This window comes from Ursus arctos, unplaced genomic scaffold, assembly GCF_023065955.2.
Source record: "Ursus arctos isolate Adak ecotype North America unplaced genomic scaffold, UrsArc2.0 scaffold_37, whole genome shotgun sequence".
Classification (NCBI taxonomy): Eukaryota; Metazoa; Chordata; class Mammalia; order Carnivora; family Ursidae; genus Ursus; species Ursus arctos.
Genome location: NW_026623053.1, coordinates 14814342 through 15102699, shown reverse-complemented (window position 1 = coordinate 15102699; position 288358 = coordinate 14814342). Strand labels below are relative to the sequence as shown.

Sequence of the window (288358 nt, the reverse complement as noted above, 5' to 3'; positions counted from 1 at the left end):
CTCATGACCCCAAGGTCACCACCCTGAGATTGCAACCTGAGCCAAAATCAAGAGTCCGTAGCTAAACTGACTAAGCCATCCAGGTGCCCTAGGAAGTTGATATTGTAAGACAGCTCTAACCACTTTATGCTTTTTAATAATCTTTTCTTCTTAACCTGGAGGGCTCTTTTAAGAAATAATACCATTCATGGCAAAGAAACATTTATCTGAAGTTTATTTTCCTTTATTCTCTTCAGCTTTATTATCTGTTAAGTAAAGCTAAGTTTTTGAAACTTTCCAAAAATTAAAACTAGTTTTTATAGTATAATCTCATTTTAACTAGCTTATTTTCCCATCCTTCCATCTATCCATCCATCCATCCTACCATCCATCCTACCATCTATCCATCCATCTATCCATCCATCCATCCTACCATCCATCCTTCCATCTATCCATCCTTCTATCCATCCATCCACCCATCCATCTTTCTATCCATCCTTGGTTACTCTCTTTCACTCTCATGGTTTTAAGTATCACTTGTTTGCTTATGATGTTCAGATATTTACCTTCAGACCTGATGACTCTTCTGACTTTATGTCCGAGAGCCCACTTGGATAGTGCTGCTTGGATGTCTAATGAGCACTGCAAACTCTGCATGTTCAAAACCACACTTATTTTTTTTAAAGATTTTATTTATTTATTTGACAGAGAGAGACAGCCAGCGAGAGAGGGAACAAAGCAGGGGGAATGGGAGAGGAAGAAGCAGGCTCCCAGTGGAGGAGCCTGATGTGGGGCTCCATCCCAGAATGCTGGGATCACGCCCTGAGTCGAAGGCAGATGCCTAACGACTGCGCCACCCAAGCGCCCCCAAAACCATACTTATTTTCATCTTCCTAATCTAAATTTGCTGTTCCTCCTATATTCCTGTATTTCCTGTCTCAGTTCATGATATCACCATCAACTTGGTCACCCAAGCCAGAAGCTTGGAGTCATCCTAGATCTCACCTCTCCTTCGTCCTTCCTATCCAACCAGTCAGTAACATCACTTCCTAAATATTTTGTGTTCCTCTCCTCTTTATCCCAGTTACCACTGACCTAGGAAGTATCCTTGCCAGGGTCTTTGACAATAGCTCCTTAACCGGTTTCTGGGCCTCCTTGGCTTCTCTCCATTTACATTCATTGTTTATATTCCTGCCAGAATGATCTTTCTAAATGCAAGCTGACCTTGTTACTCTCCAGCTACTATCCTTCAGTGGTTTTTTATTTCCCTTGGGATAAATCTCAGGCTACTGAACATACGCCATCCTCAGTCTCTGGACCACCACTTCTATCCCTGACTTACTGTGACGTGGACAACTTCTGGCTGGAATGCCTTTGTTTCCTTTATGGCCTAGATGATGCCTGTTTATTTACCGAAACGCAGCTCGGAGGTCACTTCAGGAAGTTTTCCCAGTCCTTGGACTAAGTTTACGTCCTCTGTGCTCTATGGCGCGTTTCACATGCGTCTGCTGTAGCGTTTAGCATTGAGAATATTGTCTCACCCACTGTCATTGCAGGTTCCTCTGTGTTAGGAACTGTGTGTGTGTGTGTGTGTGTGTGTGTGTGTGTGTGTGTTTAATCACAGTGCCTCTTACACACCATGGCACATAGTAGGCACACACAGGCTATTGAAATGAACTAAACAATCCTGGTACATCTTTCTATCGATTACCAGATACACTCCTTCTGTCCCCTGGGCACAATTGGATAAACACCGCCAAATTCAATAGTGCTCCGTTTTTTCTGAACTCTGGGCAGACCACCTTCCTTCTGTGGACACATTCTTTCTTCAGATATGTTAATACTATTGATTAAGTTATAGCTTTCTTTTAGAGCGATCACATTCCAGTCATGTCTCTCTAGACTACATCCTAGATTCCTTAACTGGGCTTCTTCATTCCTTCATTCATTAGTTCACTTATTCTCTTCGTGCAAGGCTGTATGTTTAAGAGGCATCTACTAGGTTTTCAATAAGGTGGTGCCCTTTGTATTACTGGCCTTCACTGTGTGAGCCCTTCAAGGTGTGAGCCTGGTGGATGCGTCTGTGGGTGGGGTGTGTGCATGAGGTGGGAGTCCATGTCGGGAGGGCAGGAGTCCTGCATGCTGAGTCCAACTGCAGGAGAGTCCCTCAGGTTCTTGAGAACAGTCTAGGAGAGAGGTTAAGAGCTCTGGTTTTGGAGGGAGGCAGCCCTGGTTTCAAATCTCAAGTTAACAGCTTAGTGGACAAGTTCCTAACCTTGAATCTCTTCGGCTGTTTAGTGGGGGGAGTAGTAGGACTAACTCTATAGGGTTGTTTTGGTCACTAAGAGACGATGTTGAAGAATGCATTGGCAGACGATAAGCATGCAACCAATGGTATCCAGCCTCCTCGGGGCTGTCCTCGGCCCTATCATCCTCACCATCGTCTCTCAGTGAGTGCTCTAGTGTGGCCTCGGCCGACTATCCTTCAGGCCCTCCTCACACCTCCTCCCCTTGGGATGTGATTTGGTTGATAGAGACGGGAGCTTGAGGAAGACCTGGTGGACATCCCATCTGCCAATTGCTTTGCTCTGCTTCCTCTGTTAGGAGATGCTTTGGGTTTTTAGGGACTCTATTTGTACAGGGATTATTTAGCATTTTTATTCTCTGAAGGTGCTGGCATAGATTCAGTCTGTAATTCTAAGGAAAAGGCGTTTAGCTATGCCTTTCTTTGTTTGTCGGGAACATTTCTGTAGATAAGCACCCTGCACAGTAAATAAACTGCATTGTTATTACATTGCCTAGCAATTTACCTGTAACAGACGGCTGTGCCTCCTATAATGACATGATAGCTAATCCATACTCCTGCATGATTTTATCTTTTACTGGAGGAGGCTGGCAGGTTTAAAGGGGACGCCCTCAAGGATCAGCTAGGGGAAACCGGTTCTGGTTTTTGTGAGTGAGGTTGTTGTTGTTTTTTTTTTTTTAACAGGAGGTGCGCCAAAAGTCCTGTGTCTGGATTTTGAACGAGTGCTTAATTTCAGGATCAATTACCTTAAGCTTCCCACAAGTAGGTTCTACCTACAGCTTCCGTTTGATTTAATTAAGGAAGTCTCTCAGTCCTCAAGGCTGTGGTTAATACAGAAGATAATTTTTTTTCTTACTGCATTAGAAATTTTGGATATGTAAATAGCCTCTCATCCAACTTGTCTTAAAAGGAACTAACAATTGCCTTTGGCAATTGGTAAATAAGGCTGCTTTCTTTCATTTAACTTCCTGTATGCTTTTTGATAGAGCCCTTAAAGTGACATTACTAGATCCAAAGGCAAGAACAATTTTATAGCTCTACTAGTTTGACCCCGCTTACCAAAACACCCAAACAATTTATAGTGTCACCATAATTTTCAATGTAAACTCCAGAACTGGACTTTTAATTGCATCTTGTTTCTAAGGGTTTACTGTTTGTTTCTCTGACTAGACTGAAAGCTTCTGGAAGAAAGGACTGGGTTTGGACTTCCCAGGAGGCTGTGTCCCCTCCTGGAAAGGGCGCAGACTTAGAGTTCAACCCTGGTTCAACTCCTGGCTTTTAGCCATTAACAGCTCTATGACTTTGAGTACTTTTCTATATTCTTTCTGTTGCTGTTGTCCCAAAGACTGTTTAAGATATACTTGCATCCTTTTCAGTACTTATATTTACTAAAAATACTTTATATGCATATATACATATGCATATGCATACAATACAAATATATGCATATACCCAAATACTTTATATACAAAATCTATACATATTTTTGTAGTACTTTAATTACTTTTCTGAATGGTCTCAGACACTGTTCATGCTTTAAATATTACTGGCAGTGGTTGAAATAAGGAACAAGAATTATTTCAAATTGGGGAAACTTCTCAGAGTGGTACCTACCACTTGCTTTTCCATTCATTCCTACCCAACCTTTTCTTAGGAAAGCAAATGTGTCCCTCCTCCTCGTGATGAGTTAGGCAGGGTGGCTGCTTGCTGGGGGACTATTTATATCTGTCTAATCTATTTCTCTCCATCTCCAGCACCACCAATAGCTAACATTTATTGAAGGCTTACAGTGGGCCGTGCGCTCCACAGGTGTGATCTCATTTAATCCCCACTAACACCATTATTATTGCCATTTTACAGGTGGGGAATTTGAGGCTTAAAGGGCTGAAGCAAATTATCTAAGGTCATACAGCTAATTAGTGTTAGATTCGGGTCCAGTCTCTTGCCTAGACTAGCGTGGAGGACGCTGGTAGGGGCTGATAGCGGTCTTCCCAGCATCTCGCTTCCCTCAGGTCATCCTCTTCTCCACATGGAAACAACATGAGCTTTTGCAAAAGAAAACCCAACCCTACCCCCGCCCCATACCCTTCCCCCACCCTCAGCCCATTTGGCTTCTGACCCCCTTCCCTGTCTTGTCGGGTACTACCTTGCCCTTGCTCTTGCTCTCTGCTTTCTATGACCTTCTTTCAGTTCTGGGATGTGCCTCCTGTCCTCTGTCCTCAGAGTCTTCGTAGATGTGGTTCCTTCTGGCTGGAAGACCCCCTCCTGTCTTGGCCGGCAGGCCCCATCATGTTTCCTCATCCCGTCCTTCTCAGCCTTCTCCAGTGATTTCACTCCTGCTGAGGTAGGATGCTGCTTGCGGGGGACCGCCGGTACCTCCCCAGCCCCTGCTGGCTCTGCAGCACGAAGATCTGTCTGTTCCTGACCTCACGTTAGGTTGGGCTCCCCCGTGACGTGCTTCAGGACAGCCTGTGCCTTTTCTTAATGGCACTTACCAAGATGTATAGTTTCAGAAATTGTACCTGTGTGGCCATGTGGCTACTGTCTACCTATCCTGCTCTGACTAGAAGTTTTAGGAGGACACACATTGGCCCCTTGAGCTCCTTTTGTATCCTCAGTGTCCAGCACAAGACTTGGCACATGGTATTGTCATTTGTGATGCCGAGTCAAAGCTGAGCCTTGGAAACCGGGGGATGCTAGCGATCCGTCCTGGGGTGTGCCTGTCCTCTCCCGTTCTCGGAGAAGCAAGCAGCACAGACGGCATGGCCTCTGGGTCTCTTCACGTGTGTGTAGGTGTGCATCTCTGAATGTGTGTGTGGCATGCACGCATCCGCCCAGACCCACACAGGCGCACACACGCACGCACACGCACCCTCTCTCCATTACAGGCAGCTGAACCAGGAAGGTGAAGAATATTTTTCATGGCGTTATTTTTATGATAATCTATTTCGATGGTTAATTTGGTTTAGGACACTGATTTATCACCAGTTTATAGATCTCTCTCTCTCTCTCTTTTTATTGTCCTATTTGAATTATAAGGATGGCATGTGTGAAATGGAACTTCTTGGCCTATTGTTCTGCTTCTCACGCAACCAGTGTAGTTCAGACAATAAAAAGATCTATAAAATTAATATATACACAGAGTGAGAGATGAAAGAGGGGGACAGAGACAGAGAAAATGGGTAATGCTTTGGAATTGGATACCCCATTTATCTCTCTCTGGTGAAGTTCGAAATCCAAATTTACATGTGGAGAAGGCATAAATGAGGTATGAAGGTGTTGTCCTCTCGTGTGGAAAGAGGTCTAGTAATTCTAGCTTACCTGTGTTACTCAGAAAACATCTTTTCCTCTTGTTCTTAACCATTTTAAGGGCTTTTTGACTACCGAGATAATTCTAGAAATATGTGCTCCAAAAAATAGGACGTTAAAGAAAATAAATGCCAAGTCCCTTGGATTATGTAGTTACGTAGTCTGCCAGGTACGTCCCAATCACATCACCAATAGGCATCTAAAATGAGTATTTGCTCGTGAATTTTCTCCAGCGCTTGGTACACATCTGGCACAGAGTGGGTATTCAATAAATATTTGTCAGATAAGAGTATCACTGAAGGGGCACCTGGGTGGCTCAGTCATTAAGCGTCTGCCTTCGGCTCAGGGTGGGATCCCGGAGTCCTGGGATCGAGCCCCGCAACCGGCTCCCTGCTCCACTGGGAAGCCTGCTTCTTCCTCTCCCACTCCCCCTGCTTGTGTTCCCTCTCTCGCTGCTATCTCTCTCTCTCTGTCAAATAAATAAATAAAATCTTAAAAAAAAAAAATATCACTGAGGAGGTATGGCTGGGTAGCTGGTACCCCGAGGTACGATCCTGAGTTCACTGATTCCTCACCAGAGGAAAGGTTGTGTCCCTTTCCCATCATCCCCTCTGGCAATGGTACCACCTGACATCGTTTTCTGGCCAACTTTTCTACCTCTTTTGGCTCCTGGCCTCCCTCTTGTTTTTTTTTTTTTTTTTTTTTTAAACTCTTCCCACACTAGCTATTCACCTATTCCTTTCAAAGAGTGAGGTGGGAAAAATTCTAGTGGAGTAGTTGATCCTGATAAAATGCCTTCTGCCTGGAAAATAAGCAGCGATCTTCCTACCTTCCGAGAAAGTATTTTGAATGACCAGGTGGCAGTTCCCAGATGCGATTTCACTTGAGGTTCTTGGATTGACTATTTATTGCTATGCTTGAAATGATGGTTATTATTGTTACAAATATTATTATGCTGAGGAAGCCAGCTTGCAAGCGAAGACAGCTGCATTGTTTACAAACATAATTAATGAGGTGATTTTTAATATCAACAGCTCAGCACCAGCCTTTCTAAAGACTGTTTATGGCCTGGGCCACAGAGCCATTTGTAACTTCCACAGCACTTCCCTGACGGGGCCGCCTCCAAGAGTCATTTCCTTTGGCTCGGCCCTGGTTTATTTTATGAATGACAAAAATAAACCTCTACTTGTTGCTGGTGAGAAACGGTTTATGTCTAGCAAGCCCGCGTTCACCAGAAGATAAACACAGGAATACTTTTCTAAGAAGTGAAGGTACATTTCTTAGTAGCTAACTTCTGTATTTATACAATAGCGTCCAACTAAGGTGGCTGTCCCGGGGAACTGGGAAGGAATGGCAGATTCCATTTCTAAACATGGAAATGTTTTGTGTGGGATGATGGTCTAGAAACACCTGCAGTGTATCAATACTCAGAAAAATGGCTGCTACTTCAGATAGGCTCTCGACGGCCTGACAACTGAAGCCTTTTACATGACCTCAGACTCTTTTTTTTTTTTTCCATTTAGTTACATTTGAGGGAAGGATTTGAACAAAAGATGTTCTCTCCTCTAATTCCAGCCTGGCCTGGCATAGTCTTTCAAAATGGACTTGAGAGCAAGTATTAGGTAAAACTCATCTTTTGGTCTTTATTTTTTCCATTGCACTCCTGATTTTGAGCTTTGAGTTTCTGTCAGTGATGGGTAGCTGGTGTACCCTAAATCTGGAGGATAGGTTTATTCTTAGGAGATGCCTGCCGTTGAGCTCCTTCCCAAGCAAACAGGGGATGACTCTTCCACCTGCATAATAAAATAGAAACTAATCGCCCTTCTAAGCTCTGCTGTATTTAAAAGCAAGAAATGAGTATCAGTGTGTTTCCTGGCTTGTTTTTTACATTTCAGAGGTTAGATGATTTAATAGTGTATTTAAACATTTTGCCTTTTGTTTTCTCCTCCACAAACTCTAAAGGAATTGCTGTCATTCTAGTCCCTCTTGACTACAGAATGACCTGGGCATATCTGTTCAGTAAGAGGCGATAAGATAGGACGAGATTAAAAAAAGACTAAAAATAGTAAAAATGACCCAAGATGATTGAAGTTAACCATCTTGTATTTTTCTTGTAATTTTCAGGCAAATGCTTCTGAAACATAGTTTTATGATCTCAACTCCAAATATCCACACTGGTTCTGGAATGGATGATGAGAACTTTGTGAATGCCCTGGTTTCACAATTTTAGGTGTTGAATAGGAGTGTTCATTTATTTTTTTTAAGATTTATTTTTATTTATTTTAAAGCCAACACAAGAGAGCAGGGGTGGTGGTGAGGAGAAGGGCAGAGAGAGAGAGGGAGAGAGAGTCCTAAGCAGACTCCACCCTGAACACAGAGCCCGGTGGGGGGCTGGATCTCACAGCCCTGAGACGGTGACCTGCCCCGAAACCAAGATTTGGAAGCTTAGCCAACTGTACCACCCAGGCACCCCGAGAGTCTTCATTTAATACAACTCCACATTTATTGAACATCTGGGGATATATACCCCCTACCCTCAGGGAGCTTAACCATCTCCCAGAGGAGATAGAAACAAATAATGAAGATTTGTCTCTAAAAGTGCACTCTTCTAAGAGAATTGTTTGTTTGATCGGTTTGACTGCCGGGATTTTCATTCTACTGATTACAATAATGAGTAGAGATGAAAAATGGAAGAAGCCAGAGGGAACTAAGTTGATTTATATAGGAAAGGACATGAAGCTACCAGTGGGACAGAAAAGAATGAATCTAGAAGGTCGGAGAAGGGAGTGAGGGGTGGGGGTGAAGTTTGAAGGGGTGAAGTAAGAGAAAAAGTTTGGGGGACCAACTGCCATGATGTCTGGGATTTTAGGGGGCAGAAAAGTTTAATGAGAATTTTTATTTGTTTCTCAAAATTGCGATATAACTTACGTGAAGTGCACAAATGTTAAGGGAACAGCTCAGTGCATTCGTATGTCTGAATATACTTTGTAACCACCACCCACATAAAGATACAGGAATTTCCGTCGTTCCAGAGGCTCTCCCTCCCGCCCCTCCCAGTTAGCAGCCTGAGGGTGATTGTTATTCTGCCTTCTCTCCCCATAGAGGAGTTTCACATGTTTCTAAACTTGGTATCCGTAGAATCACGTAGTATGTATTCTTAGTTTCTAACTTCTTACACTCAACGTTATATCTGTGAGGTAGAATTATCCATACATACGTGTATATGTTTTTGTGTCTATCAGTAGTTTACTCTTTTTCATTCTCACGTAGTATTCCAGTATACGCCTCGGCCACAGCGAATTGTCTCCTTCTGTTGTTAGTGGGCATACAAGGTGCTTCCAATGTGGGGACTATTTCGAATGACGCTGCTGTGAGCATTGTTGTACATATAATTTCTGTCGGGCATATGCCCAGGAGTGCGACTGCTTGGCCGCAGGGCACATGTGTAGGCTTCCCTCTAGTGGGTCCTGCCAAATAGCTTTCCAAAGGGCTCGCACCAGGTGGTGTCCCCACGGTACTCTAACGTGCTCCGGTTGCTCCGCATCTTTGGCGACACGTACTGAGAATTTCGAGGAAGTCTTTCTGGGCATGGTGTGGTACAGTTTCCCCCTTTGCTACCCTTTGTGAGGCTTCAGGAAAGACCAGAATTTTGGAGCCAGATTTATGTCAGATTTCTTGCCTTCCCTGCCAAGGGCCGCAATCTCAGGTTCTCTTGGGTAAGAATCATGGCTTCCCCACTTACTAACTGTGTATTCTGAGGCACAGTGTGTGTGTGTGTGTGTGTGTGTGTGTGTTGCCTTCTGAGCCTTTTATTCTTCATCTGCAGAATGAGAATCATAGACTCGCTGCACAGGGTTTTTATAAGGATCGAAGGAGATAACGCACATCAAGCCCTTTGCACGGGGCCAGACATGTAATTAGTACTCAAAAAATGGTCGCTTATGTTACTATTAACAGCAGTGAGAAAATTCCAAGGGGAAGGCTTAAACACAGAGAGGATAGAGTTGGGAGACCTGGGCCAGATCTCTATATCCATCCGGAGTTTTTCCTTTCATAGCTAACCTTTGAAAATTTGGGGGGGTTTGATCATTAGAGACAATAATTCCCTATCGCCAAAAGCCCCGTGCCCTTGTTCTGCACCCAGGTAGGCCGTTGTAACTCTCCAGGCATTGCATTTTCGGGCTGAGCGTGTGCGAGACATGGGCATGCTAAAGCCATCCTGTTGCCTGACCTCGTCCGCCACCATCCCTGAGGAATTTTAGAAACAAGATTTACAATAATCCGCAGTCTCTCCTCAAAGGAGATTGGTAATATGCAAGGGAAGAGAAAGCCGAGGAGAGAAACTTCAAAGAGAAAAAAGAAAAAAATAGGAAGCCTATTTAATTTTATGGTTGACGCAACTTGTTACATGTGTGTCCTGCCAGAATAAATCGGATCATCTGATTTTCAAATTGCCGGGTCTATTGTTTCAGAAATAGAGGATGTAAATAATTTCAGTGCAATCTCCCGGATCTGGACCTCTCTCATCCAGAACTGTTATCAGCATTAGCATAATTTATGGTGCTATCTAATAATGAAATCACTGAACACTGATTGTCAGCTTCTTAAAGCTATAATTATTGCTCATTAGGAATGGATTTCATATTGTTTGCTCCTGGCACATAACAAGTTATTGAAAGGGAAAAGTTGTCAGGAGAAGTGAGAAACCAGGGAAGGCACTCTGGGTTCCTGAGTATTCTCCCTGGTGTATCTGTGTGAGATTTTGTTTTTCATGGGAGAGAACACCTGGCCACCCGCCATGCCATTTATTCTCTTGTTTCTTTGTGGAGGGAATTCATTTTAGCTTCATGTCGTGTTTCTTTTTCAGTCCAGGAGGTAGTGAGGGTTCACTAAATGTAGACTGAATGAGTGTGTGAACAAAGGAACGAATGAGGACAAAAGTCACAGTGGCAGCACGTCACACTTGACCTACGTCCAGCTCCCACCAAACGTTAACACAAGAACTGCCCATTAAGCTCACCCAAGAGGTTAGAGTTGGCAGTTTCTCAAGGGTAGTTCATCTGAAATAAGTCTTACCATATTCATCTCCAAACATTTTAATGTGCATTTTTTAAAAAAGATTTTATTTATTTATGTGACAGAGAGACAGCCAGCGAGAGAGGGAACACAGCAGGGGGAGTGGGAGAGGAAGAAGCAGGCTCCCAGCAGAGGAGCCTGATGTGGGGCTCGATCCCAGAACGCCGGGATCACGCCCTGAGCCGAAGGCAGATGCTTAATGACTGCGCTACCCAGGTGCCCCATAATGTGCATTTTTTTTTAACTGACAGAAGCAGTGCTTGACTTTTTCACTGTAGAAGATTTGAACAATACATATAGGTACCGAGTAAAATGCAGCACCCCTGTCTTTCACTCTGGTCGATCCTCTTCCTGAGGTAATGGCCCTTAACCATAATGGCTCTGGTATTCCTGGTGATTCTGAGAACTCATTGCCTAGGATAAGAGGAAAAAAAAAAAGGCTGCTCTTGCTGGCTAGCAAATCGCTTCCAAATGGACCACGGGCCTTGGGAAGGCTTGGTCTTAACTCTAAAGATGGAGGTTTGGTTAGCAATTTCTATTGAATACAATGGTTGGGAGAATTACACATTTCGGCATGGGAAGGAGCAGTAATAATTACGCTGTTTGCAAAACGGAGGCCATGGTCAATAGGTTCATGCTTCTGGGAATGGGGAAAGACACTTATTAATGAAGACTTGAGTTCATAATGGACAGTGTCTTTAGCTTGTGATGTCATCAACTTCAATGGAATGTAGGTTGGCCTTGAGATTGGTATATTTTATTTGACCTTCATGGGTTGAACGTAATTTCTGTGTTCATCAATTAATCCAGCCTGGTGATTTATCCAGGCCCAGGTCAGATTTTGCTGCCTGGCTTTTTTGTACCCGATTCTAGCTTTCTTAGGTCTTTTGGCATGAAGCGTGAAAGCACTAAAGAAATCAAATGACTATTTCTTTAATAGATTCTTTTCCTTACTTGTTGATAACTGTGCTCTCTTTTCCTTAAATATCCTCTTATCTAGGGCCTTCTAGTCCCTGAGAGTACAGGGAAAATGTCAGATATGCAGAAATAAAAAAACCCCGTATTCTTTGACTGGAAAATTTCAAACTTTAGTAAAACTGTAGAAATGTTTAAATTGCCTTCCAATTTCTGAAAGAAATTGGTTTCCTTTAACGCTTAACGAGATAAACTGCAATTCGATTCAAGTCATTTTTCTGCCTCTTCTTGTTGACAATCTGAGCTCTGTTTTTTTGGTTTCCTCTTGCTTTCTGATTGACTTCAAGATTGCATCTAATCTTTTTATTCTATCTTGCACGAATGCAGCCTGCAATGTGTTGTGACAAGGAGCCAGACCTCCTATTAGCATATATTTATACCTTGCCGCACGCAAAGTGGGGCTCGGGGATTATTAAACCAGGCTGGAGCTCTGAAGGCACATGAAAGGCGTCAGATTCACCCCTCCCCCTGGCACATCCTCTACCCTAACTGTCTGCCCACATGCAGATCTAATTGTTCGGAGAAAGGGATAAATGAGAGGGATAGTAGAGAGCAGTTGTGGATGAAGTTAATGTGATGGAGGAATTATCAGATAATTACAGACATGGGGAGATGTGAGAGATGGTCATTGTCCTCAAAGGATCTGGAGACACCTTGGAGGAAATTTAAGGGCCATTCTGGGAATCAGTTGATAACATGGTCAAGTTAGCTTGCTGAGGAAGGAACTAGAATATGGAGAGAACTGGGCAGAGGCCCGGGAATAGCTAAGATAGAGATATTTATGATTTGTAGGATTCAGAATAGGAATTCAGAGGGCCAGATGCCAGGAGATGAAGACGGGGTCTAGGATTTCAAGACAGGGTTCTTCTAAGGCGACTTGAGGAGAGGTGATAGGCAATATCTCTTCAGGTTTTATTTGTTTTTCCATAAAAGGAAACCAACAGAGCAAACTCGGAACAGTATTGTGACACATGCCTACGTATTCTTTGGCGTTCTAGTTTTCTTTCAGCAGGATCGTTGCACCCTCCAGGGTCTCAGAATTTACGAATTAGTAACCTCTGTCTGCTATCAAAACTGGCAGTGATCTGACATTAGTCATTCACACATGGGTTTGACCTAATTTCCACTTATGCTAACCATCCCACAGCACTTCTATTTTAAGCCTGTTTTCTCTAATTGCAGAAAGACAGCCTTTGTCTTCTCTGAAAAAATTTTTGAGTGTTAGTAAAAAGTGAAAGAGACAATTTGGGGGAAGGGAAGCTATTCTAATGATTTGTATGCTAAGGGATTGGTCCGGAAGAGAAAGTATTTTTCTCTCTCAACTTCCTAATAGTTCCCGTAGTCCTAGGATGGTAAGTCCCAGTGATTGCTCTTGAGAATTTCTGAGTTGTTGTTGTTTTTTTTTTTAAAGGTTGGTTTACTTATTTTAGAGGGAGTGAGAGCACGAATAGGGGCGGAAGGAGAGGGAGAGAGAATCCCAAGCAGACTACCAGCAGAGCACGGAGCCCAATGTGGGGCTCAGTCTCAGGACCCTGAGATCATGACGTGAACCAAAACCAAGAGTCAGATGCTTAACTGACTATGCCACTCAGGTGCCCTGGAATTTCTGAGTTTCAAGAAATTTTTCATTATGATGCACGTCTCACAGTCTTGTGTACATCTGTTTTCTCTAATTGTCTGTGAGCACTCTGGGGATGGAGATGGTGTCTCATTCACCCGTGTTTTCTATTGACAGTTGGTGTCCAATACACAGTGTTTGAGCTATATGTCAGAGGCATCACAGCTTATCCCAACTTTGCACCTTCAAATATTTTAGCCTTTGAAATAGGAAGTTAGATCCAGGGTGCCATTTGGGTTGTATGCCCAAGTATATTGCGGTGGGCTTGGCTTTACTTTGTTTTTGCAGGTGCTTGGCGTAGTGAGCTGATCTTCTCTGTTCTGGGGCTCAGGGCCATCAGGCTGCTGTCCCCCGGCCCATGCCTGCTTGGTGTTAGGCAGACTCCTATTGCTGTCTGCCTTTCTCTGGCATCTATGACTTGGACTGGCATGTGTTCCTTAATGAGCTCCTTCCTTTCTCCTCTGTTTTAAGATTCAGGACATAGTCTGGGCATAGGGAGTAGTCAGAGAAGGGCAAAGAAATGACTTTGGGGGGTGCCTGGTGGCACAGCAGTTAAGCGTCTGCCTTCGGCTCAGGGCGTGATCCCGGCGTTATGGGATCGAGCCCCACATCAGGCTCCTCCGCTGTGAGCCTGCTTCTTCCTCTCCCACTCCCCCTGCTTGTGTTCTCTCTCTCACTGGCTGTCTCTATCTCTGTCAAATAAATAAATAAAATCTTAAAAAAAAAAAAAAAAAGAAATGACTTTGGGCCCAGTGTAATTAGGTCTGAATAACTTATGAGAAGGGAACTCACACAGTGTTCAGAACTCACACAAGTTCATTACTTTGCTTTCCTTTGTATACATCTCCCTTGAGGACCTTAAGGGCTGGAGGGGTGGCTGGGTTACAGCGGGGTTTAAGGAAACTAAACACTTGATTTGACTATATATGAGTACACATTTATCAGGGACGTTTTTCCAGGCAGGAGAGGAGTGACCAGGTAGATGACTAGATATACTTGATTTTCTTTGTTTAAGGCTGTATTTTCTGGAATCAAAACTCACAATGTGTATGAATAGTGACTTTTAAGTAACAAAGCCAATTTTCGGAGCCATGTGTGAACATTAAACTCCTTTGGCATTTGGGGAATGTTATATGGAGAAAGCATAAGATGACAACATACTTACGTTCTTGTTCAGGGGGAGGATGTAGATATTTATAAATGTTAGACATTGTTAGGAAAAATGAGCATAGGTATGGATCTTAATGAGTTAGGTTAACTACCAAACAGTAACTATGGGATTATGATATTTAAATCATCAGAATAAAATATAAATTATTTAAAGGAAACTAAGGAAGAAGAAAAATAGGAAATAAAAGGCAAGCATGGCAAATAACACCAAATAAAGCAGCAAAGTGAATGTCAGTGTAACAATAATTATAATAAATATAAGTTAATGTGACCAATCAAAAGATAGAAAGTCAGATTTTTAAAAACTACAGATTTAGATATATGATATGTATATAATACTTACAAGTCTTAAGTACAAGAGGATACAGAAAGATTTAACATAAAGGAGTGGAAAAAGATATACCAGGCATATATGAAGCAAAGAAATCAGAAGTAGCACTTTTAATGTCAGGGCAAATGCGATTTAAGGTGAAAAACCTAATAAAGGGCAAAAAGGGACATTGTGTATTGGTAGAGGAGATATAACACAATAATCATGAACATATACGCTGCTAACAATAAGATCACAAAATAAAAAAAAAAAAAAAAGATCACAAAATATGAAAAGCAACAACTGACTTACCTAAGACAAGACATAGAAAGATCAACAGTTATGGTTGCAACTTAAAAAAAAAGAAAAAAGGAACCTCTTGGAAACTGATAGAGCAAACATATAGATAAATAAGAAAAGACATAGAACAAACATATATAATACATTCTTTTCAGACCTGTTTGACATATAAATAAAAAAAACTTTAGTAAATTCCAAAGGCTCAATTTCATACAGATTATATTTCTTGACTGTGACATGATAGAACTAGAAATTAATAATAAAAGGAAAGCGAACCAACTAAACCTAAATGGTAGAAATTAAAAATTATATCTAAAATTTGTCCACAGATTTTACATATAAAAACAAATTCAAGAACTTTTTTCCTATATGAAACCTGTGTCAATGTAATGTTTTGCCCAGTCTCTGGTGAATTTGTTTTCTGGTGTAGGGGTCAGAGAATTTATAATGAATTAAATAATAATAGTTGGGGAAAAGAAAGGAAACCCTCTCTCCTATTTAGACATAACTCATATAGTTAGAAAGAAAAATTTTGGGAAATATGAAAAAATAGAGCACATAAGGCAGCTCCTTAACAGAAGGTGGTTTCTCTTACCTTTGGCATGATGATGGAAAATACCAGCATGTGGGGCTGCATCCTTACCTGGGAGTGTGCTTTTAAGAAAGCTTCCTGAGCACCACAATGTTCACATCAGAAACCATGAAGAACATCAAGGAGTCAAGAGGAAGATCATAATTCCTAGGTATATGTGGCTTATTCTAAAGAGGCTTTAAGACAACCAAGAAATAGGGTAGGGCTGGAATCCAGGTATTTTGCTTTGTGAAGGACTATTGGCGTCACTTGTATTTGCCTCTGGGCTGGTGTGGTCAGGGTAAAACATGGGTTCCTTATTGAATTGAAACTTTTTTTACTTAGAAGATCTGGGGTAATTATAACTGTTGGCATAATCAGTATAGTGGGTTGGGTTTCCTGGAAAGCCAACTCTGAATGGAGATTAGCATGTAAGAGGTTTATCAGAGAGTGCTCTTGGGGTCAAAAGTTGGAGAAGGGAAGGGAGGGGAGGGGAAGGAAGAGAAGGAAGTAGGATTGTGCAGAGGCAGAAGCTGGGTTGCAATGAAGCTTCCTCAGAGCAGATGTAATAGGGGAAGTTTTGAAGCTGGGATAACCCTTTAAAAAAATTTAAATTCAAGTAATTAACATATAGTGTAGTTTTAGTTTCAGAGGTAGAGTTTAGTGATTCATCAGTTGCATATAACACCCAGTGCTCACATCAAGTGCCGTCCTTAATGCCCATCACCCAGTTATCCCATCCCCCCCTCCCCTCCAGCAACCTTCAGTTTGTTTCCTATAGTTAATAGTCTCTTATTCAACTCTGTGGTCAACTAATGTTCTACAAAACAGAAAAGCAGGAAAGAGTATCCAATGGAAAAAAGACAGTCTCTTCAACGCATGGTGTTGGGAAAATTGGGTAGCTACATGTAGAAGAGTGAAACTGGACCATATTCTTACACCATACACAAAAATAGACTCAAAATGGTTGAAAGACCTAAATGTGAGCAGGAATCCATCAAAATCCTAGAGGAGAACACAGGCAGCAACGTTTTGGACCTTGGCCTCAGCAATTTCTTCAAAGGCAAGGGAAACAAAAGCAAAAATGAACTATCGGGACTTCGTCAAGATAAAAAGCTTTTGGGGCGCCTGGGTAGCGCAGTCGTTAGGCGGCTGCCTTCGGCTCAGGGCGTGATCCTGGCGTTCCAGGATCGAGTCCCACATCGGGCTCCTCCGCTGGGAGCCTGCTTCTTCCTTTCCCATTCCCCCTGCTTGTGTTCCCTCTCTCGCTGGCTGTCTCTCTCTGTCAAATAAAATCTTTAAAAAAAAAAAAAAGATAAAAAGCTTTTGCACAGCAAAAGAAACAGTTGACAAAACCCAAAGACAACCTACAGAATGGGAGATGATATTTGCAAATGTCTTATCAGATAAAGGGCTGTTATCTAAAATCTATAAAGAACTTATCAAACTTAACACCCAAAAACCAAATAATCCAGTCAAGAAATGGGCAGAAGACATGAACTGACATTTCTCCAAAGAAGACATACAAATGGCCAACAGACACATGAAAAAATGCTCAATATCACTTGGCATCAAGGAAATACACATCAAAATCACAATGAGATACCACTTCACACCAGCCAGAATGGCTAAAATTAACAAGTCAGTAAACAACAGATGTTGGCCAGGATGCGGAGAAAGGGGAACCCTCTTACATTTCTGGTGGGAAATGCAAGCTGGTGCAGCCACTCTGGAAAACAGTATGGAGGTTCCTCAAGAAGCTAAAAATAGAGCTACCCTATGACCCAGCAGTTGCACTACTAGGTATTTATTCAAAGGATATGAACGTAATGACCCAAAGGGGCACCTGTACCCCAATGTTTATGGCAGCAATGTCCACAATAGCCCAGCTATGGAAGGAGCCCAGATGTCCATCAACAGATGAAAGGATGTGGTATATATATACACACACACACATACACACACACACACACACACACACACAATGGAATATTACTAAGCCATCAAAAAATGAAATCTTGCCATTTGCAATGATGTGGATGGAACTAGAGGGTATTATGCTAAGCGAAATAAGTCTATCAGAGAAAGACAATGATTTCACTCATGTGGAATTTAAAAAACAAAACAGAAGATCATAGGGGAAGGAAAATAAAGTTAGATGAAATCAGAGAGGGATAACCCTTTTGATTTGTCTTGAGTTGGGACTTTCAACTTTCAACTCATCTTCAAAAGAGTCTGTGACTGAAAGAGCACATCAGCTTCAGCAAGGTGACTGTTTTCAGCAAAGCAGTTCCCATAGAGATAATAAGGAGTAATAAATCCTTCATTCCTAGAGGAGAACATGAATGCCATATCACAGTGTCTACCACCATAGTGGTGTAATTTTTGTTTGAAAATAATTTTTTTTGTTTAAAAAAGTGAAGGGTTGGAAAAAAAAATTCTGGGTTCAGTATGCAGTTAAGAGTAAAATCCTTCCCAACTTGCTCTTACTATGGGCACACTATAAGGGAAATGGCTCTATGAACACGAATTGAAAGAACTATGCTTTATAGGGGAGCCTGGGTAGCTCGGTCAGTTGTCCAACTCTTGTTTTTGGCTCAGGTCATGATCTTGGGGTCATGGGATTGAGCCCTGTATTGGGCTCTGCAATTGGTGCAGAGTCTGCTTGAGATTTTCTCTCTCTCTCTCCCTCTGCTCCCCTCCACTTTCTCTCTATCTCTCCCTAAAATAAAAATAAATAAAATCTTAAAGAAAAAAATATGAAAGAACCCTCCTTTATAAAGCTGTAACACAGGGAGTTCTGGTATTATTTCCAACGACTCTCCCACCTGAATATGACACTAGGGGTGGGAGTATCCTTCCTGTTTTTTTTTCCCCCTCCTGTATGAAAGGGTGAAAACATGAAATATTTCATAAATGTTTCAGGCACTGTGTGTCTCTTTGTTGTAGCTTATGTATTAGTTTTGGAAAGAATTTTAAAATTCCGAAGAATACTCTTGGGGTTGTTTTTTACCTGAGGGATGATTCAAAGGTAAGAAGAGATAGCTTGCACCTCTACCCTATCTCCCTACTTCTTCGTCCGACCTTAAACCAAGAGAACCTAAAGGGATGGAAAGGGAAAGGAAGGCTACAAGTAAGACCAAAATTGTGGTGTTAGCAGGAGAAGGACAGGACAGTAAGGGCACTCTTCCAAATAAATGATGGAGGTGTTTGCCTTTGATCCTTTGAGCCTTCTTGATGATACTTTTATCTACTCCTTATGTATAGCTAAGATGTGCACTAGCCTGTGGACACAGACCCCAGCATTTATTTATTTATTTATTTATTTTTTTGAAGATTTTATTTATTTATTCGACAGAGATAGAGACAGCCAGCGAGAGAGGGAACACAGCAGGGGGAGTGGGAGAGGAAGAAGCAGGCTCATAGTGGAGGAGCCTGACATGGGGCTCGATCCCATAACGCCGGGATCACGCCCTGAGCCGAAGGCAGACGCTTAACCGCTGTGCCACCCAGGCGCCCCCAGACCCCAGCATTTAAAGCCTACACCCCACAGGGCAGCCCATCTTCACTGAAAGCAGGGACTCAGCATGTGCGTTCTGGGGCAGGACTGTCTAGGTTCAAAGACCAGCTTCACCTCCTGCTGACCATGTGGTCTTGGCTTAAGCTTCTCTGGTCCTTAGTTTTCTTGTCTATAAAATGGGGCTGATAATAATACCTCATGGATTTGTTGTTGAGAATTGATTGAATTAACCCTGTAAAATCACTTTGAACATAATAAATACTTGAAAAATATCAGCTGTTATTTGCACTGTGAGACCATCTTCCCTGTTGCCTGGGTTTCCTACCTCGACAGATAACTGTAGCATCATACACAAAGCTCCTGCATACCCAAACCTTCCACTCAGCTTTAGGGTCAGAATGTTTTTGGCCACTGCCTTCTCTGCCCATCATTGAAGCAAGTGTGTAGAGGTGACCATATGTTCTTACTTCCAATATATTCATATTCTAACACAAATAATTTCCCAGTTAATAATCTTCGCCCACAATTGTCTATCCTTATAAGGATAGTATCCTTTATAAGGATTATAAACTACAGATGAGGTCATTTCAAAGTCTTATGGATAAAAAGGTAGAATCTTTTTTCAAGTATAGATTTTCCCTTACATCTTCCCCTCCCTCATTTTGGTTATCTTGGAAGATGAATTCTTAATAAAAAAGTTGAAGGCAGAGATTAGAGGTAAGGACCCCCATACTAGGCCAAATTTTTCCTGATCATTCACTCTTGATAATCCCTCAAGCCCCTCCCCCCTCTCCCCATCTCTGTTCTCTTTCTTCTTGTTCTCCTTCAAAGAGGAAAAAGAGCCAAGACGGAGAGCTGCGTGGAAGAGCATGAAGGACGGGATTCATTTTCATCACCTCAGAAGCAGAGTGGAATGAAAGACCTTAAAAAACAAACACAGGAGCTGGCGATCTTGACCTACTTTGGCCTCAAACCTTGAAGCTGAGGAGATGTACAAAAACATATTTTAGTTTTCAGTGATGATTTTATACTTGTATTAACAGTTCGTATTATTTAGCGACAGAATTGTTCCTTTAATTAGGCTGTAGGTTTTTCCTCTGTAAAATATGTACTAATTAATTAATTAATTAATTAAATGTTTATTGAGCAAATATATTTGTGCCAGGCACCACCCTAAGTATCGGAGATACAGTTGTGAATGAACAAAAATAGACATCAAAGGGGTAAAAACTCTTATGGAGCTTATGTTCTTGGGGGAGGAGACGGTGAGTACATCAACAAATGTTGGATGGTGATAAGAAGGAAAAATAAAGCAGTGTAAGATAAGTAAATAAGAAAAAGAAAACAAACAAGAGAAGGAAAATAAAGTAGGATGAGGGGACAGATGATGACAGGTGAACGGAGGCGTGTGCTATTTTGGATGAGGTGTTCGCTCCAGACCTTTCTGAAAGGGTTTGACTTGAGCGGAGAGCTGAACAGCACAAGGGAGTGAGGACGTGCGTCTGGGCGGAGGGCATGGCAAATGCTTGCCACTAATTCTTTAAATTCAGTGATACTGAACCTTTAGTTTGATTTAAAATAACATTACTAAACGGAAGGAGATAAAAGAAATACCACCACAAGTTTCCTATCATTGTCACCAGATGAGATTTGAGAAAGAAGACCCAGGATTTCCCTGGAAACAAGATTTTCCCTGCACATACCTTAGTCACACCCATACTGAGGTGGTTAACACTCCCAAGCCACTTCTTAGAACATGGTGGATGATCATTACAATCTTAGAAAGTTCCTCTTCTCTGTATTCATTCTTCATTCTACCTTGTGAGAGAATAAAATGTAGAGCTCAATATGACTCATTATTCTGAATGTTCCTTAGTTTGGGGTATAGAGGTTCAGTGCTTAAAACATTTGTATTTGGTTGAAAAAATACAGGTCCTTATTTCTTCATTCCCCGCCCCCCCCCCCTTTAAGCCTAGCATTCAAAATTACAGAGAACAAGAAGGAACCAAATTGGTGGCGTTGGAACTAGTTGTTCCAGTGACTTTTATACAAGTTCTTGTTTTATCTGTTTAGAGTCTGTTCCAAGGGGGGTTACCTAGATCTAGGATTTGTTCATCCTTCAAGCTTACCTCCCCCTGGTGGCCACTGTAACACCCGAAAATCTCCATGCCTTCCCATCAAAGTTTCCAATGGGAGACAGAGGGCTTGATGAGTTAGACTTTTATGGTAAATCGCCTTTGTATGTTTATATCTCGTTATGCCTTGAGTTTTTACTGTGTTGTTCTCAGTCATCACAAACACATGTAACAGAAGGCTAAATATTTTTTTTTTCTGCTGTAATATTCATGAAAGAAAGAGTGCAACCATTTGGGAATGGACAGACCTTTTGGATTTCAGTCCAGACTCGTTTTATCTCTGGAGAGGCAGCATGCCCAGTTTATGTTGTACTTTGTTTCTAGGCTGTTTTGCCTTGGCTAAAGTCATTGTCAGTGGGTAAAATGGCTTGTGTTGTACTTCTTTTGCATAAAATTTTGGTTTCAAGGCCTACAAGAGAGGGAAGAATCATCCTACATTTCTACTCTGTGGCCACCAGATGGGACCCTTTCTAGTGATGGTTTGAGAACAACAGAAGAAATAGGTTTGAGAATCATAGAACAGAGGTGCTCACTGCTGGAGGACAGGAAGACACACTTTTATGATTTTCCGCTTTCACTGAACTCTTCCCCAAGCTTCCTCAACTTCCAGCGAAGCTTTGCAAACCAATTTCATTTTTAAACGTGTATCGAAGGCAGGATCTCTGGTAGCTTTATAATAGGTCTAAAGGTGTCTGTGGGGTACAGGGGTGTGAAAAGAAGACAGAAGTGGTGGGAGCAGGAAAGAAAGCAAGAGGTAGTGAAGAAGCAGAAAGGATTATGAAATCAATCTCCTTTATATTCCCCAAATATATTCCCCAAATATATTTGAGGAAGATGATCCTTGAGGAGAAACACTAGTGATGATGGAGGAGGTAAGGATGCAGGGGGAGGTAATGGTGGGGGGAGTGGAGGCTGTGGTGACAAAGAAGGAGATAGAGGTGAAGGGTGTAGTGGAGGAAGAAGATGAAGTAGTCCAAGAGGTTATGCAAGTGGGACAAGTGGTAGAGTTGGAGATGGAGGGGGTGGAAGAGATGGTTGTAAAAATGGTGGAGTCGAAGGGGGTAGAGCTGGTGGTGGAGGTAGTGGTGGTAATAAAGGTGGTGAAGGTTATGGTTGAGGTGTTGGAGGAGGTGGAGGTGATAATGAAGATGATGAAGGCGGGGTGGTGGAAGAAGAGTTGGTGGAGAAGGTGATGGAGGTACTAGGGGTGGTGGAGGTAATAACCAAGAAGGTTATGAAGGAGGTGGTCAAGGTATTAGAAGAGGCAGAGGAGGTGGCAGAGGGAGTGGAGATAGTGGAGGAGGTGAGGACATTGGTGGAGATGGTGGTGGGAGTGGGTATTGCACTGGAAGTGGTGGAGGAGGCTGAAGGAGTGGTGCAGGAAGTTGTGGAGGTGGTAGAGGTGGTGGTGGAGATGCGTCTGGTGGTTGCTGAGGTGATGGAGCCTACTGGGTTACATAAATATCCAATCTTAGCAGAAGGCAGAGTGAAATACATGCATGAATGCATGGGAGAACAAGCAGCCATTTGTAATGCTTTTTTTTTTTTTTTTAAGTTTCTACAGAGGGCTCTCAGATATTTTTCTTACTAATTACATACATTTTTGCCTCCGAGTCTAAAATTCTTATTTTCTTAAATGACTCAGACAGCAGTTGAACAACATTAATGACCATCAGTTCTCACTCTGAATGGATTCCTTTTATGTGCTAGACTGGATCAAGCATAGACAATCAAAAATGAAAAATATTTAGTTCCTGTTTTCATTGAGGAAAGAGACCTGTGAACAGATAATACAGTGAAATTAAATGCAATGATAGAGATGTCAAACATCCAGAGAGGAGTGAGAGAGAACCAAAGGTGGGTAGTGCTGGGACCAAGGGAAGCTTCCTGGGACAGGTAACACCTTAAGGATGAGAGAATTGGAAATGAGTTGGGTGAAGGGGAAGGTGAGCATTACTGGCCAAACTGAATAACTTTCCTTCCTGTCTACTTGGGAATGTAAAGTTCCTTGCATTATGTTGGTATTTAGAATCAGGTTTGAAAGCATCCATGGAGGCAAAAAGTAAATCATACGTGGATTTCGGGTCTTCTGGTGCTTAGTCATGACATGTTCAAAAGTAGAGATACAGCAATGAATCTCAGAACTGGTGCCATCAAATTCTCCTACCCCACCCATTCTCGAAGCTTAAGAAGTGAGTGGGAAGACAGAATTTGAATAGTTGTTCCTATCAGAGGAAGCAGGACAAATAGCACTTAAACTGGGGTGGGTGGGTGGGCAGGCGTGCAGTATCTGTGTAGAAGATAGGTTGCTTACTCAGAGAAGACCTGATATTCAAGAAAAAGTCAGCCAAAAATATGAGTCACTCATTAGACTCTTTAAAAGATGGAACATGCCAAGGCAGGGAAGGCAAACAGGCGCTTTTATTAACTTGGACTAGGATGTACCCTCAGATACAACATGTCTCTAGAAATGAAAAAAAAATTCTCTAAAAAAAAACAATACACACATATCCTTGACCCAATTAAAACGTATCATATTTTAGAGAGAAAGAAGATAACACAGGGTTTGTCAAAGGACTCAATAAGAATGTGTGAAGTATATTTGAATAGAGAGTTTGAAAGTTTTTTTTTTTTTAAGTTTTATCTATTTAAGTAATCTCTACGCCCAACATGGGGCTCAAACTCATGACCCTGAGATTAAGAATCCCATGCTTTTCCGACTGAGTCAGCCAGGCACCCCTCGCAGGTTGTTTTTTAAATAGAGAACTTATTAAAGTCTATGAAATAGACTTCAGAAAATTGATTTCTTGGAATGAATACTGCAAATGACTATTCAGAGACCACGAAGAGCAAACTTTCAGAGATACCCCTTGGCCCACAAGTTGCCCTGTGAAGGATGAGGAGCGAGGGAGAGGTCAGTGCATCTTTGGGTCATGGTGCCTCCGCGGGAGGTTGGAGTGGCTTCCTGCTGTTTATGCAGAATTTCCAAATCGGAGAAGGCAGTTCCCTTATCAAAAAGACTTGGTGTCTTTGCCCACCTACCCTGGGAAGCAGGCTATGGATTGCACCAGATAAAATACTGGAAGCTGACCTCTGAACCACATATTTAAATTCATTTCTGGTTGATTCTTTCCAAATAGCAATTGAGCTTGACTATTGTGTTCAGCCATCTGCAGCCCATGTTTATGATTGTTCGTGCTATCATTGTCTCTGAGATTTTCCCGGTTAATATTATTAAGGGGTGGATATATGATTTCCTGGGTGGTTCAGCTCACTCTTCTGGTCCGTTTTGATAAGAAAGTGCCTACCTGCTGCACCAAGGGGCTTTCATTGGCATTTTGAATGTTTGCTTGTGAGGAAATAATATAGGAGACAGAACCACTCTACTGGTTGCCTTTCAGATAGAGAATTCTGTTTAATTTGCAAAAACTATTTATAAATTCGAACTATTAACTCAGCCTTTCTTGCTGGCCTTACAAAAGCAGCTCTTAGGAAATAAAGCATTTGGGACCCAGTGGGAAAGAGTCCAAACTCATCCTGCCAAATCTCCTGAGTTATCCTGACTCCCACCTGAGATTTTGGGATTTTCTATTCAGAAGGGGAGGGAGAGATTGGCCCCATTTGGAACAGAGATGATAGAGAGTAAATAGATTTGTCTGTTTTTCAAAGATAATTGCGGGTTATGAAACAAAGCTAAGTAGGTAGCAAAATCCTACGCAGATTACAAAAGACGTTCTACATCTCTGACTTAGCACACGTAATTCTAGGCCCCGAAGCAATGTCTGGTGGACCAGTTGAACGTGCTAGGGCAATTGTTGAATGACTCCAAGAGAAGCCATGGTTGGAATTAGATCATGGATTATAGATTCCTAGAACTGGAAAGGCCTTTAGAGATTTTCTAGGCACACGCTTTTGCTTTACTGCTGAGGAAACTGGAGCTCAGAGAAGTGTGGCTATTTCAAGTGATTATAAGCGTGGCTAAAGCCTAGGTTTCTGATCCTCTGTGCTGTGCTTTGATGTGGGGTCAACTGGACTTCAAATAATGGTCTACTGCCTTCACTGTGGATGTTCTCCAGACCATGTCATGGGTGGTATGTGAGTCCGCACAGCTATTCCTGCTACTCAACGATCATAAGACATCTTGCTCGCCTTTGTTTTGGCCACACCTCTGCTAGGAGGGCAATGTGCTCGTATTGATGGATCCACAAAGGGCAGCTGTGCCTTTAGGGAGGCTCAAGGGGAGCTTGGAGAGTCAGTTCCCAGGCTGGCGTTTCCACCCCAGACTTTCTCTTTTCCTGAGATTCTTTCTCAAGCTAAGGGGAAGAGTAGCCAGCCCTGGATTTCTGCTTTGCTGAAACATTGATAACATTTGCAGAAGTCTTGATCAGGTTAGTCAAACTGTCTGAGCTTTTGTTTCTTATATGTAAAATAAAAATAATAATTCACAGGGTTTGTGGCATACACAGTCCTGAGTGCAAGGGAGGCATTTAATAATCTTCATTCTCTCTCTTGCTTGTATAATAAAATTTCTGAATATGCTGGCTTATGATTTAGTTAAGGAAAATTATTTTAAGTGCTTTTTTGTTTATGAAGATAACACATATTCTTTGTAGAAAAATCAAACAAAGTTGAAACTTATGAAGTCCCCTGAATGCCTACCATCCAGCTATAACTATTCTACATACTTTTACAACTTTGGTCCAGTCATCTCTTGAGGCATCTGTGTCTGTATTTGTATTTATAATTTTATATAAAATGAAATCATAATGCAAACACTCTTTTGCAATCTGCTGGGCAAGAGATCAGTTCAAAGAAAATGCTAATAGATATTTTCTGCCAGATCTGGGAGGATTTTTAGTCCCAAATGTAGGATGCAGTGGATAACACAATCTCATCTCACAGATTAAAACTTTGTTATGACCTGGTTGGTACTCTTCTCCCCAATTGTCCCTTTCCTCTATTCTCCCCAGTAGAGAGAGAATATACAATGTCGTTTTTGGAGTTTTGCAAAAAATTTGCGAACCAGGCAAGTCTATTTATCTTTTTTAAAAACTTTTATTTATCTTCATAAAAGGCAGGGTGAATAAATGGTATCTCTGGCTAATCCCCATGCAGCCTCTTGAATCTCGTGAGTTTGACTCTTCCCCTGTTTTCCATAGGACTCATCCGCAGGAGGACACAGACCGCTGTGTGCTTTAGTGCATTGGGTCTTGCCGACCTGTAGCTATGGGCAATTATTTTTGTTTAGATTTATCTCCCTGATGGCCCAGTGGCTCCCCCCGTTAGATAGACAGAGTAACATTACATATGTTCTATCCTTCACCTGCCTCCCAGCTTTATCTGTATTCTCTGTTTCTTTGGGCCTATGCTAGTGGTGATCTGAGTGATAATTTAGCACCAGACATTAAGAAGGCATGCGGACCAATTCTGCCAAGAGTTTATCACCTAATGCTGCTACTGCCCATTCACATCAGTACTCATTAGGAGAAACTACAACTCATTGAAAGTCTTTGGATGTTGGGAAACTTGGATCCTACAGCAGATGAAAACCTTCAGTATTATAATCTTATGTAGGAGTATCACACCAGCACGGAAAGGTTCTCACTCCTGAAGGGAAGATGTTAATATTCATGTGGTCCCAGCCCACCAATATAATGTAAACAGGGCCTTTCTTACACTTTGAGATCCCATGATTAGAGCTGGCAATTTCAAAGTAGCATTTCCAGGCTGTTTTGTGTTTTGCCATAATTGGACCAAACTCTGTCTCCCAGAGTCTCTATGAGTTCAGAGCTTCTTCCCAGTCTCCCTTTCCTCCCCACAGGAATCTGCACTGATTAATTAGTGCCAGATGTGTTGGGGTGGTTTTGTTAGACAGCTTTCATCTAGGAAGAGGTGGGCTGAGTACACCCACTCATTTCCCACCATCTCCAGAAGGAGCAGCTTTTAACTATGACTCTGATGCAGGGCTTCGAACTGTGACCTAAAGATGAAAGGCTCATCACCAATCTTATCTGCTCATCAAAGACCAGACAGCAGGGGTGAAATGCAATTGAGGCTCACTGGCACCTCTAATGCCTGCCCTGACAGAGTTCTGCCAGGGCCTGTTGTGGAGATGAAGACATTATGGAGCCACATGGGTGGTTCTAGAACTTCTGACCTTCTTGTGCCAAGTTTCTGTCATAACTTAAGATTATTTAGACATGTTCTCATTCATTAGGAGTAATGGTAAATTTGAAGGAAATATAATATCCTTAAGTTAGAATTTTACTTTTTCAAACTTCTCCGAGAGAAAGTTTCTAATTTATGTGGCCTCTGACATCCAAGGAGGATATGTGTGTGTGTGTGTGTGTGTGTGCTCATTCTCATTCACTGATTATTTTATGCTTTATCCCTATAGATTGAGAATTACTGCATAAGATGATAAGATGTTCTGGGGAGCCAGGAGGGAAATAGAAGGCATGTATCTTTGTCTTGGAAATTCTGCAGGAAAACGAAATGGGCTTTCCATATATTTGTATTCATGCGTGCTCATAAATGGACAACCTGGAATTTCTATTTCTAAATTCTGAAGGAAATCCATGACTAACATGTTTTATCTATGACTGAAGGATTGGTGCTACTTTTTTTTTTTTTAAAGATTTTCTTTATTTGTTTGTCAGAGAGAGAGCACAAGAAGGGAGAGCGGCAGGCAGAGGGAGAAGCAGGCTCCCTGCTGAGCAAGGAGCCCGATGCAGGACTCCATCCCAGGACCCTGGGATCATGACTTGAGCTGAAGGCAGACTCTTAACTGACTGAGCCACCCAGGCATCCCTTGGTGCTACTTTGTAATTAAATGAGAATGAGTAGATGAGTAATCTATCAGGAAGCTGAATTTGACGGGGACACGTTTGAATTTCTGTTGTGCTCCTCCATTCTTGGTTAGCAGAGAGGCTAAAAAGAAGTTACCCAGGGTTCAAGAGAGGAGAGTTAGGTTTTCCCAGAAAATGTGGACAGAAGTTTCTTTGAGTGCTAGGTACTTTCCATTTTTCTCTTCAGGTCTACTCACCATCTTTCTCCATCCACTGACTACACTGGAGGCTCCTTTGCCCTCTGTCTTTTAATGGGTTTGACAGTAGGAGGCATCTATGGTATGTGCAGGGCAGGAAGGGAGTAAGGCCAGGATCTTTATTCTCTTGGTTCCCTTCCTGCTAGGGTGCTGTGGCATGTCTGTGTCCATCTACCCACGACCGTAGCTCCTGCTGGAAAGTCCCTCCTCTCTCCAGTCTAAGACAAATGTTTCCTTCTCTTGCCCTTTCAGCTACACGGTAGTAACAGCTCCCTGTTGTTGCTAGATGTGAGGCTGGTTTCCTTACACTCTGCCCCTCTTTGTAAATAATCCATTTATTAGACTTTCCTCTGTTACCCTGTTTGGTGTGCCATCTTTTTCTTCATGGGTCCGGACTATTATACTTGATGAATATTTTATCCTTTGATGACAAAGAACAGAAGCTCATACACACTACCTCAAGTACAAGGTGAATTTACTGAAAGGACACAGGGGAGGTAAGGGACATACACCAAATCATCTGGAAAGTCAGTTTTCCAAAACCATTTCTTCAGTCGCTGGTGGCACTATGCCTTTTCTTATCTCTGCTTTTTCTGTAAATCTGCTTGCTTCTACTACTTTCTACATATTGGCATTCTCTCTCTATCTCATGGATTATTATTTTTTAAAAAATTTGTTTGGCCATTGTATAAACTCTGGCTTTGACCCTATTTAACCTTTTAGTCAGGGAGTCCCTACCATTTCACTGTTTCTCAGTGTCCTATTTCCCATATCCCAAGAGAGAGAATCAGAGAGGCCCAGTTTGAGTTAGGTCCATTTATGGTCCATTCAGGTGTGGTGGAGGACAGAGGTACACAGGACTGTTCTTTCCAGGGATGTGAACTTACTTTCTTCCAAGAAAGGGTGTGTGGTTGGGGACAATTGCTGGCATCGCTGTGTAGTACAGTGAGTTTAGTCTTGTGGTGAGTATCTGATTTTTGAATCAGATGAGAATCTCACCTGAATCCAGGTGAGAGTGTTGGCTAATTTAGTCCTTAAGTCATTTGGAAAGGCAGTTTTTCTGCTTCATTCTTTAAAAATTTCAGTGGAAAGACATTCGATAATTCCAGAAACCTTGGAAGAGAGCTCTTCTGATGATTTTTTAAAAAAGATTTTACTTATTTATGTGACAGAGAGACAGCCAGCGAGAGAGGGAACACAGCAGGGGAGAGGGAGAGGAAGAAGCAGGCTCCCAGCCGAGCAGTCCGATGTGGGGCTCGATCCCGGAATGCCGGGATCACGCCCTGAGCCGAAGGCAGACGCTTAACGACTGCACTACCCAGGCGCCCCATCTTCTGATGATTTTTTACCCCCTATATCTAGCCTGCCATGGACTTTACTCATTTAATTCTAATTTCCTGCCCTTAATGGTAACCGATGCACTGTTCAATGTGACACTGATGGAATCCTTCTTGGTGACTATCATTGAACATGATTAATGAGATACAGAAACAATCCTGATCTTTCTTTAAGATAAACATTATATCCTTGTCACCACAGCTGCCGCCGTGATCAAAATGGCTGGGAGACCCACTGCCTACCTCACGGTTACCTGGGCCAAGGAGCTGGGGCTGGTCGCATCCTTCACCATTGGGGGGCTCACTATAATTCTGCCCTCCTCAGCTCCTTCACCAGGCCACAGCCTACAACTATCCAGTGCCCCTCCAAGATGATGGGAACGTGCCCCATGTGCCCAGCCACGCCCAGGACCTCTAGGGCCCAAGATTGGAGTGGCTAAAGAAATTGTGAGCCCCTCTAGTGACGTGGAGGAGGCCCCCTCCCCCGTGGCCAATAACATGTGAAAAGTGACTCCAGGGGAAAAGAAAAGGATAAACATTATATCAGACCTGGGAGTGAGCCTGATTAAAATCGGGTTTTCAGTCCACACTTAAATATAAGCAGAAAACCAAAGATTGCAAAACATCTGAGGAAAGCCTCCAATATTGAGAGAGAAAGAGCTAGAGAGAGAGAGGGAAGGAAACAGAAACAAAGCAACTTGGAAGAAACAGAGATTAAACAGGAGAAGAAAAATTTTAAAATTAAGGCATATAATTAATATGGGGAGATGAGAGAAGACATGACATGCATGAAATAAGAAAAGAATACTATTTAAAAAGGAATATTCAGTGGATAAAAAATAGACTCTTAAAATTTAAAAATATGGCAAAAATGAAAAACTCGGTACAAAGATGGAAGATAAGTTTGAGTAAATCTCCCTGAAATAAAGCAAAAATAGAAGGAGATGTAAAAGAGAGGATGAGATATTAATAAAAACAATTTTTAAGGACAGTTCGAGAGCTCCAACATTTGAATAATGAAAATCCCCGCAGAAGGAAATAGAGAAGATGGAGAGGAGAAATTCATCAACCAAACAATTCAAGAAAAATTTCTCTGGAAGGGCATAAGCTTCCAGACTGAAAGGGTTCATTAAGAACCCTCAAAATGGATGAAAATAGACCGACATCAAGGGCTCTTCATTATGAGATTTCAGAGTATTGAAGACAAAGAAGATCCTACAAGCTTTTAGAAAGACAACAAGTAAGTCACATAAAGGACTGGGATCAGAGTGGCTTTTTAATGTAGAGAACAATAGAGCCATATGCTTTCAAATTATTGTCAGCCCGGAATTTGATACCCATTCCAAGGACCAGTTGGATATGTGGGGGAATCTTCAGATGTACTAATCCTCAAAACTATTTCCTTCCCACATACCTTTTTTTTAGGAGGTGACTGGTAGATGTGTTCTGTGAAAATAAAGGTATAAACTGAGGAAGAGCTAGATATGAGACACAGGAAGCTGGGAGCAAAAGGAATCCACAGAAGGATGGTGCAGGGAGACACCAGGGAGACAGTGTATCAGGCATAGAGGTATGGAACAGATTAGAAAGTTCCTGAACATACTTCTTCAGGAAGATGAAATTAATAGACTATCCCCTGTGTTGGGAGTCTTCAGAAGAGATTTAGACAACTGTTAAAGATAGGTATTAAATTAATGATAAGTACATAGAAAATTAAGTAAATGAAGACTATAAGGCAATTATTAATTCCAGGGAAAATAAAAAGTTGCACAGAAAAGGAAAAATAATTATAGTTATTATATGTGAATAGTATTTATATAGTAATGATACTATAAACTCCAAATATTGGTCTATCTAAAATTACAAAATTATAGTTATTTTGGGAAGATGAAAAGATGGGAAAGGTATGTGAGTACAGTGAGATGGAGAAAAGAAAAAGAATAAAATCTTTAAATTTTATAGTAGGAGGTCAATAAATAATGCCAAGACTGGAAGAAAAAAAAGAACTGAATGGTAGATTTACAAAACTATTGTTTAAAGACTTAGAGACCAATTTCTTCTAATTGGTGGAAAGTCATGAAAGTAATTACCTCATGAAAGGGGGATATGGGGCTGAGGGAGATAAGAAATGACCATCTTTTTGTAATAAACCTTGTAGAATTATTTGACTATTAATTTTAAACATGCATGTTTATCTGATTTAAAAAATTATTTAAAAAAATAAAAAGAAAATTAATTAAATAATTAAAAATACACACACATCCCAGACAGCCATTGCTAAGCAATTGGAATTGGCAAACAAAGCGAAGTCATCCTTATTTGGGCAACATGAAAACCATGAGGGCAGGAAAATCATTTTTATGAATATTGTTAGAGCATTGCTTATTTTGAAGAAACGGATTGTGGAGTTGGACTCATTAGCATTGACGACGCCCATCACCGCAAGGTGTGTGGGGCACAAGCTTCAGCATAGTTTGATCCTTTCATTGTGGGCAGCAAGGTGACAGACCAGGTCAAAAGGCAAGGGACTGTGATTCCAGCTAGGAAGGAGTAGACTTCAGGTGTAGACAGATGAGAGGTCAATTTCGGGGTAATCAACCAAGACAAGTATGAGAGGTCTAAGCAGGTAGAATCCAAAGGCTGGGAGGTCAGAGATAAGAAGGGGGTAACAGGGCGGGTCTCAACTTGGCTTAGTCCTAAGGGGAGGGGACTTGGGCCTTGTAGACTATTTCATGTTCCTTGCTAGGCATAAGCCTATAGATACCCTCATCTGTTTGTTCTCTGCTCTTCCTCTCTTTGACCGTTAGGGCTGAATTCCTTTGCCTTTCTCTGTATGCGCCATTTTTAGCTGCATGCTTAGCCCTGCTCTGAAACCTGGAGGGCCCAGTCCTCCATCAGCCGCTCATCTTTGCCTAATCATCTGCTCACCCTCTGATGTTGGCAGCACAACTGGATTCTGTCTTTTACCTCGATTTTCCAACAACTGATACCTTGCCCCAAGCTCCGGTGTCCCCTGACTATTCTGAGGACTGAGCTCCTAAATGCAGCCACGTGGCAAATGTGCACACCACTTGGAGATACCTTGTTCCCAGCCAGGCAGAAAACCTGTGCCACACACCTTACTTTCACCTCTGGCCAAGGTGTTATTTGTATCTCATCTTTTTCTTAGTGTAGACGAAGCTTTTGTACCCAGGTCTTTGCTGGTCTTTTAGTCCAATAAGTCGCAATTGTTGGCCTTATTCCCATGCTAGGGATTTATTGGGCATTTACAGTCAACCTATTTGGAATCTTCCAAACACACTTTGCATGGTTTTCATGGATTACCTCAACTCCCTGAAGTTCTAGCTAGGATTACCAACACCATTTTCTAGGGGAAGAAACTGTATTTTGATAATATGAGGGGACTTGTCCATGGTCAAAGAAGAGTGCAGGGCGAGAATTCAAACACAGTTCATATGGCTCCAGCTCCGGGCTGGGATTACAAGGCTCATTGCCTCTTGCAGTCTTTGTTTGAGCTCTAGGATCTCCTTATATTCCCAGGCCTGGCCTTATCTGACTCAACTTACCCTGCTTCCAAACCCTGGATCTGGCAGCAGATGAATCCTGCTTCTGCCCGATGTGGAGGCTGCTGTGCCAGGTTGTGTTCACAGAATTTGCTTCCATGAAGTTCCTAGGTGATTCTATTAGTCCCCATCATGGTCTCATGCCCCAGAGAAGTTCCCTAGGTTCTCAAAATGTGGTTCCTAGACCTGGGGTCATGGTCAGAGGGAGTCTGATGGGGCCAAGTCGTTGCTTGAGCAGGAAGATGTGTTCTTTTTTTTTTCTTTTTCTTTTTCTAAAAGATTTTATTTATTTATTTGAAAGAGAGAGAGTGAGTGAGAGAGGAGACAGTACAAGCTGGGGGAAGGCAGAGGGTGAGGGAGGAGCAGACTCCCTGCTGAGCAGGGAACCCAGTGCGGCTGGGGTCACGACCTGAGCTGAAGGCAGACGCCCAACCGACTGAGCCACCCAGGCACCCCCGGAAGATGTGTTTTCTGTCTTGGGTTACCATGCCACCGAGCTAGTGGGTTCCTTACCATCCATGTCAGGAAAAAGGAAAGAAGGAATAGGAAATAGAAGGGGAAATGTGAGAAATCACTTTGTTCAACACCTGACCTTATATCATGGAGTATTGAAAAAACTGTTTTAGAGGCCTGTAATGAAGAAGTCAGAGTGAAAAAAAGAATCATGAGAGAGGCTGCAGGTTAAGACCGCTAGGAAAGAATCTGATGTCAATGTTCTTGAAATCTAAAGAAGGCTAGATTCACACACTGATAGTTTGGTGTTAAATGCACCAGGTCTCTCTTTGTTACAACTTACTTTATCTGCCCTGGGGCTGCCTGACATGCCCTTATGATAAAATAGTGGCAATCACAGCGCTTTCCAGAAGGTGTATACCTGGACCTAGATTGAGGCTGAAAGCCGCGACTTGCCTTATTCTTAAAACAATAGGAGGCAGTTATTAAATTTAATACTTTTTTTCTTTTTACATAGTTCAGTGATTAAAAAAGAAAACCACCTGCCCACTCACCGATCTCCTTGGCATTTGGTTTCAGTCAGTCCCTCCCGTTTGCTAGTTTGTCTACATGTTTGGGGGTGTTTGGCACGTGCTCCACATCTGGGAGAACACCCCTGCCAAAGTCCTGGTCCCGAGTTAAGTCAGGGCTTTTCTGAGCCTTTGAACAGCGAGCTTGCTGATACTGCCTAAGTACCTTGCTGAGCAGGGATTCCGTGATTGATGATGGGAGAGAGTAAATAAATTTCAGTAAGTACACACAAGAGTGGATCAGGACAGTAAGTGCTTACTATATACAATCAATGGGCATTATTTTAAAGGAGATTAAAATTTCCTGGACTTAATCCTCCTGCTAGGACTGCGTTGGTGGCAGAGGGTGAATTACTGTTTTCTCCAGGGAGGGAGTGAGAAGAGCATCTGTGCCTTTTGAGTAAAATCATGTAGTAAAATAAGCAGTTTAGAAATCTGTTCAGTTTGGAACTCAATTCTCCCGTAAAACACGTGTTTGGAGCATACCAAGTGGAAGAAGATGATTCTGGGCAGCAAATGTCTGTGATTGGAAGTGATGCAGAGCTTTCTGTCTTCCTGGAACATTCTTGGGCATCGCCATGGCTTCTCTATTTTACAACATATGTGGTAGAATCAGAGGTTTGGTGGAGGGTGGCATGGGACTTTGAGCCTGCCCATTACTCTAGCGTGTACTTGGCTTTCCAACAGTGAGCTGCACTGATGTAATATGGTGTCTTGGCTGAAACTTGAAACTGAACTTTTTTCTAATCTTGACGATTTATTTTCAGAAGCTGGGAAGACTGTCACTTAAAATGTAAAATAGTATCTATCTCCTAAGAGGGGAAAGCTTAAACCTGGCTTTGGGACTTCTGTTCTATAAAAAAATCTTGGGTATCCACCCATTTTTTTTGGGGGGAGGGGAACCGTGAACTCAAGATTTTCCTGACAGTAAATATTTAAATATTAATGAAAATTATGTGTATATTTTAGCAAAGTAAAGATTTCTAGCCATCTTAATTTTTTTTGTGGGAAAATTTTTCTCTGTTTGGATTTAGACTGCCCTATGCCTTGTATCAGGGTTTGGTCAACTGTGGCCTGTGGTACAAATCTGGCCTGCTGTCTGTTTTGTCAATAAAGTTTTATTGGAACACAGCCATGCACATTAATTTGCATATCATCTATGGCTACTTTCCTACTGCAAGGACAGGTAGTTGTGACAGAGACTGTATGGCCTCAAAGCTAAAATATTTACCATTTAGCCCTGTACAGAAAAAAATTTGCCACCCCCACCTTATGTGGGTGCCCGTACTAAAATAGTTGCTTACAGCCATTGGAGCTAGAGATCACAAAATGACAGAAAGATATGCAGGCCTGAAATTCATGTTGTGCTTGGAGTAGATGTTGACGGCGACCTGAGTTTGGCTTGGCATGAGTCGTACAGGCCGCACTGTTGATGTCCTGCACATGATGTTACTCCAGGCTGAGTAAGCCTGATTTTACTACTATTGAGCTATTATTTCCTGATGTGATTGTCTCATGAGGGCCACAGGACTAGACTTCACTCTGTGCCATGTAGGTGGGCACAGGTGAGATTTCCCTTGAAGGGAGTGGATTTTCTCACTGTCAGTCATCCAGGGAAGAGGGCAATTCTGGGATAGGAAAAGAAGATTCAAGAAACATGCCTTAGACTAAGGTGAACAGGAAACTTCCTCTGCTATTTCACTTCACTGTGGAGGTTGGGTGTGAGTCCCGGGGAGAGCAGGAAGGCCTGGGAGCACTTCTTTTGTGGGGAGGTGACCTTGTCATGGCTTCTTCCTGAGCATTCATGAGATAGCATCCAGGGATTTCCCAGAAATATCAGAGTGACACTAGGGGTTGGGAAGAGGAGGCTGATGTCTGGCAGTATACTGATGAGGACTGAAACCACGGACTCCGCACTATTGATGGCCTGTCTAGTAGCTAGCACCCTCCATGATTAGTTCAAGTATCGAGTGACCATCTTCCGGGGAGGCTGGGTCCCCCTCAGTTCCAGGACAATGGGTGAATTTTGATTAGTCTGAGGCCATCGAACTAATTCCACCCCTCTTGCTGAGAAAACAAAATGACCATGTGATATACTCCTGGCCAATAAGAAACAAAGGAAAGTTTCTGGATCGCTTGTGGGACAGGTTTCTTGTTCTTAAATATGAGAAGCACAAGACACAGAGATTCTTTCCCTGCTTTGGATGTAGCTGTGAGGATGTGAGACGGACACAGACTGTTTTGCAACTGTGTGAGGGAGTTGTCAACCTGCCAAGGGTGACAGAGTAGAATAAGGAAGGAACTTGAGCCCTTGATGGCACCAGAGAGCTACTGACTCACACAGATGTAGAACAGATGTAGAATTTCATGAGCTGTGGTAGAATGAAATCACCTTATTGTCTGAGCCACTTTTCTTTGGATCCGCTAGTGGTTGTAGCCAACTTAATACCCTTGAGTATTTAATAAGACCTTTATATACTTATAAGTTGGTGAGACTTAGAAATAGTCACTATATTCTTAAAGTACATTCATGCAAAGGTAACTAGCTGTGGTCACTAAGTAGTTAAATTCAATTAAAATGGAGAAATCTGAGTCTGAAAAATGGCATATGTACCCCAAATCTTTTTTAGTTGGTAAGAAATCTGGAAAATTATAGTCTTAAATTTCATAATAACAATAAATAAACATTGGAAAGACCAGAAAAATTATTTGGGTAACTTGATTTATCGGTATCTTATTTTAAAAATATTTAGGGTTGCCTGGGTGGCTCAGTTGGTTAAGTGTCTACCTTCGGCTCAGGTCATGATCCCAGGGTCCTGGGATCAAGCCCCACATGGGGGTCCCTGCTCAGTGGGGAGCCTGCTTCTCCCTCTCCCTCTGCCTCTGCCCCTCCCCCTGCTTGTGCTCTCTCTCTTTCTCTCTCTCAAATAAATAAATACAATCTTTAAAAAAAATTTAAATTATATATATACTTACTGTAAAAGTTTCAAACAATATACAAGTATTAAAAGTCCCAAGTGAGCACTGTTGAATTGGCAGTTTGGGGTCTACCAAGCAGAAGAACTAGGATGCCAGCCAAGGACCCCGCAGTGGAGACTGGTGGGATGCTAGGAACCGGGCAGGAATGCTGTTGTGAGGCTGTGGGAGTTGGAGTCCAAGAAGGCCCCCAGGGATGCTGGCCTCCTGGAATGCAGGCCCTTGTGGCTTTCCCTCCCACACTGAAGAGGGCTGACCTGTGTGACCCAACACAGTACTGCAGACATGATGTGTGTAACTTCTGAGGCTTGGTCATAAAGGATGTCACGACTTCTGCTGTGCCCTTTCTTGATCCTTTACTCAGCTGCCGTGTTGTGAGGACACTCAAACAGACTCATGTAGAAGTCTACGTGGAAAAGAACCGAGGCCTCCAGCCAACAGCTCTTGAGTGAGCCATCTTGGAAGCAGATTTTTCAGCCCTAGTCAAGCCTCAGCCAGCATCTTGACTGCATAACCTCGTGACAGACCCTGAGCCAGAAACACCCAGTTGTCCCTGGATTCCTGACCCTCAAAAATTACATGTAATAATAAGTGCTTGTTGTTTTAGGCAGGTAAGTCTTGGGGTCCCTTGTTGCACGGCAGTGGATAGCTAATACAAAGGCCGGGCATCCCGGGTCTCACCCCACACGCCACAGGGGCCTTGATAGCTACATTAGCAGGTGGGGATAGGATTCCTGCTTCAGTGCTCACTTCCGGTCAACTTAGGGTATGGTCACCCTTCAGCCTAGAGGTCCTCAGAGTGTACAGCCGGGGAGGGCTGGGGCAGTTGGAGGCTGGTGTGATAGTGTGTCTATGTGCGGGCTCACACGTGTGTCGTGTGTATATATGGGTACGTGAATCAGTGCTGTTCCCTTGTGCTCTCCCTGGGAACAGAAAGGCCTCTTTGCTGTGCCCTCGGCCCCCAGGGTGATGATGAACCCTACTTTAGTTGTGATACCTCTTCAGTTTTCGATTCCTTCTTCTGGTTGATTCCCAGAGATACACCTCCCCTTGTAGATTCTACAAAAACTTATTCTGACTCTTAAATACTGTTTGGAAAACTTGAAAACCGTGTTCGTGCTGAGCCTTCTGGGCTGTGTGGATTGAAGTCACGTTCCTTGGCAGGTAGCGAGTGGGAACTGTGTTGGAGATGGGCTCCAAGTCTGTGGAGCAAAGCATGTGAGGAGGAACTAAATGATACTTGTTTAGAATTTTCGGTTGTAAACTCTCCTCCTTCCCCTGGACTTGGCTATTGGCGTAGAGACCACTGGTGGAGAAAGTCGTATAAAATTTAGGGTCGCTGGGCTCTGGGCCTTGGCATTTACCTTGGGTATTAGGGTGTTTGCTTCCACTAACTCAGGAGCTAAGTCATTTCTATTGTTGTTGGAAAAAAAAAGAAAAACCTCAGCAACAGCCCTCAATCACATGACTCTTATTGCCTGAAAATAGACTTAAGAAAAAAAAGGAATTCTTTTTTTTTTTAAAGACTTTATTTATTTATTTGAGATAGAGTGAGTGAGAGAGAGAGCACGAGAGGGGGGAGAGTCAGAGGGAGAAACAGACTCCCCATTGAGCAGGGAGCCCAACGTGGGACTTGATCCTGGGACCTCCGGGATCATGACTTGAGCTGAAGGAAGATGCTTAACCAATGGAGCCACCCAGGCACCCTGATAAAAAGGAATTCTTAAAAAAAATTGTGAAGGGTCTTAGCTTCCGGGCAGCATGCACATTTAATGGGGAGGGAAGACTCTCTGAGCAGGAGAGGCACATCTCACGCTGCACCTGGATTCTTGCCCCTCCTGCTTTTTCCTCGGAGTGAGAACCCAACGGCTGAGTTTCTGTTTGCAACCTGGCTCGCTCTCTGTTCTCTTCAGCAGCTGATCATCTGTGCCTTACTTTTCCATGGCCCTCCGTCTTTCCGCTTGCGCTGTGCTTTCTTGTTTTGCAATAAAACAATATTACTTGCCTTCCTAATCTTGAAGGTATATCTTGTATCGGGATATAGACTTTGTCAGGGAGCCGTTCCCTGCTCCCTTCACCTATAATTCAACGAGCTGTTCTCAGTTCTGACTTTCAGAGATAACTCCACATTCTCACAGTTGGCCCTAGTCAGCGTTAGGGGACGGGTAACAAGGACATTGGGCGTCAGTTTAGGACCCGAATGGGCAGCAGGCTTCATCTTCCTGCACGTCATCTATGTAGCTAATTGCAAGGCCCTGGATGGTGTTCAGGATGAGTTTTTGGAACTTACCAAGTTATGGAGATTTAATTTTGGATTCCTATATATTGGAAACTTACTAAAGAAGTCACGGGGTAAGTGGGGTACCAAGAAAAGAATACCGGCTTTTGGGATCAGCTGGACATGGACTTCCAGCTTGACAGACCAAATGGTGAGGTGGTTCAGGGTGAGACTGAATCCCAGTTGCACTATTTACTTGGCGGCTAAAATGGGTTAGTAATAGTGTCTCCTTCACAGTGCTGCTGTGGGAGTGAAATGAGTTAGTATATGGGAAAGCGTTTGGAATGGAGCCTGACTCAGTACAAGACGTGCTATTGTTGTTGTTGTTGTTGTTGTTATTATTATTATTACTACTGATGTCGTCTTAGGCTAGTAAGTTAACTACTCTAAGCCTGAGTTTCTTCACCTATAAAACCAGAGTAGGAATGACAATCGCATGGTTCTTGGAATTAACTTAATGTATGTAAGGCTTCTAGCCCGATTTCTGGTACATAGTAGAAGCTCTCCTAAGGGTATTTAATTTTAACATTTAGTGAATAACCTCCACCTGTTTTACCTTGCTATGTTCGAGGCTTGACAGAAGACTTAAATGAAGAGGTAATACTGGACTGCATTATGACAGTGCTGGGACACGTGGAGCTGAGATCGTCTCCAAAGCAATGTCCCTGCTCTACAGTGAGGTCCTGGCTCCCCGAGGTCATTAGGACCCCCATTCTCAGCCAGTCTTGATTTCCGTCAAATGTCTCCTCCTGGAGCAAGTGAGTCTGACTCAGGCCCTTGCTCCTTAATCTTCGTGATGGTTGAAGGGAGGAATAAAATCCAAAGCTTCTTTTTAACCAGGTTGCCAGCAGTGACCTTTGTGAACTTTGGGACCCAGTGAGAGATCTTGACAGTTTCTGCTAAGATCTTGTAACTGGCTGAATCACTCTAAGGCCCCAGCCAGGTAGACTATTAACATTTAGCACCGAAGCCTGATAATCTTGTGATAATCGCTCCATTAGCTCATGTTGCTGCTGTTGTTCATGAAAGCCCTTCCGTGTCACTCCCAGACCTCTAGTCTCCTGACCTCTCTCTCCTTGCACATTTGAAACATTTCTCATTATCCCTCTTAACTTTGCTTGTTATTCCTATGAATGACTTGGGCAATCTCTTATAGTCTCCAAAGCATGACATTCTGTTCATCCCACGCTGCCTCACCCTCCTCTGGTGTGTTCCAGATGGTTTTGTACCAAGCAGAGCATATGTCTCTTTCTTCCCCTTGATTACTCTTTGCATTTCTTCTCTCTTCTGCATCGTCCTCCATTTGATTTACTTCTGAAGTATTTATTGCTGGGGTGACGTGCATAATGAATACCCTTGGGCGTTCATTAAGTTTAAGTTTGAACAGTTTCTATTTCCCCTTAGTGTCCTTGATGTCTGATTCTTTTGGTTACTTCCTCGTGTAAACCTCCCAGTTCGCCAGCATTTACTCCACAAAAATTCATACCTCTCTCTTTCAAGTTGTGCTATATATTCTTTTTAAACCACATGGACCTGATTTAAAAATGATGCCTTACTGGGGTCCCAGGGTGGCTTTGTCAGTTAAGCGCCCGACTCTCGATTACAGCTCAGGTCATGATCTCAGGGTTGTGAGATCGAGCCCCGCAAAGGGCTCCACACTGGGTGTGGAGCCTGCTTAAGATTCTCTCTCTCCTGATTGTGCTGCCCCTCCCCACCTGTCCATTCACGTATACACACACTCTCTCTTTCTCTCTGAAAAAAAAAAAATGCCTTACTAGTGATTTTTAGGATTTCCCTGTCTGTCCCATTCTGTGTAAAGGAATTGCTGTGGGCATTTATTGCTGTAGGACAGCCAGCTAAACCTCAGTGGCTTAGAACAGTTATTTATTTATTTTTTAAAAAAGATTTTATTTATTTATTTATTTATTTATTTATTTGAGAGAGAGAGAGAGAAGGAGCACGAGCTGGGGGAAGGGGTAGAGGGAGAGGGAGAAGCAGGCCCCTTGCCGAGCAGGGAGCCCGATTCGGGGCTCAATCCTAGGACTCCGAGATCACGACCGGAGCCGAAGGCAGACACCCAATGGATGAGCCACCCAGGCGCCCCAGAGAGCACAGTTATTTTCTCTCTTGAGTCTTCGGGCTGGCTGGGCAGAGGCAGGCAGTTTTCACCTAGGGTTTCTCACGCAGTTGCAGGCAGATGTTGGGTGGGCTCCTAGTCACTGGAAGACTTGAAGGGCTGGCCAACCATTAGGCTCACTCCCATGACTGGTAGTTGATGCTGGTGGCTGCCCGAGGGCTCAGCTGAGCTGTCCCATGGAAGCAACTTAACGTGGCCTCTGCAGGTGACAACTCGGGCTTCTCAAACATGGTGTTCGGATTCTGAGGAGATGCATTCCGAGGTGAAAGATGAAAGACTAATATTACTCCCATTGCACTTGACTGGTGTGAGTGGGCTTTACGGGGGAGTGAGTACTGAGAGCTGTGCCTCCTCGGGGGAGACAGGCTACCACAAGAGCCAGTGGTTTCGTCTGTTCTTTGTATTGTTCCTTCTTTTAGGGTCAGACAGGCCCTTTTATCTTTCACTTAAATTATGGAAGTTTAATTGACACATACAATGTTATATAGACCGGTGTACAGCAGAGTGATTCAACATTGCATACATTGTGAAATTGTCACCACGATAAGTCTAGTTACCATCTGTCACCTTACAAGGTCAATACAGTATTATTGACTGTATTCCCCACACTGTACATTGCATCCCCATGACTTATTTTATAACTGGAAGCTTGTACCTCTTATTCCCCTTTGTCTATTGCAGATCCCCCAACTCCCCTCCCCTCTGGCAACCGCTACCTGTTCTCTATACCTATGCGTTGGGTTTGGTTTTGTTTTTTAAATTCCACATATAAGTGAAATCATGTGGTATTTGTCTTTCTTGTCTGACTTATTTCACTTAGCATAATACCCTCAAGGTCCATCTGTGTTGTTGCAAGTGGCAGGAGTTCATTTTTTTTATGGCTGAGTAGTATTCCGTGTGTGTGTGTGTGTGTGTGTGTGTGTGTGTGTGTGTATCACATGTGTGTATCACATATGCTTTATCCATTCATCCGTTGATGGACACTTAGGTTGTTTCTGTATCTTGGCTATTGTAAGTAATGCTTCAATAAACATAGGGATGCATATATCTTTTCAAATTAGTGTTTTCATTTTCTTTGGATAGATACCTAGTAGTGGAATTGCTCGTTCCTATGGTAGCTCTATTTTTAATTTTGGGGGGAACCTCCATACTGTTTTCCACGATGCCTGCACCATTCCCACCCACAGTGTACAAATGTTCCCTTTTTTCCACATCCTTACTAGTACTTGTTACTTCTTGTCTTTTTGATAATAGCCATTCTGACAGGTGTAAGATGCTATCTTGTGGTTTTGAATTTCTAGAAATTTATCTGTTTTTTTCTAGTTTGTCCAATTTGTTGGTATATAATTGTTCATAGTAATCTCTTGTGATCCTTTGCATTTCTGTGGTATCAGTTGTAACTTCTTGAAAGAATTGAAATTTCTGATTATATTTATTTGACCCACCCCTCTTTTTTTCTTGGTGAGTCTAGCTAAAGTTTTGTCAATTTTGTTTATCTTTTTGAAGAACCAGCTCTTAGTTTCATTGATCTTTCTATTGTCTTTTTAGTCTCTATTTCATTTGTTTCTGCTCTGATCTTATTTTCTTTCTTCTGCTAACTTTGGGCTTCACTTGTTCTTCTTTTTCTAGTTCCTTTAGGTGTGAGGTTAAATTGTTTATTTGAGGTTTCTCCTGGTTCGTCGGGTGGGGCCTGTATCGCTATGGACTTCCCTTTCACTGTCACTTTTGGGACATCCTGTAGATTCTGGTATGTTATATTTCTGTTTTCGTTAGTCTCTAGGTATGTTTTTTATTTCTTCTTTCATTTCTTTGTTGACCCCGTAGTTGTTGAATAACATGTTGTTTAATCTCCATGTATTTGCAGTTTTCCGTTTTCTCCTTGTAATCGATTTCTAGTTTCATATCATTGTGGTCAAAAAAGATGCTTGATATAATTTCAACCTTTAAATAATAAATTCTTCTTGAGTTTATTGATACTTATTTTGTGGCCTAACATGTGATCTACCCTGGAGAATGTTCCATGTGTACTTGAGAAGAATGCATATTCTGCTGCTTCGGGGTGGAATGTTCTGTATATTTATTAAGCCCATCTGGTCTAATGTGTCATATAAGCCTGATGTTTTCTTATTGATTTTCTGTTTGGATGACCTATCTTTTGTTGTAAGTGAGGTGTTAAAACCCTCTACTATTATTGTATTGCTGTCAATTTTTCCCTTTTGTCTGTTAATATTTGCTTTATATATTTTGGCATTCCTATGTTGAGTGCATGTATATTTATAAATGTTATATCTTCCTGCTGGATTGACCCCTTTGTCGTTATGTAGTGGCTCTCTTTGTCTCTTATTGCAAAGTCTTTATTTTAAAGTTTATTTTGTCTGATAGGAGTATAGCTACATCAGCTTTCTTTTTATGTGCATTTACACAGAATATCTTTTTTCATCCCTTTACTTGCAGTTTGTGTGTGTCCTTACTTCCGAAGTAAGTCTCTTGTAGGCCGTATAAAGATGTGTCTGTTTTTTTTTTAATCCATTCAGCCATTTCATGTCTTTAATTGGAGAATTTAGTCCATTTACTTTAAAATAATTATTGATAAGTATGTACTTATTGCCATTTTGTTAATTGATTGCTGGATGTTTTAGTAGTTTCTCTTTGTTCCTTTCTTCTTCTCTTCCTGTCTTCCCTTGTGGCTTAATGAATTTCCTTCGTGTTATATTTAGATTCCTTTTTCATTTTCTTTCTGGTGTTTACTGTAGGTTTCTGCTTAATGGTTATCATGAGGTTTATGTATATCATCTTGCATATATAGCTGTGCAACTCAAGTTAATACCAACTTAAATTTGAACACATTCCAAAATCCTACAGTTTTAACCCCCTTCCCTGGTTTTAAGTTTTTGGCGTCACTTTTTACAGCTTTTTATCTTATGTATCCCTTAACTAATTATTGTAATTTTAGTTAATTTTACTACTTTTGTCTTTCAGCCTTCTTAGTAGCTTTATAAGTGATTAATTCACTACCTTTGCTATATATAACTTTCCCAGTGAGTTGTTACTTTTGTATATTGTTATTAATTAGTGTCATTTCTTTCCAACTTAAAGAAATCCCTTTGTTATTTCTCATAAGGCCAGCTTAGTAGTGATGAACTTCAGCTTTTGCTTGTCTGGAAGACTCTGAATCTTCACTTCAAATCTGAACGATAAATTTACCTTGTAGAGTATTCTTTTTTTTTTTTAAAGAGTATTCTTGGTTGGAAGTTTTTTCCTTTCAGCACTTTGAATATATCATGCTACTTTCTTCTGGCCTGCAAAGTTTCTGCTGAGAAATCTGCTGATAGCCTTATGAGGTTTCCCTTGTATGTAACAATTCGTTTTTTTCTTGCTGCTTTTGAGATTCTCTCTTTATCTTTTGACATTTTAAATATAATGTGTCTTGGTGTGGCTGTCTTTGGCTTCATTTTATTTGGATCTCTTTGGGTTTCCTGGACTTAGATGTCTTCTTCACTAGGTCAGGGAAGTTTTCAGCCCTTTCTCCAAATAAGATTTCTTCTCTTTCTCTCTTTCTTCCTCTTCTGGGACCTCTATAGTATGAGTATTATTCCACTTAATGTTGTCTCAGAGGTCCCTTAGTAACCTTCACTTAAAAAAATCCTTCTTTGTTTTTGCTGTGCTGTCTGGGTGAGCTCTATTTCTGTCTTCAGTTCACTGTTCCATTCTTCTATTTCATCCAGTCTGCTGTTGAACCCAACTAGTATATTTTTCAGTGTCGTTATTGTATTCTTCAGCTCTGTGACTTCTGTTTTCTATCTCTTTGTTGCTGTTCTCACTGTATTCATTGATTTTTCTCCCTAGTTCAGTGAACATCTTTATGAACATTATTTTGAATTGTTATCAGGTAGGTTACTCATCTCTGTATCATTCAGGTCTTCTTCTGAGGCTTTGTCTTGTTCTTTTGTTTGGAACATATTTTTCTATTTCCTCATTTTGCTTGACTCCCTGTGTGTGTTTCTATATATTAGCCAAAACCAGCGACCTCTCTCTGTCTTGAAGGAGTGGCCCTGTGTGGGTGATTATCCTGCTTGTTCAGTCTTGCCCTAGCTCTTGGTTTCTCTCAAACCTTTGTGATTGTCTAAACCACCTGATTTATTCTTGATATGCCCCCATTATTGAGGGTGTGCCAAGACCTGTCAGTGATCCAAGGGGAGAAATCTCATGTATCACCTAGTTTCAGGGTGATTGAAAGACAGACTCTCAGGCAGCAGCTTTTAAAGTACACAAATATAAGAAAAATAAAGTATGCAAATATGTAGTCTGGTGAGGTCACAGTCATAAATCCTGCTGACCTCCAGACCAGGAGATCTGGAGGTGTCCCTCAGGCAACAGTCGCAATAATTGGCACTCCAGAGGAGTGTAGCACCTTTCTGAGAAGTCTCACTGAGCTGTAGGGAGGCCAACAGGGTGTTTGAGGATGGTATCCCTTGTTTATATTCCCTGGGAGCACCTACTTAGCCTCTAGATGTGTGGGAAATCTGAGGCCTGTCCCATGGGCTAAAAAGAGCCAGGCTAAGAAAATAGGCCTTTTTCATAGGAGGTCTGGGGCTGTGTTTCAGTCGGCTGTATGTATAGTGCCTTTGTGTGTATAACTGTATACTGGAGTACACTCCATAACCATGTGTATAACTATATAACAGAACTGTCTTTCTGATTGTTACAGTTCCACAGAGCTCTGGAACACTAGCCCCTTTGGATGCCAAGGGGCATCTTCTCTGTGGATTGCGCATGCGTGCTTGGCTTTAGTGAGGCAGCTGGAGAGTGTTGGGGCTTCACTTGCTGGCTTTGGAAGCACATCAGGAAAATGTTTTGACTGCGTGCTTGTGGGGTTCAGCCGTACAGTGAGAGTGCCTTGTCTGTGTGTGTGTGTGTGTGTGTGTGTGTGTGTGTGTGCCAGCTTTAGGCTGGCAGCAAGAGAATGCCCTAACTGCTCACACTCACCAGCCCCAGCTTGGGAGGCAGGGGCAGGGAAGTTTTGCAATGGTCCATGCTCTCCAATTTTAGCTAGGGAGCCCGAGAACTCCATGACATTTTGTGCTCACCTGCTTCAGCCAGGGAGCAGGGGAGCATTGCAACTGCCTGTGCTCTCCAGCCTCAAGCAAGTGCCAGGACACTTGCCCCCGGCCATCTCAGCAAGGTGGCCAAAGGGTGCTATGTCTGAGCTTGTCTGTCGGTGCTAGCAGGCTATAATGGAGAGTGCAACAATGGTGCCTGCTGCATCTCTATCTTGGAGGAGCATCTCAACTATCTCTTGCCCTGTGAGCCCTCCAAGGGCTCAGTTTCCTATGGCTCTTTGGGACCCCCAGATATCAGACCTGTAGTTTTCCAAGCCAGATATTCTGGGGGTCCATCTCTCTGGTGCAGATCCCAGGGGCTGGGTTGCCCACTGTGGGGTAGCTGCTTCTTGCTCTTCTGGGAGAAGAGCCTTTCTGGTATGATCTTTCCTTACTGTGTGTCACCGTACTGGGGGTGGGGTGTTTTGCAAGACTATTTCTGCCTCTCTTACCGTATCAATGTGGTCCTTTTATCCTCTGTTGTGGAGAACAGTTTATCTAGTTTTCAGGTCTTTTTTTAGAGGGAAATGATTCATAGGTAGCTGCAGATTAGGTGTGTCTATGGGAGGAGGTGAGTTTGGGATCTTCTTATGTTGCCATTTTGGATCCCCTGCAGACAGGTCAGACAGGCCCTTCTTCTTCTTCTTCTTCTTCTTCTTCTTCTTCTTCTTCTTCTTCTCCTTCTCCTTCTCCTTCTCCTTCTCCTTCTCCTTCTCCTTCTTTGATTTTATTTTCAAGTAATCTCTACACCCACCATGGGGCTCGAGCTCACAACCCTGAGATCAAGAGTTGCATGCTCTACTGACCGAGCCAGCCAGGTGCCCCAGACAGACCCTTTTGATATTGGTTTTTTTCCAACCTTTTCTTGGGGACTTGAGCAGTTTTCTCTACCAGCAAGCCCTGGTTATAGCATTTCCAGGGCCATCTGTACTGCCTCTTCCTGCTGTCAAAGTTTTTATCTTCTTCCTTGTGATTCTTGTGTTGGCAAGACTTTGCTAACCTAAAGAGGTAAATATAAGGCAAAGAGCCCTAGAATGGACCTTAGGAGACCTGAATTTTAGTCCTGGCTTTGGAGTAGTGTGACTAATTTCGACCAAGTCACTTTATCCCATGGACTTTCATCTCTTCTGAAGTACCCTGTAGCTCTGAAATTCTACAAGTTCTAAGTAGGTACCCTGAATGTGCATCTCTATGAGGTCACATGCTCTCCTTCAACCCCCTGAACCCATCAAGCCCAGGATTTGGGGCTCACAGATGGAGGAACTGGCACTGCATCACAGTCTTTGCACAGAGCAGGACTTCAATAAAAAAAAATTTAGGGGCTGAAATTTTTATCTAGAGACATAGATAATACCATTGTTTTCAAGACCTTGGTGGAAAATAGTGCCAGATTATTTACTAGTATTGTTTTAATTTGAAAGAGCATAATCTTGCCCATGTAAGGCTTGGCTTTTAGAACTTGGAATTTATTTAACATGGTCTTTGCATGTGTCCCTCTGCCATTTAACGGGCATTTCTTCATGCCTGTTGAGGACTGACCTCTTGCAAGTAGCCCTCATGCTCTGACACTGACCGTGATCACCTCAAGCTGTAGCAACTGGAGGGATGCCAAGGGTCTGTGGTCTTCGGAGGTTTTTTTTTTTTTTTTTTAAGATGCCAAACTTTTGAAACCTTGAGTTCTCTCCCCCTTTGGGATAGTAGAAGGGAAAGAAAATAAGGAAAATCTGTGGGAATAGAGGAAGACCAGGTCAAGTGTAAATGAAAATATATGCTGTGGCCCCCCCAGAGGAGTGCGTCAGTTCCTAGGCTTGCTCCAAGTGGGAGCTGACCTTGGGTTTCCTGCTCTCATAACTGTTTAACATTTGAGAGAACAAACAAAGGGCTTCATCAGGAAGAGTTTTAACCCTGTTAATGGCTACAAATCACTGGCCCTGGGGAGCTGGGGTTCAGAGAGGTCCTCTGCCGCCTTCTTATTATTTTAGGGGAATCAACTTTCAAAGAGACTAATGCCCAGGCCCCCAGGATTTCCTGATGGTCTGGGAGATTTCCAGGCCTTAAACTGTTGCTTCCTGTGTTCAGCAAAATGACATCTCCCTAAAGGGAAAACATAGCCCAACTCCAAAAGAGATTTGGAACTTATAGAAGGAAGCAGTATGAAGTGGCCTAAATGGCAGGGTTTATTTTTATTTTATTTTCTTATGACAGACGCATGAAAAGAGAAAAAGGAAGCATTCTCAGTTGGCATCATGAAAATAGGCTAACATTTCCAGCAATTCTTTTAAGACAAAGGCAGGGTGGATTTTTTTGGAGGTGGGTGGGATGGAGTAGACTGTGGTCATCACCTAACCTGAGGGTTGTAGCTGGAAGAAGAGTCTTACTGATCTTCCTTGCTCCTGTCTTTACCTATGTCCTCTGCGTCCTTACGTCTAAGTCTTATTTTCTTTATTTTTTTCAATTTAGCAAACATTTTGGTATCATTTATGCTCATTAAATAAAACCTATTCATCTTGTGAGCCGGGGAAACAGAGGCCAAGTCATTGCAGACTCTCTTGCCAGCCTGCCCCAAACCCTGTTAAGCAGCTCTCAGGCTAGAAAAGGCATCCTTGACAGTGTTAGTGGTTCTGACCTCTGACTTCTAGCATTTCACCAAAATACCCTTACAGTAAGAACGAAGAGGGGGGAAGGCTGGTCCTAGGGCTAAACTTTGACCTCAGAACAGAAAATAGGAAGGGTGGGGTAATTCTGCGGAGGCAGGAGGATCTGTACACTACAGAGTTGAGATAAAAACAAGAAGAATTCATCATTTCCCTACTGACTAAGAATTATTTGCAGTTCTGTGGCGTGTGGAATGAGAGCACAGACCTGGGCCTGGGAGACAGACAGCAGATCTGTGGAATTCGGCCCCGGCCGCCGCTAGCAGGTGGTTAACTAGCTGTCTTGGGTCACAACGGGCTTCTTTTGGGAGCCCTGGAAATAGTTTTCCTCACCTCCAAAAGTATAACAAAGCCCACCAGGAAATCTTCCGTATTAATCTTATCAGGAAGTCCTGAGTGTCTTCTCCAGTTTGCCGAAGTGCTAGAGGGAATATTTATATCTGCTGTCCTACCAGCTTGAGTTAACATTACCTAAAGGCCTTTCCCTTCGTTTATATTCTAGGGAAATCATTCCATCACAGAATAAATTATAAGGTATTTCCAATAACTTGTCAGTATTTTTTCAGATTGGAGGAGGTAGAGTGAGAGGAGGATCGAGAAAGACAAGGCTGACTAGAATGATAGAAAATAGTTTTAGTCAAGAGTTTTGAGGCATTTCTTTATTAAAGCTTTTATCGTTGTTACAAAGGGAAAAGAGCTAACTGGCTAGCAGCTAGAGCTGGGACTCAGAGATAAATTTCTTTCCAAGGTTCCTTATGTCCAACCCTTCAGACACTACCGGTTCAGCTCAGACCAGGGCTGAACCCACCTCAATCCAGGCCTGGTACTCTTTCCAAAGCCCCATTTCCATTAGCAGGTGAAGTCTTCTTGTCTGCCCATTTCTGGTGTTCCTGAGGGCATATCCCACCCAGGCATCCACCCATGGAGGCCTTTACCCTCAGCTCTACTGGGAACGCCCAGCCCAGATGATGATGATAACACCTGGTTTTGAATGTTTGCTCTGAGTTATAACACTATGTTAAGTATGTTATATAATCTGTTGTCATTTAATTTTTGCCACAACTTTGTGAGGTAGTTATTACTGTTAATCTGGTCTTACAGTTGAGGCTTACAGAGAGGTTAAGTGACTTTCCCATGGTCACACAGTAAGATGAAGTTCTGGGACCCGAAATCATGTCTAGCTGTTCCCAAGTCCATGCCCTTAGCCACCATGATGTTTTGCTGGATGTTTTTCTTGATTTCTTAAGTTTATTCTATCTCCTATTAGACGCCTGGCCCTGAGCCCAGGACCTTGGTTAGAGCCCTACTGAACTCTTGCCAACTCAAGAACCCAAGAAGAGGCTACCACCAGTGGCCAAGTACTCCTTCAAACTAGATTGACCTCCATAGAATCATGATTTGTCCACATGACTGATGAGAAGAAATGATTATATCAACCCAGAAGCATCTACTGCCACCCTTGACCCACCAGATTAAACCTCTTGGGTAACAATGCTGGCCCAGCCAAATGCTCTACCACTGAGCTCTCCCCGCTGTGTAGCTGGCCCAGATCAGACCCAACTTGTTTAGACACTGTGGAAAAAGTTGGTCATCTTGAGGAAGCCAACAGTACAGCCAGGTGGATTCCCAGCCTTGCCCATTGCTAATGGACTTCCTCCCTAACCCTTTGCTGTGGCACATACCTCACTGTAAAGCTTACACAGCTTATGGCAGACTCTAAGCTTTGATCATTCAGAAACTCAGTTTATCAGCTCGCTGGAAGCATTTTTTTTTTTCCAGAAAAGAAATTATGAGTGATAATGTTAGCAAGATTGTTGTCTTTTCCCCTGTCATCTCTTCTTGTTCCAGGGCACCCCCTCTCAGAATTAGAATTCAAAGTAAGCCAGACCAGTCATCAGAAGACTACTTGGCAAACCCAGGATTATAGCAAAGGACATTGAATTGCCTTAAATGATAGTTCATTCAGACCCATTTCAGACTTCTTATTCTTTTCAGTGAACAGAATCCTTCTCCCTGCCAGCAAATCTGAAGACCTGGGTTCAAGTCCAGGCTCTGCTTTTTATTATCACTGTGGTCATTGACAAGGTATTTAACCTCTTCACGCTCCTGTTTCATGATCAGTAAAATGGGAGTAATAATATCTTCAATATAATTCACAATATTTAGATGAAGGTTATAGAGAAGAATTCTCTGTATATATCACTTTTTGCTATGTAGAGCTGTCAAGCTGATTTTTTAATTTGAAACCTCGTGAAACCATTTCCTTGCAAATCACCAAACTCATCATTCATCCGAAACTGCCACTTTTCTAGGGAAGGGTGTGGTTGCTTCACAAACTTTCAAGTACACGTTCCATCTCCTGGGTGGGCCTGGGTTTCTGCATTTCTAACAAGTGATACAGATGCTGCCGGCTATACTTCCAGGTGAAATTAGATGTTTTTGGCAGGTTTCTGTGCAGATACTTAAGAGAACAGCATATTTAAAGATCATCGTGGGGCGCCTGGCTGGTGCAGTCAGTTGAGTCACCAACTCTTAGGTTCGGCTCAGGTCATGATCTCAGGTTTGTGAGATTGAGCCCCATGTCGGGCTCTGTCCTCAGCACAGAGTCTGCTTAAGACTCTTTGGCCCTCCCTGCCACTCTCTCTCTCTCTCTCTCTCTCTCAAATAAATAAATAAATCTTAAAAAAAAAAAAAAAGATCAGCATGGTTTCTAAAAAGCCAAATTCCAAAGTGACTTCATGTGCTCATTGTAGGTGATTCTTCAGCACCGTTGAACTTCCATGTTCTTTCTTTTCCCTTGCTTTTCATGGCTTTACTTTCTCTTAATTCTCCTCCTACATTTCTTTTTTTTTTTTTAATATTTTATTTATTTATTTGTCAGAGAGGGAGAGCACAAGCAGGAGAGCAGCAGGCAGAGGGAGAAGCAGGCTGCTCGCTGAGCAAGGAGCCCGATGCAGGACTCGATCCCAGGACTCTGGGATCATGACCTGAGCCAAAGGCAGATGCTTAACCGACTGAGCCACCCAGGCATCTCTCTCCTCCTACATTTCTGACTGCTCCTCCTCAGTCTCCCCATAGATTCCCCTTGATTTATCCTTTAATGTTGGTGTCTCCTTGGGTTGCATTATTTTATTCTCTGTGGATGATCTCAAGATTTGGCTCCTATCTGAACTCTCCTTTTCCTGCCTACCCTGACTAAATGGGTCCTTCTCCTACACGCCTATTATGCCTTGTTGTAAGATTTATTTTAGCACATGATAGTTTTATTTTATTGCACTATTGTGCAATTATTTTTTTTTATGGTCTACACTTCCTTTCCGAGAGCAGAGAGCAGCTTTCCGTCATTGCATCCCATGTGCCTAGCATGGTGCTCAGATTCTATAAATGTCTGAGTACTAAACAAAGGCAAACCTAGAGTTTGGGGCAGACATCAGAAACAGCCGTCTGAGCAGGCCAGATGGCAAATGTTAGTACTTGGACACCCCGTGGAAACACAAAGCACACTTAAATTTTGTTGCGTATGCATACATGTGTGTAAATTACCTTTCTGGATAGTCTCAAGATACCAATAGCATCTGGGGAAGACACCTGAGCCATGTTTCCCCTGTAAATTATTTCTGGGCTCCTTTTTCAGACTTAAGCAATAGGCTGTCAAAATTGTCAAAAAGAGGAAACATGTTTCTTATGGGCAAAATTATTTATCATGCTTTTCTCTTGTAATAAACAAAGTGAGCTCCTTCAGATAGGGAAGGTTGTAGTGTTGCCAAAATTGTGGTTTCCAAGAAACATTTTACCACACTCGGTCTTAAAGAGGACTCAGAAGAGCAGGTAAATGACTGCCAGTAGGTGAGATGTCCTTAGCTCAGATCTCCATGGATTTGGATTCAATTCAAGCAAACAATGTCAAGTAGACATTTACTTTGCATCAGGCTTGTACTAGGTTAGAGATAGAAAGATAAAAAGAAGACATGGCCCCTGCCCTCAGAGAGCTCATAGTCAGTTATGGCAGTAGATATTTAAATAAATTGGGAGGACTCAATGTGATGCATATTTAATAAATATATACAAAGTTCTATGGATCAGAGAGGATAGAATAATTGGAAATACAGAAGAAAATGATATTTTGGGAAGACTCCATCCCCAAACGCATATTATTTCTTGAACTACCCATCAAAAATCAAATTGCAAATATTACCTACCCATATTCATGTACATAAATCAGATTAAAGTGAATGTTTTTAGTGCCTATGATGTGTCTACGATGCCATCAAGAAGGTTTTGATATAGGGTCCTCTGTATAAATCAGATTTAATAGAATGGAAAATGACGAGGTCATCAGAGATGCAAGCAATGTGTGATAGGGATATAGAGGGAGCAGCACTAAAATCTGACTGGGAGGTTCCATACCGTATTTTGGATGTTTCAGAAGAATGAAGAGGAGAAGGAGGAAGAGGAGGAGAAGGAAAGGGAAGAAAAGAGAGGGGAAAAAAGCATAGGAAGGTAGAGGGAAAGGAAGGGACAAATGAAACAGACACACAGAGATGAGTAAGGGATGGGTGTGTTGTTGAGGAGTCTTTGGTTGCAAGTTCCTGAATTCCAGTTGAGCTTGTTAAACTGAAAGCCTTTATCATGAGGAGCCAGGCTGCGGGCATGTCAAAGAATCCAAGGACAGAGATGTAGCTGCATCTCGGGAAGAGATTGGAGCTAGAAACTGAAAGGCTGTCAGGACCTGGCCATTTCTCACTGCACTGTGGCTTTATCATCCTTTCCTGTTTGCAGACTGGCCTTCTCTGCTAATTGGTCTACCTTGCAGGTACAAGATGGCCGCCCCGTGACTTCCAGTTTTATATCTTCCTTGATCAAGACAGCAGGCCAGACTGAGTTAGAATCTAACTTTTAGTCTTACCTCCAAATTCTAATTGCCCCAGGGGGTACCAAGTGTCTCTTCCTGGTCCAGTACCTGTGACCTTGGAGTGGGAACAGGTCATGGGGCTTGTATACAGCTGTTGGGGGACCACTTCTGTGTGAAGAGGATAACAGAAAGGTCGGCCTTAACCAAGAAGCCACCTTCAAAGACTTTTGCTCTAATAAGAGGACCATATCTCGGGAGAGAGCTGACTTTCCAGCTCCTATTAGTATTTTCTTTGTGAAAGCCTTTCCATTCTTCTGTCCTTTCCATTCTTCTTGAAGGATCCAGATTCCTTATATAAATCCCACTTTACTTGTTAGTTTGACTGGGTTTCTGAGTCTCGCAACAGACAGTCCTTAACTAAAATTTCACCAGGCAGAGGAGGGGGTGAAAGAAGGCACTCCAATTTCAGGCAACAGCATTAATGAAGGTGCAGGTGTGAGAAAGTTCATGGTTAATTGAGAAGAAGTCTCCAAATGGACACTGCAACAGAGGGGATCTGAAGGGACGGTGTGGAAAATGAGGCTGGAAAGGTGGTTTGGAAACTGGTCATATCAAGCTTAGAAATTCCCCTCTTGGCAATTTGGAACAGGCAGTGGAAGCCAGGTTGGATTTTGAATTGCAGAATAATGGTATTTGCCGAGTGTAGGGGGACTGTCTTCCTAGAGAGGGATGTGTACCTTGTCGGTGCCCTAAGTTTGGTGGTGGTCAGGCCGTAACTTCAGTGTTACGTGATGGATGAAATTCCACTTTCAGCTCAAGTGGAAGTGTACGCTAAATGCATCACAGAGGCCTTGTTTGCTGACTCTGCCAAAATGGACTGGGCGACTATAGTCGATGCTATCGGTGCCCCACCCAGACTCCCCTTACCTGCTGGTGTAGGCAGCCTCCAGCTGCCGCAAGTGCTGTAGCCAAGGGCTTATGTCTGTGCCTCCCTGGGAGTCACCTCATTTGGAGACGCATGGAAGTTTCCACTGCTTGACCCCCATGGCTGGTGGCCGAATGATTTGAGGGGGTACAACAGGCTGGCCTCTTTGCCTCAAGGGGGGACAATTCTGCTGTATGATGTATCTTCTGGAGTCTCGTGGATCAGGCCAGGCTGCGTGTTATCTGAGACCAATCCTTGCCCAGCATCTTCTCTCTCCCTCTCCTGCTTCCCCGGCTAGCTTGCAGCTTGCTCCGGGACAGCCTGCCCTCAGTGGATCGCGGGCACCCAGATCCCTTTCTCAAGGCTGCGCTTCAGGGAAATCTTCCCTAAGATGGTGCCATTTATTTCAATAGACACCGGAAATTATGCAGGTTGCTGTGTTTCCACTTCTATGAGCTTCGTGATCAAAGGTCAGATTCTGGGATAAGCCCCAACTGCATTCACACCTTGGCTGTGACACCTAGTAGCTTCTGGTCTTGGCAGCTTGCTCAGTCTCAGTGTCCTAATTTGCAAGCTCTAAGTGGGATAATAATAGTATTTCGGGTTGATGTGAAGATTAGATGATAATACACGTGAGGTGTTCAGCCCAGCACTCAGGCGAAGGAATGAGCTCGTTAGCTACTGTTGTTATTACTTCCGGTTTTCTCTTTGACAGAGATACTGCATGTAGTTACACAGGTTGTGCACTGCACCAGGGGCCATATCTAAGGGGTAGATTTATGTATTTATTATGCCAGGTTTTTGACAGGTGAAAGTAAACGTCTTAGGGAAGGGACACCTTTTCCTAAATTCTTACAGAGGTGCTGTATGTGTTAGCAGCAGACTGGCCTGAGGCGGAGTTCAGATTTCTTCTTTTTTTCCTGCTACCAGTTTGAAATTGTGGCCCCGCGGCTTAGTCCTGACTAAGTGTGGTTGCACGCGAGCAAGCTGGCACGGCCCTTCCCTTTCTGCCTGTTCTGGAGCTCAGTGACAAGCGGTGGCTGGATTTTCATTAACCACACAGCTCAGCAATAGCTGCTTCTACTCAGACTGACTTCGTCAGATGACCAGTTGGCTGACTCGTCTGCGGCTCCGCGCTATGCCGGTCTAAGCAGGGTGATGCCGGAGCTACAGAAGGAGGTGTGGAGGTACCTCTCGGGGGGGGGGGGGGGACGAGTGAGAGGGAAGCCATGGTGGGGCAGCTGGCAAGGGTAGGTCTGACTGTCTAACACACTGTTGTTTATTCACACTAGGCCCTGAGGTAGAAAAACATCAGTCAACGACACTGTCGGAGTTAGCATGAGGTGACCAAAAATACCCGGATGCTTTTCCTGCAGAGAGATTTTCACAGAAAGAAGCTCTTTGCTGTGGAAAGTTCTGCTTCCACCTCCCACCCTTTCCTCAAGGTGCTAACTAGGCAGATGTGTTCTCACCACTCTGGCCATTGCTTGACACCTCAGTTGGGGGAATGATAGTAGTCCTCTCTTCTAGTTCACAGAAGTGACAGTGGCTGAGTAGATGCCTTATTTTCAGCCAAAATTTGTCATTCTTCAGGAATAGCTTTCCACCTTGTCACTGGATTCAGTCCCTGAGGCCAGGTGCTGGCATGAGAGGCTGAATTGCCCCCTTTGATGGAGCTGTGGGTTGGGGAGAGACCGTGGAGAGGCATTCTGACCACATTTCTATGGTACAAGCTGGTGCAAGCCAGGAAGGAGGGTACCAGGTAGTTGGGAGAATGTTGACAGATCTAGCTGGTGAATGCTTTGTACATGGGAAAACATGCCTTTTCTTAAAGGAAACCAGATATGAAGAGTACAATAGAGTGTTGCTGTATCTGGAACACACAGAGAAGCTTTTCCCTTTTGAAGGAACCAGTCACCCCACACTCTAGCACAGTGGAGAGCTGCTCACCTCCTGTGTCCCTTCTGGCCAGCTAGCCTTCCACAGCACCTCCAGGAAACCAGTAAAATGAACGAATCCCTGGGAAACCGCAGCTCAGAGCCTTCAGATCTTGACTGGCAAATTTGTATGTGGCTGGGGTCGCATCTTGAATAACATATGAGGACATTGGCTTAACTTCTGAACTGTTGCTTCTGAAGGGGCAGAATCATGGTGAGCTATGTATTTCCAGGGACCCAGTCAGAGAAGTCAAAGAATTCCAGTTGTTCAGACACTTGCTCCTATAGTCTTGGATAACCACCTCACACTTGGTGAACCCTGCTCTTCAGGGGAAAGCAGCTGGGTTTCCCAAGTGGGGCAGGACAAAATCTTCGTCTTTGTCTCCTTATGTGGGGCAGAAGGGGACAGGGTATCTTCCTCCTCATTGCTTCTGTGGGACAGAACATGCAGCTCGTCCGTCAGCATCATCAAAGTTGGATGGAAGGCATCTGGAACATGCCTTCAGTGCCCAAGGCAGGAAGCCACTTGGTTCCAGGCTAGTCAGGTTGCCTTGTCCCTCAGTGTGGATCACTTCCTTCACATAACTCAGATTCGTGCAGCCTCTTGAAAGAAGAAAGCTTATTTTGGCGTTTGGATCCATTCTATGTGACTTATGACTCCTCTTAAGTGGCTGCCACATTGAGTGGAAACAGAGCCATAATTGAGAGGTGGCTGGGGAGAGCCCCGTCTTCCTCAGGCTTGCTCACCCACTTGCCAAGTGCAGGAGGGCAACGATTTCACAAATGGAGCTGGAATTGGGAAAGCTTTTTTCTTCCTTCATATGTAAGTTTTTTTATGTCAAAGGTTAGGGCAAGCAGACTGTCCCTTGGGACCAAAGTCCAGGTTCTGCTGGAGAGAGGGGAAAAGAGTCAAACCTACTTGGAAGAAAGTCACCGGGATAGAACTGTATTCTACTTTGAGCCAAAACCCTGTGAAATCTCATGGGCCATGAAGTCCAATTAAAACAGAGCTGGGCACAGTAAGAGGCTAACAGGCATGCATAATTGTGAGAACCAGGATTTTAGTGGGGAAAGGAAAAAAAAAAAAAAAAAGCCAAGGAGAAGCCAAGGCCAATTATCAGAACTGCTAATTTTTACCAACCTAATCATTAATGAATACCATGTTTCTGAAAAGAATGTTAAGAGAATAATTGTATTTCAAGGGCTTGAAAACTGCTAAACTCTGAAGTCGTACAATTTGTGCAAATTAATATGATAAAAAGAGACAATTAAGGTTTATAATTAACAGATAAATACAAATGATCTGGTGAAGACAATCTAAGTTTCTGCTCTGTCTTATGAAGCAGTGTAATTGATTTTTATAAATGCTAATTTACAGTTCATACTCTGTTAACCATTAACACAGGGAAGGGAACGTGGAATAAATGGCAGTCAAGGAGGCATGTGAGCCAAGGAGCTAACAGACTGCATCTAGCCAAGGAGAAGAAATAGAAAAATATGCCCCTGTTGGAAAGTGACTTCAAAAGGGGAAAGACACCACCCAACAGTCTTCCCCTCACTGAGGGAAAAAAAAAAAACAACCCTCAATTGTCAATGTAAATACAATGAAGTTTTTCGCTCTTGTTCCTACACCTTTCAAAACTGACTAGCTGGGTTTTCCTGAAGTTCTGAGGCCACGAGTGAAGCGGTCTGGCTCAACGTATAGGCCGTGTTGTGTAAATAAAATGCACCTCAGGTGCGAGAAGAAGTTTCCCAGGCAAGGGCCGCTGAACCTTCCCGAGAGAGGCCCGCGTCACTTCTGATCAGGAGCAGACTGCCACTGGCAATGGGCTGCTGTGGACAGAGCACCCATGCTGGCTCCTGTGGGATCTGCAAACCGACTGTCACCAAGGGCCCACGTTCCAGATGGCAGGCAGTTTGGGGTCGAGCTGCCTCTGCCACCGGGACCGCGGACAGCGCGCTCCAGCGTCAGCGTGGGCAGGGATTCAGCAGCGGAAGGCCTGCGCTCAAGGCTCCCGAGCCAGGCCGAGGAAGCCAGACAGCTCGTAATCAAAACGTTCCTTTCCTAAAGGGCAGGGAGAGGGATTGCCCTGGATGTCCCCGTCAGGCTGCACGTCTCCCGAGGACGGGAACTGTGTACACCTGTATTCTTGGTGCCTGCTGCAGTGTTCTTCCTACGATCAGAACTCGAAAAAGATTTGTTTTCTGATAATGATGCTAGAGGCCCGGTCATTCATATTCTTTATAAAAGAAATCCTGAAGATTTCTTTTTATTTTGACAGTGTGAAATCCTAGAGATTTTTACCTGCCTCTGATGAACACTCTGCCTCTGGGTTTTCAAGTGGAAATCGGTCAGAGAAAAAAAAGAAACTGGATACAGAGACCATCAGCGGGTGTCTGGAGAGGAGCCCCGTGGTGCTAAGGGTCAGGCTGGTCAAGTCAGGAGCGGACTCTGCAGTTACTGTTCCTCCGAGCCACGCTCCACTAACCCGTTCCCGAGCAGTGAGGAGTCTGTCCAGGCACCTGCTAACGAACCCTGCCGCCGAACGTGACACCTGCCTTCGTGCTTCTGCAAGTCCTCACCCTCAATAGCAATGGTATTTTCATAACTCATTTTTTGGGTTCCCTTTCCTTGTTACATTTTGATGAATCATAGATGAATTCTGAATTTTAAAATACCTTCAATTTATTAAACAAAAGAAAAGGCAAAACCCACATTCGAGAAGCTAAAACAGAATGTACTTTTATCATTCTAGTCTCCTTCATATTAAGGAGGGAGTCAGTGCGTTCTATAGACCAAGACTGACTGGTAGAAATACCATGTGAGCCGCACATGCAATTTAAAATTTTCTGGTCGCCACACTGAAAGAGAAACAGGTGAGAATAATTTTAATAACGTATTTTATTTAACCTGATATATTCAAAATATAATTTCAACACATAACCAATATAAAATTATTAATGAGATACCATATATACCTATGTATATATGTATTTATAATAAGTCTTCAAAATCTGATGTATATTTTACACTTCTGGTGTATCTCCGTTGGCACGAGCCACATTTCAAGAAATCATGCCAAATGTGGTGGATGGCTAATGTGTTGTACAATGCAGAGAAAGAGAGAGAAAGAGAAGGAAAAAGAGAGAAATCACCTTAAATATATCTTCCAGAGTTGTACTGATTTTTACTCTAATCATAAATCATATGAGGCTTATGGTGAAGACGAACCTGTAGCTAAGTCAGTATGTGTAATATAAAGTCTAAATGGTACAAAGACGGTGAGGCGGAACAAGTATATCTCACCAGTAATAATTTCACTGGATCTACTGCTACGAAGGTAAAAAGGAAGTTGCCGAGCAGATCCTAAGGAAATGGTATGTTCATCTTGAGTCATCACCCAAAGGCTAGGTTCAGAATATATAACCCTCTTGGTGGAATGGTGGTCACAACTATACTTTTCTACTTTCATAAAGTCTTTTGGACCAATTGGCTTAGCTAGATTCGGTACAATATGGCTTCAGTCGACGTATGGGCCAGATACATAACAGGCGATACTTCATTTCTTGCCTTTCCCTTTTTCCTTCCTTCCTTCCTTCCTTCCTTCCTTCCTTCCTTCCTTCCTTCCTTCCTTCCTTCCTTCCTTCCTTCCTTCTCCCCTCCTTCTCGCCTTCTCTCCTCTCCTTCTCTCTCTCTCTCTTTCTTTCTTGTAGTCTTCATGCTCAGTGTGGAGCCCAATACAGGGCTTGAACTCACAACCCTGAGATCAAGACCTGAGTTGAGATCAAGAGTTGGATGCAGAACTGACTGAGCCACCCGGGTGCCCCATGGCAAAACTTCTTTTCAAGAGATTTAGGTTGCCTTGTGATTTACCCATGGTGTATAGACATATGCAGCCACCAGAATGTCTCGGGGCCTGGGCACTCCACCCATCATACGTGGAGGAATGATTTAGAGCCACAATGGAAGATCATGCATCTTAAAAAGAAAAAGGATGCTCTTATGGGCAGATGCAAAACAACCTTCAAGTAAAGTAAATGAGAAGAGCAAGTGCAGAGCAGTGTGTATAATATGTTAGCAAATGTGTAAAAAGGAAAAAAAGTGAATTGGTTGTAGATGCACGGACTATCTCTGGAAGGACAGAAAACAGGCCATGTTTATTGCCTTTGAGGAAGGAGAGAGGGGAGGCTTGTCTTCCAGCCAAGGAGAGAGGGAAGAATTTTCCTCTTTAGTATTGATCCCTTTAGAGTTCTGTGCCATGTGATCTATTATATTTAATATATGTATATTTCTTTTCAAATTCCATTCCATGTAAATATACATAAAAATTAATAATGTAGACATTTTAAAAATAGCATAATTTGAAACGAACCAAACCGTAATAAAAGCCATGTGCTAGCGAGGGTTACTCTGTCCTGTCTTGGAGTTGAAAGTGGAGTGTACAACGAAACGATCAACCAGACCCAAGAGCAAGGAGGGAAGTTACTAATACTGAGGGGAAGTACTCCTTGAATATTCCTTTAAAAAGTAGACCAACGATTACAATTCAACAGTCACTTCCCGAGTGCCTCGTTTGTGCAAGTCATCGGGCAAGCCAGCACGTCCATACTGTCCCACCTCATGGAAGTCTATTGAGCCGATGCGCCCGTAGGCTGAGTGGTGCTGCTTTTTATGACAAAGTTAGAGCCAAAGCAGACGGGCAGGTAGCTTTATAACTAGTTTCTGAGATGGAAGTAGCTTTAATCTTGACGTTTAGAGAAGACATTTTCAAGAGTGCCTTTCTCTGCTAGAGATGCAAAGAAGCCTCTCCCTGGTAAAATACGTGACAACAAAAAGACGTAATGTCAACACAGCCGCATCAGCATGACACATCAAACCTGGTGATAAAATACATGTTTGTGTAAAATAAGTGGGTGTGGATGTTGCATTGCCCCTCACTGAGCTGTGGTCTCTTGTAAAGTATACAATGGAGCCGAGACTCCCAATCTCAGGTCTTGGGGACAAGATCACCTCTCTGGAAATCCAGTAGAACAGATTTTCTTCAGCAAAGATACCCTGTAGCTTCCACATGCTGGACCCTGAGAGAAGCCCAGAGGAGACACAGAGATAAGCCTAGCAAGGGCCCTGCCCACACGGGGTTGGTCATGTGCCCAGGTTGATAAACATGTTCCAGAAAGCCACGGCAGTACAGGAGAGAGGGGGAGGGGGAGGCTTCAAGAAGTAGGGAGGGGCAGCGTGTTGAATAAGTAGAATTTTTCCTGGGGAAGGAGCAAGGAGAAGTGACTTTAGGCAGAGTGTTGTGTAGAAAAGGGTAGAGACATGAAGTGCCAGACCTGTCTGGGGAAAGGGGACTCGAGCTTGTCCTAGATGTTCAGGACGCTGGACGGCAGAGAAAGGTGAGGCTGCAGCAGGCGAGGGGTCTGGTGAGGGGTCACAATGCTGCCGAAGAGTTTGGACTTCTTCTCTAGGCCGCAGAGAGCTATGGGGGTATGAAAGGTAGGAGGAGGCTGTGCAGAGGCCCGAGGCGGAGCCAGGACGCCAGACAGAGCCCGGAGGAGGGAGGCAGTTGTGCCGGCAGCCAGAGGAACAGGAGGAGGGAGAGGATCCAACAGACGTTAGAGCAGGGCTTTGGAGACTGATGACTGACTGAATGGAAGGGTCGAGGGAAACCACGAGCCACGATCTGGCAGACTTAAGGATAATCTGTAAATCAAATTACACGTTCTTTTGCTCACAGAGAATGAAATTACACTTTTTTTTTTTTTGCTAACACGGAGTGAGTTAATAATGGCCTTGAAAATCCATATTATTAAAGAGTTGTACTTGACTTAATCTGAAGTGTTTTGGGAATCCTTTAGTTTGACACTGTATTGGAAATTGCTTGACCCATAACTTACTTTGAAACAAAGAAGATGCCTTGTTCAAATGTCCACCCGAATCCCAGCTCGTGGCTCTCACAAATGTTCGTTACTTCCCAAAGTCACCAGTAACAGGTACACACAGAGAGGGGATGGGTTGGAATGGTCACAGCTCGAGGCCAAGCAGTGCTAAGTTTGTTTGGTCTGGACCAGAACTGTGCCAATGATCGGAGGAAGGCACACATTTCTGTGAAGCGTCCTGTGTTCTCTGAAGTGATTTTTCCATGTGACGGACAATGGCAGGTAATCTTAGATGAGAAAGTTCGAAGGTTGGGTAGGCCAAGCTCTGCATTGAAAGCCCAAGAAAATTTTCTTCATGAGAAATAGGAGAGATTTAATTTGGTCCCATGAAATCTCTGTGACTGAGACTAAGCTGTGACCTAAAAACCATATCAATTTTACCACTGGATTACATCACATCTTTTTGGAGTATGTGCTGGCGGGAGGGTGAGCAAAGGTTCGCGTGCCCTCTGACAGCCTCTCAACAACGGGTAGTTCAATAGATCCACTGGAAGCCTTTAAGTTTTGCAACCAACTATTTGGTATTTGAAAGTTGTTAGATTGTTTTAGGTGGCGTGGACTGCTTTTCACTTAATTGCTGTCCCTCTGGGGATATGTGCCAAAGTACCACTCTCTACTAGCCACACAGACAGTGACCCAATTGTGCCTTTAGTTTCCTCTAAATACAATCTATTGATTTTCTTTCTCCCACAGTAAGCAGGGTGATCTTAGTTATTCCAAAGCAATTAGGTGAAGTATTTGGTTGGACTCTTCTTCAACCTTGAAGGATTCTATTTACTCTCCTCCATTATAGCCTTAAAGCTTTGGTCCCTTATAGCCAAGAGTTGCTTTTCTGCGCCAATAAGCAAAAGCATTTCAATATTAATAACCCTCGGCCACGGGTTTAGCTTCCTCACCTTCTTCCCATGCTTGGATGATTTCCTCCGCATTTGAAGCAATCAATAGTGGCCTGAAATTCATTCAGACTCTCACACACTCCATGAGGTTTCCAAAATAAGCCAGTGGCAAGCATTTAATTAGTTCATTTTGTTTCTGCCAGGGCAGAGATGCAGGCTGGAGACTCCGAGAACTGGTGTACAATGTGGCTGTTACTGCAACCTTCATGCCTCCGCAGTAAATAGGAATGAGATTCAGAAGACTAACGATTCTGCCTCTCACCGCCCTCTCTGTGGCTTTTGACATGTTTCGTTGACAATCCGAACCCCTGTTTTCCTTTGGGTAAGACAGTAGGGTGCCGTGAGTTTTCGAGGGTGGTTTCTGCCAGCAGTAGGGTCCAGTCGCCGTGCTGGTGCTGAGGATAAAGGATGCATAGGACACAGTGAAATGGGGAAAGGGGGAGACAGGGCTTGAGATGAGTCCCCCCCCCCACTGGGGAAGGGCTCTGCTAGCGAGGAGTGGAGGGTGCAGTGGGGTGTCTGCAGAGTGGTCCCTGGGCCCACACGAGGCGGAAGACCCAAGGGCTGCGGAGGCTTGTGCTTTTCCTGTGGTCTTTGTAGCAGAGGAAGATTTCTTTCCTCCCCAGGCCCAGTCCACAGTATTTATTTCCATACCTTGCAAAGCCTCTGAAACAAGGAAGCATATCTTGGAATGTTTATGTTGGACTTTTTGCTGATAGTTATCAGTGGTTTTGAAGTCAGGGCACTTCGGTCAAGGTGAGCCAGTAATGAATCGTGTGCACACACGGGGCAAGGCTGCAGTGAACTCTGGGCGGATAGGCAAGCTGAGAGGAGATGGCCCGAGAGGGCCTCCAGCTATGGACAGGCAGGGCAGCCCAGAAGGGTGTTCCCAGGCTGACGGGTTGAAGAGTTCCTGGTTCTTTGTGTGGGCTCAGAAGGGCTGCAGAGCTGCGATCCTGGGGTGAGCCCCACCCTCCACCGCATTTCCCTGTCTCCCGGGTGGGACCCTAAGCTATGTCTCTGCTGGGGAAGAGCCCCACACAGGCAATAGGGCTCTGTTCCCGCACCTCGTCCCACCTCCTCACCTGCTTATTGGTTCATTTAGGCCTCCCCTTGATCCAGAAGAGGGAAGGCAACTACCTTAATGCATACAGAAGAAAAGGAAACTTAAAAATACGGGGTTCTGCTGAAGTGTGTATACATGCGGACCCACCAAGAGTGTTTCTGCCTTTTGACTTAGCAGTGATATACCTGGAAATTTATCTCAAGGATAATAATTGAAGTCTGGCTCAAAGGTTTCTCTTTGTTTTTCATATACTTGTCATTTCTTCTCTCTGCCTTTTTTATTCTGAAATATCTTAATTAACAGAGGAGTGTGAAACATGTATATGTACTGTGGAAAGAATAATAATAACAAAGCAAACACTCGTGTGTCAGAGTAAGATAAACAGCACTGACCGTGTTTCAGAAGCACCCTTTGGGCCCTGTACAGCAATTTTACCATTTACAAGTATATCCCTACGTAACATGTAATTTTGTTTTGCCTTTTGTGAATTATATGGTTGACTTCTTATTCTAAACATTATGTTATTGAGGGTGGCTCAGTCAGTTAAGCATGTGACTCTTGGTTTTGGCTCAAGTCATGATCTCAGGGTTGTAAGATCGAGGCCAGCTTTGGGGCTCCTCTGCTTAGTGAGGAGTCAGCTTCCCCTCTCCCTCACCTTCTGCCCCTCCCCCTGCTCATGCTCTCTCTCTCTCAAATAGATAAGTAAATCTTTAAAAATATTGAGATTTTAAAATATTGGTGCTTGTAACTAAATTTCATGTATTTTCTCTGTTCTATGGTATTCCAGTGTTTGAATATGCCACAGCATATTTACCCAGGCTACTACAAAAGATATTTGGGGTGTTTCCAGGTCCTGCTCTCATTAGCAATGCAGCTATTAATACTATTGTACATGTACAATATTGCATGTGTGTAAGAGAGTCCCTAGGGCATATGCTTTTAGGAATGAGATTACTGGCCTGTGGAACACATGGTCAGTTTTCCTTGTCGAGAAGAGACAAGTGTGATTGTTTGATAAATGCCCCGGGAGTTCCGGTTGCCCGGGACCAAGAGGGCTGGGATGAGGAGCTCCCCCTTAACTCAGGAGGGGCTGTGAACCCACCCAATTTCCCACAAGGTCATGGGATGCCAGCAGCGGTGTTGCCAGACAACTCTCTGAATCGCTGGCATCTCAAATTCAGATTACTTGACACGGGTCAAATCCCATCCGTACCCCTCATTCTACCCATTTACAAGGCCATTCTCATGGGCTTCTGCCTCTGGAGCGGAGCTGCCTGGAGCGCCTAGCAGTGCGCTGGCCCTTCACACTTGGTGGGAGACTGAACCAACAGTGAGCCATCCATGTTTTGCTGACCCTGTGCTTTAACTTTTCCCGATAAAACCAGTTCTGTGCCTACACATAATGACCTTGTGGTGTTTGATTTCAGCACCTTTCCTTGCTAGGTAATGTCACACTGTTTTCCAAGACTGCTCCAATTTCCTTCTCGCCTGCACTGGGTGGGGAGTCCTCAGCAATGCAGGTTATGTGAAATTTTAAATGGAAAGCCTTTTACATTTTTGTCCATCTTGTGGCTATGAAATTGTAATTGACTGTGATTTCATTTGTATTTCCTCGATCACTAATGAAATTGAGCATCCTTTCGGATGTTTACTGGTCATTCAGGTTTTCTCTTGTGATGATACCTGCTCAAAGCTCTTTTCCGAGTTGTTTGCCTTTTAAAAAATTGATTCGTGTGAGTTATTTATGTGTTCTGGTTATGATCCCTTTGTGGCTTATATGAATTACATCTTCTTTAACCTTATGATGTCTTCTCTCCTTTATTAAGGAATCTTTTGTAAATAGAAGTTCTTAATTTCGATGCAGTCAGATTTATTGCACTTTTGCTTTATCGTTTGTGCTTTCGGTCTTATTTACAAACTCCTTTTCTATCCGTGGATAATTAAGATGTTCTCCTAAATTTTCTCTTAGAAATGTTATGTGTTACCATTTGCTTTTGGGACTTTATATCCTGGACGCAATATTTGTGTGTGGTAGGAGTCCAATTTTACATTTTTCCATTTGGACAATTGTCCTAGTGCCATTGACCAAAAGAGTCTGTTTTTCTTAATTTATAGGACTATGTCAGATAGCAAACATCCATACATGTATGGGATCATTTTTGGATTCATTATTTCATTCCATCCGTTTGTTCCTGCACAAATATTATACTGTTCCAAAGTCTATAGTTTATAAAAGGTCTTAGTATCTGGTAGAACAAGTTACCTCACCATGTCCTTTATCAGTAGGATTTTGTCTCTTTTTGGCTTGGGCACTTCCATATAAATTTTAGAATCAGCCTGTGAAGTTCCACAAACAAATAAGCGAAAAGTTGGAATTTTCACTGTTATGACCTCAATTTGGGAAAAGCTGGCGTCTTTAAATTATTGAGTTTTTCAATCCATGAACTTGATATATTTCTGCTTTTATTTAGTTTTTTAAAAATATCTTTTACTAAGATGTATAATTATCTCCCTAAAGATCTCTTTAAAATGCTACTGAGAACGGTATCTCTTTTTTCTTTTTCTTCCCTCTTTTTCAGGTTTTTATTGAAATTCCAGTTAGTTAACATACAGTGCAAGAGAATGGTGTCTCTTAAAATTTTTATTCTTATTTGTTTTTGTTGATATATAGAATACATTTGATTTTTGCATACTGGTTCTAATTAATTCTGGTAAATTTACCTGTAGAGTTCTTATTTTCTGCATATGCGATCATATCCTCACTAAATAATGGTTGTTTCATTTCTCCTTTACCTTGCCTTTCTCTGTTGACTAGGCACAGTGCAGTTTTGAACACAAAGGGAGATAGTGGGAACCCTTGTCATGTTCCTGATCTCAAAGAGAATATTTTCAATGTTTTACAGATCATATGGTTTTGCTGTAGGCTTATCTTTAAAAAATTTTTTCTTAATAGAAGGGAAGACACTTCTCTTTGATTCCAAGCTTGTTAAAATTTTTTATTACAAATGGAAGCTATATTTTATTATATACTTTTTTACCTGCATGAATTCAGGTGGTTTTATTGTTTTTCTCATTTAATTTGTTAATATGATAAATTTTATTATTCATTCATTTCTAATGATAAATCATCCTTGTATTCCTGAGATAAATCCAATCTGGTTATGATTTTTTTATACATCGCTTAAGTGAGTTTGTTAATGTTTTTAATATTTTTACATCTATGCTCATGAGTACTACAGGCTTGTAATGTTCCTTTTCTTACTGTTCTTGACAGGTGTTGATATCAGGCACACATGATTTTCATAAGTGGATAAGGATAATGAGACAAAGGAAAAATGTAACAATAAATAAAAGATAAAAGTTAGAATTTAGGTTGTGATGCAAAATTTATGCCATAAGATCTTTTGCATGGCTAGGAATTTGGCTCTGAAGTTCCTGCCAATGAATTCAAATTAATTTCATGATTTACCAAAATCCGTGAGACAAAACCAAACTGGCTGTTCAGGAGCAGAGCAAATTCTCCAAGAGGCAGTAAATGGTGGTTTGGAGACTATTCCTTGGAGGTGGACTGGGTTTTGATCCTGTGTCTATAATTTACTAGCTATGTAATTTGGACACGTTACTTAATTGCTTTGTGTTTCAGTTTCCTCACCTGTAAAACAAAGATAATTATGTCATCTACTCCTAGAAGTGTTTCGCAGATCGAATGAGTTAATACACAAAGAGTACTTTGAAAATTAATCAGTTCTTAGTAGCACCCAGTGAACATCAGTGTTTTATTATCATTTCTGATACTGAGTCCAGAAAGAAAATTTCCCCTCAAATTCCTTTTGAGAGAATACCTTTTCATGAAAGGACAATGACCCTAATAAAATCCTTATAGTATTATTATTATTACTATTATTATTTAATCATTCTGAGGAGTTTGATATCCTTCAGGCAAACTTTCTTAAGTAATGTTTTTCCAGTCGCGTTTCTGGTACATTTTGAGAACAGTGAGTGTGAGGTGATACTCTGTGGTTAGTACCTGGAACAAGGCCATATAGTTACATACTTTTAAAACTAGAGGAGTGTAAATAGAAGACCACCTTGCCTCCACATGGGCCAAGAAGTACTTAATGAGGACACGGCCAAGCATCTCTCCTTGAGTAGTTTTGGGTGAGAAGCAGTGCACAGTCAAAAGGGCGGTCAATAGCCCAGTGGCCACACTAATTTTAGTTTGGGAAAAAGTTAAATCAGCTATTGTAAACACTCGCCTTGGCAATAATTGGTTATTAAGAGATGTCCATATATAGATACCTAAATGAGTTAACTTACATACGGGATGATTGACTATACTGCATTCCAGTCAAATAACAATAATCACTAAGGCTTACATAGAGTTTACTATGTGCTGTATTGTTTTAAGTACTTCACATAAACTAATATTTTTGACCTTCAGAGCAATCACATGAAGCATGTGGTCATCCTTATCTTATTAGATGAGTCATGTAACTAGTAAGTGGCAGAGGTGGGATTCAAACCCAGGTACATTGGCTCCTGAATCCAAATGTAGGTGAGATGCCTACCCAAAATGATGACTTTATTTTAGAATAATTCACTTGTAGGTAGCCTTTCTTTGTGGCAGTAATTTAATAGCTGGCCACTCTATTTCAAATGATGAAAGGATAGGATCTGTGCGTGAGAGTGTTTTTCCTTCTCTATTCCATGACAAGGCACATATCCAGCCCAGCCAGTAATGGTATACAGGTGGGGCATCTGGGAAGCTCAGTCAGTTAGGTGTCCAACTCATGATTTTGGCTCAGGTCATGATTTCAGGGTTGTGAGATCGAGCCCTGTGTTGGGCTTCGTGCTGGGTATGGAGCCTGCTTGGGATTCTCTCTCTCCCTCCGCCCCTCCTTTCTCGCTCTCGCTTCTCTCTCTAAAAAAGAAAAAAAGAGAATAGTATGTATGTATATATACATATATACAAGTAGAAACAGTAGAAACAAGTAGAAAACAGTGAACAGCTTTCGTACACACAGTTCCCACCTGATCAGTTATAGATCCTAGCTCTGACCGTGGGTTAAGGAGCAGGTCTTACTAAGCATCAATAATGAGGGTCTATAGTATATTGACCTTGTGATCTCCATCCCAGTCAATTCTCATCTACTGAAATATAAACAAGAAATCTAAAAACAGCACACACAATCTTGTGTAATTCTGAAGATATTTATTTATAAGTTAATACAGAGTTTGTCAATGATCAGTAGTGGAATAACTATGCCTAAAACTAACTATGACTATCACCTCTTCTGGATAAAAAAACATTGGCTTGCTGCACCTAAACTTGTAGTTTATCGAGAAGGAAACAGGCATGCTGCTATCTGTAGAGTCATTTTCTGTGGTCACAACCTGCAGCCCTCTTTAGCTGGGTCCTTCCAGTGTGCAAGTTCGCTTTTGGACACTGCAGAAGCATCACGTTCAGCTGCAGCTAACAGGAAGTGCTAGTGACTGATTGGGTGTGAGCGGAGAGCAGTGGAAGGCCTGGGGGCATTTCTTGCTTCTTTCAGTTTCTTGGCAGTTAGGGGTAGGTTAGTCCTGCTACAAAGCGGGACCCTTCCAGTGGTCCTTGCCCATGTGGGTTTTCAGGTTTTCAGCAGTGATGGTTAAGAAAATGGCCTCCTCCTTGATCTTGAGACCTAGGGGTCATCGTACCTAGGGGACACCGCCACCTTTGGGTGATCGCTTTTGAGGACTACCTTGGCTAACACTCTGATTCCATAATGTGGGAATAGTAAAGTTGAGACAGTTTTAAAAACTGTGATGGAGTTCACAATGGTTTTGGCTGGGTGACAGAATATTTGTGGAGTTAACAAAGATATACAAACAGGGACCTGAGCATACTCTTTCAAGCAGTTCTTTAACAGTTCTGGGGGCAGGAAGTCTCCTTGGTAACTTTATCTGGTCAGATTTCTTTATACAAATCAGTCGTTCAATATAAGGAGCACTACCTAGATCTGGTAAGAAAGCAGCCTGGCATCTACGAAGCCACCTGCCTTTTTAGAGCAGGGACAACAAGCTCAGCAGTTGAGCAAAACCCGGATTTCTAAGACCTCATTCATCAGATTCATTGCTGTGATAAGAATGTTCCAGAATCTGCCTTCATTTCCACATGTAATGGTCAATCTCTGATCTTATCACATTGATTAATCATTTTTTAATGTGATAAGATGTTTTAATAATATTTACAATTTGAAAACTCCCCGATAGTTCTCTGATTAGCATGATGTAATTTTTACAGTTTTGTTTGTTTCATTTTGTTTTGGTTTTCCTGTCTGGCAGTCCCTAGCTCTTTTTAATTATTCTGTAATGGTCACTGGAAGGGAAAATCGCATGTGCATGAGACCCAGTGTGGATGAGGCAGGTTTTAAGTTATTAGCAACCAATTGGAAGGAAGGGAGCAAAGCAATTTCTTCCCCTAGGCATTGAAGCCAAGTTCTGAAAGGTCATCAGATAGCAACAGATCACCAGTAGAAGTTGAAAGCCCCTCAACTTATTCTTCATCCCCAGACTTCCTAACCAACTCAGAAGAGTATGAGTGCGGACATGACTTCAGGATGGATATACTCAGACTTAAAACTTAGGGAAAATTGGCTCCTTCTCCCTTTCCTAAGCTAACTCTAAGGATAATAGTAAGTAAACAAGATCCGGCTCTAATATAATACTTGGTTCTAACATTTGAGGAAGACATATAGTGAAATTTTTCTCTGATTTTTTCTATAAGCCATTGCTTAGTACCACCACATTCCATTCATAATGAATTTTAGTGAGTCTCTAAAGGAATATCCTCAAACCACAGGAAAGTAACCCATTCATTACTAAATGATTCCTGGCAGAATCTCATTGCATTTACTGCAAATCCTGGTGTCTAGAGTCTTAGAGACAGCCAACTCTGCCATGGAAGATGCAGAAAAATTCAAGATTTAAACAACATTTACAAAAATAATGAGAACTTTGGGGGTAAGTAAGGTGAGTGCGGGTAAGATGTCAAGACAAATGATGTCCAACTTCCAACGGAATTGATGAGGACTAGAAAGAACAGGCTCCAGCCATATGAGCAGTGGAGCTCAAAGTAGCCTGGAGGAAGGAGAAAGAAGATCTCACTCATTTTGAAGATTCCAGAGGTGTTATTGTATTCTTCCCATACATCATATCAGGAGGCACGTGATTTGAGCTGATATTTTCCAGATGTCTCTGTTGTAAAGTTACTATATTTTCCATTCGTAATTAATAAGTTTTACATGTGGAGCAATATTTCGAGGCTATATATTTCTTGTTCCTCTTTTCTTCTCTAACAGTCCCCCAACTTTAAAACACTAATGTGGATAGATTAATGTCTTAAAATGGAGGTTTCTTACAACAACATATTAGAACCCATTTTAAAAAGCCAACACATTCAATTTCTTACCTTTGCCACACTACTATCTTTGTAGAAGATTCTTACTCATTAAGGGGCAAACACCAGGGACCTATGAAGCCCAGAGGAAAGCAACTGAAGACTTAGAGCATATTACCAGGTAAGCTGTTTCCTTAGGTGACTTGGTTTTTCTCACATCTTGCAAGTCAAGCTCATCCAGTCCAAGGTGGAGCACCAACCAATTTCTGGAATTAGGGAACGCTTCACATTTTCTGGGTCAGGTACCAGGGTGGGGCTCAGTGCTGAGTAATTTATGCAAGGAGTCAAGAATTTCCCCAGAGAGTATAGTGTCTGTAGGCAGTGGGTTTGGTTGGCTCGAGGGTCTCATTCTTCAGTCAAAGAGAAAAGAACCAAGAAGAAAATCACTTTCTGAAACGGGGTGCGTGAGATGGTACAGTGACCCTCAATAGAATCTCATAAGAGGATCAAACAAGAGACATAGGGCAGGAAGTTACATTATCACTGAAGCCAAGGTCTTAAAGTTTGACTGACTTGTCCTTCAGGACTCATCCATTCCACAACATCTTTTTTTTTTTTCCTTGATGAAGCCAGATGGTGGATCTGAGACAGCCTGCTTCAGCCACCATCTTGTACACTGGGAAGTATTCCAGGGATTACATCTGCTTGTGATCTGGATTGAAACAGGCCTTCCCAATTTCCTGTGTGGACCTGTGTTGCAGCTGGCCAAGAGAGGCATGATTGATGATGTTTTTTAGAGTTTGAATAGTCCCCATTCTGGCCAGCAGTAGCTCTCATAGAGAAAGGCAGTTCAGGACCACCTGGGTGACTCAGTTGGTTAAGCGTCCAACTCTTGATTTTGGCTTAGGTCATGGTCTCAGGGCTGTGAGATCGAGCCCTGCATTGGGTTCCACGCTTAGCTTAAGATTCTCTCTCTCCTCCCTCTGCCCCTCCCTGCTGCTTATGCTCTCTCACTCCTTCTTTCTCTCTTTAAAAAAAAAATGGCAATGTACTCTACAAGAGTTTGACTTTTGCTGTGACCTTGCTGAGGAGGGATATGGAACAGCCTGGAAAGAAATGTATTAGAGGATGGCTGGAGAGTGGAGCCCAGGAAAGAATCCTTCACTGTCTTCCTTCCACAAGAATAGAGTGAAGGGAAGTGAAGATTCAGTGCCACCTGGCTCCTCCCTACCATTAGCTGACCTTCCTCTGCATCTGAGTACCTGGTGCTGGCATACTGCATTCAAACTCTTCTTGTCTGAGATTCAGCAGTTGTTGTAATTTCCCCCGTTTGCTTTACCACTTGTGTGTGTACTTTCACTCCCACATACTCCTTCTGAGCCATTTGAGGGAATTCTACTGGAAGAAAGAGCTGTCCATTTCCTTTTATGCATTTATTTATACCTATATGGATTCATGGACTCCTCTTTCTATTCACTGGATTGTAATTCATTACTCTCATTATCTATTTTGATGTCCCAAATGTCCCAGATTTGGCTAGTGAGATATTATAGACTTTTATCCCCAAATACTTAAGTGTGACTTCCTAAGAACAAAGTAGTTCTTTTACATAATCATAACAGAGTCATCAAAATCAGAACATTTAACATTCATACACTATTTTTTAAAAAGATTTTATTTATTTATTTGACAGAGAGAGGGCGAGCACAAGCGGGGGGAGAGGGAGAAGCAGGCTTCCCAGCAAGGGGGGAGCCATACACAGGGCTAGATCCCAGGACCCTGGGACCATGACCTGAGCCAAAGGCTGATGCCCAACCAACTGAGCCACCCAGGTGCCCCAAGATTCATACACTATTATTATGTCATTGATAGTCCCAATAGTGTCCTTTATAGCTCTATGCACCTCTGCCTTGCCCGGATCCAAACCAGATGACACATTGCATTGAGTTATCATGTCTTTTCAGTCTCTTTTAATCTGGAACAGTTCCTTAGTCTTTATTTGTCCTAAATGACCTTGACATATTTGGAAGAGTACAGCCAGTTATTTTAGAGAAAGACCTTCAGTTTGAGTTTAGTTGGTATTACCTTATGATTAGATTCAGATTCTGTATTTTCAGTAGGAATGTTACAGAAGTGATATTGTATTCTCCACAGAGCATAATGGCAGAAGGCGTATGGTTGAAATTGGTGTCTCCCAGGTTTTTCCACTGTAAAATTAATATTTTTTCCCTTTGAAATTAGAAAGTGATTTGTAGAGAGATATATTAAGGCTATGTATATATCCTATTCTTCTCAAACTTTTACCCAGTAGTTTTTTATATATTAATGGTTTTTGCCTGAATCAATTATTATTATGATAGCTGCAAAATGGTGATTTTCACCTCCATCATTCTTTCTACATTTATTAGTTGGCATTCTACAGTAAGGAAGAACTTTCCATCATGTATGTATGTATGTATTTGTTCCTGTATGGATTCATGGGTTCTTTTATTCAATGGTTTATAATTTATTACTATCATTATTTATTTTGATCATCAGAATATCCCAGATTTGGCCAGTGGGAACTCCTCCAAACTGGGTCCGCTGTTCTTTTGATATATCTGCTTCATTATTTGAGCTTTCTTTTGGACACAACAAAATATTTCAGGTTTATCTTGTACTTTCCTTGCCTCAGCCCTACAAGCAGTCATTTCTCCAAGGAGTCCCGATTCTTTTTAATGGAGAATGGCATTTAGAAGCCCAGCTCTGGGCAATAGATAGGCTCACCGTTACTGGGGTTTTATTGCTTTGACAGCAGGCAGAGCTATGAAATAACTACATTTGCGTGACTGTGTATGTGTATATGCATATGATATATTTCATATATACATGTGTGTATCTAAGTAAATATATATAGAACACACACGTACACATATATGCCATGAATTTGTACTAATACCTCTGGTTCTACTCCAGGATCGTGGTCTTTATTCTAGGCTTCCCTTTCCTTATTTATAACTCCCTTCACAACAGCTGCATTTTAAAAGCCATCCTTAAAATTAGGTTAATTTAAAGAAAAGTCAGGGGGTGCATAGAAAGCCAGAGGGAAAAAGGCCTTTGAAATCTGTTCATGGTATGAGTTCTCCCCTATTACGCTTCTAATGCTAAAACCAATGAAAACCTTTTACATGGCAGTAGAGTAGAAACTTAGGAAGCCATTAAAAGAAAAAGAAAATCGAACGTAAGAGAAAAAAGGAGTAAACAAGCAGTTAAAAATAAGCTCACAAGTCCAATAAAGGTAGAAGGTTAAGCTTTTTAAAATAACAAGACAAGGGGCGCCTGGGTGGCACAGCGGTTAAGCGTCTGCCTCCGGCTCAGGGCGTGATCCTGGCGTTATGGGATCGAGCCCCACATCAGGCTCTTCAGCTATGAGCCTGCTTCTTCCTCTCCCACTCCCCCTGCTTGTGTTCCCTCTCTCGCTGGCTGTCTCTATCTCTGTCAAATAAATAAATAAAATCTTTAAAAAAAAAAAAAAAAAAAAAATAACAAGACAAAGTGGATGAGGTTTAAAATAGAAGATAGGTTATAAGTCAATGAGGTAAAAGGTTAAAAACATAAAACGTAAAGAAGATAAAGTCTAAGACAAAATACAAATACTCCATGAACTGGAAAGTGAAAGTACTGAAAGCTATTCAAGATTGAAAGTAGAAAATGAGAAATAAAAAGATAAAAACCAAAATTATAAAAATAATAACAAGTAGAAATATTGGTGAAATGTATTTAAAAGAAAATAGCAGCAAAAAGCTGGAAGACCGGAAAGGCAACTGGGAGGGGAGAAGAGACGTGTTGCGCAGAGGATGAGGAAAAGAGATCCCTGACCGGGTCTGCGAGGTTCTGCTTTCCTCGTGGGGAATGAACCTCCTGTTGACACTCAGTTGCCCTCTACGGAGCCATAGTTAGCACTTCCTCTCGTTTGTAGAGCGTCCCACTATGGGCCCGCTGCAAGGAGCCGGTGGCCACTGGGAGTGGAGGACCGATGGGTGGGCGTTCTCACAGCCAGCAGTCGGTGCAAGCAACGGCAGAACAACTTCTGAGGATTAGGAGCCCCGTTCGTGTTTCCTTCCAGAAGTACAGCTGGGACTGTCTGCCTTGAGTGGCATACGAATGGATGCGATGGTACTTTCCAAGGGTCCAGTGTAGAATATGGGGAAGAGTAATGGCTTCGAATTTGGGAGATGTGGGTTTAATCCCAGGGTTCAAGCTCATATAAGCTCGAATAAGCTCTTTACTTTCTGAGGACTCTGTATTTATTTTTATCTATCATCTATCTATCTATGCTGTAAAAGGAGAGACAGTCAAGCAATATTTGTCTCTATTGTATACTGAGACAAGTGTTTTCCTCTCAGTATTAGGTCACAGACAAGTAAAACAGCACATTTTCTATTGTAGATTCTTAAATCAAAATCTTCTTTTTTTTTTTTTTAAAGATTTTATTTATTTATTCGACAGAGATAGAGACAGCCAGCGAGAGACGGAACACAAGCAGGGGGAGTGGGAGAGGAAGAAGCAGGCTCATAGCGGAGGAGCCTGATGTGGGGCTCGATCCCACAACGCTGGGATCACGCCCTGAGCCGAAGGCAGACGCTTAACCGCTGTGCCACCCAGGCGCCCCTTAAATCAAAATCTTCTATTGTAGATGTGTATAAGAGAGAGAAGAGAGGAAAGGTATACAAGGAACTGAGCTGTTGCTGAACGGGAAGATGGGGGAAAAGGGGCACACGATACAGTAAATGTTTGACTCAGCAATTCTCAAAACTGAGGTTGGGAAAGAATGGTTGAGCCACTGAAAGACTTGGGTTCATCAGATTTTTTTTTTTTTTTAATAGTATCGGTAAAACTAAAATCCAGTTGGGAAAGCCCAAGACTCCAGCCAAAAAGGAAGAACTTAATGAGCCCTGGTAATTATCCAGATCATAAAGTTAAAACAGGAAACAGAGCCAATTCTATCTGACATGTAATCTGAAGTTGTAGTCACGGCATTTGTGTGAAGATGCTTCTAACTGGCACTTGTCCAAGGGTGTCACTGTAGTCATGGGTGTGTCGCTAATCTTCTCTTTCCCACATCACACTGGCATCATATCATCACATCAGGGCTCTCTCATTTGCACGCTAGAAGATGCCGGTCCCAGGAATGAGGGTAACAGGATTGCCAGTCACCCAGACGCCAAGGAAGGTCAGGGTAGCAAGCAGGGAGCAACAGAAGGACAAGGTCTCAGCTCTATGGTGGTCTTCCCCTCATTCATCCCTCTGTCTGAGCTTACCTCTAGCTGGAATGCCCTGTTTCATCCTCTTGTTTGTGCTTTGGGGTTGAGTTTGGTGTGGTTTTGGTTTTTCTTCCTTTGCTTTCCATGAGGGAATGGGGGCAGGAAGGGGTAGGATGGGGAAGAAACACAGGACATTCCATCCTCTCCATATTGGATCGAGAATTCCCCTTTCACCTGTCTGTCTCCCTCACCTTTGGCTAAGTCCCCTGAGGTCACTTCTCAGTATCAATCAGAGGCCTATACAGGATGAGAACTTTTCTTTCTTGGTTTCCTCCATATCCATCTTGCCATGGTTTCTCTCTAAGTCACCCTCAGTCTATTCTCCAACAGACTGTGTTCCCTCTCTGAGACTGGAAAGAGGTAAAAAGTGAACGCAGACCACCTAAGAACCTGCGGTGTCTACTAAATGTCATCAGCAGCGTTTTGGTGATGATCATAATAGGCAGGTACTGACGTGGACACTGGGAAATATCGGGGCTAATCTCTGCCTTCCAGAGCTTGCAGTCTGCCTGGGCAAAGAGTTGAAAACAGGAGAGTCAATATCAACACCAGATGACACAAGGTGGGTCGTAGTCAAGTGTGCAGTGAACGGCACAGATCCCGAGAGTTAAGCAGTTCAGGAGAGTGGGGGAGAGCTTCCTGTGGGGCCACCGGAATCCTGATAGGATTGAAATTCATGTGTGGTCACTACCTTTCATTTGCATGACACTGTAAGGTTTACAAAAGGCATTGCTCCATTGAATGTTGAAATCATAAGTCTTCCCACAGGGGGAACTGAAGCTCAGCCGGGTCATGTGGCAGCAGCGAGCCAGGGGTCCAGAGCACAGGACTGGACTTCTTTGCGCTAGAGGGCCTCCCCTGGGAGAACGTGACTTGCAATGAGTAGGGAGGAGAAGCTCCAGAAAGCAGACCACCTCATCAAACATGGAGGAGAATTTGAAGGACCTTGAAAGTGGGGTTGGGGCTCTCTGTTAGGGAAATCATTGGTCCAAGCAAGGATAGCAACTGACCTGAATTACCTCTGCCGTCCCCTTAAATTGGGCCCAGGGACCGGACTTATCCTAAAGATGTGTTTGTTTGGTCTACACAGCAGTTTAAAATGTGTGCATTAATTGCCCACATTAAAAAATGAGGTAATTTCTCTCTTTCTCTTAGACACACACACACACACACACACACACACACACACACACACACAAATACATACTCTCAGATTGCTTGCTTCCCTTGAAAATTGGAATCCCTGGTAACGTTGAATCCCTGTTCTTATGGCAACGTAGAGCTGGAAGTGTGTAGTAACTGCCTCTTTAAATGGCTGTGTAGTTCTCCAGGGCTCCACAGGACATAGCGCCTGAAGGCTTTTGACTTTTCCTCCCTTGATTTAGATGGAAATCCTGCAAGGGAATGGGACCATTATTGCTCTTTCACTGTTCCTAGATTTGAGTATTCTTTTTTTTTTTTTTAAAGATTTTATTTATTTATTTGACAGAGATAGAGACAGCCAGTGAGAGAGGGAACACAAGCAGGGGAAGTGGGAGAGGAAGAAGCAGCCTCATAGCAGAGGAGCCTGATGTGGGGCTCGATCCCAGAACCCTGGGATCACGCCCTGAGCCGAAGGCAGACGCTCAACCGCTGTGCCACCCAGGCGCCCCTTGATTTGAGTATTCTGTTACAAATTCGAGAGACAAGTATGACGGGGTCGGAAGGGTGAGAAGGCCTGGATTCTGCCATACACTGGTGTGTGACCTTAGCTAAAACAGCGGACCCCTCCCAGCTTCAGTTTCACGGTCTTTTGATTGGCCATGATATCCACTTGCAGCGAGAATGTGAGAGTGACGTGACTTAATGAAAGTGTGGATGCCACCCGCATTGTTTAAATGCTTATTTTGGGAACTACTCAAACCAAGATGCAAAGACACAGAACATTGGTTCCACAGCATGTTACTCAGAATGATTTTGGAATGTTGGTGTTAAAGTGTCAGTTTTGGGGAAGAGTTGCAGTGCCTTCCATGGAACTTTGAGGATGCCGTGGACACAGAGTAGGGGATGGAAAAGAGGCATCGAGAGAGAGGCTGCACCCTTCCTGCCCCACAACTTCTAGGCCGTAGTCCCGTTGGCCATCCCAGCAACACTTGCCCATTTTGCCCTTTGAACAGGACGTTATATATACTTAGAGAGGTGCTCAGAATCAAAAAGAATTGCAACTGGGCCACTTTGCGAAATCCACCTTCAAGGTACGAAAGTATTTTAGAAAATCAAAACTTGGTCAATAGGAAGGACAAGCAAATCACACCTTTCTCATCCCCGGGAGAGCTTCAAGTGCCTGTTGCGAATTGATTTTAGGATTGTGACAATAATGCTGATGTCCTTTGAAGATGGCAGTAGCCTGATAAAGCTCTTAAAGAAGTAGATTCTCATGCGAACTATTTCGGGTGGAGATTCTCTTTGGACACCACTTTTTGGCTTGTCTTCGTTCCAGCTCACTGAGTGGTTATTATGGTGACGTGTGTGGGCGAGTGGTAAAGTGGCCACGATGACAAGTGCTTCCTGCCTCTGTGTTCAGGTGTATAATTCTGTTCCTTCTTCCTTCCCATCTTCCGCTCCCACTCCGTCTCCCCCAGCCCTGTCAAACAATGCACTTAAAAATGCCATTTTGCCTTTTCGTTTGATTCCTTTGTGAGGAGAAATTGGAGTGACCACATAAACGCTGCCTATAGGGACATCTGTCATCTTCTGGCTTGAACAGAAAAACCACAGCTACATGATTGTTGAGCGTTGGCCCATGTTTACCCAACTTCCCAGACACCTGAGAGCTAACCTAACTCAACATTTATAAAATTGCCATGTGTTCAGGCAAGTTCTTTTTTCCCTACTTGTTTAAAGCTTTGCTTTCTGAAAAATATTACTGAGACAGATGGATGCCTGGAAACGTGAAAGTAATAGCTTTGGGGGCCAAGTAGGTAAATTTGCATCCTCAGGCCACCAAGCAAGAGTATATTTTCTCCCTTCCTGGGAAATTGAGAGACGCTAGACAAAAAGCACTTCGAGTTTTCATTATTATGTGCTTAAAATAGGCTGGGCTCAGGCAGTCCTTGGACTGAAGCTGAACATGTAAATTTCAGTTTAAATAAGTGCTTAATAGGAAAAGTGAAGGGGTAAGCTCTCGGGGCTCCGCTGAAGGCCACTGGTGGCCCTACCTCTGGTTTGCCAGCTCCCTTTTTGTAGTAGCTGCTCTAAGGAGAACTAACTTGACATGGTGAGTAAGACTCAAGCAATGGCAATGACTCTCTTGCCGTGGGAAGGGGGAAGGAACTTGCCTAGCCATCTGGAAATGCTAATGAGCTAATGGGCTTTAACTCAGACCTTCTGTAATATTTTGCTTTCCTGATGCTGTTGGAACATATTTTTACATTACTTGATAGTAGGGAGATCTGAAATGTGGACCCTACCAACCTGAATTGCTTCCATTGCTTCTCTGGCCGCTCTCAGTGACTTGATGCCTTGCATCAGGGATGATAGAAACAATTTGACTCTATTATGGGGACTGGCTTCAGGCAAAAGGAGGAGTTGCTTCTTTGCATTTCTCAATGCAAAACAGGGCTCTCGTGGGGCTGGTCACAGTGCTGTCAGGACACCATGTTCCTTATATGTAAGCAAGTTGTCCTCTCTAGTTGCACATAGCTTGCCTAGGAAACTGAGGGCAGGAGGGCATAAGGTGGCAAGACATTTGCCTTCCAAGGTGTTGTTTCTATCCTTTGGTGTTTCCTGGTATCTGAGAAAACACAACTTATGTCAGGAATCTAATGTCTACCAGGGACTCCAGGCAATGACCCATCTAGGGTGAATAGAAGCTACCAGTTCATGGTCACTGCACAGCAATCCTGAGGAAAAAATACTCTTCTGGAAGATATTATTGGATTATTGGTTCAGTTTTTAAGATTCACAATCTCTACAGTTTAACAAAGTGAGTATTTTATTCTCAACGTGACTCAGTAGAGAAGGAGAAAACTTCCTTAAGCAATCGCTTTGGGAAAAGGCAATGTCTTAGAAGGAAGACAGCCTGGCCAGATGTCCTGCAGATGGGGTTCATACTCCCCCCGAATAGTACTTTGCAGTCTTCAGTACCTTAGCTTTGGCTACTTATCGTAATGCCAAGAAGTTATCTGGGTGGCATTCAAAGTCATGTTCCATCTCATTATTAAACCAGCCAGAGATGTAGAGAAAGGGCTCCTGGCCTGAGGGAGCAGTCCTGCTTTGCCTACTCCTGCCCATTGGCGGCTTCTCCTCCCCCTCCCCTCCCCCTCCTCCTCCCCCTCCTCCTCCTCCTCCTTCTTCTACTTTTTTTAGAGAGAGAGAGAAAGCATATGTGTGCCAGGGGTGGAGAGGGGCAGAGGGAGCGGAAGAGGCAGAATCTCAAGTAGGCTCCATGCCCAACGCAGGGCTCGATCTCACGACCCTGAGATCGTGACCTGAACTGAAATCAAGAGTTGGCCGCTCAACCGACTGAGCCATCTAGGTGCCCCTGCTCGTTGACTCTTCTTGTGCCGTACCTCCAAGACACTGTCTGTCTAGTTGTCAGGGTTGAGCTCCACGGCCTCCATCTCAGGTTGGCTTCCACATTTGGCTTTGGATTAGGTGAATGGAAAGGACAGAAAAGGAATAACAAACATCAGGAGACAAGGAAAGCGCTCACAGTGTGGGTGAGCACACAGGGAATGCTAATGCTGTACATGTGGGAGTTGAGGAAGAAAAGGCTGTTAGATGTTTTTATGAAAGCTTTGTGTATCTCCTAGACAAAGGTGATAAAAGGCCAATTGAGAATGCCAGCTGAGAAAAGTTTCTAAAAAGTTACCTCATTCATTTATTCCTTCATTCAGCAGAAATATCCTGGGTGTCATTATGAACAAGGTAGTGTAGGTAAACAAGATATAAAACACCAAGTGCTTGGCTCTCAAAAAGTGTCTGGTCATCATAGGTACATAATCTATTATGTTACTGCATGCCATCTCCCATATGTGTCCCCCCTTGAGAAATTGCATTTCGAATTTAGTACCAAGAAAACCTTGTCTCTTGTGAGAAAATGGTCTATATCCTCTTTTTTGATGTGAGAATTTTGTAACTTATCATGTTTCTATTTCTACCCTGTGAATAAGCTGGGGTTCTAGGTTGCAAATCACAGTAATAAATTCTAGCTGTCTTAGGCAGGAAAGAAGAATTTGTTGAAAAGATATTTAAATCAAAAGATATACATTCAGGAGCCTGCTATATCACTGACTTGCTCAGGGGCACTGGATAAGTCATTTATCCTTTTCAGACTTCCCTTTACTTGTCACTTAAGGAATGTTATACAATCAAAGGGGAGCTCCCCAAATAGATGGAATGCTCAGAGACCAAGTTTGGAAAATAGGTACGAAAGACACTCTGGAAAGTGAGGCCACAGAAACTGGTTCTCACACTGTTGCACCAAGGCAAGTAAGATGTCCAACTGTCTTTATGATATTGGGTCACTCACTTAAGATTCAAGTCCTGAGAGAACCTTCTGATTGGCCAGGCTTCCGTTTGGGAAGCTAGTCCCTTTGACAACCATAGTGGGAGGGATAGCCACTCTTAGGATTAATGGTGCAGTCTCCAAGAGGAAGACCAGTGGGCTAATAGAAAGGATGATTGGATGCTGGATAGCAACAAAAATGGATTGCAGGAAACACGGAGTCAGATCGACGTTCTAAAACAGAAGTACTGTCAGCTCTTAAAAGGAGCTAAGTTCTTGTTCTTGCCTTTTCTTGGTTCCGATTTTTTCCTTCCTTTCCCTTTTATTATTCATATTGTACAACATTCTTTGAATGGCAAGTAAAGTGAGATTTGAAAAGGACTATGACTTGCTCAATGTCCCTGAACTAGTAAGTTCAGGTCCTGAATTTATATCTTTTGATTTCACTTTCAGTCCCCCTGTCTTTCCATGAGTTGATGCAATGCCAAGCGGAGACATTAATGTCAAGAAAGAAACTTAATGCTATGGTTCTTCTCAAGAGGAATATTTCTTCAGGTTTGGGGAGGTTTGTATTTCTATGTGATTAACAACGAAACTGTTTTCCTTACCGAAGGAAGAGCGCTTCTATCCTCTCTTATAAACCAACCTACCCACCAGCACAGAATGTTCTACCATTGCTAGGAAGGTGGCCACAGTGAACATGAAGAGTGGTTTCTTCCATTTTTTTCCAGCCTGAGACCTTCTCAGGCTCTCAGGTCTATGTTCAGACTATTATCCTCTCCTGAAAAGACCTATCCCATCATCCGAATGCACCAGACCTTAATATTCTTTCCTTTTAAAAAAGTGTTTTCTTCTGGGGTGCTTGGCTAGCCTCAGTTGGTAGAGCGTGTGACTCTTGATCTCGGGTTTGTGAGTTCGAGCCCTGTGTGTGGTGTAGAGTTTACGTAAACTTAAAAAAAAAAATTGGTCTTAAGTGTTTTCTTCAGGGGCCCCTGGGTGGCTCAGTCGCTTAAGCGCTGATTCTTGATTTCCGCTCAGGTCATGATCTCGGGGTTGTGGGATCCAGCCCGGCATCAGGCTCCCTGCTCAGCGGAGACTTTGCTTGAGATTCTTTCCCTCTGCCCCTCCCCCTACTTGTGCTTCCTCTCTTTCTCTCTCTCAAAAGAAATAAATAAATCTTCAAAAAATAAAGAGAGGGGAAAAAAAGTTTTCTTCAAAAGAATAAAACTGGACCACTTGCTTACACAATACACAAAAGTAAACTCAAAATGGATTAAAGACCTAAATGTGAGACCTGAAACCATAAAATTCCTAGAAGAAAACATAGACAGTAATTTCTTTGATGTCGGCTGTAGAGACATTTTTTTAGATGTGTCCCTTAAAAGAAAAAAAATAAAAAAATTAAAGAGTGTTTTCTGGGGGGAAACTACATGTTTATAATAGAAAATCTGGAAAATATATAGGCCCAAAACCAAAACAGTAACAATAAAAAACCTCCCCATGAAACAAAACTACTCAACTCTACACACTTTGGTTATTTTATTTTTATATATATGTGTGAATATATACATCTTTTCTTTTTTAGAATTTGAGATTAGATGATATAGTTTGATGTCCTTTTATTATATGACTTAATTTTGTGAGCATCTTCTCATGACATGAATTTTTTTGGTACTTGAATTCTTCATTCAATTCAATAACCATTTGTTGTGCACCTGTTTTGGGCTCACCACTGTGGACCAGAAATCTTCCCTGTCCTTAAGGAGCCCCATTCTCCTCCAGTTTGAGTCTATATTGGGAGGAGGAAAGGGAAGAAGCCAGGAATCAAAGAATGAAGAGAGCAACCCTGAGCCCATGACTTTGAACTGATAATTGTCTCTTTCTGTATTAAAGATGTCAGGGACTTCAAAACGCTTCCTTTTACATTTTTTGAGAGCGGAAGCATATGACTTTGTTTTTGCATGAAACCACATCTAAAGCAACACAGTTTTGCAGATAGCCTACTAAAAAAAATTTTTTTTTTTTTAAAGAATCATTATTGGGGTGCTTGGGTGGCTCAGTAGTTAGGCGTCCCACTCTTGATTTTGTCTCAGGTCATGATTTCAGGATCGGGCTCTGTGCTGAGCTTGAAGTCTGCTTGGGATTCTCTCTCCTTCTGCCCCCCTCTCCCCATTTACCAGGGTCTCTCTAAGAATACTAAACAGGATCCAATTCATAAAACACATGGACAGAACTTCCTGTCTCCTTCTCTTGCCAGTCCTCCAGCCTCTGAAAGGTGCTCTGGAACTTCTCACATACCAAACCCGCAGCTCTCTGTTTTCTCTTCTCTTCTCCCTGCTCCCCTGCTCCCCTTCCTTTCATCACTTCGCCTCTTTTCTAGGAAGTAAGAATTCTTCCTCTTTAAGAGGAGGGAGGATGGGAAAAGCTGTAGGAATTCAGGATTCTCTTTAAACAGCAGGAGAGAGACACTGTGAGTGCTGACCCCTTGATCCTGATAGCCCTTTCCATTATCTTAGCTCTCTGTCCCTGAAGTGACCAGCACTGGCAGGAGCACCTGGGAGGAGCTGGGGACATTCTTAGATAGACTCAAACCTGAGTAAGCAAGGCAGAGGCAGGGTCAGCAGGGCACATTTCATACACAGGCCATAGCTTGGGTGGGGGTAGAGGGGGCATGTAGAAGGACAAATGCAGTGGTTTCCCCTGAGTTACCTTTGATGCCTTTTCACAGCCCCCTTCACACCCCCAATCCCAGTGGTGGCCACCGAAGGAGGACTGGGGTGATCTTCCTCTGTCAAAGCATGAAACTGTCATCCTGGTAGCAGGTCCCAAGACTATGGACTGCAGGAGATGGGTGTGGGTTAAGACTAAGGTTTAGGCTCTTGTTTCTCCTCTTAGGCCAGTAGCTAGACCATAACAAGCTGCTCTCTTTAGGTCATGGAAGTCAGATTTATGGACGAATTTCAGAGAAACTTAGATTTCTGCAGTCAATGTGACAGAGATTGGCTCATTATTTTGTAAATGGGAGGAGCACTGACTCTGTCAGGACCTTATTTGTTTCTATCTTGCGTGGTTTTCTTGGCCTCTCTTCTGATTTTTCTGGAGAAATCACGGTCTTGCCTTGATTTATCCTGTGTAAGCCATGGTTCGTGGTTGGTGTTGCCCATGCTCTACTGAGGAGGAGCCTGGCCTGCCTTGGCAGTGTGTCCGGCTGGGGAGATGCAGGAAGAGGGCAGTGATGTCAGTCCTAGGGCCTCCTGGTGAGTTGGTGAGTGAGTCAGTGAGGATGAAGACCTCGCTCTGCCCTGCTGTGTAAGGAAAGGTACCTTAAGTCCCCAGCAGCTGTTGGGAGAATAGGGGGTTGATTTCTGGATTTAGATGTAGAACGCTCTTCAGGGTTCTACTTTCCTTGAAAGTCAGGAAAAAAAAAAAAGCAAATATGAGAAGCAATATAACCAGAAAGCGGGGGATCTTGAGTATTTATTTGCTCATCCCTAAATTCTTTCACCTTTAAGCACTCAGGCTCCATAGTTAAACAGATCAACATTTGAAGCCTGTTCTCCACCACTAGTGGGCTGTGTGTTCTTGGGCAAATAACTTTACCCCTCAAAGTTCCAGGTTCTTTATATGTCAACTTGGGGGAAATAACAGCAATCTCTTCAGAAAACTGTTGTGAGGATTAAGTGAAAAAAAAAAAAAAGTACACGTAGAGCATCAGTCCAGCGCCTGCCACAGAGCCTCAGCTGTGGGCTGGTACTATTTTTCTTGAAAACGCCGTCCCAGAACGCCACGAGGACAGTAATAAAGGTACGTTGACACAGATCCTGCCCCCAGGTAGCTTATGATGGGCAATCATGACACGGGACATGACAGGAGCCAAGAGAGAAGAACAGGGCGAAGGGGGCACGCAGCAAATGGAATCAAAGGTTCGAAAGAAGGATCGATGGAGCTGGTCGTTCACACGCGGTGGGGCTCGAAAGTGAAAGCTGCCTGCAACGGAGAAACCGCGCTTTCTGGCAGCCTGAGCGCCGCGGGCGAAGGCAGGCAGGAGGAGCAGAGGGAGACATTAAAAACAAAAGAGGTGAGCGGGCTTGTCACCAGGCTGACAGGAGGTAAGCCAAGGAGAGGAAAGCGGACCGGGGTAGGTAAGCGAACAACCAATGTGTGGCCGACCCCGGTGAGGGGAGACGCAGCCTGTCACGGAGGCCGGAACTGCGCTGGAGAGTTCAGGTCACAGAAAAGGAAAAAGGGATGCAGTCGTTCACAGATTTTCCGGATACTTTGATTGTGTTCCTCCCCCCCCCACACACACACTCAGAAACCCACGCTGGGTTTGTTCTCAGGAAGGGGGCCCGAGCGTGGTCCTCAGCCCCTGCCCCCCCCACCCCCCCGGGAAACTCGCTCGGGGTCTTGGGGTGGGGGGAACGGTTCCGAAGGGACCAGCTCTCGTTGCTGAATTCTGGGGACTTGGAGCAGATGCTGGCTGTGCGAGCTGTGTCTAGACATGGAAATTGTGCTCCTAATCTCTCAATCTGGCTTTCTTTACATTCTCTGACAATGTGCATCTCCGTAAACATTCTCACCCCAGGAACGGAGCTGGGAACACGTGTGCAATCAGCAGCCGCAGCAGCTATAAAGGGGGTTATGAAATCTGCTCAAAAATAGCCTGCTTGCCCCATAGGCATGCAAAGCAGCCGAGCAGCCAGGGTGAACGTGTCAGGCAGCAGATTTCTCTCTGCATATCGGGCGGCTTCCGGCGACCTGCCACACTGGGGCACAAAGGGCTCACGGCTGCTTGGAACCTTCCAGAGGTGATCCGGGCCTGTGGACAGAGTCCCCCCGCATCCCTGGTGTCCGTTCGTTCCTGCTCCGGTGGAGGCAGTGCCGAGCCTCCCAGGAGATTCCAGGGCTAAGCCCTCCTGTCCTACCTACCCGGAAATTTCTCAGCCCTGGGAACATTCTGGGGGGTTAAAACTTGGAGTTTACATAGTGTTTGTTACCTGAAGCAAGTAGATAGAAAGTCCGGCTCTTGCCCTTAGAATCTACTTAATGCCTCAGCCGGCTAGTCCCACGCTGAGACTTGCGTGACCCGGCTGGTGCGGCCGGCGTCCCCTTTGAGCTCCCGCAGCAACTGCTCGTGTGACCTTTGGCCCGGTTACTTCGGCCCTCTCTTCAGCCTTCTCTGCCGAGTGGGAAGGTGCTCTTCCCTCTGTCTTTCACCCGTAAGGGGGAGAGGAGGCCGGCGGCTGTCCCTCACCCTGTGTCCTTGGGGTTGGAACTCGGGTAACTCAAAGAGTGACTGTAATCTTTGATTACAGTGGCAGAGGTTCCCGGGGATAGTTTTGTCAGGGTTGTCTTTGTGCCTGAAGAGACAGGGCAAGTCATTAATGTGCTGGTGGGAAAGACCACGGGGCTAGAAGTCAGGGGAGCTGGGCCCCGAGCCACCTTGTCAGGTCTGCGTGAGGTACCGAAGCTCTCCTGGCTTCCCGCAGGTGAGCGAGACCGAGACTCGCAGCCCAGAAAAGGACGCTGGCAAGGCTGGGGCTTGGCGGGGGGAACCGAACGGCGGAGGACACGGTGGAGGGTATGGCCATGGCACAAAAAGGCCAGCTTTCTCCTTCGTGGGAGCCCCAAGTTAGCCCTCCTTCCCCTCTCCTGCCTGCCCTCCACACCCACTGCTTCCCTTCCCTTTCAAAGGCAGGTTGGCCCTGGCCCAGACCGGGTTGGTTTTGTCAAACTCATTCCCAGTTTCTGCTGGGAGGAAACACCATGGGGAGCAGCATGAACTTATCTTTGGTTTTGGGGTGGCACCTGAGTTGCTTCTCCAGGTACGCCATGGCTTGGCTTAGACCATTCCCTCGTGAAAGTGCTGTACCCCACACCCTTTTATGGGAAGCATCAACCTTCCATCCCGTCCCAGTTGTGGACTGGGTCAGCATGACTGAGGCAAAACATTTGAGGCAGTGGACCCTATTCATAGGGTCAGCCGGGGGACCCCGTTGGTCTTGCCAGATAGTTGAGTCCATACTTGTTTCTGAGGAGTCCCTTTGAACTTGATGACTTCTGTTTGCAATTTGAGGGCAAAGGGAACCCAAGGGCCTTCAGTGATTGAGGCATATCTTAAAATCAGAGCTGTCGCCTCTCCTGAGTCCTACTCTGGGAGTCACAGTTGTTGCCGAGGCTGGGCCCCTGAGCTAGTGCCCACCATACACTGCGTGTTCATTTCTCCCCTCAGCATCCCGGGTGTGCTTTGGGGGCCTGGGATGGGGATGCGCTAATCCCTGACCCCCATCACACTCGTCCTTCAGGGAACCTGAGTGAGAGGCAACCTGCCGTGTGGTTGCTTCCAGTGGGCTTTGATGATAGGAAACGTGACTATTTTTGTAGAGATATCACTGAAGTGGAGTGTCTGAAACTCATGTTTCCTGAAAGCTTGAGGATTTTGACCTCCTCAGATGCGTTCCTCATGTTTCACCAGTCACCTTGGGAGCGAGGAGCCGCCGCCACTAACCTGGCTCTGAAGACCTGCCAGCTGCCCGGGCTGAAAATAGCAGTTCCATTAGCTTTAATCGCAGCACGGGAAAGGACTCACGTACACACGCCGACGTGCAAACGTGGGCTCAGAGGCTGTTCTGGGCATCAGGGCTGGGTTCACAAGTGGCTGTGAGGTGAAGTTGGAAATGAACTCTGGCGGCCAGGAAGGCAGATTAGCTGAGGGCTTCCGTTATGTGGGGCTGTCACTTCCTTCCTGCAAACGGCAGGTGAAAGGAGCCACCCCGGCTTCCGTGGCTAAGTGTCTTTGCACTTGCAGCCTGGGCCTAGCTTTAGTAGGAAGAAGAAACAGCAAATTTATTGCTTCGGTTTTAAGTAAAACCTCTAGTGGGGTGCCTGGGTGGCTCAGTCGGTTAAGCATCTGTCTTTGGCCCGGGTCATGAACTCAGGGTCCTGAGATCAGCCCTGCTCAGCGGGGAGCCTGCTTCTCCCTCTCCCTCTGCCTGCTGCTCCCCCTGCTTGGGCTCTCTCTCTCTCTCTCTGTGTGTCAAATAAATACATAAAAATCTTTTTTTTTTTTTTAATTTTATTTTATTTATGTGACAGAGACAGCCAGCGAGAGAGGGAACACAAGCAGGGGGAGTGGGAGAGGAAGAAGCAGGCTCCTAGCGGAGGAGCCTGATGCGGGGCTTGATCCCAGAACGCCGGGATCACGCCCTGAGCCGAAGGCAGACGCGTAACGACTGCGCCACCCAGGCGCCTCAATACATAAAAATCTTAAAAACAAAAACAGAACCCTCTAGCATTCTCCCTTTAGCTCCAAATGCTCACCTTTGAAGTGTTTAAATCATTTCATTAAAATAAAAAGACCCAGAGGCCCCCTGTGAAATAGGCCAGGGGTGCTGGCATGGAGAGCACACGCTCTCCTCTGTGCCCGTGGGTCTGTGTTACCTCTCTTCCCGTTTTCCTCCCGCTTCTCAGCTGTGGTTCCCCAGGGCCCTGTCCCACGCTCAGCCTGGGCACTGACCAGGAGCTCCGAAAACATGGGACAACGCAGCTTCCCCTGCTTAAACCATGCATAGAGGTGTTCCAAACGGTATCTACAGTGTCTCTCTGCCTGTCTCTGTCCCTCCCTTCCTTCCTATTTTCTTTCCTTGAGAAAATCGACTATTGGAAAAGTCATTGCGTCATGTCTAAGAAGATTATCGTTGATCTATTTTCATTGTTCTTACTCCGTCCTTTAGCCAGGAGGCTCGATGGCCCCGTGGAGAGTGCTCAGGGCTTGGAGAGAAACGGGCTTAGCTTTGAAGCTCAGCCATGCTGTTTGCAGCTATAGAATCTTTATAATTTGCCTGAATTCTCTGGCCTTCAGTAAACTGAGAATACTGCCTGCTTTGCAGAGCTTCTGTGAGGTTTCAATGAGGCTGATGCATATGAAACGCCAGGAACATAGCAGCACCCAGTGAATGGTGATTGTATTTTCAGTGGTCACATAGCATTTTTTTTTTTTGAGAATCCTAAAGAAAAGCAAACTCCAAGGAGGTACAGAGAAAGGACTGACCCAGGCATAGCACACACCATCAGCTCATCGAGCCCAGCCACTTTGACCTTGGTCACTAGCAAAAATGTCTGGATAGCAGGACGCATGTGGCAGGGAGCTGGCTGCGGCGCCATTCATTCCGTGTGCCAGCTTAAATCTGCTCCTGGACAGAACCAGCACTGAAAGTACTAACTTTGCTGGACTCCAAAGTTAGAGTGGAAGCTGCTGAAACAACTTCTTTAATACAAAAGGTTAGAAATAAAATAAATTTAACAAACTATTCAAAAGACATGGCTAGCTCATTGCCTACTCTGTCTGTAGGGAGTATCGACCATTTTAAATCTTCCATTGAGGGGCACCTGGGTGGCACAGCGGTTAAGCGTCTGCCTTCAGCTCAGGGCGTGATCCCGGCGTTATGGGATCGAGCCCCACATCAGGCTCCTCTGCTATGAGCCTGCTTCTTCCTCTCCCACTCCTCCTGCTTGTGTTCCCTCTCTCGCTGGCTGTCTCTATCTCTGTCAAATAAATAAATAAAATCTTAAAAAAAAAAAAAAAGATTCCATTTAAAAAAAAAATAAATCTTCCATTGAAGGTACAGAAAGAAGCAGATGGCCTCTTGTGGCATAAGGGATGGAGCCTGATGGGCCTGGAGACCCAAATTTAAGCCTCGGCAGATGACCTTGGGCAAGTCATTTGCTTTCTTTGCACCGTTTCCCACTCTACTTCCCTCCTGACCTCCTGAAGGACGTGCCTGTGCAGACAGTCAGTGCTCACTAAATGCCCGACGTTAGGTTGAGACCAACACACCATGAGCAGAAGTGATGGATGTGGCTTCCACATTGAGGTAAATAAAGGGTCAGTGTCTCTTGTGGGGAATGTACGTTGGTGCGGCTATAATGGAAGACAGTACAGAGGTTCTTCAAAAAATTTAAGATAGAACTACCATTTGATTCAGCAATCTCACTTCTGGGAACATACCTGAAGGACACAAAAATGTACCTCTGTGTTCATTGTAGCATTATTCACAGCAGTCAAGATATGGAAACAACCTAAGTGTCCATCGACAGAAAAATGGGTAAAGGAGATGTGGTACACACACACACACACACACACACACACACCCGCAGGAATATTATTTAGCGGGGAGAAAGAAAGAAATCCTGCCATTTGCAACCACCTGCATGAAACTAGAAGACATGACGCTAAATGAAATAAGCCCAACAGACAAACACAAATACTATATGGTCTCCCCATATGTGGGATTTTTTTTTTTAATTCAAAGTCATGGAGAGTAGAATGGTGGTTACTAAGGGCTGGGGGCTGGGGGAGGTGGGGAGATGCTGGTCTAAGGCCACAAGCCTTCGGTTATAAGACGAATAAGTTCTAGGGATCTGATGTCAGCACAGGAACTGTGGTTAATCTGCACCGTACACTTGAAAGTTGCTGAAAGAGTAGGTCTTAAGCATTCTCGCCACACCACAAAAAAGGTAACTAGGTGAGGTGATTGATGTGTTAATTAACCTGATTATGGTAATCATGTCACAAAATATATGTATATCAAATCATCACATTTTAGGCTTTAAATATATACAATTTTATTTGTCAATTACACTTCAATAAAATTGGAGGAAAAAAAGCCAGTGTCTCACTTCCTTTGCTGTCTTTGTCCTCTGCCTTGTGTCCAGGAAGGCTCAGCTGTAGGATGGGAGTCTGACCTGCGTCAGGCTTCACGTGAATAAGAAACCTTTATTGCGGGTGCCTGGGTGGCTCAGTCGTTAAGCGTCTGCCTTCGGCTCAGGGCGTGATCCCAGCATTCTGGGATCGATCCCCATGTCAGGCTCCTCTGCTGGGAGCCTGCTTCTTCCTCTCCCACTCCCCCTGCTTGTGTTCCCTCTCTCACTGGCTGTCTCTCTCTCTGTTAAATAAATAAAAAATAAATAAATAAATAAATAAATAAATAAAATCTTAAAAAAAAAAAAGAAAAGAAACCTTTACTGTGTTAGACCACTGAGATGCGGGGCTTTATTCTGGGATGGCAGCACAACTTAGCCTGTCCTAACTCCTGGAGGATGTACTCTCTGCTTCACCCCCTCCCCACGCACCTGCCCCTCCATTCTGTCATCTGTGTCCACTCTCCCTGCTCAGGGAAATGGCCCTTCTCAGAATTTCCCAGTGACCTCATCCCTACACACCTACGTGTTGCTGAGTTGGCTTATGTTCTTTCCCACCTCAGTTTTCACTTCATTATTTTAAGCTTTAAAAAAAAGCTTAAAAAATACATTCGTATTTTAAGGAAATCTACCCTTGTCTTCCTAATTACCTATTTGCTTTCTGTTCTGGTTGCTTTTTCTCTTAACTGTTCTAAAGGCAGCTGTTCCTTTCGCAGATCTGCCTCTGGCCCTTCTCTCCCCTCTGCCCCCTGCCCCCCACACCGCCTTGTTCGCCTCCTCTCCCTCTCGCTGTTTGCAGGAGACTGCATTCCTCACCCTTTATTCCAAACCTCTCAGACCTCTGCCTGGGGCTTCAGCCAACTCCTGGAGGTGAAACTGCCCAGAACTGGACTTGTTTTGATCCTTTCTCCTCTTCTTCCTGCTGCGTCCCTTCTTTCTACCCACTTTCACCCAGGCTTGACCCTTGGGTTTCCTATTTGACCCTTCTCTCTTCGAAATTCCACTGTTCCCTTATCTTATCAGGCATGCGTGTCCTGGGTTCTCTTTCACTTGGTCCCGCCTCTGCATTCTCACAACTATTATGCTACTGGTAAGAATGTAACTGGCATTGAGATTGGACTAGAAAGACACAACTGGACTGTTGACCATGGTTAGTTCTGAGGAAGGAAATCCATGGAAGTGGGTGGGAATGATGGGGGCTTTCATAGTTTAAAATGTATTACTTTTTACTTTTTACGTGTTTTCTATCACAATGGATTCATGTATGACCTATATAATACAAAAGGAACTTTTATTTTTTTACTTTTTATTTTATTTTTTAAATTAATAATATTTTTATTATATTATGTTAGTCACCATACAGTACATCCCTGGTTTCCGATGTAAAGTTCGGTGATTCATTACTTGCATATAACACCCAGTGCACCATGCAATACGTGCCCTCCTTACTACCCATCAAAAGGAACTTTTAAAAATAGAAATGGGCTCCTTGCAAGGTAGTGAAGCTTTCATAACTCAAAGTGTTTGAACAAAAGTTGGGTGACTTAGCACTAGGGATGTTATAGGAAGGACTCCTGTCAGTTAGGATTGGATTCAGCTGTGAGTGATGGCGACCCAAAATACCACAGGAACAATATGGAAGTTCGTTTCTCTCTGGACTGAAGGAGACCTGAAGGTGATCAGTACGGGCGTTGTGAAAGCATTCCATGATTCTTTTTTTTTTTTTTTTTAAAGATTTTATTTATTTATTCGACAGAGATAGAGACAGCCAGCGAGAGAGGGAACACAAGCAGGGGGAGTGGGAGAGGAAGAAGCAGGCTCATAGCAGAGGAGCCTGATGTGGGGCTCGATCCCATAACGCTGGGATCACGCCCTGAGCCGAAGGCAGACGCTTAACCGCTGTGCCACCCAGGCGCCCCAGCATTCCATGATTCTTAGAGATTTCTTTTATTTTGCCACTGCACCCTAGCCAGCCCTTGGCTTCCACCGCATGATGTAATAAAGCTGTCCAAGTTCCATGACATTTGCATTCCAGTTAACAGGAAGGAACAAATAGAGCATGCCCACTCACTTTTAGAACACTTCCTGGAAGTTGCTTGTTTCAGCTTATACTTTATTGGCCAGAAGCGAGTCACACAGGCGCCCTGAGCTTCAGGGGAGTCTGGGGTACGCCTTACTCCATGTGGCCACAGGGCCATCTAAAACTGAGACTTATATTACTAAGGGAAAAGAAGAGAATGTATACTGAGGGATAGTTGGTATTCTCTGATGACATTTTAAGATTACTTATTTATTTATTTGAGAGAGAGCAGATGGAGAGAGAGCGGGTGGTGGGGGAGGGGTAGAGGGAGCAGGAGGAGTGGGCTCCCTGTGCCCTGGGATCCTGGGATCATGACCTGAGTTGAAGGGAGATGCTGAACTGACTGAGCCACCCAGGCACCCCCCTCTCTGCTGACATTATTAACTCAAAGATTTTAAAAATTAATAATAGCTGCTATTTACTGAGCTATCACCATGTACTAAGCACTGGACTAAGTCCTTCATTTGTGTTATTCTGTTCAGTGCCCATATGCCTATGAGTTAGGGTCAGTGCTATTACAATTACATGGAAACTTAGGGAGGCTAAGTCACTTGGTCAGGGTTATACTGCTAGAAAGTGGCAGATCTATGACCTGAACCCAGCTCTGGTTGACTCCAGAGCTCTGAAGCTGTATACTATTTGTGGCCCTACAGGGTGTGCACTGGTCTTCACTGCAAGCAATAGAAGCTGGCCGTGATGGAGGTAAGCAGGAAAGGAGTTTATTAAAATACCAGGTAGTTCACAGGATGATGGCGAGGGTAGAACACCACGCTCAATGCAAAGAAGCAGGAAAAATGTCCTAGTTCCCCTTAGAACTACTGCTTCTGATGACAGAACTGTGGGTGCCTTTGTCCTGGCCCCTCCAGAGAGAAAGCTGCCTGTCCCCTGCTTCCTGTGCTACAAGTTCTCAGTTCCAAGCCCATGGGGCTCATTCTGATCGGTGCTGCCAGATCCCAGGCCTGACAGCTGCAAGGGATGATGGGAAAGCCAGGTTCTAACAGATCCATACCCTGTGATGGGAAGCTGCCTGATTTCCACCCAAACTCATAAGGTGGGAATTCCTCAGACTTGGAAGGGGATTTAAGTGTTGACATAATATCACTTCACCATTCTATTTCCTTATTTCCCTGCTTAGATTCAAAAGTTTGAGCAAGTTGAATTTTAACTGGATTATTTTGAAATGTTTGGTTTTCCCTTTGGCCCTTTCTTATCTCTTTAGAAATTCTGTAGAAAACAGTGGCATAATAATTCCTGGCATCCGTAACAGTGTATCTTATAGGCAGAATCATGGCTCCCCTAAGATGTCCACATCCTTCCCCCACCCCACCCCGGGAACCTGGGACTGTGTTATATTTACACAGCCAAAAGGAGTTGCAGATGTGATTAAATTAAGTATCTCGAAGAGGGAGAGCATCCTGAATTATGCAGGTGGGACCAGTGTAATTTCAAGGGTCGGTACAGGGGCAACAGGGAAGCAGGGCCATGAGAGAGAGACGTGACGACTAAAAGCAAAGGTTGGAGTGAAAGCAGAGATGGATTGCTGGTTGAGTTGCGCGTGTCAAGGTAAGCTGGAAAAGGCCAGGAACCGAATTCTCCTCTAGAAGCTTTAGAAGCAATGCAGACCTTCGGACCCCTTGCTTCTAGCCCAGTGAAACCCATTTGGACTTCTGACCTTCACAGTTGTAAGATGATGTATTTGTATTATACTTAAGCCACTAAGTTGTATTAATTTGTTATGTAACAATACGAAACTAATATAGGGTACAAATGAAAATGCCTACAAGGTCCAAATGTGCCACGAATGAGTAAAGTGGCTATGGATAAAACATTTTTATGAAGCATGTAGCCCTTTCAGTCTATCTTTTGTTTTCCTAGTTTTGATAGAGCCATGAATGCAAATATATTTAATTTTCCTCCCATTTTTAAAAAAGCAATCTTTACCCCCAACGTGGGGATCAAACTCATGACCTCGAGATGAAGAGTCACATGTTCTACCAGTTGAGCCAGCCGGGTGCCCCAATTTTCCTCCTAATTTAATCTGTAAGAAAAATAATAGTAGAAATGAGGTGATAAATGGCAACTTACATGCAGCTGTATGGTGGGGAGAGAGTGGAGGGTGGTAGGGAGTATGGTGAACTGGAAAGTGAATCGACTGCTAAGTATGGATAAGCTGGAGCCGATTGTTACCTTGTAGAATTTGGATCTGATGTTTCCAGTGTTTCTAATTTAATTCTAATACATTTTTTGTTGTTGTCTTACAAACGAACAATTGAAACAAAATATATCTTCAGTCGGTGGCTTGCCGTCCTCAGCTGGAGAACAATCTCATTTCTCACCTGTTCTTGTCACCACCTTAGATATGTTTTCCAATCTCTGGGTGATTGTTTTTTGTTTTTTTTTTCCCTCTCTGGTTTTGCAATCTTTCGTGCATGGAGTGGCAGCCACTCTGCTCTTGCTCCACTCCCACCTAGACACACGTGACTGCATCATGAGGATAATTTGAATTTATCTGCTCTCTCTCTCTCTCTCTTTTTAAAGCACTTTCCAAAGCTTGGGCAGGAAGTCTTTGAAAAGTCAGGTTTTCAAAAGAGATACACTACCGAAATCATTCTCCACACTTCTTACACTCTTTCTTTGCCAGGGTTCTATTTAAGATCTCTAAGCACTCAATCACTTAGTAGGCAAATATTCGTTGAGCGTCTAGGAGGACTAAGACTATGTTGGAGTTGGTACAGCCACTCTGGAAAACAGTGTGGAGGTCCCTTAAAAAGTTAAAAATTGAGCTACCCTATGACCCAGCCATTGCACTACTGGATATTTACCCCAAAGATACAGACGTAGTGAAGAGAAGGGCCATATGCACCCCAATGTTCATAGCAGCATTGTCCACAGTAGCTAAATCGTGGAAGGAACCGAGATGCCTTTCAACAGATGACTGGATTAAGAAGTTGTGGTCCATATACACAATGGAATATTACTCAGCTATCAGAAAGAACGAATTCTCAACATTTGCTGCAACACGGACGGCACTGGAGGAGATAATGCTAAGTGAAATAAGGCAAGCAGAGAAAGACAACTATCATATGATTTCTCTCATCTATGGAACATAAGAACTAGGATGATCAGTAGGGGAAGAAAGGGATAAAGAAAGGGGGGTAATCAGAAGGGGGAATGAAACATGAGAGACTATGGACTCTGAGATACAAACTGAGGGCCTCAGAGGGGAGGGGGGTGGGGGAATGGGATAGACTGGTGATGGGTAGTAAGGAGGGCATGTATTGCATGGTGCACTGAGTGTTATACGCAACTAATGAATCATCGAACTTTACATCGGAAACCAGGGATGTACTGTGTGGTGACTAACATAATATTATAAAAAAACATGAAAAAAAAAAAAGACTATGTTGGGTGCTGGGAGGCCTCCAAGAGACAGAAGACAGGCTCCTGGTGAATCTCTGCTCATAGTGAGGGGACGGTGTGTGTTAGGGAGTGACTGCCTGACCGAATATTTCTTGAGGAGTTACAATGCAATGGGAATCTCCATGCCAACAAGATATTTACTCAGAGCAAATCTGGTATTGACATCCCTTCTGCATTCTCTGGTTTGTGTTTTCCCTACAGGATTGGTAAATGCTGTGTGCAGGACTCTGGGGACCCAGAACTTTCTCCAGTTGTGGCAAAATCACCGTGTGCACCTGTGCACTGGTACCATATTGACAGGTGAGCCCAATGTCTCTGTGGTCACAGGGAGTAACCAGGTGCGCACAATGTGTTTCTGGTGCCTTAGCTCCCAGTGACAGTGACAGGATTCCAAGCTGATCAAACTGTGCTGAGTGGAAGAGCATTGGGCAGTGTCTGTGTTTTGAGTTTCAATATTCTGCCCAATTCCCATGATGCCTGGATCCATGCTACATGCATAGGGGACCCGAGGTTAATGTTAGATGAAAATTGTTATTAGAGTGAAAATGTATAGAGTGCTTACTTCGTGTCAGGCACTTTGCCAAGTTCTTTATATTGATTATCTCATTTTATCCTCACAACTACTGACAATAGTTATTAATATGATTCCCCCATTTTACAAACAAGAAAAATGAGGGTCAAGGTCACACTTCTGCTTAGTGACAGAGCCAAAATTTGATCCCAGGAGTCCATTCATCTTATATCTGCCACTTGGGTGAAAATTCTAATTTAACCCTATGACATGAGATTTCAAGGATTCCTACTGTGGTTTTTGAAAACATGCATGCCTTAATTTGTTCAGTCAAGATGTTCCTGAAAAATTAAATAGAAAAATGAATAAAAACATCCTAAGGGCATGGGACACATCTATGTAACATCTACAGTACTTAGCACATGCCTTGCGCATTAAAGACCTGAAACAAACATTTGTCAAATGAATGGATGAATGAATGAAACAATTATGGAAGGGGATTTGAATTTTAAATGTACTAGGACTGGGGTGCCTGGGTGGCTCAGTTGTTAAGCATCTGCCTTCGGCTCAGGGTGTGATCCCAGGGTCCTGGGATTGAGCCCCGCATCGGGCTCCCTGCTCCACTGGGAGCCTGCTTCTTCCTCTCCCACTCCCCCTGCTTGTGTTCCCTCTCTCGCTGGCTGTCTCTCTGTCAAATAAATAAATAAAATCTTTAAAAAAAAATGGAATATACTAAGACAAGTGTTTGAAGGGACCTGCAGGGTTACCAAGCAGAGTATCTAGGTTGATCCAGTTTATTTAAAATTACTTACAAAAGGACGCCTGGGTGGCTCAGCCAGTTAAACAACCGATTCTTGATTTTGGCTCAGTTCATGTTCTCAGGGTCCTGGGGTGGAGCCCTGTAGGGCTCTGAACTCAGCAGGGACCCTGCTGGACATTGTCTCCTTCTGCCCCTCCCCCCACTTGCACACATGTACTCACACTCTCTCAAATAAATAAATAAATCTTTTTAAAAAGTTATTTATAAATGGGCATTAATACATAGAAATATAATTGGAGGGGTGTTTCAAAAATGGACTTTCACTTTCTTCTTATACTTTTGTGTATTGATGAGAATTTAAAGATCGAGGATGCATCTATCTTAGTCCGGGTGCCACTTACAGTAGAGTCTCATGGAGAAGGACTTGGTGTAGTTGACTTGGGACCTGATTCCAGGAACAGGAGCAAAGGAGAGAGGAGATCGGGTGGAGGAAGCCCATGTCAGGGTGCATAAAGGCTGTGGGGTGGGGAATGGGAGCTCCTTGCCACAGGACTTGCCCAAAAGCCGGGAGACCGGATGGAGCAGTCGTCCATTAGCTCCCCGTCCTCGGTGGCACAAACATCACCACCTTTGCAGGCCCTACCCTTGAGGGCCCAGGAAAAAAAAAAAGCAGAATGTAATTCAGCAACCCTCTCTCCGTACCGGGGCAGTCCAAACTGAAAATATACAAGGGATAGGACAAGGTTATTTTCTCATCTGTCAAGTGGAGACTTTGGACCTCAGGAATTACAAACTGGTGGCTCACAGGTCAAATCTGTCTGCAAAGTCTGTTTTATTTGCATGGAGAGTTTTTTAAATCCAGATTTCTGGCTTCTCTTGAAAATTTGGAAGGACTGGCACATTGGGCCCACATTGTTTCGTGGTGATTACCTGCTAGGGGGGAGTAGCAGGGGACCCATTAACCCCTGTCCCCTCCAGCCTGCTTCACTCATTCATGCTACTGCCTGAGCCCTGTAATCATCTGTAAGGTTCCCCCTAGATCTGATGAGCTGTGAGTCTGTGTGAATAGAATAGCACACTGCTGAAATACATATTTGACTTCCTTTTTAAAATTTTTTAAAAAGATTTTACTTATTTATTTGACAGAGAGAGAGAGCACAAGCAGGGGGAGCAGCAGGCAGAGGGAGAAGCAGGCTTCCCACTGAGCAGGGAGCCTGATGCGGGGCTCGATCCCAGGACCCTGGGACCATGACCTGAGCCAAAGGCAGATGCTTAGCTGACTGAGCCACCCAGGCGCCCCCGTATTTGACTTCCTAATAACATAATGACAGCTAGAAACCTCTGGCTTCTTAGTTAAAGTTGCATATCTTACTGGATATTCTCTCTGGGCAAGTCAGACCGCTCCCCTGCAGGCTAGCTTTTTGACTTTGCAGAGGAGGACCTCAGTGACCCCGATCTTGACTACGAGCTAGAAGCAAAATGTTTTTGGTGGTTGTGATAGGGGCTATGTGGGATTTTCTAGCCACGAGAATATTATTGAAGCCTTAGTAATTCCCATACCTGCTTGCATCTCAGAATTACTTGGACTACTTATAAAAATACAAATACTCAGTTTCTTCTAGGCCCTTCTGATTCAGTAGGTCTCAGCCCAGTAGATGGGGTCCAAGAATCTTTATGTTTTTATTTTTTTAATTAAAAAAATGTAAATTTGAGTATAGTTGAAGCACAATGTTACGTTAGTTTCAGGTGTACAACACAGCAACTCGACTCCTCTCTATGTTTGATATGCTGTGTAGCTCCCTTCTGCCACCGTATGCTGTTGTTACAATGTTGTTACAATGTTATTACAATGTCATTGACTATATTCCCTACGTTGTGCCTTTTATTCCTGTGAGTTATTCATTCCATAACCAGAAGCCTGTATCTTCCACTCTCCTTCCCCCATTTTGCCCATCCCCCCACACTCTTCCCTCTGGCAACCATCAGTTTGTTTTCTGTATTTATAGATTCTGATTCTGCTTTCATTTGTCTATTCATCCATTTTGTTTTTTAGATTTCACATATAAGTGAAATCGTATGGTATTTGTCTTTCTCAGTCTGACTTATTTCACTTAGCTTAATACCCTCTAGGTCCGTATATGCTGTTGGAAATGGCAAGATCTCACCTTTTTATGGCTGCCTAGTATTCCATTGTGCATATATACTACATTTTTCTTTTTTTTTTTTAAAGATTTTATTTATTTATTTGACAGAGATAGAGACAGCCAGCAAGAGAGGGAACACAAGCAGGGGGAGTGGGAGAGGAAGAAGCAGGCTCATAGTGGAGGAGCCTGATGTGGGGCTCAATCCCGTAACACCGGGATCACGCCCTGAGCCGAAGGCAGACGCTTAACCGCTGTGCCACCCAGGCGCCCCATACTACATTTTTCTTGTCTGTCAATACACTTCTGTTGCTTCTATATCTTTGCTATTGTAATTATGCTGTAATAAACTTTGGGGTGCATCTATCTTTTCAAATTAATGTTTTCATTTTCTCTGGGTAAATATCCAGTAGTGGAATTACTGGATCATATAGCAGTTCTATTTTTAACTTTTTGAGGACCCTCCATGCTGTTTTCCACAGTGGCTGCACCAATTTACGCTCCTACCAACAGTGCCCGAGAATTCCTTTTTCTCCACATCATCGCCAGTGCTTGTTTCTTGTCTTTTTGATTCCAGCCATTCTGACAGGTGCAAGATGATACCTCATTGTGGTTTTGATTTCCATTTCTGTGATGATTAGTGATGTTGAGCATCTTTCCATGTGTCTGTCGGCCATCTGTATGTCTTCTCTACCCATTTCAATAGGATTATTTAGGGGGTTTTGGTATCGAGAGGTATAAGTTCTTTTTATATTTTGGATATTAACTCCATATCAAATATATCACTCAGATATCTTCTGCCATTCCGTATGTTGCCTTTTCATTTTGTTGAATAAAACTTTCCTGTACAGAAGATTTTTATTTTGATGTGGTCCTAATAGTTTATTTTTGCTGTTGTTTCCCTTGCCTTAGGAGACATATCTAGAAAAACGTTGCCATGGCTGATGTCCGAGAAATTGCTGCCTGTGTTCTAGGATTGTAAGACTCTTTATTTTTTTTAATTTTTATTTTCTAAAGATTTTATTTATTTATTCAACAGAGATAGAGACAGCCAGCGAGAGAGGGAACACAAGCAGGGGGAGTGGGAGAGGAAGAAGCAGGCTCCCAGTGGAGGAGCCTGACGTGGGGCTCGATCCCACAATGCCGGGATCACGCCCTGAGCCGAAGGCAGATGCTTAACTGCTGTGCCACCCAGGCGCCCCAAGACTCTTTATTTTTAATTGGTTTCTCAAGTGATCATGGTGTGGAATCAGATGTAGGAACTGCACTGTCTCCTATTTGCTCTTTGTACTTCGTGCTTGGTTCATGTATTATAAACCTCTGAGCACCCGGTGCGGAGGGACCCTTTCCTGTTTATCTTTTTATCAGTTCCCATCCTTTAGGACTGCTACCCAGCACAGTGTCCTGCAAGTGCCATGCACTCAATGAGTGCCTAGTGAATGAATGATTGAATGAATGAATGAACATTCCCCAATAGCTTTCTTCTTTAGGAGTTGAAGAGCACAGACCTCCGACACCACGTGTTCAAGATCATTTGACTCAGAGAATTTATTTTATAAATATGGTGTCAAATAAAGCAGAGAGGGGAAGAGCCCTAGCTTTATCTTGGGAGTTTTTTTGCCTTGGGGATGTTAAGAAATAAATGATTCCTTCTAAAAAGAACTTATGCTTTTCATCAAAAGATAGATTATTCACCCACCCAACATGGTGCATTGAGTTATTTGTACAATATTTCAGAAACAGCAAATTGACTCAATAGAAAAGGAAACTTTCTAAATTATGCTGAAATTTTGCCTTGAAATATAAACCTTGAAAGAATGAGACCAGGAGCTTCTTTCATACTGGGAGATAGATGCAGTGATACAAATTTAATTTATTGTGTTATGGTTTATTTATCAGGTGCTCTGCTTCTAAAAAGTTCAAAAAACCTGTGTCTGCAGAGAGAAGGCCTGGCAAGTCCCCCACTTAGTTTGAATCGTGAAGGGGGACAATCTAGAAAATTTTGGCTCCGAGAAAATCTTAAAGCTTCTTTAGCTGTTTACATAGACTATGCTTTCCAGAGGCCCTTTGCCTTTTTTTAAATTTCTAATTTCTGGGGTTGAATTCCTTCCAGAGGAGGTCTCAGGATTCAGAAAGGCTGCAGACGGGTAAGGTGGAGAATCTGATTGGCCTGGGCTTGATTGGCTGTGGTCTACAAGGCTCAGACCAGCAGCCTTGGGCAAGTCTGGCACTCTATCTAGAAGGCTAGGGATGAGGAACAGTTTTTTTTCTCAAGTTCTCAGGAGTCTCTGTTAGGCGAATGTTATATAAGTTTATGGGCACTACTAATGATTTCTAGCTGGAACTCAATTTGAGTAAGTTTGTGAAATCTGTGCTTTGTATCACTGGCACCTGCCCTTTGTTTTTCATTTTTTTCTTCTTAAAAAAACAAACTCATGAGAAGGTTATAATGTAATAAACTATTCAAATGACCATTTTCCAGACCAAGAAGGCAATGGTGCCGAAAGTCAACCATTGGTGGGTTTGCCGCAGGACCATGCAATAACTTGAAATGTTCGCTGTCAGCTGAAAGTCCAAGGGCCATGGTATGAAAGGTGTGTGGGAATGTCAGTTTTTAAACATCTGCACTTCACAAAGGATACATTCACTGACAGGGACTCTAGACTGGTTGGAATAGAAATATCAGCGCTGGTCTCGTTTTTGTCTGGGAGGTTTGGAGTTATGGCTGCCTGGGCCCTAGCCATCTTCCGTCGTGATTCCTGTGTGTTAAGTATTAGCATTATGGTTAGTACTGCTACCGCGACTTCTACCGTTACTATCATCACACGCCTACCCAGGTGTTGTCTTGCTGGCCCAGGCCATTCCAACAAGAGAACTCAGCAAGCCTGAGATTGGTCTTGGGCATGGGCTCCAGAACTATGACAAGATTTGGACAAAGCCGTGAGAGATTTTGATCAGACATTCATTTAATACTTGTGAGGTTGGTGGTCCTACTGGACGAGGATTATTCAAAGAGGGCAAGAGTCCATCCAGTTCAAATGTCTGTACAAATAGAAAGGCTTAAAAAATCTTAAGAACCAGGGAGGAGCATAAGGAGGTAATACCAGAGTGGCAGATGCAGACTCCCTGAGAATTGGGCAATGGGTTACTTCCGTCTCAGGCTTTCAGGGTGAGAACTCTCCATTTTGAGGGCAGTGATATTGGAACTCTTAATAGGGCTCAAGCTGTCCCATTAGGATTGTAGACAAGAATCCAGTTGGTGTTTTGGCTAGCGAGCTCTCTAGACATTAAGAAACCTTACCTGCTAAAGAGGTATCTCCAAAATTGTTAGGGACGAGACCCCAAAACAGTCGTGGGTGACCGATGATTTCTCTAGTGGGTATGCAGCTTTTGAACATTGAAAAGACTCAGACTTCATGATAGAACTGTTTGAGAGTATCAGACTCATACTATATTTTCTAAAGAATCTGGGACATTTTATATTTTAAGCATTATTAAGGTGATCAAGTAGTGGTTTTTCTGTGTGAAAGTAGCAGTATAGGAAATCTGACACCATGATGCTCAAGGTTTTCAGCTCCCACCGAAAGCTTATCATTGCCACCACCACTGTCTTGGTAATCACTGAGCGATACTAAGGGCACACTTGTAAAAGAAGCTAATCGGCTCTGACCTCTTTCCTTGAAATCTAGTAGTCCATTTACTTGGTGAATTTTCTTTCTTTCTTTTTCTTTTTTTTTTTTTTTTTTACAGGAAGGAGGATATAATTTATACTAGCTCACGTTAAGCAAGTTACCTGTCCAGGTAACATTTTGAAGAAATCAAATGGAGATACACTATAACACACACTTGAAGTCTTTCCAATAGGTTTTTATTGAGCAAAGACATTCTCTGACCTCAGCCTAGAACTCATACCTTCTTCTCTGCAAATTGACAAATCACATTAAAACATACTAATGACGTTTTGACGTGTGTCAAACAGAAGCTTGCCAAAGGAACTCCAAAAAGTGAAATAATTTCTTGGGCTTTAGGAGATGTCCACAAGTCTCTGTCATTCTACTCTTGTATCCTAGAAAGTTGCAGAATAGTATAAAATTGAGATGTGGTAAGAACATGAGTTAAAACACTTTTCATTTGGAGTTTTGGACATTTTATAATTCAGAGCAAGCGTTCTCAATCTTTTCATTTCAGTTTTTGATGGACTAACCATTGTACATATGTCAGCCAGAGAGAAGACACTAATCAAGCTGACTGGTATCTTTCATTTAGTTAGGCAACCACATTTACTGGTCATAGAAATGTGCCCATAAGCACCTTGGGAAATGAGGAGAGGAAAATGGCGGTCTCATCCGCAAGTGTAAGTGAATGGAGTTGTCTCTGGGCTTTTGTGAAAGACTTTGGCCCTTCTTGGGCTCCTGGATTGTAAATTATTGGAAAGGAGGACCTTTTCTTCCATCTCCACGAGCATTTATTCTGTGCTCTGTAGACCACCACCTCCCCCAGGGAGCCCAGCTATCCTTTTTTCCTTCATTGTGGGGTAGGAGTAGATGTTTCTCCCCAATTTGCTTATAGCAAAAGTAAAGCTAAGTAAATTGTAAAAGTCTCTTCACATAACTTTATTTGACTCAGAAAGCTTAAGATTTTGCTGCAAGTAACAGAAAGAAAAGGGTTATAAGTGACAATTGCAAGGTTTGTTCAATATTAAGTTCTCTATTGTCATAAGCTGTGCTTCCCAAAAGAGTGTTGACAGTGTGCAGAGTGATGTCTCTGTGCAGTTATGAAAAAGGGAAACATTACAGAGATCAGTGAGCCTGCACCGTCTCTCCCGCGACAAAAGAGAGTCCCCTGAATTTTCAAAGTGAGTTTTTGAAAGTCACGTATGTACTATCTTGTAAGCTGTAGTAAATGAAAAAAAAAAAAAAATCTCCTCAAACAATAGACATATTTGGTGGAATTCTTGAGAGGGATGCGGTAATTTTATAACTGAGAAAACAAACATAAATATTTAAGGAATGATAAGCTCTCCCAGTGGAAATCTCTTCCCCTTCCCAACGCGGTGTGCAATTGCCTGCAGGCGTTTCTAGTCAAAGATGCCACCTGCATCTCTCACCCGGTGAATATTCAGGAAGACTCTCGGTACTTCTGCTAATTTGTGTCTGTGTGATTAAGATTTATTGGAAAATTGTGCAATATCAGGATCAATAACTGGGGACGTTGGAACAGTAGCGGACACGCAGCAATTCCTCTGGTGGGATGAATGTGCAACCTGAAGAAAAGACACATCCCTCTGTCAATTAGGTTTTAGGTTCATGGCCTGAGAAAACAATGAAATCAGTCAGGTATTTAGCAAGGGGGAGGAGGATACAATAAAATCTCTCATAATGAATTTAGCACAATTCACTTGGAAAGCAAAGGACAGAGGCCAAGAGGGAATGGTTGTAGGGTTCAGATTGCTCCAAGATATTATAATAAATGGGCTTATTGACTGTGTCTCACAACAGCTATCTAGAATGTTTCCTTCTAATTGTACCGTAACCAAGGTCTTAAATAATAATTGGGAGCAGGATTTGGATGACAAAGAAAAAAAAAAAGCCCGCATATATATTTACATTAATTTTTCAGGACATATTTTTGGTTCTTTATTTCTTATTTCTGGCTTGTCTTGTTTTCTGAGAAAACCTGCATATATCTCTAACTGGAAAACAAGGTAAAGGATAACTTGAAAAATGTTGTTTTCATTCCTTTACACTTGAATCTACTCTGCCTTTGAGACACTTAGGGGGTGGAAGAAAAATCCTTTACACAGGACTCATAGACGAGACACTGCCCCCCCTCCCCTGAGGCTCCCTTTTACCCCAATCCAACCGCCTCCCACCACCCGACTTGCCCTGGCAGTTAATGTTGGTCCTGAAGTGCTGCTATGGCCTGACCCGTGGAGTAGCATCCTTTTCCTAGAGTAGCTGTTAAAGGAGAATTGGGGAAATGCTGGGAGGGCCCCCAAGGAGTTTAGCTTCCTGTAAAAGCTCTGCCCAGGAGCCCTGTTGTTTTTTGGTGTTTCCAGTTGCTCTGTGAAGCACAAAGGAAGCTTTGAGTTCAGAGAGTCGTGGAGTATGTTTACTTCTAGGGGTTGGATCAGCACAGTTTCCGGGCCAGAGGCTCAATGTCACTGTTCTAGCACCATGAATGGTTGGTCAGTAAACAGCCATCTGTGCTTCCAGGCAGATCCAATGAGAATTTGGGCAGGTGCTGTCGGGGGGGGATCCACAATGGTGGTAACCATGTAGACTGGCCTGGTGCACATTCTCTTTAGCCCAAAAGGCTGAACAGAGAAAGACTCCCTTTCCTTTATAAAAGGGAGTAGTAGGACTAGGGGTGGGCCAGAGAATTGCAAACAGCATTCCGGAATTGCAGTGCTGAAAAGAGGCCAAGTTCCCCATTACTGTACGTGTGGAGGCGGCAACACGTAAGATATTGATGTAGCTGACTCGTTCTCTGTGTCAGCCTATCTCGACCTTGAAAAGTTCTGCCTGGGGCTAATGAAACTGGGCTAAACTTAAGTAATAGGTCTCCAAGGTCTTGCCCCAGTGGCGTTCTTGAGCCAACTTGCACTTACCTGGGGAGAGCCAATTTTTACATATCTTTCCAACTGTGTGTTCAGTGGTATCACGTTGGTAGCTGGAAACGGGCCACGAAGGGAGTATTGACACCGCGAAAGCTGTCAAAATCTACAAATCCAAGTTTTTACCTGCATACCATTGTCTTGAGCTCCTCCATTTTGAACGAGTGGTCTAGTGCGGACTGAGGAATTCCCTTTCCCTTGAGCAGATCTGCCTTTCGCCTCACAATCCTTGCCACTCACCTCTACTCTAGTGCCACTCCTGCTTGCCTCTGCTTAAAGCTCTCCCTCCCCTCTTGATGCTTCCAGCACTTTCCATCTCCAACGGTCTGCACATCTGAGCTCCTTACCTTGCTTGGGTTTGTTGTTGTTGCTGCTCGACTGTATTCCCTGTACCTCCAACTGGAACGTGAGGGCGCGGAGAGCAGGCACTGTTTGGGAGCCTCAGCAATGACAGTAACGATGACAGACACGGGTGGCTCAACAGGGGGCTTGAACGGAGAGGAAAGGGACTTGAAAGGCATATTAAGATAATTTAAAGTCCCGGAGTAACACTCATTCAATATAAAGGACGTGAGGGAGAGGACTCTGGGGGTCTCATTCTGAAGATAGTCATATGTTCTCATAGTGTGCCTTCCTTCTGAGGCTTGCTTAGTGATTTTTTTAAGTCATCACTGTTGGTTCCCAGTCAGAACTGCTCAGTTCTAGCCAGAGAACTAGCCTTCTCTCTGGAATGGTAAGGAGGAGGGGGTAATAGCGAACTCTGACAACTTCTGCCGTTTACCTGCCACGGGTCTGTTCACAGGAGGGTTTCCCTTAGCTGTCTCCTACATCAGTCTCCTCTCCACCCCCACTTTTGCAGGCATCTGGGGGGCTTTTTTTCCCATGTTCAAAGAGTCCCAGCTGGGCTCGAACTCTCCGTCTTCTGTTTTCAGCGTCCATGGTCTTGTGTGAGTGGAAGGCCCTTCTCCTGAAGGGATCCCAGATAAAGGCGACCTGTCAGAGAGGATCCCCCAGCTGGCTTACAGAAGCAACTTCAAAGTGGCCCCAGGGACATGAGCCCCCAGTGGAAGAGGCTCGAGCAACTACCAGGTGGGCACCATCCCCTTCAAGTTACAACAAGATACTAAGTCTGCGTCTGGCTTTTCTGGTGAATTTGGGTTTGCTTTTCTTTGCGAAGGTGAGTCGTCTTGATCTGGTGTGTGTGTCTGTGTAGGTGGGGGTGGGCATGGGGGAGATGCGCCAGACAGGAGAGGTGGGCTGCCAGTCTCTGCTCACAAAGGCACTGGAAGAGTTTGCTGCGTCATACCGGCTGGGTTAACCAAAGATCCACTAATTCTACTAATATGTGGAAGGCTCTCTGTAGACAAAAAGATGAGTGGGGGGCGGGGCGCGGTGGTTGGGAAGAGTAATGATAAAAAGGTGAAGACGAAGGAGCAGCTTTATATTCTGTCCCCGGAGGAGCCTTTCTGTCTTCCTGGAACATGTATTGGTGTCCTAGACATGAGGAATTGGGAGTTTTTAAGCAAAATACTGTCTGCTGAGCAATGTAAATGCCATTCCACGTCACCATTTCAGACATGTCGGTAATGACGTTGCTCACCAGTGCTCCTCTGCAAGCGGAGTTTTGCTTTGAAAATACTCTGAGAAGAGGACGAGTGGATAGTTGACATGCGGGTTCCAAACAGAAACATTTTCGTTTTTCATTAATATTGAATTAGCTCTCCCCAACGCCACTAAATAGACACTGAACCAGTAGGAAAAGAATACTGGAAGCAGGGAGGCTAAACTCTTAGCCTCTTCAGGGTACCTGCATGTTTTGACCTGGGCTTGTGAATGAATGAATGAATGAATGAATGATGACTTGGAATAGACATCACTGTTGTTAGCTATTCTAACACCAAAACTAGCAGGGAAAAAAAAAATCTCTAGCCTTTAAATTAAGGTGGTAAAATTGTATATATGTGTGGAGGGAGGGGGAAATAGATCTCTATGTCAAAAGAGTTGCTCCTCTCTTAAAAAAAAAACTTGGAAACTCTGCTTGCTTTTGATTTAGTTTGGTCCTTTATATCTATACCTCCTTCCTCCTTCCCTCCCTCCCTCCCTCCCTCCCTCCCTCCCTCTGTATCTCTCTTTCTCTTTCCTTCCTTCCTTCCTTCCTTCCTTCCTTCCTTCCTTCCTTCCTTCATTTTAGAGAGAGGGAGAGAGAGTAAATAAGGGGAGGGGCAGAGGGAGAGAATCTTCAAGCAGGCTCCCCACTGAGCGCGGAGCCCCACACGGCGCTCGACCCCATGACCCATGAGATCCTGACCTGAGCTGAAACCAAGAGTCAGACGTCCCACCGGCTGAGCCACCCAGGTGCCCCAGTACCTACTTTTAAGTGCCATGAAATCAACATTTGGAGGAGCCTAATTCTTCACAAACACAGTTTCTCTACCGGAACCGTCACTTTTGTCTGTAGGTGAAAGCAAATGCTATTTTAGGTGATCACAGTCCTAGGAAAATGATTAAGGCCTGCTGTCTTTTTATTTGGGCATCTGGCTCCTTAACACCATAAATTAAAGCATGCCTTGAAGCACAGGTTATGATAAACACAAGGATTTTTGACATCGGGACTAACGATCCTGTTCCTACATGTTCCAGATAATTGGACAGCAGACAATGCTCCTTTTCTTCCTTCTGATCCTCTGTATTGCTGTGGAAATCTGAGCAAAATTGTGATAATTGCTATGATTGTGCACTTAACATTCCGAGCTCGGCTGGGATGAGGAAAAAGTAGCAAGCTCTTTGTGGTTTTCACCAAATCTGGTAAAACCTGGGCTTGATGGTGGCCAGTTTTAGCTGTTGGTACTAAGTGCTATGAAGTTCAGTTTTTGAAAAACACGTTTACCGATGAATTCCTTCTACGGTGCCAAATTTCAAGTAACCGTTCCATCTGCATTTGTCGCAAGGGGGCTTATGCATGCTCTTTGGGCTCCACTATGTGTGGTGTTCTAACCAGCAGCCCCCTGCTCATGAGAAGAGGCTATAAGGCAAAAGACACGAACTGTGGTTTGATGGGCTGTTTCTCCCTGCCCCACGCCTGAAGCTCTGTCCAGGGCCAACGATGTAATTTGTGGGGCTCAATGTAAAATGTAAAGGCAGGGTCCCTTGTTGAAAATTTATTAAGAATTTTAGCAGTAACAGCAAAGCGGTAAATCAAGCATGGGACCTTTTAAGCAAGGGGCTCTGCGTGACTCACAGGTCACAGGCCTGGAAAGAAGCTGGCCCCGCTCGTCTCTGACTTTCCTAAATAAGTAGATGGGATAAGAAGGGAAGGACCGTCATCCTCCCCGACACAGTTGACAGCATATAGCGAATGACCGCGGGGAAGAGGTGATATCCCATTGAGGGCCCAGACATCCACTCCTCCTGCCCTTGGTGGAGAGGAGACAGAAGCCTGAGTGAATCATGGGGACGCCTTCGAGATCCTTCTGATCCTCCGAGTGTATAAACTTGGAAGCCCTTATCCTGAAGAGACTCTAATTCTCAGATGCCACACTTTTCTTTATTACTCTCCACAAATTGAGAATCGTGGCTTTACCACTCAATAATGATTATGACCCAAGCCTGGCGATGGGTCATCTCTGAGACTCAGTTTCCTTGTCTGTGAAACAGAGAATACCTCATGGGGTGTTGGTGAGGATTAAATTAAACACCAGATGTAAAGTGGCGCTCAGTAGAGTTCCGGGCACACGGTCAACTCTCAATAAATGGGGTTATTATCGCTATTATTACGGTAACCCCTTGCTTTTGGAAAAGTGTGTGTAGGAGAGAAAAGCCCTCTTTGTGGACTACCCACTCAGGCCCCGGGGTGACAACTCGGTTGAAGGCTTATGCTACCCCAGTAGGCCTTCTCTGACTCTTTTTTCCCCAGCTTCCTCCAGCTTAACTCTTTTCAAATGTAGAATCTTTTGAATATGATGAAAGTCCACACACTAACAAAGCCACTGCTGCCAGCAAGGTCACCCAAGGAGAGGCAGTCTTGTCCTCTGGGCATGCAGAACCACGTGCGTTTTTTCAGAGACTCGGGAGGCTTGCCGGCTGAGCTGAGCCCCGGCGGAGATTCCCTCCTCCGGCCTCTTTCCAAGCCAGGCGGGGGGAGTCTCTTCAACTCCTGCTTCAGCTTGGAGGGGTCGCCCAGATCCACTTGAGGCTTTGTTGGTGACATCAGACCCTTTCGCATCAGACCCTGCTCTTCTGATCAGAGCAGCTGGGAGGCACTAGCTGGCGCTTTCGCAGGGAGGATGGAGTCTGCTTGTGGTCATTCCTCCTCTTGCCTCAGAGAATGGGGTTGGGCAGGGAGTCACTGACCTGAGTCCCGTCATTGCAGAATTTTAGAGCTGACTCATTTGAAACCTTTCCAATGTCCATACTTGCTCCCTCAGGACTGAGAGACTCTCTTAGACCCGGCACACCTCCCCTCCCCCACCCTTCAGACTATGTGGGATCTGACCTCCCTGCCTCCAAAGCCTTCGGGATGCAGTCCTCAACAGGAGAGTGCTTTATTTCAGCAACCCGAGTGTGGTTTTCAATTATTTGCACTTTCGCTTTAGTCTTTAGGAGCAGATGAGCTGAGGACAGACTCAGTTGAGGGATCTTTGGCCGGAGAGGCTTTGTCAGAACAGAGAGGAAACTAGCATTTGTCAAGCACCTTCTGGGTTCCTGGCACTGTACTAGGGTTGCCATTATTTCTTCTCGGGACGTGGAAATTATTATCTCAGTTTTCTGTCAGTGAAGGAACGGAGGCTGTTTCCGTATGTTACCCGAACGCACCTAGCTGGTAAGAGGTCGAGGCAGCGTTGAAGTCCAATTCTGACTTAGTTTCTCTCAGCTGCTGTCTGTCGCCTCCGCAGACTGGTGTCCTCCAAGAGGAACATTCATCCTCATGTGTGGGCACGCAGCTGCCAAGGCAGACACGCGTTGTGTACGCAGGCAAGGAGGGGCCGGGGAGGGCAGAGCTTGGTGGGAGGTACCAGGAGGGCACAGAAGTCCCCAGAGGGCTGTCTGCTGGCACTTGGCTCTCATTAGAAGACAGAGTGAACGTGGGGCCCAGAGAACCTTGGGTACTGCCTAGATGTATAGTTTCGGCCGTGATCAGCTGTAAGAGGAGAAGCAACTGAAAGTAAATACCAGGATAATCCACCACAGTTTATAAGTGGTAGACAGAGGGTCCTAGAACCCTGCTGCACACGGACTCAGGGAAGATATAAAAACCAGCTCTTTGAAATGTGGGCGAAGGTGCTGAACCAGATACCCCAGTGACATCTCCAGCAACATTGCCTTTGAGGCATCCTCGTTCATGGGGCTGGGACTTGTTGGTAGACATTCCTTGGGCAGCTTGGCATGGCAGCAGGCAGGTGTCATAGGAGACCTGGCCATGCCACCACGGCACAAGGTTCGCTGTGCTTAAGAAGAAGGCTCCTACTAAGACCCACTCCAGACTCCTCCCATTAATGGGAGTGGTAGCCCCTGGCTCCAGATACCTCCCAGGTGGGACGCTTGGACTGGGCAAGTGACCGGGCTGCTGTAGGTGGAAGTCCCTAGCACATTTTAGCTGTTCCGTGGTCATCCCAGGGCGGGGATGAGCCTGATAGAGGGTGGGAGCATCAATGGGACTCAAGGGTGACAGCTCTTTACCCCTGACCTCCCTGATGATGACAGTCTCCCTATTATACACACTCATACTACAAGGAAAATGGCGTCACAATTTGTTATTTCACATATATTTGTGCGATTCTTTGAGTGATGTATCTTCCTCAGTCTGCTTTTGCTCATCATTGATTCTCAATGCTTAGTACATTGCCTGCCACGTACAGCAAGTGTTCAGATAAATATTTCTCCAGTGAATGAATTAATGAAAAGTTTTAGAAGTACCGGAGGGGAAGAAAGTGCTTTGGAAATAGTTTAGCTCTGCCTTTTTCGGTTCTGCTGATTGAATACATGACAGAAACCATAATTATTGGAGTTCCAGATAAGAATCCAGAAAATGCTATTTTTTTTTTTTTGCAGTGTCATAGGAAGACAACCTTTGTTCCTCTTCACTGGTTCGTGATATGCTTGTCTTTGAATGAAATGAGGCATGGGGGCAGTCAATATGCCCTTTTGCCCTGGCCCCGGACTTACAGCTACAGGTCCCCTGTTGGAGGGAGGAGAGTTATCAGGGAACAGCCAAAACAGAAGTAAAACAGATCTTCAGGCTCTTCATGGGGATTCAAGGTCAAGGCAAACGTTGGGGGGTGGAAAGTAGGAAGATTTGGAGGTTGTCTCTGTGCTTTGAGGCGATCTGAAAGGCTAGCTTGACCATAACATCCCTTTTTATTAGCCTAATTGGAGGTTCACAAATTTCTGTGTTTATGAACATAGAATTCGAGAATTTTGGTTAAGATCTGACTCTTGAGGAAGTATAACAGTATAGACATTTTCCCAGGAGAGGAGGGCATGAAGCGTGAGTGCCCTCACAGCATGGAAGCATGAATCGTTTTGCTAAGTTAGCCAGCTCTTACTGACTGAGTTGAGGTCTTCCAAAGGCCAGAAGGAACGTGATAGGCGAAGGTGAAAGGAGATTGGAGTGTGGGGAGTTTGGGGGCTGGTGGGAGTTGGGAGGAGAGGTTTTGAGGAGGGTGGTCTCATGGAACATTCCCATGGGGTCAAGTAGGGACTTGGCAGAGAAATATTGCCGGGGTCCAGGCAAATACCTGTATACACTCAAGCTGGATATTTGAGGGGGAGTTTAATAAAGAGGCTGTTTCAAATGTGTGATCAGGGTATGGGCAAATCAAACCAGGGACAGTATAGTACCTTGGGACAAACACTAATAAGGAGCCAGCTGCTCCACTCCTGGCCTGACGGACGGAGCAAGGGGACAGAGCAGTTACTGGACCCTGGAAAGGTAGCTGTAGGAGAGACCACTTATAAACTGTGGTGGATTAAATGGAATCAAAGTCTAAAATTCTTTGATACTCCTTTCATCAGGACTGGGGGCTGTGTTCTCTCCCCTTGAATCAGAGGGGCCTCTGTGACTGCTTTGACCAAGAACATGGCAGAAGTGATGTGGTGCCAGTTTCTAGGCCTAGGCCTTGGCAGCTTCCATTTCCGTGCTCTTGGACCACTCACTTTGCTGGGAGGAAGTCTAACAGCCCCACGGAGAGGCCCACCTGGAGAGCTCAAAGTCTCTGCTAGCAGCCCTGACTAGGCTCACCCAAATGATAACAAGCACCAACTTGCCAGCCATCTTGGGAGTGGATTCTCTAGCCCCAGTCAAGCTGCCCCAGCTTACGCCACATGGAACAGAGTTGAGTCACCGTGCCAAGCCCTGTCCAAATTATAGGTTCATCAATAAAATAAGTGATTGTTAATTGTTTTAGGTTACTGTTTGAGGTAGGTTGTTACCTACCAATGGATACAGGAATATATATGTATGGCCTCAGTAGAGAGATAACTCAAGGGAACCTGGTGGGACAAACACTCTGGCCTCTCTCTCCTCCTGCCTACTTATTTACTGCCAGTGACCTCCAGTGGATGAACCCAAGGAAAGCCAGAGGACAAGGAATCTATCGATACTGTCCTTCTAGGTCAGTACCCTGGGAGAAGCGTGAATGGAGAGACGGACAGATGGAAGTCATCCAGCACAGGCACCAGGCAATTTGAAGTCGATTTCATGGTGTTAATCCCGTTTGATAAAACTCAACTGCTCAACCCTGCAGGACACAAACCTTGAAAGACAAAGACCAGTGTCAGTTTTGGAAGGTAGCCAGGTATATGACCAATAAGCCAGAAAGGAGAAAAATTTGCCTAAGGCTTCAGGCTCTAAATTGTGGTGACACCCTATGAATGTTGGCCCTTCAGAATCTGGAAAAGGCTGGGGCTGAGCAACTCATTCCCTAATTTCCTAAATGGCCACCTGAGGGGAGCCCTGGGGAGACAGTGGAAGAACTGGATTTGCCTTTATGTCCCATAAGATTCCAGAGAAATTGGAATCATCTGGCTAAGGAAGAGAGAACTACCTTCCTAGACTTGGAAGCCCCAGAGAGGCAGGGCTGACCTGGGCATGATCAAGACTGATACGACCTTGCTAGTCAGAGGCAGATGGCCACGACCCGGTCTCTGGAGCAGTGGGCAGAGAGGGAGGAGCCTTCTCAGATATGCCTTTAGGAGGGAGGAGGGCTACTCCCTGGGCCTCAGGGCCAGCCCCCAAACCAGCGTGGCACTAGCAATGTCTTCAGAGGAAATTTGCAAAACCAAGTGAGTGGAAGCTCTGGAGAATTCCTCTAGCTGAGAGGGAGGTGGTAGAATGTGATGATTAGAGCTGGGGTTCAGGAGGCTAGCTACCTCGATTCAAATTTTGACTCTGCCTCTTGCTAGCTGTGTAACCCTGTTTAACTCCTCAATGACTCAGTTTTCGTGTCAGTAAAATGGGGATGCTAGTAGATGCCTATGATGTGCAGTTTCTGTGAAGGATAAATGAGCTCGTGCCCCACACTCAGGGAAACAGCAGAATGAGGTGGTTTAAGAGCACAGGCTCTGGAGCCAGGCGGCCAGATGTGCATCCTGACTCCACCACTGACGGTATGCATGAGGTGGGTCAAGTTATTGAGTTTCTCTGCGTGGTGTCCTGGTTTATGGGGGGAATAACAGCACCTCCTTTGTTTGGCTGTCATGAAGACTAATGAGTTAGTCTAGGTGAAGGGTTTGCAGTGGGTGGTAGCTGCACTTAGCGAGCATTTCCTCAGCGGTGATGACCATGATGGCCGCCCCGTCCCAACGAGACCGCACGCTTGGGGCCCACAGTAGTAGCCCAGCACTAATATGGGCGTCCTGCTGGGAGCACGAGCTAGAGGGAGAACCCCAGGAGCTCAGTTCAGATTTATCAGGACCTACGGCCCGGCCCCTGCATGGGTGTCTCGGTGGGTGGTCGAGCTGTTTCCTCAGGTGGTGGTCACACTGGCCTCTTTGTATTTTGCTCTGTTCCAGTCTTACCTTAGCTTCTAGGCTGTCTGTCCACCAAAGACATTATCGCCCTACGGCTGCCGCCAGCGGCGTTCTGAGACCTGGCTGGGTGGTGACTGGTGGCTCAGGGGAGCTGGGCTTCCCTTCTGCCCTGGGGCCTGCTTGTGGAAAAAAAGCAAATGAAAAATAGTTGCAATAAAGAAGACTGCTCCCGGTAGACAATGCTTCTTTGTTTCTGGGTAAATGATACGGCTTAGGCCTCCTACCGAGGCGTCTGAAATCGGAGCAAGCTGGTTCTCTTTCCAGCTTCTGGAACCCACTCGTGATATTGCTACTCTCCTGTGCCTCAAGTATAGCCTTCCTGAAGACCCTGCCTTTTAAAGGCCTCAGCACGATTCGCCTGTTCCCGTGTGGCTTGCTTTGACAGACAGAGGGGCTACTGGTAAATATTCCAGAGCAGCACCAGGCAGGAGAGAAACTGTGGTCACGGCCCACGCTGGCAGGCTGGGGGAAGTCACATTAGTGGTGAACCTTTTGGGGCCTCTTTTTGCAAAATGAAGGTAACATTAACTGACTTGAGGAAGTATCCTGAGGCTAATGAGATCCTTGGAGAAAGAGCTAAGGACTATCAGGTGATGGTATTTATTGTGTTGACAGAACAGCAATGCTCATTAGATCCTCTGATTTTAAGGCCTGAGGGCTGGTCATCCTTAGGTGGACGGTTCTTCCTGCCTCAACTCCTCCCTCCCGCCCCAGTCCTTCCCTGAAGTTCTGGCGGATTCTCAGGAATGGTTGCCCCTTGGACTGGCAGAGCGGCAGGAATTCTGGGAAGAGGACTGTATTCCAGGAGCCTGGCCTGCCCCTGAGATACAGTGAGGTGAGTCCTGAGAGCCCAAAGATCGGCTGCCCCTCTGCTCCTCACCCGGGCCGACCTGGAAAAGCAGCAACCCACAAATCAGGCCCTGTTTCTTCACTCTGCCCTTTCCGTAAAGTACCTTGCCTCCTGAGAGGCCGGAGCTACTGTCCCCGTCTCCATCTCCCATATCGCGGATGAAAGACGTGGCCCAAGGTACAGCAGACAGGCTGCCAATTGGCGACGTCCACCAGCAGAGCCTGGCTGCTCAGGAAAGCCGTTCTGGTCAACTGCGATTTCTGCAGGTAAAGTTCTCAGTCCGCCAGCAGAGGGTGCCCACAGAGCTCTCTGAAAATGACCCAAACCCGAGGAATGAGAGGAGAAAGACGATTTCCAGTGTCTGTGAGACTGAGGCAAAGTACAGCTCGCCCGCACCTGACATGACCACAGGCACGGGCCAGCGAGGGAGACGGGAGTCTGCTGGGGGAGGGGAGCCAGGGTGGGAGCGTTAGAAATTACCCGAATGGTAGCTAAACAAGTTGCTTCTTGATTTTCAATTGGCAGCTGCCGTTGCACTTTGAGGATTGGCTCAGGGCAAATTTTCATTCCTTGGCAGAACTCCCTTCCCCACCCTTTCCCCATCCTTGTGTACAAAGGAAATGCAAATACATGTAAATATTAGCCTAAGCCACGGGCTCCTTGGAAGGTAAGGCTGCTGCCCCCGCTGCTGCTGCTGCTTAAAAAAAAAAAAATCCTATAATGCAAGTGAAAGGACAGATTTTCTGAGCCACTGCTCCTGCACCAGGGTGAGGCCTCTGAGAGAAGAAACGGCGAAGCCATGGTTCTCTGAAGAGAGGGCCTTGTGCTCAGCGTGCCTGGAATGAGAGGAGCGACGGGGCCTGGCAAGCAGCCTGGGTCTGGCCTCCCTGGGTCTCCAGGGCCTGGCACGATGACTGGCACACAGTAGGTGCCTGTGGAGGTTTGTTGAATGAGTGAGCGAGTGAATGGGGAGTAAGCTGGAGTGGGTGGCTCGAGGCCTGGGCTGGCTGGGAGCTTTCACCAGGGCGAGGGGAGAGCTGGGAAAGGGGTGAGGGTTGGTGGTGGAGGTGGGTGTGGGGTGAGCAGTATGGAAGGGTGACTTGCCAGGGAGGAGAGGTCCCATGTTCTGGTTTGCCTCAACCTCAGGCCTTTCCTGTGGATGTCCCAGACTCCAGAACAAAATGTTTTGACTTTATCCCATATAGCTGGTCAAACTACCCAGTGGCCCCATTCATTCGTAAGGTCTACTCATTTACAGGGATGGAGCAGCAGTGGGGACCCTGGCAGTTACCCTGTGTCCCCACTCCAGAGACCCCAGTCTCCTTTAGCCATTCCTTGGTGAACTGGGGGAGTAAATGTTGGAGAAAGTGAGCATACTATTAATACTGGGCAGGGCTTTGGCTCTCGGGAAACCCAGCCAGTGTGGAAATGGGCTTAGGGACTGGATGCTGGGTAATTGGGCCATTGATCCCTCCGGACAAGTGTGGGCAATATGTGTGTATATACTGTGTGTGTGTGTGTGTGTGTGTATGCGTGTGTGACTCTGCAAGCATGAGAATGGGTTGCAATAATGCCTTGCCCTTGATGTCACAAATTACCACAAACTGGGTGGCTTAAAAGAACAGAAATGTATTCTTTCACAGTTCTGGAGGCTACAAGTCTGAAATCAAGGTGTCGGCAGCGATGGTGTCTGCTGGAGGCTCTGGCGGAGAATCTGGTCCATGCTTCTCTCCTACCTTCCGGTGGCTGTCAGTAATCGTTGGCATTCCTCTGCTTCTAGATACATTGCTTCCATCTCTGCCTTTGTCTTCACATGCTATTCCACGGTCTCTACAGTTCTGTTTCTGTCTCTTATAAGAATAAGGGATTTAAGGTTCACCCTAATCCAGGTTGATCTCATCTAAAGACCTTTACCTTAATTAAATCTGCAAAGGCCAAATAAGGTTATATTCTGAGGTTCTGGATGGATATATCTCTTGGGGGAACAGTACAAAGAAGACACTAATGTGTTTATTGCTGGATTACCCCCCTGGTGGACCACCCATGTGCTTAAATAGGAACAAATAGGGGTACTGAGAGCCAAAGAGATTGATTTTGTTTTTGAAAGAATTTGGTATTTCAAAAAAGAAATGAAGTCCTTGTGGAAAAAATATGATTTAGGATTGTTTTGAATTCTAATTTCATATTGAAATGGGAGAAAGAAATCATACTTCCACTGCCTGGGGTCTCTAAAGGTGTTAAGGGAATTAGTGAATTATACATAGGTCAGTATGGTGAGAAGGTAGAATGTGAAAGAGTGTTGTTGTTGTTGTTGGTGGTGGTTTTATTCTCTGTGGTGTCTTGTAGTTATTGAGGCCACTGGTGACCTTAGCAGGAGAAACCACCATATTGTTCACCGTCAGGGGGTTGGGGTTGAGGAGTGAATGGAGGTGAGGAGACTGTTCGTGTGGCTATCTTCTTGCCGAGAGCTTGCTTGTGAAGTGAGAGAAAAGATTTAGTGGTCTCAGAGACGTGGTCTGTGATCTTAGAAGGTTAATTAATAATCTGCCATTTGTGCTTGCTACAATTAGCTTGAATTGCTGCCAGAACTTCTTAGGGATGGTATCCACTGGCGACGTCTCTTAAATAGTGCAAATGGAGGTTGCTAACCAGGCCCAAAGCTTCCGCCCAGGTACCTTCATGTCCTGGGTAGAGCAGCACTTGAGCCCCGAATTCAAGAGCTTGACAATTTCATCGCCACACCAGTGTCCTCTCTGTCCTTTGTACGGCTGTTTGCCCTGCCCGCGTGCTCTTCTTCCTCCATCACCTGCTTATCTGTTAAAGCTCAGCTGGAATATTCCCTGTTTGTTCTACCCTTCCCCCATGATGTTCCTCAGTCTTTAGAACCCCCACAGCACCCTTAAATTGGGGACATAGCATTTATCATGGTACTACGGAATTCCTAAATTTTCTGCCTCTTCCATGACATCATTGAGATCAGGACCCCTGTCTTTCCTTTTCCCGGTCCTCAGCTCCTCACACAGAACTGGGTATTTAGTATGAGTTCAATAAATGTTCACCGAATACATGAGTTTGCGGTTAATACATTACCATTCAAACAGTGAGTATGTCTGAGGGAGAACACTGTTGGGTGTCTGGCAAAGGGATGCAGCCAGGAGAGAGAAAGGGAGGGAAATGGGGCACTCGTTAACAGCATCCATTATCCACTTCCATTACTACTTGAACCCAGGTTTGTGCGGCCGTGGCCTCAGAGGAAACTCACCCTTCCCGGGCCTCATTGGGTGGGTCTGATTGGACTGCAGGTAATCACATTCCTGTGGCCAGAGGTTGATTTGGGAATGGGCATTACACCCAATTCTGGCCAGCGAGACATGGGAGACTTCTGAGAAATGTTTTCTTGCTCCTAAGAGAACAAAAGAGATGTTGTCTCTTCTTTCTCAGGGTGTTGTCATGTCGGAGGGGAGAGCTGGCATTACTGAAGCCATCTTGCCATCAGCTTGAGATGGAGAAGATGCCCGAGGACGGCCGAGCAGAAAGATGGTAAGACCCTGGATCTGTGATCACATGGCTGGGCCACTGAAACTGCCTACCCAACCCTCCGTCCCTTAAGAATTACAGTTATCGCGATGGATGCATTTCCTTATTGTTTAAAGATGCTTGAATCTGTTTTTATGACTTGAAGCCAAAAGCATCCTAACTGAAACAACTTGCCGTATAATAAATATTCATCAAATATAACTCGGTTTTAAAGTGATGGCCTTAGAAACAAAAGAGCATGTTTCCCGAGACCCTGTCTTGCACTGGGATTTGGAAAAGTAAAATATGATATTCCCGTGGTCTTCTCCTTATAGGCCCAAGGTTATTTCATTTATTTGCCTATGCCAAAATTTCTTTTTCTGGAAGATTAAGAAAAAATTGGTCATGAGCTATCTGAGGGAAAGTAAACAAAATAATAAGATGCAGAGAAGAAACCTTGTTGCTTTGGGGAGATATATAAGTAAAGCTTTAAAAACTGTGTACAATTAATTTTATTTAAGTTCCTAAAACATTAAAACAGGGTACCACTGGCTCATAAACAGAGAAATGACAGAATCCATGTCAAGAAGTAGAACCCAAAACATACAGGGATTTAGCATATGATAAAGGTCTCATTTCAAATCAGTGGGGAAAACTAGATGTTTTATCAACGGTGTTTGGACAACATGGTAGCCAGCTATCACAACGAATGCATAAATAAAATTGGAGCCATACCTCACACTTTACCAAAGGAATTCGAAATGGGCCAAAGATTTTAAATATAAAAATGTGAAACCATAAAAATATGAAAAGACGTATGGACTATTTTCTTTTTGTAATTTATGACCAAAGAAAACCTTTTAAAATATGACACAAATTATAGCAGTTATAAAATAAAATATTGAAAGATTCAACCATATTTTTAATAACGTACATGCAAAAACAACCATAAGGGGAGTCAAAAGTCATTGGACAAATTGGGAAACATATTTGCAATTCATTGCTCCATATCAGTAAGAAAAAGACCAACAACGCAATACAAAAGTGGGTAAAGGATATTGTGTTAGGTGACATGGATTGGCAATTTGGCAGTTATCTATCAAAATTACAAATATATATAATCTTTGATCCAGTGATTTTACTTACAGGAATTATTTATAAAATTCTATTAGTAGCAACTCTATTGAATTACAACATACTCCTAGATGTGGAAATCACTTGTTGAACAAGGTTATTCATTGCAGCATTGTTTGTAGTATTGAAAAATTAGAAATAATGGAAGTGATCACTAACCAGAGACTGCTTAGACAAATGATACTGTGTTAATATAATGGATTATTACTCATCATGGAGAAAGACTGAGGAGCTCTTTGTGTACTGGTGTGGAGAGAACTCTGGTATATATTAAGTAAAAAAAGTAAGGAATGGAACAGAATGGTGGATTACTATTTGTAGAAATAAAGGCTGGTGAGAGGTGGGGTGTCTGGGTGGTGAAGTTGGTTGGAAGAGTCTTGATTTCCACTGGGGTCCTGATGGGGTCATGGGATCGAGCCCGGCATTGGGCTCCATGCTCAGCATGGAGTCTGCTTGAGATTCTCTCTCCTGTCCCCCTCCCCCCCAAATCAATCAATCTTAAAAAAAAAAAAAAAAAGATGGTGAGAGGTGCCTTGCACAAATTTACTTATATATTTCTGCAAGGAAACGTAGGAAATCAGTGACACTGATGCCTGTAGAGGGGAACTGGAGGGCTGGAGTATGCGGGGGAGGGAGGTCTCACCGTGTAAAAATGTATGCCTTTGACTTATGAACTATGTGAATAGATTACCTATTCCAATTCTAAACAAATAAATTACACTTAAAAAGGTATTTGAAAAGCAAGGAGGAGAGATAGACAAACTCTTAATGCTTTCAAAATGAAAACTAAAAATGAGGAACTGTAAATCTAATTTAATAAACGCAGGACACCCATACCCAGCATCTCCACCTTCTTCAGCTCTCTACCAACCTCAGATAGGCTGGGGTTTGATTTGCCAGCCCTAAGTCCCCTCCCTACCGCTTCTCATTCCTCCTGCCCCCAAGGTCAAGCTCTCTGCTGGGGATTCACCTCTATGCTTCTGCCTTCTTCATACCCAGGGCAGAGCACTAAGCTGTTAAGGGCATCCTACTTTCCTCTGCTGGGTACAAGTGATGGGTACAATTGTTTGTCTGAAGGGTGGGTGAGTAGTTGAGACACTTAGTTTTAGAAAATTAGACTGAGTCAGAAGAAAATGAAAGCAAGTCAAAGTAGGAGGTTTTCACCCGTCAAGTACTGTAACAGGGTGGGTGAGAGGAAATGATAATAAACCGTGGAAAGGGGACCCACCTACTCGCCACACTTTGGCTGAATTTTTCTATAGTTGATGCTTTATTAACATCGGAGGGGATTTGATGACTTGTCATATTCAGTCCCGACTACTGAAATGAAAAGGATAGAAAATGAAAAGTATGGAAAATGAAAATCAATTGCATCCTTTAATTTTAGTCATCCCATTCCTGGAGCATATTGAATACTACTTTGGGTTCTTTCATCGTTCAGGTTATTAATAACAAAGAACCAAAGTATTTCACATTCCTAAAGAGCCTTTCATCTCAAAGGAGCCAATGTAATTCACTAATTCAGTTACCTGAACTACATTTGGTAATTATTTGAGGATCACTTCACCCAGGGGTGAATTTCAACGAGTTGTGTGACACAGCCAACAGTCACTTCATTCTCCAGTCAGTGAGAAAGAAAAATGAATAGCTAATGGGGATGTCCTCCTGAAGGATTTGCCCAGTGAAAACTTCAGGGAGATGGATGCTGAAAGAATGTAATTAACTGCCCGAAATTAGTACCTCCACTCTTACTCAGGGTTTCCTGACCTCTTTACTAGAGTCAGGGTGGAGAGGTGTCTTATCTCAGAATGGGGCTCTCTAGCAGCCAGGAGACCTGTGAGCAGCAGTCACTCCATTGCTATATTTTTTTTTGAGTGGTTATAAATGGTATTGTATTTTTAATTTGTGTCCACATATTCAGTGTAAGACTATAGAAATGCAATTAATTTTTCTATGGTTACAATTGATTTTTGTGTGTTGATCTTGTATCTGTGATCTGGCTGAACTTACTAGTTTGGGGAACGTTTTTTTCAGATTCCTGGGGATTTCTATGTAGACTATGATGGCATCTGCAAATAAGGGCATTTTTAGTTCTTACTTTCTTATCTGTATTCCTCTATTTTCTTTTCTTGCCTTATCGAGCTGGCTAGATCACAGGAATAGCAGTGGTGAGAGCAGACAACTTTTCAGACCTCTTTACCTTGTACCTGATCTTTTTTTTTTTTTTAAAGATTTTATTTATTTATTTGACAGAGATAGAGTCAGCACAAGAGGGGGGAATGGCAGAGGGAAAGGGAGAAGCAGGCTCCCCGCTGAGCAGGGAGCCTGACGTGGGGCTTGATCCCCAGACCCTGGGATCATGACCTGAGCCGAAGGCAGACACTTAACAGACTGAGCCACCCAGGTGCCCCCACTTGTGCACAATCTTAGGGGAAGAACATTCAGTCTTTTACAATTTGTTAGCTATAGGTTTTTTGCTGATGTTCTTTATCAAATCGAGGAAGTTTCCTGCTATTCCTACTTTTCTGAGAGTTTTTTAAATCATGAGTAGGTGTTGAATTTTTATCAAATGTTTATTCTGCATCAGTTGATACGGTCACAAGGGATTTTTTCTCTTTATTAATGTGGGTGACTACATGGATTGGTTTTTGAACATTGAACCAGACTTGTATCTGTGACTAGCAGTTATTCTAATACTACCTATTTTAAAGTTCATTTATAAGGAATAGTGTCTCAGTTATTTGACCCTGAGGGGTGGGGGGAGAAGAGAAGTTAAGTAGCTGGAGCTTTTCCAGCCAAGGGCATGTGGCTTGATCCACTTTACTGAATCTAGTAAGTCTTTTTTCTCTCTTCCATCTACTCTGCTATTACCCGGAGGTCGGGAAATTGCCGGCAGCATGACACCTGCCCATTACCCTCGAGGCTGGTTATTAGAGAGTGTAACATGGAGTCTGGCTGCTGTGAAAGCTTATGTTTGTGGGAACATGTTCATTAGCCGCTGCTGTCCCAGAAAGAGTGAGCTCCCGCCTCCCTTCCGTATGCCAGACAGCATGTGAGTGCATTTGAATGGCAGAAGGTAAATCATATCTAAAATCCTAGTGGAGAAGGAGTCAGGAAGATAGGGTTTTAAGTCTTCCAACCCCTGTGATCCAGGGAGGAGTATAGAAAAGAGGCAGAAATAGATGCAGAGGGCCAAGAGACAAAGTTGAGCATCCCATCTGCCTCAGTGAGTCTGATAGGAAACAGACCTTCCGTCTACTCTTCTTAATTACTCTGCAAATTCTTCTCTTTAACTTTAATGTCATCTTTCCTCTTTTATTTCCCTCATCATCAGTCAAAAACCTACTCAGAAGGATGCATTTGCAAAGGTGGAGTTGGAGTGGAAAAGAGAGAGGTACGATGCAATGCGATAGGATATCTGCTATTTTAATGACCTGTTTGAATGAGGTGTGCTTGTTTGGAGATGTTTGAGAAGATGAGAAAGAAAGAAAGGCAGACAGAGCTTAACTATTTCCAGAAGAGTCTAGATTTTGGCAGCTGGGAGTGGTCTGAATGGGCGCATATGTAGCCTGGAGATAGTGTGCAGAGTGAGCAAGCATTAATTAAGGACAGGGCTCATGAGCCTGGGGGCTCAGCAATGGGACATGACCCCAACAAAGTGAGAGGAACAGACGGGCAATGATCATGTTCAGAGAAACAGAGCCAAGGACTTGAGTAGGATAAGCTGCAGCTTGATTGGCAAGTCAAAGTTGAAATCAAGTCGGTTGGGAAGGAGAATTTGGAGTCAGGGGCTGGGACGGCTCCAGGACCTCTGGTGGAGCGGGTGCCGGTCCTCAGCCCTCCGCTGCTGCTTATTATTTGAGGTGGCATGGTGTGCAGAGGAGCCTTCTATAACCAACGAGCCTTGTGTGTATCATGTTTGGGGATTTGAAGCGATTTCTGTGGATGGATGAGGGGTTCAGCCAGACGGATTCTGATTTCCAAGATCCCAAGATCTTCGTAGTTTAGCTCTTTCTCCAAGGCCCAGGTAAGATGTTCTGCTAAGAGATAGTGTGATTAGAAGTCAGTTGTGTGAAACTCCCTGCCTCCCCTCCCCTTCCCCTTCCCTTCCCCTTCCCTGTTCCCCGTTCCCCTTTCCCCGTTCCTGTTCCGGTTCCGGTTTCCTTTCCCCTTCCCAAAATCTCAGTTGGGAACTTTTTCCCATGTGGAAGACTACTGAACCCTTGAATAAAGAAGTACACTAAGGGTGTGGGTTAGGGTGGTCAGGGCTATGGGAGGTAACAAGAGCCAGTGAGTGACAAAATGCCTTCCTTATGGACACAGCTCCCTAGACTCCTCCAGTGTCTATGTACCACCTCAGAGTGCAGCTGTACATGGCTCTCCGGCTCGTTAGTTATTCTTCAGAGGGTTAGAGCGCAGCTTGAAGGTGTCGGGGGTGACCGATTTATTCCTACACGCATCAGGGCATTCTGCGCTGCTCCGTGGCCCCCCACTGCTCCTTTAGGCTGGTCTACAGGTGTGAGATATTGGTCTCAAGAAGCTTGGAACTGGCATCATCAGATCCATGGGCGATGTTAGAAAAGAATAGTCTCGAGCAGCGGTACGCCCCGTGTCCTTCTCAATACAAAGGACTAAACGTTTTTCCATGCCAGTGATTTTCAAATTCTTTTGGCCTTTAAATTCTTTTCCCCCCTCCAAATGAAATCTTACTTGGAAACTCAATATAAAAATCAAATAGAGGAATTGTTCTGATTGAATATTGAGCATTCGATACCCATCTACTTACCCCTTACTCCTTTGGACTACCTCCAGAAATTTTCTAGGGCTTCAGTAAGCAGAATATTAAAATCACTGTATTATGTGTTCTTTAAAGCTGGTTCATACTCTTACTCAATTTCAAAGAGGAAGAAACTGAGGCATGAAGGGGCTAAAGAGCTGAACTTTGCCAAGAGCATGCGGTGTGTTTGTACCAGTCAGGAGCTGTACTTGGCCGGTCTGAAAATTGATTTAAGCAACACGGAATGTTCTTTTCGTCTCATCTACTAAGATGTCCAGAAGTGAGCAGTGTAGGGCTGGTGTGGCGGGGCCATGAGCTTTTTGGGGATCCAAGGTCTTTGCAGCTCGCCGTCCCACAATCCCTAGGGCGAATCTTCATCCCATGTTTATAGTATGATTTCTAGAACTCCAGCCACTTGATCCCAGCATCTGAAAGATATAGAAAGAGGCACAGAAGGGGCCTGCCATCTGAGTCAGCCCCTTTAAAGGGGGCTTTCTAGAAAGCCTCGATGTCTTTTACTTACATCTCACTGGTCATAAACTGAAGCTGGGCATTCTGTCAGTCCTAACAATAAGGGAGCTCTGGCAGTGAGGGAGGCGAGAACTGCTATCGGGTGGGCAACGGATGGTCCACCGCTAATGTGACACCCCTACCCTCTAAGTGAGCACATGTCTTGGATTTCGGATTAGTTCCAATTGCAGAAAACCTGCGTGTTCTTCTCCTAAACCCACAAAGTCAGTATTTTGGCACCTAAATGTATATTTTTCCTATTCAGAAAAGGCTCCAATATCCTTTGTCAGATACATTTGTCCTGAATTTTATTGTAGAAAACGAACTGTTGATAAAATAACTGAATTTGTTATTTGCTCAAATTGCTTGACACATGTCCTTTCAAAAAAAGATATTGTTCATGTTTTGGCTTCTCTTCAAGTGGCAGGTGGAAAGGTGTAGGTTAGTAATACATGGGGTTGGTGAGCAAAAGTGGGAGCCGGATGATTCCTCAGGGCACGCTCATCCCCATCCTTTGCCCCTTTACTACATGGAGGTCTTCACTGACTTCTCACTGAAGTATTGCCATTCCCTGCTTTCCTGTCCACCTGATCACGGGGGACCAGGCACTACTGGTGCACGCTGAGCCGCCCCTGCCTGCGGGGTGGGGTGGTGCGGGGGACGAATAGTGGACGTGGATCTGGGCTCAGCTCTGTCCCTTCCCAGGGGCCTCGCCTTGACCCTCAGGCAAGCCCCTTCATTCCTCCAGGCCTCCGTTCCCTCTTCAGTAAGATCCGGGGTTAGGCTAGATGAGCTCTTGTGGACACCTGCCAAGTCAAACACTCTGATTGTATCTCCTGCTCCCGTCCCCCTTCCCTTGCCCTCCCTTGGATTGGAATGTGACCTGCAAATGTTGCCAGTTGCTGGGCAAGGGCTCTTCAAAGTCACCGGTCCCTTTTCTGCCACCAGGAAGAATTGTGATAAAAACCAGCCTGTTTTCTTGAAGTTTCACTGAAGAAGATTTGTTTTCCAGACTCTAGGAGGTTTTCTTACTGTAGGTCTTTAACTAAAATGCCTCCAGTTGTAATTCAAAGCCTGTTGGCTTTTGCCCTGTTGTTTGTATGATTCCTGTCTGGTTATTCAGAGGAAAACTTCAGACAAAATCAAAATTGCAGTAAGATGAAGAACATTTTCCACAGGAAGATACAGGATCCAGATTTCTCATTGTCTATTCATGAGTTCACTTATTAGCTCATTCAGTTGACTGAGAAACCTGGGTGCCTACGTGCAAGTCACACGTGGAAAATGTGGGCTTCCCCCCTGACCTGGTCTATGCTGTAGATCAAAGTGCCATTATGTGCCAGGCCCTGTCCCATGTGTGTCACATTCTTAGCTAATCTTTACAACATCCATATAATGTAGGCATTTATTATGGAATTTTATTGCTCTTGTCTGCCCTCTCTTTAGACTAGAGGGGCTACACAATACCCCTTCCGTTATCATTTATTTACTTAATTTGGGGGGCACCTATTAGGTTCTAGGCATTAGGGTTATGACAAAATAAGACAGAAAGGGTTTAGCCGACAGGCTTGCCAATCTGTTAATCATAGCGCTTCGACTGCTTCTAAGTATATGACCCAAGCTTGGCCCATCCTGGAACTTTGTGTCTTTTTTGATAGTGATTGGGCTGGGGGTTGGGAGAATGACCCAGGCAGGGACAGTTAGAGTTTTTATATGCCAAATGGTCTGATTCTTGTTGCTGGCAAGGACAAAGTTTCTCTTCATCCACTTGAGCCCTAGATTCAGATATATATGGTACCTACTCCACTATTATGCTTTCCAGTTTCATAAACCAATAAGATCTCTCTCTGCTTGAGCCATTGGTTTGAACCATATAAAATTGCCACTTTTTTTTTTTCAGATTGGACATCATTAATTTCAACTGGTTTGACGTAATGATTTGAATTTCTGCTGCCTATAATTGAAAGAGTCCTGACAAATCTGGTAGTATTGTTATCTCCGGTGTAGATTAGGAAAATGAGGCTAGGACTATTTATTTACCCCAGGTCATTTGGCTATTAGGCAGAGCAAGAACTAAAACCCAGGCACCTTCAAAGCCTATGTTCTTGATTACTCTGGTACCATCCCATAAAGTCAGACAAGGACTGAAGAGAAGAGACTTCTACTCAAGGAGTGGTCCACAGGCAGTTGTCTACCAGCAAACTCTGCTAATGAACCAGAATGTAAACAAACTATATCTCTAAGCATACCCTTTAAGTTCAGCTGACCTTTTTTTTAAATAGAAAGACGTTCTTGATAAAGTAAGCAGTATGTTGATTTAGATTTTGATGCATGCTCTTTATCCCCCTTGGGTTGGCATCACACTGAGGACCATTACTTGGAGGGCCACTGGTAGAGCACTGTTGGGTTTGCTGCCCAGCTGACAGCCATCTTACTGTCTCTGGAGACTTCCACACAGGGTGTGTGGGTATCATGTGACCTTGTCCCTCTCTTCTGTTAGTCATAACTAATTTGTTTAGGTCATTTGTTTGAGTCAAGCTAGACCCACCAGATTTTCTTGTCTAAGAATATGGAATCTTAAGGGGCGCCTGAGTGGCTCAGTTGTTAAGCATCTGCCTTCGGCTCAGGGTGTGATCCGGCATTCTGGGATCAAGCCCCACATCAAGCTCCTCTGCTGGGAGCCTGCTTCTTCCTCTCCCACTCCCCCTGATTGTGTTCCCTCTCTCGCTGGCTGTCTCTCTCTCTAATAAATAAATTTAAAAAAAAAAAAGGAATCTTAAAAAAAGAGACAAAGGAACCAGGAGATGCTAGTTGGTGAGCTCCAAAAATAGAAGAAGGAGCCCAGAAACTCTTGTTTTCATGTCTCTGGAGCTGGTGTGATTCTTGATGTCTGAGGAGTGGCTGTTCAATCTTACATCTTATAAGGTTATGAATATCCTTTTGAGTAAATTCCCTTTTGTCTTAAGCTAGCCAGAGCTGGTTTCAAGAGAACTTTAATACTATTGAAAAATATAGTGAAGACCACGTGTTCATGACTCAGAATTCTATTTGTAATTTCAATTATTAGTTAGCCTGTATGACACCGTCCTCCATAATTCTAGTTCTCAGTAAAAGCTGGGAACGTTGCTACCTGAGCTGAGGGCTCCGCTATGAAATGGAAACAAAGATGTACATAATCAATTACCCCTGGTGACTAAAGTAACTCTGATAAAGACTAACATCTTAATTAAAGCAAATAAATAATCAACCTTTGTCTGTTTAACTATAGATAAATAAGACCCAAATGAATAAATTAACTCATTGCTGGCTTTAGGAGCATGACTACTCTGGGCTCGAGCACGCCCGTCTGCTCATCTAGCTGGCTTTCAAACAATGACCATGTGCTCTGGGAAAGCCAGCATTATCTCCACCAGCTAAATGCAAACAGCAATTGCTTGAATTCATATTTGGTTTTTGGAAAAAGGAAAAAACAAAAACAGTGGAGACACAACCCAAATCTTCTCGTTACTTGGCCACATCTTTTCAGATGCCATATTTGATTTAAAAAAAAAAATATTTGGCTGCCTCCTGAGATCATTTCACTATTTGAAGTTGCAAGTCCAGATAGAAGCAAGTCCCCTCCAACTTGGTGAAGGAAACAGTGAAAATGGAGGTTCGAAGATGCATCCTCAGCATCCCCTAGAAGGGGCTGCCTGGAGTGATTGCAGGAAGAGAAGGAAGCATGCACGGGTGCCTGCAGCTCTTCCTTCAAGGGAGGAAAAACAGTGCTGGAAGGTGTTGGGGAGGCTTCAAAGCTTGAAGCTTTCAGCGTTTATTTCTGAATCCAGACCATTGTCTCCTCTGTGCTTACCTCAAATCTCTGTGATCTTGATTTTGAATAGGATATCTATTTTTAAAGGGTATCCAAATGCTATTAGGATAATTCTTGCATTCCTTTGCTCTTTCTATTTAAAAATTAAAGTGCTTATAGTAATAGATATCTCTACCAGTAGAGCCAAGAGGGTCACCTACAAAGGCTCTCTGAATAGAAAAAACCTTGAACCTGAGATTCAAATATCTATGCTTATAATTCTCTACATATAAAACCTCTTCTTAGTCTCTGTTTACATTCTAATGATTTAGGTGCAGAGTTCTTTTTTTCTTAATTGTATTGCTGGACATATATTAAGCATAATCTATAAGATTTTCAATGTGATATCATACATCCAGCATTTTTTATTGTACTAAATTTCAGGGCTAATTTAAGTTTAAACTCTTTATTTTAGAAAATCAGTAACAGCAACTAATTAGCACATCTCATTCTGGATGTATTTGCCAACCAATTTCAGAGACTCATTTGCCTGTTAAGAGATTTTATTGAACACCAGCACCACAGACTCTCCTTTTTTTCTAGTAAACAGCTCATGCTTATTATCTTATTACAGGAATGCCACTGGTTAAATCAGGCTCTGAATATAAATAGCCATATTACTGCCATCAGGCATCAATGTTTATTTAGTGGCTGTGAGTCATGCATACCTCTTTGATCGGGTTTGGAATGAGCCGTTGCAGTTTTTGTTCAAAAAGGTTATTTGCAAAGGCTACAGAAGTATCAGTTAGATTAAACATGAAATTAATCAGTGTGGAATTTTATCAGCCATTTCTGCCACCAAACACCAGGTGTCAAGAGCATGTGCAAATGAGGGTTGAACATAATGAAGCTAGGGGACAGCTTAGTAGGGAGGTCAGAAAACATTCCAAGAGGTCTACCATGCTTAGGAAGGGAAGATGGAGGGGGGGTCAGGAAGGAGGGTGGGAGGGAGGGAGGGAAGAAATGAAGGAAGGGAAGGAGGGAGGGTGGGAGGGAAGAAGGAAGGAAGGAAATATTGAAGGCCTACCGAATCATCTGGAACTCATGGGCAGTTTCACACTGCGTATCTCATAGCGCAGTATATGGAAAGAGAGTCAGGTGACCTGGGTTAGCCTGAGCTCTGCCCTGTCCTACCCAGTGATCTTTGGGAAAACGTCTAATGCACACATGCATTACCAAGCATACATATAGAACATATGATAAACTTGTACAAAAGCGTATTTTCCACATCAACGTTTCTCGAGACTAAAGGTATCAGAGAGCGAGAGACCCAGGATAGCTGTCATATGGTTTTAGCTGATGATACTGTGTTGGCGGGGGAGATGAGGCCCTTTGACTGGAGGGCTCATTTAAACTGGGTCCATTCATTCCTTCAGCATTTAGTGGGTGCTGCAGCCTGTCAGGCATATGTGCGGAGAGAGGCCTGTGAATAATTATAACATACCATGTTGAGTGCTGTGATGATTGCCACTATAAATTCCTGGTGACCTCACTCTCAAGCAGCCCTCATCACTGCTCAGCCAGTACGCGGCATTTCTGCCTGGCAACTTTCCTGCCACTGCCTCAGTGCCTATTTCTGATGTTCTCCACTGTCTTCAGGCTTCCGACTTTCCCTGAGTTCGTCTTCCTCTCAGCAGATGATCTAACCTTCCTTACAGTGAAAATGAATTCTCCTACATCCATACTCATCCTCTCCTTCTCCCTCATTCTCTTCAGAGGGAATGTCTTCCCTCTTCTCGGAGGCAATCCTTCTAAAACCTGTCATTTTGGACCCTGTCTCTTCTCAGGGTCCTTTTTCTATGCAGACTCTTCCCTTCTTCTCTCTCAACTGGCTCTTTGCCATCAGCAGATAAAAATGCTTAGTGTTTTCCAATTAAAAAAAAAAAGTCTTCCTTTGAAAGTACCTCTCTGCAGGAATCTTCCTTCCTAGTCACAGATAAGCTGCTGCTTCTTTTTTTAAAAGACTTTATTTATTTATTTGACCGAGAGAGAGAGAGCGAGAGAGAGAGAGAGAGCACAAACAGGTGGAATAACAGGCAGAGGGAGAGGGAGAAGCAGGCTTCCTGCTGAGCGGGGAGCCAGATGTGGGGCTTGATCCCAGGACTCTGGGATCCTGACCTGAGCCAAAGGCAGATGCTTAACCAACTGAGCCACCCATGCGCCCGATAAATTTCTTGAAAGAATTGTCCACCTAGAATTCTCACTTCCTCAGGTTCCACTTCATCTTGGGTCAGGTTGTCTGGGAGACTCTGACCCAGAGATGTGCATGCAGGTGGTATATGGGGTGGGTGCTCTAGAAACTACCCTGGGAGTGGGATTGGCAATGTGGATACAACAGGGGCACCATTCAATTCTAGGGAACTCTGGAGCTGGCATGGCCTTTCAGAGATGACCTGAACTGAGGCAAAGGGGACAGGCCTCTGTAACCCCACATCACTGTGTCATTGGACGCACACGGCAGGTGTATCCCTTGGGCAAGGCAGCTTCCTTTGATAAAGGGTTATTCTTGGAGAAGGATCTGGCCATGGGCCGCCAGCAGGCAACAGTCCTGGCAGCTGGGAGAGTGAGTGCTTCATTCCTAGAGGGGGTTTCTGGGTGGCATATCCCGGCGCACGCTGCTTACCCAGCCTTCTATACCCTGGCTTTCTCTTGAGCTCTAGACTCCGGCTACATTCAGCTGCCTGTCGGACATTGCCATATGGACATCTCTCAAAAGCAATGAAAGATAGAAGATAACCTGTGAGAGTTATCCGTTCTCTCCTTTGTGGATTGCTTCAGGCTCTGTTTGTTCTTTGCAGCCCTTTTGAGGAGTCTTGTGTGCTGAATACACACGCGCACTAAGAAAGCTGCTGTCGCTTTCTGCATCTTGTCACGAACCAGGAGCCAGGGCGGCCCCGCAGCTCACTGGTTCTGGCACAGCTGTCCTTGCTCGCTTCACTTTTCTTCATTCTCACTCTCTCGGGCTTGCATCTACCAAATATATTGTTTTGATCTTCACTCTGGTCTCAGGCCTTGCTTTTTGAGGACCTGAGGAAAGACACCACCTTTTCCCCAACGTCCTGCTTTCCAGTAAGTCATACGGATTCCAACTTCTAAAGAATTCTTCATTCTATTCTTCCGTCAACGTCTCCACTGCCACCACCCTTAGGCAAGCACCATCAGCTCCTTTTGGATCGTCAGCTCAGCCTCCAGGCCTGCTTCCTGACAGGCTGTTCCCCACTCGCTAGCCTGACACCAGTAAGAAGGTCATATTAGTTGCAAGAGTGAATGAATACATGAACAAGTGTGTCACGGGGTGCTGCATATTGTAACTGAGCTACTTTATAAAGTTGACATTAGAATTTTTCCTAGAATTTTTTAGGTCGTGTGCAAGTTGGGGTGGGGAGGGGCTGGGGGAGAGGGAGAGAGAGAATCTTAAGCAGGCTCTACGCCCAGCATGGAGCCTGACGTGGGGCTGGATTCCACAACCTCGAGATCATGACCTGAGCAGAAATCAAGAGTGGGATGCTTAACTGACGAAGCAACCCAGGCGCCCCTTTCCTATAATTTTTTAACATTTACACACACTATCTTCCCCTCTGGGAGGGATCACACATTAGTGGGCCATCTGGTGACCTCATAGACAGAGGCTCAAAGGCTTCAAGATAGGAGACTAGAAGTTTTTTTATTTTTAAATTGAATTTTAGTTGAAGTTCCCTCCTTTCCTCCCTCCCTCCCTCCCTCCCTGCCTCCCTCTCTCCCTCCCTCCCGCCTTCTCTTCCTCCCTTCCTTCTTCCTTTGTTTCTTTGTTCATTTGTTTTTTTCTTTTCTAGATTGGGGTAACCCACACAATACTTTTACTCTTCTCTGTTGTTCTTCTATTCCTAAGAGTTCATGGGGTTTTAGGCTAAGTGAATAGTAGCAGATGTGGAGTGCTTAGAGCTGCGTAGGGTACATATTAGGGACAAACTAAGTTTTAGTTATTAGAATTATCATCCTATTATGGATTTTTCCCCTCCTATTTCCTTTCCTCCATTTCCTGAGAGTTAAAATAGTTTAAAAATATTTAAATTTAAAATTGAGTCAGTTCCATTTTCTATATGTAGCTCTCCTAGGAAACAAAATACAGCAGAGATCTAAGCAGTCATCAACCTAAAACTGGCACTGTCCGGGTGAGTTATGTAGTTTCTGTGCAATATGTTTTTGTGGATATAAAATGCAATTTAAACCTCATGATTCTAGAATTAATATTCAATTTAGAAAAGTTAAAAAGTAAAAATAAAACTAGTTTTGCTTAAGCCTTCAAGTTCAAATTATAATTCTTATTTTAAAAATAAATATAATCAATCCAGGGAGGTATTGATTGTAATTTGATTGAGTGGCTAAACAGACCAAATTCCCTAAAACCGTCTGTGTTATTAACATCTCAATTTTTTTTTTTTAGGGTTAACCAGAGCTTTATTTCACTTTTTTTAAGAAGTTACTTCTTTCTTTATTTTTTATTTTATTTTTATTTTATTTTAATGTTTTTTTATTATATTATGTTAGTCACCACACAGTACATCCCTGGTTTTTGATGTAAAGTTCGATGATTCATTAGTTGCGTATAACACCCAGTGCACCATGCAATACGTGCCCTCCTTACTACCCATCACCAGTCTATCCCATTCCCCCACCCCCTCCCCTCTGAGGCCCTCAGTTTGTTTCTCAGAGTCCGTAGTCTGTCATGCTTCATTCCCCCTTCTGATTACCCCCCCTTTCTTTATCCCTTTCTTCCCCTACCGATCTTTAAAATTCCCTTGAACATTTTAAACTGCATTTATAAATTGAGTGTATCTGATAACTTAAAACACTTCTATTGCCCAACCTGCCCACCAAAGGCTTCCCAGCTCTAAAAAAGCTAATTAAGTTAATGAATTGTGGTCCATCTCAAGCTAATCATATACATTCCAGTTTTGCTTACAAACTTTGCATAATTCTCTTTATTTTTCCACTGAAAATCTAGGTCTAAAAGAAATTACTGAGTTATATATTTCAAATTAGAATCAAAGGCCAAATCTATCAAATTCCTGAAAATCTCTTAAACGCTTCAAATACTTCAAATATAAAACGTACACAGATCATTCCTAAATGCACGAACAAACTATTCGTAGCGTTGTTTGGTTTATTTCATCATGTCTATATTTAATTCTAAACATTCCAGAGTAGACAGATAGCTTTTACCATCTCAAGTGAGTTGGTGTTGCTTTTGGCCAAGAGATTTGGCTGGAACCCAGTCGTAAGTTCTGAATGCCTGTCTGGGCACCGAAGGAGATGCTGAGTACCTTTTTAATAGCCACAGTGATAACAAGGGACTCCTTGTCTGTGCCCTCCACACGGGGCTGTTTGCACAGCTGACCTTCTGGTTTCCAATTAGATCATTATCCAGTTCGTTCTTCTGATTTGAGCCTCCAGCTCTGGCTAGTTTACCTGTTGATAGATATTAATTAATCTATTTACCACTGATTAACTTGAAAGTAAAAAAAACTTACTTTTCATGTTTGAATATTGGTTGTTAATCCTAAAGATATTTATACCATCAGGTATACTCTTGTCATTTGTGGGAAAGGAAAAAAAAGATACATTGAACATAATTTAGCACAACTTAGATGATATACACATGTCATTATATCTATATTTATTATTTTATTTAATCTTTTTCACAGTTGTATGATGTAGGCAGGCACAGTTATGTCCATTTGACAGAAGGGAAAACTGAGGCTCAGAAAATTAAGTAACTCTTAAGTCGCAAAGTAGGGATACGAGCCTAGTTCTGATTCCATAACCCGCAGTCTGTGCTCTGTGGGGAACTTTGCGGAAGCCTCCTGAGATTTCTAGCTAGAAAACAAGTTTGGCCACACATGCAGAAGGTTCTTGGGGTTGTATTTCTTAAAAAGTATTTTTCCTGCTATCTTTTTTATAACAAAACAAGTCATGAATAGTTTGGGGTCATGGCTATGAGTTGAACATTTGACACTTGCTCTTCGCTTCTGGGAGGGATCACACATTAGTGGGCCAACTGGTGACCTCATCGGCAGAGGCCAGGGGTCTTTGAGATAGGAGACTAGAATTCTTTTTTTTTTTTTTTAATCGAAGTACAATTGAAGCTAGCTTGCTTGCTTGCTTCCCTTCCCTTCACCCCACTTTCCTTCCCTCCTCTTTTCTCTCCCCTCCCCCCCTTCCCTTCCTTCCTTCTTTCCATTTGGAAATAATTTCAACCTTATAGAATAGTTATAAGAATAGATTTTTAAAAAAAAAAACCCTCTCTATTCACTTCACCCAGATCCACCAGTTGTTAATATTTTATCATTCTCTGAACTATTTCAGAGTGTGTTGCATACATCATACTTCTTCTGAATACTTCAGTGTATATTCCCTAAGAATAAGGATAGTCATTTATACAACCACAGTTCAAATATCAGATCAGGACATTTTGAAAATGATATAATGCTGTTATCTAACCTGCAGATCTTATTCACATCTCATCAATTGTGTCCCTTTTAGCAATTTTGCTTTTCTGGCCCACAATCCAATAGAGGATTAAGTATTATGTTTACTTATATGGCTTTTTAGTTTGCATAGTCTGGAATGATTCCTTGGCTTTTTCTGCGTTTCATGTCATTGACATTTTCTTTCTTTCTTTCTTTTTTTGAAGAGTACAGGTCATATATTTCCAGAAGAGTTCTCAATATGGGTTTGTCTAATGGTCCCTCAGATTAGATTTAGGTTATGCCTTCTTGGCAGGAATCCTACCTAAGTGCTACTGTGTCCTTCTCAGTGCGTTCTGTGAGGAGGCACAATGTGTCCGTTTGACCCATTATTGAGGATGTTCATTTTGGTCACTGGGTGAAGGTGGTGTCTGCCAGATTTCTCTCCTGCAAATTTACCACTTTCCCCTTTGTGATTAATAATTTGTAGTGAGATGTTTTGAGACTTTGCAAATAAACCATTTCTCATCAAACTTTTATCTACTAGTTTTATCATTCATTAATGAGCTTATCTGAATCAATTTTTACTATATGGCTGCAAAATGTTGATTTTCTAACTCCATCATTTTGTTTATATTTCGCGTTGGCATGCTGTGGCGAGGGAGCGCTTACTGGTATCGTTAATTATAAGTATGGACTAACGGGTTCTTATTCTTGTTCAGTGGGTTGTGTTTTGTTACTATAATTATTAATTTTGACGCTCAGACTGTCTCAGATTTGACCAGCGGATGCACCTTTTAAGCTGGTTCTTGTGTTCCTTCGACATGTCTCAACATTTTTTGAGCACTGATTTACTTTCCAACACAAGATAACAGAGACTCATCTTATACGTTTTCTGCCTGAGCCCTGGAATCACTTGTTTCTCCGGGGAGCCCTGGTTCCTTCGAGTGGGGAATGGTAGCTAGAAACCCAGATCTGGATGCTATGGGAGTGTCAAACTTTTAGGCCCTTGCAAGAGACAGACCTAAGAAACAGACATACACGTCTATTTCTATGTCCATGTATATATTAAAAACTATAAATTCATGCTGTACCCAAACATTCATATATATCCAAATAAGCATGTTTATTTCTATATTTATATATGCACTAAAAACTATAAATTCATACTGTATCCAATTTCAATCCAGCAACACAGGATTCTTTAAAGGCTACCCCCTCCATATTTGTATGTCTTCTCCAAAAGCAAGAAACCTGGTTTCCCACATCCTCAAATAGTTATTTATTTACTCCATCCTACAACACACAGAAAATAATTTCAGCATTATACACCTGTACCACTGAGAAAAATGTATATACTAAAGTGGAGTTCAGGGTTTGTAGCTGTTTTAGTCTTTAGACCAAGGTTATATAAGGAAAGCATTGTGTTCAAAAGTTATTTGGCTTCATTTGTTTTTCTTTAGTGCGCTTAGGTTATTTATTTGAAATATAGTAAGACTTTTGTTTCCGATTGTATCCCATTTTAGATTTTTCATCCACCTCCATTCTTGTTGCTTTAATTTTATGTTTTTGAGTAAATGGAACAGTAATATACTTCCAAGTGCCAAAATGATACCTAAAAAGGATATTCCAAGAATGTGTAGCCTTCCTTTATCCCTTTATACCTGTTTTTACCCTCTGGATAATCAAACTCATTAATTTCTCATTTATTCTTGCTGTGTTTCTTTTTGTGAAAATATGTAGTGAATATACATATTCTTATTTCACCTCTATTTTCTTACACAAGAGGTAACATACCAGCTCTACTCTTTGCACTTCACTTAAAACAAAACAACCTAAGTCTAGATTCTATAAATCACTCCATATCATTTCATAGAGATCTTCCTTATTCTTTTTTATGGCTATACAGTACTCCATTGAATGGATGTGCTGCACCGTATTCAACCGCTAATTTTTGCTGTTATGTCTGTTCATTATGATAGAGGTATAGTTTCCGGGTAAAGTCACGAATGGGGGATTGCTGGGTCAAGAGGTAAACATACACGTAGTTTAGTTAGATATTGCTGAATTCCCTTCTACAGGTGTGTGCCATTTTGCATTTCCATGTAATCTATCTATGAGAGTGACTGTTTCCCCAATGTCTTGCCAGCAGAATGTTTTGTCAAGGCTTTTAAGTTTTGACAACCTGGTAAGAACAAAAAAGCTATTGCAGCATTATTTTAATTTGTATTTCTCTTATTATTTTGAAGTTGAGCAATTTCTAAATGTCTATGGCTTGTTTTTATGTCTTCTGGAGCATTATTTTAATTTGTATTTCTCTTATTATTTTGAAGTTGAGCAATTTCTAAATGTCTATGGCTTGTTTTTATGTCTTCTGGGGTATATGGTTGATATCTTTAGCTAGTGATTTTTAGTCATTTATTCTTCAGTTTCTCAGAGTTCTGTGTATATTGATACCCCTAATATAGGGAGATCTCTCCATCTCTGTCACTGTTCCTATCTCTATCTTTATTTCTATCTACTTGTTTGTTTGTTTGTTTGTTTAAGTAGGCTCCATGCCCAGCCCGGAGCCCAATGTAGGCCTTGAACTCAGGACCCTGAGATCAAGACCTGAGCTGAGATCAAGAGTTGGACGCTTAACCGACTGAGCCACCCAGGTGCCCCAATTTCTATCTCCTTTTTTAACAGACATAATTCTTGGGGCACCTGGCTGGCTCAGTTGGTAGAGCAGGTAACTCTTGATCTTGGGATTGTAGGTTCGAGTCCCACGTTGGGTATAGGGATTATTTAAACATAAAATCCTTACAAAATAAAATAGAGGACATAATTCTCCCTCTTTCATACCTTTGTGACACATTTGTATAGTAACATTGTTTTAGAGACTCTTAATGACAAATGTCTTTGCTTAGATAACTATCGGTGAGCAAAGGCCCTGGAAAGATGATAGAAAATCACAATCACCTTCAACCAGCAGTTAAGGGACAATGCCTACTGGAAAGGAAGGAATGATGTGAGACCAAGGCATATTCCTGGAAGGCAGACCAGAAACCGTTATCTGTAGGGGAGCCTGGGTGTCCAGCAGCAGTGTGTCTGTCTGTCTGAATCCCCAGGTCACAGGCCTTGTCTTAGGGAATGACTAGAAGAAGTGAGGCCGCAAAATCTCGGGCCTATGTCAGCAGCGGGGATCCCTGTGTGTGCGTCTGGTAAGAGATGGTTATGTCATAGAACCAAAGAATTTGAGGCCTGTAGGAGAACTTACAGATGACCTGGACTCAGAAACAAACTCACGCTATTTCAGAGGCAGGAAACAGGCCCCCAGAGGGAAGCAGCTTGTCCAAAGTCACACACTTAGCTATCATCAGTGCTACACACTGTGACTTTGAACTAATAGGCCTTTTCAAAGGTAATCCATGTTGAAACATCTGCATTCAGATTATTTTTATATTTTAAAGTTGTCATCCTGGCCAGTTGCATATTTAATTCTAGCAACTGCCATGGCCAGAACTTTTCTGAGATTGTCTTATCTAGGGGAGCTGCAAATTTGCTTTGGCTGTTGTCTTTCATTCATTCTTTCATTTTAATAGTACTGACACATTTTTCTGATTTCTATTTTAGGCTTGAGTGTGACACATACTCTTCTATCAGCACAGGTTTTTTGTTTTGTTTTCTAAAATAGATCTCAGTGTAAATAATTAGGTTGGTTTTCTTTAGTTACATTCTTGTTTTAAGGATACACCCTAATTAACTTAATTGGACTCCCGTGTTTCCTCAGTCTCTCACACAACCCATTTCTATCTAGATTAATCTAATCCATTATGTTAGTGGTTCCCAAACTGATAATCACGGAAGGTGCTTGTTAGATATACATATTCAAGCCCACCACGACCTCCAGAACCAGACTCTCCACGTGACTGGAAATCTGATATTTTAACAATTTAAGAAGGATGCAAATTTTGGAAAATGATGATTCTGTGTTAGTTCTGGGAGTTGAACTCTCAGCTGGCAGCTTTACGCCAAATCCTCTTACATGTGGATTATCCCCAGGCTCTGAGGGTGATGCCAATACAACTTTGTGGTCTAAGGCAGAATCATGGGAATAAATACACAGCTTCCTAACACAGGCAGTTCATCAACACGTGGGGGGCTACTTTGAGGGGAGAGAGCTCCTCAGGAGGGTGAGGTACGCGTATGCCAAGTCACAGTACTTTACAGTGACAGCCATTCTTCAGGAAATGCAGGAGGCGATGGGTAGTCCGTTCCTCATCCACTACAGAATTGGATGACAAAGGCAGTCATTCCCTCAGTCATCGAGACCTGTTGACCAGAGCACTTGATCAAGCACCTGAGCTGATGCACTGACACCAACAGCACTGGTGCTTTTGTGAGCAACTGACATCCTGCTTGGGGCTGCTTATCATCCCACCTGGGGGATGTCTACCGTTGGGGCTGTCTGTTTCGGCTCTCACGAATTCACTCTTGATTTCCTTCTCTTATCTTGGGACATCTTGCTCTTCCTACTTTAACACTTAAAATTTGTTTTATTTATTTTAAAGATTTTATTTATTTATTTGAGAGAGAGCGTGGGAGCATGAGTAGGGGGAGGGGCAGAAGGAGAGGGAGGAGCAGACTCCCTGCTCAGCAGGGAGCCTGTCGCGGGGCTGGATCCCAGGACTATGAGATCATGACTTGAGTGAAGGCAGACACTTAACCGACTGAGCCATCCAGGTGCCCCTAATTTAGTAAATGTTTGCTGAGCGATTACTTTGTGCAAGGCACTGTGGGGTGGGGGGAGCAAGACGGAAAGCTACTAAGAAAAATAAATACTCAGCCAAGTTGTCAAGGCTCTAAAAATGCTTAAGCAACAATTCCTGCTCTAAAGGAACTGAAGTTCACTAGGGGGATAAAACAAATAAATAACTCTTAAAACTTGGCAATGAGAATAGCCAAGGAAAGACAGGTATAAGGCAAACATTTTTGTTGCAGTAATTAAAACAGGTTAGTATTGATTTAGGAATAGATACATTGATGAAATTGAAGAGCGAGTGTAGAAATATATCCAAACATAAAAATAAATAATATTTGGTAATAACCTCATTTTTTTCAGTTTGGTAGGGAAAATACAGATTACTCAATAAATTGTAGTGGGACAACTGGCAAGCCTTCAGGAAAATAAACTGAATCCTTACCTGACTCTACACATGAAATTAATTCCAAGAGGACTTAAATGTAAAGAATTAAACCATAAATATATTAGAGAAAACACAGGTGAGAGGCTTTCTAATTTTAAATACAGGCAACGTTGTTTTATTGCACTTTGCTGTATTGTGTTTTGTAAATACTGTGTTTTTTAAAAATTGAAGGTTTGTGGCAACCCTGCTTTGAGCAACTGTACCAACACCATTTTTCCAACAGCATTTGCTCACTTCATATCTCTGCGTCACATTTTGGTATTTCTCACAGTATTTCAACTTTTTCATTAGTATTATAATTGTGATGGTAATCTGTGATCAGTGATCTTTGACGTTACTATCCTAATTGTTTTGGAGTGCCACGGATCTCGCCCATGTGTGATGGCAAACTTAACTGATAAGTGTGAGTGTGTTCTGACTGCTCCACCGAACAACCATTCCCCCATCTCTTTCCCTCTCCTCAGGCCTCCCTACTCCTTGAGACACAATTATATTGAAATTAGTTCAAATAATAAACCTACAATGGCCTCTAAGTGTTTAAGGGAAAGGGAGAGTCAAATGTGTCTCACTTTAAATCGAAAGCTAGAAATGACTGAGCTTAGTGAGGAAGGCATGTCAAAAGCCAACACCGGCTGAAAGCTAGGCCTCTTGTGCCAGTTAGCCAAGTTGTGAATACAAAGGAAAAGTTCCTGAAGGAAATTAAAAACGCTATGCTAGGGAACACACGAATGGTAGGAAAACAAAACATCTTATTGCTGATATAGAGAAAGTTTGAATGGTATGGATAGAAGGAAGACTAAACCAGTCCCATTACCTTAAGCCAAATCTTCGACTCTGCGGATGCTGAGAGAGGTGAATATGCTGCTAAAGAAAAATTGGAAGCTAGCAGAGTTTGGTTTGTGAGGTTTAAGGAAAGAAGCCATCTCCGTAACATAAAAGTTCAAGGCAAAGCAGCAAGTTATCCAGAAGATGTATCTAATTAAAGAAGGTGGCTACAATAAACAACAGATTTCCAGTGTAGATGAAAGAGCCCTTCACTGGAAGAAGATGCCATCTAGGACTTTCATAGCTGAAGAGGAGAAGTCAATGCTTGGGTTTAGAGCTTTAAAGGACAGGCAGACTCTCTTAGTAGGGGCTAATGCAGTTGGTGATGATAAGTTGAAGCCAGTGCTCATTTACCATTCTGAAAATCCTAGGGCCCTTAAGAATTATGTTAAATCTGTTTTGCCTGTGCTCTATAAATAACAGCAAAGACTGATGCACATCTGTTTACAGTATGGTTTATTGAATATTTTAAGCCTACTGTTGAGACCTATTTGTTGCTAGAAAAAAAGATATCTTTCAAAATATTGCTGCTCATTGACAAGGCACTTGTGCACCCAAGAGCTCTGATGGAGATTTGCCATGAGATCGCCGGCTAACACAACATCCACTATGCAGCCTATGGGTCAAGCAGTCATTTTGACTTTCAAGTCTTATTATTTAAGAAATACATTTCATTAAGCTACAGCTACCATAGATAGTGATTTGTCTGAAGGATCTGAGCAAAGTAAGTTGAAAACCTTCCAGAAATGATTTACCATTCTAGATGCCATTTGTGATTCATGAGAAAAGGTCAAAATAGCAACATTAACAGGAATTTGGAAGAATTGATTCTAACCCTCATGGATAACTTTGAAGGGTTCAAGACTTCAGTGGAGGAAGTAACTGCAGATGGGATGGAAATAGCAAGAGAACAAGAATTCGAAGCGGAGCCTAATGATGTGATGAATCGCCGTAATCTTGTGATACAACTTTAACAAATGAGGAGTTGTTTCTTATGGGTGAGCAAAGAAAGTAGTTTCTTGAGGTAGAATCTACTCTTGGTGAAGATGCTGTGAAGATTATTGAAATGACAATAAAGGATTTAGAATATTCCATAAATTTAGTTGACAAAACAGTGGCAGGGTTTAGAGGACTCTAATTTCGAAAGAAGTTCTGTGAGTAAAAGGCAAGCAAACAGCATCGCATGTTATAGAGAAATATTTGGTGAAAGGAAGGGTCAATCAATGTGGCAAGCTTCATTGTTGCTATTTTAAGAAATTGCCGCAGTCACCCCATTCTTCACCAACCACTATCTGATGAGTCAGCACCCGTCAAGATCGGGGCAAGACATTCCACCAGCAAAAAGATTACAACTCACTGAAAGCTCAGATGATGGTTTGCGTTTTTTAGCAAGAAGGTATTTTTATTTATTTTTTTAAAGAAATTATTTTTAAATTAAGGCATGTACATTTTCTTAATACATAATGCTAGTGCACACTTAAGAGACTACAATATAGTGTAAACATAATGTTTACATTTACTGGAAAACCGAAAAATTCATTTGACTCGCTTTGTTGTGATGTTTGCCTTATCGCGGTGGTCTGGAACTGAACCTGCATTATCTCCGAGGTATGCCTGCATAAAGTCTTTTCCAAGCATGAAAAAATAACCTAGCGGCATTTTGAAAAGAGTGATTTTCACTACATAAATATCGAAAACACACCATAGACAAAGTCAAACACCAATGACAATGGGAAAAATATTTAAATCACATATGACAAATAAAGGACCGATATTCATAATATCCAAAGAACTTTTGCAAGTCTATAGACAGATAAAGAACTCAAATTTAAAGAGACATGAATTGGGCATTTATAATTGAAGAACTACAGATGGCCAATATACAAATAAAAATACACTTCGATAATTAAAGAAATGTAAATGAAAACATTTTTTTGGCCTATTTGATTGGAAAATGTTTTATTTATTTGTTTATTTTAAAGATGTTATCCATTTATTTGAGAGAGACAGAGAGCACAAGCAGGGGGAGGACAGAGGGAGAGGGAGAGGCAGACTCCCCATTGAGCAAGGAGCCTGATGCTGCCACTGGATCACAGGACTCCAGGGTCATGACCTGAGCCGAAGGCAGGTGCTTAACTGACTGAACCACCTGAGTGCCCTGGCAAATGTATTTTTCAACTGATAAAATGTCCCATAATGTTTGCCGTAAATGGAGTATAAAGTGGTACTTTCAGAAACAACTTGGCAACATTTATTTAAAATGGGAATGTGGCTTTTCTGTGATTGAGAAATTCTATGTTTATAAAATTACAGGTTTCCTCCAATAACTGCAAAGGTGTGTGTACAAGGTCATTCAGTGCAGAACTATTAATTAAGTGAAACGCTGGCAACAGTTGAGAAGGCTAATAGACTATAGTACACCCATATGAGAGTATAGGGTAACAATGCTCTGATCTGATGAGATCTGCAATGGGTAGTTGCTTAACTGAAAATTTTAAAATGGGGAATCATAAAAAATGATACATATGTATTTTAAACATAAAGTTTTCACCTAAACTCTCTAAATGTAGAATTATTCATTAATCTTTTGATGCTAAGATATGATCTTTTCTTTGAGTATGGGTTTGCTGACTAGAATTCTACTCACCTTTCTTGCATAAGCCACACGTATGAGGTCTCTGCTCTTCTCTCCAATCTCGTATGCTACCTCTTTCCACCTTGCTCACGTTGGCCTCTGTGTTGCTCCAGTTGCTAAATTCCCACTGAACGGCCTCTGCTTTGGTTATTTTCTCCCTTCCTTTCCTTGCCTCTTTGCATGGTCGGCTCTTTCTCATGTTTTAAATCTCCGTCTAGATGTCTTTTCAGAATCACCTTCTTTGATGACCCCAGAATATCAGTCAGGATGATTTTTCTTGCAAGTAATAAATTACAGCTTAATTGACTTAATATTATAAAAAGGAATTTATTGTCTCACAAAGCTAAATAACCATTCATAAATCTGGCCTAAGAATACAACATACCCATAGTCTAAGTGACCAAGATCTGTCTTCTATTTTTCACCCTACTCCCTTAGTGTTGGCTTGATTCTTCTCTTCTTTCCAATGGCTGTCAACCACTCATCTAACATCTGGGTGTTGAGATAAATATACGTTGGCTCCGATAGTCCTGATACGAATCTTGGGCTCATTTGTCTTAGGCCATTTTTTCAAAAGCAGAGTCTGAGGTAGGTATTCACATACATGGGTAAGTGTTCTTCAAGAAATACCTGAAAGATGTCAAGTATCTTTTCTGACCGTGTAAGAAACTGGAAATCAATAACAAGAAAATTCACAAATAGGTGGAAATTAAAGAGCACACTCCTGAACAACCAAGGGATCAAAGAAGCAATCAAAAGGGAAATAAAAATATCTTGAAACAAAAATGGAAACACAACATACCAAAACTTGAAGGATGCAGAAAAAGCAGTTCTAAGAGGTAAGTTTATAGTGATAAACACCAAATTAAGAAAAAAAGAAAGACCTTAAATAACCTCAGGGAACTAGGAAAAAAGAGAAAAACAAACTAAGCCTAAAGTTATCTGCAGAAATAACAAAGATCAGAGTAGAAACAGAATGAAATAGAGACTAAAAAAACAATAAAAAGAAAAACAATAGAAAAGAACTAAACAAAGAGTTGTTTTTCTTTTCTTTTTTTTTTTTTTAAGATTTTATTTATTTATTTGACAGAGATAGAGACAGCCAGCGAGAGAGGGAACACAAGCAGGGGGAGTGGGAGAGGAAGAAGCAGGCTCATAGTGGAAGAGCCTGATGTGGGGCTCGATCCCACAACGCCAGGATCACGCCCTGAGCCAAAGGCAGACGCTTAACCGTTGTGCCACCCAGGCGCCCCAAAGAGTTGTTTTTCTTGAAAAGAGAAACAATTTGACAAATCTTTAGCTAGACTAACCAAGAAGAGAGAAGACTCAAATAAATAAAATCTGAAAAGAAAGAGGAGATATTACAAATTTTGCCACAGAAATGCAAAAGATTGTTAAAGATTACTGTAAGCATTATACACCAACAAACACAGAAGATAACTTAGAGGAAACGGCTACATTCCTAGAAATACACAACTTACCAAGACTGAGTCATGAAGAAACAGAAAATTTGAACAGCCCAATAATGAATAAGGAGATTGAATCAGTAATAAAAGATTTCCCAACAAAGAAAAACTCAAGACCATATGGCTTGACTGTTGAATTTTACCAAACATTTAAAGAAAAATTAATACCAGTCTTTCTTAAACGTTTCCAAAAAATTAGAAGGACATATTTCCAAATATTTCACAAGGCCAGCCTCATTCTGATACTAAAGACAAAGACACTACAAGAGAACTACAGGCCAATATCCCTGATGAGGACAGATATAAAAATCCTCATCAGAATACTAGGAAACCAAATCAACAGCACATGAAAAAGATCATACACCATGGTAAAGTACGATTTTTATCTCTGGGGCTCAAGGATGGTTCAACATATGCAAATCAGTAAATGTGATATTCAAGGATAAAAATCATATGATCATCTCAATAGATGGAGGAAAAGCATTTGACAAAATTCAACATCCTTTCATGATAAAAACTCTCACAAATTGGGTATAAGGTAATGTACCTAAACTTAATAAAGGCCATATATGACGAGCCACAGCTAACATCATATTTAACAGTGAAAAGCTGAAGCTTTTCCTCTAAAATCAGGAACAAGACAAGGATGCTCACTCTTGCCATTCCTATTTAAAATAGTACTGGAAGTCCTAGCCAGTGCTGGTGAGGGGGAAAAAAAAAAAGAGAAATAAAAAGCATCCAATCAGAAAGGAAGAAGTAAAATTGTCACTGTTTGCAGATGACATGACCTTGTATATAGAAAACCCTAAAGGCTCCATCAGAAACTGTTAAAACTAATAAACAAATTCAGTAAAGTTGCAGGATGTAAAAATATACAAAAATCAGTTGCATTTCTATACAGCAACAATCTGAAAAGACAAGACTATCCTGTTTATAATAGCATCAAAAGAATAACATACTTAGGAATAAGTTTAACCAAGCAGGTGAAAGATCTGTACACTGAAAACTATAAGACATTGATGAAAGAAATAAAAAAAAGACACAAGCAAGGGTTAATATCCAAAATATGTAAGGAATTCAAAGAACTCAGCAGCAAAAAAACCCAACCTGATTAAAAAGTGGTCAAAGGACCTGAACAGACTTTTCCAAAAGACATACAAATGGTCAACAGGTACATGAAAAGATCCTCAACATCACTAATCATCATGGGAATGCAAATCAAAACCACAATGAGATATGTTGCACCTATTAGGATGCCTACTATAAAAGAGGCAAAAGATAACAAGTGTTGGTGAGCATGTGGAGAAAAAAGAACACTTAACGCATTGTTGGCGAGAACGTAAATTTGTACAGCCATTATGGAAACCTGTATGGAGGCTCCTCAAAAAATTAAAAATAGAACTACCATATAATCCAGCAATCTTACTTCTGGATATATATCCAGAGGAAATAAAATCACTATCTTGAAAAGATATCTGCACTCCCATGTTCAATGCAGCATTATTCAAGTAGTCAACATATGGAGACAATCTACATATCTGTCAATGGATGGATGGATTATTCAGTCTTAATAAAGAAGGGCACCCAGGGGCGCCTGGCTGGCTCAGCTGGTGGAGTGTGCACCTCTTGATCTCGGGGTTCTGGGTTTGAGCTCCACGTTAGTGTAGAGATTACTTAAAATAAATAAAATCTTTAAAAATTACATTAAAAAAATGTTTTTAAAACGACATTCTGCCATTTGTGACAACATGGATGATTGTGGAGGACATTATACTAAATGAAATAAACCGGATGGAGGAAGACAAATACTGCATGATCTCACTTAACATGTGGAATCGAAGTAAGTCAGACTCAGAGAAACAGGGAGTCGAATAGTTCCCTGGGGCTGGGGGGTGGGAGACGTGGGGAGACGTTGGTCAGGGTATACAAACTTTCAGTTGTAAGGTGAATAAGTTGTGGAGACCTAATGTGCACCATGATGACTATAAAAGGAAAGAAAGGACAGAAGAAAGGACGCAAGGAAGGAAGAAAGAAAAAGGGAAAGAAAAGAAAGAAGGAAGGAAGACCCATTTGTGAGGGCGAGAGTAGAACAGGATAAGGAGGGCAAACAAACTGAAGAGTTAAGCAATCTCAGGTCAATTCTAGCCTTGGCTTGATGCACAGAGGGGCGTAAACCCACAGCTCAGGGGCGATGTAGCTTTTTGTGCCTATGGATCAGTCAGTTATGGGCTGAGGGCTGCCCCCAGGTTGGACAGCTCCCATCAGCCAGGACCGTTCTCTGGAGAAAAGGGGCAGCTGTGTGCCTTAGCAGTCAGTACTCACAGTGTCCGGGGGATGTGTGTGCTGCCTGGAAAAGAACATCTGAACTGGGCACCATAGCAACCATCACACCACTGGGGCCAGGAAGATTGCCGTTCTCATTGGTTTAAGTCAGGTAGGGTTCACTTTTGAAGCTATGGATGGGGTCCATCCCACCCACCCAACATTGCTGAAAAACTCATGATAGTGTAAGCATGGGAAATGGGGGGAATGGATGGTGGTCAGGTACCCAAGAAATGTTCATATACTTCCTACTCTTAATTAGTTGTTGTCATATAACCCTGTTTATTTCCTTCAGAGCACTTTCCATAGACTATAATCCTCTTACTGATTGATTCATCGATTGAGTGTTTGCCTGTCCGACTCCTAGAATTTGAGTTCTGTGAGGCTAGGATCCACTGTTGTAGCCTAAGAATCTATTGGCATGTCTGGTACTAGATGTGTTGATTGCCTTCCAGATAGGACTCTAAATGTGCAAAGGCACAGAGATAAGAACAAAAAAGTCTGTAGATAAGGAAGATAATTCTAGACCAGTTGTTCTCCAGCTATAGTCCCCAGACCAGCAGCATCAACATCACCCAGAAACTAGTTAGAAATGAAAATTTTCATTTCTCCAGACCTAATGAACAAAAACCTCTAGGGATGGAACTCAGAAATCTGTGTTTAATCAGTCTGCCAGGTGTTTTTGATGCACAGCAAAGTTTGGGAACTACCGTTCTAGAACAGTCTGATGAAAACATGGGATTTATGCAGAATAGGTCATGGTAAATAAAGTAGGAAGAAAAATTTAGGACCATATTGTGAATTTTAATAGTGAGTATCCTGTGTGTTGTTTGTTTTTACTTTTCTGAAATATAATCTTTTGTTGGAAGAGTCATGAATTCTTTGAATTCTAGACACCCTTGTTGGTGTTTGGGAGGAAGGAGTGGGTTGAGTTAATGGTGTTTTGATTTTTCAGGCGGGGAGGGAATGTAATACTCCTGATTACCCATCTGACCCTCATCCTCAACCAGCTCCTCGCCCTATGCACACAGTTTCCTTCTCATTTTTCTTTTTTTAAAATAAACTTAATTTGTTAGCATGGTTTTAGACTTACAGAAAAATTACAAAGATAGTACAGAGAATTCCCATATCCTGCCACACCTCGTTTCCCTATTATTAACATCTTATATTCATTCGTGTGGCACATTTATTACAATTAGTAAGCCAATATTGATCCATTATTATTAACTAAAGACCATATTTGATCCAGATTTCATTAGTGTCTCTATGTCCTTTTTTGTCTGTTCCAGGATCTATCCAGGATACCCCATTATTTTTAATCATCTGACTACTTAGACTCCTTTTGGCTATTACAGTTTTTCAAGCGGGCTTTGTTTTGATTTGTTTTTAAAGATTTATTTGTTTCTTTTAAAGAGAATGAGTGTGGGGGGAGGGGCAGTGGGAGAGAGAGAGTTAAGAGTCTGTGCTGAGTGTGGAGCCTGCCTCAGGACTCTGTCTCACCGCCCCGTGATCACAACCTGAGCCGAAACCAAGTGTCAGACACTTAACTGACCGTGCCACCCAGGTGCACTGACCTTGACAATTTTGAGGAGTACTATTTGGGTGTTTTGTAGAATGTCTCTCAACGTGGATATGTCTGAGGTTTTTCCTAACAATTAGATGGGGTTTGGTTTTGGGGAGGAAGGTCACAGAGGTTAATTGTGCCATTTGATCACTTCATGTCAAGGGGACATACTATCAACATGATATATCACTGTCGATGTTGACCTTGATCCGGAGCCTCCGGACGTAGAGGCTGTAGAAGAGGATGGATTATGGGAGTGCTACACAGGGAAGGTTCTCAGGACTTGACATTTACTTAGATTTGGGGAAAATGGCTAGAGTAAGGAAAAGGAGAGGAGGAGCCAAAACCTTTGCCTCGGGTGCCTCTGCAATGTGGGTGAGGGGGTTAAGGCTAGTGAATGACAGCAGCTGAGGTGCTGGTAATCTGTCCAGGGAAAGCAATTTAGTCTGTAATCCGTTTTCTCCCTTGGGAGCTGGGGGAGGGTTGGGGCAAAGAGGGTTCCGTGGCCGAGGCGCTCACTGCCCTGGAACACAGGGGTAGAGAGGGTGATTGGTGCAGAGGACCTGCTGGCTGTGTCTGCCAGTCACATCAGCTCGGACAGTCCTTCCCAGAATGACTCGTAGAGTCACTTGGAGGTGACGTCACGGACTTTTTAGGGCTCTGAGTTTGGAGGTATGGTGGGAGGAGTCCAGGGATATTCCTCAGTATTCTCTCAGCTGCTTAGTTATTTGAAAAAGCAGTGGATGCCTGAAGTCAATGAGGAGAGGCATCGCTGAAATTTTCCCAAAGACTGGCCATCTATTTCATAGGATGCATTTGACTATGGAAAGAATCAAAGGATATACATTAAGATATTAATATTGTTTATCTCTGGGTGTGGTACGTTTTGGGGTTGTGTCAGTTTCCAAGGGCAGCCATAACAGAGTACCACAAACTGGGTGGCTTAGAACAACAGAAATTTATTGTCTCATGGTTCTGGAGGCCAGAAGTCCAAAATCAAGATCAGCAGGACTGTGTTCTCTTTAACGGCTCTTGATCTTTCCTGGTCTCTTCCTAGCTTCTGCTGGGGGCCAACAATCCTTGGTGTTCCTTAGTTTGCATGCAGCCCTTCCGTCTCTGTCTGTCATCACATGGCCTTCTCCCTGTGTGTCGTGTCCAAATCCCCTATTCTTACAAGAACACCAGTCTGTTATGTTTAAGGCTCACCCTAGTCCAGTTTGACTTATTTTTTTTTAAAGATTTACTTATTTATATTTTGAGGGGGGGGGGTTGGGGAGGCACAGAGGGAGAGGGAGAGACTGAATCCCAAACAGATTCCGTGCTGAGCATGGAGCCTGATGGAGGGCTCGATCCCATGACTCTGAGATCATGACCTGAGCTGAAACCAAGAATCCGACGTTTAACCAACTGAGCCACTCAGGCGCCCCTAGTATGACTTCTTAATTACATCTGCAATGACCCTATTTCCCTTCACAGGTCACTTTCACATGTCTCTAGAGAGACGTGAATTCGAGCAGGGGAACACTCTTCCACCTAGTACGGGAGGGTTTGATATTCCCTTCTTCATATATTTCTATTTCATTTAGGCTTCTTTTTTGCAACCGACGTGTGTTACTTCTATGCCAGCAAAAAACCGAAAAACAAAACACAAAACAAGCAAACTAACAAAAACAAAAAAATGCTATCCCCACCACCAGTACTCTGAGAGATAATACAGACTGCATTTGGTGAAGGGGCCAGTGCTATCCTGAAACGTAGAGGAAAGGTTACTCATGGCAATGATGATGCCCTGTGCCAGGAGCCTTCCTACATACCCAGCCCATCCCTGGTAACAAGACAGGGAGGGGTGCTGGGCTGAGATGCCTGGGGAAATGCCTGGGCATCTCTGCTCTGGCCAAGGCCGAGGGCGGAGGCTTTTCTCTCTTGCTGTGGGCTGGGCTGCTCGCTTCCTAGATACGGGGCTTACCCAAAAGAGATCGTTTAGACTTCCTGCAGCAGCACCCCCTTCCTGAACATGCACAGGAGGGCAGCTTGGGAAAGCATGAATGTGATAACTAAAGCCACATTCACCCTGGCTGGGTAAATACTGCCTGGGAATCAATCGTTGTTTCCCCCAACGTTCTTAGGTACTGGGGCCCTGTGGGGAGGTGACTTCTCTCATGACAGCCACACCCCAGGTCTCCTTTATTAGTCACAGCACATGCTTAACTCTGCTTGGTTCTGCTCCCCTGACATTCTGCACGTCCCACCATCTCGAGGTACGTGTTTACCCCTCCCCGGGTCTGGTTGGACTGAACAACATTTTGTAACCTGTTCTAAAGGAGCAGCTGGGACTCAGGTTCAAATCACGGAGTTTCAGCACGACAGAATAAAAAATCCCTTAGACGCTTTTGTTCACGGGTGCCAGGGAGAGAAAGCAACCATGGGAGAAAGAAGGAATTCTTCGTGTGTTTCATTTAATCACAAGTTCCGTCTGCTTCCTTCAGAAGACACTGGTGTCCAAGTGATTTTTTAAATGTGAGAACATCCTGTTTGGAGATGGGGGCTTTGAGTGGATAATTCTGGCTATTAAGAAACAAAAACAATGGGTTCTTTAAGGGGGGGGTAATGGGCTTTCTTGAAACAACTGTTCCTAGGCCTAAAACTCTCTTAGAATGTCAATATCAAGTTCAGTCCCACGTGACTGAGGCAAAAGGCTTTCATCCTTTTTCTACAGCCATTTAACCCTTTACTAGGGTAAAGGACAGCCATAGGATAAGAAATCATCTCTTTAAAATAGTCTCTGTTATCAAAAGACTCCTCTTCTGATCTACACCTAGCCACAACTGACTGAGGGCTCCCAGTCTGTACCCCCAGCACTGTTGTTATCCCCATTTCACAAAAGAGAAAACTGAGGCTCAGAGCAGTTGAGTAACTTGCACCAAATCATAGTCAAGACTTGAGTGTCTGCAAAGCCTGGAATCTTGACCACTACACTGAGCTGCTTCCAGAGAGGGCGATACCCATAGAAGTGTCCTCAGCAGAGACTGAGGAGAAGAGCAGTCGTTCACAGATGGGAGTTGGAAATGCTTTCCATATCCACCTTTACTATTCACCTGCTGTGTAACATTCAATAGCTCACTGCATTTTCAGTACTGTAGGTGGCACGTATGTGGAGCATGGCGCTCTCCCTCAGGGGTTCTACCATCATCAGCTGTCTCCCTGGCAGGCACTAGAATGCCATATTTTAGGGAGCCCAAGGATTGAAGGAGGAATCTACAAAGGGTAGGTACCCGCAACACCATGCTCAGGGAAGCCCTGGCCCAGTCCACCGGCCAGCCCTGGCATGCCAGAGGCACCCATTCCTGCCCCAGGGTGCAGTCAGAACAGAGGGGTCTTAGAAAGCCAGATCTTTCCTGTTTTGTACCAGAGGTTCTGAGCATGCAAGCCTCGCTTCACCCAAGACAGGCTCTCCAGGCCCACCCCTTTCGTAACTCTGATAGCACTTGTACTGCAGGTTGTAATTATTTTTAATTTGAATATACAGAAAAGTACAAATGAAAAAGAATGATCACTCATATTCTTGCAACCCAGAATTAGACAGTGTTGATATATTTGCTTCTGATTTTATTTTGTATATCTCTACCTTAAAAAAAAACCCCACAAAACTTCATGATATAGATGTACCTCATTCTTTGAAACAATTAGTATAATATAGAATAAGCTAAATCCCTAATGACCACCATGTCAAATCCTAATTCCTCTTCTTCCATCCAGAGATACCTTTAAGTTTGGTGTGTATTCTTCCAGCATAAAAAAAAAAGATTTTTGTGTGTGCATGCTTTAGATAAATGGTATCGTGCCGTGTGCATCATTTTGCAACTTAACTGATTTTCAGTCAATATATTTTTGGGGTTTATCCATTTTGATACACATAGATGTAATTTATTCCTTTTAATGGCTCTAGTATCACTCCATGGTATGAATGTACATTTTATTTAAAAATGCATTTTAGTTTTCAATTTCTTACTATTATGAACAATATTAAAACACACGTACTCAGGACTACCACATTGCACAGTTCTGGAAAGTTCCATTGACATCTCGGTGTATGTGCCTTCTGGAGTTAAGCAGTACATAATCTGCTTTGCTGTACTGGGCCCTGCCTGTGTCTCCTTCATTCATTTTTTTTAAAACAATATTTATTGAGTGCCTCGTGAACGCAGGGCATTGTTCAAGTGCTTTGCTTGTATTAATGTATTTAGTTCTTCGAAAAGTTCTAAAAAGTATTGTTTCCCATTCTCATTTTTCAAACAAGGAAAATGAATGGGGCTGAGGGCAATCAGTTGGCCCCGGAAGCTGCAGAGCTGGCTTGGGAACTTGGACGGCCTGGCTCCTGAGTCCGGGTGTTCAACCATTGCACTAATTCTCCCTTGTGTTTCACTTTACTTGGTGGTGTCCTCTCTCAACTGTAAATCCTTGGGAGTAGGGACCCTGCGGAGCCACTCATTGTCAATTCCAGTGGCCAGGCATGCCTCACCTCCATTAGGGGCTCACTACTATTCCATGAATCACTTTACTCTTTGTTCAGTGCCCCTTTCCTAATTCACATTTCCTCTTCCCCATCTAAGGCTTTCCCTTCCTAAGCGTTCTTCCCCCGCCCCCCCACCCCCCTATAACATGGCGACCCCGAGCTCAGGCTTTCAAAGAGTGACAAAGGCACATCACAAATACACAAAAAGGAAAGCTTGATAGCGTGCCCTAATTTGGGAAAGAATATTTCACCAAAGGGCAAAGGAAGACTTGAATTTTTTCTGCCCTTAGGAGGCCCAGTCTTGCAACCCCGTAGGTCTAGGGCTGAACAGGAGGCACTGCTGTGTTCACACGTTTAGTCAAGAGTACTTCTAATTCTGCCCTTCAGCCGTCAGGCACGTAGGCAATTTCCTCTTATAAAGTTGGTGGTTGTAACTAAACAGGTGCAGATTTGAGGAAATGCAGGCCGCCTCCACTAAGCCCCCGCTGCCTGTGGAGATTAGGTTGATAAGGGACTCCCCCCCCCCCGAATTTATTCACCCCATCCCCCCACCTCCCGTCTGCCCCGGGCACGACGCCCCCCCCCCCCCACCCCCCCGCAGCTGGGCCCCACAGCCTCGGCGGGGGAACTGCTGAGTCGCGCCAAACGTGAGCAGGCGAGTGTGCGGCTCAAAGGAAAGCACACAGGGACACGAAGGTCGAGTTCCCACTGGCTCAGGACCACCGTCCAAGGCTCTGTCCTTCCCTTGCCCCTGCCGCCCCTCCTTCCGGGCCGGCCAGCGCCGGCGGGGTGGGGTGGGGGTGGGGGGAGCTCCGCGGAGGGAAGGCGAGCCCCACAGCCGCGTGGCTTTCCCGACTGCTACCGCCCGGCCCCTCGCGCCGCCTCCGCCGCCCACGCGGACAGCCGGCTGCTCGGCCTGCAGAGCCTGGCGGCGGGACGTGCGGCGGCCGGCGCGGTTCCAGGGAACTCTGCCTGGGCTCAGGGGTGCGGCCGAGCGCGCTGACTCACGCTCTCGCTACGTGAGCGGCGAGCCGGGCCGGGCCGGGCGTGGGGGCCAAGCCCGCGCCGCAGCCGCCGCCGCCGCCCCCGCCCGCGCGCGCTTGTGGAGAGGTTCGCGCACAGCTGCGCGCGCGCCCGCGGAGGACTTCACCCCCGGGCTGGCCGCGGGTGCCGATTTTGATCTTTACGGCTTTATGGTGCTGCGGGGCTGTGATCTTTGATCCGCAGCGCCGGCACCCGGGAATTCTGCTAGGCAGGGGCGGCCAGAATCACGTCAGGTCCGCGTGGGCGCCGGCCTTAGCCTCTCCTGGCTCCTGGGGGAGTCCACTGAGCCCCGAGGCCCGGCCCCCGGCCTTGCACTTCACAGCATCTTACGTAAGTGAAGAGCCATCTGTAGTCTCGCACCCTCTTTGTTTCAGTGGCTCCCTAAACCACCCTGTGACACGGAAAGGATAGGAAGGGCAGGCGCTGTTCAATCCATTTGACAGCCGAGGAAATCAAAGCTTATGTTCAGGTATTTTATCCGTTGGCACGAAAACAATCTGCTGTAACTTATATGTAGAGGTACTCAGCTCTTGGGTAAATAAATTTGAGTGTCGGCATAGCCTGTTTTACCAACATCTTCCATTCTCCTGTGTTCACTGGGAAGACAAGTTAAAGAGGAAAAAAAGAGTCCCGGGGGTGCGTGGGGCGAGGGTGCTGGGGGAGGGAGAGTTTATATTAATATGTGTGAAATCGGCCCACTGTCTACACAGCTGTTACCTTTTGTAGGCTTTATAGGGATGCAGCTGAGCTTACAGTAAGAGCAGTGTTCCCTGAGTAACTGGCCAGCCCTCCTCAAATACACCAAGGGTGTCCTTGGATGCCTGCCACGGATGAGGGTCGCGCTGGTGTGGGGACAAGGGCCGCACCTGGAACACGAGGCCTGCGTCTGAATCCTGAGGCTTGGGCCATTGCCCGTGACCCTGGGCAGTGTGACTGACATCACTCAGCTTCTTCTCACTTGGGGTTGCCATGAGGTTCAAGATGAGAATGTACTTGGAGTTTCCTTAACTACCGTGGCCCGTGGCCCGTGGAAAGGAGAGGCGGGGTTTCTTTTCCTTGGTCCTACAATGTCAGGGTGGGAAGTGAGAGACGTTGTCCACTTCAGGACGATCTGTGTCTCTTGTTTGCTCATCTTGGGTAAACCACGGAGAACACAGTTTCTATAGAGTCCGTAGGAACAAAAATGAGTTAATTCTCATGGAAATTCTGCCTTTAGACACAGCACAAGGTTACAGGATCTTAACTGCAAACACAGAGCTAAGCCACTTGTAGAGCACTCTTCAGTTTGCCTAGTTTTTGTTTTGATTTTTTTTTTTTTGGAGGGGCTAGAGTGTTTGTCAAACTCTTTCCAGATTTTAAAATTAATACATGATTTTGTAAAAACAAGTAAACTAAAATATAAACAGGAAAAACACTTTATAATCCAACATATAGATACCAATAATGTTAGCATTTCAGGTATATTTCTTCCTAGGTACTTTAAAAATTCTTTTTAATATAACTGAGACTCCAGTCTATGTTATTTTTTTTTTATTATTTACCTTTCTTAATGTTATATCATACACATTCTCCCATGTCACTAAAACTTTATAGTCACTTTCGTGAATATATTATATTTTTTCAACACTGTTGGAAGTTTAGGTTGTTTCCATTTTTTGACTAAGCAATACGCCAGTGAATATCTTCGTGTATAAATATTTGACCATTTTATTTATTATCTCCTTAGCGTGGATTTCCTGAAGTGGAATTTTAGGTCAAATAACATAAACATTTTCATGATGAGATCACATTGCCAAGTGGCAATTTCCATGAGCGCAGGGACTAGCTCTGTCTTCTTGACCACTGTATTGCCAGTGCCCAGCATGGAGTTGGTTAATGTGCAGTGTTGAAGGAACAGCTACACAGATGAATCTTCGTTTAAAACCAAAAATTATGTTTCATCCCAACTGGTTCTAACCAGGTGAAGCTAATAAAGGACCTTGAACCTTAAGGGACAACCCCCATCGCCCCCACCTCAGGAACTGACTGAAGACTCTTCTGACCAATGAGTAATGGGACTTGCTTAAACCCACTACCTCTCCAGAGTGCTAGTTTTCTGTGCTTGATTAGAATAACCATCAGGCATTCCTCCTTCCTAGCACTGAAAACAAAACAAAACACAACAAAACCAAATCTTGACTTTTCCCCCTTTAGGGTACTGCTCTGCAAATGTCTCCAGTGGTGTGTGCTCCCTTGGCTGGTAAATTAGTAGACTCAGGTGTGATTTAGGAAAAAAAAATACCTCAGGTGCTCTTGGTCTTTATTCTCTGACAAATGAGTATTGTCGAATTGAAATACATGAAATTTGTAGCAATCTACAATTTTTCTACCAGTTTCTAAGTGTGTTTCATTGTTCCTTTGCTAATATTGAGTATTATAATTTTCATAACCTCTGTTATTTAGTGGATTAAGTTGTGAAAAAATATTTTGCCCATTAAATGAGCTAGACTGAAACTTTTATTTTTTTAAAAAGGTTTATATATTTATTTTAGAGAAAGGGAGAGAGAGGGAGGGAGAGAGAGGTGGGGTGGGGTGGGGTGGAGGGAGGGCAGAGGGAGAAGGAGAGAAAGTCTCAAGCCGACTCCGCACTGGGCGCGGAGCCCAGCATAGGGCTTGGTTCCAGGACCCTGAGATCGTGACCTGAGCTGAAACCAAGAGTCGGATGCTTAATGGACTGAGCCACCCAGTCGCCTCTAGACTGAACCTTTTAATACAAGTGTTGTGATTCTCTATTTGTATTTTTATCTATTGGGATCTTAGTGATTTATCAGTTTATATGACTCTTTTATATACTAAGGATATTGCAGAGTGATTTGTTCATAATATTTTTAAAGCGAAGCAGCACCAGGAAGATCCTGATGCAACACATTATTTTGATGTATTAAATTTTTGAAGTAATTGTATGTTTAAATTACTTATTGCTGGAGGTGTTCTTAGGTGGAATGGGTGGTTTCTAGCCACTGGAATGATCTAAGTAGAGGCTGTTTGATCCCTTAGGGAGGAACTGAAACTTCTAAATGAGAGGTTGGACTAGTGATCTTTAAGTTCTCTTAAAACCTAGAGATGTTATGATCCTATCATTTGTCCAAGGATATAAGGCTAATAAGTTTCGGAGGCTAGTTTTCTTTCTGTACTCTGTAAAATCAACTGGATCCTATGAGAATCAAAGGATGGTTTCCTGAGTCTATTGCCTTTATGTATATTTTTCCAGAAAAGTTGAAGAGTGTGAATGTGCTTTGTGTTGAGCTGTATCCTGGCCCTTTAGGACTTCATTTACCAGAAATAAACATGCATTTTTGGGGCACCTAGCTGGCTCAGTTGGTAGAGCCTGTGACTCTTGAGCTTGGGGTTGTAAGTTCAAGACCCATGTTGGGTGTAGAGATTACTTAAAAATAAAAACCTTTTATTTATTTATTTTTAAAGATTTTATTTATTTATTTGAGAGGGAGGGAGAGAGAGAGAGAGAGTGCACAAGAGCAGGGGGAGAGAGAAGCAGACTCTCCACTGAGCAGGGAGCCTGACACAAGACCTTGATCCCAGGATCGCTGGGACATGACCTGAGCCGAAAGCAGATGCTTAACCGACTGAGCCACCCAGGTGCTCCCCAAAATAAAGATATTAAAAAATAAATAAATAAACAAGCATTTTTACCAAAAATTTTTACATGAAGAACATTGATTTTGCAATCTAATTCAATTTTTGGTTTCTTCTTTGTAATACATATTTATTCCTTATTAAATAATCTTTATTATTGTAGATTATTATAAGCTTACATATATGTAACTATGCATGATTGCATGTAAAAACCATGTGTACTGTATTTTATTAATAATATGGTTTTTTTTTAAAAACGTGATTGCTTGTGTAGTTTTCAGCTATGTGCCGACTTTGGAACTACTTCCAGCATAAAAGTTAGCTCCACTGTGATGTCTATGCAGATTTCTATTGCAGATGTCTGTGATTGCGGAGTCTTGACACAACATAAATGACATGGGTTTTATGTATGCATTTATTATACGATATGAGAGCTGTATGTGTTCCGACAGCCCTTGTATTTCTCTTATTGGTGTGCTCGTTACTGTGCGAACAACATACTCACCAGTCTCCCCTACAGGCTACACGTTTTGGTGGGGAGGGAGCAAGTGAGACTTGATCCTTTTATATCTCTAGCACTCAGTTTAGTGCTTGACATTCTACAAAATTTTTGTTGAATTGAATTAAATGTAATAAATCACTTGCAAAGACCAGACATGAAACTGCAAGAGGTCATGGATTGAGTTTGTTCTGAGACAGCTGACCAAGTGTGCTCAAGGCCGGTGCTGGGGGAATAGTTAGAGGAAGCTGAGTGATTTGAGTGCCTCCCAGGAGCTAGCACGAACCTGGCATCTCACAGGCTTTCCTATATTTAATCCTCACAACTTTACTGTTGAAGGGTTTTTTTGTTTTAATTGTTGTTTTTACAGAGAAGGTTTAGAAAGGTTTGGTTAACTTTGTCAATCTGTAAATGGTAGAATCGGCATTTTCTCCAAGCTTAGACTGGCTCGGAAGTACAGGCTCTCTTCTCGTGACCAGGATGCCTGCAGTAAGCAGCCCAGTCTTGATTGGGGCAGAGCTGGGGAGGAAAGGTGTGTTGGTTTAAAAAGAACTTGGTTCCATCAACCTAGACGAATTTTGTCTTTGTACCTCTCCTCTCTCTACCCTTTGCATTTCTGCATGCCCTCTGCTTCGGCTTTTCTCACCCTCTCAAGACCCGGGGCCCTCATGGTGCCCCCTCCTTATGGTGCTCCCCTGGACCTTCTCTCCACACCAGCCACATACTCTCTTCTTCCCATCCAGTTATAGTCCTTCTTCTTCTTCCATTTAATCTGGTAAACTCTTCTAGAAAAAGAATAGAATAATTGTTATAATGTTTCCTCTCCTGCCCATGTGTTTTGTTAAATACAGATGCTAGTTGTAGGGGTTCTAAAGTTGAGAGGGAGGCATTTGGACAGAAGGATATTTTGTCTCTTCAAATAAAACCATGGACTGCAGCCACTTACTGTCCAGCAGAGCACAAAGGGCCCTTAATCTCTGGGACAGTAGTAATAAGAGCCAACATTGCATTTGTTCAGTACATCCATGTGAAGGCCTACTGTGTACCACTGTTCTATGTGCTTAATGTAAATTAACTCTTTTATCCTCTTTACATCCCAATGAGGTAGGTGGTAATGTTGCCCTTACAGTTGGTGAGAGGAGAGTTGGGACCAGAGCCTTGTAAGTTTGGCTCTGGAGCACTAAAACACTCAGCTCAGTTGGAGGCAGTGGGGAGGAAAGGGGAGAAGGGCAGGGAGAGGGAGGGTGGGAAAGAGGGTCACAGAAAAAGAGAAGTTCTTAACAGTGGCTTAGGAATTTGATTGAACGTGAAACAAAAAATAAGGTTAGCCAGAACTGTTTTTGGAATCCATTAAAGAGGTAGTTTAGAGCAATTAGAATGGTGGAGGAATTAGCACCTGTGCCAAGGGGGCAGCCACAAATTGTTGGGGCCCAAAGGAGTGGGAACACCCCTGGGCAGGGCTCTGCCACTCTGCAGTTTATGAGAGGTAGTTGACTATTGGGTGGACCTCACTGAAGCCCAGCCAGCCAGGAGGGAGTGAAGAAGGCGTCTGCCAAGGGATATTGTAGGGGAAGGTTCCAGGCTGGGAGCGTGAGCCAGAGAGAGGGAGGAAATGAGCTTTTCCTGGTGGGTGGATTTCACCCAAATGGAAGTCCAAATATGGGCCTCCAAGAGCTGGAGGATTGCAGGAGGGGGCCTGGTGTGTCTGGGAATCTCAAAGCCAAGATCATTCCTAAGCTGAGTGGGGGTGGATTCCTGGGAAGGCTCCTCATCATTACAAAGTATTTATTAAGTTCTAAGCTCTTACAGTTTCTCAAGAAGTGAATGTTTCTGGAAAAGACATTTAGCAGGTGTGAGAGAAACATATTCTTGGGTAAGTGGCTGAGGGTAGGCAGCCAGGCTCTCAGCAGTATTCTGTGCTAATCAGTCGATTGTTCTGGATTGTCTGGGACTATTCCAATTTTTGCACTGAAAATCCAGTGCCCCTTCAAAACACTCAAGACTCTGCTCATATTCTATCTCTTGATAGAAACCTTTCCTGATCATTGTCTGAAATAATATCCCACCCCAGCCCTAGTGGTCCCGTCCTACCCCCTTATCCTGACAACACTTATGCCCTTGAAATCATCTTGTTTATTTGCTTACTGTCTCTACTCCAAAACCAGAATATAAATTCCAGAAAGACAGGGATTTGGGTTTGTTCACTGTTCTATTCCCAGCACATAGAACAAGACTGGGCACACGGAACATGCTCATTATACATTTGTTGAGTGAATGATCCCCTTTTAAGGTTTCTAGTACTGTGCTCTGCTCTGGATGTACACGGATGAGCAAAACCAGAAATGGTCCTTGCACTCATGAAGCATGGAATTTAGTAAGAGAGAGAGAGACATTCATGACATATTTTCACATATACAAATAAAATTACAACTAGGTTGAAGAATAGATGAATAGGAGACTAAAGGTATGGATCTTTGAGAAGGTATGTTGCCAGGTGGAGTCTGGGGCCCTGAGCTAGTGAAAGCTTGCCCAAGGAAGTAATGATTGAGTTGAATCTGAAGGTTGGAGAAAAAATGCTTTCTTAGGAAGAGAACTGGGCGTGCAAAAGCCCTGGGGCACAATGGTGCAGGCTTGTTTTGGAGAACCACAGCCAGGCCCTGTGGCTGGCATGCAGAAAGCAAGAGCACTTACGGTACCCTGTGAGGTCAGGCTGGAGAGGCAGGCACAGCCAGGCCACGTGGGGCCTTGGGTACTGGAGGTCTTGCTGTAGATTTGCCAATTTCTTCCTCAAAAATGGTGGGAAATCATTGAAGGGTTTTAAGCAGGGTGTGTGTGCATGTGTGCATGCATTGTGTGTGTGTGTGTGTGTGTGTGTGTGAGATAATTAATCTTTTGTATTTTGAAGTGAGCATCCAGATCATTGTGAAGTTTCCTCCAGCCCCACGATTAAAGGGTTAAAAGTAGTCTGGGAGAGAATAATTAACATATTTATCATTATAAAAGGTCGCTGTAGTCTTAATTCTTTTCTTCTTCTGTCTCTTGATGGACTAAATTCCTGTGGCCTAAATAAGGGCAGAACAATGGGGGAATCAATTTTGTGGCCAGTTTTTTGAGGAAGCTTTTTAGAACTTGGTACTTCATAAATCTGTGAAGCCATTGTTTTCAAAGCACTCTTCTAGGCTCTGTGGGAAGAGAAAAAGGAAACCACATGAATGTTCTTCCCCCTTGGGGAGCTTAGATGTTTAATGACAGGTATGCAAATGAAAAAAGGCACAGGATAGACCCAGAAACAAGTTCTACAAGAGCTGCTTCCTAGAGATACTCGGCGTGTGTTAATGTACAACGTCCTGAGAACCCGGTCCGTGTCTGAGTCATTTTCCTTCCTCCCACAGAAGCTCGCCGAGTGCCTTGCCCGAGAGATGCGTCAAATGAATGAAGCTGAGTCTGGTCGCCTCAGCAGAGAAGAGCAATTACTCAATAAGCAAGTCAGCCTCTAGTGACACCTCCATTATAAAAAGTACTTCTAAAAAATGTAAGCTGCGTGATGACAGTTTTATGTCCATTTTTTGGTTGTTCACTGCTGTGACCCGGTGCCTGGTATATTGTCATTCAGTGATATTTGTTGAATACATGAATTTACTAGCTTAAGTGAGAAGCTCTGGAACAGTCAGAGGACTTAGTGAAGACTTGGTTAAGTACATTAATGGTCCCTCCATATGATGGGGTACTATTCAGCATCTAAAGAGTATGTCACTGGGGTGCCTGGCTAGCTCAGTCAGTGGAGCATGTGGCTCGTGATCTTGGGGTTGTGAGTTCAAGCCCCCTGTTGGGTATAGAGAGTACTTAAAGTAAAATCTTAAAAAAAAAATAATGAAGAGTATGTAAAGAAGAAGGCTTACTGACTAGGCAGGATGGTGAAAGCACAGGCTTTGGAGGCCCACTGCCTGGAGTAGAAGCCCAGTTCTGCCCCTCACTAGCTGTGTGACCTTGGGAGAGCTATTTAACCTCTCTGTAATGCGATTTCCTCAGCTGTACAATGGGTATAATAATAGTACATACCTCAGAATTCTTATGAGAATTAATGAGCTGATACATAATGAGTTTTTATATAAAGTATGTAGGGCAGTGTTCGCTCTGCGGTAAACACTCAGTGAGTATCAGTTCTAAGTGCTTTACGTATCCTGAGTCCTAATCCTCACAACAACTCTATGAAGCAGACACCGCTTTGAAAATAAAAAATATATTTTATTTTACTTAAAGATTTGTTTATTTATTTGAGAGAGAGAGAGAGAGAGTGCGTGCACACAACCGGGGGTGGGGAGGAGCAGAGGGAGAGGGAGAGAGAATCCCAAGCAGACTCCCTGCTGAGCATGGAGCCCTATACAGGGCTCGATCCTATGACCCTGAGGTCACCACCTGAGCTGAAACCAAGAGTCAGGCGCTTAACCAAATGAGCCACCCAGGTGCCCTGATCTCCATATTTTAGTAAGTGATACAGTGATCTCTCTGAATATGATGGGTAGAAGTTGGACAGTTTTGTGAAGAAGAACGACATGATCATATTTATGTTTTAACAGTATCACTGTGTCTGTTGTGTGGAAAACAGACTGAGGAGGCTGGAAGGGTCAAGGCCAGAACCAAGAAGACTACTTAGGAAACTACAGCAAGAATCCAGGTAAGATATGATGTTGGTTTGTGTCAGGATGGTAGCAGCTGAGGTGGTGAAAAACTGTGTGTTTCGGGCTATCTTTTGAAGTTAGAACTCCATTTCAGGATTTGCTGGTGGAATGGATAGGAGGTGTGAAAAAAATGAGTCATGGATGACTACATGATTTTGGATCCAATCAACCAGAAGGATGGAATTGCCATTTACTGAATAAGGAAAGACCGCAGGAGAGCAGGGTTGAAGTGTATAGTTGGAGATGCCTGTTTATCACCCAAGCTGAGATGATAAAAGGCAGGTGGACATATGAGTCTGGAGTTCAGGAAAGGGTTCTGGGATGGAGATAGGAATGCTCACGTCCTCAGGCTACAGATGATATTAAAAATCATGCAACTGGATAAGATCACCGAAGGAGTAAGTAGAAATGGAAAGCAGAAGTCCAAGGCTTGAATCCAATCTTCAGAGGTTGGGGAGATGAGGAGGAACCAGTAAAGACTGAGGTGGACCAGCCAGTGAGGCAGGAGGAAAACCAGGAGCGTGTCAGAATCCTGGCAGCTAACCTAAGATGAGATTCAAGTGTTTTACATATTCTAAAACTTAATCTCAGAAACATCCTTGTCAGTTGTTTCTGCTGCCGTGTCAGTGATGTCACAGGTGGAGGAACCAGGGCTCATACAGGTTGGGCCCAAGATGCACAGTTTGTAGCAGAAGTTGGATTAGAGACCAACTTGTCCGACTTTATGTCCACTGCCCTTTCCTCGTACCACACTTCTGCACCACCGTCCCCTCTTGGTCGGAAGAGGAAGACTTGCCACATCAATTTTACCGAGTTATTCCCCTCACCCTGAGAATGGTCTGTTCTAAACTAGTCATTCAACTTGTGTGCCCTGGTGCAAAAACCTGTTTGATATTCAAGTAAGAGCTCCTGCGACAAAAGAAGACAGAAAAGGAAATAGGATAGGCAGCGCCATTGCCAACAGCTGAAGGATACGGTAGAATTAGTGTGGCCTGCTTAGGGATTTCCATTTGGAATTCCCCAGCCACGTGGGAGTTGACAGACGTGACCTGAGCCTGTGCTCAGGCTCACAGAGGGTCAGTTGTATAGAGGCGTGTGTGCACGCGCACCAAGCCTATGCGTGTGTGGATGCAGGTGTGTATGAGAGAGAGAGAGAAAGGAGCAAAATCTCATGCCAACCTCATCAGCTCATTTCTGAGCTGACCCTGGGGTGCCCGGACCCGGTGGGCCCGCAGGACTCTATCGGAAGAAGCCTGAGGTCAGGCGGATGAGAAGTGACAGAGATGGCCCCACTATGGAGAGAGAGGCAGGGACAGTGATACATTCTCTGCTTGTTTCCTGTCCTTATAGAGAGGAGGGTGAAAGCCATCCAGAAATTTAAATATGCTTTACCTACCCCACCTTCTTCCACCTGTCAGTGGCATGAACTTGGAACTGTGAAAACAGAGTTGGACAAAACTGTGAGGAATTCTGTGGGGGGCACTGAAATATCTGTAAGAGCTGTGGTGCTAAAAATCTGAATAAAAAAAAGTTCAAGATAGAATGGACCAGCAAATAGGCTGGTTGAAGCTAAACACATGGCAAGCTAGGAGAGAAGAGAATCGGGTAAGAAAGGAGTTACCTGAATTTTAGGGAGGTAGGTTGGGAGACAAGGCAACTCAGAAACAGGCTTTGACATGAGGCCACGATCTGTGGGGTCACCACCAGTGGCCTCTGGTTGTTAGTAAACCTATTCCAGCTGAGACAGCACCCCCCAAATTGCCTGGGAGGGGAGCCCAGGCTTTTTAAGGTGACATTGTTTCTTAGAGGGTAAGCAATTTTTTTTTTTAAATGAAGACTTAAATTGTTAGAACAGTTTTATGTTCGGTCTTAGAGCAGCAAAATTGAGGGGTATGTACAGAGATTGCTCACATATGCCCTGTCCACACACATAAATAGCCTCCATCATTATCAACATCCCCCCAGCAGAATGGTGCGTTTGTTATAACTGACGAACCAGCACCGACACATCATATTGCCACCAAGTCCGTAGTTTACATTAAACTGTCGTTATACATTTGTACTATCCCACAGAATGTGCAACACCGAGAGTGAACTCTAATGTAAATACTGGACCTTGGGTTAGCATTTTTAATCTTACGATTTACAAGTAAATGTAGAAATGTTTAAGAGAATTATCAAACTCTTAATAGTTTTGTTAATTTGTGTACACTTAGTATTTTAAGTATTTGCAATATTTAAGGAAATTTGGCCCATGAGAGTAATGGTCATTTTTTGACCATTTAAAAAATGTAATTAAGAAATTGATTTAATTTTGTGATTTTAAATTAAAAAACATTCTAAAATTACTATCAGTATTGGAATATTTAAGAGACTTATCTCTTAAAGAGATTTATCATACTTTAAAGTTTATTTTATTAGACTTTAAGAGATTTTTAGACAATTGATGTATGTATAAAAGATTAAAATATGTTACATATTAATATGCAATATATTATAACATTGTAAATATATTTAAAATATTAAATATGTATTATATATTAAATATTAAAATATAAACATGGTTTAAAATGTTTGAGTTTCATAAACTAAATTTGTAAATGGAATCAAACATTAATTAAAAACCTCTTAAATGTGATTAACATTTGCTATATTCATAAAGATTAATAGTATCTCTAAATTGAACTTAAAAGTCTGAGGAAGACCTAGATTTTTAAGTTTATAACTTTAACAGTTTGAGGATTAAATTTTAAAAATCAAAGTAGCTCTCTGTAATCTTCTCTATGTAAAGAGACGGTCCTTGAGATTACCAAAGAAAATCTCAGTATTCTATCAAGGACCCTGTGGCAGCTCCTGGGTGTCTAGTCCTTCCATGCGTTCCGTAACTCTTACTTCCAGCTAGCTTGCCCTTGGAGGACAGCTGGCTAAGGCAGGACCCCATGGGGGAAGCGGAGAGCCTTGGTGTCTGGGAGCCCAGGGGGCAGGGGTAGCTCTATCTACTCCCTTTCTCCTCAGGGGCATGTTGATCTTGCATCCTGGAGACTGGACAAAAGGGCTGAGAGCTACAAGACAGCAGGGAAAGCAAATTTCGAGAGCAGATGACGGAGTCAGAGGCAACTCTAGAAACGATAAAGGAAACAAAGATGGTAGAAGCTGTGAACACATGTTTAGGATAGGACTGTGACTTATCATGAAATCAGCATGGTCACTGTCTCATATTCTAGATAAGGAAACTGAGACTCAGAGAGGTTAATGACTCACCAAGATCTCATGGCTAGGCAGAGGTAGAGATGACACTGGAAAATGGATCCTCTAACAACTCCTAATTCAGAATTCTTTTCAGAGCGTTTCTTGGTATCAGTGCAGGGTAGGTAAGTGGTTTGGATGGTCAAAGTCAAGTCAGAGCACAGGTTGGTGGTTGAGGTTTTACAATTTGTCTGAAGGGCTACAGCCTGACGTCCAAGGCTTTGGATAGAAATTAATTGTTAAATACACTCACCTACTCTCTGTAGGCTTTTAAGTTTCTTCTGCATCCTGGGCCTGTATCCTGGGCCTGAGTCCTGGGCCTTTCAAAGCAGCCCAGTTCTGAAGGGAATGTCGTCAGGACTAAGATGTCTTATCCTGGTAGAGGTCTTAGGAGGAGCACCCCTTTGAGGCCCTCTCTGAGGCCCTGTGCAAAATGCCAATGTGGCAGCGTCCAGCTGGGATAGGTCCAGGGAAGAGGAGTGGGAATGGTTGGAGGAATGGGCCTGGTGGGGAATGAGGGGCAAATCCGTGTATCCTGGAAAATGGAAGGTTTCTGAATAAGGGCAGGCATAGAGGATCTGATTTAGCAAGGCTTCCCCTGAAGGTAAAGAAAGGAGGAGAAGCTCAAAGGAGGTGCCCTTGAATTTCATCCTCCAGCCAGCTCTCCCTGGAAGGAGCTTCTGAGCTTCTGAGGGATTTCCCTGAGGTGGGCTGAGGAAGCTGGGTGAGTGAACATTTCTAGGGAAGAAGGGTAGTGGTACCATCGAGGATTGTGTGAAGTACAAAGAGTCCTTCATTGTGCATGTTCTTTGCATGGCCCTTACCATGTCTACCATGTTTAATAACATGCTTTGCAACTGGGCAGCTTTGGACACCTTTTGCAATAACCTCTCTAGGGAGACAGAGCAGGTAGCAGTATTCCTGTTTTATGACTGGGGAATCTAAAGCCACAAAAGGTTAAAAACGTGACTAATAGAGGAAAAAGTAGGAAGAGGTAGGGGTGATTTCTGAATTCAAACCCAGTGACCCTACCCCCGTCTTCCATTCTTCTTCTTTTCCTTCTCTTTTTAATTTTAAAGGTTTTATTAGTTTTTCTTCTTTATGGAGGCAATATATGATCCTTGTTGAATGTTATTAAATATATTAAGATACAATAAAACATAGGTAAAATTTGAAAAGAAAAAATTATAATTCTACCACTTAGAGATGATCACTGTTAACACCTTGGTGTATGTCATTTTACATTCTTTTCTATGCGTACAATAGATATCATTATCAATATGGCCTCATACTAATAATTTCTATAACATACTTTTTTTCTCCTTTGTTCCCTTTTTTTTGCATTGACCCAAAGAGGGGGAAGAAAAGAGCCTTCAGACTAAACTCTTTTTTAAAAAATTTATTTTAGAGATAGATAGAGGAGGAGAGGGAGAACGATAAGCCGACTCCACACTGAGCATAGAGCCTGACTTGGGGCTCGATCCTAGGACCCTGAGATCATGACCTGAACTGAAATCAAGATTTGAATGCTCAACCAACTGAGCCACCCAGGTGGCACCCTTAGACTAAACTAAACTCTTAAAAGTTTTTTTGGAGTGGGGGCACCTGTGTGGCTCAGTCGGTTAAGTGTCTGCCTTTGGCTCAGGTCATTATCCCGGAGTCCTATGTTGGGTTCGGTGCTCAGCAAGGAGTCTGCTTCTCCCTCTCCCTCTCCCTCCCCCTCCACCCGCTCACACATTCTCTTTCTCAATTAAAAAATAAAATCTTCTAAAAAAAAGTACGTAATAGAAAAAGTAAAACTAGTACTACAACTCTTACATCAAGAAATATTTGCCATGTTCATCCTACCCTACATGTGATTCCACCCCAGAGGCAACTACTTCTAAATCTTAAAACTCTCTAAATAACAAGCTTATAATGCTATTTGTTAGTTTTTCAGGTTTAGATATTGTACATTGACTTCCTCTGTGTAAGATGATGGTTTGGTTTCTTACATTTGTGTCCCCCATGTCTCTCACTCTTCCCTTCCTCCCTTTCTCCAAATATGGTCATAACGCTGTTTGGTAATGTGGATTAAATGAGTATTCAGTGATCACATTTCTACAAGTATGTAAATATTGGGTACTGAGTCATATAGAGTACTAGGAATGTGCTTTCTATTTTATCGAACTCTTTGCCCCTGGAGTTAATACTTGACTTATTTTTGTTTTAATTTGCATAGTTGCTTGGTTTTCTATACCGAGCTCTTTCACATAACTGTTAATCACATCTTGATCTAATCTTGATCTATGTACAAACATTATTATTATTATTTTATTTTATTTTATTTTATTTTATTTTTCCGAGAGAGCCCTCCTAAGAGCCTCCTGTCTCCCTTCCCCTACCAGGACTGGTGGTTCCAGGACTGCTATGTGTTTTCCTCATCATCACCCTGGAAATTTCCTCCACCTCTCTCCTGAATTGAATCCCCTAGTTCGGGCTCCTATGTCTTCTTATGTCTTGGTTTACTCTCTTAGTTTTATAAGGAGTGGCCTGAGACTGCCAATGTGCTTTTTACCCTGCTACATATAAACCTCACCCTTTTAACGGGTGAAGAAATAAATGGTGGTTTTTGTTCTCAGCTCAGAATAAACCAAGAAGAGGAATCCATCCCATGTGGAGTCCAACAATTCCTGTTCCAGAATTAGTCAAATTTGTTTTCTTTCTGGATTCAGCAAGCTTGTAATTAAAAGCTTTGATTTTCATTGACCTTAATCACAAGGCAATAGGAAAAAAAAAAGAAGAGAAACGTTTTCTGAAAATCCAAGCTGCGATTCTTGAAGGACAGAACAGCATAAAGTTTGCTGCATTTAAAGAAAAGGGGGACTTGAACTGAGCATCTTCAGCCCACCCACAGTCTCCCTGCTTGGAGACTCTAGCAGGCGATGTGCAAATGTCACATGTGCCTGCCTGGCCTGGCTCTCCTCCAGATTTCTGCCCTGTATGTGGCCTGTGGGCTCTCAGATGTGGTTCGATGCTTCATTTGCCACATTTTTTTTTTTTTCAGCACAAAATACAAGCCTTGGACAGGTGCTGGGGATGTAGTGGCTTCTGAAATTTTTTCCCAGAAGGCAGTGACTCATCACAGGAAACCCCTTTGTTTTCTCTCTGACCTTCCCTCGGCTTCCTGCTCCACCCATCTGTGCGTGAGTTTTCACATTCCTCACCAACAGACAACAACTTACCTCTAGGTTTAGTCAAGTGTGGTAAGTGGAGATAGTTCTGGGAGTAAGTTGGGATCACCTTTCCCAATAGCAGTGCCCATGAAGGCATCAGGCTTGTTCTCAATGCCTTAGCCTCTCCCCATTGAGGTACGGGTCAATTTCCATTCCATGACTCCTGGAAAATCCCTTTTCCTGTGTCCCTAACCAGATGGATTGTCACATTGTCAAAGAGGTAGATTTGCTCTCCTAGCCCTTGCTCTAATCAGGGAGTGCTTTTGCAGAACTCCATTTCTGGAAAATATACATCATTATACATCTAGTAACAGGTGTTCAATTATTTTTAATTGATGTGTGTTAAATCAAAGAAGATGTTGATGGTTGTTGACCCACAGTCCTTCTTCAGGTACAGCCAAGGTCTTCAATGGATAAATGTTGAAGTGAGTCATACAACTCAGATTCCTACATGTTTAGAGTTAGAAAGGAGCTTAGAGGTTATCCAGTCTTGCTTTTTCATTTGTAGCCAAGAATCTTGAAGCCCCATCAAGTTACTTTCTCATGTTCACCCAGTCAGGTCCTGGCCCTTCTGAGGCTGTCTGTATACTCACGCCCGCCTCTGCACTGCTCTCCAGTTGCACTGCAGTCCCACTTCCGGCTGCACCTCTTCTTGGCTCTCTGCACCTCAGGGTGGAGCCTCAGGCTGGCAAAAACCCTTCCACGAGGTCTCACCCCTCCTCTGTCACTGCTTTCCCCGAAGTCCCTCTGTGGCCAGGCTTCTCTCCAGACTGCAGGCAAATTCAGACTGTTGACTTTGCTTTTCTTTGACTGAGAACCCATGACTTCCTATGAAGAGTGTGGTTCAAAGTAATTCTTCAAAAATTTAATAGCAAAATACTCACTAAGAAAATTTGAAGAAGACACAAACAAGTGTGTGTGTGTGTGTGTGTGTGTTTTAACTTTTTTGGTGTTTTCTTTGGACATTTCCCCACTAGACCCCTCCCTTCCAAGGAATAGGTTTGTTGGTGGTTTTATTGTAGTCATCACCTTATTCATTCAATTTTGTATCCTATTTTCCATTTGTGTTCTTTTCATATAACTCTATGACAGAAGGATTGGGAGCATATACTGGTCTGCTTTTTTGTGAAACCTTCTGTTAGAACACTGTCACCTATTTAGAAAAATAAGTTCTCTACTTTTTAGTAGGACAAACAATAATGTGCATGTCCAGGACATATTTGGGAGGGGCGACAGGAGACATGTTCCATATATCTCCTAAATCTTCCCATCTTCCTCAATACCCCGTATGGGGCAGCTGGGGTTGCATTCTCTGTCACTGTCAATGGGGCATTGTGTTTCCTGATAATCTATGAACCAGAACTCTTCCTTTGCCACCATATCCACAGTCATGTCTTCTGGTCTCCATGGTGGTAACAGCTTGGCCCCAACCACCATGTTGACCTATTTGCCATCTCTGATCTCTTGTTCATTGTGAAGGAATCTGTTCTATAATAACCAGCTGTGAAGTCTGCACACCCTACAAGTTGTGAGAGCAGGAACCAAGTCTTCTTATAAGTCTTTGGCATGTTTCTGTATCCCTAGTATGATGTCCAGCATACAGAAGACACCTAAGAAATGTTCGGTGAGCGAATGAGTGGATAACTCTAATTGTGACTACAGAATAGCCTTCCTTTTTGACTCCAAAAGCAAAACCACAACTGTGATGGGAACATCCTTGTCAGAGTATTTCCTACCACAGCAAAGAAACAAACTGAATCAGAAATTGAGGGGCGCCTGGGTGGCACAGTTGTTGGGTGTCTGCCTTCGGCTCAGGGCGTGATCCCAGCATTATGGGATCGAGCCCCACATCAGGCTCCTCCGCTATGAGCCTGCTTCTTCCTCTCCCACTCCCCCTGCTTGTGTTCCCTCTCTCGCTGGCTGTCTCTATCTCTGTCAAATAAATAAATAAAGTCTTTAAAAAAAAAAAAAAGAAATTGAAAGTCAGGAAGGCTGAGAAGCATCTTGGGTAGGAATGATGGTTCCTGGTTTCTCCGGTTCTTTCTTCTTAACTCCTCACAGCCCACAGAACCTGGATATTACAAAATCCTTTTTATCATTTAAGAATTGTAAATGCCTGATTTTTCTTTATTATCCTCCTTAATTTTGAAGCAAAAAAGGTTTATTTCCCAAGATAGGAACAGCAAACTCCACTCTAGGGGAAAGCCCAAGTCTTCATAAATTTCCCTTAACACCTCAAAATCGTAGTCATGGGCTGACCTTGCTTGTGATGTGAAATTGCTTCTCAGGGGAAGACTACTTAGCGGTAAGAAGGAATGAACAACATGATAAAAACAACAATGTGAATGAATTTCAAAATGATTTTGCTGAGTGAAAGAAATCAGAGCAAACAGTATATACTGTATGATTCCACTTTTACAAAATTCTAGAAAATGCAAACTAATCTGTCGTGACAGAAAGTGGTTGCCTCGTAGGTGGGAAGGGAAGAAGTAGGAGGCAGGGGTTATAAAAGGGCAACAGAAAACTTTGGGTTGTGATGGGTATGCTCGTTATTATTATGATTGTGGTAATGGTTCCACAAGTGTATAGGTATGTCAAAGCTGGTTGAGTTATTCATTGTAAATATGCAAATTATATCGGATGTCAGTTACACACCAATAAAGCTGTTTTTAGAATTGTTGCAAGGAAATGGAGTCCTACTCCCCACCCTATATTTCCTACCACGCTTTCCAGCTTCCTCCTGCTAAAAGGTGATCACACCCAATTGTGTTCCTACCTCGCAATCAGTCCTTTGTTATGGTAGACACTGAGATTTCTTTGCTTCTTCTGGAAGTATTTAAACTGGGTCACCATTTCCTCCCACTTAATTCCCAGGCCCTCCTGAATGATGTAGAGAAGCTTGCCCTCTTCTGTCTGTAGCCATTTAGGGACAGCCCCCCCTCCTGGCTCCAGTGACAGGTTTTTGAATAAACAACAGCTGATTGTGTAGCTGGTACTTGCATGACTGCAAGCCTGGGTGGCCACGACTTACCAGCCCCACTGATAACAATTCTCAGACCTTGCACATATTCTGAGGATGCTTTTCAAAATACCCATCGGTTCTACACAGGATGGCCCAGGACAGTGACCTGCCCGTTTGCCTGTTCCTTCTCACATGGTTCCTTCATTGCTCTCCAAGGTGCTTTAGGGTTAGGTAGCTCCAGATTAGAAGTGAGAAGTGCAGACAGGTCTCCTCCTGAGGAAGTCAGCATTATTCTAATGTTAGAGATATTTCTGGAACCTAAGTAAGAATTGGGAATGAGTCCCTGGAATATACAGAGGGGGGCATTGCTGACCTGCTGAGATGCTGCCTGTTCTCCCATCTTGCATAGACCAGAGGTTCAGGGTTTAGGTGGTGAAGTAAGTAGCAAAGGCCTCACGTTAGAGCAGGGCTACTCACATCTGTGCTGGTCTGGGAATAAGGTAAGTTGAGAGCAAGTGTTGAGAAACTTTTATAGCAACATGGTAGCATAATTTTATACTTGTTGGATCTAAGAACAAAAGAAGTTGGGCTTACATTTGCATGTCTTTTACTTTAAACTCTTTTTTAGTAATTTATTTTTATTTTACAAAACTTGAAGTTCATAATGGATTGGGAAAAAAATGAACTGGCTCTTCACTACAGATCTTTTGAGAAGCATTAAGCTAGTTTCTTGGCCTCTGAAGGGCAGTTCTGGGCACAAAGACATGGTAGATGAGCTATGGAGACGTGGACAATGCCAGGGAGGAGGGGAGCAAGGAGTCACCCTTTGTCTCTAGTACCTTCTCCTTGACCAGAATACGTGCATCCTTGGGGAAGCATTGCACCAAGAATAACTGCACTGGAGACAAAATTGGAGGGGACTGCAATCAGAGGAGCGGCAGGGAAAACTGGTTATCACCTGGAACTCCAGCCTTAGGGGACTGTCCTTCACAATGGACCTTAGGGGCAGATGGAGGAAGTAGCTGAGAAATAAGGATTTGAGGGGAACCATAGCTCACACCTCACTAGTCTGGAATGAGCTGAAATTGGGAGTCCATCTTAAGAGAAATTGCTACATTTAAATGCTTATATAACCTGGAGAAGGAGGAAGGAGGCTGGCAATCTCTGCCCTGTAATGCAGGCAAATACACTGACATAGTTCTCTGGAGTCATTGAATAGAGGAATCATCTCTGTAGAAGACAAGAGAGGGAACAGCACACTGGACAGAAAAGTTTCAATCAAAAGAGGTGGGCTCAGAAAAGGGCTGAGTATAAAATGGCCTCATTATCTATCTTAAAATGGGGAGATGCAAGTCACTGAGAGGCATCAAGAAGGACCTGTACTTGAAGTCTTCACCATCATATTTCAGGGCTGTCTCTGCTGGGCCCTGCTCTGTTTCTGTCGTGAATCATGGTGGGAGGTGATATTCAGGTTCCCAGGGGATGCGAGACTACTGCCCTGCTTGTCCTTGAAGCAGTCAGCTGGCAACCCCCTCGTGCTCCCATATCCTGGAGAGGTGGTGGGACAGAGAAGACAGCTTCCTCTTTGTTGCCTCTTCCGTGACTCAGTCTGCCCTCGTCCCTATTGCTGACGATGATGTACTCCTTGACTGAGAGGAGAGAATCAGGTTGGGTGGGTTCCGGCTCTTTAATATGAGAAAAGCTTTTGTGTCTTAGCTTTGGAAAAGAAAGGAAACACCCAGCCCTCTTGTTTTTTTGTTAAATTAGAGGGTGCTTTCTGCCTTGTAAATTCTCCTGAAATATATGTTGGCTTCGACTTGGTGATGATGCAGGCATGTCTGAGTGTGCCTGCTATGTGGCAATGCATTCCTTCTAGTCCCAAGTGTTGGGGTGCAGGGAAAGCTGACATTCGACCTCGGATCTCATGTTGGTTGGCGCCACACCAGGAGGAGGGGCTTGCAGCATGGTGGGCTACTGGAAAGCAGAAGCAGGGTTGAAAACTTGGCGACCTTTCCTCTTGTGCCAAATGCAAGTTAGTGACAATGCAGTCATAGTTACTTACTTTGAGGGATGTTTTGCAATGTCTGTGCCCAATTGCAGGTTTTAAAGGGAATGACCAAGGAGGGAAGGCATAACATGAAGGCTGTTACCAGATAATGCGATAGTAACTTACAAAGCCAAGCTGGTACCGACTGGGGATGAAGTGACTGACTCCCTTGATCAGGGAGACCAGGCTGTGGTTCTAAGTCTTTACCTCTCCCAGTTTCCTGCCCTGAAATATTCAGGGACAGCCTGAAATAAAATTCAACCCACAGCCACTGGCTCCCAAAATTTATCATCTGTTTGGCTAACAAGACTGGTCCAGTATGAAACAATGTTAGTAAGCATTGGACTGTGGCAAAGATTACCGCTAATACAGGTGTTTCAAGACAGAGGGATGGGTGTGAGTCTGAGGACTCAGGAAAGGCTCCTGGAAAAGTGGGGCTTGGACTGGCACTGAGTCCTTCCTTCCTTTGGAATGGGGTTTGAGTTCTGGACTTAAGGTTGGGGGAATATGTAAGCTCTCTGGACCACAAGATGGGGAAGATAGCAGCTACATCCCACGCTTTAAATCCTAGCTGAATATGTGCTTAGTAATGTTCCCTCCCTTCCTTCATTTCCATGGCTGCGTGGAGTTCCTTCTGGGATGAATTCCTGGGAATGGCTCACCAATTTGGATGCAGAGCTTAGATGTGCAAGGTTGTGATCTCCCTGTGGGCAGAGTAGCAGGAGTCAGGAGCAGCTTTTCCTCACTATGTCCCAGTTCCCCCGCTGTGCTAAGTATGTCTCTCTTCAGCTGGGAACTCAGGCAGAGCTTGTACCAAGAGAGATACTTTGCCCAAGTACTCACTTGGCTAAAAATACCAGAGTTCTCAATATTCGTGTTATGATTCATATTAATCAAGTTCTTGAGCAGTACAGCTTCCTTCCTAGCCTGTCCTGATTTAGAAACATTTCCCCATTCTACTATACACAAAATAGGAAGTTCGAAAATCCTAGCTCTGCACCAGATTGCAGTTCATTCTGGAAAAAGAGGCCTAGGAATATAATGCCTTTAAAATTTGTTTAATCAATAAGAAATTGGTCATAGAGAGAGAGGAAGTATAGCATGATGGAGAAGAGCCCAGGCTCTGCACTTGCTTCCTAGCTCTGCCACTTGACTAGCTATGTGAGTTTGGGTACATTATTTAACCTCTTGGTGCCTCCGTTTACCCATCTGTTAAATGGGAAAATAATTGTGCACATCTCTTAGGGTTGCCACGATAAGTAAATGAGTTGAGATTTATGTAAAGCACTTAGAGCAGTAAGTGGTTAGCATAAGTAATAAACATGTGTTGGCCATAATGGGGAGAAGGAAGGTTTCAGGCCTTGAGGGATGCTGCGCCCTAAAGAAGAGGGCACCAAAAGAGCCAGCACTCATGGGGCCCAGTGACAATGGGAGGGCTAGAAAAGAATAGGAGATAGGAACCCAAACGCCAAATCCTAATGCGATGACCCGGGTTCTATGAGTGGCATTGAAATTGCCATCAGAGAGCCCATTAGAATTTGACAATCTCTGTTCTGGATTCTGGAATTCTTGGATACAGTCTCTCTGCCAGCCTGGCCCAAGACTTGTTTTGGTGAGGATGACGTACTAACACAGGACTGAGTCAATTACAGGTCCTTTGCTCTGTCTCCTGGACCTCTGGGTGCCACTGTATGGACATGTCCAGCTTGGCTGGCAGCTGGCATCTTAAGGGTTCAGGTTGTTATCAGATGGACACTCACTAAACAGAGTCCCTCCCGATCTGGTGGTGTGTGCAGCAGCGCACGTAGGCCCACATACCTCATATCTCTGCCTGGGCAATTACGTCCCAGCCACCCTGCCCCATTCCAAGGCAGCCGGAGCCAGCTGGGACGCAGCGCCTGGGGAGGGAGCCAGGTGTTTTTCCCCTTTCATCCTTTTTGATTCCATAGGCATTTTCTTCTAAGCTTGGGCTCTAACTGCCTTGTCCAACATGGAAAAACAAATCCAAAAGGCAGGAACTGAGCTGGGTCTGCTCATGGTGCTTCATTTTGCTGTTCTGAAGTGAAGCCAAAAGTCACAGCCTCTCTCCTCCAGGACAGAAAACCTAGAAGCAGCTTGTCCTTTCCCCAGCTGCTGCCTGCCCAGGGAGGGTACTGCATATATCTACATGTGAGTGGTTCACTGTCTGGTCTAATGTGCAGGTCTCTAAGTACTAGTGTGGGTTTCAGAATCCAAGTGTATAAAGTACATGTCTGGGCATGGTCTTTTAGCCAGGCTGCAGGCTTTGCAACCCACCCAGCTGGTCCCCAAAGCTGGCCTCTTGCATCATAAGTGATCCCACGCAGTCCTGATGACATATGGTTTATGACAATTCACCCTGGTTTGAGAAATCTCCCTGCTAATGTTCTTTTATCTTGGCAGAGAGAACCATGTTTCAATACTAACAATTGGTGCCATTTATTGAACACATGCTATGCCCCTGGCAGCTTGCTCAGCTTAGGTGCTTTATATAGTGATTTCCCGAGGTCTTCCTGCCAGCACTCCAACAGGGATAGTGTGATCAGTTCTACCTTACACACGAGGACCCTGGGACATGGTGATGTTAGGTAACTTGCTCAAGGCCACCCAGGTAGGAGGTGGTAACACCAGTATTTGAACCAGGCAGTCTGGTCCGGAGCGTGTTCTTACCCACCATAGTGCCCACCGCTGTGGAAGCTCTCTGCTTACACATCTCCAGGGATTAAATCAATGCCTGAGATTAATCATCCTCATTGTTCTCATTAGTTTTATCAGCCAGTGGGGCACAGAAGCCTCTACCTGGTTGATACTTTGGGTTAATTTGCTATATCCTTGATGTTAGGGATAATAATGAAAAAAATTATTTCCTTATTGATTTCTACTACTTTGATTCAACAAATATTTAGTGAGCATTTACTTTGTGCCCGACATTATATTAGACCTGGCAAAGAGGGCTATTACGGTGTACTTGCTTTCAAAGAACCACACTCCAGAAAGGTAAATAATCTTCTTAAATTTCCCAGGCCATCTGAGATGGGTGCTGCCTTCCACTTTAGTCTCATTGCTTTGCATCCCCTGCCTTTGTGTCCTTTTGTTTGTTGAGCTTCCTACCACCTCAGAGCCTTTGCACCTTCTATCAGCCTGAACTACTCCATACCTTTGCTGCGTTAACTCCTCCTCATCCTTCAGGTCTCATCTGAAACTGCTCTTCTTTCAGGGATTCTCTCACAGTCCTGTAGATTACGTCGGGATTCCCCTCTTACATCTTATCGTAGCTCCCTCTGCCTTAAATTTTTGTAATTATTTGATTTATTCACCAGCTCCTTAAGGGCTTTAATAATGCTTTTGATGTTAACCATAGTACTCCTAGCACACAATAGGTGCTCACTAAATACTCCGAAGGGAGCAAAGATTATAAACAATTTCTTGGAGCAAAAACTGTAATGTGTTAGTCCCCAGTTCTCCAAGAATCAGACATCAACACAGGACTAAATGCGCCAGGATTTTATTAGGGCGAAACCATTTGAAAAAAAAATGGGGTGAGGGAAGAAGCTGGGAGGGTCTTCAGACTGTGATGCAAGTCTGATCCTAGAGTGAAGAAAGGAAGACAGGAAGGTGGGGAGGACCATCATATACATTCTGGTGCACTCTGGGGAAAGTTCCTGGAGGCCAGCCAAAGTTGAAAGGCAGAGGAGTGCCCGTCTCCCAGGAACAGCCACTTCTGGAAGCCCCGCCCCCTTCCCCGATTGGCTGGGGGCGCAGTGGGAGGCGTGGTCCAGCAGTGGGGCGTGGCGTTCAGGGCCCCTGCAGCGCTGCCCAAGAAGCTTCCTGCTCCCGGAGGGGCAAGCCTGGGGGGCTTGTTCTCCTGGCGGCCAGGTAGTAGTTCAGAGGCAAGACATGTAGTTGATAGAGAGGACATAGATGACTGAAGGTATGGCTTTCGCAAGAGGGTGGGAAATCTTGATTTTGAGGCTCAGCAAGTATTTATTGGACGCACGCTATTCTTTGACACTGAGGAAGACACAATAGGATTGGCTCTAAGTGGGCTTTCCTCAAAAAGATTTATGCTAGTTAAGAGACAAAGTAAACTCAAACGCATGCTCCTGAACCTCAGCTTTCTCGCTTCTAAAATGAAGATAACTGCGTCTACCCGGTGTGACGTGGGACAGGTAGATCCAGTGGCTTCCATGAATAGGGTAGGTGTTCAACAGATAAGATTCGAATGAATTTAAATAATAACGATTCATTGTCTGCCTCAGATTTTCAGCTTTTCTGGTCGCTTCAACAGGGCTGATAGTTTTCTAAGTTTTCGAAGAAACTTTTGGCTTGGGAAACTTTGCTTTCCGTGTAATTACTCTCATCAACAGTCCCCTGAGGCTTTTTCTTGAAAAATATTCCAAGTAGAAGAACCGTGGTTTAAATATGTGATCAGCACCAAGGGAAGATTTAGTGTCGAGTTACTACATTGAAGGAAATCTCCGGGAAGATACTCCCTCGTGTGTGCTTGGCCCAGTGAGCTCACTTCGGGGGATGGTTCCTTAACTCTTAACCCCAAGGCAGTGTTCAGTTTGTTCTCTGTTATAGTACAGTCGTTGGGACATTGCTTAATCAGGTTCTTCCCGTAGGTGAAGGCTGTGGATCCCTGGGGGAACTGGAGATGTAGGGTGGGATGGACCTCCTCCCTTTCCCTCACTGCCAAAGTAAAGGAGTGGTCTGCGTTCGTCTTTCCCCACCCCCAACAGCCTTCTTATACATTCCTCTTTCAGTACATTTCCCTCCTTCAGCGCTGCCCCCAAATTAATCTTATCTTGGTTTCACTTGTTGAACTGGCCTGTTCTTTCTAGGAATTGGTTTTAATTCACAACTATTTCCAGAACAACTAAGTAGTAGATACAGATACTGTGCCTCAGTATCCTCCTACATACGATGAGGGGAATAGACTGGCTAAGGAGTTAGATATGTATATGAAATGTGGACTACTTTAAAAAAAAGTATCACGGGAATAGAGAAGAAACAGGTTTTCTGGGTGAGGAGGCAGCATTTGATCCAGGACTCACTGTTAATTGTTGAGAAAGGGGTGAAGGAGACTCCGTTCTGATGAAGTAGCATGAGCAACAGCAAGGTGTGTTTGCCGGGCTCCAGGAAGACCAGGTAATTTGTAAGGCTGGAAGATAGGGAAGGATCCAAAGACCGATGAGAAGAAAAAAGTGGGATGGGGAGTAAGCTATGGCAGTCCTTGAAAAGCTTATTCAGAAACATCATAGGTCAAGGAGAGCCACTGATGGTTTAGAAGCAGGGGAAAAAGTTGAACTATTTAGAAAAAAAATGTCTAGGTGAAAGACAAAACCAAGGCAGAGTAATACAATAATTTTGGTGACGGAGAATCATTTCCGTAGCAATGAAAATGAGAGGGCATATCTGAGAGATAGAATGATGTGGGATTAGAGAAGAGGGCTTTGAAGGTTTCAAGCCCAAGGTTTCAAGCCCATGTATACTGGGGTCAGGGGTGGGGGAGGCTGCCACTGAGAAGGGGAACTGAGGAGGAGGTATCTGCTAGGTTGGGAATGGGGGTCTTCACAGTAGATCATGTTGCATTGGAGGGGCTGACAGGATGTGTCTCTGGATATGATACTGGAAATTTAGCTCTGGAGCTCAAGAATGGGGTCAGAGCTGAAGATGAAGGCTTGGGAGATGTCATCACGGGGGTAGTAGTTGGAATGGCAAATTGTTTCACTTCCTCAATCACCTAAAGAAAGGCATGGGTTTCCAGTTGCATTGGTGAGGGCAGGTGGAGGGATGTTTTCTGGTGCCTGGATGGCTAGTCCTGATCCCCCCCAAACAGTCCTTGGATCTTTGAGATTCCAAGAAAGGAGTACATTAGTCTTATCTTCCTTCACTTAGCACAGCTTCGCCTCTTCTCCCTCAGTTGTCCACTTCTAATTCTGCAAACAACAGCTGGAGAGGGTGAGTGAGGGCCAACTTAGCAGCTGTGTGTTGGGAATCAAGAAGGCATCCAGGATGAAGATACTGTCTGGCTACAGCTGCTGCCAAGATGAGTGTGTGTGTGGGTGTGTAAGAGAGAGAGAGAGTGGGGAGGGAAGGAAAGAGAGAGGGATAGGAGAGAGAGAGATATGGGGGGTACTCATAGCAGGGAGTGGGTAAAAATTGCTGGCCAACTTTCTTTTAAGGGTGGTAAATTAAATATTCTTAAAAAGTTTTAATTCTGTACCAAGGATGATTTCATTTCGTGTTTATTCCAAATCCTGGTGATGAGAAAATTAGAAATTAACCTTTCTGGATCCTCCAGTTGCTGGTGACCAGGCTTTGCACACATACCCCAGCCACCTTGGCAGCAGAGTATGCTCAAACACTCTGGGGTTGGCTGGAAGCTGCTTCCAGGCTGGTGCCTCAAGGAGAAGCACAGGGATCTAGAAATACGCGAGAAGATGAAAAGTTCAAGAAAAGGCTGTTGTTCCCAATCCCAGTTGAAGAGAGGCCTCTTTCTGGAAAGTGATTAGGGATTTGGGTGTGTGGTTTTGCTCAAGCCAAACATGAGTTTTGAGCTGGGTAATCTGTTTCTAATCATAATTTGGATTACCCCTCACACTAACCAAATGTTTGGTTGTCTGAAGAGGCCCATCTTCAGGCCCCAGAGAGGCACGACAAACCACTGAAGAGCCAGTGTACTCCGGGCTGGTAGGCTCATTCTGAGACGGGCAGGCAACAACCCCTTTGTGCTGGGAAAGGGCTGGAAGTTACTGTTCACAGCTTCTGGGCTTCTTCAGCCCGGAGCTGTCCCCTGTGGTCACTGTTGATATATTCCTTTCAGGGCCCAGCTGGAAATGGTCGGGCGCTGCCCCTAAGGCCAGGCTGAGCCCCCTGGGGTTTGTCAGGCATGGAGATGGGGCTCCTAGGAGGAAGCCACAGTGATTATTGAGACATCAGCATTTCCAGGATTTCTCCCAGGTCTTATTCTGACAGGTAGGAGAGAAACCAAAGAGGCAGCACAAGCTAAGTAAAAGCGAGTTAAAACTTAGCCTCTTAGGTCGTCTATATTCCTTAAGACAGTTACTCTGAGTTTGCAGTTCACTCTCGAGGGCCAAGCAAATTTCATTGATTTTGAAAGTAGCCAACTTTTAAGAACTATTTCACCCAATTTGGAAATTCACAGTTCTTTATGAAGGGAGTACTGCACTTCAGAACTACAAAAATGGGCTGGGAGATGAGACAAGGCTGGTTTTGCTAAGTCAGGGTATGGGTGGCTTAGAGAAGATGAATGAATAAAAGGCGGCAGGCAATTTTACAGCTGAAAATGGATTCCGTTTCATTCATGATGTGCAGGAAAACTTTATGTCATTATTAACACTTATGGTATACAGATGACATGGGCCCCGCCCCTGCTGTGAGCACAGGACAGGATGTGATGAATTCCACTGCTCTGTCACCATTAAAAAATCTCTTTCCCCTTTTCTCCTCCTCCTCTCTCCCTGTGTGTGCGTGTGCGTGCGTGTGCGTGTGTGTGTGTGTGTGTGTGTGTGTGTGGTTTCAAAAGAAATGTTGGTAGTAGTTTAGAGGACAAGACATATAATTGTTGTGTTTCTCTTTTCAGGTCTTAGGAGGAAATATCTAAGAAGAGGTGATTCATTACTGTCTGAAAAACGCTTTGAGATCCTCTGAAGGAAGGTAATTAGAAGTATGAGACATGGTTCCTGGATGTGTGATTACATGTGATTATATGTTAAGAGTGGTGCTAGACTACTTCAAATGCATTCCTCTCCTGTATCACCAAACAGGCAAGTGTGTGCTGGGAGGGGAGGAGAGAAAGGCTAGAAATAAGAGGAGCTATTGGAACAAAGACTAATATTTCCTCTGAAGCAGGAGGAAGACAGCCGGGGCCCCGGGGTATTTGCAGAAGATGCACTGAGAGTGGGACCAGGGCCTCCTGTGTTCCCCAGGGGAGTTTGCCTCCCCACCCCCCTACAGTCCCAACTCTGTTGACTTTTAGGGTGGTCTCTTTGTTCAGGTTTTACCAGAGGAGTAAATGACTGCTCTATCATCACAGGGGAAACCACCTTCCGTTTTCCAAGAGAACTGGAGGCTTGTTTTCGGGTCATTGTTCTGTGGGTATTAATCATGGAGCATTAAAATCTTTATTATTCTTTACACTTATGGAGCTGGTTTTCTTAGAAAGCCCCACATTCTTTTTCCCGACCAAGTCTTATTTTGAGAGGAGCGTGCTCTAATATAATATCCGGTATGTAGCTAGAGTGAGGCCGCCGCTCAGACTGTCAGCAGTCTTTGACCTCAGGGGTCCAGAAGCAGTCGTGTATGTTGGTTAGATCTCAGATCTGGAGCCGGCTTGAATTCTGGATCTGTTGCTCCTACTCGCAGGACTTGAGGCGAGTTATCCAACCCCTCAGAGTCATAGTTTCTTCATTTGTGAAATTGGATCGGAATGGTATCTACATGTTTGAGTTATTGCGAACATTTGAAGAGGAATTGTGTCTCATACTTGTAATAGGGTCTTGTAGGTTGGAAGCGCCAAATATGTGTTTGCTACTGCTGCTGCTACTACCCTATGGGAAACTATAGGCTCATTTAGAGCAAATTATTATGACTATGATTGCCATCATTATTAAAGTACTTCTAAAGAAACTAAGGTTGATTTAAAGCTAAATGGTCGAGTAGCTAAAATTATGTTTGGCACTCTTCTACTCCTATTCTTAGTCTCTCCTTTTTATTCTTCCAAATTTGTGACACATGACCATGGCTTGAGGTTTTTGTGATGTGTTAAACATATCCGCCATGAACGTAAGCGACTTAAGGTACAGATACCTACAAGGATGGATTCACACTTTTAAGGACACTGAACATTTGATGTTTTTCTGAAAGTCAAATTAATAAACCCCATAGACCTCTAGAACTTTGAAGCTGAGACCACCTAGCTCAAACCCAGAGCAGGCAAGTGATTCACCCTTGGAGACAGGTGTAGCTGGCTAATGGGAGAATGAGATTAGTCTTGGGTTGAGTTAGACAAGTAAGAACTATGATCATGTGAAACAGGGTATGACGCCTTGTAAAGCTGCTTCTACGGAGCTACACTGTAGCAATATGCCATTCGTCTCCGAAAAAGGATGCTGTAAGATTGCCTACGAAACGGTATTCTATGCACTAAAGGAGCTGAAGCGGAGGATGTCAACCTGATCCTCTTTACGCAGACACCTGAGTGGCTGTAGCTTTCAGTTCTAAGTACCGAGAATAGCTGGCACTTCTGGAACAACTGTGTTTTCATTTGATGAACGTCATGAACTTTTTATGTGATCCGTGATCATGGGATTAATGCTTTTTGCATCGGCTACTAGAATGCTCAAGGCCAAATTTACATGCTGCCTCTGTGACTAAAAGCCAATAGTCCCTACAAATTACAGATGTTCGCTACAGCTGAAAACGTCACAGCCACTTTTCCAGAGCTGTGTTCTACTGAACACTAGTATCCTATGATGCAATGGACATTTCTTGCGGGGGGAGAGGAGGGAGGAGTTTTGGGGTCCTTGACACTGCATCCTGTACCTCCTTCTTGGATAGTCTTGATGTTTATATGGGTATCTTAAATGTTCTGAGGAGTCTGATCATTTAAAATCAAAATAAACAACAAAAAAAAACCCTTTTAAACTTTCTTTAGCACTGTCCTTGTAAAACTTGTTTGACCACAGAATCTCATAAAAATATTATCTCAAACGTCTAGTTTTAGATGAAATCTGTTTTGGGAAATACTACCTTTCAGTAACAAGTAATCAAATCCTGTTTATTGGAGTTATGCCAGTACAAAGATTGGTTCTCAACAGTGTGAAACGTGATTCTTCCCAGTTCTGTGTAGCAGGGAGAGAGTCCAGGTGTGGACGTTAGACCAGTCAACTGACGAGGTCCCTTTGAGCTCGAACGTTTGGTGATTCCTGATTTAAGAAATGAAGAAAGGTTTTTCAAGAGTATCTGCTCATAGAATTACGAATTTAAGTTTACTAACATGAAGGCTAAAGTTAGAAATTAAAACATTGTATAACATTTCTGGCATTCTTTGTTTATATCTAATCTAAAAGGTGGCTTTAAAAATCATGTTTTTAGGGGCGCCTGGGTGGCACAGTGGTTAAGCGTCTGCCTTTGGCTCATGGCGTGATCTCGGCGTTGTGGGATCGAGCCCCATGTCAGGCTCCTCCACTGGGAGCCTGCTTCTTCCTCTCTCACTTCCCCTGCTTGTGTTCCCTCTCTCGCTGGCTGTCTGTATCTCTGTCAAAAAAATAAAATAAAAAAAAAATAAAAATCATGTTTTTAAAAACAACTCCCCCCCCCCGCAGGAATGTAAAACAAAGATAAAAATTTCCTTTGAAAAGCATCAAAGTTAAAAGTTATAAAATTTTCATCTGAACTCCTGTTCGGTCATAGACTTTACCCCTCCCCCTTCCTGCTTTGATAAAGGCTTACATAATGGGGGTGATGCAACTTCATGGTGTATCTTGAGGGGGTTGTGCAGCTAGGTTTCTTCCTCAAGCACACGGCGCACGTAGAGCCTGCAATGTTCATTTCACAGGCACCTTTGCCTTTGAGATCCCTTCCCCTCCACTCTCCATTAAAACTCAACAAACAAAAAACAACAGCAAGGACCGCAAACCCCAGCCACAGGTGGATTACTTGGGTGGGAGCCTGGGACTTGCCTCAGACAACACACTCAGCCTCTGGAGTTGCTCCATTCCTCTGACCAGTGAGCTAGACCCAAGGGGAAATTTCGCAAGGCAAAATCACCTTCAACGAGAAGGGACAGGCTCTCCTGCTCAGGTCCTTGGTTGACATCCAGTTCCTTCAGCGGCCTACCTGACGTGTCACCATACCTCCAGCGGCTTTCATTGCCTTTCCCTTTGTGCATGACTGTGGAAGGTGTGCAGTTTTGTTATTTCTCTGGCCCACTTGTCTCTCTGATTGTATTTCTGTGTTTTTGTCTGTGTTCAGCTGTGCCTGCTATGTGTCAGGTATGATGTCACAAAAATGCGTACGCCCCGTCCTTGCCCTTGAGGAGATCACAGTGTGGATGAGCAGGTGGGCACTGCAAACCATTTCTATTCAGTGTGACAGAGACTCCACAGAGCCACGTATGATGACCAGGGAGGCAGTAATGGAGGTGGCATTTGAGTCAAGTCCTAGAGAATGTGTTGAACACTGATTTTTCCATTAATAGAATTACTTTTTCTGCTTAATGGCAACCAGCCTGCTAGATGGGGAGGTATAAACTAATAACTTGTTTTGGATTAAATCAGGAGACTAACTGACAGAACCTATTAGCTAAAGGTTAGACTCTTATTTCAAGCAGTTCAGTGAATGTGCAGGCCTTAATCATTTCAGTTATTGGAGGACGAGACCATCTAGAAAGTGGACTCTCTAGAACTTACTCTCAAGTTTCCCTGATGTAAAAATATTCTAGGGATAGACTTTGATTTTGGAAATTCCTAGAATTAGCTTTGCTTTATGTTCAATAATGCCTAGTTTCCCAATCTCATGGCAGACAGAAAATAAACGGCATGTTTAAATTGCTGTGTAGACGAAAATACGGTTCATTACTGAGGAACTGGTTTTAATTTAAATTTCTAAAGAAATTTTACAAAGTGACAGAACATGTGGGGTAAACTGGCTCCTTGAGTTTGCTGTTTCTCAGCTGACACCGAACGGTGATTAGCAGACCTAGTACTGGGCAGAATTCTGTGGATTTTTTTTCATGTTCCTTTTATGAGACAAAACCATGGGTATCAACCATGTGACATAATATCCATCACTTCTCTGGCTGTATGAAGAGTTATCTAATTTGATGTTAATAGAAAATCTTGCTCTTTGGCAAATAATCTTTTTCTTTAGAAATGCTCTTTTAGCATGTCAGGTCTTCCCTTTCCACCTTCCCAAAATTCAATTTAATAATGATTTTTGGCTATTTATGTTTATTATATCCAGACCCGACAGTATTTTCATCTTCTGTTATGTTAGGGTTGAGAGGGTGTCCATCCTGCTGGTTTTCCAGACCCCCAAACTTAAACAGGACCCTTCACCACCAAAACCACGGAGCTGACATGGCATTTGAAAGCAGCACTTATGTTCCACTTTCTGGTTTGAAACTCGGGATCTTCTATTTCCAGACGTGAGAGCTTTGCTCCCCACTATCTGTCATCCTACATTCCCTCATGGTATTTCAGTGTGTATGTGTGACTCCTACCAGCCCACAAACTCATTAAGAACAAGGAATGTGTCTTATTTGTCTTTGTATTCCATAGTTCACCATGTAAAGGAGGTGCTTAAGAATATTTGTTAAATATATATGTTTATCCTAAAAGTTCATAAATTAGACAGACATAGCTTGTTTCCCTGTGCAAGATGTGAAAAAAAGAAAGTAGCACGTATACAAGTCTCAGAACTTTACTTCTCATAGTAATTTTTTTTTTTTAAAGGGCAGATCAAGCAATGTCCTCATACATTAAACGTGAATTCCTCCCCAGTGTGATCCAAGAATCCTGATGTACTTTGTGCTCAGATGGGACATTCTACTTTAGGACCTTGCATTTGTGGATCAGATACTCTCTCAAGAAAGGTGATATCTGGTTGCTCCTGGGTGGCTCAGTTGGTTAAGTGTCTGCCTTTGACTTAGGTCATGAACCTAGGGTTCTGGGTTCAAGCCCTGCGTAGGGCTCAGTGGGGAGCCTGCTTCTCCTTCTCCTGCTCCCATTGCTTGTGGCTCTCTCTCTCTCTCTGTCAAATGAATAAATAAAATCTTAACAACAACAACAATAAAAGGTGATATCTGGACTGAAAGTGTAGGATCTTGCCGTCTGTGGAAGGCCAAGACAAAGTTGCTTCAGTATTTCTTGTCTAAAATCCCAATAACACAGTTTCTGGCTACTGGGCACCCACTCTGTGTCAGGCATTCATAGGCATGTGAGTTCATTTAATCCTTACAAGGATTTTAAGGCCTAGAGGGTGAAAGTCTTTCCCCAGGTCACATAAATAAACATACCTAAAACTAAACCCAAGAACAAGCCTCCCTGAAAGTTGGCATTCTCCTAGCTCTCTCTCCAGCGAGGAATCCTCCCTCTGTGTCCAACTTCCGAGTTGTGCTCATGTAATGTCCACCCATCCGTGGACACCCTGCATGGCTTCCATTCCGGCCCCAGCCACCGTCTGCCCTCCATGGGCAGCTCAGTAGCCACCTCGGTCATCTACCTTGTCCTTCTCAAATCTATCCCCCACACCAAAGTTTCAGTGGTCTTCTCAGAACTCATGTATGACCATGTGATTTTCTTGATTAAAAATCCTCCACTGATTTTTCTATTCTCTTTTAGGGTAAAGACCAAAGTCCTTAACCAGGTGCACCATGCCCTGCCTGGTTTGGCTCCAGATGACCACTCCAGTCTCTTCTCATTTTCTGGGCTTCATTCTTCCAGCTGTTCCCTCAGCCTAGATGGTTCTTCCTTGCCCTTTCATAGTCTAGGCTGTTGCCCACTCCCCTGACAGAGCTCAGCTCAGTAGTGTCTTCCTCAAGGGACTTATATGTACTTAATGGCATGTGCGTCTCTTTCCTCATTTTAAATTTATTTGTACTTGATTAATTCTTTTATTACTCTCTGGCTCTCCCATGAGCCTGTAGGCTGCATGAGGGCAGGGTATGCCTGTTTTCATTCATTAGACCCTAGCCCAGAACCTGAAGCTAGTGAATAGTCGGGAAGTATTTGTTGCATAAATTAACACAGGAACAGCTGGCAAGTAACACAACGGATCTGAACTCAGAAGTTCAGCACCCCATGTCTTTGGTGTGTGGCCAGGCCCCCAAATGGCCATTCTCATCAAAGGACCACAGGCGTGGAGACAGAGGAAGGTGGAAGTTGGGAGTTGGGCTCATGCCTCCCTCTGGGCCCGGGAGGGGCTGTCCATGAAGCTTGTGGTCCTTGAACACTCACCCTGCCCCGGCATTACTCCAGGCGCTTTGCGTAGATTCTGGCAATTAATGTCTCTCAACAGGCCTTCAGGAGGTTAAGTAACTTGCCTAAAGTCACCCAGAAATTAGGTGTGGAGCCCGGGTTCAAGCCTGAGCCATTTGGCTCTCGACCCACATTTGCCATCTATTTGCTCTCTGTCCTTGGCTTTCTTTGTTCCATGTTTCCCCAACTACGAGACCCTCTCTGACTGTGGTTTCTTTTTCTTTAAAATCTGCACCCATTTCTTCTCTAATTTATCATTTCTCTTCTCTTCCCTCGCCTCTTTCTTGCCTCTGTCTTCCCTCCCTTTCTCCCTCATAATTCCATTAGCGATGAGAACCATGATGTTATTTACCTGGAATTTATATTTCAGGAAGCTTTTTCTCCCAGCAGCTGGGAGCTTCCTGCATACTTTGTAACTTTGTAGAACGAAATGCAGATAAGCATTATAAATCTCTAAGCTCGTGCGCTCCTACTTTTATGATTCGTTCAGATACAGTTTTAAAACCACCTCTGATTTTGTGCTTTGAATTTGGACTAGTAAAGGTAGTAAAAGCAATATAAAGAAAGGGAAATAAACTTCAAAACTGCCTTTTTTTTTTTCGTGTGAGAAGTCCACTATAAATTGTGAGATGCTTCTCAAATAAAATTAGATTCCGCTGCTGCCTGCTGCTTCCCTCCACATTTCACCTCTTCTCTGGAGATCGCCGGAGCCTCTCCTGGGACACGAGGTAATCTGAAGGAAGAATACAGTGTTCGGGCGCCACAAGTTCTACAGAGAGCTGGGGCACCCTGATTTGCATTTCTGGGTCAGCACGATTTCACTTTCATTTAACCCTTGTACTGACTCTTGTTTTTCAACACTTTGGCTCTTCCCACCCTCTGAGAGCAAGCAGTGTGCTCCACCCCAGACGGTCCCTGGCCCCCAGCAACCCAAAGGGGGCAGACCCCACCACACTCCCCTTTTCAAGGTTCCCAGCATCACTGAGGTCCTTTCAGTGAGGCGCTGACCAACGTTTGGGGTGTCTCTGAATGCAGATTTTATTCACATCTGAAAAGTTAGCTTTGTGTGTTAATAATGAAGAATGAAATGAACATTATAAGGTACGTATTCAGATGTGTCCATGGCTGCCACGGTTTTGCACTTCCCGTGTGGGTGTTAATCCTTGATGTCATGAGAAAAGCAACAGAGAAAGACGGATGTCCTATTATGTCTCTCTTTTGTATGAGTCATGCTGGGAATTCTGTGAAGACCCACAGTGTGTCAGAAAGGGGGACATGACATATATCTAAGGCTTTAGAATAAGGCTCTTTATGGGTGCCTGCCTGGGTCTCTCAGTCAGTTAAGCATCTGCCTTCAGCTCAGGTCATGATCCCAGGGTCCTGGGATCAAACCTCACATCAGGCTCCCTGCTCAGCAGAGAGCCTGCTTCTCCCTCTCCCTCTGCTGCTCCCCCTCTTCGTGCACTCTTTCTCTCTCTCTGTCAAATAAATAAATAATCTTAAAAAAAAAAAAAAGAATAAGGCTCTTTCTGCTCTCTTATTTACAGTGTAATTCCTGTTAAGTGGGAGCAAAGACCCCCAATGAGATTTAGTTACTGGGGCTGTGATAGGTATAGGTCATTATATGTTGTTCGTCTGCGATGAGGTCCTCTTGGCTAGAAGACCCTAGTGCAAAGGTAAAGGTGCGTCGTAAAAGGCACAGTGCTGCACAGCTGTGGGATGTGCACCCGGTGTTACAGTAACTGAGATAAAATATGAATGAAATGTTTGTCCCCAAAAGCTCTGCCTCAATCAGTAAGAATAACTTTATTGCCTTTTTCTTAGAAGTAATAACATAATTGTGTGATACGTGAATTATATCTGGACACAATTGTTTAGAAAAATGTAATAACAACACGAGTAATAAGATAGGTAAACAATGAGAATCAAATAAAAATCACCAGTGTTCCCCGTTCCCAGAGATAACCACCAGTGGCATGATTTATTTTGTTAGTTTTGGTGTGGCTACAAAACTGAAATAGTGCAGTAAGTCGTGTGGACATCTTTTTCGCTTAATGTGTTGTGAACATTAAATATTTTTCTGCTTCTGCATAGTGTTCTGTCCTATAAATGTTTTATAAAGAATTTCAACAATTCTCTGTTGTCGGATATCTAGGCTGTCTCCAAGTTTTCGACAATGTGTGGAGCTCTCTAATGAGTATCCTTATTAGTGGCTGTATTTGGAGCACATCTATGATGCTCTTTTTGATAAACTTCTAGGTATCTAGTTGCTAAATCCAAGAGTGCTCATTCTTTTAAGGTTTTGAAACACACACACTCACAAACACTCCTTCAGAAAGGCTGAATCAGTTTATACTAGCAGTCTATACCATTGTACTTATTTTTATACACATTCCCCAACAGTACACGTATTGTTTTCAGGTTTTTTTCCAATATGACAAGTGAAAAATGGTGTCTCGTGTGTGTAATTTCGACTCCTTAGATTCTTAATGTCCTTAAACATCCTTTCAAATGATTATTGGCTATTTACAAAGTATGTATGTCCTTCGAACATTTTTCTTATGTGTTGTATATCTTTCTGTCAATTTGTAAGGTTTTTAAAATCTAATAAGGCTATTCTTTGTCATCCTTTTGATTTGAGTTAAAAAAAAAAAAAAACCTCTCAAATGAAAGTGATGCAGATTTTTCCTTAGAAAGAAAAGCAGCGGAAATCGGTTACACAAGGTCTTCTGACTGCATTCACCTGGTGTGTGTATGGATTTGTGAACTTTGTGTAAACCTCAGTTGTTTTCTGGCAGATACTCCCGAATCAAGAGTCAGAAAACATCATCTTTACAAATAGTTGTGGTTTCATTTTGAGATAAATAATTGAAGTTAAATAAGGGAAAATTACAAATAGTTTTGAACATTAGCCAATCTTGTATTTATAGCATCCATTTCTAAAGACATTCAATTCCAAATATTTTTAAAGGAAAATTTATGTTTTCTTCTACTTCACCTGTTTCATGCGTGGGGTTGTTTTTCTATTTTAGCAGTAATCCAAATCAGGACAAACATAGGCCAGAACTCCAAGGCAGATGACAGGAACTCCTAAGATTGGATGGTCTGCTGAGCTGGGTACTTAAATAGAAGCTGATGTTGGATGAGACCACATCCTTCCTCCCCCCCTTCCCTTGCCCTGCCACCCTCTCCCTCTGTCTCTCTTTCTCTCTTTTTCTCCCTCTCTTTCTGTCCCCACCCCTTCTGTCTCTATGCCCCCCCCTTCTCTTTAATTGGCTACAGGACCTTGAGTGACTGTCCCCTTCGGTTTTAGGCAGAAGGAAATAATAGTGGCTCTACCTGCCTGAGGCCAGAGGCTGGGGGAGGTGGTTGAGCTGCCAGTGAGATCTCTTAAACATGCAAAGAATGATTTTTTTCCTGCTACTTAAAAATGTAACTGTGCTCAGGTGTGCACATGCTCAGATGCACGTGTGTATTAGTTTGCACACTTTCTTGCTCGCTCAGCTGTAAATTTTTTTTTCAGTTTGCCTTTCAGAATAATAAAATGTACTTGTAGTACCTAAAATCTCTAATAAGACTGCCATTTTTAAATGACTGGCAGTAACTCCTTTTATTAACTAATGGAGATACTGTTGGCTACATCTTAACCCAAAGAGGAGTTGCGTGAGGGTAATTAAATGGGTCCGTTAAGTTGCCCCTCATCTAGAAAAGGACTGCCATCTTTATTTATTTATTTTTTTAAAGATTTTATTTATTTATTCGACAGAGACAGAGACAGCCAGTGAGAGAGGGAACACAAGCAGGGGGAGTGGGAGAGGAAGAAGCAGGCTCATAGCAGAGGAGCCTGATGCGGGGCTCGATCCCAGAACGCCGGGATCATGCCTTGAGCCGAAGGCAGACGCTTAACCGCTATGCCACCCAGGCGCCCCAGGACTGCCATCTTTAAACAGAGCAACAGCATGGTTTGTTTCCAGACTGCGGGGTGGGAGTGAGGATAATACTTTTAGTGATGAAGTTGGCATTTCCCTTCTGCTGTACTTCAGACACAGGCCTCCTTCTCTGTACCAATCACAAATATAAAAACTCTGCTGATCCTTTGACCATCTGGATTTCCCATCATACCCCGTTTTCACACCTGGAGATTCAGAGCAGACCTTTGATTGATGTTTTTCAAAATTGTCTCATAAAATTAAAGGACAGATGAACAACATTTTCCCAAAATTGTAAATGATAGAATGAGCATTCGTAACTTTTGTTACTGCTTTTAGAATGGTTAATAATCCTTAGCTTCTGGATTTTTCAAAAGTGCATTTTTTTTCTAAGTAAAACATCGCATTCTCACTTGCTGCTTATGTTTAACGTGTCAGAGCTTAAGATTAAAGTGGTGGGTCATAGTAGTCCCAAGTTCAATATGAAGTTCAGTGAGTTCCATATTGTACTTTAATTAAAATATTTACATGTTCATGGTTTGCTTTCTTTTCGGGAGCCAGATACCACCTTCATTTGTCAGCTGGTAGGCTCTGCTGATTGAATAGCCATGTAAAATACCACTTTGACTCTGTTCTAGGGTATGGCATTATTCTGAATTATTGCTAAATTAGCCATTTCCACAGCCCTATCTGCCTTGGTACCAAGCTTTAGAAAAATGCCGTAGGCCCCAAATTTCCTTTTTTCTCCTTAGTCACTCCTCAAGCAGCAATTTGCCTATTTTTACCATTTCCTAATTTTTAAGAGGAGTGACAGACAAGGTATTAAGCTTTGGTTTCTCTCTAGATCCTATCAGTTTCCTCAAACACAGTAATCTCCTGTTAGCCCCTGGTGTGCTGCTGGGGATTACTGGGCCCCACTGGCCAGCTGCTGCCTCGCCCCTGCGGAGCTATTTGCTGGGGAACTAGGAACTAATTCCCCTAAGTGTTAAATACTTCGAGACCCTTTAGCGTGAACAACAGTGTAGAAACAGGACCTCTCATCCCTTTCCTGGCATCAGAAAAAAGGACCCGGGTGCTTTAATATCCCATTTTTTCCTTCCCTTTTTAGTTCAGATGAGGGAGCAGGTGCCAGTCTTGCGGCAGAATGAAGCTGACCCTGGCTAGGATTGTTTTGTCTGTTAACTCTGCCTCAGTGAGGGAAAGCCTTTTAAATCATGATTCATATATTTGAAAGGTCCAGGGCACAGGGAGACAATTAAATACAAGATTTGGACCATCCACTCTGAACTATGTAGCATTACTAATAAAGGTGATAAAAGAAACTTTCATCAAGTTCAGAATGTGGCGTTTGAAGCACACCGCTGCCTCATTGGTGGCTGTACTTCCTTCTTTCTTTGTAAAGCTTCGCAGTAAGTAGCCCCGTGTGAAACTGCAACTCGGTGTGGGGAAAGAGGACGGGTGGAGGAACGGTCACGTTATTAAGTTATTGCAAATGTAGTGACTGGTGATTTCACACGTACGCATTCCACATTACAGGAAGCTCACACATATAAGAAACCATGCCCTGTTGGCCCCTTACCGCCAGAGTTTCCATTGCCTACCTCTAAAATCTAATGCTTGCTTATTTTATCATGTCAGTTGCTTTTCTGTAGTGCAGAAGGAATGTGGTCATGTGAATTTCAAGGATAAGAAAGCAATCTATGTGTATCAAGCAAATCTAAAGGACAAAAGAAATTTATTCAGTCACTTACAGCATAGTATGTTCTTCCTTCACTTCACAATGCTTCCTTTGAGATGGCTTTTTTTTGTTCCTTTTTTTTTTTTGTTTTGTTTTGTTTTTAATGAAACCAAAATAATCTTGCCAGTAGGGTCATGGAAAATTTTACCAACTCTATTTGTTCATAGTTGCCCATCCCTTCTCATTTCTTTTCCTTCTTTATAGACAAAAACAAAACAAAAAAAAACTTATTTGGCTTATTTTTCCATTGTAAAAAGTAATTTCTAAATAAAAGTTTATAAAAATTTGAACAATATAAGGCATACAAATTAAAAAAAAACCATACTCTGTCCCCCAGGCCCCTTTCTTTCAACCACATTTACTTTTTTATCTGTTAGCAGAACCAGAGTTAGTTAGGATTTCTTTCTCTCTCTCTTCCTCTTTCTTTCTTTCTTTCTTTCTTTCTTTCTTTCTTTCTTTCTTTCTTTCTCTTTCTTTCTTTCTCTTTTTTTTTAAAGATTTATTTATTTATTTGAGAGAGAGAGAGAATCCTCAAGCAGACGCCCTGCTGAGTGTGGAGCCTGATGCAGGGCTCCATGCCTGGACCCTGAGATCATGACTTGAGCCAAAACCAAGAGTTGGACATTTAACTGACTGAGCCATCCAGGTGCTCCTCAGTTAAATTTTCTATAAATTCTTGTCAAGTATAGTAAAGACACATGGAGAACTGGATATCAACTCTTCTTTTTCAACACATGTGTTTCCAGAAGATGCACAGGGTTAAGGTGGGGAGAGACAGTTGAACTAGACCAAAGAGAGGTGGGAAGGAAGATGCAGCTCCTTTCTCCTCCCTCGGAGATTAGCTCCTTGAGGGTGGGGTTTCCTATTAACTCTCTTTACAAATTTATCAGTTTAGGAGAATGCCCACCAAGTAGTGGTGCTGAATGAATGAATAAGAATGAAAAGCAGGAGGGGCACCTGGGTGGTTCAATAGGTTTTAAATGCCCGACTTTTGATTTTGGCTCAGGTCATGACCGGGCCCTGCGAGGGCCCCTTGCTGAGCATGGAACCTGCTTAAGATTCTCTTTCTCCCTTTCCGCCTGCACTCCCCCCCCCCCCCCCCGGGCTTGCACGTTCTCTCTCCCTCCCTCTCTCTCTCTCTCTCTCTCTCTCTCTCTCTCTCTCACACACACACACACACACACACACACACACACACACACACACACAAAAGGAATGAAAAGCAGGAACTAACTGGCTAAGGTTAGGCAGAGTTCACTGAAATAATTTAGGCCTTTTCAGTCTATCAAAGGCTTCCTTGCTTGTATTTTCTATGTCTACCTTGGGTTTTTAATCTATAAGCAGCCAGCCTGTGCTACTTTGAGGTTTAGTACCACAGGTAGTTTCTGCTAAATTAAACTAATATTAAAGATAAAAAGCTGTTTGGAATAAATCTATGCTTGGAAGAGGAAACTTTGAACCATTTCTATCATTTATTCACTGGGGAATTTGTACTTCAAAGATCACTAAGATTCATAGGCCTGCTGCCTCCTTTTGGGAAAAAGAGGCCACAGGGAATTCTCTAGACTTAGTGCCCATCTCTCCCACCACCATGGCCACAACAGGAGTCAACATCTGACCAAAAGGATAGCCTGCGTTAGGCTCTTCAGGCCCCCTTGAGGTAGCGGAGAGTGTCACTGGATTGTTATTATCTGAACCAATCAAAGGGAAGTCTGAACTTGAGACAGAAAGAGAGACCCAGAAAGAGAGAAAATCAGACTCGTTTACAAGCAAGGTAGTTCAATGTCAGTGCAGAAAGCTAGGGATGTGGAAAGAGAAGGCAGTAAGCAGAAATGGTGAGGCAAGAGATGACTTCAGTAATGGAGGTGATGAAAGAAGGTATAGAAAACCAGCACTAGAATAAGCCCATAGAGAAAGGAACAGGGTGCAGGAGATCTTCAGGAGGGGCAGGATGCTGGAGAGACAACATTCTAACTCTCCATGAGGCCTGCCGTGCAGCTCTGGAAACCATTCACTTTGCTTCCCCAACCCTCCCAAGTATCCCTACAATGGAAACTCTTACCCTGAGGTGAATGAGTAGCCTCCATATTTTGCAACTTGAAAAATCCCCATTTGTAAGAAGAGAGATAATCACAAACATTCCTTCCCTTGCAGTTTGAGAGAGACATTATAGAATGACACATAGGTGGCCTGGACAGAGCTTTACATGGTGGCAAATGCTTTGCTAGGGTCACCACAATTCAAGATCTTGTTTTCTCTGCTGTAGACTTTGAAATTTGATTTCTTCCATGTAGCCAATCTCCAAGTAGGAGATTTCTGAACCATCCAGTGTATGGATTTACAAGGTAAGTGAGGTAGAGTTTCCAGAGATAGAGATCCCCTTTATACAGTTTTTGGCACTATGGAACATCTTGTCTTTATCAAGACTGTCTTTGGGCTCTTCACCCTTGTTTTCTGAGCATTACTTCTTTTACTCCTTTAGTTTCATAAATGCATATGTTCCTTATGGTTTGCCTTTCCTCTCTCTTTATCTCCTTGCCTTCCGTGGGGATGCCCTCCACTGCCATGGTTCTCCGCTATCCAATGACCACTTTACCACTTTCCCAGATTTCCAAATCTCTTGGCCACTTGCCCTGAAAATCTCACCAGCATCTCATTTTCCATAAGTTCAAATGGAAATTTTCTTTTCCTCCGAAGTTCTTCCTCCTGTGTTCTTTCCCCTTCTCTAAAATGGGACCTCGGCGAGCCAGACTCAAAGTTCAGAATCCTTTTGACTTCTTTTTTCTCTCCTTATGACCAATAGCTATCATTACCAAGTCCTAGCAGTTCTACCTGTGTAATGCCAGTGTCATCCGTTCCCCTCCGTATTCATTAGCTGATGCGGCATCACAAAGCTTACTGAGGTGTAGCTGCTTAAACAGGCGTGTTTATTGTTTCACGCAGTTCCTGAGGATTAAGAATCTGAGAGTGGCTTAGCTTAGTTGGTCTCATGAGGTTATAGGCAGGCTCTTGCTTGGGCTGCGGTCATCTCAAAGCTTGATCAGGGCTGGAGAATCTGCTTCAGAGATCATCCATGTGGGTGTTAGCAGGTCTCTGTTCCTTGCTGGCTGTTGGCCAGAGACTTACTCCTTACCAAGTGGGTCTCTCCATAGGGTTGCTTACCACAGGACGTTCGGCTTCTCCCCACAGGTAGAGTGAGAAAGGGAGAGGGATGAGGGAGGGGAGACTTAAGATCGAAGCCGCAGTCTCTTTATAACCCAATCTTGAAAATCATACACCATCGGTTTTTCAATATCCTATTCGTTAGAAGCAAATCACTAAGTACAGCCCACAACGCGGCATGAGGAACATAAGGGAGAAATGTCAAAGAATTTGTGGACATTTTTATTTTTCGAACCACCACTGCCTCTTCGTTTCTACTTCCACAGTGCTAGGTCAGGCTCTTATCACTCCTCACCAGTATTTGTTCTTAAGATAAAGGCCAAGATATTAAATATGGGCTACCTGGCCCACATCTCTGTTTCTGTGCCTCCACTTGACTACATTCTAGTTATCGGTCAGTTTGCTTTTTTCTCTTTCTGGGTCTTTCTCTCTCTCTCTCCCGTATTCAAACTTCCCAAGAGAGAAGCTTTAATTGGTTCAGGCAGTCAAGAGCTGGTGTCACTCCAGGTCACCTCATAGGGCACTGGAGAGCTTCAGGGAGTCTGTCTTTTGGTCAGGTGTTGGCTCCTGGCCCCATCAGCTGTGCCCAAGGTAGTTCGGCCTCAGACTCCCCTATCTCAAGCCACACTCCCCCCATCTCCTGCTGTGCTCCACTGGCCTTTTTTGGAAGGTCACAAGGGCCATTTTCCCTCCTGCCACAGAGCCTGTGCTTGGCCTGCTCCTCTGCCCGGCCAGCTCTTCTTTCTGGTCCCCGCTTGGCTTACTCCGGAGCATCTTTACATCCCAGTAGATGTTGCCTCTTGCCCAGTAGATGTAGATCTCTTCATCTACATTAGTTTCCTTGTGAGCTCTCCTAACACCCTGTACTTTCCCTCACAACTCTTACTTGTGTGGTTATTTCACATTTCATTCCTCCATTAGACTGTAGCCTCCAATGGGCAGGGACCCTTTTGCTCACAATGCCTCACACTTGCAATGAGCACAGTAACTGTTTATTATAATAAGTCTCCAGGCTCCTCTGTCATATGCACGGTGGCATAGTTACTCTTTTTTCCTGCATTCATGCTTCTCCCTTGCTCACATACTTTCCGTGGTCCTTGGGTGCCCTCACTCTTTTGTCTGGCATTCAAGGCCCTTTGTAATGGGGGCCAACTCTATTTCCTAGTTTTGTTTCTCAGCATTCCTTTTAACAGACCCAAGAATTCCAACTGAAGCGAAACACTTGCTGTTTCTTTTCTTTTTTTTTTTTTTAAAGATTTTATTTATTTATTTGACAGAGATAGAGACAGCCAGCGAGAGAGAGAACAGAGGCAGGGGGAGTGGGAGAGGAAGAAGCAGGCTCATAGCGGAGGAGCCTGATGTGGGGCTCGATCCCAGATCGCCGGGATCATGCCCTGAGCCGAGGGCAGACGCTTAACCGCTGTTAAGCGGTTAACCGCCCCAACACTTGCTGTTTCTAAAGCACACTTTGCGGTTTACTCTTTGCATCTTTGCTCCTCTTGTTCTCCATATCCTGGAATGTATTCTCACTGAGATCATATAAAAATCTCTTTTTAGGGGGGCGCCTGGGTGGCACAGCGGTTAAGCATCTGCCTTCGGCTCAGGGCGTGATCCCGGCGTTACGGGATCGAGCCCCACATCAGGCTCCTCCACTAGGAGCCTGCTTCTTCCTCTCCCACTCCCCCTGCTTGTGTTCCCGCTCTCGCTGGCTGTCTCTATCTCTGTCAAATAAATAAATAAAATATTTAAAAAAAAAAAAAAAAAAAAAATCTCTTTTTAGGAAACGTTTTAGTTTGTATTTTGCAGTTGCTTGTTTATATTTATACCTCCTGAAAATTTTGCTGAATTTAATTTAAATCATAGATATCATGACGTTTCTTTCTTAAATACTATGAGAAAATAAGAACATTTTCTTTCTCAAACACAATACCATTTTTATATTTACAAATGAACAATGATCTCTTTATATCATCTAATATTTAATCCACATTATATTTCCTCAGTGTTCCCCAAGTGTTTAATTATGGTTGACGTAGTCAAATTAAGAGTCAGACCAGGTGCGCACACTGCATTGTGTATTTATGCTCTCGCTTGACTGTTCATCACCTGTAGCTTTGGCTCTGTGTCATTCAGCTTGGCCTCGGGGATGTAGGTCTGACAGGTTTAGGGCACAACCAGCTTGAAAACCCCAAGAAGGCCACAGGTTCAGAATTGTGACTGCTCTGGGAGCAAGCTAAGATAACCCAACTATTTCTTCCTAAACACTTACGAGAGTAAAATCTGGCCTGATCTTCTGCTCCCTGCCCCCTGTTGGCCATGCTCCAGCCACACTGATCTGCTTTCCCTTGTCACTCACTGTCTGTGCCCAGGTCCTTCATACACCAAGGCGCTCCTGTTTGCTTATGCGGCTGCCTAGATTCTCTAACTCCCACTTCCCGGCCCTCCTTCCATTCTCCCGCCAGCCCGCCTTTCTACACGCATTATTTACCTGATGAATTCCCATTCTTCCTTTAAGAATCAAGCACAAATGTTACTACCTCAGAGAAGCTTTTTTTTTTTTTTTTTTTTTTTTTTTGGTGCCTTCCCTATCTCCATGCCCAGACGAGGCCAGAAAGCCCTGTTAAATTCTCTCCTTGGACCATACTTTTCTTCTAGAGCACTTATCCAGCTGCAATTAAATAATTATTTATGGAATTTCCCTTTGAATGTGTCTTTTCCCACCTAAGACTTACAGCTCTGTGAGGAGAAAAGCCATACTCATATTGCCCACAGTTGTATCCCAGAATCTTACAGAGGGCCTCACAAATACAGGCGATCAGTAGAATATTAATTAGTGGATTAATTAGATGGATGGATGGATGAATACAAGTAGATATGAAGCCAGTCAAGTTTCTGGGGAGCTTTGAACAGTGGATTGACTGGGCCATTTAGATACTGTAGGGCCTCCTTTGAGTCTGGGTGGGCAGATCCAGAGACGGGTCAGAGCTAGACTGTTTTTGACCAAGAGAAGGTGAAAGGAAAGACATTTGCTCCATGGTATCAACCTGGCCAAAGGATGTCTTTACTTTCTTTGCATTTACTCCTGAGATGTAGAGAAATTTCTCAAAATTTCCATTCATCCTTGAAGACAAATCACAGGGAAATTTGAAAGTCGCTGAAATTTCTTGGCTTCGAAAATTTTTTCTTTTTTAGGTGAGCATGTCAGAAATGGATGTTAAGGAAAGACAGAGCCTCAGATTCCACACACTTCCCTGAGAATTACTAGACTCAACAAAAAGTCTGTTACAAAGCGATGTTCATCTTTTGGAGAATTTCACTAAATAATTTCCTACAGAGATCTCAGCAGTTCCTTCCATAATGTTCTGAGCAATTGTGTTGGAGCCACTTAAGCACAGTGCTTTCCTCAAGATGGCAGAGCCCACAGACACTATTTACATGCACCAGTGCCGTTTAGATCTTAACTATAAATTACCGCATAAAGGTTAATAGAACTGAGCCAAGCTTTAGGAAAGGCCTTATGCACAAAATTACCTCATATATTGGTGGATGATAATAGAAATAAACACTGAAAAGAACAAGAGGTGTGGCAGGGATAAAAAAGCAAAGTTCTTTGAATATTACTGGAAATCCCTATCAATGGATCAACAGGGCAAAGATGTTAATTTCTAGGGAACTTTTTTATTCCAGCAGCAGAAAATTCATTTTCTGGTCATTTGTTTCCTATTGCCCTTTTGGCCTTCAATTGGTAAAACAGTCCTTTTAAAATGCCTCCTGAATTAACTCCAGGATTTTCCTTTGGTGCTGATAAGGTCTACCTCCCGAAAGAGTAACAGCTAGCAATGTTGGTCAGAGAGGCCTTCCACTCCCCAAACTTCTAAATGGCCAGTGACGTCTTTAAGTGAAAAAAGGCACACCTGCCTTATAGGATGGTAATGCGCTGGTCACATGGTGTTCCTTCAGCCCCATGCATGCTGGTTATATTTCTTATCTGCTTTCGAACAGTTGCTGGGAACCTAAAACATTTCTAAGTCCATCACTCTCTAAAATGAAGCATGACAGGTACATGCTTGGGTTTGAAATGAGTTACAACTGATTTTATAGTCACTCTGACAATTTACACGGGAAAGCAAATGGATGAGGTTGGTAGCTTCAGCTCCCTTTTTTTGAGTCTGTCAGATTCCAGATCAGAAGGTGGCTACCATACCCAGTTCCCAAATCTTACTGGTTTAAAGACCTAAGTGAATGTACAGGCTCTTAGCAGATTAATCCATGTCAACCCAGGACACTGAAAGGGTGAATACTGCTCAGCATCTGGTCTTCAGGTCTCACCCATAACTATGAGCGCAGTGTGGTGACACGTCCATCGAGCCCTCCCCTCAGCATCCCGGGGTCAGGCCTCAGGGGCTGCACCAGGTTCACACGGATCCCATGTACCCCATCCATGCAAATGGCGACCTCTGGTCTGGAGGATGCAAGCAGCTGCCAGGCCTGGCAGAGTTTATGGATGTCCCTTCATCCACCATCGTCTATAATTCCCTGAGGAGAGGAGTGCTGTTTGACAGCTCAGGGGAAGGCCATCTAGTAGGAAGTAGAGAAGAGCGTCTGAGAGGAGAAGAATCCCCGTGGGAGGGGAGTAATCCCACGTCTGTGCAGCAAGAGAACAGTGGTGTGACTGATGCCCCCAGTGAGCACAGAGGCTCTCAGCTGCTCAAGATGCCGGCTTCCACTTTCCTCCCTCAAAGAGCACATGAGGACCTTTCCTGTTTACTGTGTTTATTTTTTAAATTTATTTTTAAGATTTTATTTATTTATTTGACAGAAAGAGAAAGCGAGAGAGAACACTGCGTGCACAAGCAGGGGGGAGGGGCAGAGGGAGAGGGAGAGGGGCTCCCCGCTGAGCAGGGAGCCTAATGTGGGGCTCGATCCCAGGACACTGGGATCATGACCTGAGCCCAAGGCAGATGCTTAACCCACTGAGCCACCCATGCGCTCCCCTGTTTGCTATTTAGACCAGAAACACGTACACATTATAGTGTGGAGGGAGAGGAACAGTTAAGTCAGCTTTGTTATTCTCCAAGGAAGCCCCACTCCAGGGATCCGAAACAGAAATTGCCATGCTGTGTCGGCTCTAAGTCGCTAGAAGCTAGGTCTGTCTGGGACAGAATTTTGTTAAGTCAGGCTGGGGAAAAGCAAATTTTCCATATGACAGAGGCTCAACCTACACCCCAAACATCTTGTTTTCCCTGACCTCATTCTGGACCTGGCATCCCTGAGCTTATCTGAAAATTTTACAGCTTTTTATATTTTCAGCCTCTAAGGATAAAAGGGTCTCACATTGCGTAAAGCAACGGTTTCCTTTTCTCTCTTTCTCTGTCTCTCTGTCCTCCCCCCATCATCCCAACCTATCCATCCACCCGTTTGTCCATCCCTCCATCTATCCTAAAGCTACTTTTTTTCAAGTTTCAGGGAGGCACTTCCTGGTTCTGGTAAGTTGGGATTCAGTAAACAAATCCACACTCCCTTTTTGATTTTGTAGATTTAGCATATATCCATTCTCAGCTTTTGCTTTTTACATTCATCCTATAAACTACGAAAAAAGCAATCTGAAATCCTGCACACTCACAGTCACTTTTCCTGATAGCTTTAGTCAACATTGTTGTATCTCCCCTTCCTAACTTATTTTCTGATAATACTTGGAGTTTTATTATATGTTGTATTAGTTTTCTAGCTGCTGTAACAAATTATCATAAACCTAGTGGCTGAAAACAACGCACATTTATTATGTTGCAGTTCTATAGGCTAGAATTCCAGCAGAGATCTCATTGGAGCTAAAATCAAGATGTTGGTGAGATTTTGTTCCTCCTGGAAGCTCTAGGGGAGAATCTGTTTCGACTTTTTCCAGCTTCTAGAGGCTACCTGCATTCCATGGCTCATGGCTCCTTTCCTTCATTTCAAAGACAGCAACACAGCATCTGTGTGAGCCTGCTTCTGTCATCCCAACACTCTCTGCCTCCCTCTTCCCTTTCAAGTACCTTTGTGATTACAGCCAACCCACCTTAATAATCTAGAATAATCTCCCTATTTTAAGGACAGTTGATTAGCAATTTAATTACATCTGCAACTGTAAATCCCCTTTGCCATGTAACCTAACATAGTCACAGGTCCTGGAATTAGGATTTGGACATTTTGGGGGGCATTGCCCATTATTCTGCCTCCCATATGTTGGTACTCCTTTATAAAGTTTTTCCCATTTTGATGTATGGAAGTTTTGATCTAAGTAGACTGTGGACTTCTTGAAGGCAAATCTATGACAAAATATTTTGCTTTTCTATATTTTTGGTCTTCCCCATTAACACTTTAAGAAATGCCAGAATTTGATAGGCTCTTGGTAAATACTTAGCAGCTCCAATGGCTTTGATGACTACAGCCATCCTTCTTCCATTTGAGTCTATCTTTCCTGGAAGTTTGTACGTAGAGAATATTCAGGTGCTGATGCGCTGCACTTATCCATGTGGTGGCTAAGTTTTACCAGGAGGAGTTATTGGGAATGGTTAGGAGTTAGCCTCTTCACAAATCTATTTTGGTTTTATAGCAGCTAAAAAGAGAAAATCAAATTAGGAATTGTGGGTATGCATGATGAGAACAGGATAGGAGAAGTAGACGACGAGTATAGAGGTATCTCTATGATTCCTCCACCAGCCCCACCCAGAGACAGATGGTCTCTTTCATGTGACAGTGGACGCAAGACTATCGACTAAGTGGAATTCTGACAGCCGTTCCTTCCCGGAAAGTCCCAGAACCTTTTATTGTAGAAATCAGCCACAATATTTCTAGCAGATTCCAAAGAGAATCCTGCCTCTGGCTTGGACTTGACCAAGGATGTTACATTCTAAGACCAAAGAATTTTTTCCAACAAGGAACTCAGAGATGACGAAGAGCATTTTACTCTTGCTTATCCGCTTTCTCTTAAGTTTGACCCAGTTAAAATATAAGTTTAGCCACAGGCACCACAGTTATTAATCCGTTCAGCTAAAACTAGCTATTTGTCAGGTACTGGATTGGCCCAATCATCCAAAAACATATCTCTAATAAACATTTTTATAGGGTTTACTATATGCTAAGTATTTTTCTAAGTGACTACACCATACTATTTAGTTAGTCCTTGTATTAGCCCCCCAAATAAGGTACTGTTATTATGCCAGATGGGGAAACAGCGTCAGTGATTAAATAACTTGGTTAGGTGGCAGATCCAGGATTCTATCCTCGTTCTGGAGCTACTGCTCTTGACCTCTGCATCATGCCGCCTCCCTTTAGCCAGTCCCCGCTTACAAAGAGATTATGGTATGATAGGGAAGACAAAGAATATGTGAGAAACAATAAATACAAATTTAACTACCACTTGTTTTGTATACTGCTGTATCCCCAGCATCTAAAACTAGGGACTGAGTGAGTATTTATGGAATGTTGTTAAAAAGACTTTGTGATAAGTTCCACAAAGCAAACACATTGGATGAGATGACTGACTCTCATGGGAACTGATTTGCTTTATATGGGGTGGTGAGGGAGGGCCTCTCTGAGGAGGTAACATTTGAGAAGAGACCTGAAAATGAAGAAAAGGGAACCACAAAAAGAACACGGAAGAGCATTCGGGCATAGGACCATCATGGTCAGAGGCCTAAGGTGGGCGAGAGCCTGAGATCTGAGAGTGGGAGGAACCAGTGTGTGGGGAGCAGGTGTGGAAGGAGGTGAGGTGAGGCTGGGCAGAAGCTGGGCAGTATAGGGACTTAGGTCACTGTAATTCCTTGTGGCAGGTTACTGTGTCGGTGCCATGGAGGGGCTCAGAAGGAGCGCACCAGGGCCGTGTCCTTGGGATTTTTCAATCCGGTTAGAAAGACAAGGCAAGCAAGAAAAAAAGAAGAAAAAAAAGAAAAGATGTTTTTCAGCCACTACCCCCTGTTCTTTGGTGAATATCTTCATGTGTGGTGTTTTGCTTCTTTCCCTCTTTCCTTTTTGGTAATTTAAAAAGTACTCTTGCATCCCTTTCTGATCTTTCGACGGCTTTGACTCCAGTCAGGGACCGGCTTTTCACTTGCACACTTTGAAACATTGGGACACCTGCTTTGTTATCTGGTTAGATTTTGATCCACGCAGCGAAGCCCTGCCCTACAGTAATTCTAACTGGGTCCAACGAGGTCACGAGGTCCTAGCGCTAATATTTTACATTTGCAGTGTCTTTCACAAGGTCTAAATTTGGTTTGCTAGCTTGTTCTACCTCCTGGCCTTTGTTTTAAAGTTCTGACTCACAGCGGAACATTGTACTGGAAGACATGCACTGTTTCTGTAGCGGTGTCTTGGTTATGAAACTATATCCAGGAAATATTACAGCAGGCCTGCTACCCGCCAGAGAAACTTAGGAAGCTGAAATGAATTTGTAAAACTATAATTTTTTTTCTTTTTTCAAAATGGCATTATTGAAATATGCCCGTGTACAGTGTACATGCAATGTTTTAATAGATTCAGAGTTGTGTAATCAGCACAGTTAATTTGAGAACATTTCCTAACCCCCAAAAGAAACCCGGTGCCCCCTAGCAGTCACTGTTGTGTCCCCTCCGCCAGTCCTAGACAGCCATTAATCTTTCTGTTTCTATGCCTTTGCTGAACCTGTCATATGAATGGAATCAGGCAATATGTGGTCTTATGTGACTGGCTTCTTTAGATCAGCATCATGTTTTCAAGGTTCGTCTAACACTGTGGTACCTGTCGATATCTGTTCCGTTTGGTTGCTGAATGATATTCCATTTTATGAGTTCCATATTTTTGTTTATGTATCAGTTGATGGGTATTTAAATGCTTTCTACTTTTGAGCTATATGAATCATGCTGCTGTGGGTGTTTGAATACGAGTTGTTGTGTGGACGTAGTTTCCATTTCCCTTGGGTTACTACCTGGGCATAGGATTGTTGGGCCATGTGATAACTCGCCACTGAACATTTGAGGGCCTGCCAAACTCGTTTGCAGAGCGGTCGCACCATATTTCCTCCCCACCAGTGCTGTGTAAGGCTTCCAGTTTCCCCATCTCCTCACCAACATTTCTTACTGTGTCTTTTTGGTTACAGTCATCCTAGTGGGTAGGAAGTGGTAGCTCATTGTGGCATTAATTTGCTTTTACAATTCTCTTTTTCCTTTTCCTTTTTAAACATGCTCCAATCTCCAAAATGATGTTTTCTGAATCACTGTGGTATGAGCGTGCCCCTGTGAAGGAGGTCACATTGTGACATAACTGTATTGTGACAGTGTGGAAATAATAGATGAACAATGAGCCTGATATAGAACCAGAGGTTTTTTTTAAAGTAAGGATTTGCAATCCTGGCTTGAGTTTAAGACATTCATTAAAGATTCTAATAGTATAGATGATGCTGTAGCCCTGATTATTGCGTTAGATCATTTACAACAAATAACTTCATTTATCTACTAAACATGATCTGAGTACTGCAGAAACATTCTGTAAGTCTTATCCGTCAAATTTACGTTGGTCTAAGTCGGTATTATTTCTCCTATTTTAGAAAGGACTATCAGAAGGGAATTGAGTTGCCCAAAATCATATGTTGGCTGAATGGTGATCCTTAACGTTTACGTAGAAAGTAATATATCCTCAGAATCAGAAGAGATCTTGGAAGCCCTGTATCTCATTGTTCAGTCTAAGAATCCCCTTAGTAGTGACGTGGAAGTTCTTCACTGTGTAGAGCAGCCCATTCTGTTGGCAGTTGTACTATTTCTTTTTTTTTTTTTTTTTAAAGATTTTATTTATTTGACAGAGATAGAGACAGCCAGCGAGAGAGGGAACACAAGCAGGGGGAGTGGGAGAGGAAGAAGCAGGCTCATAGCAGAAGAGCCTGATGTGGGGCTCGATCCCAGATAGCCGGGATCACGCCCTGAGCCGAAGGCAGACGCTTAACCGCTGTGCCACCCAGGCGCCCCTGTGCTATTTCTTTTTTTATACTGAGCCACCTTCTGCTCCCAGGTCCCTTCTACCCACTGCTACTCGTTCTGTCCTTTAGAACCATGAAGAGTAAAAGTACTTAATAGAAGCTCAATAAACATTTGTTGAAGGATTGAAATTATTCTCTAATTATTTCCAGTAAGTGTTCATGCATTATTTTTATAATTTAAAATAAAAATGAAGAGAGAGACAAAAAACACTAATCTCTCTCCTGTACACTCACTCACTCACTCACACGTCCCCCTCCACCTCACCATGCCAGACTTTTGTTTTCTCTTTCTCTCTCTTTGTCTATATATTTGCTGCTTTTAATATGAATACAGATGTAATATTTTTATTGTAGAAAGTTCAGAAACATTAAGGAAGAAACATTTTATTTTTAAGCAAATTTGTTTTATACTCTCACTTTTGTCTCTTCGTTTTTTGAATATGAGATTCTTAATGGCTGTATAGTGTCCTCTCATACAGACATGCCATAATAAATATTTTCCTTGCGATAGACATTTAGGTACTTTCAAGTTTATGAAGAGAGTGACGTCCTCTCTCTCAGTCTTCTTTTCTCCAAACGAACGGTACCTGTTACCTTAGAACCTCCTTCTGTGCCTTTTTTCCCTCTGGCTTGGTTTACCGTGGGACATACTCTAATTTGCCAATCTCCCTCTTCGAAAGTGGTTTGCAGGACTGAGCACCTGATCCAGACGGATGACAATGAATGTGGAGTTCAGGTGAATCACTACATTTTTTTTTTTTAACATCGCACCGTTATCCATGCAGACTGAAATGGCAGTAGTTTTTCTTCTTTCCTTTTATCGGGCTTCTAGGAGCACAGATCTGCCCAGCCTCATATAGCTTAATGGCTGCTCTTTATTTCCAGCATCTCTGGCAAGTCCTCTGTGGCCATTCGAGTTCTCAGGTCTCTTCATTTCTGCTGCATTGTGGGTGATTTGTCCCCATGCAGTGGCCAGCCACTTCACTTGGGCTGGTGGATCTTCTTTAACACCAACAATTTGCATCAGCTTAAAAATACTCTAGATATACGTCTAAGTGGTTAAATGCAAACAGCTTTTCTTACTTGAAAAGACTTTACTTCCCAATGGATAAAGGTAAGAAAGCTAAGTGATATATGAGGTTTCATAACTCATTTGTCTTCCTCCCATTTTGCAATTCGGGAGCTAATACTGGAGATTAAATAATGGACTTCGTTGACTTCAGTGCACCCGCTGCTGAATGTGTAAATTCGTCCCTTCTCATACAGTCAGACATGACTCGCTAAGCAGCTTCCAAAGTAAAAGTAGTGACATGAATAATTCTGCCTGGAAATAAGGTCAACCCTGTTCTCCTGAGATCTGCACTGTGAGCAAGGAGCAAAGAGCTACATAAACCTTGTACCTCAAAGAACTCTGAAGATCTGTCCTCCTCCCTTCCCCCAATGCCTAAACACCAAGAAATGAAATACGGGACAAGTGGTTTTTAAAATCTGGGCTTTGTGGAAAGAAAGGGCATAATATATTAAGTAAGAGATGGTTGCCATGTAAAACTATTCTTGAGAAAAGCAAGAATTCTATAAATGTGTAAAATAAGGATATATACAAATAAAAGTGTTAACCGTGATTTTTTAAAGTAATGATTGGAGAAGAGTGTTTTTAAATCTAGATTTAAAACAATTTTCTGCAATGACCATGTATTACATTATAATATGAACAAAATTAATCAGTGGGTTTGTTCCTTGTACTTTGATTAAATTAAAAGGCACAGATTTTTTTTCTTCCTTGTGATGAATTATTTGGATAAAAAGTAAATTTGAGTGGGAAACTGGAAAAAAGTACCTCAAAGTTTGTTCCAGCCCCTAAGGCTTTATGAAGTCACCATTAAATTCAGTCAGCAAAATAGCAGCAAACCATGACACAGGACCAATCATAATTTTTTTAGATTTACAGTTGTGAATAACAGAAATCACTCAAACTAGCTGAAATGAAAAAGCACCATTTTTTATAAGGACACAGACAGGGCTGATAGTCAGTTGGTTGCACTTATATGGTGATGCTGGTTATTTATGTGTTCTGTTTCTGGGGCACCTGGGTGGCTCAGTTGGTTAAGCACCTGCCTTCGGCTCAGGTCATGATCTCAGGGTCCTGGGATTGAGCCCTGCGTCGGGCTCCCTACTCAGTGGGGAGTCTGCTTCTCCCTCTCCCTCTGCACCTCCACCTGCCTTGCTTGTATGTTCTGTCTCTCTCTCAAATAAATAAATAGAATCTTTAAAAAAAAGGGGGGGTTCTTCCTTCCTTAAAAAAAAAAAAAGTAAAATGCTCTGTTCCTGTTGCTCTGAGACCCCCCAGAGGCCTCCTCATGCCTCAGCCAGCCCAGCTTGTCTTCTGGGGATTTCTCAGGATTCTGTGCTCCATCACAAAAAGGGGTAATGCCTAGAAGGGCAGCAGACTTCCAGGACTATGTAGCAGCCATTTGACCCTGACCTGATTTCTCTTTGCTGTGCCACTGTTAAGTATTTTGAAAGTCCTCCCCTAGGATACATGGAACTCAAGGACAAAGATTTAGCTGGGCCTCAGGAAGGCACTAGAACCAGGCTCTTAGAAGCTGTCCATCCTCTCCTACCGTTCTTTTCTCCGTGCATCGGCTTCATCCTCTCTTACTGCCTTCTCTGCCTTTGTGTTCATGGGATGGAGATTATGACCTTTACCAGTTCTCAGAATTTTCATTTGATAGGTCTGTCCACTGGAGAGAGACTGATCTTTCTCCTTTTCTCCCTCCTTTCCTTCTGATTTCAAATGCCCAGAGAAGAAAATGAATGGCTAGTCTTCAATCATTTGTCTACTCCTGTGCCAAACATTTATGGGGAGAGGGGATCATAGCTCCTGACCATGGCTTTTCCCATTATAACCACATAGATGGAGGTGGCGTACTTCCAGATAAAATGGGGGGAATCTTCTAGAAGTCAAGGAGTGAGGCATAAAATACAAGGTCCCTGGCACATGGCTATTTCTCAACCTGCGCTTAATTGGGGCTTCTTTTTCCAGCAATCTCATCTCGCCATAAAACAGCTCTAAATAACTGCATACCAATGCTTATAATGTTACATATATATTAAAGTACCCAAATCAAACTTTTAAACTCTTGTTCTACATACACTTTTAATAAACTTGCTTACTAGTTTTTATGTCCAAGGCAAATTAGAAGTAGAAATTAAGAAGGGGCAGCAAGGGGGTGCCTGGGTGGCTCAGTCAGTTGAGCGGTTGAGCATCAGACTCTTGATTTAGGCTCAGGTCATGATCTCAGGGTCATGGGATCGCCCTTCATGGGCTCTGTGTTGACCCCTGCATCAGGCTCTGTGCTCTCTGGAGAGTCTGCTTGTCTCTCTTCTTCTGCTCTTCCCCCTGCTCGCTTGCTCTCTCACAAATGAATAAATAAATGAAATCTTAAAAAATAAATAAAAGAAAAAAAAAGAAGGGGCAGTAAGAAAGTAGGTAGGCTTGCCAGGCTGGAATTTGTGTATGTGTGTGTGTGCATGCCTGCGTGTGTGAATGTCTATGTGTATACACACACACACACACACACACACACACACACACACATATATATATATATATATGTTCAGGAATAATTATTCAGGAATGCAAAAGGTAAAAATATATCTGAGGCCATTTTTCCATAAAAATTATCATAAATTTAAATAATCTAAGAAGTCATCACTGCAAAGAAGTTAGTATATAATTGTTGATAATTCATTTTAATAACTAGAACCCTCCATTTTGAAAGGCTAAATTATGTTCAACATATGTTTAAGAAGGTAGAGAAAATTTTGATGCATTAATGAAGAGAATAATTCTCAATGTAGGAGTGGGGGTCCTTGATAGCTAAAGACACGAATTTCATGTAGCTGGAAAATTACTATTCAGCAATGCTCGATGAGTATAGAATGCAGGGCAGTTGTTATCAATTAAGCAGTCAAAAGGCTAACTCTATTTTTCACTTGAATATTTGGGCAGTGGTTATCTTGGACAGGGCTTTATCAATTCTTCCACCAAAAGATGGCACCGATCATTACTACCCAGTTGTTAGGGTAGAAAAGCTTATTATATGTGAAAATCCTTTGAGATATTTGAAGATGTCAAGAATGTTATTAAGTAGAAGTTACATAAAAATCTATTTTGGATTTTTTTTTAAAAGATTTTATTTGCCAGAGAGAACGTGCACAAGCAGGGGGCATGGCAGGTAAAGGGAGAGGGGGAAGCAGGCTCCTCCCCGCTGACTCCATCCCAGGGCCTTGGGATCATGACCTGAGCTGAAGGCAGATGCTTAACCAACTGAGCCAACCAGGCGCCCCTCTATTTTGGATTTTGCAAGAAGCACTGTATTGGTAACAAATTTACTTCTAATGAAAGAACATGAAAGTAAATGGATTATTCTCTCTGGGGCTTTATGAGTCCACTTAAAATCATTATTTACTCAGATCAGACCTTGTCATAAAGTTTCTATTAATTATTTCATATTTTAGTAGTTTGCAACTCCAGATTATGTATCTTTTATGAAGTTGGATTGATGACTTTATTTCATAAACTACAGTTGTTCAAATCATGTTTTCTCCTACTTCTATTATAATTATAAAATAACATAATAATGCCTCACAAAATTCAAATTATAGAGAAAATAGTCACTCATAAATCCCATTCTGTACACAACTATGATCATGTCCAATATAAATATATATTTTTATGAAGCTTCACTAGTAGTTATGTTCAGTATTGTGTTTCTCTTTTTTCCATGTTGCTACTTGTTATTCTTTTTATTCATAATTGTCATGTCCAAAATGTGAATAAAATTCTATTGAGTGAATGTGCTAAATAATGAAATGATCTACTTCACTGTTTTTGGATATTTAGATGATCTCTTTTTTCTGCAACAAAATCATACCTCTTCCCGCCTCCTAAACTGTGTAGTTCTAGAGAGTCCATGAGATTCTAAGTGCCTGCCATGGTCATAGGCCGCCTTTGAGGAAAGTAGCCACAGACAGTCCTTTCCTCATAAAGTTTCATACTGTAGGTACTAGTGGGCCGGGGGATCTGTGCCCGGGCTGGAGACAGACGTATTTAGGCTGGATCTCAGAGAGGCCCAGGAAGTGGCTTCGTAAGAGACTGCCCAATAGCGTGGCACCATATTGGATGGGCTCAAACTGATCCAATTATCTCCCATGTCTGGGTAAGTATAAACGTGAGATTATACAGAGAAGTCAAGATGCTCTGTCTACGCTTTTGTAAAGGGGAAAAGGTTACCAGTACACAAGTTACGACTCACCAAAGCTACTACTATATTCTGAATAACTTGTGAACTGTGTTTCTTGTTTGGCATGAAGCATGGTGTACCTGCCGGTTTCAGAAGGCTGGGACTCAGGGTCATAGGCTAGCTTCTGATATTGTCATCAGTGCCAGTGCCTTGTGGAAGTAACCTTCCATTGTCTAATTATTTTTTTATTCTTTTAGATGACTTTCTTGGGATGAATTACCCAAAATGGGATTAAGAAGTATAAATATTTTTATGGCTCTAGATACATATTGTCAAATTATTTGTTACTAATATTTCTGAAATTTTTTCCATCAATCTTCTGCCCTTTTTATTCTGTAGTTTCTGAATCATTTCACCCAACTCTTTGGCTATAAAGACTGTCAAGTTTAAGAGGCCATTCAATCGTAAGGTTCACCATTCTTTTGCGAATGACAGAAGTAAAGCATGTGTTAATTAGGTTGACAGGATGCTTTCTTATCACTTAAAATTTTCATTTCATAACTTTTGAAAAGTTCTTTTAGACTTTTGTACATGTATAAAAAGGAAATATAAGCACAGTATATTGATTAATGTATTATTTAAGATTTTTCAGAATCCAACTCCTCAGAGCTACTTTTTGACTCATATTTGTCTTTATGTTTGTTTTTCCATCACAGTGCTAGCTCTTGTTCTGTCATGAATATTGATAAATTGGCATTACTTAAAAGAATTATTAATGTCTCAAAGAATTTCTTCAAAGTCATTGACGCCCATACTGAAAATGTTGAGGTGGGCTCTTTCTTGATCTTACCAAAATTTATTTACAGAATGTGTTCAGACAACAACAGGACTCACATACTTTTCTCAAATAGTCTTTGTGTTTTGTTGACTGAAATGTCCAGAGGTGACATTTGTCTAGTCTGGCCACCTGGACATGCACAGACAACACATCTGTTGCCTGACAACAACAATTATAAGATATTATCAATTATAAGACACATCCTGATTTCAGAGATGTTAAAATATACATATATATGACATGTGCTAATGACCAATTATAGACGAATCTGTAATTCCATCCCAGACCTCTATGTAAAACTATCCTCGATCTCTGCTTGGATGACTCCTACATACCTCACCTGTGTTGATATTAGCTCCCCATTGCTGCTGTAAAACACTTCTACAAACTTAGTGCCTTAAAACCACAGAATGTATTATTTTGCAGTTCTGAAGGTCTGGAGCCCAACACAGGCTTCCCTTGGCTAACATCAAGGTTTTACCAAGACTGTGTTCGTTTGGGGAGTTCTAGGTCAGAATCCATTTCTTACCTTTTGCAGCCTGTAGAGGCCAGCCACATTCCTTGGCTTGCAGCCTCTCCCTCTTTAAAGCCAGCAACGGCGCATCCTTGTCACATCCCCACCCCCCCCCACCCCCCCCCCCCCCCCCCCCGACTCTCACTCTCCTTGCCTCTCTCTTTCACTCAGGACACTGGGCCCACCCAGACAGTCTAGGATAATCTCATCTCAAAATCTTTAATCTCATCTGCAAAGTCCCTTTTCCATAAACATGATCACAGGTTCTGAGAATTAGGATGTGGCCTTCCTTGGGTGGGGCAGGATTCTGCCTACCGCAGTGTGCAAACTAAATTCGTGGATTCCTCCCTGATCAAGTTTGCTCCTCCTCCCACCTTTTCTTTCTCAGTGATTTAAACCACAGTCTATCAATACTCCGTACCAGAAGCCTGGATGTCATCCCAGGATCCTTCCTCTTACTCATTTCCCACAACCAATCAATTCTTCTTCCTGAAAAGCGTGCAAGTCTCCCGAATTCTACCTGCCCTGTCACTATCCTCGGCCAGATCCTTCTCACCTCTTACCTGTTTCACTGCAAAGGCCTCCCAACCAGTCTCTCTGTCACCAGAAGTGATAGATCTCAAACATACCAGAGTGAAATTGATGAGCAGAAGCTTTACATCCTCTTCAGCCTCAGACGCCGCCGGGGAGAGGATGCTCGCCCGGTAAACTGCTGAAAGCATACATTTGGATAGCACTTTGCAAAACACTTTCACATTCTTACTACAGCTAATCAGTTCCACAGCCGTGTGAGTCAGGCACTACTCTCCTTGTTAGTGCAGTTAAATGACTTAGATTCAGGTTTTGAAACAAAGTTTCATTATTTCCTCAAATCAACCTCCTACAGGGTCCCCCCTCCTTACACGGCTCACTGTCATTTCAAATTCTACACATTCAAAGACACTTCCTCCTCTGGTTTCCCTGGTTCTGTCATTGAAACCCCCCACCCCAACCTTCACCCACCTTCAAATAAATGTACCCTTGACTTACTCCATCCTTATCCCACATCTAGCCGGACACAGAGACGGGTTGAAATTTCTTTTGACTTCTCTCTTGTCTCTGTTCCCACAGCCTTCACTGTAGTCAGAACGTCCTGTTTTCCTTAGGGCAAGCCGACTCAGCTGCCTGGTTCCTAGTCTGGCTTCATCCTCTGTATCACTCCAGAAATACAATCTGAAAACACTGTTTTATAATGTCACTCCCTAGGTCAAAATCCTTCCGTGGCCCCTTATTTTCTGTCACATGAACCACAAGCTTCTCAGTGTAGCTTTAAAGCCCCACCATATTTGGACGCCTACCCATCACACTTACATAATTGCCACTGTATTCCAAACCCCTGTCATAGACGGGCTGACCACCTCACTGACCACGCTGGTTTTTCTCTCTCCATGCATTTGCCCTTGTCAGCGCCTCACTCGGAATGCCTGCTCTTCTCCCTCTGCCTTTCCAAACCTTGTTTTCCTTTGATACTTCACTCAATTTACCTCATCCCTGAAGCCTTTAATCATTAACCAATCCTCAGGGGTCACGCCCCCCATAACTTACAGAGCACCTTTACGACTCAGTAGTCAAATGCCTCAACTGTACTTCTTGTCTCATGCACATTAGTCTGATCTCCAACCAAACTTCAACCAATTTGAGAGCAAGGCCTAAGTTTCCTGTTTTCTTTTTACCATTAAATCTTTTTTTTTTTTTTTTTACAGATTCCTTTAGTTACCCCCAAACTGGAGATTTATCCCTGGTTTATAAGTTCAATTACTTTTAGAATTTCAAACCATTAAGATATTGAAGTCTACTTGAGTTCAAGGATTTACATTGATTGATGAATAACCGAAAACAGCTAAAGACCCCAACTGAACCATCTCTAATTTTATCCCACATTTAGTTTTTGAAGAGGGACAGAGTATAAATGACTAATATAAACTAAACACAACCATCATGATAGTTAATTCATAGCCTGTTCAGGGAGGTCTTTCTTGTATGTCAAGTGCTGCATGAGACTATAATGTTGGGGAAGATGGAAGCAATTGGAAATTGGAAGACGGTCTGACGCACTCACAAGGAATTTGGCAAGTTTAGGAAGGGTAGCGTGCGGAACATAGTCTAATGATCAAATCGACATAGGCATAAAATGAAGGCATATGAGAACAGTGTTAAAGTAAGATCTTTCGATCAAGAAAACGAGTGGTTAGTTTGCAAACTGAGTTGTTGCTCTGAAGACAGTCACAACACCGGTTTACAAACAGTAACAGCACCACCAAAACCAACATGAAAGCAGGCGACTCTGTAACCAGAGTATCCAAGTGCATGAGCATCCACTCTTTTTTTTTTTTTTAAAGATTTTATTTATTTATTTGACAGAGAGAGAGACAGCCAGCGAGAGAGGGAACACAAGCGGGGGAGTGGGAGAGGAAGAAGAAGGCTCATAGCAGAGGAGCCCGATGTGGGGCTCGATCCCAGAACTCTGGGATCACGTCCTGAGCTGAAGGCAGACGCTTAACGACTGAGCCACCCAGGCGCCCCATGAGCATCCACTCTTGAGAAGACCTGCCTCGTAAAGAGTTCTCTCTACACGTTATCGATTTACTAGTTTCGAAACTCAGTTTTACAGTCTGGTCAAATAAGGGTTGTTCAGGTCTTTACAGTGATTTTCAAGACACTGTTCAGAAAGCAGCACAACCCCTTCCTCCATAACACACACACACACACACACACACACACACACACACACACACACACACAATATGAAATGTCAAAGTCATTAGCTGTTTGTACCCTAGATGTGGAAGAAGGAATTCCCCAGATGATTTTTTAAATTCTGGGGCAATTACTACATACAGTTTCAAGAGCCAGAAGTAAGAATCAATCTGCCAAGCAACTATTAGGAATGGAATTGCTTCTGCTTCAAAGTATATGCTGGATTAACTTCTAAAGTAGTTAATTACTGTTCAGATCATGCTGTGGTGACACACAGCTGACACAGAAAACTGCTGCCACCCAGGCCTAAGGAGGTGGGAGAGAAGGAAGGTCACGATTTCTGTTATCTTTTAGACTGTGTCTAATGGGACTAGCTTAAAAGCCAAAGAATCAAAAAGCAGGGGGTTTTCGTATTTGTTTGTTTGTTTGTTTTAGCCAAAACAAAATAACAAGGTTGTTGTTTTTTTCTTTAAGTAAATTAGTTGTTTAAATGAATCAACTACTGGTTGTTTGATCATTATAAAGATTTTACCCAAATTGAAGCTGCTTGTCAAAGACTCAGTAAGTAACCAAATGCTTTGGTTGAATTACCTTCCGATCCATTTCGACTTTGATAATGGACCAAATTTTCCTAGTGGAAGATGGTAGAATATAGAGGCCCCAGTTCGTTTCACTTCAGGAGTACCTAATGGGAGGTGAAGAAAACACTGGTCTCAATGGAAAGATTGGGAACACGGATGGCACGTGTCATGCCCATCTTGCTGTTTCCCCCCATTCGGACCTAAGACGATCCCCATTTCTCATGGCATTCTGAGCCCCCACCAGGTTTGCCCCTGGCTTCAGAAACCTTCTCAACATGGTGCTGTGGGAGCCTGCTTCTGCTGCAGGATTTCTCTGTCTTTATGCTCGTGGGGTTCTTGGGTGCACTGCTTTGAGGAATGAAGAGGTAGACCAGACCAAGAGTAGTGGGCAGCAAAGCAAAGTTTATTGAGCTATAGTACAAATGTCCCAAAGAGGGAGGGAACCCAAGAGGGTTGCTTTGGAGTTTCTAAGATTAGGGGTTTTTATGAGCCCTTTTGTGAAACTAAGCAGCCAGGGTGTGCTGAGTGGTGCCTGTCAGGGCTTTGATCATGCATTTTTCTACCTATTAGGCTAATGTTTATGTGCTGATAGTCCTTTTGGGCTGACATCTGGGGGCTGATGTCTTAACTGCCCCTTGCTTGTGATAGGGACAAATGCTTTGTGGTTGGGCTGCCTGGGTGGCTCAGTCAGTCAAGCATCTGCCTTTGGCTCAGGTCATGATCCCAGGGTCCTGGAATCGAGCCCCGCATCAGAATCCCTGCTCAGCAGGGAGTCTGCTTCTCTCTCTGCCCCTCCCCCTCCCCCTGCTCATGTTCTCTCCCCTCCTCCTCTCGTGCTGTCTCTCTAATAAATAAAATCTTAAAAAAAAAAAAAAGAGCAAATGCTTTGTGGTTAATTGTTTTATTTTAGGACATTCTGCAGAAGTCGTTTCTGCAAAGGCTGCAAAGCAGAATGCTAGTGCGGTCCTGTCTAAGTTGAAAACAGGATGTTAGTGCTGTTTTGTCTTAGCTGTCCTGACTCCATATTTTCTTGTTGGCGACCCTGGCCCTGACTACCTAACTGTTCAACTGACTCCTAACACTACTAGTCAAATGGACTGGACCTGGAGATGAGACTTATTTACAATGTCTGATTTAGAAAAAATATAAACTCGGGGGGCAGAGGGAAGAAACCACTAGAAATAGACACTCATTCTCAGAGTTTGTCAATGTCTGCCAAACCTAGGGGAAAGAACCTATATGGTGCATTGACACCTCTGATGGGTTTCAGTCTCAGGATACCTTATCAAAATATTAAAGGTGAAGAGGCCAAAGTCACCCTGTTCTAAGCCCTTATTTCTACGACTCAGGAAACTGCATCAGGCTTGAACAGTGTCAAGCTGAGCACCCCGGCCTCCTGCTTCTCAGTTCTTCCTCCACCTCATGCTGCACCTCTACTGACCGTGTGCTGGGCTCGACAGATCTTTAGTGTCTTGCTTATATTGTCTGAGTATTTATATATAGACTTGCATGGATTATTGTATGAAATAATACTGCATGAAAAGGATTCATTAGTAAACCAGCAATTTTATCAATTTGTAAAATTCTTTTTTATTTTTACAGATTTACTTATTTGAGACTGAGAGTGAAAGTGAGAGAGAGAGAGAGAGAGAGGGTGAACAGGGGGAGAGGCAGAGAGATAGAATCCTCAAGTAGATTCCCTGCTCAGCTCAGAGCCGACCTCAGGCTCCACCCCAGGACCCTGAGATCATGACCTGAGCCAAAGTCAGAGGCTTAACTGACTGAGCCACCCAGGCGCCCCAATTTGCAAAATTCTAATCACAGCTTACTTCAGAGGTTAACTTCATGGTCAAAAACTGCACAACCTAGTTGTCTGCTGATTTTTGAATAGCAGTAAATTTAGCATCTTCTTCTAACATGGACAGAAAGAAATTGAACCAGATTTCAGGATGAAAATACCAGTTTATATAAATTCAAAACATAACAGATGATTAAATGATTTATAACAGCTTCCTAGGATTTCAGCATTTCCTATGCTTACTAAAATCTCTAATTAAAAAGGAAGACTCACTAGTGTTTTCTTAAGGGCTCAGAAAAGTAATATTTAAGGGTCTTTGTAGGATCCACAGTGAAGGCAGAACACAAACCTCTTCTCCTCAGGCTTCCCTTTCACTAAGAAACCGTCCTGGCCTTGCTTTTGACTTCATCCCTTTTTACCAGGTGTTGTAAGTGTAACTTTTCCTCTTGATGCCAAAAACAAAGATAGTAATACCAACCCTCTGCCACATAAATAAGAGGTCTGCTACTTTATTTATTTTTAAAGATTTATTTGAGAGAGAGAGAGGGAGAGCCAGTAGGGGGAGGGACAGAGGGAGAGAGAGAATCCTCAAGCAGACTCCCCAGTGAGCAGGGAGCCTGATGTAGGGCTTGATCCCAGGACCCTGAGATCATGACCTGAGCCAAAATCAAGAGTTGACTGGTTGGCTGCTTAACCGACTGAGCCACCCAGGTGCCCCAGAGGTCTACTGCTTTAAACTAGCAGTTCTCAATCTTGGCTGCAGTTAAAATCATCTGCTTTTAACACTCCCAGCCCAGATCAATTGAACCAGAATCTCTGCGGCTGGACCCTAGACATTGCTAGTTTTTAAAACTCCCCAGGGTTTCCAGTGTGCAGTCAAGTTGACCAGCCGCTGACTTGAATCAAAAGGATGAAATGTTACTGCAGGAGCATCATAAAGCAGATGAAGGTCAGGTCCCAGATGCAGTTCCGAGAGCATGAGAGCCACACTCCACACTGGCTTGACTGTTCCTGGTGCACATCCCGGAAATTTCTCATCCTCCTCCAGAGTGTAAGGAAATCAGGAAGCAATCTCGGCTGAGGCAGCAGATAGAGAGAGCCCAGTGTTCTGGAGCCAGCTGGTATTACCTTGCACAGTGCACATGTGAACATTTCTTCTCATATTCCTAGCTTGAAATTGACCATGGCCGGAGTTATTTACACCATGGAAATTGGCAAATTCTACCAGCTGGGGCTTGTTTTGCCCTGGGGAGCCAGTGGTTTAACATTTATCAACACTGAGCTAAATAGCTCTTGTTCCTGACCCTAGTCAAATGGCAACTTTGAGAAAGGGAAACTTAAAGTCACCCTTGACACATTAGCAAGCCTGAACTTACATTATGTACATTACCGCTTTTTAAATTATTGGCTAAGAAGAGGAGTAGGTATGCCTGGGAGTCTGCTTGAGATTCTTTCCCTCTGTCCCTCCCCACCAGCTCGAGCTCACTTGTGCGTGATCTCTCTCTCATTCTTTAAAATAAATAAATAAATAGAAATATTTTTTAAAAATAGAGGGAATAAAGTCAAATAGCAAGAAAAATTAGGAGTTTGCTACTACCATTATGATCCTGGTAGCTTCCGCAGTAAGTAGAAGAGGACAGCAAGAATTTAACATGCCCAATACATCCCTTTTCCTTATCACTTTTGTCTAGGTGTCTGTTATTTATTAAAAATTTTTTTCTGTTATTTCTTTAGGTAGAGAACCAAGTTATTAGTTAGTTATTGTAGTAGTTAAGTTATAGTATAAACTGCTCTAATACGGACACTCCAAACCACAGTGGCTTAGGCAAAAAAGAAATTTTTAACTGTCATGGAAATTTCCATAGGTAAATGGTCCAAGGCTGTTATGGGAGCTTTCACCTCTGACTACTCCCGGCTCCTGTCATCACATCTGCATACCAACCAGTCAGAAGGGGAGAAGGAGTAAGGGGAACACATACTTTTCCCATTAAGGACACAACCAGGAAGGAGTTACATCATAGCCCATTGGCCAGAACTTTGTCTTTTTGTACCTAATTGTAAGGGAGGCTAGGAAAGGTAGTCTTGACTAGGCAATGTGGCCAGCTAAGCCTCAGAAAATTTACTATTAAAAGAAGACGACAAGGGTGAATATTGATGGATAAGTAGAAGACTTAGCCACACCATCCTACTTGTTTAAATGCAAGTTTACGTGTTGTCATGGCTGGAGGTAGAGGGTTAGAAGGATAGTACTTTAAAACATTTTACAGACTACAGTATCTTCTCAGGGTTTTCAAGTTCTGACTCTCTCAGGGGCTTCCTATGTTAGTAGAGACGTCATTTCTGGAAATTCGCTGGAGATCATTTTTAGAGTTTATTTCAATGTGCACATGTGAAAATATTGTGTATTATAAAACTTGGTCTAGACTTTCCAATGTAACATTTTACTTGATATATTTTTGGCCCAAATAATTCTTTCAAAGACCATTTTATTAGGACTTACGAAAACACGTGGGATGTTTTTACAATCGCAAACTACAGAACTGTGGAGCATAAATATGCTAAGTGTAAATAAATTGGAATTAATGTAATTTCCAGTGTTTCCCTCTCCAATTCACTTCACAGTCATCACACTAATCTTTCTTTAAAAATCACTTCTGTCATAGCACTCTTCTGTTTAGAAAACTTAGAGCCTGTGTTTTAAAGTCAAAATGCTTTTGCTTGGCACTGTGGGGCTCCATGTACCTGTGTTGGAGTCCTAACCACATGACAGAAAACAGAGGACTGATCAGGAATTTAGGAGACTTGGATTCTAGGTCTAGTTCTCCCACTATCTGGGTGGGTGACATTGGACACACCCACATTCTGAGTATGACTCTTGTTAGAGCTGACCCTGAAGCTAAGATTCAAGATTGACTAGACCAGCAAGGAAAAGACCCTTCTATAAAGTCGTTGTGGAGATCTGCTGCTCACATTTTTCTTGTCTAATCCCTTCACCTGGAGTGAGGGCTGTACCTAATGACTTGCTTCTAACAATACAGTAAAAGTGATGGGATGTTGCTTCTGAGATTAGATTACAAAAGAGCAGGCCCTTTGCTCCCATTCTGTCCCTGGCTTTTCTTGCCTTCTCTCTGGTGAAACAGGTTACCATGTTGTGATCAGCTCTGAGTAGAGGCCCATGTGGCAAGGAACAGAGAACAGCCGCCAGCCAGCGGCAGTGTTGTGAGTAGCGTTCTTCAGAGGCCTGCATGGCAAGGGATTGATGCCTTCAGCCAACAGTCAGCCAGGGCCCGGGGCCTGCCAACAGCCGTAGGAAGGAGTTTAGAACTACATCTTCCCCTGGTTGAGCTTCGAGATGATTGCAGTTTTGCTGATACCTTGATTGCAGCCTCTTGAAAGACTCTGAGCCAAGGAATCCAGCTAAGCTGTGCCCTGGTTCTAGACCCCCAGAAACTTGTGATAATGAAGATGTTGTGTTCCAAGCCACAAAGTCTTGGGAGGATTTTTATGCTGCAATACATAATGGGTCCAGTAGTACTAGAGACCAAATATCATCTGAAAATTTAGGGGAATTAGGAAAACATTAAAGCTATTAAAACGGAATTTAATTTTGAAAATCACACGCACAGTAAAAGTCAATACAAAATTAAGTAAATGACACCAATAAGTCTTGGTCTAGTGACTAAGATTTATTCTCAACCTTGGGCCTTCAGAGGAACATGTGTGATCTTCCAGAGAATGACTGTTGCTCTGGCACAATATAAAATACTGTCTCCTCAAGAACTCCCCAAGTTATTGGTTTCAGCCAATTTCCTGATAATTGTGATGGAAAAAAAAAAAAAGGAGGAACCTCATTTTTGTGAAAATTCTAGAGCTACACTGTCCAGTATAGTCGCCACATGTGGTTATTCATATATAAGTTAAAATTAATTAAAACTGAGTGAAATTTAAAATTCAGCTTCTCAGTCATACTAACCACACTTCTAATGTTCAAAAGGCTCAACAGCCCGATACTGGGCAGTGCCAAGATAGAACATCTCCAAAACTGCAGAAGTTTCAGTTGGGCAGCCCTGCTATAAAGTGCTTTCATGATGCCTAATGCCAGTGTTTACAAAGCTTGTTTCACTATTGTTCTCTTCGTGTACAGTTAAACCAGTGTGAGATGTCAAGTGTTCTTGGCTACTCTGGAGGTCTCAGCAGCTCAGCCAAACTGGAGGTATTCGGAACACATCGCAGAGCATCCAAGCTGAGTGGGAAGAATTTCCACTCCAAAAAGCATGAGAAGGCTGGTGCCATAAAGGACTACCAAAGACCCAGTCTGAAGGTGAAGTGGCGGGAGTCACCCCTGCTGACACCAGCTCTCAAACACAGGCCAACTCACATTGTCACTCTAGGCTTTAGTTTCCATATTTGTCAAATGAGAGTGAAGGGCTGACCATCTCTCAAGTTCCTTCAAGCTCTAAAACTCAATGACTATACAGCTATCAAAAAGAATGAAATCTTGCCATTTGCAACTATGTGGATATATTATGTGGGGTGTATTATGTGGAGTGTATTGTACTAAGGGAAGTCAGCAAGTCAGAGAAGGACAAATACCATATGATTTCACTGATATGTGGAATTTAAGAAACAAAACAGATGAACATAGGGGAAGGGAAGGAAAAATAAAATAAGATAAAAACAGAGAAAGAGGCAAACCATAAGAGACTCTTAACTACAGAGAACAAACTGAGGGTTGCTGGAGGGAGGTGAATGGGGGGATGGGCTAAATGGGTGATGGGTATAAAGGAGGACACTAGATAGAATGAGCACTGGGTGTTGTATGTAAGTGATTAATCACTGGATTCTACTCCTGAAACCAATACTACACTATATGTTAACTAACTTGAATTTAGATAAAAACTTGGAGGAAAAAAATAGAGAATAGAGAAAAAAACCAACAAAATAAAACTCAATGACTATATATATTACTCTAATGAAAAAGCAGTTACCTGTGTAAATTATTTGATGACTTACAGATGCAGGGTAAGAGTCCTACAGCTGGTTTAAAACTGCCTCCTTCAGGTTTCCTCCTTCATCCAGCCTCCTTTCTTCTTTCTGGACGATATGGGGCGGGGGGGAGAGAAGAAGGGAGGGAGTAGGATTGTACCTGGGGAGTTCAGCCACCTTCTTCCACAGATCCGGCCATTCTGAACTCCTGGTCACCTTGCATATCCCTCAGTGGGTCTTGTAGGGCCTTGGGAATTTCTTTCACCTCACGTGACTGCCATAGGCAGCAGGGCCTGGTGGTCTCTCTGTGCTTCTCTACCTAAGGGTACTTTACCACCGTGTCCACTGCCCTGGGGTTACTTCATGTCATGGGCTAAGATGCTTGAGGTTTTCCTCAGCTACTATGTCTTGGAGGGCAAGAAACAAGTCCTTGTGCTCTGGATTCTCTCAGATTTATCTGTTCATTCCAAGTACTTCCTGCTCCCCACTGGCTCTTGGATCTTTAGGCTGGTCCCAGGGTGGGGGCAGAGGAGGGAGCTTCCACATTCACCTGGACCTCTTGCCCTTCACCTCACTTCCCCTTCATGTCCAACTAAAAATGGGTTTCCACTTTACCCTGCCTCTCTACACTGTTTTTTTGTTTTTTGTTTTTTTTAAGATTGTATTTCTTTATTTGAAAGAGAGAGAGCACAAGCAGAATGAGGGGCAGAGAGAGAGGGAGAAGCAGATACCCCACGGAGCAGGGAGTCCGATGTGGGGCTCGATCCCGGGACTCCAGAATCATGACCTCAGCCAAAGGCAGCTGCTTTAACTGACTGAGCCACCCAGGCACCCCTCTACACTGTTTTTGTTTTTGTTTTTGTTTTTTAGCAAACTTTCCTCTCATACCCTCTACAAGAATTCTGAAAGCTTCCACATTTTTAGGTTGACATCTGAAAAAAAAATTTTTTTTTAAAGATTTTATTTATTTATTCGACAGGATAGAGACAGCCAGCAAGAGAGGGAATACAAGCAGGGGGAGTGGGAGAGGAAGAAGCAGGCTCATAGCGGAGGAGCCTGATGTGGGGCTCGATCCCATAACGCCGGGATCACGCCGAGCCGAAGGCAGACGCTTAACTGCTGTGCCACCCAGGCGCCCCCGACATCTGAAAATTTTTATCTCACGTTTAATAGTTGCAAAAGATGTTATCTCTGGTGTATTTTGTATTGTATATATGCTCTAAATATATTTTTGTTAAAACCTTAGAACATTCGATTTTGCTCATTCAAGGTATGGAAAATAACCACACAGAGCCTAACTGGCAAAGTCAGTTTTTGTTATCTAGCCAGTCAGCCAAAGCAGCCATACTTTCTGTCCAGACAGGTCTGGATTTTATTTCTCAGTTTAAGTCAATGTTTCAATATAAGTCCTCATGACAACCATATCACTTCTGAATTCTAATACACAGAAACAAAGATGAATAGATGAGGCACTTAGCCGTGGATGACGCTGCAGCCTGGATGAGAGGAGGCCCTGTGGCCCTCAGTATTTTCCTGGGAGCTCACCTGGGAGCTCACCCGGGGCTCCTCCCAAAGCACCCTTCCTCAGGGGCATGCATTCTTGAACTGTCCAGTCGTTTGGAGACCCAGAGGTTTTTGTACCCTTGGGCAAACTACTATTTTAGGATTCTGGACAATGAGAGGTATGCTTTTCTTTTGTAAAGGAGAAGAATACTTTGAAAAAGCAGGGTAATCTATCTGCAAATTCTAAAAGTAGGTTAATCTTAGGAAAGAATACAGATGCAAGTTGATTATTTTGAAAACTGTTCCCTTAAACTCCCCAGTGACCACGCATCCCTTAGCAAACCTTCATGCACTCCCAGAGGGACGCACACAGCAGTGTGAAGACCAAAGCATTCTAGTGAAGTTCTGGGCTCAGACCCCTGAGCTTTGCTCTTAAAATGTTGAAAAGAAAACTTCTTGAATTTAGGCAAAACCCTTTTTTTCTCTTAACAAAGCCTGGAATTATCTTGCTGTGAACTGAAGAAATGGAGTTTGACACTCTAAGCTGAGTAATGACTTTGTTCTACTTAAGTATGCAGCCTTTCCCTGAAGTAGTCAAACCCATTGATTCAACGAGTGAGGGGTCATAGGACACCACCACTTATGGGGAATGAAAATTACTTTGGTTTAATATTTCAAGGGCATCACCTTTCCTTTATCTTTCATTTGGAAGGGGGATGAGACAGACTGAGTTGTTACGGAGCAGAACCCAAGGCACGGAGGCAGATGCAGAGCTCTGGAACAGTGGGAGGGGCTGCCCCGCGTAACCCACACCCGCAGGCCGCTGGCGCCTGGGCCTGTGGAACCCCAGCAAGACAGACCCTCCTCCCTCCGTTGCCACCAGGTGAGGGTCCAGAGCTGTGACGGAGAGTTTGGCAAGTTCTGGTCTTGCGGTTAATGCTGACTCTGGGTGCTGTTTCACAGCATGTCAGTTGAGGTTTAAAGTCACCCATGGGTTTTATTTTCACTAAAAAAAAATCAGAGTGGGAGGAAGCAAAGAAGAGACAAGGAGCTGTTAACATCACAGGAAAAGGGATCCCTGCGTGGCTCAGTCTGTTAAGCGTCTGTCTTCAGTGTGGGTCATGATCCCGGGGTCCTGGGATTGAGTCCCTCATTGGGCTCCTTGCTCAGTGGGGAGCCTGCTTCTCCCTCTGCCTGCCGCTCCCCCTGCTTGTGTGTGCTCTTGCTTGCTCTCTCTCTGACAAATAAATAAAATCTTAAAAAAAAAAAAACCAAAAAAACAAAAAACCACGGGAAAAAAACCTCAAACAAACCAAGTAATAGTCTCATGGTGCCCTAGGTGGAAAGAGCTCCCTCCGGCCCCTCTCAAAGGTGGCTGCAGAGTGGTCCCAGCCTCCCTCCAGCTTGTGAAATGCCCTCTCTCCTCGTCTTTCTCTGCAAAGCTCTCTCCCATTCCCTTCAGGAAGACCACAGATTATTCCCCTTGTCTCATACAGAACACTTGATCATAGGTATACCCCATGGTCTTGGGGGCTCACCACACTCTAGTGCCCCCCAGTGTTCTGGATTTCTCCAAACTCTATTCCCATCCCAAATGGAATTCTGCTGCCATCAGAATTATCTTGTTATACTTGGAAGGTGGTGAGTTTCCCATTCATTCATTAAGTCTGGGTGAGGGTGTATCAGAAACCTCCAGAAGGGATTGTAGCACTGGCTGTAAAAGGGTGGGGGTGGGGGAGTTGGATGAGGGAAGCTTTTACTGTTTCTTCTACATCAAAACTCTTGGGCTCTACCCTTCAAGTTGAGATTTTAAAAAATGAAAATAATATTACTGTTGGTTCTAATGATGAAAGTAATATGTATACATTGTTTTAAAAGGGCAGATCAGGGCGCCTGGGTGGCACAGCGGTTGAGCGTCTGCCTTCGGCTCAGGGCGTGATCCCGGCATTATGGGATCGAGCCCCACATCGGGCTCCTCCGCTATGAGCCTGCTTCTTCCTCTCCCACTCCCCCTGCTTGTGTTCCCTCTCTCGCTGGCTGTCTCTATCTCTGTCGAATAAATAAATAAAAAATCTTTTAAAAAAATAAATAAAAATAAAAGGGCAGATCATACGAAAACATAGAAATTCCAATAATTCACCTGTATTTCCATCACCCAGAGAAAAGCACTGCCATTTACATTTTGGCATACATCATTTGAAACGCCAGATTCACACAGTATTATTTATTTACTGACTTATTTTACAAAAATGGGATTGAAACCTGCCTCTTTAAAACCTGTTTTTCCCCCAGTGAATATATTTCCACATCAACAATTATAAGCCTACATGATATTTAATATCTACAGAGATTTCTGTGGCTTACCCAACCAACATCCTATTGTGGATATTTAGGTTGTTTCCAGTTTTTAGATCATGCTGCAATAAGGATTCTAGCACATAGCTCATATAAAGAGACTTTCTAAAGTTCCCCTTTCCTGAACACTTTTGAAATGAACTATTCTACCATACATTTTTTCCCTTATGGGAATCTATTTTTCTTCACTTTCTTCAGTTATTTAAGATGCCGTTGTAAAGTCATTTTAGAAAATGATAATTATCAAACCAATACTACGTTGTGGTATCATTAGGTAAAGGCAGCTCTTTAAAAATTTAAATACAGGCTTTATTTGCATGCACTCCAATATAATATGCCATGTTAGGAAAGATTTCCTGCAATTATTATTGGTAAACCTCATATGGATAATTTTTATCAATTTGCAGTTCATTCTATCACTCCAGGAAAAGTTGGAATAATCTCAATCTCCTACAGGGGAATCCAATCTACATGAAGTTATATATCCATAAAGAAACAGCTGGACTGTGATCCAAATTACTGTAATGAAGCTGATGATATTTAACAGTACAGTTTTCTGTAATTAAATTGAAGTGAGCTCCAAAAATTCTACCTAGAAAAAAAATTCTCAGATGCCCTCAAATCTAATGGCAGCTTTTCCTCTGGAAAGGGAATTTTCTCTGTTAATGCTTTGGGGTTGATTAATCTGAGTTTGTATATGACCTGGCGGCTCTATTAGTTAGACATACCTTTCTGGGTCCAAGTATCAGAAATCAGCTTGTGCTAACTGAGGCCGAAATGAGAAATATGTTATGGGAATGCAGAGGTGTCTTGTCAACGGGATCCTGGGGAGGTTCTGACACAGGGACCTGGAAAGCCGGGTAGCCGCTCTGGCGGGGAGTCAGAACTGCTTCTCTGTGCACTCTGGCTCCTTCTTTTTGCGTGTGCGCTGGCCTCCCCTGAGTCTCTGCTGCGAGAAGCGCTTGCCCCACAGCCCAGCCTCACTTACTTTTTACAGGTCTATCTCTCTGGAGAAGGAAAGTCAGTTGATCTTTTGCCCTCTCTGTCTCAATTCCAAATGTATAGAAAAAGGAACTCTGGCCTGGATCAGATGACTGTCCCTTCCGCAACCAACTGTGGCCTGGAGGCCAGAGCACATCACACAAGATGGCTGCCTGGGAGGCGGCGGCTGGAGTGGTCACTGTGAGTTCGGAAAATGCTCCGAAGTGTTCCTCTGAGTAGGAAGCTTGAAGCTTGAGTCCTAGAGAAAGTCAAAAGCGACTAGATTATAGGTGTTGATTATGAACTTGGGAGTAGATGAGGTGATGTCGTTAATTTTTAATTGTGCAGAGTAAGGAGGGAAGGACAAGCACAGAATCCTGAGGAATCTGACTTGAGGGCTGAGCGCAGGAAAGGGAACCATTTCTCCCAAAATAAACCTGACTTGTCAGTGAAGAGAACTCCAGGAATGTGTCAAGAGCTGCCAAAGGCATTTGCTTTTCATTTCTGGAATTTATCAAGTTCACTGCTTGTTTCTCTCAAGGGATTTTCTAGATCCTTTGTCTGCTTCCCTTTTCACGTGGTGTGGGGTTTATAAATGTTCCGCCTTGATCAATAATGACCCAGTGTGCTTTCTGTCCTGGCATTTCTCCACACAAGGATGAATCCAGGTTTGAATGGGACCTTGAAGCTCGCATAATAGCGGAGGCCATTTTCAGAAAAAGAATACAAAATTATAAATACAAAATAAGGTACAAAAATATTCATTTAGAATGCAAAGAGAAATGACAATAATCACAAAATTTTAAAAAGTTGACAAATACCACAACATCACAAAATCTAGAAAGTCACATAATTAAAAAAAAATTAACTCCTTTAAGTACCTCTAAAATACTTTTTCCCTAAATTTTTGACTTCATAGTTTTAATCACAGATTCATATGATGACGACTTTGCAATATGATTTTTCGTAGAGTAAATAGAAAGGTAATTTTCTCTTTCCTCTGGCATGGTTGTTCAAACTTTTAAAAATTGATAGTTTTTCACAACAACGATTGATGATGTCGTGTAAATATTTAGGGTTGTTGTCAAATCTGGGAAGACTCTCAGGCTTCTTTCCTATTTGAGCTGTAAAATTTGCAAGAGTGTTCCGTGGACTAGCTCTGGCTCCGCGCATTTCAAACCTGCCTGTCCTCCACTAAACACACACGTCTAGTGCGGGGCTCTGTGGGATGCTTTCGTATTGCAATACAGCCTCAGGCTCCGTACTCTTCCGTGTTAGGGCACCTCACACAGGAGTGGTCAGCAGCTCGGTGTGGAGGCTGGTCTTGACCAGGCTAGTGGCTGGGGTGCGAGAGAGACAGGTAAATGTGTGTCTTTGGGAGGAGAATTTGAAGAAGAGATGGCAGGAAATTGAGGGAGTTCCTGCTAATGACTTTAGTTTTTACCAGGAGACAAAGGGGGCTGCGAGAGAAAGAGACGTTAGAGGCCAGGTTGCCAGATTTCAGCAAATAAATATATAGGACATATTAAATGTGGCATGGGACATACTTACACTAAAAATTACTCATTGCTTATGTGAAATTCAGATTTAACTGGGCATTCTGTATTTTGTCTCACAATAGATGATGGGCCCTTCGAGAGAAAAGCAAAGCTTTGGCATAGTCACTGAGAGAATGAGAGAGCTAACCAAAGATTAGTGCAAGGAGGGCCCGATTAAGATTAGACACCAGCAAATTCATGGTGTGGGGGGTGGGGGTGGGGGGGGTTTCTCTCATGGAGCTCAGCCGCTCAGGTGCCTTGACATTCATGTAGCCTGTGATTACAGAAACAAGGTTTAAAATATATGATAAAAGATGGGCTTCAGCTAGGTTTCTCGTCTCTTGATGCTTCCTATTTGTGCTTTCCATAAAACTAAGGCAGCAGAAATTTTAAAAGATGTACTGATTATGGATTGGAATCCAAATCACAGAATATGTTAACATAAGAATATTTTATTCTACACTTCCCAAACATGCCATAATATATTCACCCAAAGCAATAAATCCCAAGCTGCACAAGCAAATTATAAACAAATGAGAGAAGCTGAAGTTTCCTCTCAAAAGAGGCTAAGGAACAGATAATGTAGAAAAAACAGATTTTATTGGAACGTCAATAGTTTTCATGACACAGATACTTAAACTACTCGTTTGCGACATTCCCATATAAAGAAAATTATAAAAGGTTTTTTGTGGTTTTTTTTAAAGAAAAGATAATTTGACAGATGGAGTCTTTTTATGGGATCAGTAGAAGTGATAAAATGGAATAAATTACCAAGATTTTATCTCCATTTCTGTAATTCTCCCTAAAGATTTAGAGGTGGCAGATTGAATCAACTGGGAAATAAATTTGCATGTTTCTAACATGTCTAAAACAGGAATTAAAGACAAAAACTTCTCACTTGTTTTTGAGAGTGGTTTGTCTTGAAGAAACCTGCTCTTATGAGATCCCACATTTCCTAAGCAAGTATCAAGGTTCATCAAGTGGAAATGTATTGCAAAAGGTACGCGAGGTTTGGTAAATGGCATACTGTCTATTATTATCATTAGTGTTCAAGAACAAATAATAATCATGGACCAAAGTTGGGGCAACTTAACTAAATGCTAGGTAATTTTATATATGAAAGGATTTGCTTATAAACAGGCTAGACTAGATTTTGAGTAAAATTAAGCCATAGTATTTTGGTTCACAAGATAGTTAACTTTTGTGATACTGCGGCATGTGATCACATTCCAGAGCACGCAGTCCTACCTGCCCCATAAGGATAAAGTGCAGAAGGACCCCTGCCTGGGTGGTGGTGGGATGTCTTATGCGCAGGGTATGTGTCTTACTTGAAGAAAAGCACCCAAAGACCCGATGCGTCTCCTTCTCCATCAGTATCCTTAGTATTACTCACACACCCGGTGGCTCTGGCTTAGACCAGAGTATGAATGGGGAAAGGGAGGGGGGTGTACGGTCTGCATTGAACTGGGGGAGATAGTACCTGGAGAATCTGTCTGATGCCCCTCACCTGGTAGGTGAGAATCCTGAGACCCGGAGGGCAGAATTGAGTTCTCCAAGCGTCATACACTCACCAAGTGAGCAGCAGAACCGGGGGGCAACATTGGCCAATAGTGAGTGAGGCAAAGGCTGAAATGGGAAGCCTTAGAAAGTGGAAGCATCTTTGAGGGCCTTGTCCTGAGTCCTAAGGCAGCTAGCGCTGCCATTTTCCATTGGTTTTTGGCATTCCCGAATTCAGGATTTACATAAGGAATATTCTCTGTGTTCTGTCATTTTTTTCTTTTTCGTTTGAACTTGTTCCATAATAACAGCTTTCTAGATGTGCTTTATTTACGTACCCATTGATAAGAAAAATCTGTGGTAGGCAAGGAATCATGTGGAATAGATTCCTCAATTTTTATAAAAAGCAGAAAACCAACTCTTGTTGCCTGGTATATTTTTGGCTGCGCACCCCTCTCCACCATTTGCAAATGTTTGCCTTTGTTCTCGTATTCAATTATTTTGAAATATAAACAGTGAGCAAATCGGAACATTTAAGGATTCTTTCTGCTTATGTATTTAATTGTACTGCAGTGTGTTTGAAGCAGGACCCCTCTTATCTCCAACTAAATCTATGGTGGGTTAAAAAAAATAGGATTTTCTTTCCTATTGGGTGTTTTCCCTTTTTGTGTAGGATTCCAATTCCAAATTAGTGTGGTTGCTATGTGTGGAAGAGAGAAGTGTCAAGAGAATGTGGCCCCAGGGAAATAAGAAATTGGAAAGAAGTCAGTGCATCCAAACTAAGCACATTGATACCTTCTTTGAGGAAACACTAAGATATTATTTGGATAAAAGATGGCCCTAGAACAAACATGACGTCGACTTGGCTGGGGGGAGAAGCTGAGAAAACTTGTAACTACAGTTCTCTTTTCCTTCTTCTGCCAAGAGCAGAGCATATCTGCTGGCCCAGCTCACCTGGCTGAAGGCACATCCTGCACTCACCTTGGAGACCTCCCTGACTCTGCTTGGCCTGCCCCGCCAATGTTTTCGATAACAGGAACTTTCCTTTTGCTCTGATTGAGTGATAGAGGTGAGGCCTTGGAAGTGGCCCAGGCATAAATCCCAGCACCGTGGCCTACCAGCTGTGTCGATCTGGGGAAGCCACTCGACTTTTCTTTGCCTCAGTTTCCACAGCTGTAAAACTAGGATCATAATCTGTAACTTGGAGAACCGCCATGAAATGAAATGAGGCAAAAAATGTAAAGCACTTCGCAGTGTCTACCCTGCTCTCTGTCCCTCTTCGCCAACTCCCCTGCTGGTCTGCTGTGCTTCTGGCCGGTTCTGAGAGCAGCCTGCTCTGTCCTCTTTTTCTTCTTTCCTTCCCTTCTCAGTTTCTGGTCCTACCCTGGCCTTTCTCCAAATCTAGTATCACGTGATAATGTGTGCCTAAAGTTTTGAAGGTGTTCCTTTGCTAGAAACCCTATGGATGTAGGCTTTGTTTTCTTGTCCCCCTCCACCTTCTCTACTGCATTCTGACATAGTGATCCCATCTTTAATTATGGCTCTGCCTTATCTATAGGGAAGACTCTTGAATCCGTTTCCTGTCCTGACCCCTCAGACCAGTCTTTGCCCGCAACAGTTCCTAGATCTGAACTGTTAAGAGGAAACCATGCTGTCTGCAATTAGCCATTTTGCAGACACAGCCGTGAATGCATATTAACATCACCTGTTTTCTGAGCTCGTACTAGATCCATGTCTCTGCACCAGAATACAACACAGGAGGGAAAAGATGTGGTTCTTGCCCTCAGGGACTCCTGGGTCAAAGAGGGTTCCAGTGCCAGTTACGTGCATGGCATCGCTAGAAACAGGTGTCAATGAAAATAGAAAGTTATTTCCACATAGACGCTATATCACCTTGTCCTTTAATGCTATCAGTGGAGCCAGGAATAAAGCATTGGCAGTACTGTCAAGTGGGGGAGGATAAAGGAAAGGAAGGAAAGAAGGAAGGATGGAAGGAAAAAAGATTTATGAACAGAAAAAGAAGGAGCGAGCCCACGAAGGAAGAGAAGATTGTGTGCGGGGGGGTATATATGATATACCACGGAAAATCTCAGAATCTTGGTATTCTTGGTAAAGAAAGAAATGTCCCCGAGTTGAACCCCCATCAAATGCTTCAGTTTCCCCTGGTGTTTCCACGCAGCTGTGTTATATTCTGCCTGAAACTCACTGATGAATGCTGCTGGAACCCAATCCGTGCTGGACGGTGATCATTATTAGAATATTCATCTAATAATATGTAGAATCTACAATTGCTTCCTATTGTTTTTCTTTTCCCCATTGATTTTGGTTCCCCTGTGGGGACTTAAAGCTAACCTATAATTCTTTCTCTGGCCTTCAGAACCTTTATGATTTGGGCCCTGTCTAGCTCTTGTCCTTCTTGTTCGCTATGTTTGCTAACACACCGAGCACAGTCCTTCCTGAGAGCCTTCTGACAAGAGCGCCTGTCTCCTGCTCTTTGCAGGAGACCCCTGCACAAATACTCGTACATGCGATCTTTGAGGTTTCAGCTCAAGGGCCAGCTTCCGGAGGAGCCTTCCCACACTGCTAGAGCTAAAATAGCCCACTCTTAGGATGCCTGGGTGGCTCAGTCATTTAAGCGTCTGTCCTGGCTCAGGTCATGATCCTGGTGTCCTGGGACCGAGTCCCGCATTGGGCTCCTTGTTCGGCGGGGAGCCTGCTTCTCCCTCTCCCTCTGCTGCTCCCCCTGATTGTGCGCGTGCTCTCTCTCTCTGTCAAATAAATAAATAAATAAATAAATGGAGATCTAAAAAAAAAAAAAAAATCCCACTCTTGGAAGCCTAACTTGGATAATGTTTTAAAAAAAAATCTGATGGCAAAGCCCCTAGAAGCCAAATCAAAAGACCAATAAGAAACTGAGAAAAATATTTGCATTTCACATATTACTGGGATAATTTCCCTAAAATTTCTACAATTCAGTAAGAAAACACCAATTAGGTCATTGGTCTACTGTAAAACAAAATAAAACTAGGCAAAGGATATGAACAGTTCAAGCAAACAACCCACACATGCTGCTCAGATATATGAAAAAGTACTCAAAAAAAAAAAAAAAGAGAGAGAGAGAGATACAATTTTTCTTTATCACACTGGCAAAGATAAATCAATAATAGTATTATGCCAACAAGGATATGAGAAATAGGTACCCTTGTATCCTATTGGTAACAGTATAAACTGGGCTAATTTTATAAAGGTAATTTAATAAGATTTATCAAAATTAGAAATACACAAATGCACCTTCCACCCTGTGATTTTTAGTTCTAGAAATTTGCCCTACAGATATGTTCCTGAATGTGGGAATTGACGTATATACAAAGGTACTCATGGCAGTGTTTTATATAATAGCAAGAGGCTGGAAACAATATATGGATCTATCGATAGGGGAAAGGATAAATAAATTATGGTGCATTCATACAATAAAATAGTATGCAGTGATTAAAAAGAATGAGGCGGGTCTGTCTGTGGCACCAGAGTTCTTTGAGTGCATTTTATGTTAGCTCACAGGCATTTTAGAGCTGCCATTTTGTATTTTGTTTTAAGAGAGCCCCTAAAATTGTATCAGCTTCAGGCCCCCCCAAATCTGGATACACTCTTGGCCCCAACACACTTGAGAGACAGACACACTCCTGTGAGAAACAGAGGTTGATTCTATAGTGATAAGGTGGAAGAGAAAGCTATGGAGGTATCAGTATGGGGTTGGGGGGCATGGTGGACAGGGTTGGATCAAAATGACAAGTTTGAAAAAATTTCACAGGTGATTCTGATATGCTTTCCCCTTTTGAACGGCACTCCTACTCCGTGTTCAACTCACAAATCCCCAACCCTGCACAGCCACCCCATCTCCCCCTTCTCCTTTAAGGCTCTAAAATCACTTTCACTCTCAGATGAAGACTAACCTCACAGCTGAAGTCCACATGGCCTTTGTCCATCTCATTGCACCTCCCTGCCTTTGTCAGCCTAGTTCTCTGGGCCCTTGAGGTTCCCGAAGAAGCTGGACCAGCCATGCGAACTCCAGAATTGTTTCCTCTCACTGGCTTTTCTGACCTCTCCCTTGAAACAATTCACCTCATGTTTATCAAAAACATGGCAGTATACTGAAGTTCCCAGATCATTCTCTAAGCCACTCAGCCTTCTTGGAAGCAAGCAGCCTCTAAACAATTCTTATCTTTTAAAAATCACCTGGGTATTCACTTTCTGTTTGTCTCCATTTCGCTAGATCATGACCTGAGCCGAAGGCAGATGCTTAACCGTCTGAGCCACCCAGGTGTCCCTTAGCCACAATTTTTTAAAAAATAACTGAATGAGGCATAGAACTTTGAAAAATGGGGGCGCCTGGGTGGCTCAGTAAGCGTCTGCCTTCGGCTCAAGGCGTGATCCCGGGGTCCTGGGATTGAGCCCCACATGGGGCTCCCTGCTCTGCTGGGAGCCTGCTTCTTCCTCTCCCACTCCCCCTGCTTGTGTTCCCTCTCTTGCTGGCTGTCTCTGTCAAATAAATAAATAAAATCTTAAAAAAAAAAAAAAAGAACTTTGAAAAATGAAGGGGCACTCAGGAGTAGCTCCACCATATTTAGTAAGACAGGATTCCATTTACTTTCCTAAATTTTTCCCTTCCCTCCTTTCTTTTCTTTTTAATGAATAAAATGAGCTAAATAGACCCTATAAAGGTTTCTTTTTTTGTTGTTAATACTATTTCATGGTAGCTCCCAGGCTCTGCATTCATCTGATTTGCATTCAGACTTATAAAACAAAGGCATTTTTAGGCAGTCCCCAAATTGAAGATTCCCACTTAAATCCACAATAATTTGAGAAAAGCAATTTATTTTTTACTGGGCACCTGTGTGGCTCAGTCATTAAGTGGCTAACTCTTGATTTCGGCTCAGCTCATGATCTCAGGGTCTTGGGATTGAGCCCCACATGGGGCTCTGCACTCAGCGGGGAGTCTACTTGAGATTCTTTCCCTCTCCCTCTACCCTTCCCTGCCGTGCGCACTCTCTCTCTCTTTCTCTAAATAAATAAATAAATAAATAAATAAATAAATAAAAATCTTTAAAAATGGAATTGAATCTGAATGCAGTTGAGAGTGAACAAATGAGATAGGGCAGAAACCAGCCACTCTCACTCCGTCCAGGAAGTTTTGTCAACAACTTCAGCTTCTGTCACCTCCCACAGCCCACTCACCTCGCCTTGACAGTAGGAGCCAACACTCAGAAGAAAGCAGATACAGTGGGGACCCAGACAGCCACCAGACAGGCAGCAGACTCAGAGTTCTCAAATTAGAGAAAGGAGGTCACGTTGCTCTGGGTCACACTAAAGAGACGCAGGCCTGCTTTGACTAACGTGTCAGCTCTTGAGCAGGGATGCCCAGGCAGGTAGGCACGTATCAGCAGAGCCCTGGAAGGCTCTGTGCCCTGTGAGAAGGACCAGAGAGGGGGACATAGCACCAGCACTCTGCCATTAGCATCCCAGGGTTCTCAGCAGCTTGTCACCAGGAGAAGCTGGAGAGTGACACCAACGTCCGCATTGTGTTTCTTATGGCTCAGGCAGCTGGCAGAGACCCTGGTGGACTTCCAAGGCATCCGGGAACGAAATGGGATGCCAGAGTTCCAGAGGTGCCCGTGAAGGCCCGAAATGGGCAGAAGTGCCTCAAAGGCCTCTCAAAGAAGAGGATGAATCAAATGGGACGACTCGAAAGGCATCTTTTTTGACTGATAAGAGCTAGACACTGGGAAGGATACCTTGAGCACTTTCGGGAGAAAAATAAGCCCATGTTGTAGCTACAGAAGGATTGGCGCATCCAGAGACTTGACACCTACTGTTCCCACCCAAGTCCCAGCCCCAGGGACTCACCACAACTGCCACCAAAGCTTCTACCTGGTCTCTGCCACGCCCAGCGTCCCCCACTCAGTCTCTGCAGAGCTGCTATCGTCACCTTTTAAAAAGGGAAAAGGAAATCATGCTCCCTCTGCAACTGAAAATTCTCCACCAGCTCTTGATCTTACTTCATAAATTAAAAACAAATAAAATTCATGGATCAGCCAACTTTTTCTGTAGTGGGCCACTCAGTACTTCAGGTTTTGTCTGACATGGTAGCTATTGTGCTGTCGTACTATGGTGATGGGCTGTGCTCCGGGGAGGCAGACAAGTTGCCTACGGGAAGGAGCAAAGTTAAAGGAGATGGTCCCTCTTGGTGACTGTCACGCAAGTGTGGAAGTAACACAGACAATATACAAAGAATGTGTCAGTGGAACTGCATTCGGTCCGCAGGCTGTATGCACCAAGTTCTCGATCCGCGGCTTTGCGTTTGCTCTCCCTTCTTCCTGGAATACGTTCTCCTTAGGTTTTTGCATAGATGGCTCTAAGTGCTAGATGAACTCAGTAAACAGATTAAAAGTATACTTGGAGACTCAGCCAAAGAAGAGCCCTAAAAATGAGAAAATATTTTGGAATGAATTTGATTTTAGATATTTCCCCCAAGTATTCAAGTAGTTGTCACTGAGGGTAGGAGGTAGGGTGATCAGAACTTTGTTGACTTGCTTTGCACTTATTTTACTTGGTTGGCTTTTTACATTTTTAATTACCTGGGGGGTGGGAATGAAAGTAGACACCATAATTTTGGCATGTTCGTGTCTCAATGTGGCCTTGCTGGTGGGGCCTTCTTAGGGAAGATTTCTCTGACCGCTGACTTGATGGTGCCCTCCCACCATGTATCACATTCTCCTGTTGTATTTTCCCATAGCACTTAATCACTACCCGAAATTATTGTTCTTTACTTATGTGTTTCCTTGTTGACTGTCTGTCTCCTTTTTGCATGTAAGCCTCCAAAGTCCAGGAATCCTGTCTGTCTTGTTTACCTCTGTATCCTGTCCCTAGCAGAGTATGTGGCATAGGGAAACCATGCAAAAAAATATTTGACTGACTGATTCAACAAATGAAGGCCTGACTGAAGGATGTAAGAACGCAGGAGTTGAAAGTGTTTTAAGAATGAGGTCTGATCCTACGTGAAATTCTCTACTTGACCTTCATGTAGCCTTAAAAGAGACTCAGAACCCAGGCTGGATAACTGAATCAGCTTTAGCTAATGGGCTTAAATCAACTCAGGCGAAACCAAATTTGTCCACAGAAGAATTTGGACCAAATCAGATTTGGTAGAACGTTTTACAACTGCATCATGGGAAGATTTTTCAGCTCTTTATCTTTTGTCAATTTGGTCTGTTTTTCCAAAATGTTTACTTTTTTCTTCCTATTTTTTAGATTTTAATTAACTTTTGGCTTATTCTCTATAGAAACATAAAGTAAACATCCAACAATGAAAAACATTATTGAGAAAATCAGATTTTCTTGAGTTCTACACATGAATTTAGAAACACACTTAAGGGGCGCTTGGGTGGTACAGTCGTTAAGCGTCTGCCTTCGGCTCAGGGCGTGATCACGGCGTTCTGGGATCGAGCCCCACATCAGGCTCCTCCGCTGGGAGCCTGCTTCTTCCTCTCCCACTCCCCCTGCTTGTATTCCCTCTCTCGCTGGCTGTCTCTCTGTCAAATAAAGAAATAAAATCTTAAAAAAAAAAAAAAAAAGAAACAAATATGCAGTGCAGTCATTCAGTGGATAGCAAACATCTGATTTGTGTTGGGCACTGTGCTGAGCATTGGAAAATACTATGGTGAACACGTTCCTACCTTCAGACTTCTGGAAGAAATAGATGTAAAACAGACCAAAAAAAAAAAAAGTCAAGTTTTGATAGGCACTATTGAAGGAAATAAACAAAGAGCTGAGATGGGCAAAGCCTACTTTCATTAGGGTGATAAAGAAGGCCTGTTTGAAGAAATAAGATGTAGGAAATGATCAGAAAAAGTTACCTTTTGCAGGGTAGGGAAAAATGTATTCCAGAGTATACCACATTCCAGAATGTATACCACATATGCAGTATCACTGAGGTAGGAAAGAGCTCAGCTTGTTTCAAGAACTGAAAGAAAAGTGTGGCTGGATCACAGTGAGTGAAGAAGACAAGGCACAATGATGACCTGGTCATTGGGGCCTCGTAGGCCATGGTAATGTGTTCGGACTTTATTTTATAGGCAGGGGTTTCACAAAGGGGAGTGATGCCATCTTACTTATGCCTAAGGAAGATTTCTCTAGCTTGTGTGTAGAGAATGGATTGTTGTAGGGCAAGTGTAAAAGAAGGGAGACCCGAGAGAAGGCTGCAGTAATGCGCTTGGGAAACGATGGTGGTCTGGACTGGTCTTGGCAATGGAGATAGGGAGCAGACGAGAGGTTGCGAGTTACAGTTTGGCAGTAGAGGAGTTATTGGTGAATTTGATGGAGGAACTGAGAGTACGTAGGCATATCAGTCAGTGTCCAACTGGGAAAACAGACATCATTCTAGGTATTTCAAACAGAGGGAGTTCAACTTAAGGAATCAGTTACAAATGGAAGATTAGAGGAACGAAAAAGGGGAGGTGTGGTAGCCTGGAGGTAAGCATCTGCAGGAAGTCAGGACCAGTCCTAATGCTGGAGGGGAGGAAGGGAGGGGGTGATGGCCTCTGACACAGCGAAGCTGCTGATACTGTTGGACCTGGCCACTGCCCCAGCCACCAATGCTGTTGCTGGAACTGCTGAAGGCTACTGGAGCCCCTAGCTCTTGGTCACAGTCACAGCCACTGCCAGAAGCTTATAACAAAGGGGAGGGTGTCTCTCCATCATTTCATCCAGTTTCCCACCAGTGCTTCCCACTGGCAGCATCTAACTTGGCCAGCTGGCAAGGGAGTCTGGGAAATGCAATTCACAGGATTCTAGCCACCTCCAACAGAGCGCTGCACAGAATGGTGGGAATGGTCCTTGGCACTGGCAGGCCAATGACCAGCACATGGAAGAATTAAAGATTTGTTTTATATAGGAAAAACATCCCTTATCCTTTAGAATGATAGATTTCTTTGTTTTTACAAAAATAATATGTGCCCATTAGAGAAAAATTAGAAACTACAAACAATAGAACATAACAAAACTTTCATAATCCCACTTACTCAGAAATAATTATTAATAACATCTTGGTCTCAGTCTCTCTCTTTTTCTCTCTCAAAAAGGGACTCTTACTCTACATTCAGTTGTGTAACCAACTGCACTAAATTTATGCAATAAACATTTGCTGGACACTTACTTTGTTCCAACGAGCCCCCAGTGTTGAATATTTATGTTTTACTCACATTTTCCTATTATAAATATAAAAAAGGAATTATTGCCTGAAAACAAATTTGCAATTTAAGAAAACAGCTCATGAAGAATATAATTGTAACCTCCAATTTGACTATTATGAGATTATTCACTTAGGTAGATAGAGAAAACTAATTATTTTTAACAGAAGGTGAAATGCCAGGTCTTTTCTCATCCTGTTCATTTCCTCTGTTGGGGAGAAGACAACAGAATTTTGGAGCTGGAAACATGCAGTCTGGAGAGGGAGAGGCGCGTAGTCACAGACTATCCCAGAACTGTCCTGCTACCCCATCTGTCTAGTCTCCGTGAGTCAGATTTCTGACAAGGAATCTAGTCCCCTGGAGTGTACAGAGGGGTGACACTGAGCCGCGGTGTCTTTAAGAATAGATGCCATTTATGACAGCTACGGGAAGACCATTTCTCTGGGTCACCTGTTAGAATGCTTCTCAGTACTAGTTGCTGAAAATCATGACTTGAATTGGTTTTTAAAATGAGGAAATGTGTTATCTCACATTCTCACATAACTAGAAATCCAGAGGTAGGACAGATTCCCAGAACAGTAAGATAAGCCACTCACTGATGTCACCAAGGTCCCAAGTTCTTTCAACACACGGTTCCGCCTTCCTGGTGTTGGCTTCATCCTGACGGTGACTAAATGGCTGCCAGAGGCCACAAAGCTGCCTGTGGCTTTTCTCCACATTGGGCATAAAGAAAAACAGAGAGACCTCTCCCTCCAATATAAATTCTTTTCAGTTCAAGCAGACCAGTGGTTCTCAATACTGCTACACACTAAAATCATCAGGAGTGCTTTATTATTTATTTATTTATTGCTATTATTTCATTTTAATTGATTGACTTTTAAATTAATTTATTGTTTATTCATTGGTGATGGTGATAATGATGTATTATTTATTTACTTGCTATTTTAATTTTCAAACTGCTGGATACCTAGGCCTTATCACTGGAAATATTAATTTATTTGTCTGGGGTGGGCCCTGGTTAGAGGTAGTTTTTAGGAGTTCCCAAGTCAGTCTGATGTACAGGCAGGGTGAGAACCACTGGATTAGCCTGGTTAAGGTCACCTGCCCACCCCTTGGACTAACAGTTGCCAGGGTAATGTCAGGAACGGATTGGCTTAGAAAAGTGGATCTCGACCTGTGACCCAGACCAGCAGAAGCAGTTCCTGGGAACCGTCGGAGAGGCACATTATTGGGCCCCACCCACACCTACTGAATCAGAAACTCTGGGGGTGGGGCCCAGTAATGTGTGCTTTAGGAAGCTTGACAGGTGGTTCTGATGGATGCTAATGTTTGAGACACACTGCCTTAGACCAATCAGGCTTCTCTGGAGCTAGGGAGGAGGTAAATACGGGAACGAAATCGAGGTCTGTTAAAACAGTGAGCCCCAGGTCGCTGGAGCCTTTAGTACTCACTCATTTCATAGTCAGGCTGGAAGAGGGAGGAGAGGGGAGGGATTAGTGACCCGAACCCCAGAGACCCCTGGTTGTACAGAGAGGGTCTCTCAACTGTGCCACCAAGTTTCAGCCACCACAACGGGCTGTTAGGATGGGAAGAAGACATGTTCTTTCTATTGTTATCCATTCCTTCCTACCCTGGGGAATCACTGGAAGTTTCTGCAGAAGCCCAAGGACTGGAAAGACTGTCTTGGTCTACACTTTCCTAAAAACACTGTGAACTCATTTCAACCACTGGGCAGTTTCAACAGGATCCTGGAAAAGAAAAAGGCCATTAGGTAAAAACATAGGAAATCTGAATACAATAAGGACTTTTGTTAAAAATAATGTATCAATATTGGTTCATAAATTGTGACAATATACCATATCTGTACTAAATCATATATTAATAGGGGGCACTGGGCATGGGGCACAACTTTCCTATAAATCTAAAACTACTCTAAAATAAAAACGTTCTTAAAAATATGATACATTAAGGGACGCCTGCGTGGCTCAGTCTGTTAAGCGTCTGTCTTCAGCGTGGGTCATGATCCCGGGGTCCTGAGATCAAGTCCTGCATTGGGCTCCTTGCTCAGTGGGGTGCCTGCTTCTCCCTCTGCCTGTTGCTCCCCCTGCTTGTGCTCTCTCTTTGACAAATAAATGTAATCTTAAAAAAATATGATACATTAAGATGTGAGATTCTAATGAATGAAAACACTTTTAGAAAAGGCTTTATGAAATTAAGCATAAAACATTCTTTAAAGTACTCCATATTAATATAAACTTGACCCTGCTGTATTTTTATGATCAGTGTCACGTTTTTAGCCAGAGCAAATGCTTTTAAAATGTTTTCAACTTAAGCAGGAGTTGAATTGGAAAATATTAATGAAGATTCCTGATATTTCACACTTCCCCGAATCTGCACATTGGCTGAATTATCAAAGATAAAATGAGAGAGGCTTAAGCTTCTCCATATGTTAAAGCAATTAAGAACCCATATAGGGGCGCCTGGGTGGCCAGTCGGTTATGCCTCCAACTTGATTTAGGTTCGGGTCATGATCTCAGGGTCATGAGATCGAGACCAGGTCAGGCTCTGTGCTGGGTGTGGAGCCTACTTAATATTCTTTTTCCCTCAGCCCCTACCCCTCCTCTCCTCTAAAAAAAAAAAAAAAAAAAGAACCCATATAGAAAGTCACTTTCTTTGCCATCCCCCTAGATCTGGAAAGGAGTAGGATGGCTTGACTCACAGGAATGGGACATAATCGTATGCACCTTTCTCTAAACCCAATTCATAGCAGTGAGCTAGAGCATAAATTCCCTTCTGGCACTCTCTTGTTTTACCAGCTCCATTTAAATTAAATGCACTTTCTGTGTCCTGAGGGGTAAGCCATGGAAGTGGACTGAGGTGTGGCTTATTACCAAGGACTACTTGACTAGTGTCAACAGACTGTATATCACTGGATTTATGTGGGATTCCTGGAATCACTGGGACATGATTGGTAGAATGGAGCAAGGAGCAAATCCTAATTTGTAGTTTGGAGGTTTGGAAGATTACTCTTAATGCAGTTGACTAAATAATTTATGGTAAGTTTTGCTTATCTCCCTTCTGCACAAAATATCAGGAAGGGAACCAATAATTAAAATTGTCACTGCAGAGTGTTATAATTAAGAGGTATAACAAAAAAGAGTATTTAAGGGCGAAAACATTGCTATGCCAAGCAAGTGGCCCCAAATGATTTTCCCCCTGATCTTACTACATTGGCATCCTCTGATTTTGTCCAGTGCGGTCATACTCTCTTTTGTGACTTGAACAAGTTCTTTAGCCTCTCTATGTCCCCCTTTTCATCATCTTTACAATGTGGAATAATAATAGTAGTACCTGTTTCTTGGTGGTGTCATCAGAATTAATGGAAGTAATATTTGTAACACTTCAGCACAGTGCCTGGAATGTGGCAAATGTTGCAAATAAGATAGCTCTTGCTCATATTCAGGTCATTCAATGTAACGATCAACCTCTTGATGTGTCATGGCAAAAACACAAGGAAGAATGTTCGGGTAGCAGCTTGGAGAGAGGGAACCTCAGGGATAGCAGGACACTGAAAGAGCAAAGGAAATGTAGACAGTATTTATCAGAGATAAAAAAGGAGGGCGCCTGTGTGGCTCAGTCAGTTAAGTGTCCAGCTCTTGATCAGGTCATGATCTCAGGGTTGTGGGATCTAGCCCCACGTCAAGCTCCACACTGGGTGTGGAGCCTGTTTAAGATTCTCTCCCTTCCTCTCCTTCTGCGCCTCCCCACTGCCTCTCTCTCCCTCTCTAAAAAAAAAGAAAAGAAAAAAAAAAGGAAGTGATGGAACTCTCCCACACTTCCATATTGTTGGTGGAAATGTAAAATGGTGCAGCTGCCGTGGAAAACAGTTTGGTGGCTCCTCAGAAAGTTAAACATAGGATTACTATATGACCCAGCAATTCCACTCCCGAATATATACCTAGAAGAATTGAAAGCAGATACTCAAATACTCACATATGTATGCTTATAACAGCGTTACTCAAAATAACCAAAGGTGGAAACAACCCAAATGTCCACTAGCTTATGAATGGATAAACACAAGTGGTACGTCCATACAATGGAATATTATTCAACCGTAAAAAGGAATAAAGTATAACATGGATGAACCTGGAAAACATGCCAAGTGAAAGAAGGCAGTCACAAAAGATCCCATGTCCCAGGTTCCACTTATGGGGACTAGCCAGATTAAAAGCAGACTGGTGGTGGTCAGGGGCGGGGGGGAGGTGGGACCTGGGGAGTAACTGCCTAGGGGGTACAGGGTTTTCATTTGGCAGGGTGAAAATGTTTTGGCACTAGACAGAGGCGGTGGTTATGCAACATTCGAGTGTACTAAGTGCCACTGAATTGTTCTCTTTAAATGATCTAATTTTATGTTTTGTCACTTCTACCTCAATTAAAAAAAAGACCCAAATACATAACAGGATGAGAGTGAGTGCTCTCTTTTTCTAGTCGAGAAGGCAGAGGCATTTGAGGTTCCCTCTCCTACTTACCAGAGACTTCTTACTTAAGAGCTGATGTCCAACCCCTTGGGACCTTGGTTTTCTCATCTGTAGGAAGATGAAGTTGGTCTGAGTGACCACTAGGATCCCTTTCAGTTCACATTCTAAGGCAAGGAAATTCAACATGCTTCTTTCTCCCTGACTCAACCACATGCTTGAAAATGATGGCATTTGTCCTGCAGATGTACCCTGGAAGACAGTATTATTGTAATTAAATGATATGGACATTAATTTGTTTTAGTTATAAATATGAAAAGCATTTTAATATTATAATGCCACAAATTAATGGGCAAATAACGAAAACAAATATACTTTAACACGTAGCTTGGGGTTTGCCACTCTGAGGCTCAGCCTCCAAGCCTGCACATGGCTCCAGCCTGTCTGCACCCCTCTGTGTAATCACACACTGTGCTTTTTGCCAGGCACACTATCTCAGGCTCCTTCACCAAGTGTGGTGATGGCAGCCCCAAGTGGATCGGAGGGACCTTGGTTGATTAATAGGCGCCCTTGCTGAGCAGGAAGGGTGGCGAGGGATTGAATACCCTTCTAAACTGCCCACATTGTGCAACCAAATCATCTAGAATGGTTGAAGGCCGTCAGTCACCAGAACTTGTTCATAGACTATTGCTCTAGTTACAACTAGACTAGTTACAACTTTAAAACGATTGAAACATTAGTTGTCCAGTAAGCCAAATTTACCCAGTCCTGCGATTTAAAGTCCCGGGTTAATATGTTCATTCTGGGAGATGGGTACGCAATTTTCTGTATTTTGCTGACCGCCACTTCCCCACCTGCTGCTATAGATCTCCAGGCCTCTGTAAGTTCCCTCCTAGTTACTCCTATGAGTGTCAGGTGTATCTGCAGAGAAGTTTTCGCCAGAAAAATTTCAGCCAGCTACCAAGTATTATCTTTCCTCTTTTCATTCAAGGCTATCTAATTCTGAGGTCTACAATAGACCCCAAAGTGGCAAACGCTAAAAGCCGCGGCCTACCAGGGCCCCTATTCAGGCCACCTCAGACCATCTCTCTCCTGGTGATCCCATTATCCATCATGCCCCTGGAGGAGATCGCTGAATAGGCCAGAGCAGTTCCTGGCTACATGGGGGATCAAGCAGAGCTGGGAGAAGGGCCTTCCTCCCTTTCGGTATGGCATCTCCATTTCCCTCTTTGCCACAGACGAACAGTCAGTCCTTCAGCTTTTGCTTTAGGGCTCCTGCTCCCAGGACGTGAACACTTACCATGGCTGGATGGGGAGACAAAGCCAAGAGACAAATACCCTGCAGAATGCCTGACTGCCTCCTTCACTGGCCTCTGCGGTTTTATTCTGGACCAGCCTGATCTGCCAGACACTCTTCGAGTGACTTCTCTTTGGGGACGTTCCCCAGGTCCTCAAGCAAATAGACCCTTCTTGTAGCCTTTCAGACAAGTCCAGACATGCCCCAAACCCTCGTGGAGGCTGCCATGGCTCAGGGTTGCACACCAGGTTCCCAGGAACTATTTATTAGGCACATACTAGGTGCCAGGCGCTGGGGGGGTGGGGGGTGGTGTCCCAGGATGATGGGCTCCTGTCATCATGAAGCTGCTGTGGAAATTTGGACAACAGCGCCTTGAGGCTGGCCAAGTCAAGACTTTACCCCAGTTGCTGCGGCTCCTATTGAAGGGTTATGCTGACGGTGCCAACTAATCACCATGCTGGCAGAGAACTTCCTCTCAGGATAACAGAAGTTTCACCAAAGGTTTCTTACTGACCGCTCCTCTGGAACATTCCTCTGGTTCTTACTCCACCAAGTGCCCCTGTCTGTTTCTTTCCATCATGTAGCAGCAGCGCCTTGCCTATTCTACTCTTTGTTCTCGGCTTGGATTTCGCTGTCGCTTCCTTTCATATCTCTCCCCTAGCATGCAGAGCAGCGAGGGCTATTGGAAGGAGAGGAAAAGTGGAAAAGCTGTAGAGGATTGTGTACAAAATATACAATACCTGTAAAACTTGTACATTCTTTTGTTCAATTTAAATGAAGAACCTGAATGCAATCTAATGTAAAATTTAAAATATGGAAAATATGGAAATGACTTTGCATGCCATTTACGAATCTTTTTCCCTGATTCTAATCTCTGGGGTTCGGTAGGAAAGGGAATGAAAAAATCCATAAAGTAGTCAGCTTACCTTTGGATAACTAAAAAGTCTTTTAGGTGGTGTCCATCCCTCCTGTGTAAGTGTAGTTTCTTGTAGAAAAAGTGAGGTTGGAGACCTAGAATTTAGTCTGTCTTTTGGGGGATACACCTAGATGGCTGTTACATGAACATGTGATTAATTCTGAAGGCAGACTTTCAGAGCACCCTATTTGAGTAAGCAGCTTGAAAGAGAAGTCGATGAAAGCATCCAGCAAAGCAAAATACAGCATTTTCAGGGTTCAATCAGATAATATCCAGCATTTCTTCATTGTGCACAACTCCTCCTCCCCCTTCTTTCCCCCCCCCCCGCCCCCGCCCTGAGAGGACACAGGGCTTTGGGGACACAGGGGTTAGGGAAATGTTTAATTTTAGTTAAAACTGAATTTCTCCCAATCTTTCAGTGGCTTGAGTTTCCTGACCTGGGTCAAACAGCAGAGGCAAGGGGAATAAGGAAAGGCACCAGGTAAAGCTAGACGCGATCACTGTTAAATACGCATACTCGTTTCGGAGTTTATTAATCTGTTCGAGAGGTGACCAGCCCAGAACGTGGCCGTAAAGTGTGCTGATTTCATTTACATTTTCAGAGTTGGGATCCAGGTTTTCAAGTTTGTGATGGGATTTTATGCAAAACATATGTAAATCGATCGCAGTCTAAAAATTCCGTCTGTTCTCCAGCCCCTCCTCTAGTGACAAACAACCAAGGCTGGCGCCGGGCAGCGGTAGTCGGGGAGCCGGTGACGGGCCCGGGGAGGGCTGTCCCGGAGGCGGACCCGGGGCGGGGCCGGGGCGGGGCCCGTGACGCGCAGAGGCGGCCGGCTTGGGGGCTGGACCTCAGCCTCTCCCCGCCTGGGGCCGCCGCGGCACCAGTGGTGGCTCCGCATCTCCAAAAGGGGCCCTCCGACTCCTCACTGAGCCAGTCCGGCGCCGGGCCGTGGAGCCCCGCGCAACTCCCACTGGTCTCTGAAGGGCTCCTCCTCCCAGAGTTTCGAGCAACTTTCCCCTCTCCCTGGCGCGGCGGCGGCTCGGGGACGGTGGCCACCGCAGGTAGCTGAACCCCGGGCCACGCTCCCCGCGCCTCGGCTGCGCGCGCGCGTCGGTCGCTCCGGGTCTCAGTGCACGCTGGGGATCCCCGAGCTCGGCTCTGAGGGCGAGATGCCCCTGGGACACATCATGAGGCTGGATCTGGAGAAAATCGCCCTGGAGTACATCGTGCCCTGTCTGCACGAGGTCGGCTTCTGCTACCTGGACAACTTCCTCGGCGAGGTGGTGGGCGACTGCGTTCTGGAACGCGTCAAGCAGCTGCACTGCAACGGCGCCCTGCGGGACGGCCAGTTGGCTGGGCCGCGCGCCGGAGTCTCCAAGCGGCACCTGCGGGGCGACCAGATCACGTGGATCGGGGGCAACGAGGAGGGCTGCGAGGCCATCAGCTTCCTCCTGTCCCTCATCGACAGGCTTGTCCTGTACTGCGGGAGCCGGCTGGGCAAATACTACGTCAAGGAAAGGTCCAAGGTAGGACGCGCGCGGGCTCCCCGCCGCCGCTGTAGCCCGCGGGGACGGGGACTGGGGACAGTCGGAGCCCGTTGTCTGTTGCCTTCGCAGGGCTGCAAGTGAACTTTAGTTTTTCACCGAGAAGCGAGCAGTCGGTCTGGCTCCCCCTCCCCCACCCCTCCTCCGAGCTAAAATCCGTGCTAAGGGACTCAGGTGTATCATTACGATGACCTTCTGTTAACTGAAATAATGGGTCCGGTGGGTGGTACGAACCGGACAAGCTGTGGTTTTTCTTGGTCTGATTTTAATACGTGAAGGTTCTCAAACGTCCGGATGAGGGACAGGTTATTGGAAACATTGCGTATGATCTGAGACACGTGTGAATTCATGATATTAAATGGCCACTTTAAAGTCACCTATTGTACTTCGTTGTGTTCAGAGGCTATTCCTTAAAGAAAAAAAAAACACTCTTCAGGAATTCTGGAGACAGTTGTGATTTCTCAGTGTGGGATGCGGGGTGTGGGGTTTAGCAGGTGTGAAGAAAGTCTGACCTGTGAAAGAGTAAAGCTGCTTTTCACTTTTGAGCGGCACCCTTGGCTTGTTAGAGATTAGAAAATTCTCTCCCGGTGCTGAGCCCTACACCACCACCTTCCCTTTCCTAGCTATCAGACCCACTAAAAGCAACTAGTGAAGTGATGGGGAGAAGGTAGTCAAGTACCTCTGGAAAGAAACCAGGTTTTTGTTCACCCAGCCAGAAGTGACTCCCTGGGTGGTAATTTATCTTGGAAACACTTCCAGGTAGATTGGCAGGACTGTGGGAACATGGAGTACCACGATGTTGGTCCATGTACATTACTTTGGGATAGTCCAGCTACTCAGTCTTTCCCACAAATGATAATTTTCCAGTGGCAGTTCTGAGTGATTTGCACTTTTATTGCGGACTGGTCAAGGGGCACTCGGAGCTGTAGAAAACTTTTCCTTGAACACAGCGAGGCAGCGCATCCTACCATGAGGAGAAAGGTGCACCATTCTTTAATAAGACATGTAGTATTTCTCAGTTCGAGATTGACCCTTTGATAAATCATACCATTATCGTCTCATTTGTCTCATAGACTCAGGGGACACTTGTAATAAAGGGCAAGTAATGAAGACTGGAAATGTGTAGAAAGGAAGAGGTTGGAGTGGGGGAACAGTGTAGGGGAGAAAAGACATTGCTGCATGCCTTTCAAGCCAGGGGGAGATGAATAAAATGTCTGAGAACACTTACTAATCAGACACAAATAAAGTAAATCTTGGGAGAAAATGCTGCTTTCTAAATTTTATTTTGATTTGGGGAAAATTCAGTTACCTGGACTCTGTAAAAGATTGACGTTGAAGTGTTTCTTTCCTCTTTTTATCATTTGGGTGATTAGAAAGCCATTTGTCTTGGTTAGTTTTGTTTTTGCGCCGAGTGACCTTGCCTCCCCTCCCCGGGGTGGGAATGGCAGGGGGGAAGGGCTAGCCTCAGTGTTACAGAAGTGCTTGTTGCTTCAATCTGGAAGAGCAGATGGCTTCTTATCAGTTTTTCAAGTTTCATTTCAACTCAGGTGCTAAGAATGTTACCCCCAGCCTTCTAGAAACCTAATTTGCTCAGAGGGAGGTCAGAATTAATTGGTAGGAAGATGTCACTAACAAATTTGAAAGTTAAGTATTTGTGTTTACCTTTGACTTAAAGGACTGTCCGTGGTAGGGTTGTAGGCTAGAATTGGACTCGACAAATTGAATGAGAAACACTGTGTACGTCTGGGTGAGGAAAAAGAAAGATCTCTAGATAAGATTCTTCAGTTATAGATTATCTTCTGGGTAGAACAAATAACTTCTCAGTTAACCCTTTCAGAAGGTGACTGAATTGAAAAGAGAAGTGCATCTTCTATCCATACCTAGATCTCCAGCTTTTCTTTGGTTGTTTTGGCACAAAGCTCTTCATTCCCGTCCTTTAGAAAAATCACCTCTAGGTTGGGATATTCCGTGGTCAACTGGAGCCAAATGTAAAACCAGGCTTGAGCAAACAATTATTAGAGTCAAAAATAAAAAGTTTGAGTTGCCTGTTATACAGTTCTCCTTAGCTCTGTGGCCTTGGGTCTTATTAAAGCATTTCTCTAAGTGATTTATATTAGTTTCACGTTAGTTTAACTTTCTTCTCTTCCCTAAACTGAGTGCCTTACTCCACCTTCCCAGAGCTGTGATATAAACCAAGTTTCCTGCCGCACCCTCCAAGTAGGTTTTCAGTAGAAAAGGTAGAATGTGTACATTTATTTTCAAAATTTATTTGTAATGGGTTATTATGGAAAATTTCAAACATGTATGTGAGGTACAGAGGTGAGTGTAATGAATTATCCTCTTATGACCCATTTTCAATAATCGCCAATTTATACATTTGTTTTAGACCAGTTGTTTTTTAGATATTTCTTGGGGTTATGTCTATTAACCCGATCATCCTAATTAAATACTTTTTTTCCTTGGACTTTTAAAGGTCATCGGATAATGCAAGAATGCCCTTTATCTCAGTGAAGCAAAAGCAAAAGCAAAGGCATTGGGAAGAAAATAGAAATATATATGTTGGACCTAAAGTTGAAATTGTGAAAGAGAATGGAAAGAAATATTAAAGGCTTCCCCTCTTCGTGCCAAAAAAGTTGTTACCAGTCAGAATTTATCTTTCTCCACTTTGTTGGGAAAAAATCCAAGGGTGCTGGAGACCCTTTGGGGAAGTGGTTTCCTAAAATGCACAGCAGCATGGCGCCCCCTAACTGCAAGCATGGTCATTGCTTTCAGGCTATCAAGAGATTTCTTATCTATAACTCCCTTTTGGAGAATTTAGAACATATCCAAGATAAATATTGGTCATCATTTGCTCCTTTTGCTTTGGCTGCCTCGATCTTGGAAATGGCTGTTTTCCAGAGAACGTGTAATTTATGGAACCAAATGTTCTCCTGCTTGAAGCATCTCACTGAAGGCTCACTATTTAGTAACTTTAAGAACAATAACTACTTTTTATTGAGCATTTTGCCCGTCTGGCACTGTGCTAAGCACTTTATAAACACTGTCTATCTGATTTAGTCTTCAGAACCACAATCTTCAGCAAATTGAGTGATTAAATCATTTCCCCAAGGTCACAAAGTGAGTGGTAAACAGCCGTTTATCCTAGGTTGTTAGGGGCTTAGGCTCCAGCTCAGGAACTTTGTGGCCTCAGGTAAGTTGCTTACTTTTCACCAAGTGTAAAACGAGGGGTAATAATACCTTAAAGCTTTCTGGGGGAAGGAGCATTAAATACGATAACGTACATAAAATTCTCAGCGGAATTCTGTGCCCCTCTGAATGTTACAAGGCTGTAAGCAGAAGATTTAGAATTCCAACCCAGATCTGACTCCAGAGTTCGTGTTCTTGACTGTTCTCCTTTGTCGTCCTTTGATTTGTGCAGTGGCGCTCGCTCTGTGTGGGGTACTGCGTAGGGGCTGCGGATACCAAGGTAAACAGGCATAATCCCTGCCTCCTAGAGTTTCCTTTCCCATGTACTTTCGAATTATAGGATCCTGTAGTTCCCACTCGACTAATTCTCAAGCTTAAAACAGCAAAAAGGCAGACCCCAAACACTGAAGAAAAAAGCGGAGCGCTGGGCTAACGTTTTCCTACTGTTGTGCAGGAAAAGTATTTGGTAACAGGGTTGGTTGTTAGGCTCCCTGACTGGAGTAGTTCTGGACAGTTGTATTGTGAACAGATGCATCAGTCCTCGCGAGGCAGCACAGACAAAAGATGACACAGCAAGAAGTTATGAATAAAAGAAAGTGTGTTGCAAGGTGGTGGGCTTGTTCCTCTGCTGCTGAGCCCACCCTTCTCATGTGATATTGGGAATATCTCTTACTCAAGGGAGCTTATCATGGTTGCAAGGTACTTTAAGCAAAAATGGCCTAATATACTTCAAAGATCAGGATATGTCTCAGGACCCAAGTGCAGGAAATGCAATCAGGGTTCATAGAAGACTGGGGCCATGAACTAGGAACCCGAAAGTCCGAAGGACAGCTGGTGTGGTAGTTGTTTCCTCCGGAGCTTTATGGCCCTCATCTTTGCTCGTCTGCGTGTGCACTTGATTTCAACCCCAATCTGCTTACCATCTAGCTTTGGCCGCCCCTCCATGCATATGGCTCAAGATGGCTGCCTCACAATGGCCACCTCAGCCACAGAGCCTTGACTAACATTCCAGAATCCCTGTTTTCATTCTCTGGAGTAAAGTCTGATGGTTTCACCTTGGTCCAGGGGACCTGTCAGCCTGGGTTGAGAGTGGTAGTGGGAATGTAGAATCATATGAAACCACAGTTGCCAGGGCCGACGAAAGGTCCAGTTCTTAGAGCATGGTGTTTTGAGGACTAGACACCATGCACAGTGTCTCTGTAATTACGATCTTAAAAGTCTATCTGTGAATAAGATATTTTAGGGGGAGGAGACACTGAGTTTGAAGCACTGGAATATCTTCTTGTAAGAATGTGAGGAATTTCTAGAAAAGGTTTTGTTTTTAAAAATAATTTAGTTCCTGGAGGAAGGATATTAATTCAAGGAAATAATTTATAGGATACAACCTCAGTGACCGGGAAGCAGGTTTCCCCATTGGGTGAGTTTTCATAATGTTTTTGGGCTATTTTGTTGAATGACACTTAGGAGCAAGGAGAAGACAGTAGGGTGTGTGTGTGTGGGGTGTGTGTGTGTGTGTGTGTGTGTGTGTGTGTTTACCTTATAGTTTCTTTTGCTCAATTTTGGGCCCCTGGGCACTCCACCATACCTTATCTGCTTGCAGTGAAGTGGCAGATCAACAGGTATCAGTTTAATTTATTTATTCACTAATAATTAAACGCCTTGCACTGCAGTGGACCTGTACACGGACAGGCAAAGGGAGGTGGAAAGCGATTATAAAACTACCTAAAGAAGAAGTATGCTGAAAACAGAGTGGGGTGAGATAGTTGTCACCAACTTTGCATTCCTTTTTTCTGGTTAAACAGTCCCCTTGTACAATGATTTGTCATGTTTGTTTTCTCTTTGGGCTTTCAGCAATTTCTCTGTTTACTTAAAATGAGAAGTGACCAAAATATACTTAAAATAAGTGACCAAAAATACACAGACCTTTAATAACACAGGTCTTTAGAGCTAGAGAGGTATGGGAAATCACACCCATCAAGCCCGTCAATCACTCAGCAGGTAAGGTGTTTTTATATTTGGAGAGATGAGGTCTTACGCAAGCCTTCGAGAAGGGATTGGGGTGTGTCTTGGGCCTGAGCAAAGGAAGGTGCTTTAGAGAGGGGCTTGCTTCCTGAGTCAGACTAGGAGACAGGGTCTTTCAGTTAATTCAACCACATCAGCATGTGATTTGGGAATTTTGAATGTAGTGATGACTTAAGATTGATAAACACCCTTAGGTGGAATTATGTGCATTCGACTTTGGGTGTCATGAATTATTTTCCTTTCTGACCTTGCTCAGCTCAAGCAAAATTTGTAAATTCCTTCCTGTATCCTGACTCTGGCTAGAAAAATTTCAAATTTGTAAATAACAAGCAGCCTTGCATGTTACAACTCCGTTCTGAAAACATACCATGTATGGAAGATTTCTCTGCTGAAGCTCAAAGGTGGGGTGGAGTTTAACCCATAACAAGCAGAGCACGTATGAGAAGCATCTCCTAGCACCCCAGTATTGTGCCCTTCAGGATAAAACGTGGAGGACCTTGCCTGTGGGCCACGTTTACTCAGTTTGGCAAGACCTCTGCCTCTGACACACCTTTGTGGCCTTGGGTACATTAAGTGACATTTTGACCCAAGTCTATTGAGCACCCAGGAAGCAGCTTGCAGGTTAGCACTATGGAGAAGGTTATTCATTCTTTGTTAATTATTACAGCAACAGATTTGACCGTTCTTTGTAGTATCACTTTGTAGTTAACTAATATTGCTCTAAGAAATGGGTGTCATTTTTCTCTAGTGTTTGTCAAATGCTGACGTTCTGACGGTAATGATAGTTCAGATGTATTCTGCTGGGCTCCTGCCAGGGGTGCCCAGCGGGTAGTGGAATCCAGAGGCACTGGAATTGTAAATGCGACAGACAAATCATTTTATGATGCCAGACTAAGGAATTCGGTTTTGGCAGGTGGCCAGGAGCCGTTGATTTGGCTCTGATTCAGAGCCATGTGTCTGTTTGCCAAGCGAGATTAGTTAGCTTGGTTCATTATACATAGAATTTATACCCCGTTTCCCTCGATTATTTCAATCTTAAACCAGGGTGGCACTTACCTTAATTTTGTATCTTCTTTTGATCGTGATTTGTGGGTTACATTCCTATTCTTGGTGTGGTGAGCTGGGAGTGACTGAGGGTTATATTTTTCACCCCCTCCCCCAACTCGATCCCAGCCTTACGGACATGGGGGTGTACGGACATGGGGATGTACAGTCGGATAATGCAGGCTTTCAGATCTTGGACTGGATGCATTCGGTACCTCCTCAGTGAGTGTCCCTCAAGTTCTGTGCCATGTTAATACCTCCTTATTAGGCCATTCCAGTTTTTTATCCTTCAGGAGACAGAGTTATCAGTGTTGCTCAAGTTCTGGAAAAAATGTGCCTATTTCATACTAAATATTATTTTTCCTTCCAAAATGAGGCCAAAATGCTATTACCATATAAAAAAAAGCTCCAAGATGCAAAGGATCAAAGAATATGATGGGAGTCTTGGTTATTTTTTCACTGGGAAGAAAACAAAATGACAAACTCAAGTCCAGGTGTCAGTGACATCTATTTTTGGCTCTGCTGGGGGAGCGTGAAGTTGTTTGGAAGTATTCAGGATAATACTCTTCAGAGCATTGCTTGGAGGTAGTAAGGACATACGGTTTGAATTAGTCCGAACTTCTTTGCTTGCTCTGTGTTCTCCAGACAACGCATAGAACGAAGATTCTGCCTGTGCCCCTCCTTCTACGCCCCCTCCACTTTCTCCCCATCTTTCTAGTTAAACCTGAGGGACTCTTACTCCGAGAGCTCTGTACCCCACACAGAACTGACAGTTATTTTTGTGTGTGTGCTTTTGGGCTTTTTTGGATGGCTTCTTTTGGATTCATACTGTTTTGCAGGTTAATTGGAATGACTGGAATGGGTGGATAAACAAAACCTTTTTATTTGTCTTTTATTCTTAATTTTAATTATTAAATTATTTCTTTTAAGATTTTATTTTTTTAGGACTCTCTACACCCAGTGTGGGGCTCACACTCACAACCCCAAGATCAAGAGTCCCATGCTCTACCCACTGAGCCAGCCAGACGTCCCTAAATAAAACCTTTTTAAAGCACAGAATATCGAATATTCAGGAAGGAACATGTAATATTATTGGTTCAGATTTGGCCTATTTTGGGACTGTTTTGGATTTTTGTTTTTGTTTCGTTTTAGGTTCACTGTGGAACCTCAGGTTTTGTCTCTTTTTTTTTTCCCTTTAAATTTTGTTTTGTTTTCATAGTAGGAATCCCTGAGGAGGGAATTATTTTAAAGAGACTTATTTTAACCATAAATCACCTGCATTTGTTTCTTGTTCTCCCTGTGATCCATTTGAATGATTTTGCCAGAATGTAAGTAGTCCAAAACCCAACACTAATCATGTCGTCTCCATGCTTTCATCAAACCCAATGCTCTCATCCCAGTGTCTGCTGTCTGTGCTGCGAACTTCTTACCATGTGGCTTCAGGCCCTCCGTGTCTGAACCCATTTGACCCTTGCACACTTAATCTCCTGCTGGCCCACTTCCTTCCCTCCCGCTCCCTGAAATGCTAGAAGGTGATTTGCCAGGCACACTGAACTTCCCTATTGTCTTCCTCTCTTCAGAATCTTAGTGCCTTCTCCACGCAGCCTTTGCTTCTGCTTCCCAGAGCTGTCTGGGTAGCTCAGTCCGAGCCTCCCTGCTACATACATATGTATCTATATTTACTTACTTACCTTAGCCTCCATTTACTTATAAATTCCTTGAAGGCAGAGACTGTTAAGCTTGATATATACTTTTGGTGCCTTGGAATAGTCTCTTACTATTCACAGGTGCTTGGCTTAACTTCATCTTCAAAAGGAACTTTGATTTCAAAGGATGTCACGGTGTCAAAAAAGCTATAAATATTTTGTTAGGTGAAAAAAAGATTTTGCAGTGTGGCCCCTAATTTGATGTCAAAGTGTTTAAATATTTTATTATATTAACATGCTATGAAGGAGCATCTCAAAGACAAGGCTTTGGCTTTATGAGGTTTCTTTTTCTCAGTTGTGAAATTTTATTCTTGGCCCCAGAAGGTACGCACGTCACGCCCGGGTCCCGGCAGCTCATACAAACGGGTCTGGCGCAGGGAAGCGAGAAAACCGAGGAGCATTGAGCTTACACCCTGGCCTCTGATCCTGGTTCTGGCAAGTGGTGTCTCAGGACCTCCATCTCCACTTCTTCACATGAATGAGATGGATTTTTATTTTTATTTTTATTTTTTTTTTAAAGATTTTATTTATTTATTCGACAGAGATAGAGACAGCCAGCGAGAGAGGGAACACAAGCAGGGGGAGTGGGAGAGGAAGAAGCAGGCTCACAGCGGAAGAGCCCGATGTGGGACTCGATCCCAGAACGCCGGGATCACACCCTGAGCCGAAGGCAGACGCTTAACCGCTGTGCCACCCAGGCGCCCCGGATTTTTATTTTTATATTTTAATTTAATTTATTTGGTACCTACCACTAGGCCCTAGGATGGGCATTTTACATTTTAGTTCATCTCGCTGTGATCTTGGGCAAGTCCGTTTTCTGAGCCTTGCTTTCCTCATCTGTACCATGGATACAATATTTATCCATCTCCGGGATAATAGGGAATTAAGTGAAAATTGAGACTGACTTTCCATCTGAGAGGGCAAATAGGTGCTCTCAGTGCTTCATACTTGGTTCCGAAGAGACTCCCACCAGCGCTCACACTCCAGCGCTGACACGACAGTAATCCTCAGCGATGCTGCGTTGCAACTGGAATGTGTCCTGCCAGCTTTAGGAGTCACACGGCCATGCCTGTGCCAGAAACTGCCTGAGGAATTCCTCTCCCTTGCCGCCGTACCCACCGCCTCTCCGTCTACCCGCCACCCTCCCCAAAGTCTCCAGCGCAGTTGACTGATTACTGTCTTTTATCATCTAGGGTGAGGCGTTGCGCAAAGTAGCAACAGAATAGCCATGGTTCTCAAAGTGGGGTTATTGGACCAGCGGCATCAGCGTTGTCTAGAAACTTGCCGTAAGGGCAGGTTCTTGTGCCTCTCCCCAAACCCCATGAATCGGAAGCTCGGAGTCTTCCAGGTGATTCTCACACATGCTGAAGTTTGAGAAACCCCGAGTAAAATGAAAAAGAGGAGGCTAAACAAGGGTGGTGCTGTATCTTCCCACACTTCCTCAGTTAGCAAGAAAATCAGAGTGCAGTCGTTTGCTCAGATCTGAGTTTCTTCATTGCTAATACGAGAACATACAAGCATGTGAAGTTTTTTGGGAGATTTTTGAGAAAAACCTACCACCTGTTAACGTGTTAAGACATTTGTATAAGGAAGCTTGAATTTTCTAGAGCCAGAATTGGAACGCAGTTGGGAACCGACCCGCTCCCGTTCACGTTAAATGGAGGGGGAAGGAAGAATCTTTGTTAATGACTGGAGGGTGTTGCCGCCCTCCACGTGCCCAACAGTCTCGCAAGCACGTGAGCTGAGGGCACCGGGAGGAAGGGGACAGGAGCCTCGTGATTTTGGATGAGCATGAACCGGAAGCGCAGCCTGCTTTGGTTATGTGCTATCATGTGCTCCCTGTGAATCCCACACAGAAGCCTAAGGTGGTCTCTGGCCTCCCGGGTCGGATGGCTGCCCACTAGGAGACCTGAGAAGGCGGAGATGAGGAGCCCTTTGAGGGTGGGGAGCAACGCTGACAACCAAATCCAGCTCAACGGGAGTCAGTGATAGGACCTGGAGAAGGGTGGAGAGTAGCTGCTGCTTGGCCTTTTCTGACTTCTGCATGGAGGCCTTTGATTTTTCAGTTTAAGGTTTGAGTCTGTATTTGATAAGCCAGGAGAGGCATCTGAGAATCAGCCTTGTTGCTTGATCTTGGAGTTGAAGTGGTTGCTCTGGAAATAAGAGGACGTGTTTTCAGTTCACAGATGCTTCCTGGTATTTTAGAAACAGTGTTTAGTGGTGGAAAGACCACGTTAGTTCTATAACGTTCCATGAGTTACTTTGGGTCACCCTCTGTTTGTAAAATGGGGCTTTGTATATATCTTGGAAGAGCATGGGACACCTACATTAATGATCCCTGTCCCCCAAATTCAGAGCCTGCCACTCCTTTATTTCTAGTCCCCTTGCTGCTCCCCAAAATAGTTTATGCTTTGCTCTTAGAGGAGACTTTTACTTTCTACTCCTCTAAGTTACCCTTCTGGATCTCACCCCTCCTCTCAGCCTCAGTGGGTCTGTATCCAGGGTATTCTAGTTAACGTGATTTTTAGAACGTTCTGTATACAGTGAATTCCAGTTAACACGGTCCTCCTGGCCTTGTCTCCTGAGCAAGCTTTGCGCGTGAGTAAGGACAATTTATCTCATCTCTGGCATTCCTTTGCGTTTACCAGGTGCTGGTCTGTTTACAAAAACACTTTGTATTTCCTTGACATTTTTTTCTTCATCGGTCATTTATCTTCTGACTTTGAAATGAGTGTGAAAACCTTGGCTGGTGTTGACCTGAGCTAACAAGGAAAGATCCCGAGGCGCCGACTTCCTCCCATAGAACCTGGGCCTGGGAAGAGCAGCCTGGGGATGACCTGGGCTAATTGTTGAGCGATTGCATCCAAAGCAGATGTGGGCTGCGCTGGGGCTGCGGAGCGTTCAGAGAGGAGAGAGTCTGCCCTGCAGCGGGAGTATCTGAAGCAAAGACCGTGTGGACGGCTGGTCCTTTTTGCCAGGACTGAGTCAGTCCCCGTTGCCCTGTGCTTTTTGTTAACTGCCCTTCCCCCTCCACCAGCACCTTGGAGCTTTCTGTCACAGACTTAATACCAAGCGCTTCTTTTTCATATTTTTGTCTTTTTTTTTTTTTTTGCACTTTATAGTTTTCTACGATTATGGAAAGGGTGCTAGGCAAGGGTGAGAGGGATTCAAATACTTCAAGTAGAACTGAAGATCTCCGTTCCCCCCAAAGTGGATGACTTGGTTCATGTTAGACATTAGGTCAGCAGTGCTGACGAAGCGTGGCGTGATGATGGAGGCGTCACACTCTGTAGCGAGACTAACTGGGTTCGAGAAGGCAAGGGACCGAACCGCCTGGTGCCTCAGTTTCCCCATCTGTAAAATGGATATAAGGATGGCTCCTGCCTTATGGGGATATTTATGAATATTGAATATGGGAATATTCATGAATCCCCTAGAACAGTGTCAGGCGCGTAGTAAAGCACTATACAAATACTTGTTCAGTAAACCAATGCGTCTCCTGAATGTCACAAGTTCTAATTCCAACTGATTTTGTGTGTGTCATGTCTTTCATTGAACAGTTATATTTTTCCAGGCGCTGAAGGGCACATGTAAATATACGATCTGGCTTCCTAGAAAGTTTTCTGACTTTATTTTTTCCAGCATAGTTGCAGTGTCCCTAGGGAATTGCAGGTAAAGTGTTTGCCTGGTTTTTCTTAGCTTAAGAAGATTGTCTCAAGGCGTTTTTCATGATGTGTTTTGACTGGTAACTTTTTTTTTTATTACCCATTTATAAAATCTTGTCTTAACCAATTATATTTGAGTTATGGATTCCCTTTACATGTTTGAGGATTCATGGCAGATGAGAATTTAAGGACAACCACACTTAATTTTCTGACAGTCCTGCAACCACAAACATTCTTGTTTTTCTCTTACGCTCAGAGCCTTTCTGAGAGCTGCAGGTCAAGTTTTGTTTTTCTGATAAGACTATTTCTCACATTAAAAGAAGTTAAATATTGTGAGTCCCTACCCCCATATTGCCTTAAGGATTACTCATGAATTTGTTTTTCTATACAAAGAAGGTACCTTGGAGGTTGAGGGGGGGCGATTAATGAATTCTCCTGAGAACTTGTGAGCAGGGAGACTCCGGGCAGATGGCTGCTGCTCACCTTCCCCACCATCAGGAAATGAAATGGGATGGTATGTGGAAAGCGCCTCCCCAAAGTGCCACCTGGCTACCTAGGTCCTCAGGAAACAGCAGCTGTTACAATATAGAGAAAGGCCTCGGAAAGGATATGGTTAAACGCCTCTCTTAATGTCCTTCACCCTGAGTCTGGCTGACTTTTGCTGATTTCATAAGTGCAAGGAAGCCCTTATTCAAAACATTTCTCTGGTGACTCGGGTAGCGCTGGGGGAGGGCCGCCCTGTGCCGGTTCCCTCCGCAGTCTGCCCTGCGGTGTGCTCGGGTGTGGGCTGGCTGCCACCCTCACGCAGCGCACGTAGCCCTGTCACTCAGCCGTCACCCTGCTGGCCGGGAGCCAGGCCTCCGGGGGAAGGGCCGCCTTTCCAAACCCAAACAGCCTGTATTGATATGTCGATGTTCCCCGGCCTGTTTACTGTGCTTAATTGCAGAGCTCTGGCTGAATCCTCTCCAAGGAAAGGAATTAACCACAATTCAGAAAGGAATGACAATAGTTTCTTAAATTCTTGGCCTCACAGAGTTTCAATGGCTTCTCCAGGGAGGGTGATTCACTCAAGTTCATGCACGAAGTGCAGGATTCCCTGGAACAGAATCTTGATCTAGTGCAGTCAGACTTTACAGGCCTGTGAACCCCTGTGATTTTATGCAGACCCGTGTGTGCGCGCGCATATTTCTGGGGTGGGGGTGGGAGCCTAACTCTTCAATGAAGAACCCCAAGGGGCTTTGGCGTCTGGTAAGACTGCCATCCCCGAGCCAGGAGAAACTAAATCGAAGGTTCGAGTCTAGGTCGTTGGTGGTGTTTGGATGATCCCAGAGCTAGGACCAAATTCACAGTAGAGCAGAACACGGGCACGGATGGAAAAGTCTCCCTGGGGACAGGGTTTCAAGTGAAGACGGTAAATTCCTGCCTTCACAGGTGCGATGCTCTCACCTGACCTGAAAGGGGTGGGTAGACCCACATCACCAGAGCAGCTGAGACTGGGTTAGACCTTCTTACTTTTCATTTTCAGAATCACCAAACTCTTGGATTTCAGCAAAATTCATGCATGGGGGGCATGAGGATTATTGCTCTAAATTGAAGGTGAGGTTTTCTGTTGCAGTGCTCTGGGTTCAGGAAGAGGCTTTTTTTTTTTAAAGTAGGCTCCACGACCAGCGTGGAGCCCAATGCGGGGCTGGAACTCAGGACCCTGAGATCAAGATGTGAGCTGAGATCAAGAGCCAGATGCTTTGCTTAATCGACCGAGCCACCCAGGTGCTCCAGGAAGAGGTATTTTTAGTGTGGATTTAGAACATGAGGAAGGCAGACGTGGTCCTCAGTGTAGAAATAGAATTGCAGAAAACATTTTAAGGAACAACTTGAGGTGTGTTGGAAGGATTACTTACCTTGCAGCTGTATTTAACTGTCTGGTGTTCCCGACTGCCCTGATTTGTCCGGTCAGATACTGAAACTTTGGGAAGGGGAACATGGTAATTGGCCAAGGCTCCCGTTATTGCCCACCAAAAGCATATTTCCTATTTTTTCCTCATTTTGTAACATCAGTCTTTTTTTTTTTTTTAAAGATTTTATTTATTTATTAGACAGAGACGGCCAGCGAGAGAGGGAACACAAGCAGGGGGAGTGGGAGAAGAAGAAGCAGGCTCCCAGCAGAGGAGCCTGATGTGGGGCTCGATCCCAGAACCCCGGGATCACGCCCTGAGCTGAAGGCAGACGCTCAACGACTGCGCCACCCAGGCGCCCCTGTTACATCAGTCTTTAACCAGAAGCAGTAGAAGGAAGGAAATGGCTAGGTTTGCTCTTTACCAACAAGATAGATAACAAGCAAGATGCCAAGATAACTCGTGACCGTTTGCTGTGTCCTCCTTTCTTCTCCAACGTGCCTACATTATCCACAACTAATTTCCTCATGCCGACCTGGATGAAGTTAGAGTGAATGTCAAAGGTTCTAAAGCACTTTTTATGTTTGTGAGCGGTTCATCATCACCTCGAGAGCTTGCTTTTTTTTGTTCAATTTCAGATGAAGGATGGGACTGGCAGCAGTGTGAAATTTGCAGAGTGACATTTTCTGGAAACTCTTGGAGAAAGCTTTGCATAGTTGCCTTTATCTTGTAAAGATGTCTTATGAATATTGTACACTAGGAATTTAATTTAAGTGACAATAGTGGGTCCCACAAGGTATCCTTGAAGATTACATACCTCTGAACAAGGAAGATGGGGAAAGCCTAAAGCAATAATCCCAGTTTGCTTTCCTTTTCCTCTGGATTTAAGTTCCTTGCCCTTGCAAAGGATTTTTGTAGTTCTCTTCTCTCAGTCCTTGTCAGAGCCAAATGGAAAATCATGGAAAATGACATTTTGGCTTAATTTATCTTTATTCCAGTTTGTCTCTCTAGCCTTTCTAATGGTTTACCTGCATATAGCAGTTCGAATACTTCTAATTTTTGTTTTTCTTTTTAAATAGGAGAACTTCAATTTTAGAGCAAGTGCCTTTATTGCAGTGACTGACAACCCCCCTCCACACCCCGAAATACCAAATGGGACCCCTGCCTCAGTGGGGGCCCCCTTCCTCAGTGAATACAGGACATAAAGTATACAGCCCCAGGGCTGCCGTGCTCACTGTCCCCATTAAATATGTGCGCTAAAATATGTGCTGAACTCAAAGCACCCAGAAAAACGACCCTGGGAGGATATAGCCTTCAGCTCCTCAAATCCACAGCTGCCGAGAAAAATTGGCAGGTTTACCGTCTCGGCTGTTGTCACCCAACTATAAATTGGACCCATTTCTAGCCAGAAAATTTGAACTCCACCTTTTCTACTATGATCAGCTGCTTGGCTAGTTTTCCAAGCTAACGAAGGTGCATGATCTCCTGTATTTCTTCTCAAGTCTTTACACATCAAGTTCTCCATGTAGTTAATTGTCTCATGGTGGAGAGAGGAAGGACCCTGTCCAGAGCCGACATGGGGGAAGGACTGGAGGAGGCCCGTGGAATGCGGATGGCATTGAAGGGTGAGGCTGTGCCTTTGGACAGGAGGCATCTGAGCCAGGCGAAGAGGGGTGGGGGGTGGGGGAGTGCCCACCTGGAGCTCAGGAGCAGTCCCAGAGTAACTTGACTGCTTAGGGGACCACAGACAGTGACCTCAGAGTACAGCCTGATGTATTTTTTTACGGCCCTGATTAAAAAATTGGGATAAAAACCGTTCAAGAGAGTTTACATGCAAATCTGGTTTGGTCGCCTGTATCTCTCCTAAAATCTGAAGATTCGGAACACCGGGCCTTCGTTGCAAAGGTCAGCAGATTCCCCGGTTGTAGGCAGCAAAGCACACACTCCAGAGCTCCGACACATATATTCCTGATTGGCTTCAACCATTTATGTTACTTGGAAGCGCCAAAAGCTATTTGAGTTTGCCAGTCCTGGATTTGAAGCTACAGAGCACTTAGGCAGAATCCGATCCCTAAAGGGGAGACATTCAGAAGCCCTGGCGGAGGGGACTAGCTCAATATATAGCTAAAGAAACAGCGCTAAGTGTATGCCAGGCCTTGTGCTCAGCATTTTACAGGGATTAACTCCTTTAATCCTCATAAACCCATTTTACCGATGAGAAAAACTGAGGCACGAAGAGGTTAAGTACAGGCTATCCTGTACTTAGGTTGCATTTTATTCAAAGTATGCTTGTGCTCAGGATCATTCATCATTCAAAGCAGATCCTTACAAAGACTGACTGGTATTTCTGTCTAGCAGTTAGAGGGGTCTAGCATTTGGCAGTGGACCAAAATATGGGTTTGAAGGTCACTCAACCAGGTAGCTTTGCAGGTATGCTATTCTTGACACATTTTTTAAAATGGATTCACATCGATTGCAAATTTTACAAATAAAATGAGTTGATTAATATTTTAATTTGCTAAGTTAAATTTTATGTAAAAGACCACTTTATAACTTGTTTAGGACTAAGTTATAATAGTGAATCTGACTTCAAAGTCATGAGCGATGTGAAGTATGTTTCTATAAAAGTCTAGGTTGTTGATCGTTCTTAGGGAAGTGGTCTAATTGGAGGCTCGATGGGGCAGATGTACCCCCTTCCCACCTGTGGGTCTAAAGTGATCATCACTGCTGAGTGGACAGCGGAAGTGGCCGATGGCACTTTTTGGAAATGGTTTAATACATGCAATCAAGCTGTGGCTGGCTTCGGTCAAGAGCATTCGTGTAGGCATTGGAATGGACATCTTCAACTTTCATTTTTCAGCCTTACCTTTGGGATTGATGAGATACGGTTTCTTATGAAGCCAGCTCAGGGATAACTGCAACAGAACCACTGTTTTCATTTCTACCTGTGGCTTTTGGGGAACAGATTTTGTTACTTAGATTTGGCTGTTAAGAATCTATGTATCTGTGTGCATCTTCAAAGAATGCATAGACAGTCCCTGCCTGAATGTGGCCACCTAGATGTCTACAGCACCTATCTCTGGTCTAGAGCAAGTCTCCGCTCATTTCGTTTTGCCGCAGAGCCCTGGAAAGGCCTCCAGGGGTGGTGGTGGGGGGTGTTGGGGGAGCATGGCGGGGTCGGAGGAGGAAATGGTGAATGCATAAGGGGACATGGGGATTACTTTGCACACCCAAGAACACAACTCTAGGGCTGTATTGTATGTGCTATCATGGGCCACACTAATCTGTTTTTAAACTTCTATAAATTTCAAGTATCAATCCAGTCAGGAAGTTTTGGCAAATAAAGTCTGCAATAAATGAGTCATCCTCCTGGTCAGTGTCCGTGTTACCGCTTGGCATGTTGGTCACACGATAATCCAAGCACTCTGGCCCTGTTCTTACTGTTCTGAAGCATTCTCCGCCTTTATACGTTATAAATCCCTTCCCAGGCTTGATGAGGCTTAGATAGCCCTGCAGTTGAACCGATCCATTTCCGGGGTTTGTTTCTGTCCCGTGCGCACATTGGCACAGAAATGCATGACTGGTTGTTGAAGGGAGCCTTGCTTCTCAGCACATCCTTAGCCTCCTGGTTCTAGACTGTGTCAGAGACCAACAAATAGTTGGAAACGTGCCCAAGCCAAGACCTATCTACTATGGCTCTTGTCCAGAAAACACTGATAAAATTGGCCTATGTAGCTTCGACAGGCCCACTGAGGCCCACAATAATTTCCTTCCATTGTTTCAAACTTGATGCTGTGGCTTCAGAAACCAGGAGAGAGGGTGAGGATTCACTCTAGCCAGAAAAATTCCCTCTGTTTCCCTCCCCTAAGCAATCAGCTACTTTGCTGACACTTCGGAGTTTTGTCCTAATGAGTCCCTGGGAGGTGCTAGCTCTTTTTCTGTGGGTGTGTTTTATAGATGCAGGTATTTGTAAAGGACGTACTATTGTGAGTTCGTACCTATTTTTTCAGGATTTACTGCAAACTGAATTCTGATGCAGACAGGTGCTTCATAATGCCCCGAAGAACCCTGTTGCTCCTTCTGGGGTTGCTGCTTAGCTAGAGTCTCAGACCTTCGGAGGCCCTCCAGCCTATGCCCCTCTGTCTAGAAGAGAAACTAAGCCCGGGATCACACAATTAGTTGCCGAGTGAACCAGATGGCAGGCATCCAGACCACTGACCTTTTCCGCAGAGTAGGGCTGTTTAAGAATATAAGATTATATAGCATTGATGGAGTGCTGCTTCTTTTCAGGGCTTCACAGTGGGGAGAGGCTGAGATGGTAGGGAATCTAGCCTATAATTGTTTGTGGCTTAAGTGACTTTCATTATTGGCTCAGTGGTGGCTCTTATAATCCTAATAGCTGCTTCCAGGGATAAGTTATTCCCTAGTCAGTATAGGTGACTTCATTTATCTCTTCTTCCCAGCCAGGCCCATCATTCCTGCCTGCTACCAATCAGCTTTCTCCAAGCCCTGCTTTGCTTGGTGGTACCATCATTTGTTAAATCTTGATTGCAGTGGCCTCAAAATTCCACTTTCTGGAGGAGGTTCAGGCCAACAGCCTCATGTCAGCTCCAAGATATGACATTGCATTGACCTTGTAGATGTTCAAAGGCAGGATATGGGGATTGATAGCTGCGTGAGGGATACGGTGACTTCAGTGTTAAGATCATGTAAAGCCAAGCTACTGTCCAGCCGTATTGTTCCAGAATGCAGTGTGTGTGAAGCTACATGCTTGGTTCATGTCTTCATGCTACTGCTGGGAGTGACTTGGCAGCCACAGCTCTGAAGCTGAATCACTGAGCCGCTGGTGCATGAGTTTGGGCCTCCACCTGACTGACCGTTTTACCAGCGAAACAGCCCTGCCCTTGATGGGAAAATACCAACTGGATCACTACATGTTCGTTTGAAGATTGGTTTTTAAAATGACATAAATCTTGGGGTGCCTGGGTGGCTCAGTCAGTTACGTGTCTGCCTTCGGCTGAGGTCATGATCCTGGAGTCCTGGGATCGAGCCCCGCATCGGGCTCTCGCTTGGCAGGGGAATATGCTTCTCCCTCTCCCTGTTCATGCTCTCTCTCTTTCACTCTCTCTCTCAAATAAATAAATAAAATCTTAGAAAAAATTAAAAAATGACAGAAATCTTGGAGCGCCTGGGTGGTTTAGTCAGTTAAGCATCTGACTCTTGATTTTGGTTCAGGTCGTGATCTTGGGGTCCTGGGATCAAGCCTCCCGTCGTGCTGCATGCTCAGCACGGAGTCTGCTTGAGATTCTCTCTTTCCTTCTGCTCCTCCCCCCAACTTGTGCTCTCTCTCTCAAATAAGTAAATCCTTAAAATGAAATGACAGAAACCTCTATTGATCTAGGTAGAATGTAAACTTACCCTTTAGAGGACAGAGCCATTTGCTAATTTTTTCACTTAATGAGATTTTAAACAGACACGTTCCATGTGGCAGGCACTGGGGTAGGCACTAAGAATGCATCAGCCAACAAAATAGGGGAAAGATCCCTTTCCTCATCTTATGTTGCCAATTCCAGTGTCTTCCCTACGTATGTCTCATCCCTATGAAAATATTTTAGAGATAAGACAGTGTCCTGTGAAGAGAACTAGCTTTTGCGCTTTGCCCATTGTTTTCTACTCGTTGCTCTAATTTTCCCATGGAACAGTTAGAGGTTTGGGACCGGGTTAGTAATAATTCTCTAAGAGTAATTTTTAGTAGGATATGTTTGTATGGCTTTCTGCTCTATTCCTCCACCTGGCTGGTACAGGTGGTGCCTGGGCAAAGGAAGAGAGCTTCAGGTTATTGCCTGATGTGAAAGTTATCAGTGGGAAAGAAGATGAGCATTGAGGGGCGCCTGGGTGGCACAGCGGTTAAAGCATCTGCCTTCGGCTCAGGGCGTGATCCCAGTGTTCTGGGATCGAGCCCCACATCAGGCTCCTCCGCTATGAGCCTGCTTCTTCCTCTCCCACTCCCCCTGCTTGTGTTCCCTCTCTCGCTGGCTATCTCTATCTCTGTCAAATAAATAATAAAATAAAAATCTTTCAAAAAAAAAAAAAAAAGAAGATGAGCATTGAGAAACGTACTAAGATGTGTCTGTGGCTTTTTCTATGAATTGGACGTGGTTGTGCTGCCTGTAGTAACAAGTTGGGGCACAGCTTCCTTCCTTCCAACTGACCTTTCCCTCTTCTTTCCGTCTTAAGCATTTTATTCAGCAAGTCTGATCTTTTCCTCCTTTGTGATCGGTTCCTATCTCTTTGTCAATGCAAGGATCTTTAGCCAGTGTTCTAAGACAGCGGGTGATTTGGTGATTCCGGAGCACTTATTATACCAGGCATAATCCCTAACCTCCATTACCTACTGAGTCTGATTTTGTGGGTCTAGGATGGGACCCCAGAACCTGCTTTTTCAAAGAGGAGGATTGGAGAAAAGTAGGGTGTCCTCACGATGATGTAGCTGGGTTACTGCCTGAAATGTTTACCAGCTTTCTTGGGATTTCTCCATAGGCAATGGTGGCTTGCTACCCAGGAAATGGGACGGGTTATGTTCGACACGTGGACAACCCCAACGGCGATGGCCGCTGCATCACCTGCATCTACTATCTGAACAAGAATTGGGACGCCAAGGTACTCTGGGAAAAAGGGAGTAGAATGCGGGCTAGAAACTCTGGGGAAGGAATGCGGATGACCTAGAGGAGGGTTTGGAATTCGTAGTTCCCATGGATGAATCTTTTCTACGTCACCATTTCCTTTTTGTCTCCTACTGTGGTGTTAGTACTTAATTTGACCAGATGAAAATAATGGATATGAAGTTAATCTGGCAGGGGGGGAGGGGAGGGCGCTGTAGGAAGGGTCATTACCAGGAAGGGTGGTTGATAAAGAGAAGGTAATTTACTATTTTAGGAATGGGGATCAATTTTTTTTTCTCGGTCTAATCCAGAGCTGATAGGACTTTCAGTGCGCAGTGAGATATATATTTCTTCCTTCCAGCAGCGACATTGAGAGAATTCCACAAAAATAGAACTAACTGTAGGATATAAAACCGGCCCCAAGCGAGGTTTCCCACACAGTCCTCTCGGGGTGATATGTCTCGTTGGTGGCCGCTTGCCATGGCTCACCATGGTTTGTGAATGTCAAAGGCTTTCTGGCTTATTTTTGTATTTTTGAACATATAGATAGATAGAGATATGAAGTCTGGTTCCACGCTTACAGACATTTGTCTGGAATTTGTATGCTTTCTGAAACTTAAGGGTGATTGAGGAGTCTGAGAAGTCAGAGAACTTTTCAAGCTCATTTGGCTTTTGAGCCTTCTACTTCTCCATTTCCTGTTCATTGGGGCAGAAACTGGTCATCCTAAAGCATAAGGATGTTTTATCTTGCATCAGGGAAACAAAACCTGGGAAACCAGTGAGTCAGATGTCTCTTCTCCCTGTTTGGTAACATGACTGGATACATCCCTTTGTTGTCTATTAAAATCTTGAAAGGTAGTGTTATAGGCAAGAGAGTAAAGTTATCAGGTCAGTGATAATAAATCACGAAGTATGAAATCATGCAACAAATATTTGCGTGCCTGTTAATGCCAGGCATTGTGCTGTGCGGAGACGTTGATGTGTGAGGCCTGGATTCTACCTTGATGTGGTTATCCCAGCAGGAGATTTGGGGGTACATATTTTTAAAAAGAAATCCAAGGAAGAGGGTGATGCATGTACTAAAAAGTGTAGATAAGGCAGTCTGAGTTGAGAAAAAAGAACATGTAACTTCCAGCTGATGTGATCACAGAGGAGCTGGAGGAGTTCAAAACAAAGCTGTAAATCCTAATTGAAGGGGATGCTATGTGTGATGACTAGCCTTGGACGTTCTTAATATTCGACGGAACCCTAGGAAATTGCCCGTGGGTTTTTGTAAGTCAAAAACAGTCAGATGTTGACACTTTTGTGCGATCGGACCTAAGAGCATTCCATTTTGTGTCCCTGGGTTTCATGACGGGGGGTAGGAAGGCTTCATTCCGAATGAGGTGGATAAGGAGAAATGACTAGCTAAGTCTGAAATAAACTGAAGTACAAGGTGTAAAGTTGAAGAGAATTTCAGGAGTAATACACACCCGGACGGGAGGTTGGAAGATGGCATTGTTTCCAGATGAGGCAGAAATACCATTGTTAGTTACTTATGTGTGAGGCTAGGAAATAATCCATCTTCTTTGTGGCCTTCAGCTACATGGCGGGGTCCTGCGGATATTTCCAGAAGGGAAATCATTCATAGCAGATGTGGAGCCCATTTTTGACAGACTCTTGTTCTTCTGGTCAGACCGCCGGAACCCACATGAAGTACAGCCTTCCTATGCGACCAGGTAATGGCCGGGGCCATGATTTCCTCCTGAGAAGCTTCTATACGAGACCCGGTTCCCAGAGAATTCCCTCAACTTGTGTCCTGTGCATAGGAGGGACGCACCACACCCCAAAGCTGATAGCAAACCTGTTTGGAGGCGATCACAGTTAAAGGGTTCTTTACAAAACCTAATGTCAGTTGGAACTATTAACAAATTGTTTTCCATTAGGTGAGCGTAGTGGATTCCGGATGTCCCGTAGTGTTTTTCTCTTCTTCTTTTGCCACTCCTCCCTTAAACAAATCTAACGTTGAAACAGGTAGCCCTAGAGAATGTTGGCTCTCACATGTCAAGAATTCTGATGGTTGACTCTGGATGAATTTACAAGTTGCCTATTGCAGACAGAGAGAGCAACTTGAGAAAAGAGAGAGGAATTGGTTCTGACTTCTTTTCCTTTTTACCCTTTCTTTCCCTTAAAATTGGTCTGGGCCCACGTGCCCATCATGTCCCAGTAATGGGATTTTTAAAAGCCCCTTCTTTAGTTCAAGCATGAGAAGATTTTCAGAGTAACTCAACAATTAAACTTGTTTAGTATTAATCTAGAAACTCTTGATGTAATCTTAATTTTGGAATATGCCTCGCATTCCCTTTGTTTTATGGCCCAAACCAGGTGGTGGCCTGGTGCTGTGAGGGTGCAGCTTGACCTGGGAATTGCAGTTGGGGGCAGGGGGAGAGAACATCGGTAGGATAATGACCGAACCTTAACGAGCCTAATTAAATTAGAATCACATGTGTGAAGTATTTAAGATTTATAGGTGTTCCCCTCCAGAAATCATAGATCTGAGCCCCACACAGAGTTGCATATTAAATGTCAAATTGGAATGTGCCCTTGGTGAACAGGTAACTAATTCTAAGCCCAGAGCCTGGTTGTGGCTTGTTTAATAGGGTACGATAATTGGCCCCTGTCATTTATGCCAGAATTCCCTCGGTGTTCCCCAGTCTCTTGATGACCCAAGTCACAGGAGAAACATTAGCAGATGTTGATGGGAAGCCCTTGAAAAAAATCAAGGGCTATAGAAATTCCAGTAGCTAATAATAATTAGAAAATGAAACTTTTTGAAAACTCATGCATGAAATGATTCCTATTACAGTCTATCCCATAGATGGGATAAAGCAAATTAATGGAAACACAGTAGAAAGCTTGAGGGCATCATTATTCTGTTGCATCTTTGTCTCAGTGTCCAAAACTAAAGAATGCAAGCCAAGAGCTTTAAGTGTCCTGTCATTTAAATAAGTTATTCTTCAAAGCTTTACTCAACTGTCACCTTTTCTCTGTGTTCTTCTCCCCAACACCTTGGGTCCCTCAAGTCTTGAGCAAAATGACTCCCTTCTAGTCCTTTCTAAGATCATCTTGACCTGTTACGTTATTTGTTAAATTGCCTGTCTCCCCTCCCTGTGAGAGCCTGAGCTCCTTGAGAAAGAGGCAGATTTATTCACAAGATCATTTGAATTCCCATTGCTCAGGATAATGCCTGCTGCATACTTGGAATTCCTTACGTGTTTTATTACATTTAAATAGAATGGAAACCAGAGAAGTTTATTTTAAATTTAAATTGCGAAGGGCTTCTAATAATAGGGAAAACTTTAAATGTTGGCTTTACGAATGCCGCTGGTGTGAGGTTTATAGTAAGTATTTTTTATTTTTTGGTAGTATTTTTAAACTTCTTTTCTTATATCTGCTTATCTTTCACAGATATGCTATGACCGTTTGGTACTTTGACGCCGAAGAAAGGGCAGAAGCCAAAAAGAAATTCAGGAATTTAACAAGTAGGTGTTTGAAATTTTTCTGTGACTTTTAATTGGGTCAATCTATGATTTTTATTTAACATTTGTATATATATTCTAACATGTACTTGACCCTTGAACAACGAGGGTAGGTTAGGGGTGCTGACCCTCCCTCATTGAAAATCTGCACATACCTTTTGACTTGCCAACACTTAACTACTAATTGCTTCCTGTTGACAGGAAGCCTTAAACATAAACAGTCAACACACATTTTGTATGTTCTATGTATCATATACCGTATTACAATAACGTAAGCTAGAGAAAAGAATGCTATTAAGAAAATCATTAGGAAGAGAAAATACACTTACACTACTGCGCTGTATTTATTGGAAAAAAATTGGGTGGAAGTGGACCCATACAGTTCAAACTCATATTTCCAGGGTCAGCTGTACTCCGTTCAGTCTTGGCTGTGGCTTAGCTTCATAGGTAATGACATCTTGATGGGCTGAATCCTGAAACCCTGGCCTTAGCTCTGCTGGAGAAATCAGAAAAAAACCAAAGGACCACCCCCCCCCCCCACCCCCGTGAATGTCCACCGATTGTGTGACAGTAACTACTCAACTTTTTATCACTAACGTTCACCCGTCAAACGTAAGATTTGTCAAACGTAGCATTCGGTTTGCCCCCCCATTTTGGCACATTTCACAGGGGATACGATGGAGCCCAGCTGTAATGGTCGATGTATTACATTGGTGTGACTGTGATTCTCTCTACAAACACTGGGCTCACATAGTACAAACCGAATATGACTTCACGCTGGTCCTGTCCCCTCCAGCCTTAACACCGTTCCTGTCCTGCCTCCAGCTGTAAGGCAGCATTCCCCAAAATATGGCGTATTGAAACACTTATCCTGCTAGTGGTCTTGCCAAGTTGGTCGTGAAAGGTAAATTTCTGGCCTCTATATGTGGGAAATGTTACATACTGTATCCTTCTCTTGAAGAGTCACAGTGGTCGTTGGATATTAAAAGTTCATCTAAGATGGAAATAAAGGTGTATGCAGTGTTGCCTGTTACCCATTTGGACTGTACTCCTATTGAAAAGCAAAGAAAACACATTGTGCTAAGTCCTGTTGGGGGGGCACTGTGCTCAACTTTGTATTATAAGATGGGAAGTTTTCACTGGAGGCTTTTTTGATGCCATTTGTGGCATTAAACTCATCAGATCTGGCTCCTTACCCTCTTTATTAAATTCTTTTCTGTCCCCCACCCAGGGAAAGCTGAATCTGCCCTCACTGAAGACTGACCGTGCTCTGACATCCGCTGGCCTCATTCATTTTAGGAATGGTTCCTGAGGTCTCTTTAAGAGTTGAGATCCAAAGATGGCCTCTTCCATGACTCGGTGACAAGAAGCCCCCCTACTGCTTGCATCATTCACATCCCTGTCTTACGTATGGTACTTTGTGTTTTCTTGCCAAGACTGCATCCACCTTCAGACACTCTCTTTGCCAGATGAACTCATTTGCTAACTCCAGAAATACCTGCAGATGACCTAGCTGGCCAGCGGTTGAACTGATAGATTTGGTAACATTGGCTATCAACGCAAGATCCTGGAAGCATGGGCAAGGGAATGAATCTTACCTGCACTTTATGTACACTTCCTGGTTTGAAAGGAGGAGGTTTGCAAAGAAAAACAAAATGGCGACAGATGTCACCGAGAGGCATCCGTGAAGCCTTAACAGCAGGAAACAGAAATTTGTCTCATCTGAGCAGTTTCCAGATGCTCTTAATCCCGGGCTTTTGGGGTTTTTGGAGAATTATCATGACCTAATGACATTATTACCTCCAGAAAGGGCTGCTGTCACAGTCATCAATTTAGAAGTATCCTGTGGGTGGACACTTTTTTTTTTTTTTTCCTGGTCCTACAACGTGGACTTGCTGCCTCTGCCCCATTTTGCTGAAAATAGGGCTTTCTGGTCAAAGATGATCTACCATCTGTTTTTTTATTTTCACTTCTTACTTGGAGAACCTAATTCCCCAGAGGCAAAAACTAGACCTTAATTGTTTGGGTTACTTTGTTGAAATGGAATTTGAATTTCAATCCAAGGGGAAAAGAACCCATCTGGTAGGTAGTTCTGAGGCCACAACCTCTGCATGATAAACCTGTGTGCCTCTTGGACAGTCTGAGATGGCAGTGGGGTTGGGAATGTAGACATTCTCATGTTTCAGTTTTCCTTTTTAATGAGCTCACCCTTGTTTAACAGAATGAGAAAATAACAAAAAATGGGGTGTTGTATTTTAAAAAGGAAATGGAAATAAATCAAAAAAATCCCAGAAAGCTATTTGAGTTTGTCCATGTTTTCTGTCCCTAGTAGCCTTTCTTCAAGAGAATTGATTCTCAGATCCCCTGTGGTTGGCAGTGTGTCCAGAATGATGGAATTCACCAGAAATGTGGAAGGTCCTACTACTGCAGGTTCCACTGCCTCAAAAATTCTGTATTGTGCACCTATTTTATGAAAGTTAGTCTTCCTAGTTTTCAATTCCATTTTCATATTTTTAAATCCCTTTAGTTTCTTGCATACAAATCCCATGAACACGAAAGAGCCAGAAATATATTCTTTTGTCATTTATAGATACATACACTTTCCAAGAAAGAAGCTTGGTTTTTTTTTGTTTTTTTTCCATTTCTGGTTTTGGAAAATTCCCAGATAAGACTTGTCTTCATTCTCACGACTGCCCAATTTTTTTCATAGTGCTTATCACCTTCTAACTTCCTATGTAATTTACTTATTTATTATGTTTATTGTCTTGTATCCTTTCTGCAGAGTGTAAGCACAATGAAGACAGGGATTTTTGTATGTTTTTAATCAACGGAATGTATTCCCAGCACCTAAAGTAGTGTCTGGCACATTAAGGGCTCAGTAAATACTTGTTGAATAAATCTGCTCTCCTACCCTAGCGTTTTCATGGTTTGATTCATTTCCTCCATCTTTGGCAAAAAAGGCTTGTTAGAAGTTTTTATACACCTCTCTCTCATTGACTTACAGATTGAGGCTAAGAGTTTTAGAAAGCTTTGGTCATAGTGTCATTCCATGTCTGTTTCCCTGTTGGAATAGGTCTTTAACCACTATGAATCTGAAAACTGAACAAAGAAAAATTCTGCCCTTGAGTAGCTTGGGACTGTAGGAGGAATATAAGAATAACTTCAGATAGGACAGAGTCCATTCCTCCTTTGGAACAATTTTAAAATACTTCATTAAGAGAGAAGGAGAGAACATTGTTCAGTAGGAATTTTATATCCCATAAGATTGTCACTAAGTTTTTCCCATGGTTATTAATGTCCTGAGGATGCTAGTGACAAGATTTTGAAGGAAGATCATGTCATTCCAATAGTATGTCTTGTATCTTTCACTTGAGTCACTATTTGGACTTGCCAGAAGATCTGACCTCTTGGGCCTTGCTTATTCCTTTCAGACAAAGGTCCTGTAAACTAATAAACTAAATACCAAATCAATTTTTAATGCACTGATTTTTTCTCATGGTTGAATCTGAGCCCTGGAAGATTGAACCCAGAAAATAAAACTGTAATAGTGTCTGCTTTTTGCTTCTCTCTTTGACAGCCCACTTAGGGGAGGACTTAGCCCCGCCGAAGAAACATTATTTGGCAAATAATCTGATCAGTTTCCCTTATATTCCTGGCAATGAAATGTTAAGAGCCCACCTCAGTGTTACGTCACCTAAATAGTGCAGAGTCCTCGGAGGAGATTCAATTTTGAACCAAAGATCCAATTTCGTGGAAATAAAAAGTCTTCCCTAAATGCATTAAATAGATCTTTAGTAGAGTAGTTAATACCAATTAAATGCTGGGCCGTCTGAGTCATGAATTATCCATTCAGACGTGATTTTGTTTTTCTTTAAATAACTCAGGTTTTTTCGAGGCTGGGTCATCCCAATTTCTTTTGGCCATTCAGTCCCGAAATTTCCTGTGTTTTAGAAAGTAATGATGGGAAATGCCATGCTGGGTCAGCAGTTCGTATAAAAGAGGAATTTGGACATGTCAGGTACTTTTATATTTGATTAAGGACTAGCCCAAAGGATGTTCTTGGTCAAGTTATTTTAAGTAAAAAGAATACAAGATTGACCTAGCTTCAGTCTTGAATCCTTTGAATGACATGAAAAGAATACTACTGGTCAGCGAGGTGGTTAGAGACTTGTCAAAGCAGAGTAGAGAGGTAGTTTTTCTCAAAACGAAGCTGGTTGTAGTTGAGCTCTGTTGGGCCGTATGTCCTGGTTTATATCCAAGAACCAAGCTACTCTCAGACCCACTTGACTCCCATCGGAATGTGATTTTTTTAATATGCTGCTGCTTCTCCAGGTTGATAAGTAAGGTCCTTGGAGAGGCTGCGTTTACCAAGGCCTTTCTCCTTTACATTTGCAAGGCTGGGGTCAGAGGTTAAAGAGTCTCCACAGAGAACAATCGGTGAAATGACTCAAAGGCCTCAGAGAATACCTGTACGGCAGGCCTGTGCTAAGGGCTCTCACAGGTTTGTTCTTTACAGCTGCTGTGACACAGCTCTTCTCTCCACTCGAGGACATGTTCTCAGAACAGTGAGATGGCTCGTGCGAGGTGACAGGGTAATGGACTAGCACCCAGGATTTGACTTGCGACTTGCGGCCCTTCAGTGCCTGCGATCTTAGGTGGTCTCTGCTTCCTGCCGAGAGAGCAGACAGAGAGTAGGAATGAGTGGAGTTGGGAGAAGGGGAGCTTGCTGCTTGCATTTGTACATACTGTTTTGGTTATCAACAGGGGTCTCCTGCCCAGCCTCCTAAAGGAATGTCAGTTATTCGGTGTAAACCACGGGAACAGAAATCACCCGATTCCTAGTTGCAGTCTCCCTTGACTTGGTAATGAGATCTTTCCTGCATGCCTCTCGGGATCTTGGAGGAACTTTGGGTCTATGTCCAACACCGGCCTCTCAGGCTCACGTTGGACAGGAGCGGGGCGGGGCCACTGGAAGGGAAAACAAGTTGGATTTCCTGGGTGCCATTTGGGAGGCCTCCCTGCAGACCACAGTGCCTCACCGGGATGTCTGGGCAGTGTGCAGAGCGCTGCCCTCCTGTCCCTGTTTTGATGCACTGTGGGGGATGAAAGCAGATTTTTCTTTCTGATGCACCTACCTTCCCAATTTGGGGTGGAGGTGGAGCTGAGATGTCAGCATACTTCTGTTACTGACAATGCTCCATCTGGTAAGTAGGAATGAAGGGAGAGGACCAAGCAAGGCCCTGGCGTCTTAGCAATACTTTCATCACCTCTGAGTGACGTTGAGGGGAGTTTAGAAACATTTTTAATTCTCAGAGACACTTGGAAAGCCTCTGCCTAATCTTTTTAAGGTGGCTTGTAGAAGGATGTCATTTTAATTCCTTTAACACAGCTCTTTTGCTTACTTAAATACTCTGAGTGTTGAAAAAGCACCAGATTTCTTTCTTGAATCCTGTTTGTTTGACCTTTGATAAACTTCGCACTTAGAAAAGTCAGCTTTTTTGGAAATGGTTGCTGCTCATGCTCCCGAGTGCTGAGATTTTTCAGAAAATTTATAAAGACCATCTTGTGATTTCTTTTTTTAAAGCTGGAGAAGGAGCTCAGAGAGTGGCTGTTTAATTGTCACAATTTTGCATCGCAGATTTAAGAGCAGTTGTGGAATGAAATTCGTAATTTTAGGAGCAGATAAACACTGGGTCATTAAAAATTCATTTAACAAGTGGTCTTTGTTTTGTGCCTGTTTTTTTTTTTGTTTTTTTTTTTTTGAGGGAAAACAGCATAACCCTCATGACAGATGCCTGGCGGTTCTACAGACAGAAGGTAACTTGGGACCGAGAAATGGAAGGAGCATTTTATTTATCATTCGTGAGCTTCCAGGGAAATGGGAGTTAGAGCAGGGGCTGGGTGTGGTGGGCCTGTTGCGAAGGGAGCTTTGGCAGTAGCCCAGATTCCTGTCAGGTCTCCCACAGGCTGTGGTGGGTGGGGGTGGGGAGGGGGCAGCTGTTCCCTGAGCCCAAGGGCTGGGCGAGAATGAAGGAAGCGTAGCAAGCCGCTGGGGAGGGCTTAAGCCCTTGTCAACTTCCGGATTTTGAAATATTCATTGGGGACAAGGTTACCTGCCATAAAAACGCCGGTAAGTAGGAATTCCCGAAGAACCTTTTCCATAGACCTTTATTTTTTTTCCCGAAAAGGGAGTAAAGGCACGTGGAGGGAGCAGATAAAGCAACCGATCTGAAAAAGGCATAGAGGGGAAAAAGTCTATCTGGGCACAGTCCATGGCCCGTGTCTTGAGTACCCCCTGGAGGGTTCCTGCTGTCCCGGGGCAGGAGCACCTCGAGAAAGGCTGTCCTCCCGCAGGGCTGGCACGTTTGCTTGGTCATTTCCTCCTATTTTTATGCTTATTCATCCTGTGGCCCGTGTTCTCCTGGCCATGCCTCTTTTTCTCCCCCCCACCCTCCTGTGGGGAGAGATAACATTCTCCGGACCTAATTCTCATCTGATAAGTCTTATTTTTAAACCAGCCTCTACATCCTTTCTTCTTTGCTGCTTATTCTCCGGAGCCCACGCGCCCCTCAGCCTTTCTCGGCTTTCTCAGAAGGCGGGGGCCCGGCATCTGGTTACAACATCAAGCACCGGGCTGAGACCGTGGGGTGTCCCGTCCTCGAGCAGGTGCTCAGGGTGCTGGGAACCCGGCTTCGCTTCCAAGGGGAGGGAGACTTTCTCCTCTGCCCATGTTCCTGTTTTTCACCGGGCACTTCACTCTTACCTCCTGCTTCCCTCTGGGCCGTGTAAGTTTCCTTTTGTCAGTACATTTCCTTTATCTTGATGAAGGAAACACTTAAAAAAAAAAAAGAAACAAGACAGCTGTGACTTGCAGTGATTAGCATGGGCTGTCTTCCTGGCAGCCACTTTCGGCTCCCACCGTGTGACAAAGCCATGACTTGACACGATGTTTCTTGGATTGAGATGAATGAAAGCAGCCAGTGTCCACCCAGTTGAAGGGAGAGGTTTCTGTTCTGCTTGGTTTTGTTGGCCACGCGGCCTCCGACTGCGGCTTTCCCAGACAGTATGCTAGGAGTAAACGGATCTCAGCTAGGGAAGTATAGATACCTTCTTTATTTTTCTTTTTAGCTTTTGACCCACCTCTCCCCCCCTCCCCAAATATGACTAAATATGGTTATGGCTGAAAAGTTTTCCAAACACCACCACCAGGGTGAAGAGGAAGTGTTTAACCTGGAGAGGGGAATGGGCTCTGCAGCTACTGTGGCCGCGTTCCCCAGAGAGGGTTGTGCCTGGGAATGCCGCTCAAGACTTGAACTTCATGGCCTCCAGATGCATTTTGCTCTCAGTGGACCAGTTGTCTCTCAAGTATCGCGTAGCTCCATCGTGCATCATGTATGTAGTCATGGCATTTCCTGTAACACCAGCAAAGCCCTGGAAACGAAAGCTAAAATAAAAATGATCTGTGATACGGCTTTATAATTTCACAGGATGGGAGATAATTATCAAAGGATTTGAGAATACCGCTAATACAATGTAAGCACTTTATCCTGGTGTACCATGCAGGGTCCTGGGAGGAAACAGATGACCCACGCAAATTGGGATAATTGGAGAAGAGTTAAGTGAGGGGACTTTTTCCCATCGTGGGGAGGGTGTAGGGAAACCACAAGAGAGAGTGAAGTACCCAAGACTATCTCAGCAGGTGGGATCACCCCAGACATGAAGGGGTGTGGCGAGTGGGAAGGCAGGGGAAGAAAGTGGTAAGCAGAAAGAGAGGCAGGGGTGGAGAGGCTCCCTGACAGGAGCTGGGATCTTCGCTGGAGGAACCCAACTGGCTCATGGGACCCCACCCTCTTGCTTTTTCCTCTCCAGGTCTGCTGGAGAGCGTCCTTGGCTAAGCACATCTAGAAGTCACCTCTCACCCAAGCCCATTGACAGAGACATAGGTCAGGCTCCTGGGGCCCAGGACAGGGACATAGGGGTGGAGAGTGTGGAGGGGCAAAAAGAAATCAGTAAAAATGGCCTTCAGAGTTCTACACGATCCAGCTCCCACCTATCCCTCTCTCTTACAGCCTCTCTCTCACTACTCTTTTGTCTGCTGTATGTCTGCAACACTAACAGTGTCCTGGTCTTCAAACAAGTCAGGCTTGTTCCTGCCTCAGGGCCTTCGCACTTGTTCTGTCTGCCCAGAGAATTCTTGCCCTACCACTTTGCCTGAACACTGATCATCTCAGCTCCTTAAAGAGGATTTCTCAGCCTCCATCTCACCCTCCAGTCATATTCTCTCACTATCCACTTCTATTTTTACATTTAAGAGAATAGTAGAACAGTTTTATTTTAAAGTGTTGATATTTATACTGTAAGTGATATTGTTTGCAACTGTTTAAACTCAAAATGAAATATTTAGATACTAACTTAAAAATATGCAAGGGCTACCTATTTTTTTTACAAGTTTCATTTGGGTCTGTGCGAAAACAGACATCACTGGTAGAGCTCCACAAGGACCGTTGTGAAGCAGCCTGTGCTTTTCACCGGGCCGCTAACACTGTATTGTCTTTATCCACAATCCACCCCCTTACCCCCCCCCACCCCTCCACCCCCGAGCTTCAGAGAGATTTTCTCCCTGCTCTGATGGCCACGCCCTGCCTCATTCAAACTCAGGTGCATACAGAGCAACCAAAATTTGAAGTGACTACTTGAGTTCCACCTTGGTCTGGTATGCCAGACCAGGGAGATTTTCCCTGTGTTTCAGAGCCCCCCCCCCTCCTTTCAGGCACCATGGAAAGTGGGGTGACGCCGGAAGGGCCAAATCTGGTGGGAGAAACGTGAAGACTGGATCACACTTGCTAATTTATGGTAAGCTCTTGCGGCGTGACCTCATTTAGGAAGGTGCGAAGCCATAGTGGATGGCCTTCCTTCAAGTGCCATGACCGACCTTAAGCTGGCAGCCAGTACACGTCTGCTGGCGTCTGACGGGACAGACCTCCATTCCGACGAGTGGGGCCTCTGCCATACTAGTGTTGGGTATTTTCATGATCGCCCTTACTTTTGAGGACAGATACATCAGTTTTGGTTTGGAGGCCAGGATCTTGCTCTAAGCTCTGTTGCTAACTGATGGACCCCTTGTTCACCCCTAGGTAGTGCTGTCACAGCGTTGAAAGTCAAGAGGAAATGTCATGGACGTCTAAAAACAGGCGTAGAGGAGGAGAAGTGTCCTTGGACTAGCTCTGGAAGCCTAGGAAGGAAACTCTCAAGGCAGCCATCTCCCTCACTCTCTCTCTCCTTCTCTCGGCTGGAGAATTTCTTCCAGACCACGATATCCTAGCTACCTGCCATTCTAGCTGTCTTCAGTTTTCCAGTTCTCTAGAAAAAAATACGATTTGCAGAGTTCACCTTTTTGGGCCAGACCAGAAGTCTGGACTGGATCACCCTGTGGTCAGGTGGCCACCAGTGCGGTGGGTGGAGGGGATGGGGTTCCCTATTAGGCTGTTTCTTCAGAAAGGGGAGTGGGCAGAGCAGGCCCTTCCAGATCACATAGGGTCACTGGCATTCACTCTTTCAGGTTTTTTTAAAAGCAGAAATGAAGTCATTGCAATCACTTGTCACTTAAGAGGCGAAAGCTAGATTTTACTACAAATCTACTTAGATGATGGTACATTGCCTGTTTGTCACTTCACACGTGCTCTGATCTGTGAAGCAGGCTCACCGCTGGCATCTGGGGTCTGAGAGCGGGGAAACGCAGGACTTGGTTGCAGGGAGGGGAAAGCCGAGCAGGAGGGGGCCAGGCTCAGGGAACTTGGAGGGAGGAATGCAGGGGGTGGGTGGCGGCGGCCACCCTGCTGGGTGGCAGAGCTCACAGCAATTTTCATTTCATGCCATTTCCCAAGGTGGGCTCTGCCTCGTCCTTCCCTTGACTCAGTGGTAAAATGGAATGAGTGGATGAGTCATGCCTGACCCTGACTGAGTACTGAGAGCCACACAAATTAGGTCATGTTTCTAAAACCCACATTGAAGCCTGGTCTTGGGGGTGACCTATACGCTCGAAAGTTACATTATTGTGAAGTTTCATCCTCAAGGAGAAAAACTACATCACGGTCATTTCTTTCCCTATTAGATTATGGCCAGCTGCTTCTCAAAAAAAAAAAAAAAAAAAGAAAAAGAAAAAAAAAGAAAAAGGACTCTGTATTAATTAGACTCAGTATGAACTGTAGCTTCCAGTTGTGTTTGCCCCAAGTCTGAGCCACGTGTTCCTCCTGCAACCATCAGGGCCCCACCGAGTCAGAGGTCATCACCAAGCAGACATCGCGAGGCTTTGTGGGTCACGCCCACCACCCCAAGGAGAGGCCCTCGTGACAGTTAACCACCTGGAGGGCTCCGTCGCAGCTGCTGCTCCTTTTCCCAACAGCCCAGCTCGTGCTTGGAGGCGTTTTTAGGGGTCGGCGGTTCCTCCCTCGGCAGCTTCGAGTTTCTCCCGCTCGTCCCGGGTGTGTGCCCCTTTTCCCCGCAAAATCACTGTCGCCGCCCTGGTGCCCGACTCCGTGTGCGCTGCCCACGGGCTCGGAGGTGTGGTGGGACAGTCGCTGGAGGTCCGGGCCCGTGAGCCAGGGCTGCTTCATGCTTTCAAGCTTGGAGAAAGTCCAGCTCTGAGATGAGGGAAGAGCGCCCTAGCTGCACAGGTGGGCCGCTCGGTTTCAGCTATGTTGGGTCACTGCTGCTTTTGGGGTGATGAGCAGCGCGAGCGGGCAGGGGAAGCTGCAGGCAGCTAAGCACGACCACGGGCGTTGTGTCTGTGAGATGCAGGGGAGGCTCTTTCCGGCCCAGCCGGAGCCCCGGAGGTCGGGGTCTGATGTCGTGTTCGCCGCTAACACGTCCCAACAGCCTGGCAGGTAGCAGGGAGGCCACGTGGTGTATCGGAAACAACGTGGACTTGGGAGCCAGGCGCGGTTTTGAATTCCGGATTGGCAGTCTGTAACTGTGCGGGCTTTGCGGGGCATCTAACCTCTATGTGCTTCAGTTTTCCTCTGTAACTTTCCCTCCACTCCCTCTACTGATGGTATGATAACTCACTTGCAAAGCGTTTCCTGTCCCTGTGAATTTGGGCTCACTGAGCTCAGAGGTGTTAGTGCCCAAAGGATGCAGGAGGCACAGTGATATTTCTCTTGAATTTGGCTGTTGAGAAAGCCACCTGGCCGTCCCGGCTCCAGGAGTCACTACCCAGTAAATGGGCAACACTGTTGACTGGAGTGACTGATTAAACTATCAAGGGACAGTTTCCTTGTCCAAGGAGGATGTGGAGGAATATGGACGGCAGACATCTAGGGCTTCCCCTGGGTTCTGTCCTGGGACCACCAGGTCCATAATACAGGTTTGCGCACGGCTCCGGTGGCACTCTCCAGGCAGCACTGCCCAGGGCTAACCCCACTGGGAATGAGGGTTT

The 288358-nt window shown here is 43.5% G+C and overlaps 1 protein-coding gene and 1 non-coding gene across 7 annotated transcripts; both read left to right on the top strand.

Moving 5' to 3' along the window:
• Nucleotides 1-86875: 86875 nt before the first annotated feature.
• On the top strand, nt 86876-238569 carry LOC113266114 (uncharacterized). 6 transcript variants are annotated; one of them, XR_008957235.1, is made up of 9 exons: nt 86876-87242; nt 98565-98663; nt 102688-102753; nt 109324-109480; nt 121710-121808; nt 165584-165723; nt 166769-166866; nt 185968-186041; nt 227039-227526. It is a non-coding gene; the product is annotated as an uncharacterized LOC113266114 (transcript). The 6 variants fall into 6 exon arrangements; XR_008957234.1 differs by lacking the exons at nt 86876-87242; nt 98565-98663; nt 102688-102753; nt 109324-109480; nt 121710-121808 and adding exons at nt 158069-158389; nt 232804-238569 and having other exon boundaries at nt 227039-227215; XR_008957236.1 differs by lacking the exons at nt 86876-87242; nt 98565-98663; nt 102688-102753; nt 109324-109480; nt 121710-121808 and adding exons at nt 158069-158389; nt 230096-230266 and having other exon boundaries at nt 227039-227215.
• A 13935-nt stretch (nt 238570-252504) lies between these two features.
• Nucleotides 252505-279839, top strand: EGLN3 (egl-9 family hypoxia inducible factor 3). Its single transcript, XM_026513575.4, has 5 exons — nt 252505-253211; nt 273285-273404; nt 274988-275124; nt 276854-276927; nt 278156-279839. Exons 1-5 carry the CDS (start codon nt 252855-252857, stop codon nt 278185-278187), a joined length of 720 nt encoding a protein of 239 aa, XP_026369360.1. The 5' UTR covers nt 252505-252854; the 3' UTR covers nt 278188-279839.
• The last annotated feature ends 8519 nt before the right edge of the window (nt 279840-288358 follow it).

Coding starts and splice junctions, on each gene's coding strand:
- EGLN3 (XM_026513575.4), top strand. CDS start 252,855: ATGCCCCTGGGACACATCATGAGGCTGGATCTGGAGAAAATCGCCCTG. Junction 253,212..273,284: donor ACGTCAAGGAAAGGTCCAAG/GTAGGACGCGCG, acceptor ATTTCTCCATAG/GCAATGGTGGCTTGCTACCC. Junction 276,928..278,155: donor GAAATTCAGGAATTTAACAA/GTAGGTGTTTGA, acceptor TCCCCCACCCAG/GGAAAGCTGAATCTGCCCTC.